The sequence below is a fragment of the Natator depressus genome, chromosome 9 (assembly GCF_965152275.1).
Source record: "Natator depressus isolate rNatDep1 chromosome 9, rNatDep2.hap1, whole genome shotgun sequence".
Taxonomy (NCBI): Eukaryota; Metazoa; Chordata; order Testudines; family Cheloniidae; genus Natator; species Natator depressus.
This window is the reverse complement of record NC_134242.1, coordinates 49,444,264-49,703,681: the sequence shown is the minus strand read 5'-3', so window position 1 is coordinate 49,703,681 and position 259,418 is coordinate 49,444,264. Positions and strand designations below refer to the sequence as shown.

Sequence of the window (259,418 nt, the reverse complement as noted above, 5' to 3'; positions counted from 1 at the left end):
ATTCTTTCCCTGGTGTCTGGCTGGTGGGTCTTGTACACATGCTCAGGGTCTAACTAATCACCATATTTAGGGTCAGGAAGGAATTTTCTCATGGGTCAGACTGACCAAGACCCTTTCGCCTTCCTTTGCAGCGTGGGGCACTGGTCACTTGCAGGTTGAAACGCGTAAATGGTGGATTCTCTGTAACTTGAAGTCTTTAAACCAAGATTTGAGGACTTCAGGAACTAGCCAGAGGTTAGGGGTCTATTACAGGAGTGGGTGGGTGAGGTCCTGTGGCCTGCGATGTGCAGCAGGTCAGACTAGATGATCACAATGGTCCCTCCTGGCCTTATAGTCTATGAGTGAGACGGACATAGGAAGGAGCCTCTCCGATCCTTCAGTGATCTTTCCTCACTGCCACTTGGTCCCTGATTGATCCCTGCAAAAGGAGGACCTGGGAAATCAGTGACTATCTGGGGAAGACTGTTCTTTGTGGCATTACTGGGCAAGGCTGTGTCTGCCAACTGACAGACGGAAGCAGGGGGGGAAGGCAATTACCAGACTCAATGGCTTTAAAAAAAGAAAGCTGTTTTTATGAAAGGCTCTCCGGGTCTCAGCGGTGAATCACTATCTGCTGCCAGCCAGTTTCAGCATAAAAATCCCTGCTGTCGGACTGCCTGGGCTAGCTCAGCAGCCACGGCTACTCATAAAACACAGCAAGGGACAAGAAACGTTTGCCATATGCTGAGGGATGACTTTATAACAAGGAAACATTTGGCTGCGCACCAAGGCACAGGGTTTCCAAATAGAGTCTGAATCCCAGACGGAGAGGATCCGGCTAAATATAGCCAGGACAGTTCAGAGTTGACTTTTTTCATCAGGTTTGCCTAAAATAGCCTGGCAGCCGATTTCTGCCCATTAGATAAGGAGGCGGGGCAAGGGACGCATATACAAACCTGGGTAAAAAATAAACAGCTCCTGTGTAGTGCTGGGAATGTGGGTATTTCCCACCCGAGAACCCTTTCGCAAGTCTCCTACTCATGCAGCTCAGCTGCGGGATGGGGGGAAGGGGGAGAAATAAATGGCATAGCTCGAGCCCTGCCTATGGGGCATGCGGTGCAGGTAAGGGGCTATCGGCTAGTTCCAGGTACCAGTTAGCTCAAGGATGCAGGAGGGAGACCAATGTTGGTGCCCTGTACACAGTTGATTTGTGAATTTTTCAGTGTTCTGCTTTATCATAAACCACCCAAGGCCCCACTGGCTGTGCCCTGTGGACATTTGATGTGGAGAGAATGAGAACCGCTCATCTTCTCTGAAGGCACTAGTGTCTGAACACGCACACGTATGTATAACGAGACAGAGTTACGGCTGTAGTCAAAACAGGCCATTACAAGTGATTAGGGTTTTCTCTAGTAGGGAACACAGATGTGTTTATGCTACCCCACTCCCCCGAAGCTCATCTGTATAATTACACAGGGCCAAGGGGATCTATATATCCCTGATCCCTCTAGATGTGCAAACACGTGCATACTGGTCCTTGCTTAAACTATCAGCAGTAGCTAAAATACTCCCACATCTCTCTGTCTAAAGCAAAACCTCCATCCTTTTTTCTGCACAGAGAGTGTCGATAGCCCAGAAAACACCCCTGGAGCAGGTTTGCTCTGCTAGTCTGAATCCTGGCAATCATTAAGCAGTGAAGATCTGTGCAATTCCCTGCTCAGAGGTTTACTAGCTCATTCAAAGGCTCTTTTCACACTCCCAGGACCAGGGCTGCCTGCTCCAACCAGAGTCTGGAGAGACAGCTGGAGTTTGTGTCCCACTTTGCTTCATCCCATTACTTTCTGCTTTTAGTTTTGCCCATCATCTTCATCCCAGCCCTGCCGGCGGTGTGCCCCATGCACCCTCCTATCACCAGCTCTCACACTTTATAAGTGACCTCAGTGTTCCCAAGTGGAACAAGAGGCAGAACACAGAAGGGGGATGGCAGAGGAGTGGGACAGAGACAAGGGGTTCCACAGACCAGGTGGACAGGCTGGGTTTCCAGGACACATGGGGGTGCAGGGAGCGAGGCGGAGCATACGGAAGGTAACATAAGGGGTGGCATTTTAGGAATCCACAGGGGCAGAGAGGGCGACTAGCTGGTGTGCAGGACCATAGAAGGGCTGGTGGGGGTGCTGGGTGGAAAGACACACTCTACTGTTTTGTTTAAAAACACGAAAATTCCTTCACATCAAACATCATGAACTTATGATCCAATTTTTCCAGTGCGCTGGCTGTCAAAGCAGCTGCTAGGTACAAAAGTAGTTGCCAGCTAAAGCAACATGAGCTGCCAGGCCACCTGGAATTCCCACGCCTGACCATCCAGGCATAGGACCCAAACGCTTTCACAGGCTTCTCGCCTTCAAACGAAATACCCCCCGGCTTCCAAAGGGTTAGAAGGGACTGCAAGGGCGTCAAGATGCAGGATTTGTTGTGTTTAAACACATTTGTTGTGTTTATGTGTTTAAACACATGTGTTCAAACACCATGACACTCGGATTCCGCCCCCCCACAACCAACCAACCAACCATGCTCAAATGCACAGCCTGAATGTGGACCACAGAATTTCTAAGCAGAAATAATACATTATGGCCTTTACCTGTAACAGTCTGCCTGTTGGTTGGATATTTTGGTCTTGCTGAGGCTGCAGCGAAGCTTGTGAGTTTGAGTGTGATTGTGAGGATTGTTGCATCCTTCCCGTGCCAATGTCAGCATGTTCTGCTTATAAGAAGCACATGGGATCTTTTTGAGGGGAAAAGGCAATATGCTGCGTTTATTGAAGATACAACAATTAGCATATGCATTCAATCACACCACACACACACACACACACACACTGTCCCGCCAGTCAATGTTATAGTTACCAGTCAACAGGACTGAAACTGTCTCTTCCATTCCTCTCTCTCATTTGCTGCTGCTTCCATTTGCTCTGTGATGTTGAGATAGACTGTTCTGCCCTCCCTGCCTAAGGGTTCCTCTTCAGGTTTCTCTTGGGCACCCTCATTTTCTCACACCAGTTGGTTTTCACTTGACAGGTTCAGGTCAGAGTCTGTGTGTTGGCATGCAGGATACATGCCCCAAGTATGTCCAATGCTTTCTTCCAGTTCTAGTGGAGACAAGCTGCTGAATGGTGGTTTCTTGGATCTCTTTGTTGGCGAGGAAGTCGTTCCATGCAATGCCCTGAATCTTTGCAGGCACTTATTTTCGAAGGAGTCTAGTTTTCTGTCTAATGTTCTGGTCATTCTCCAGTGCTTGCAGCCTGTGATAGCACTGAGATTATGTTTGCGTTGAAAATGCTCAGTTTTGTTCTGGTGCTGTAGATCTTTGATTTTCATACATTCTTAAGTTTAATGAATGTTGTGGATTCACTGATGTCACTTCCTTCTCGGGGTCTCCATTGGCTACTACGGTGCTGCCCATGTAGATGAATTGTTCTACTTGATATTTTTGCTGTGTAATGTGATAATGCTGCTTGACGTGTGGGTTTCGAGGATGTATGTTTTGGTGTTGCTGATCTTGAGCCCCTCTTGGCCTGCTATTTTTTCCAAGTTATCTCTCTGTTTGTAGCTTTTTGGGTGTGTTGCTCGATAGTGAAAATCATCAACAAAGTCTAGATCTTCTAGGCATTTGCCATCTGCCAATGCTATACCAACATTTGCGTTGCTAACACACTTCTTCATTATCCAGATTACTAGGACTATTTCTGAGAGGAGAACTCGGTTATTTTGTGAGACCTTACCTGCTGCTTTATTAACATCGAGGAACTCTACAGCACAATGGTGAAGGTCAGGAACAGCTTGGGAGTGTGGCAGGAGATGTATTTTACACATCTGGAGCTTAGCAGCTTGGAAGCCAGAAGCGCCTTCCTCAGTGATGAAGAGATTATAGTTTTTTCCTGAAGTTCAGTAACATAATGCAGCCACACATGACTTGTGGATTCCCAACTGAATACAGTGATGTGGTGCATCACAGGAACCCTTACGTTGACTCCAACACCACGGCTACCAATCCTGTCTAACATTGCTCCCCCGCCAATATGCCGAACTGCTGCGACATTCTGTGAAGCTCTGCGAATACAGAAAAACAGATGCCTTCCTATTCATGAAGACCTTGACGGCCTCCACCCCACAATGTCTTAAGTCCCGTAAGCCTTTCTGGGAACATTCATTTAGCCTCATGCAATCAGGTTATGATCAGGAGGCTTGGACAGCAGATTGGGCTAAACAAGACTTAAAAAATAAGCACCTTGTGCCAGATCCCACTCAGAAGGTTCCTGGGTTTGACTTTCCATGGTCATCTTGGTCAACTCTAAACTGAATTCAAACCAACCATGGTAGATGCAGATATTTAATGCACAAATGGAAAATCAAGGACTCCCCAGCGTGCGAGTGTGGTTCCCCATGACAGATCTTCGAACATGTCACTACCTACTGCCCACTTTATAAATATGCAGGAGGCATCACTGCACTAAATTCTGCTACTCCTGATGTAGCCATCTGGCTCGATCAACTTCAGGTGAAATTGTTGTTGCTGCTCTACACCAGCCATACGGAAGAAGAAGAAGTAACATGATAAATTCCTAACTCTCTCTCTCTATGTACGTTCAGATTCTACGTACTGATCTTCAAGATCACTCTGTATTCATTACACTCCCCAGTTCTTTCCTGCACTTCCAAGCAGATACTGCTTCCAAGCAGATACAAAACTCCAGGAAAGTATGCTGCCAAATTCTTTAAGCTTCAATAACTGTTGCTAATATTGTCATTTAGAAAAAGCAATGAGCCTTAGCATGCCATTACAGGTTAACATGAAACATCTGAAGGGAAGGGACTGTAAAGTTACGGTTATACTGACACGAATGTACGCTCATTACTGTGCCAGTCAAGTCGTCATCCCAACCAGTCTCAATGGGCCTTACCCAATATGCACTGAAGGCCACACAAAGATGCCCATTGTGGATCAGGTCCTAACTCTGCTCCTACTACATGCATGTGCATTTGGGCATGATCACGCTCCTACTGAAGTCAAAAGGGCATTTATCATGAACAGCAGGACTGAGCCGTGTCGCTGATGAACAAGAAATTCAGCTAAGGGCCTTGGTCCTGCCAACAGTAGCACTCACGTGCTTAATGTCAGATTTGCGAGTGTTCCAGTAGAGTCAGGGTAAACCTGCGGGTGTTGGCAGGTTAGGGGCCATCCTCAAGGACGCTGGCTTATGCAGTCCTATTGAGAATGAAAACTAAGGCTTAAAAGCGGCATATGTATTTCTCTTTAATCCACTACTTGTGGAAAATCTGGGGAAAGTGTGGGCAGAGCTAAGCACAGTGATAAAATAGTTATTTATACAGCCTTTCCAAATGTTTTTAAAATCCTGAAATTAGTGATGATATATAACCAGAAAAGCAGTTGGAAAAACTTTGGTCCAGCTTCCCCCTGTTAATTCAAGGATTTAATAAAATAAATACTTAAAAATATTCTTCCTAGTGCTCATACTTAGTACAAAAGTATGATGCCAGTCTTTACTACATGGCGAGATTAGATAACCACACTCTGGTACAGAAACAGCTGTTCGACTGCAAGAGATATTTACAGAACATTTATTTTCACACATGAGGAAAAACCCATGAAAGGCCACAGTGTCAAAGGGATTTAGGCACCTAAAGATGCCAATAGATGCCTAGTGGGCTTTCCAACAGCATTTATCTGCACCTTTAAGTGCCTAAATACCTATACAAAGTTGGCCTGTAGGCCCAGTCCTACGTGTACTTTTCTTTACACTCTTGCATGTGTAAAGTTAAGCACGTATGTAAATGTTTGCCTTAAATATGAATTAGATTTGGAGTGTCCTCCCCCAGGGATTGGGCAGCCGTACTGTATCAGTAATGAGCCACACTGGAGCTACATGGAGGCAGAGCAGTGTGTTAGCAAGTTAAATATTTCACTTAGAAATCAGAGAGAGAGGGGAGACTTTTGTTTTCCCACTTGGGTATCTGGACGGGTGCTACTGCCCCCGAGAAGGTTGCTTTATCCTGGTACGTGGACCGGGGCTACAGTTTTACTGTGGTGTCTGTCACTCGGCCATGGTGCTTTTGAAGGAACTCTCACTTTACTTTTCCTCAGAGACTCTCTCGCCTGGGCAGTCTCCAGTTCATTGTGCCAATTACTGCCCCGCTGTGTTTATTAATACTGATTATAAAACCCTCGCCAACGCGTTGGCCATCCGGCCAGAGGGAACCCTGCCAGCTCTGGACCAGATGGGCCTTATTAAGAGTTGTCAAGCTGCTAACAACACCTAACAGTTCCTAAACTCACTTCCCTTTTCCCAGTGGCGTGACCTGCCCAAGGCAGCCTCAGAGACAATGGCAGCTTTGGGAAAAGAGGTGCTGGAACCGTTTACTCAGAGCAGTTTGATACCGGGCTTGGCGTTTCTTCTTTGATTGAATTCCTCCAAGTTGAGGTAGGAAAGTTAGTTAATAGTATGGTTCCCAGGACCCAGTGCACACAGTAAGCCTGCCTGCTTCTGCTCTCTGGGGCTTATTTAGCTTAAGAGCAGCTCAGAACTAGGATATTATGGGCTTTGTGTCTTCATGCAAAAAGTACAGGGGGCTTTTCTGGGGCTTCTGCAACAACAGGCCGAACTATCCCCCGCCTAGTCTATGAGTATGTGTGGTACTAATAAGGGCCTGGATCCTGCAGACCTCCAATTGGCATCAATGAGAACAAGAGGAATCTAATCAATCTCTGCTTGTATATGGCGTGATCTGAGTACCTTGGTCTGCACTCAGGGGCCCCGCTGCAGGAAAACACATGCTTCGTTACACGCTAAAGTGCTATTGACTCCAGTGGTGTTCAAGCACGTGCTTAAGTGCTTTCGTAAGATACGGGGTCAGACCAAAGATCCATCAAGCCCAGTATCCTGTCTTCTGACAGTGGCCAATGCCAGGTGCCCCAGAGGGAATGAACAGAACAGGTAATCATCAAGTGATCCATCCCCTGTCTCCCATTCCCAGCTTCTGGCAGACAGAGGCTAGGGACACCATCCCTGCGCATCCTGGCTAACAGTCATTGATGGGCCTATCCTCCATGAATTTATCTAGTTCTTTTTTGAATTCTGATGTGCAGGGATGGTTTACTAAATCTGGGCCAGGCTGATGGAGGAGTTGAGGTAAGATCAATGTTCTTCCTGTGTCCCAGTGGGCTTACACTGTATTGACATAAGTGTGTGAATCTTTGAGTGTAACCAAACATGTGAATTCTGGGTTAAAGTTTGTCTGGCTCTTTTTGATTTGGAAATCTCAGGAGAACAAACTTTCTGATTCGATTTGTGGCACTGCTGAGTTTTATTCAGGTCCATACTCTTGCAGTGATGGTCCTTCCTGCTTCTCCGTCACTGGAGGTTTCTAAGAACAGGTTGGACAAACCCCTGTCAGGGATAATCTAGAGCAGTGATACTCAGACTGAGACTCGGGAGCCACAAGTGGTTCTTCAATGGGTTTCCTGCAGCTCTTTGCAGCACATAATATTAAAGGCAGTGTGATTTAATTAGTAACCAATCAGGAGGCTTTTACTATGTCATTAACCAACTGTAGTTGATAAAATAATCCTTGGTCAGTCATTTTGCTGTGAGAATAATGTGTGTGTGTGTGTGTGTGTGTGTGTGTATACACACACATATATATACACAGGGTTTAAATTCTGCCAGAGTTGTCAAGAGCAGAGGTTCGGTAAATATTTCAATCCCATGAAGCTAAAGCCCTGAGACCTCCTCTGGCCTGCAGCTGAACCCCGTATATATCTAGTAAGTGAAACAATGAACTCACACTACTGTGGCTTTTTTGGGTAAAGTTGATCGCTAATTTGGCTCCTGAACCACTGAGGTCTGTGGATCACTGGTCTAGATAATACTTAATTCTGCCTCAGTGCAGGGGACTAGACTAGATGACGTCTCGAGGTCCCTTCCAGTCCTATGATTCCGTGATTCTCAATCAGGACTAGCCAGTAAGTTTGGAGATGTGCCAAACATTGAATAACAAACTGCAGTTAAACCTTTCAGATCTCAAAGAAAAGGGCTGAGTTGCTCTGAGATTGGGGTTGGTTCTTACATCCTCCATCGTTAAATAGATGAATAGATTCAGAAGGGACCACTGTGATCATCCAGTCTGACCTTCTGTACAACACAGGCCAGAGACATTCCCTGTTTGAACTTGAGCATATCTTTAGCAAAACATCCAATCTTGATTTTAAAATGGCTAGTAATGGAGAATCCCCCATGACCCATGGTAAATTTTTCAACACCATTTTGCTCCACCATATTCTGTTCCCATGAACAAACTCCTGACTGGGGTGAAACCTTCATAAACAATGTGTAAAGCAGACAGTGAACCTCTCCTGTTTACCTGTCTGTGTAGAGATGGCCACACTGCTCATGGGGTCAAGTATTCTTGAGGAGCACCACGTCTCCAGCGTTAGGATCAGCATCTTTGTTCTTATGACTGGTCACCTAGTGGTTTCTACCGGAGGCAGCTTGGCAGCCAAACAGCAGCAGCAGCAGCAGCAGCAGTATCAGCCAAGGGCGCAGAAATTGGTGTATGTCTGATGTGATAGGTTCTAGGAACCCCACGCTGGCAGTGACAGGAGCCCCGTTAGCCCCTTGTGTGCCCCCTGGAGGAGAGACAGGGAATTAGGGATTGGACGCAGCTGGGGAGACCCAGGCTTAACCAGAGCTTATCCCCTGGGACTAGCCCGGAAAGGAGAGGGCACAAGGGTGAGGAGGTTCCAGGCAGCTGCTGGCGAGACTGGGAACTGCCAAGAAGAGGTGGAAGAGCTTGAAAATTGGCCACCCAATCAATGTTCCCTCTAATTTTTGAAAGTCTTTTTTTTTTTATTGCAAAATATTTCTTCTGTGCAAATTGTTGTGCGCACGGTGTTTCGCTGTGTGCGTGGGGTTTAGGACCTGTGTGCGCACGCACACGCGCACAGCTTAGAGGGAACAGTGCACCCAATGCTTGTAACAAACTGCTCAGAAAAGACCTGCCGACCACGCATTGCTTGCACCCCCAAAGTAATTAAAAATATGACCTTGAGAAAATCCCAGTCAGCTCATGGCCGAGCCGTGAACAGAAAGAGCCGTGGTCAGACTAACCGGCAGCACAGCAAAGCTTGCAAGACCCAGAGGAAGGAGGGATTCCTCCTTCGTAGTTTGCCCCAGGTCAGTGTCAGTAGCACCACACGGCAGAGATGTTATTGTTTCCGCACCAGTCCACACAGCACCTCCAGGCAAGAGGTTGCAAGACAATGGGAAAAGACCTTTCCATTTACAGGAGGCTCTTTGGAAAAATAAGAGCTAATTAAATTGGAGGAGCAGCCAAGCAATTGCTGTCTTGCATTACAACAGGCTGGGGGCTTTACTTCCCACACCACTTGTGGGCCCGACTCTGTGCTTTGGGATGCACTGATGAGGGCAGGTTCCCTGGGGTAGGGGTGGGGGTCCAGTGCTCACAGAGGGCCCTGACACAGCAGAGAATAAGAAGCCAAGTAGCATGCAGTGGCACAGCACATACCTGATTGCTGCCTGCCTGCTGGGGCTGGTGTGAGCTGCAGGTGTGAGACAAAGGAAAGTAAGTATCTGCTAGGAAGAGGAGGCTGTCTGGGAAGCCATTTCACGAACCCAATCTGGCAGGGATATGCTACAAAAAATGGCTGCAATCCAAGGAGCTCTCTTCCTAGTGCTACCCCCTGCAGAGACCAAGCTGAGCTTCGCCAAGGGTCATGGGGGATTCTCCATCACTGGCCATTTTTAAAATCCAGATGGGATGCTCTTCGAGAAGATCTGCTCCAGTTCAAACAGGGATTGTTTTGGAGCAGTTCTCTGGCCTGTGTTACACAGGAGGTCAGACTAGATGATCACAGTGGTGCCTTCTGGCCTTGGAATTGATCAGTCTGTGGACCCTGTGGGGCGGCTCCACTGGAAACAGCTCGATAAGGAGCGCTCAGAAGAGGCAAGACCATCTTGACGGTGCTCCCATGGAGCCCACATGAGACTGTGTACCTCCAGAACAGGCAGGGGAGGCTTTGGTTTTTCCTGGGGCTCAGACATTTTAGCCTTTTCCATAGTGCTGGTCACGGTGCTGGCCCCTCCACTGCCTTCCCTTTTCCACCACGAACTGCTTGTCCGTCTGTGGCTGAGGGCTCGTCTACATGGTGAGGGTGCTGTGTGGCAAGCCAGGGTGTGACTCTACCATGCACTAGCTGCCATGCGGTAACTCACTGCATGGACAGTGAAAGTCCTGGAGTGCGGCTTGGCCCTCTCTCTGCTCTGCCAGTGACACTGCCTTCGCTGCAGATGTGGACCATCCTCCGCCTAGCCCCAGGCAGAAACATCTGTTAGGCCAGAAGCATGGGGGCAGGATGGGGTGGTTGAACACAGTCTGCTGCTGACTCTCTTTTAAAAAGAAAGACATCCCGAGCCCTCACCCTTTTTTCTAACTGCAGGGCTAATTGACCCCCTTTTTAGGCTGCCTTGCTAGTCTCATGGAAAGTTGATACAACGCTGTTAGCCACCAGCAAGCAGAAACCTGAGCAAATTTCCCTGGCTGGAGATTTCTCAGGAGCAGCTTTTCCTGGGACATTTCTGGCACTTCCTATGGCTGTGTCAATCCGTCGGAAATCCCTCACGAACGGCCTCTCATATGGGGTTTTGGCCTAAACTAGGTAGTGGAAAGGCAGGAAAATATATGTTCTGACAATCCAAATCTCAGCTTTTTAAATGTCTCACTCAGAACACCGTGTTCTCTTTGGGGTTGGGGGCAACTGGAGCTTTGCATGCATTCTAATTTTATCTCAACCAGTTTGTCCATTGCTTAGGTGCTAACATGGTTTGCAATTCCCGTTTTCAATCATGCGTGCAGTAAAATAATCCGGTTACAACAGCAAGGGATTCCATGTTGGTCTACGTAACAGGAAGCAGCCCAGGAAGATGCCAACATAATGCAATTAGCATTGTAATGAGCTAATTAAAGCTTAGCAGAGACCTCTAATAAGGATACATTCAAGGGAAATCTCATTAACCCTTTCTTTGCTGAATATGCCATTCAGAGAGACACCTAACACCAGCTGCCCTCAGTATGGCTGGTGTGTCTGACCCCTTACAGTACGGGAAATGGAAATTCCACAGCCCAGTGCATCTGGGGCCAGTGTACGGACACGCAGTGGTGAACGAGTTAAAATTAAATCACTGCCCAGTTGTCCTGCTATTATATTACTAATATCCTTGGAGCCCATAGGAGTTGAAAAACTAAGTCACTAGCCACTGGTTGGTCAAATTGCAGGTGGAAGGGGAAGATTGCTGGTTAATCAGTAAGAAGAGACCTATTTCAAAATAAAATCTGTCTGCAGGGCTTCAAAAATAACCAGCAACTGATCATCTTTGTGGCACTTGACAAAAGAAAAAATAACTGGAAAGCTTAAAACCGGGAACCATAACAACCAGAATAAGAGCCTATGAAGACGCACACAGGACTTGAGCCCTGAATGAGAATTAGCCGGTGAATCTGCAGTTCTAATGATGGGAGACAGAGATCGAGGCCTTGTTTGAACACAAAAATTGCACTGATTTCACTAAAATTTGTGCAAAAAACAATTGAGTTAAATTGGTGCAACATGAGTTCATAGACTCCAAGGCCAGACGGGACCATTGTGATCATCTAGTCCAGAGGTGGGCAAACTACAGCCCGCGGGCCACATCCAGCCCGCAGGACCGTCCTGCCCGGCCCCTGAGCTCCCGGCCGCGGAGGCTAGCCCCCGGCCCCTCCCCCGCTTTTCCCCCTCCCCGTAGTTATGCTGCTGTGCGGGCAGTGTGGCTTTGCCCACCCACCTCCCAGGCTTTCCAATATGCCAGTCCTGCCGCTCTGAGCGGCATGGTAAGGGTGCAGGGGGAGGTGGGGTTGGATAAGGGGCAGGAGGTCCTGGAGGGCAGTCAGGGGACAGGGGGAGGTTGGATGGGGGGAGTCAGGAGACAGGGAGCAGGGGGGGTTGGATGGGGGTGGAGTCCTGGGGGGGCAGTTAGGGATGGGGGTCCCAGGAGGAGGTGGTCAGGGGACAAGGAGTGGGGTGGGGGGGTTGGATGGGGCGGAGGGGCGGATGGGTTGGTGGGACCTGTCAGGGGGAGGGGTTGGGGGTGTGGATAGGGGTTGGGGCAGTCAGGACAGGGAGCAGGGGGGGTTGGATGGGTTGGTCCCGGTGGGGCGGTTAGGGGCGGGGGATCCCAGGAGGGGGCGGTCAGGGGACAAGGAGCGGGGAGGGTTGGATGGGTCAGAGGTTCTGAGCAGGGCAGTCAGGGGGCGGGAAGTGGGAGGGAGCGGATAGGGGGCGGGGGCCAGGCTGTTTGCGGAGGCACAGTCTTCCCTACCCGGCCCTCCATACCGTTTTGCAACCCCGATGTGGCCCTCGGGCCAAAAAGTTTGCCCACCCCGATCTAGTCTGACCTCCTGTGTAACACAGACCAGAGAACTTCCCCAGAATAATGCCTAGAGCAGAGCTTTTAGAAAAACATCCAATCTCGGTTTAAAAATGTAATGATGGAGAATCCACCATGACCCTTTGTAAATTCTCCACTGGGTAATTACTCTCATCTTTAAAAACTTACGCCTTATTTCCAGTCTGAATTTATCTAGCGTCTACTTCCAGCCATGGGACTGTGTTGGAGCTGTCTCTGCCAGCGGGAAGGCCCATTATTAATATGTGTTCCCCATGTAGCTACTTATAGACTGTGATCTAGTCACCCCCCAGCCTTCTCTTTCAGTCTTTCTAATCCTCCAATTTATCACCATCCTTCCTAAATTGTGGGAAGCCAGAACTGGACACAGCATTTTAGGAGCAGTCGCACTAGTGCCAAATACAGAGGTAAAATAACCTCTCTACTCCTACTTGAGATTCCCTTGTTTACACATCCAAGGGTCACATTAGCTTTTTCGGTCACAGCTCATGTGAGCTCATGTTCAGCTGATTCTCCACCCTGACCCCCAAATCTTTTTCAGAGTCACTGCTTCCCAGGAGAGAGTCCCCCGTCCTGTAAGTGTTGCCTGCATTCTTTGTTCCTAGATGGAGACGTTTACATTTAGCCGTATTAAAATGCATATTGTTTGCTTGTGCCCAGTTTACAGGGGTGAAAGTAGGCCGGTACGGCATACCAGTAAGAAGTGGCCGCCGGTACCGGCCTGTACACAGCCACGGCAGTGCTTTAACATCGGTGGCCTTTTTGCCCCCCCCGCCGGCGGCCCTGCCAGTAGGAGCCACTGTTCTCGGGTTGCCCCGTGCTGTGTTAGTGTTCTCCAGGCTGTCAGGCGAACCTCGTTTTCCATGTGCCCACCTCCCTCCTTTCATTGCTGGGAGGAGGCTGTCTGATATTGCTGGAGGTCTGGGTATAACCAGTCTCCTTGCCGCTGTCCCCAGTGTCCCCATCCATGGGAGAGGCCTCTAGTATGTGCTTTTCAGGATCCTGTAGTTCCCTTTGTGCCGCTCTCATTGGTGTATGTAACTGCTGGTTCTAATGCAGCTACATAGGCAGCTTTCTTTTTTTTTATAGTGGGCTGTGGTCCAGAATGGGTAGGTACTTGTTGGCCTCTCAGTTCCCCTAGGGTGGCTGGGCGACCCTCTTGCCAAATTCCAAGCCTCCCGGAGTAGTGGGGGGTTAGGGAAGCAGCCCAACTCTTAAGGATTCTATGTTGAATGTCACTGTATCCCACGCTGTGGCATTGCCCAACGGTGTTAAGCCGGCCATTATTTGCATCAGACCCCATCGGGTTAAATAATTCTCAGGGTCTTCATTTGGCTCTTGGGTTGTGGCTACGGCTTGTGCTAAAAATTGCACCTGCCTATTTGCTCTCCAAAAAGTCCCATTAAAGTCAATATGCTATTGTTCTCGTCGACTCTAATCCTATGTAGGACCCCTGAATCTCTGAAGCTGTGCAGACACCCATCAAGCGGCCAACTTCAATGGCGTTCAGCTCTTCCCTTATTGCGAGCAAAAATGCATTAGAACACCATCTGCAGAAATTGTCCTTTTTTAGGGGTCCCAAACTATCAGCCATGGCTTTTAAGTCAGCAGCTGAGACAGGGACAGTGGTGACAGTTGTACTTCCCCCTCCCTCTGCCGGTGTTGTGACTGTAGTTCGTCATATTGCTGCAATAGGGTTTTGTTCAATAGGTTTCAATCCCTGCGGCTCATCCCATATATCTCCATTCCAAGCTTCACTAGGGTCCCATTCTCCCTCCCATTCAGGGATCTCGCTGTATTGGGCTTGATCTCATTCTCCTGCCGTCACAGCCACTACTTGGTGGGTGGCAAACCCCAATTTTCTTTTTAAGATGCTTAATAATAGATTCACAGCGGTTGTGATTAGCAGGGACTCTACCTTGTTCTAACGTTAGTTTGTTTATCATTCCCTGTAAAACCTGATTCTCTTTTTGTATTTTCCCCCCCTCTATTTGTTCAGATAAGCCCCTCTCTTTTATTTTAACTTCTCTTAGGGAATCTTTGAGAATGCATAACTGGCTTTGGACCCCAGTGGCCAGTATTTTCCATTGATCAGTTTCTCATTCAGATACACCAAGTTTCTCATGTAGTGTGGCGTTTTCCTCTCGGCATCTAGCCAAGTGAAGGAATGCCTCTTTGCATGCTTCCCGCAATAGCCAAATTGCGGCCGAGTCTCTTTTTATTGGGGTTGACAGCCTGTAGACCAACAGATATTTTGCCAATCTATTTTCCAAATCAGCAATAATATGGACATCAGCTAATGCTTGTTCAGTCCATGGGCTGTGCCCAAATTTTTGCAAAATTTTCTTAAAAGGAGTAGTTTCCTGTATGAATGGTAATTTTTTCTGCTCTTCTTGAGCTTTGTCCTTAGGGAACTCTTTTTGCCTGAACATATTTTCTTTATGAATCTCTTTTACCTCCATAACTTTTCCATGCCCATGCTCAGGCTGGGACTTACAAACACAAAAAGTCTATACCCACTAAAAACTCTGCCTAACAGAGCAGGAGGGGGAACGCTGAGCACCCTACCTTTTGGGCTCAATCTTGCTATGACCGAGGGTATATTCACCTAAGCAATTTTTCCCCGACAGACGGGTAGGAGTGAGTACTCTAATCCTCCCCCTTATGGCCCGGCACCTCTACGATCGAGGTGTATATACCTAGACAGTTTGTACAAACAGTTTATATATGTATCTATCTGTATAATTTTCTCCGACAGACGGGTCAGAGCGAGGACTCTAACCATCCCCTATTGCCCGGCACATTTATGACCGGGGATGTGCACACCTGAATGATCGATCATTTTATATGTATGGTTTCAGAGTAGCAGCTGTGTTAGTCCGTATTTGCAAAAAGAAAAGGAGTACTTGTGACACCTTAGAGACTAAATAAATTTAATAAATCAAATAAATTTGTTAGTCTCTAAGGTGCCACAAGTACTCCTTTTCTTTGTACATATGGTATACCTTTTAGCAGTATTTAGAGGTATTTTCAACACTCACAGTGCATGTCTTCCCCCTTTCGCAATTCTCCACCAAAAATGTTATGCTTATAAGAAGCACATGGGATCTTTTTCAGGGGAAAAGGCAATATGCTACATTTACTGAAGATACAACAATTAGCATATGCATTCAACCACACACACACTCACACAGTGTCTTGCCAGTCGATGTTATAGTTAACAGTTCAGAGTCCAGATCAATCTAGTGACCAGCTAGGTTGATCACGGGTAGGGAGGAGCCAGATTCTGTCAGTCGTGACACAATGCTTCGGGGAAGTCTTGGCAAGACGAACCCAAAGTTTCATGGCAAGGCACCCTGTTTATATAGTGATTTTCCTTCATTAGGACCAATGAGTTTTGTACCGTCATGCTGTAATCAATTGTTGTTTGACGAATGCTTGTTTTCTTAAATTCTCCTTCTCATCCTTTATCTTGTTCTTTCATCAAGTCTCTCAGGGAGTTACCCCATTCTGGTTTTGATCACAGTTATCTTGTCCCCACTGATAGGTGCCTGTCTCATCTTTAGAGTCATCAATCTGCCCTCCTCTGACATTTCAGTAGGGGCATGTTGCAACCTCCTGGTGCCCATACATCTGTCCTCGGTTTCTCCTTAGAACATCTGGTCTTGTGATGGCCTTCACACTTATCTTCTAACGCACACATTCCTCATTCACACACAAAACAGAATTGATTTACACAGAGCATTTAAACAGAAACATCAAATTGCAATGCAAGAAAAAAACAACCACTGCATTGTTTTAAAATGCTAAACCTACAAGTAAGTGGTGACTCTAAAAGGTCTGTCACTGCCTTGAAATCAGCACAGACACAGATTCTGGCTGATGCATCTGTACCAATGGCCCATTAGGCCATCCTTTCTGCTTTCAGAAAGGGTGGCTGGCAGGATATGGTCAAATCATACACCAATATAATTAATACATGCTACGTTATTATTCTTTATCCTTCATTCTAAATTATACAAAATACAAACATAAAATCCTACTACTAGACGTTAACGTCGCTGCCCCTTTTGCCGGACCGCTGACGGAGGGGAGGGGGAAAAAGGGGCAGCAATGTTAAAGCGCTGCTGCGGCAACGTCATCGCCCATTTTGCCCCCTCCTCTGGGCCACCGACAGGGTGGGGGCAAAAGGGGCAGCTGCCCTGGGGCCAGCGATTTAAAAGGGCCCGGGGCTCCCAGCCGCCGCCACTGCTACCGTGGCTGCGGCCAGAGCCCTGGGCCCTTTAAATTACTGCTGGAGCCCTGGGTGGTGCGGGCCAGGTAGCGTGGATGGACTGGCTGGGGGAGGCTGACCCCCAGCCCTGCCCCTTCCGCCTGAGGTCCCACCCCTTCCGGGGTCCCAGAGCCAGGCCCTCATACCAGTAAGTCCTTAATGTTACTTTCATCCCTGCCTATTTACCAAATGATCCAGATCCCTGCGTATCAGTGATCTGTCCTCTTCATTATTTACTACTCATCAATTTTTGTGTCTGCAAACTTTATCAGTCATGATTTAATGTTTTCTTACAGGCCATTGATAAAATGTTAAATAGCATTGGCCAAGAACTGATCCCTGCGGGACCCCACTAGAAATGCTCCTGCTCAGTGACAATTCCCTGTTTACAGCTTCATTTTGAGACCTATCCGTTAGCTAGTTTTAATCTATTTAATGTGGCCATGTTAATGTCTATTGTTCTAGTTCTTTAGTCAAAATGTCTGTCACGCTGTCTGGAGTGGTTCATGACCGAGTGCCATCCTCAGGGCAGAGACCCCAAACTCATTGTATGTTCTATAAATAGATTTCACCAACCCAGTACCAAATGTGAACTCCTGAAGCACTATACCAGTCTTACCATAGAGACACAGACAGTCCCCTTGGGCATTCCAGTCTATCTCAACACCCAGGCAAGCTGGCCTTAGTGATAGTTTACTCCTGGGGGGATTCTGCACCCATGCAGGAGTGCAGAATTCATATGGCCTGCATTTTTCTGGGCCCTGCAGGCAGAAAAACGCAAAACAAATCTGCTAGGAACACGTGCCTCTTCCCCAGGTAGCGCATCTGTTCCAGCATGCCTGAAGCAGCCTCAGAGACGGGGGAGGGGGCTGGGCATGCGTGCCTGCATGATGACCGTCCGGAAGGGGGGGGGGGCTGGGTGTAGGTGCATGCCAGCAAGCAAGAGAGAGACAGATTCTGTCCCTCTTTGTGACTCAGCTCCCAAGCGTGTAAGGGTTGGGCTTTTTATTATGCAGGAGGCAGGCTAGAGGCACAAATGAAGCAGCCTGCCTGAGTTAATTGATCTCATTCTCTGAGGCAGAAATGTAGCAGCCTGCCTATTGTTGTTAGTTAACTGTTTGTTCCCATTCTCAGTCAATTCCCTCAGGAGCATAAAACCTGCGAAAGTTTTAAGGCCCCTATATTGCCAGAGTGATGTAAAGGAGTCTTATTATAAACAACAGCAAGGGAATCCTCAGCTAGGAAGATCTGTGTGCTTTCTCACTTTTTTCCTGTGTCAAAGTGGCACGATGCGGTTAGAGTACAGCTCAGGATTTATTTTACTTACCCATTTAAAAAAAAAAGCCTTTGAGGGCAAATAAAACAAAGAGTTAATAAAATGTCAGAACAATCAGAATGAAGCACTTCCCAAAGTACCCAGCCAGGTCGAGGACAATGATTAGGAAAACTGTATGACTTTCATGTGTGGAAGTCTGAGCAATTTAAAATAACATTTTAATAACATTTAAATAACATTTAAAATGACATTCTACCCTTTTTTACCCCCTTGTTTGGTTTTCTGTAATGTACTTTAAATGAAAATCCAGGATTATAACTGGAATGCAGGATATTAGTTACCACGTGTTTGTAACATAACTTTCATGTGTTTAGGAAATGCTGAATAGTTATTGTGACTTTTTTCTATATTGTAGTTTAAATAAATTACCAAAACAATTGAAACTGGTGTGATTATACGGCATTATTTTGACAAATAAAATATGCAGAATTTTTAATTTTTTGGCACAGAATTTTGTATTTTTTGGTGCGGAATCCCCTCCAGAAGTAATAGTTCAATGCCATACACCAAAGATCGCAAAAATGTCAGGTTGCCCCAAGTCCCAAGAGACCAGTCACTTAACGCTGGTCAATTTGTACCTCAGATCTCACACCAAAGACAACACTGGTAGTCAATCCTATAGTAAACTAACTAAGGATTTATTACCTAGGAAAATGAAATGAGAGAGTTATTTACAAGTTAAAGGAGGCAAACATATGCACACTAAATGTCTTTTAGGGCTAACCCAGTTTGACCCTGGGGATCTCTGCTTCTTTTTCCTAGCTCCAGCTCTGTGAGAGTCCAAACAGCAAAGAGATGAAGAATTTTCATGTTAGCTATCTTTATTTCCTTCTTGAGTGTGATAGGGCCATTACCCAGTCCTTGTTTTGTGCTGTTCCCCAATGGCCTGCTCAGTTTTGATAGTCCTCCTTGATGGGTGGGGGAACCACCACTCCTGCCTAAGTTCACAGGTTCAGAGCTGGCATTTTTACGTTATAAAGCAAAACTGACCTATCACCTTATAGCATGGGATACAGACATTACACATGAAATTAATGCGTACAGCAACTTACAAACATTTTATAGAGTCTAACCACCAAACACATCTTTACAGGTCTAACACCTGCCTGGAACAATACTAACATAAGGTGAGCTGGTCTGGTTTCCAGCTATGTATTTGTCAGTGCTCAGGTGATGCCTACAGCCTTGGCAAGAGCTTGGCACCTCGTCTACCAGTGTCAAAATGTCATGCGGCACCAAGTCACATGGCTTCCAGAGGTCTAAGTATATTACATTAACCTTATTGTCTTTATCAGCCGAACTTGTAAGCTCATCAAAAAAGATATCAAATTAGTTTGACAGGATCAATTTTCCATAAACCCATGTTGGTTTGCATTAATTACATTACCCTTCTGTATCAACCACTCCATTATCTTGCCTGGGATTGAAGTCAAGCTGGCAAGCCTATAATTACCCGGGTCATCCCATTTACCCTTTTTAAAAATTGGCACAACATTAGCTTTCTTCCCGTCTTCTGGAACTTCCCCAGTGCTGCAAGACTTATTGAAAATCAACATTAGATAAAAGGGAGCCTCAGCATAAATATCCAACTATCTGAATTGTGTCGGTTTATTTCAGTGAATGCCTGTGATTAGCATAACAGATAAGAGGGAAAAATATATATTTTCCTCTAATTCTTCAGTTTATTTGTGGATTTGACAGCCCTGGACACAGTATGTTTTTCTCTGATCCAAATCCAACCCCAGTCTTTCCACTGGCTTCAGTGGGCTGTGAAGGCCCTTAGTCCGTTCCCCCAGTTGTATGCATGTGTCTTTCACACAATGAGATAGCCGAGTTCTAAAAAGAAATAAAAAGAGGAAAATGTGGTTTTAAAACCACAGAAGTTGCCAGAGGGACTCCAGTGCAGATCTGAAGTTACTTTGAATTTAGTTTTTGAAACTGACCAGACTTCAAGTGGATTGTCTCTGAGTCTTATACTGAATGCCGGCGTCACTTGAGCCCGCCACGGTTTCTGTTTTTCTTCAAGGGAAGCATTAATTGGCTGTTGCACATTTTCTGTTTTTGTTGCTCTGGATGTTTAGTTTTTCTAATTTTAGTAATGATTAAACCCAGACTTTGTTTTTTTATCTATTTGGGTCATTTTGGAGAGTTTAATATTTAATCTCTGAATGGCCTGAGCTGACTGGGTCTAGCAGGATGCTGAGAGCTGGGTAAAAAGGCAGATTGTGTGGGAGGTTGTGGTGGAGAATGGGTTGAGGCAGGTTCAGAGTGGGCTATTGGAGTTGAGGACAGAAGGAGCACTAATGCTGATTTTAGAGTAATCTGTTATTACAGTAACACTTGAACACTAGAGATGTTACACAAGCATGACAGTTTCTACTTGCAAGTGGCAGGAGCAGACTGAACACAATGAGGAACTGTGGACTCCACGGCTACCTTGTCTCTGTCATAATCATCACCAGTCAGGAACAGAGATCCCAGGCTAAGGGATTGTTGAGAATTGTGAGAAGCTCCTACTCCGAATGAATAATAAACAATTCTGTGAACCAAACCATGTAAAGCCACCAGACCCTAGCAGAAATCTTCAGAGAGTAAATAAGTGTAGATATTATCATAGAACCACAGGGTGAGAAGGGTCATCTAGTCTAACCCCCTGCCAAGACACAGGATTTGTTGGGTCTGACCCATCCAAGAGAGATGGCTATCCAGCCTCCTTTAGAAAACAGTCCGTGAAGGAGCTTTCACAACCTCCTGAGGTGTCTGTTCCCTTGTCCTACTGTTCTTACAGTTAGGAAGTTTTTCCTGAGATTTAATCTAAAGCTGCTATGCTGTAGTTTGACCCCATTGCCTCTTATCCTGCCCTCTGTGTCAAAAGAGAACAATTATCCATACGTACATACGAATGAAGGCGATTGTACTCCTTGAAGAGGGAGACAAAGAGAGTTGGTCCGGACTGTATTTGCAAATGCAGAGAAAACATTTGGATTCAATCTGGACCACTTAGGATCCACTTAACTCTCCTCTATGGAGAGATTGGGTTGGGCATTGTAGTCACAAGGTTCAAATCGGGGGCCTGAGATCAGGCTTGTAACTCGGTATTGAGGCCCCTTGTCAAGGCTGATTCCCCACTCTGGCACTTCGAGTGCAGAAGGTGGGGGCCCACAAGGATTCTAAAAATTAATACTGGCCACTCCAGGCTTGTATTAAACTCCCAAGGTTACAGCTTCTCTCTGTCCTTGGATGGGTAGATGCTGCCGCCATCCAAATGCAAAACCCCTTGGAACCCAGGAAGGCGCACTGTGGAATTCCTTCCTGGGGGGTACCCTCAAGCCCTTTTCCCCCTTTCCCCCTGCCTCCGGGGAAGAGCTGAGAAAGGAAAACAAAGAAATCAGCTGTTGCCACCAGCTAACTAAAAAACACATGTGCACAATCCTCTTAAGACAAAAGAATCCAAATCCTGTTCTTAAAAAAGGTAAATTTTATTAAAAACAAAGAGAAAGAAAATACATCTGAAAACTCAGGCTATTGCTAGATTTTTAAAAGTGCTATTCCAAAAATTAAGCACCCAAAATAGTTTTCTGGGGGATCAGCTTAAAGGTTACAAGCAACAAAAGCATCCGGGGTTAGCACAGAGGAATCCACAAGCCAAAACAAATAAACAAAATAAACCTAATTGCGTCTTTCTACACATTTTCTGATCTACTTACATATCTGGGTTTTCAAATAAGCAATTTCTAGGTATGATTCTGATGATATTCATACCTGGCCTTCAGCTTCTCCTGGCATAACTGCTGTCCTGTTCCCCTCTTCCCTGGAGAGCAACAACGACAGACCCACAAAGGAGAGTCTTGTTTCAATTTTAAAAAGTTCTAGTCGTCCCATTTGCTCTTTTGGTCAGGTGCCCACTCCCTTCCTTTTACCTATGCAGGGAGACTTTTTTAACCCTTTACAGGTAAAACAAGCAGAGAACAGTCACCAAGAGGGACTTTATAGCTAACTCGCTGGCTGCGTGTCCATAAAAGGGAGCTACCCCCACCTTCATTTATCACTCCCTGTAAGGGGGGGGCGGTCGGCTCATCCCTCTCTGAGGTGGCGGGGAGCTAGACCTCCTCACCACTTCTGTCAGGTGTGTCGGGAACTAGCCTGGCTGCGGGCCAACAGTCAGTGGCGCAGGCCCTCAGGCAGAGCTGAGCAAACAGTTCAACAGCAAACCCTGGCTCCAAGCAACGTGGGGGGGGGGGAACTGCCACCTGCGAGATGCATGGCAGGGGGACGCAGGCCCACCCACTCCACTGCGTCCCAGCCCGGGGCCCGAGCAGCGGTAGAAGACCCGCTGCTGTGTCTGTGGGGTTCCTGGCCGCAACACACTGACATAGGCTCTGGCTGTGTCGCATCCTGACTAGGGTCGGCTGCCCCCGGATTGCTTCCTACCTCCCCCTGTAGAGGTACCTGGGTCCGGACGGCATCCTCCAAGGGGTCACACACCATGGGCTCCTCCGGGTAACTGGCAAGCAGCAAGCTTGGCAGTGTCTCTGGGCTCGGGCTAGCCTCAGGCAGTGGCTGGTCTGGCCAGTCCTTGGGTCGGTCGCCGATTGCCGTGGTCTCCCAGCTAGAAGCTCCACCACAGGCGTCTGGCCTCTCCGGTGGCTGTGTTTCAAGTGAGCTCTGGGGTCGGGCTTTTATACTTCCTGTCCTGCGCCTTGACCTCTGAGGGGCGGGTGCAGGGTTCGCTGGCTCCGCCCACTTTGGCATCCAGAGAGGCTCGTCCTTCTCTGGGGCAGTGGGGAGCCAAACCGCCTCACTACACCCCCACCCCCTTAAGTCTGGCTCCTGCTCGTCGGGGCAGGAAATCAGCATTAGCATGGTCCTTGCCGGCCCTGTGGCGAACCGTAAAGGCATAGGGCTGTAGTGCCAGGTACCAACAGTGTATTCTCATATTATTGTCTTTCATTTTGTTCATCCACTGAACCGGGGCGTGGTCAGTGACTAAAGAGAACAGGGCCCCAAGAAGGTAGTAACGTAGGGCATCACAAGCCCATTTCACTGCAAGGGCCTCCTTCTCCACCACCGTGTAGTTCTTCTCCCGTGGAAACAATTTCTGGCTAATATATAAGACCGGATGGTCTTCCCCATCTATCTCTTGGGACAGGATGGCGCCCAGTCCTACCTCCAAGGCATCCATTTGGAGGATGAAGTCTCTGTTGAAATTTGGGCTGTAGAGGACCGATTCACGGCAGAGACTTGTTTTGAGTTCCTGAAAGGCGTCTTTGCATTCCTGGGTCCAAACCACATGTCGAGGGCTGTCTTTGGTTAAAAGGCCTGTCAAAGGAGTGGTGATAGATGCAAAATGGGGAATGAAATGCCAATAATAGCCGGTGAGCCCCAAGAACTGTTGCACCGGACGCTTTGTGGCGGGAAGCAGGCAGGCTGCCAGGGTCTGGACTTTTCCCACAAGGGGCTTCACTTGTCTGTTTCCTATGGAGTAGCCCAGATAAGTAGCCTCTTGCCATCCAGTGCGGCATTTTTTTGGGTGGGCTGTCAACCCGGCAGCCCGTAGGGATCTCAGGACAGCAGCTACCCGTACCAAATGATCCTCCCAGTGGCAGCTGTAGATGACCACATCATCTAGGTAGGCGGCCACATAGTCTTGATGGGGTTGGAGGATATGGTCCATCAGCTGCTGAAATGTGGCTGAGGCCCCATGGAGGCCGAAGGCATCCGGGTGAATTGGTACAGACCTGTTGGGGTGGCAAACGCGGTCTTCTCCCTCGAAGCGGGGTCAAGGGGGATCTGTCAGTAGCCCTTGCTGAAGTCAAGTGTGGTGAGGAAACGAGCCTCACCTAACTGGCCAAGCAGCTCATCTACGTGAGGCATCGGATATGCGTCAAATTTAAAAATGGTGTTGACACCTTGGAAGTCGATGCGGAAGCGCCACGTCCTGTCGGGCTTGGGTGCTAGCACTATTGGGCTATGCCATTCGCTCTGTGAGGATTCAGTTACGCCCAGCTCTAGCATGGCTTGTACCTCTTTCTCGATGATCTGCTGCATTCGGTGTGGCAAGGACATGGTCGCTTCTTGGATCACTACCCCAGATTCTGTCTGAATGGTATGGTAGACCAGGGTTGTGTAAACCAGCTGGCCGGTGAAGGTTCACGGGAACGCCTGCAGGAGGCACCAGGCTTGCTTGCGTTGTTCATCCGTGAGGGTCTCCGCGAGCTGGGGCCCCTCAGTGTCCTGGGTCAGGGCGGTGTGGGGGCCCAGCTCTGGCTCCAGCAGGTAGAGGTTAATTAATAAGCCTTCGTGCTCCTGCCAGGGCTTCAGGAGGTTGACATGGTACCACTGGGTTTTCTTACATTAGTCCGGTTGGTTGACCTCATAGGTGACGGGCCCCACCTTCCAGACCACCTCGTAGGGACCCTGCCAGTGGGGCCCTTGCTCGAGGGCAGGAGAAACAGGACCCAGTCCCCAGGTTTAAAGTCACGGCTCTGCGTGTCTCGGTTATAAGTTCGTACTTGAGCCTCCTGGGCGGCCCTTAGGTTTTCCCGGGCGAGTGCCCAGGCCTGAGTGAGGCATTCCTGGAGCTGGAGGACGTACTTCAAGAGGCCCTGGGTTGGCGATGGTGCTTGTTCTCAGGCTTCACGCATCAGGTCCAGGAGCCCCTGTGGGTGGCGGCAATACAACAACTGAAAGGGGGAAAACTTCGTAGAGGACTGGGGCACCTCCCGGATCGCCAGAAGCAAAGGCGGGAGTAGCTGGTCCCATTGGCATAGTTCTTCTGGGGGGAATTTGCGCAACATGTTTTTTAGAGTACGGCTAGACCGTTCAAACTATCGGTTTGTGGATGGTAAATAGAGGTGCACAACTGCTTGATCCCCAGGAGCACACACCCCTGCCGCAGAAGTCGGGAGGTAAAGTTGGTGCCCTGGTCAGTGAAAATCTCCTGGGGCAGGCCTACACGAGCAAAGACCTTCACGAGCTCGCCCGCAATGGTTCAGGCGGTGATGCTCCGTAGTGGCACTGCCTCCTGGAAATGGGTAGCGTAATCTACTAGGACCAGCACATACTGAAATCCAGCAGTGCTTTTGGGGAGGGGCCCCACCAGGTCCACGGCCACGCGCTCGAAGGGCGTTTCAACAATGGGCATGGGGACCAACGGGGCCTTGGGTGTCCGCGGGGGTGCAGCAAGCTGGCACTCGGGACAGGAGCTACAATAGTTCCTTACTTCCTGATGCATGCTGGGCCAGAAGAAGCATGTCAGTTTCCGGGCTAGACTCTTCTCATGGCCCAAGTGCCCGGCAGCAGGGGTGTTGTGGGCAAGTTTCATTACGGCCCGCTGGTGACATTGAGGGACGAGTAGTTGTCTCTGGGGTTCTCCCGTGCGCGGGTCCCGTTCTACTCGATATAGCCGATCCTGAAGCAGTTCGAAGTGTGGCCACTGCTTCGCCTGGTGCAGGTCAATTATGGCTCCATCGACTGTGGCTAGTTGTTCATAAGTGTGACTAAGGGTGGGATCTGCTCTTTGCGTCACGACAAAAGTCAGTGTGAAGCAGGGGTTCAGCGGCAGCATCTGGCGGGGCATCCACGGGTTCTTCTTCCGGTCCGTTGGGGTCTGGTGCCTCCTCCCCTTCCGATTGGGTCTCAGGAAGGCCCCCTTCCAGTGCTGGGGTAACTGTGGGCTTTTGTCGGCATTTAAGCGGAGGACTTCCGGGAAGTCTGGCCAGTCCTGCCCCAGGATTACCGGGTAGGCAAGCCGAGGAGCCAAGCCAACCACCATCAATCGCGTGACCCCATCCACGGTCAGCCGGACTTGGGCACTGGGGTAGGGTCATACGTTGCCGTGCCGTGAATGCACTGTAGATGGATCGTCCCCTGGCGTGGATCAGCCTGGAGGCCTACGCTTTGATGAACCAGCATCTGACCGCAGCCTGAATCAATTAGGGCCAAGGTTGGGCAATCCCCGACAACTACTGGCACCGTAATCTTGGTGGCCTGTGGGCATCAGACACAGGTTTCTCCTGTGCAGACCTGGCCGAAGCTGCAATCCATTTTGGTGCAGTCCCGCTGTAAATGGCCACATTTCCCACAGGAAAAACAGGATCTGAAGTTTGCACGCCCCGGCCAGGAGAGTGTTCCCACCTGGCTCCTGGGAGGGCTTCAGTTGGTCCCTCGGGTATCTGGTCGAGGTGCCGGGTCTTGTCAAACTGGGGCCTCGGCAGGCCGAGGTCGGGGCTCTGGGCCCCATTACGGGTTTTGTGGCTCGATCCAGGTGGCCCCCCTTTTCTGTGGGTTAGGGCGCTCCGGTCCTGGCAGGGCAGCTCGAATGCTTGGTCCCACCAGTGCTTCGGCAGCGAGGAAATCCTCCATTAATGTGATGGCAGCCGCTAACATCATAGGCCGGTGGCGGAGGACCCAGGCCCTCCCCCGTGATGGGAGTATATGGACGAATTGCTCCAGAATAATTTGTTCAACGAGCTCAGCCGGGGTCTGTCTTTTGGGCTGTAGCCACTGCTTGCACGCTTCCCTCAAGTCTTGGGCTACCATCCGGGGTCGGGCCCCCATAGGATAGACCAAGCTCTGGAACCACTGTCGGAAGGTCTCCAGGCTAACGTCCAAGGCATCTAAGATTGCCGCCTTTACCCAGGTGTAGTCCCATGCCACGTCCATGGACAGGCCCCGTTATATGGTTTGGGCAGTCACAGTCAGGTATGGGGCCAAGATGGTAGCCCACTGGTCTTGGGCCCAGCCTGCGACTAACGCCACCCTTTCAAAAGTCACAAGAAAGGCTTCTGGGTCATCGTTGGGTCCCATCTTTGTCAACCGGATGGGAGGGGCTAGGCTGGGTGGTTCAGCAGGCCCTGCAGGCTGGGGCTCTGCAGGACGGGGCAACAAGGTCACCAACTGCTGCAGGCATTGCTGCTGCTTGTCCAGTTTCTGGTGTCCCAGCTCCAAAATCAGCTGTTGCTGTTGGGTCCCGAGCTGTTGGACCAGCTGCTGCTGCTGCTGGAGCTGGGCGGCCTGCTGTTGTTGTTGGCTTTCGGCTAAGAACTTAATAAGCTTAACCATAGTCACTTGGGCACACTCCTCCGCAGATCCCTTCTCACAAGGATCGGGGGATCACTGCCCACATTCTCCAACACGTGTAGGGGGGTTCGGCTGGCTTGTCCCTCTCTGGGGCGGCGGGGAGCCAGACCACTTCGTTACTTCTGTCAGGTGTGTCAGGGAACTAGCCTGGCTGCGGACCAACAGTCAGTGGCTCAGGCCCTCAGGTGGGGCTGAGCACACAGTTCAGTATTAGCCAGCCCAGGCCCTGGATCAGGGCAGGCAACAAACAGTCAGTGGCGCAGGCCCTCAGGCAGGGGCTGAGCAAACAGTTCAATAGCAAACCCAGGCTCCTGGTTCCGAGTGGCCTGGGAGAGGGGGAGACTGCCACCCGCGAGATGGGTGGCAGGGGGGATGCAGGCCCACCCACTCCACTGCGTCCCAGCCCGGGGCCCTAGCAGCAGCAGAAGACCCGCTGCTGTGTCTGTGAGGTTCCTGGCCATAACACACTGACATAGGCTCTGGCTGCGTTGTATCCTGACTAGGGTCGGCTGCCCCCGGGCTGCTTCCTACCTCCCCCTGTAGAGGTACCTGGGTCCGGACGGCATCCTCCAAGGAGTCTCACACCATGGGCTCCTCAGGGTTATTGGCGCACAGTTGGCTTGGTGGCTTCTCGGGGTATCTGGCAAGCGGCAAGCTTGGCAGTGTCTCTGGGCTCGGGCTAGCCTCAGGCAGTGGCTGGTCTGGCCAGTCCTTGGGTCGGTTGCCGATTGCCGTGGTCTCCCAGCTAGAAGCTCCGCCACAGGCATCTGGCCTCTCCGGTGGCTGTGTTTCAAGTGAGCTCTGGGGTCGGGCTTTTATACTTCCTGTCCTGCGCCTTGACCTCTGAGGGGCGGGTGCAGGGTTCGCTGGCTCTGCCCACTTTGGCGTCCAGAGAAGCTCGTCCCTCTCCGGGGCAGCAGGGAGCCAGATCGCCTCGCTACACTCCCCTAAATGCATTGTCTGATTTTTGAGGAGTGGAGAAGCCACGGATCCTGTTCAGTAGGTTGACCTTCTACAGCTAGTGGTTGCCGTGAAAAGGTTCACAGTTACCTCCAGCAGCGATGCAGTTATTGCCAATTTCATGCGTAGGTAAAAACAGTGGGATATGAGGTACTAAGGTTTGCTAACATCTAGCAAATGCTGACCTTTTACTGATGACCCCTCTGGTGGAAAATGGGCTGGAGGAAGCCATGCAGGAGGTGAGGAGAAGGGAGCTCATGCCTGACTGAGCACAGGAAACGGAACCGTTCCTCTTACTTCACCCACTGCTGCCGCCACCACCTTCTCAGAGCCTTTCAGCCCATGCTCCAAGCAGAGGCACCACATCGGTCAGCCCTCTCCCCAGGTAACTGCAACCCCTGCTCAGCCCACTGGACATGGGCAGGGGGAAATTCCAAGGGGAGGGGAAAAGAGTGAGGGAAAAGAATTGCAAGGGATGGAGAAAATCTCAAGGGTGGGGGAGGACAGAGGTGTAATGCTCATGTGTGACAAAGTTTATCTACTGAAGTTGTGCTACTGGGTGAGTACCCTTTTCCAAACACATAGGTACACTGGGCACCATGCATATAAGTGCATGAGGATGAAGACGAATATTTAGAACTCCAGAGCTACTTAAATATTTGCATTCAAGCTTAGTTGACTTGTTTGGTCTAAGTGAGATCTACAAAAACAACCAAGTTTGAGGCACCTCAGTTGTTTTAAAGCTACCAGATCTGATTCACTCAGCTAGCAGGACCTGTGTTCAGAACCCCTGGCAGCAGAAAGTCTGGACGGATGGCGGCCAGTGGGACAAACCTCCCACAATTCCTGCTCTGCCTAGAGTCCTGGAGCTGCTCACCACAGCTCAACAAATGGGCAAGGCTAGCCAAGGCACTGACAGTACAGGGGTTGCTCCTGGGAGATGCACCAAATCACTATCTCCTCAAGCACTGGGGCTTCTATGGAGCCCTGGCAAGCCAGTCAACTCCTGCCCTTCCTTGGGGGCTGACGTCACCTTTGACGCAACTGCCCTCCTAGCACCAGAGCAGGAGTGCGGGCAAACTGTACTCCCTGTGCCCACCCGGGGGGATTAAGCCAATTAGTAATACATAAATTCCCTAACTGAGCATACAGGTACATGGCCTCTGCACAGTTTCCAAACAATCGTGTATGTTAAACCACCGCCAGCTTACGACTGCAAGCCAAACCAAGGAAGCAGGCCTCAGGGAAGAAGTTCAGGTCCATGCTAACCCTGCAGCCAGAACTCTCCTGGAAGGAGGAGGATGTGCTGCTTTTCTTTCCCAGCCTTGCTGAGCTCAGATACCTGAGTGGATTTTGCTCGGATTTGAAAAAACAAATGTTCTTTCCAGGAGAGACCCTCTAGGACCGATTCAGTGCTGTGGGGTTGTGCTGGGCACTGATTTGCAACCTCACCAATAGCAAATGTTACAGGTTGCCCCAGCCTCTGAACAGTCAGGAGGGATTTTTGCAGCTTTTTAGAGCAGTTAAGCAGCCAAGTCCTAGTGAATTCACAGGACGTTGTGCACCTAACTCCCTTGGGCTCCAGGATGCCAGCGGTTATTTCCTTGTTCAGAGAAGATTCAGACTTCAGTTTTTTCCTGATTTTATTTTATTCCTGGCATGTGCATGGTGTTGTTCCTGCTAATGCTTTGAACAAGGATGAAAGCGGCATAAAAGCTCCCACAGCTGTAGCGTGACTTTCAGAAGTCCGACCAAGCAGCTCTGAGTTAAAGTTCTCCACCAGAATGAAGTGTGTGGGTGTGTTAACTGTCTTCCCCCCCCAACAAAAAAAACCTTTGTGAGAACAAGAACCTTTGTGTGGGCTGTCGATCCAGATCACTACCCTTCCAGTCAGGTGGTGTGTGTCACTCCACTATTCTGCGCTTGGAGCTGATATCTGCAGAGGCTGTGTGGGGGGTGGAGGATGGTCCCCTGTCGCCCAGCTGCTCTTTGGCACAGAAAGACTCTCTCTTCCCTCTGAACCGCAGGGGAGGAGATTCTCATTTCACTCACACCAATGTGACCCCCGTCCCAAATCACTAGTTTTACCAAGATAAAATGAGAGTGTGAGAGCCCGCCTGGGGTAACACCTCTGCATTCAGCAGGGGTGACGTTGGGCAAAAGGGCTTGAGTGCTGGCTGCTAAGTGCCAATCAGTCAGTGGTTGGTGGTTGGCTATTCTGTTCACGTTCGGCACCTTTTAGTCATCGAGCTATTAACCTACCGGTGCCGTAGGAGTAGCTGCAGCCGTTGCCCCTGCAGTGGGTTCCCTGCTCAGATAATTATGTCTGTCGCATTAGTGGTTTGTGATCTTTACCAATCTTCCTAAAAATTAGAGCGAAAAAGACTTACTCACCACCTACTGGGCACCAGACCCATGACTAATCAGTAGCTCAGGCTTGCAAAGAATAACTTTTTCCAGACAAATTTGATTGCTTTTTTGGACAGGCTTGCAAAGCTAGTGGCTGCAGGGGCTGCAATAGCCATCATAAATTTAGATTTTAGGACATGAATTAATTTTGAGAGATTTTCATGAGACGCGGCATCAAAGTGGCTGGGCTGTGAGCAGTGTCTTGTGGATTGAGATTGGCTTAAAGTCCTAAAGGAAGAAATGCATAGACTTGGGATGAGTGAAGAGATGTCTAGTGGGGTGCAGCGGGGGTCTGTTCTGTTCAGTGCTTCGTTCCTGATCTGGGACTGAGAGAAAACAGTACATCTGGGAGAGAAATTAACTGGTAAACTGACAGTGAATGGGGAGCACTTTCAAATCCCAGTAGGTGGGCAGACTGATGCTAGCTTGGCTCACACTAGTGTGCTAAAAAGTGTGGCCGTTGCGGCTTGGGCTGGAGCTCAGGCTCTCAGGGCTAGGAGGTTGGGTGGGTTTGAGCACCTGACTACAGCATCCACACTGCTGTGTTTAGAATGTTAGCAAGTCTGTCTGCCCAGGTTGGGAGGCTCACTCCCAGATGCCGGGTAGACATACTCACAAAGGGAGCTAGGAGGGTGGAGCTGGGCCTAAGTGGCAAAGGTCAGTGCAGGGCTAGCCAAGTCTGGGGAGGTGTATAAGTGGGGTTTTGGGTTAAATCTGTCAGCAAGTCCCATTCTCCCCTTGGCTTCTGTGCCAGGAGGGGGAGGAGAAGGGAAGCCTGTGGATGTGGCTGGGGGAGCCGAGGAGAGGCTGCATACATCTTCTCACTGCTCTGGACGCTCCTGTGCAGGCATCCGAGCCCAAAGTTGGGAGAAGGCAGAGGCTGGGAGCCAGTCACGCTCCTCAGGAGTCTCCCTCCACCCAGCCCAGCAAAATTACTGCAAGGAGAACCTGCCTTAGCTTCACCTCTATCGGATGGGTAAGGCAGCTGTCGCCTTGGGATGGAGTGCCAAGCACAGTTAAGAACTAAGATCCCAGAACAAGTGGGGTTTCTCTGTCCTCCGGGCTGGCACCGTGGTATGGCCTTGGGGATTTAAACACTTGAGTGCTTCAACCTTCACAGAGCTCCCAGCAAGGAGTTCAAGGGAGACCGTCTACGCCCCTCTGCCCTGGGCAGGCTTCCCCCAGGGAGGGTTCTAGGGCAGTGGCAATCAGGGTGCATGCCCTGTGACTCCTGTGGGAGCTGGGCTGCCAGAGGGCTGGGGCTGAAGGGTGACACCATGGAGACACGGGCCCTGGCATGTTCCTCCCACTCCAAAAAAACCTTTGTTAATAAAGGGGGAGGCGGGGAGTCATGGACCAATGCAGGTAAAGTCCTTGCCCCCCACTTTCTGCCAGAAGAACAAAGAGATCTCTTGCTTACCTAGGTTGGGGTAACTCAAACAGCACCATGGGCAGTGTGTGCATCCCCTGTTCAGGAAGGCTAGCCCCCTGCCTCCTCTGCCCGAGGCCCCAGCTCCTCCTGCTCTTGCTGGCTGGCCTTCCGGCGCAACCCTGAACCCAGCCCAGCTCGCTGGTGCCCGGAGCAGTCCAAAGGAGCCTCAAGTCCCAGCCAGCCGGCTGGGGCCGAGCCCTAAGCCCTGGTCACCCAGAGGAGCTCTGAGCCCAATCTCAGCCCAGCCCTGGGGCTGCAGCGGAGAGCATTAGTGGAGGTTTGGGGAGGCTTATCCTCCCCCAGAATCCATTACCCGCTGCCCATGCACAGGGATCTGTATTACCAACAGGCAGAATAGTCACTGGGCTCAGTACAGGGGTTACTGGGTGAAATGCAGTGACCTGTGATGTGCAGGAGGTTAGACTCGATCTGAAACTCGAGGAACGTTTGATTCTCTGGCCATCCTAGGAGGAGATTCAGCTGGTAAAAATGAAAGCTAATGTGACTGGAGGGGAAACAATTGTAACGGTTCCACAAACAGGTGATGAATCCACACCACATCATTCAATTGAACACGACCTACTGAGTCCAAGAGAGTGAACATGTGCTTGATAATGAGCAAAATGAGGCCAGTTTTTGAGCAGAAGAGATTTACAACGGAAGCCACAGGCATTAACTTTTGTTTTTACTGGTGAGTGCTCCTCTTTGCCCCTCCCCACTGTGCAAGCAGTGGGTGGCGCCTTGGGGGGGAAGAGGCCAAGCAGGGGTGGGGCCTCGGGGCAGAGTGCAGGCAGGGTCTTGGGGGGAAGTGGCTGAGTGAGAGCGGGGCCTTGGGGTGCAAGGTGGGCAGAGTGGGGGTGCGGCCACAGTCTGGACACCAGGGTTCACAAAAGATTAATCCAGCATTTTAGCTTTTCCTTTCCTTAATTTCATCATGTTAATGAGTGCCCAGACACTTCCCGAAAGGGAGATCCGCTTGGATTGTGAAATAGTATTTCAAGGGAAATGGTGGAAGCTCCATCACCTGTGTCTTGTTCAAATATTTGGCTGTGGTGTTCCTGACTCCTGGGGTTTGCTTTTGGCAAATATGTTTATTTGCAGGTGTGTTTGTGGGAAGAGCAAGGGTTGTGAAGGCTTATGCACATGCTGAACAATGCCAGAAGTGATCAGTGGCATCTGGAGAACTCTGAGTGCATCTGGAAGACAATGCCATGTGACACATGGTGCGAATAAGCAATTACAAAGAACAAATACTCAGAGTAATAGTTGTAGCGAATAGATGACAAGCTCTTGCCATCCTCGCTGAGATGGGACCATCTTTGGCACCTAGGTGCTAAAAGAAATAGAGGTGCGTTCAGTCAGAGTGAGCCATCCTAGCAAACAGAAGAACAGTGAGAACAGAAGTAAAGTATCCATGAGAGAGAGCACATGGTGTGACCAGACTGCACCTGGATACAAACTGGCCCATGAGCTGCGCCGGAGAGTGTCTCTCCATTTAAATGTGCAGCTATAGCAAACCAGTCAGATCAGGTGCACGTTTTTCTCTCTCCATTGCCCCAGATTGCAGGGTATGAACATTTCTAGCTTATAAATTTTTCAATGGATTCTTTCCTGGGGGAGGTTTTTTTTTTAAATCAAAAACAAGCCCCCATCAGCTGAAATATTTGCATGAAGTCTTCATATAATAAATCTGAATTGAGTTCCCTGTAAAACATGGCCACATGAGGCCCATTCCCTGATCATTCCAACAGAGAAAGGGGCAAAGTTTGGTTGTTTGAAAATAGCTCAGCCGGCTCTAGATTGGAGTAGGATGGGCTTTGCTAACAGTTCCCCATTGTACAATGGAGATATGAGCTTGTCTGTCTCTCACAGGCGTGTTGTCAGGATAAATACATTGAATTGAAAAGTGCTTGGAGATCTACTAATGAAAAGCGCTATATAAGCGCTGGGTGTTATTTATTATTTATTTGCATCCAGGCATCCGTCAAGGGCAACAGTGCCTTACAGCCCGGAGTTCAGACACACTGGTAGGACATTCCGAAAAAGACCACGTTCCTAAAGCACCCTATGCTCTGAAGTAGTTCCCTCACCCCAGCAGACTGCCACTGGTTACCATGGTGGACAGAGCTGTGAAGACCGTTCCTTTTCTTCTTTAAACAGTGTTTGAACTGCCTGGCTCACAGTGGCTCCATGAGCAGACATTTCATTTAGAGGGTGTCGGCCCACATCATCAAAGGTAGTTAGGCTCCTCACTTGCATTGCTTTCAGCTGAAGGTAGGAGCCTAAATAATGAGGTTCTGGCTGTCATCTTGTGCTCGAGAATCTTCCATTCAAGTCTCTAGCTTGATGGTTGTTAAAATAACTTACAAGATATAAACCAAGAGCGACCTGATGCAGTGAAGTCTACGTGAGTCTGCAACTACCCTGAAGCAATAGCTCTGAGAGGTGGGACCCTGTTCATCTCAATTGTACGTAACTCTTAAGACTGGTGTTATTTCACTGCTGATCAAGGCCAACCAGATGAGAAGGGATAATGACTATGCAAATGTGTGCTATCTGCTGCCAGCGGCTTGTCTTTTGGGTGACTCCGGTTTGTGAGGATTGGTTTGTAAGAACTTGGGAGAGTACCAGTACTAAAGTGAACTTAACCAGATAAACGCACAACATGCGTGCGCGCACACACACACACACACACTTCAACCCATGCCTCTAACTCTCAGGTGAAGGAAATTTTCATGAGTGGTGGTGAGGAATTTTTTAGTGCTTCTGAATTGTGAGCGCTGAAGAGAATTAGAAAAAGCCAGAGGAGTCTGGCTCAAAAGCTGACTCAAGAGAACACAGAAGTATCGTGTTGTTCTTTACTCTCTTTCTGGGGAAAGGAAAACTCCACCCTTGGCTCTCAAAATAGACTTCAAAGTTTTCTGAGGGAAAGGAGACACTTGGATACATTCACAACTAGTCCGAAGGTCCAAACTTGGGACTTTGTCTACTGTACAACCATCTAGACTTCTTTAAGAGAGGTGCTCTCATTAAACCATTCCTCTAGACAAGAGATGGTTAATGAGCTCTCATCTAATAGGCTGCTACTACCACCATGAACTTGGTAAGCATGCTCTGAGATTATACCCTTCTAAACATGAGCTCCTGAGAGAGAGCCTCAGGTTCCTGAAGATGTAGTGCTAGTGGCACCTAGGCGTAAACATCTGGACAGACCTCAGATGCTTACTGGTCCCCTGGATAAATGTGAGTGTAATTGCCTGGGCAGACTCCGGGATGACATACTTGCTTCAGCATTTCAAGGACAGCAGCTGATGGTTCCTGCCTGTTCTCTCTGGAATACAGACTGCAATTGCTAATACTAGAATCTTTCCAAGGACTGGTTTCAGAGGTGCCACACGTTCTCCTTTTCTTTTTCCAAGGACTCTACACTTTGGGGAAACCTGGATTTGACATGAGGTAGAGAACTACTTGGGTGATCTAGGAACTCTATCAAATCCCCTCTGGAGGTTATGGATAGAGCCAGTGAATCCAAACCCACCGGCTTCCATTGCTCTCCAAAGCTGGAAAGTCTGCGTCTGTCCGATGCACTAAGAGCAACAGCTGGCCAGTGTGTTGGAAAGGAAGGAGCTGAGGTCCACGTTCCTTTCCCCAGGAAGAATTTCCTTTAAAGAGCCGATTTTGCTACCCCTGCATACAGCACGCATGCTCCGATGGTCCTCGTCATGTAGTCTCTCTGTGCAGTAATTGGCTATGATCTTTGCCACTCTGGTCCTTGTATCACGTCTGTGAGCTTGCTGCTGTCCTCTCGAGAGTCCTCCCTTAGGCAGGGTTAGGATTGGGGTTGGGGGCGGGGCAGACGCTTAGGATGGGAATGTTATAATGGAATAGGCATGCAGACTATATATATATATATATATATTCCCTTCCTCCCAGTCTATATTTCTCTCCAGAAAGTTCAGTTTAAGCTGTCACTGCCCTTTTCCTGCCTTTTGAAGTCAGAGAGCTCCGTCCATGCATGACTTCTTTAATGAATATAAATATAGTGAAATATAAATAATATGACATGCCTGAAATAGCGTCACCCCTGAGCATTCAGGCATGGACGTCATGGAAAGAGGGGGAAAAAGGCTTTTTATCTATTTTGGCCTTTTCTGAGGTTTGTTCCATTCCTGAGGAAAGTGCAACCTTTGCCATGGATGAAAATACGCTGACGCTTTAAAAAAAAAAAAAAAAAAAAAAAGGAAACTGACCCGTGGACTGAAACAAAGTGGAAAGTTTTCCATTGCAGGGGTTGTCATAACACTACAGGCCAGGGCCCATAACAGTGTGGTGAGAAGCGGCTTGTATCAGTGCCTCTCCACAGGGACCTGTGGGGTTAGAGACACCTCTCCCGTGCTGTGACAGCATTTGAGAAATCCCAACAAACAGTGAAACAAAGGGCAGGCCAAAACAAGCTGAAAAACACCCCCTAACCAAGAGAGCTTGAATCAACACCGATTTGAAATGCACCTATGTCCAAACCTCTTCAGGCCGGGCTAAGCCCCTGTCCGGGTATTTATGGCCTGAAGATTCATTTGAAGCTGGTTGGGGATTAGGAAATTCTAACCAAAAAAGATGAAAGCAACTTCACTGGAAATGGTGAGGCTTTTTTTCTTTCTTTTTTTTTTTTTTAACTGTGGCCTGTCAATTTAAGGGAGCACTAGAGTTTTGGGCAGAACAAGAACTGCGAGGACATTGCTAGGTGATGCATCACTCTCTGGCTGGCTGCGCTTATCCCTCAGTCTGAAGAACCCAAACAGTCAGGACAGAAAGAGCGAGAGAAGGGTTAAATAAACGCATGGCTGTTTTCCCCGGCTCCTCCTCTTTCTTCTTGTGTCTCTGCTCCATTCACACTGAGCAGGCAGAACAAGTGTGTTGTCCGAGGCAGGGAGGCTGAGCTGGACCGGCAGAAAAATAACAATTCTGCAGCTGATGGATTGAGATCCACCTTAACAGGGGTAGCTGGAGCTAGCAGGCTGAGCGGGCAAGTGCTCAGACCAGCAGAGACAGCAGCTGCCACTGAAGACAAGCTCCATCCCAAAACAACATAGACAGGAGGATTGGGGAAGAAAATAGACACCACTCCACCAATCTCCTGTCCCAAGCAACCCTTTTCCTGCCAGCCACATCTAACCCTTCTGGATTACAAGGGCCAAGCGCACAGAGTGCAGGATGGGTTTTCCAAAGGTTTGTTTTTCTATCCTCCCAACCAAGGGAATTAACTAGAAGAAGGAAAAGCCTGGGGCAGCCTGCATGGTGCTAAGAGGTAAGGCTGAACTGGGAATGACAGTGTCCATGCATTCTGTGTCTAGCTGCACTCACCCCGGGGGGTTCCTTGGAGCTGCTTGCTCAGTTAAAAGACAAACACTGCTGCCTGGTTTTACTTAATGATTGTTTGTGATTCAGTTTGTGATAAGGGAGCTGAGCTGCTGGCTCATTGTGCGGAGCTGGTCTGCAGTAGAACTCAGTGATAAATGAGAATACTGGATCCCCCACAACTGCAGCTGGCTGGGCTGGGGAGCACAGGATGGGGGATTCGATTGAATTCTAACTGTGCCCATCTCAATATGCCCTTCTGATCCTGCCTCAAAAGCTCACACAGAAAGAAATGGGTGCTGTTGGCCATCCTGAGCATGGGTCGTTGTGTGGGGGCAGCGAGGGAGAAGGAGAAAAGCCCCCAGTAAGTCCTGCTTCCCACGGATTATCAACCTCTTTTTATTTAAGCTCAGTTGTTCTCTTAAAAAAGGACTGTGTAAAAATAGAACCTTCTTTTTTAAACCAAACCAGCCTCCCTCTGATGGTCCTTAGTTGCCTTTGCTCATTTTAGGGACAAAAGTTTTCCTTCCTTTGTGCTCCTGTTTGCACAGCGGAGCCAGCACAGCTCCGAAGGAGAGAGCTGAGCGTTACTGTCCGTCTCATGCATCAGCATCAGAATTGTCTCCTAAGCCCCAGTCTGATCCACTGATTGCAGGCAACAGGGTTATGAGCTATCAAAGAAAGCAAAATCTGAAGACAGTAGGGGCAGCTCAGTGTCACCGAAGGCTTCGTTTAGCCTGCAGAACCTTTATTACTGGCAGTGATATGCAAGATGGAAAGAAACCAGCTTGACTCTCAGCACCCAGGCTGAAGGTGTAGGGCTAGCAGGTAGAATAAGCCTATTTTGACTTGTAAGATGTGCATACTTGATAGGACTAATCGAGAGGCAAACACACCATAGTTAGTCAATATTTGGGGCGCAAACTATCATCAGGGCCTTTGCTGAACATTCTCCTCCCAATGTGTACTTTTGTTTGCATACTTTGGTATCAAACTAAGGAGGTTACGAGGTCTGTTGGTTAGCGCCAAGTCCTGGGGACCCAGAGGGTTTGGGACTGAGGCCCTGTCTTCACAAGGGGAAAAGGTGTGTTCTTAACTTGAGTTAAAATGGTAGTGAAGACAAGGCAGCTTGCAGTTTTCACATGAGTTAGCGGGTCAAGTTAGAGACGAAGCTCATACATAATCTTTAACTGGACCTGCTAACCCATGTGGAAACTACAAGCTGCCTTGTCTACCCTTACACTTTACCATGCACTGTTAAGCCGAGTTACCTAAGTACTCGGGCTAAGTATGCACCTTTATCCCTAGTGAAGACACAGCCACTGGCTGGGCTGTGATTTCAGGCAATCCCCTTTGGCTTCTTTCTACTTAAGTGAAAAATACTGGGGCTGTTTATGTTAGAGGAGAAGCATGAGATGGGATATGACAGTATATAAAATAATGACAGGGTTGGAGGAGGCTGATTAGGAATTTGTCCTTACCTTGTCTCATAATGAAATCGAAAGATGGTAACTTCAAAACTAATAAAGAGGAACACCTTTTCACACAAGGCACAGTTACCCCGTGGAACTCATTGCCACAAGATACCATTGAGACCAAGAGCATGGCAGGATTTTAAAAAAGGATTGGACATTTACTGTGGATGACTCTGGAAGTTCTTGTTATCCATGTAGACTTTTTTTTAAGTTTTGGAGAGTTGTAAGCTTTCTTGATTCAGAGCCTGAGCCAATCTCAAATTAATGAGGATTAGGAGGAAAACTTTCACTAATTGACTACAGCAGGGTCCTGTGAAGCATCCAGTACCAGACAGCAGAGACTGGTCTACATAGAAACCTAATCTAATCCAGTCTGTTCCTATGGCAGGCTGACAAAACTATTATGTAAAAAGGGAAAAGCAGGAAGGTCACTAGGGTGCTGTGTACGCTGAGCTTTCTGACAGTGCCAGGGGGTTAGCCACACTGACCCTCCTCTGTCCCTGCTGTTGGAAGTCTCAGTCCTTGGGTTCATTAGCCCAAAGGGGGTAGGTGTGCACCTGGGAACCTTAGACCTATAGTCAGAACAGGATTGGCCCTAGCAGTGGAAAGCAGTGCCACTGCGGCGGCGTGGGGGGGAGCGTGGGGGGCGGGGGACGGACAGACGGACAAGTACTTTTACAGGTGACTTCAATGGCATTGGGCAGATCTGTGTTTATTGTATGTCACTGAGTCTGATCTCAATTGTGCTCTGTTTAAGTAACAATGCCTTTTTCTGAACTGCCAGTCCTGAAAATTCCCTGTAAACCAACAGGCCGAAGCACCAGTCGGGGCTGGTAAGTGCAGCCCCCACTCTGGGTCAGTTTGAGTCTTGTGTCTTAGAGCAACACAACTCCGAACACTTGGGAACAACCACCAGAGGCCTATCCAGCTTTCAGTGAGCTGGGAGGAGGACAGGCCATTCCATCTAGGGAGCCCCTATGGTGCCAACTTCCCTTTGCTTTGATAGTCCACCCCCAGATCACCCATGTGACGAGCAACGCACTTGGGCTCTGCTTGTAACCTCTTACGCCCTGAGATGGAAGGAGCACCTTTCCGCCTCGTCACGCACACCCTGGGAACTGAGAATTCCAGGTGGGATGAGGCCCACAATAAATTAATAAAGAAGTATTGAAATCTGATGCACGAGCGGGGAAAAGACCCCACTAGGTCTTGGTAGCTAAATGGGCTTTGCAGTGCCTGAACGCGTTGTCGGAATACTTGGCTCGTTTTTTCTTAAAAAACCCCATAGACAGGACGCCAGTGCTACAAGGTGGGGGTCTGATATACCCAGCACATGTACGCATACTTGTGCTAGCTCTCAGTGAGCTAGTGTGAGTACACAGAGCAGCGCAGCCGTGGTGGCAGGGGGAGCAGCAGCAGCATAGCTGAGCCCTGCTGAGCACACACCCAATGGTTTCAGGCAGTCTCATTTTATGGTGTCTTTGGAAACCGCACTGTTCAGCAGGCACGCTGTGCAGGTCTGCTTATTGTCTGCTATGTCCGGTGGGAGCCAGGCGGAGAAAGCTGCCCGTACGTTGGTCCATCACAGTATCTGGCACTAAGCTGGAGATGGGGATGCCCGCTCTTTGTGTTTGTAATTGGAGGGTGGAGCATACATTGGCATCTCAAGCTGGTGTGATGCACCTGTCAGACAGGAGTAACCTCACTGCTCAGCAATTGTGCTGCAGGCCTGGGAACTTGTGTCTCGTGTTCTCTCCACAACTTTGGGTCACACTGAGTTATGTGCCGAGTGTTAGGATATAGATATTCAGGCTTGTCTGCAAAGGCCTATACTTTAAGAATTTAGGTATATCTTTATCATTTAGCTAGTTATAGAGGTATAAAAGAAAGACTCAAAATCACTGTCCGACTGAATAAGGCCTTTTCTCACTGTGACAGTCTGAGGCCCTGTTCTTAGGCTAAGGTCTTTGGCTAAGCAGCAGAGGCAGCCATAAGCTGGGAAGCAAACGGTCACATCCTCACATCCCAAACCAGTCACATTGAAATAAGGTGCTATTGGGCTGTTAGGAATACAAATCCTGACCTGATAGTGCCTATCACCTCCAGAGAAAGGGAAGTGCCTAGAAGATGTAAAAGGAAATTAGTTTGATAGCATCCTGTCTGGCAAGAACTCACTTATCAATAGCTGGGATGTGAAATCCTCATTTCTTTGTTGTTCTATCACTGTAGTCCCCATTTCCCTATTGTTTGTCTGTATAATCTCTGTCTGGTTCTGTGATTGTTTCTGTCTGCTGTATAATTAATTTTTCTGGGTGTAAACTAATTAAGGTGGTGGGATATAATTGGTTAAATAATTATGTTATAATATGTTAGGATTGGTTAGTTAAATTTCAGTAAAATGATTGGTTAAGGTATAGCTAAGCTGAACTCAAGTTTTACTATATAGTCTGCAGTCAATCAGGAAGAAAGGGGGAGAATGGGAACAGGGAATGGGGGTGGGGGAATTGGAATCATGTTTTGCTAAAGGGGGGGAATGGGAACAGGGAATGGGAACAGGGACACAGGCAAGGCTCTGTGGTGACATCAAATTGTTTGCACCTTTGGACTTGGGGTATTGTTGCTCTCTGTTCATGCGAGAAGGACCAGGGAAGTGAGCAGGTGAAGGAATAAGCCCCTAACACCAAGACTGAGTCTTCTGATTCACATGTTCTTCAGAAGCACAGTCTGTCAACCCTCACAGTCCGTCAACCCCAGCTAGAGGGTCTCCCCCTTATTCCCATCAGGGAGTACTAACTTTTCAGGTCATTTGGCCCATTGACCATAGAGCTACTTTGATTGACACCAGCGGAGGAGCTGGCCCTCCGTTTGCAAACACCATTCGTTAGCGCAGCATCTAAGGACGTAAATGCAGAGGGCTGCAGCGCTACGAATGATTGTTATTTACTGAGGCTTAAACTGAGCTAGCGCCTGGTTATTCTGTGCCATCGGAGCCTCTCTGCAGTAGTCAGAGGCTGCCTGGCAGCTTTTCCACATGCTCACTCAGGGCCAGGCTCATCTCTGCACTGGTGCTGGTGCCAGGATGGGGAGGAACTTCCTCCCTGATTCAGGGGGGCCAGGCTCTGTTTGTGCAGATTCCATGGCCTGTTGCAGAGGCATCTCTTGGCCATCCTTGGGGCTCAGCACTGCCCCAGCCATGCCTCCTCCCAGTTATGATCAACTTCCACCTGCACAGAACTTGTGCCAGCAGCTGCTGCAAAGGTGTGTCTGGGACCGAGACCTGGGCTGGGATGGGAGGGTCTCTGCCAGCCCCATGACCCATCCATGTGAGGAAGGTCACCTCTGTTTCTCTTTCAGTGGATGAATTGAGTAAAAGGGACCCAGGCCTAGGTCTGGTGTGGAGGGAAGTGTGCACAGGAAGGGATCCCACATGCAAGGGGCCGGAGTGAGCTCAAGGGCATGCACAGGGTAGGTGGGTGTGAATGTCACACGACCGTGTGTAATCCTCCCCATGGAGTGGGACGCAGGAGGACAGGCAAGAGGTGTCTGTCTAGCGCACTGAGATGTCAGCACGTCTTGTATAGTGGGCTAGCAGGTCAGCCGTTTGTAACACTGGTTTTGGGGAGGGAGAAGTTGAGCCAAATGCAGATCACTACGTAGTGCAGGCACGTAAGCCTGCTCAGGTCCCCAGGTTGAGCTCCGGTTGCTAGCCCTTGCCGAATTCTGTGCCATCACATTCACTCTACCGGTGTTACCAATGCTAGCTAGATGAGAGCCAGCATGGGTCCGCCTAGTTCAGCTGTGCTGCAGTCATGCCTTCATTTGCAGTGCAGATATACTCTTAGAGACGCTGAACCTATTTATCCAGTCTGCTGCCTTCCGCTCCCTCTCCAGAACCTGCTGTATGTGCTGCCATTTGATTCTCCTCGGGGTGGGCAGCCCCCGAAGGATAAAGCCGTGTTCGGGAATCCTCCCTTCCATCTCTGCAGAGGTTGACAGCTTTTTAGGAGGCTGTGCGAACTTGTAGTAAAGAGAGGCAGAGGTGTGTAGTATAAAGCATCATGAATGGATCCTAGCAACAGAAAAGGAAAAACTGCAAAGGAAGTGCGTTTTCTCCCTCCGAGCCTTCATTAATTCGTGGCCAGGTTAATGACAGGCTTCAAAATTGGTTCTCATGTAATTGCACCGAATATTTTGAGAATGACTTGACTGGGTTTTGCTTTTTGCAGCGAAGAGGGGAGAGCCCAGGCAAGGTTTATACTCCACCCCTTGCCTGAGGGGCCTCCTCAGAGTAGGACATGAAAACAGATTGATTTCATGAAAGATGGGCCTTCCCGGCTGGAAAATGCCATTCCTGAAGGAGACCCAGTATGCTTCTGCTTAAGAATGAGAGGTTGCAAGTGAGACTAGAGTTCCCTATGGGACAAGTTAACAGCAGGGGGGTCGGCAGAGAGATTGACCCACACCAGACATACACCAGATCCTTTAGTAAGTGGAAGCAGCAGCTTCCTTGTCTGTGTGAAGTTTTCTGTCTTTTCCTGTGATGTAGAGCACAAAACCCAACAGCTAACAGAGCTCGTTTCCCCCTTCCCAGAAGGTGATCTGATCCAGAAATCCCCACAGCAAAGAACAGTGCTTGGGCCTGACCCACATATGCTGAAAATGATTAAAGACTTTTAAGCCATTCAAAGGGTCTAGGCTTTGATTAAACCATTCAAAGGGTTTAGGCTCTGATTAAACCCTTTGTGATCTAGGATTTCTACACTGAGTTTTTAAAACCCATCAGCACATTCTAAGCTTTGCCAGCCACCCACCATGTTGACATTAGGTTTTTCTTTTTTAATTAGGTGTTCAATTAATCCCCCCAATGTGGTTCTCTTAAGGATTAATTAGGCCTCCGGTTAGGGTTGCCAATTTTGGTTAGATGTATTCCTGGAGATTTCATCACATAACATAATCTTTAATTCCTGGAGACTCCAGGAGAATCCTGGAGAGTTGGCAACCATACCTCAGGTGCATGAGGAAGTTTCTTGCCTGCTTCTTGATGTAACAAGAGAATTATGACCATTTTGAAAGACAGACAAGGTGGGTGAGGGAATATCATTTATTGGACGAACTTCTGGTGGTGAAAGACAAGCTTTTGAGCTACACAGAGCTCTTCTTCAGGTCCGGGAAAGGTACTCAGTGTCATAGCTAAATGCAAGTTGGAAGAGATTGTTTAGTGTAAGGAGTTAACACATATTGTAAGAGACTATTAAGGTGAAGTGGCCCACTAACCACTCCAGTCACAGGACTAAAAAGTGGGGTTAGTAAGATGTGCACGCTTGATAGGACTAATCAAGAGGCAAACATGCCATAGGTAGCCAACATTTGGGGTGCAAACTCCCATCAGGGCCTTTGTTGCACATTCTCCTCCCAATGTGTATTTTCAATTGCGTACTTTGTTATCAAACTAAGGAGGTTACAAGGTCTGTTGGTCAGTGCCAAGTCCTGGGGACCCAGAGGGTATGGGACTGAGGCCTTGTCTTTGCAAGGGGAAAAGGTGTGTTCTTAACTGGAGTTAAAATGCTAGTGAAGATAAGGCAGCTTGTCCAAGAGCCACATTAGATTGAACTGGCTTGTTGTGAAACAAACTCTTCAGCAAATTATGCCATTGAGTGAGGATCCGCTTTAATGTTTCAGTTAAGAACTGGAAGATCAGTGTTCAGCATAACACCTTTCCCCACGTATAGTTCATTACATATAAAAGGAAGTCCTCTTTACCTCTCCCTTCTCCACCTGTAACTTGATTTCCATTGTCTACAAACTTGTTTCAGACACAGCCATGTGGATTTTAGCTTGTGATCGGGGTATCATGTTAAAGATTTTGGACTTTGAAGCCTTTCCTTTAATTCTTGGTTGTGATTGGCAGGGGTTGCTTTCAGCTTTTTCTGCTGTTGACTTCTTAAAGCAGAAGCACCAAGAAAAAATGGAAGAGCCAACTAGTCCCCACCTTCCGAGTGGAAGGGGCTCAGGTTCTGGAGGGGAAGCTGTATTGCTCTCCACGCTTGAGCTCCAGGTTGTGTGAGAACAGGCGCTAGAGGGTGGAGCTTAGGAGTGGCCTGTACCAGCGGCATCAGCCACTTTTGAACCTGAGAATTCCTATAGGGAAACAGGATCTGAAGTTGAGTGACCCTTCAGGCTCAAACAACTCCTGGAGACTGGATGAGGGCTAGCCGGCTGACACGTAGTCTGGGCAAGGGTGAGATAGTGGGCCTGATTCTCCACTGCTTGGCACCGTGCGTATTACAAAGGCATGGAGAGGTGTGTCCAGAGATTGGGGTGTACAGTTAAGAGATCGCAGTCACATGTAACCTCCACTCTTGGGTGACATCTCACTCTCTTTGCAGACGTGTCGTTGGGGCTGGAGAACGAGGCCCTGCTTCTCTGGGCTTGGGGAAGAGGGTTGAAGGTCTATTGGCATCCCTGACTGGTGGTGGAGTATGGCTGCAACTCAGTGTAGAGTCTGACTGGATCTGATGCTGCTCCCAGGTGTTCAGGCTGCAGCTGTGGCTGAAAGCACTTTTTCCCTCTGTTCCTGGGGAGGTCAAGAAACAATTTCTCTTGCCCACAACTCTTGCTGTTTTACCTGTGTCTTTGGCATTCCGAGAATGTGCTGTGCTAACACAGGGGCTAGTGTAGAATCAGTCCAAGTGGAGGGCAGCACGGCCCGTACGCTGTGACCAGCCCTCACGGCTTGCCAGCTGCTGGATGGCATTTCGGTTGTTGACTTTAGTTTTGAAAGCCCTAAATGGTTTGGGAGCTGGTTCCCTGAGGATTGCCTCTCTGCCTGCACCCGAGGTGCTCAAATGGAGCTCCTCCTTTTCCCCATCCCAACCCTGGGGTTAGCCTTTCAGATATGCTACAAACCCCCTCTCTCCTCATGGGCCATTGAGCGTGGGCTGAGGAACACACTGGGCAGGGATGAGACATCCATTGGCATGTGGAGGCCCTGGGCAGTACGTGTTCCATCCATGGGATGGGAACTTATTGGTGCTTGTAGAAATTGAAGGACTAAAAAGCTATTAACTCCCATTGCAGCTGCCAAGGTGCAGCCAGGGGCATTGTGACTCCTGCTGCTCCGTGGTGCTAGTAGACAGGGATCAAAGCAGATGCAGACAGCACTGTCTCCTCCACAGGACCCACTACCCCCTCCCTTAGATCTGAGGGAAACTCCACCTTTGGGGCCCTGCTGTATCTGGCTCTGATTGAATAATTCAGCATGCAGTGCTGAATTCCTCCTGGAAGCAGGCTAGTAAGGGACTGAGAGTACAACTTTCACTCTGAAGCGCTCTCACTCCTGGGGAACCCAGCAGACGGCCCTTCTCAGCCATGACACCAGGGTTGAGCTGGTGCTGCTGGTATGCAGAGCTGGCTTAGCAAGAGGAAATGCTTGCCATCCGTCTCCAGTCTCAAGCACCAAAGCTTCTGTTTCAGGGCTGTGTCGAGGTTAGTAAGATATGGGGGTTGGCAAAGCAGCAACACGGCACTAAAGCAGGAGACAACTCTTGAGACCAGAGGCTGGGTCGATGAAACTTCTTACCACTCTACGTGACCCTCATGGGAACAGGAGAGTAGGGCAGGAAAAAGTAGATGAGGACATATTAGATAAAGGGTAAAATGAAGAGTGATTCTTTTCCACATGTCCCATAAGGAGGCCAGGGGGTGACTATTTCACAAGATGGGAATGTCAGGAGCACTGCTGATGTTCCTGCAGCCCAAAGCCCTCGCTTTGTCTACAGAGCAGCTGCAGCTCCCCCACCAGTGTGCCCCAACCCTGATCTAGAAGAACAGTGAGGAGAGGTGGGCCTGGTTCACCAGGGAGTGCACAAGGGCCCCCCGTGTGCCCACATTGCACCCACATAGCTGGCACACAGTGGCCACAGCATAGGGGCGTATTGTCCCGCGGTGCCCAGTTCTCCTCTGCCTCGCATCTTGTGTAGAGCGCTGCCACCCTGTGGGTGGGTGGGGAATCTGGGCCTGGGAGCATGTTCAGCCCACGGGGTCCAGGTGTAGGTGATAACATGGCGCGAGGGCCTTCGAGAGTGGTCGGAATGGGAAGAGCAAATGAGGAGACAGCAGGAGATGGGGAGCAAGGGGACAGGAAGGAGTGAATTATACAAAACCCACAGATGTGTGTGGGGGCAGGACAACCCGGTTGGGAGGTTGGCTTGGGAGTCTGTTGTTCTTACATTATCCTTGGAGAAGTGATCATCTGCTCCATTTTATCCCCCCCCACAAGCCCACATCACAGCTGTGCTTTCGGTGTCTTGTCACACGCTTTCTGTGGCTGATGGGAAATGCAGGGGTGGACCAAGGGTCTCAGAGCATGCTGATGCTTTGAGGGGACACTGTTAACTTAAAAACTCATCAGTTTCACGAAGCAAGTTCAGTTCCAGGTACTAAACTCCCCCCGGCCCACTCACCACCACCCCAATCCCCAGCCAGTGGTTTGTAGCCTTACAAGCCCATGTTGCTAGTTTTCAGAGTTGATTTGCTGTCGCTGTGCGTGAAAGACCCATGCCCACGGGGAAGGGGACTGACTGCAGAAAACTGCTCCCTATGCTGTCAAATGCCCAAAGCAGATCTGGGGGAGGGGAAGGGGGGGGAAGAGGAATTGTTTTCCTCTCCTCTCTTCCAGCTAGAGTAATCAGATGTTATTTGTAACACTCGTAGGGGAGCTATTTTTAGGCAGAAGCGAGTTTGATTTAATAGAACATAATTTGCTGCTGCTGACGTGCAGAATGCCAGATGAGCGGCAGCTGGGGTTCCAGGGAGGCTGTTTCCTCCCCCACTGAAAGTCTAAATCTAAACCGCAGGAAATGGCATTTCTTATTCCAAAAATTGCTGTGGGAAGACCCCTGGGATGTCCCGATTTGCATTTTTCCTGCCTCTTCGCAGCACCCCAGAGCCTTCCTACCTTCAGGCCTGTCAGCACTAAAAGCAAGTGAGCAATTTCTTCCCCATCCTCACGGAGGGAGCTCGCTTCACATTAGCTAGAAGGCTGCTCCAGGCATCCAAAGCAGCATGAATGCGAGTACAAAGCTGGGAGTGGGTGCAGAAGACAAAGGGAGTGGTGGGGAGGGGAGCATGGCTAGAGTGGAGTGGGAGGGCGTATTTAACCTGCAGGTCTGGCATTTCAGAACAGAGGCTCTTGGTGCAGCCCCCAGCATGCCATAGGGCTAATGCAGTGGTTATGGCAGTAGAGACTAACAATAATACCCATCATTTACTGCTGCATGTCATGTGTTCTTCAGCGATGCTATACTGTAGAATAGTCTAATGGTAGTGCAGAGCAAAAATGGTTGCTGTGCATCTCATAGCCCTTAAGCAGCTGCATCCCTCCAGAGGACCGTATACTAACTCGGGAGGAAGGAATTAACAGATGTTTTCCAAACACTTCAGGGTATTTTTTAAAACCCCCCACAGCAGCCAGAAAATTCAAAGTCCAAGCTGAAATTCCATCTGTACCCTATGCTCACTGCAGTTCTTTGGTGCTGTTATGGTGCAGACTAGAAGTTACTGGTCTTAGATTCAAGAGAGAGAACCCCAGAAACTGGAATTCAGAAGTGTGGGTTGGGGTTTTACCTTGCACTCGAGAGCTGGGCAAAATATTTTGACCAAAGCTTTTGGCGGGGAGAGGGGGAGAGGGATGGGAGGAATCCAGATTCGGGTTGACTGGAACATTTTGAAAATTCATGTTTGATTCACCACACAGTGAATTCAACTGTGTCTGTTGAAAGAAAAAAATCAGAAAAAATTGAAACATTTCAGTGTTTTGATTCGAAATGACCTTTCTTTTAGGAATTGACTTCCATTTTATTTTTAAAAATAGGTAAAATGTTAAAAAAAAAAAAAAAGCTCAAAATCTAAACAAAATGTTTCATTTTTGACCGACAAAGGATTTCTTTTGATCCAAAACCATTTTGTTTTGATTTTTTGAGACCTGACAGTGAGCTTAAAAATCAGTTATTCCCACAGCTCTAGCTGGTCCCCTGTGTCCATACCGGTGCCAGCTCTAAGGGCGTCTCACCCTGGCTACATCTGGGGCTGAGGGTGTGATTCCCAGCTCAAGGACACATACACTAAAAATAGTAGCAGAGCCTGGGTAGAGTGGGCAGCAAGTGGCGGTACAGGCTAGGTGCCCTGAGTACGTATCTATGGGGTTCAGCTGGGTTTGTGCTCGGGGCAGCTCACCTTTGCTGCCACTGCCCACACTACCCAGCTACACTACTATTCTTAGTGAGCTAGCGCAAATATGGCTGCTCAGCTGGGAATCACCCCCTAGCTCCAAGTGTAGACACAGCCCACCTTCCGGCCTTCTCCACAAGGGCTCGAAAATATCCCCCAGCCATAGAGGAGTTTCCCGAGATGATGACTTTCTTGGGCAATTTTTGGAACTCAGCTAGTTAGGTGGGGTCTCTCACACACTGGGAATTATCGTCCCCCTCCCCCCCGCCCCGCCCCGCTCCACTTTTCCCTTCTCCTCCAACCCTTCTCATCTTAGCTTACACAAATTTAGTTTCTCTAGTCCCTGCTGGCTTTAACCGGTGGTTTGGATGCTGGATCCACTCTGATCCCAGATGGTTGCCCTGCTCTGGCGTGATGTCCCAAAAAGCACACTTCCATTCTGCAGCCTGTTTAATTCTGCCTCTCATTAGCTGGCATTTAGTTATCCTGTAACATGTTTATTCATGGCTTTGTTTATTTTGCTTTAACAGGACAGCTGCTACTCTTGGTTTAGGCAGGTAAGACAGGATTAGGGAATGAGGTTGCAGAACAGCAATAATATCTGCTGCGGTTTAACTCTGCTGAGACAAGTGAGTTCACCCCAGAGAAATAGTGCGCTATACATAATGTCCTGTCCCTGAAACAGCAGACATGAGCCTGGGCTGAGGAGCTCCCATCCATGGCCAAGCTTTTCGAAAGGCAGGGGTAGAGAGAGAAAGTGGAGGTGGGGTCCTGTTCTGGGCCCATCACCAGTATCCGACTGGGCATTGTCCTAGGGTGCCAGCTTCCACCTTCTTCACACACATCCCGAGTGGTACCTTACTTGGCAAGTAGCCTATGGGAGTAAGTGAGGCTACTTGTGTGCTAGCACGCCACTCACTCTGGGTAAGGCTGGCGGAGGGGCTGGGGCAGGGACATGGCTAGGTAAAAGGGGCGTGAATCTCCAGTCAATCCCTAACTGCTGGAAAGGCTCCTGGGGGACACAGGCAGCTGGGGGTTAGAGCAGCCCTGGGGCTGCTCTCATATGCCAAGCCTGAGTTCAATGGTCTTGGGTTTGCAGCAGTGTATAGGTGACCTACCCCTTAGAGCTGCACTGGCTACAACAGGGCAATTTTCCATGAAAAGGCCCAGATGTTCCCAGAAGTGAGTTCCTGGACATTAGGACCAGGCAGGGGCTGGAGAAAAGCATGGAAGGACCCAGTTCCCTGGGCAGGACACAGGAAGACGCTGTCTTCAGAAGGCCACCTTTCAAGTTAGGCTTTTGGATATATGACAGAGGGGACATTACACATGGGAGTGGGTGATGTTGTGTGCTTTAGTGTGAATACGGGGCATGAAAGAACAGCAGCTTTGTAACTGACCTCTTAAAAGAAAGGTGGTTCTGAAATGGTTCTAAATCCAGAAGCTGGGCTAAGTATATTTTTTTCTCCATTGGCAAAACAACAAAACAAAACAAAAAAAGAATCATATATAGGGCCCCATCCTGCTGCCCTTAAACTGGAGGATTGGGCCATTCCACCTCAGTGAGAGCACATTGTGTGTGAGTAGCAACAGTAGCTTTAAGTTGATCCAGTGGGAGAAGTGACTATATCTGAGTCTAACTGAAGTGGCAGAAGGGATCTGCCACCACTGCCAGCCCCCCTCCAATGTTTTCCCCCCAAAACAAAAGTGTCACCTTTGTGCTGAGGCCAAGGCTAAACATGAGCCCAACAAGAGGATTGGTCAGAAAGTTATTATTGTTAAAGAGGGGCATATAAGGGGGAGGGGGAAATGGAAGGTGCCCACAATCACAGGAACCCACTACGACCCTCTGAAATCCTAGCAGAAATGGGCAGTCACTTGCTAGGAGCGACGGAGGCTTTTATCTCTGCGTCCCACTCCGGCCAATGCACAGAGCGAGTGCACATGACCAGACTGCAACAGTGGCTTCCACTGCAACTGAGCTTGTAGCTTCGGGTATTTTCATGCTTGTGACAACTCCAAAAACTTCAGGCCAGGCCAAGGAGAATGATATACCCACACACAAGGGGCTGTACCGCATGTTATATCCATTGGGAAACAGCACTTTTTTTCCTTGACGTGTTTATTAAGGATGAACAAGGGATAAAAACGTGTATGTAACTGGTCCAGTTATATCTGACACTTTGTACCTATGTAGCAATTCCTCAGTCACCCAGAATAAATGTGTGCTGTAGTGGCAAACCAAGGCTGCAGAGCAAATTAGGAGATTTATTTTAAGCCCGTAGCCTTAAATGTGATCAAATTAGGCAAGTACCTGAGGCTGAGTTCTGATGATGGTTGAATGATCTGTGAAGAATTTATCCAATTAATGTTAGCATTTCTTGGCCATTTGCAGGTTTTTTTCCTCCCTTCATTTGACTAGTTCTAGCTGCATGCCCATCATTCAGTTGAAATGCGCAGTAGTCAGAGTTTGTGTCTAAGAATCGCAAGCAGAGGGGATCGCACACAGAAAATGCTAGACAGTCCGTTCCTTTTGATGCTTCTCCTTGTGGATGGAGAGACAAATTAATAATTGTGTGGCCTCTGTACAGTATTTCCAATCTCAAGTAACTACTTTTTTGGCTGTTGAAAAAACAGGTTGGTCTAATATGGATATTGACTACTGTGATCTTTAATATCAGAGCCAACACAGGGACATTTCTAAGCCTCGGCCTGGACACGTAGGGCCAGTTTTTTTCCAAGAAAGCAGTTTCCAGTTAGCCAGAAGTACTCAGCCCATATTGTGCACCCAATGTACTGATCTCTTTTTGAAAATCTGACCCTCAATCTATCACTGATTGCAGGCATAAGAAGTTGGATTGCAAAAATCTTCCAGTTTGACTAAATCAAGTTTCTTTTTCACATCATGTGTTGTCGGTGTGCTTCCTGCCTCTCTCTCCTCTAAGGCAAGAGAACTAGACCTGTCAGTTTCACCATCGGGTTCTCAGGCACTGTAGCTTCAAGCTGCAACATTTGGCTTCTAAATATTCCCCTGAATGTTAACCTTTTTCTGCTGGAAGTTTAAGGTGTCATCATTTCTGCGTACCTAAGGTTTTTTAGGAGCTTATTACAAAAATGGAGGAGTGGGAACTCAATGGGGCCACTCACATGCATAAGTATTTTCAGTATCAAGGCCTAAATTTGGTGCTAAATTTGATATGGTAGTGTACCTACAAGAGTCACAAGAAATAGCTAAAACGACTAGAACCAGAAGAGATTAAAAACTGAAGTTTTTTTTGTCTGATTAACCTGAGTATATAAAGTGCTGTGAAATACACTGTTTCTCCTGTGCAGTCAGTCGTTTCGCCCCCTTTAAGTTATGAAGGTTTTTCAAAAAAGGAACAGGGGACAGTAAGATTATAAATCCACCAAAATCAGGGGACTTGGAACCCAGGATAATATTTGAATCCGCTGTTCACTCATACAGCTGTGATGAGCACAGAGAAGATGGGAGCTCCCCAACTGGAAAAAAAAAATTGTTCAAGAAGTGAAGTCCTATGTTTGAGTGATAGAAAATCAAACCAACCATACGTTACTTTTCAGCTCAGACAGACGGGGAAGCAGAGTGAGATCATTCCATGGAGTCCCTGCAGCATGAGGCATTCTGGAGCAGACATTCTGTTTGGTTTCAGAAGTTTAGTTCGTGTGATTAGATGCATAGGAGGTGCATTGCACAAACTGAAAAATACTGCAAAACAATGCCTTTCTAACAGCCTTTAAAGGAAATGCACGCTGTAAGTCTTATAGACATTGGTTGTAGAATAGACCTATCCTATTTATGCAACATCTAGAGACACTGGTGCTTAATTTCATTACAGAGAAATTCAGTGATAGGTGTAAGGGTTGTATGTGTAAGAATAGACGGTTTGACTTTTTTTTTTTTCTTCAAAGTGACTAGTGACTTTGGCTGCCCAACTGACACCTTAAGGGAACCTGATTTGCAAAGGTGCTCAGAACCTTCTGCAAATTAGGCCCCTTTAAGGTGTCTGAAGTAGGCATAATTAAGAAAGGGATAGATAATACGACAGAAAATATCATATTGCCTCCATATAAATCCATGGTACACCCACATCTTGAACACTGCATGCAGATGTGGTTGCCCTATTTCAAAACAGATATATTGGAATTGGAAACAGTTCAGAAAAGGGCAACAAAAATGCTTAGGGGTATGGAATGGCTGTCGTCTGAGGAGAGATTAATAAGACTGGGACTTTTCAGCTTGGAAAAGAGATGACTAAGGGGGGATATGATAGAAGTCCTATAAAATCATGACTGGTGTGGAGAAAGTAAATAAGGAAGTGTTATTTTCTCCTCCTCATAACACAAGAAATAGGGGTCACCACATGAAATTAATAGGTAGCAGGTTTAAAACAAACAAAAGGAAGTATTTCTTCGCATAACGCACAATCAAGCTGTGGAACTCTTTGCCAGAGGATGTTGTGAAGGCCAAGACTATAACAGGGTTCAAAAAAGAACTAGATAAGTTCATGGAGAATAGGTCCATCAATGGCTATTAGCCAGGATGGGCAGGGATGGTGTCCCTAGTCTCTGTTTTCCAGAAGCTGGGAATGAGCAACAGGGAATGGATCACTTGATGATTACCTGTTCTGTTCATTCTCGCTGGGGCACCTGGCACTGGCCACTGTCAAAAGACAGGATACTGGGCTAGATGGACCTTTGGTCTGACCCAGTATGGCTGTTCTTATGTATCCAAAATCACCAGTCACTTTTGATTATTTTGGCCCTAAAAGCAAAGCCTCTTTCTGTCCCCAATTGCTCCCCGGCACCGTAGAGTCAGCGAGCTCTAGGGATGTGCCAGAGAACCGCTGGGATTTGGGCTATTAAATTTACACTAAACCTGACCGGTTTTGAAAGGCATAACCAAAGATTCCAAACCCAGATTAAGAAGAGTGGGGAAGAGGTCATGGATGGTGCGCTCCAGGTCTTGTCCAGCATCTGTAAGAAAGAATTTGGAGAGCTGAGCTTGGTGAGCCTGTGATAGATGTGCGTAAGTGCATTACACACGCTGTGGAAGTGACCAGTCTAGCACGTGCCCCCCAGCACTCCTTGACACATGCTGGATAGATTTGGGAGGCCGTGTGGCCTAGTGGAAAGGGCACAGGCCTGGGACTTCAGAGGCCTAGATTCTGTTCCTGGCTCTGCTGCGGGGTGATCTTGGGCACTTCACCGCTCAGTGCCTTAGTTTCACCATCAGTAAGATGGGGGTAATGCTCCTGACCTCCTTGGTAAAGTGCTGGGAGAGCTACTGACAAAAAGAGAGGGGTGTTATTAATACCAGTATGCTCAGTGTCGCTGGCACCTGCAGCTCCAGTACAGACAGGGGAATTCAGAGCTTGTAGTTTGCCCTCAGGTGTTCATTTTCCTCATTTTAAATAAGTAAGCTTGGTCTCCTGAATCAAATGCCTTTTTCATCTATTGAAAGAGCGATTGTCTGACATCTAGACCTGATGGATGAGAGCACCTGTCTGATGTTACCTGAAGCCAGCTGGCCTTTCACAAACCCCGCTGGGTCTCTATGTAGAACATCTAGTAAAATAAGAGTCATGTTGAAATTGACAATCAACCTTTAGCAGGCAGAGGAGCCTAAAATCAAGCCCACGTGGCTCTCATATGTTCTGCGTGTACCTCCTTGAAAAGCCGACCTTTCCCAAATGTCATTGTAAGCAATTCCCTTAGTAAAGGAGCTTACAGATTTGGAAAGCTGCAGATTGATTATTGGGAAGCTGTCACTTCCAGGAGGCTTCCCACAAGGGCTCTGACATTTCCTCAATGACTGAGCTTTTTGGGGAGCTACATTTAGGAGTTATTCATCCATGTTCCCTCCTCATCAATTTTTAATGTAGATCAGTGGTTTTCCACCTTTTTGCATTTGCAGACCCCATAAAATTTTCAAATGGAGGTGCGGACCCCTTTGGAAATCTTAGACATATCTGTAGACCCCTGATTGAAAACCACTGATTTAGATTTAAAAAAACCTAGCAATTAGTCACAGGATCTGTCAGAGGGTTAGGACCAATTCTCATAGATGAAGGAATGATGTGAGAGTTTCCACTTGTTTAAATCTTCTGGCTTTCAGGCTTCCTGTCCTCTCCCTTCGCTAATGAATAGTGCAGTTCTTTCTGCTTATATCAAATTGAATTTTCTCTGGGAAATGTAAGTGGTAAATACACAAAGTGAGAGCACTTTGAAGTACTGATGAGAGACTACAGATTCTACTGATATTTCTCATTTCTTTGGTAAAATGGAATCCCTCACACAGGCAGAATCTTTCCAAGTGGAAGAATTTTTAGGGCAGCCACTGTATATGGCTCAAGATCTAGAGAGATTCAGCGCAAAAGCCAGATGTTAACTCAGCTTCTCATGTCCAACTTCCAGCCACAACCATAGTCTATCTAATCTTCGTGTCTGAAATTTGGAAGCTCCATCTGAAGAGGCCATGGTACCAGGAATTTTCACGGCACATCTGCTCTGTCCAGAATATTTTTCTGATCTTTTTAACAGCAGTAACCAGCCACCTCTGTTATAAATGAAACAGTGCCATGCCTTGCTGTTCATTCACCTTGGATTACACCTCTGAAATAGTCCCACGGATAGAGAGGTTCAACTGCCTTGGAGGAGAAATCAGAATTAAAACAATGGTTCATGCTGCTTCTCATAGAGTCTCAATTGCTTCCCATCCCAGTGCCCATTTTGCAACTTCTCTGTGGCAGCTATAGTGCTGATGGAGCAAGTTGAACTATGAAGCTCAGCACCTCGGCTGGTGTCTAGTTAGACTGGGGCATGCATGAGACTGGCTGAGGGTCAACCCAGACAAGAAGGAGGGGATGGTGGGTGAGGGAAGCAGCTGGGGGTGATAACATAAGAACGGACATACTGGGTCAGACCAATGGTCCATCCAGCCCAGTATCCTGTCTTCTTAAGTGACCAATGCCAGGTGCTTCAAAGGGAATGAACAGAACAGTGCAATTAATGAGTGATCCAGCCCTGTTGTCCACTCCCAGGTTCTAGCAGTTGGTGGCAGATGGCAGAAGTAATATAAATCTGAGGGAGTGCGTCCGCCATTAGTCACTAGGGTTTGGAATTTAGGGGTGATTCTAAACCCCCCGCTGCTATGTGACGATCATATTACAGCCAGAGCCCAGTCAGCTTCGTACCAGCTGTGTCCGGCTAGGAGGTGGTGGCCTTTCCTTTTGGACATGAGTCTGGCCACTGCTGACCAGATCTTTGTCACCTCAGGATCAGACTGTTGCAATGTGCTGTACATGGGGCTACCCCTTAAAACCATTCAGAGACTGACGCTGGTGGAGAACGAGGTGGCTCACCTACAGAGCGGGGCATCTCCTGGGAACACATGACCCTGGCACTCAGGGGTTGACACTGGCTGTCCACTGGTCTCCGGGTAGAGTTTAAGATGTTCGTTGTGAACTGTAAAGTCCTAACTGGCCTGGGACTGGCCTACCTGAGGCATCACCTCTGCCCCATGCCATGCTGCCACAGCTATGGTCTTCAGGGGCGCTCAAGCTGACTCTCCCCCGTTATCCAAGCGGGGACGAGGTCTCAGAGAAGGGGCAGGGCATGGGTGGGGTGTCAGGGGAGGGGTGGGGCTGGAGGCAGCTCTTTGGGAGGGGCTACATGCTTTATTCATGTTTTCCCAGCATTTACATGGGGGTTTTCACAAAATGTTAGACTTACTTGCTTAGATCCAAGCAAGCGTTTGCCCCTTTCTACTAAGCATTATGGTGACTAGGGCTGAAGACCAGGTGTCTTACTTGAGGCCCCATTTAATGTGATTGTGGTTCCACCCACTTAGAAACCTGAGTCAGCACCTTTCTCTAGCCACTGAACATCCCGGCCAGTAGTTTTGCCTCACTAGTTTGTTAGTCAAATAGCTGGTCACTATCGGAGTCCGCTATTTCGAGTTCATTGTCCCTGGTCGCTTCTACATCTGCAGTGTCACCCTTTGAGAAAGGCTGAAAGTGAGCCTGTTTCACAGTAATAATTGTTTCTACTCATCCATGACTCCAAACAACCTGCATAAGCTTTGCTTAAGGCTTTGAATCTACCGAGAAGCAGGCAGATAGTCAGTGTAAGTGATTCTTTTGCCTGCATTTCTTCCTATTCTAGGAGTGAAGAGCCTGAAGTAGTGTTCTCCAGTTGGGGTGTCTGAAGCACCTACTCATGGAATCCCTCCACACAAGGGTCCTAGCGATGGGTCTGAAACACGAGGCCTCTGCACTCATCCTGCTGGTGATCTGAGATATGTACCTGGCACCCCTGGGACAGAGCTGATCGATCGCAATGAACCTGGGCAGCTCCTAGTTCCAAAGGAAGAAAGCTGGTGTGGATCTTCATTCCCTCTTCACTGTGAAAGTGTGGCCTGGGCTCCCCAAGGGCTCCCCTGAAAGATGAGTGATGGCGTGTGGATCTCCCTCAGCCCGACAGAATTTGCGCAGCTCCAGCAATATTCTGATTGTGAGTACTGGAATTCTCTCCCAGCTCTGCTGTCATGCGTGGCTGGCTGTGGGGCGTGTGAGGGGGGAATGAGTGGCCTTGACAACAGCCTGAGGCATTGCCAGAACTTTCTGTACAAGACAAATATGGCTGTATTCTCCATTTCCTAGTAACTGTACCTAGAGCCCATTCCATTGTGCAGCACCAGGCCATCTCCTCGCTGCCTGGGAAATAGGCAAACTAAAGCACTGAGCAGTAATGACCCACAGAGGTCTTATAGGGAACTTTATAGATCCTACAGGTGCTACCAGTCGTCTGTGTTCTCAGAGGCTCTGCGCACACATTGTGTGTAGAAACACGGTGTAGGTACTCTGTTTATCACTGAACCCATCACGGTGTCTTTTATGACAGGTTTCAGAGTAGCAGCTGTGTTAGTCTGTATTCGCAAAAAGAAAAGGAGTACTTGTGGCACCTTAGAGACTAACCAATTTATTTGAGCATAAGCTTTCGTGAGCTGCAGCTCACTTCATCGGTGTCTTTTATGTTAGTGCTGTGATGAACTCGGGTACAGTAATATGGTAGCTGAGGAGCAAACACACTGACTCAGCACTACAGCTGGCTGGGAATTTTTCATTTGTTCATTTCATTTGAATTTCTTTTGTTGGAAAATGATGGTTTGTTGAAATTGAAATGTCTGGGGCCGTGTATTGGTTTTGACAAAATGTTTGTTGGGGAGGTTTCCCCGGTGCAGGATGGCCTCCAGGGAGACTCAACCCACAACAGGCCAGTGGTGAGGGCACTTGCTTTGGATGTGAGTGTCCCCATGGAAGTAGGCAAAGCAGGGATTTGAATGTGGGTCTTTCACATCTCATCTGTGTGCGGCTTTTGGCTGGGCTGGGCTGGGTTGGGGAAAGGTGTATCTCTCTCTCTTGTTCCTCACAAAAAAATTCAAAAAGGCTCCTTTTCATCCCCCTGCAGAAGGCAAACAAATGTCAACACCTTGAAGTCTTTCAGAAAAGAGAATTCTTGTTCTCCAGCCAGCCCTACTCAGCATAACTCGGCAGTTGTCCATCATTTCTGTACCGGGTCGCCCCTGTCCCAGGAGCTGTCCTGTTTATCACAAGTCTGTCCTGTAATGTTGGCAGAACTGGCAGGGGGGTTGGTCATGTCTGTTTTTCTCCCAGTGACCTTATTACCATGATTTAATCTTTCAGAGATTAGCCTAACATCATTTTTCAGCAGCCGTGTCACTGATTAGGGGATGCTGTCTCCAGAAACAAAGATGATTTTGTGGGCTTATTTCTACAGTGGCTGGCTTAGACCCTTCAAGTCTCTTCCTGCTTTCAGGCAATGGCAGTGTTTTCCTGTGGTATTCCACTCTATTTTGATCCTGTGTGACTAATCCAGGTCATCTGAGCCCACCATGCCTCCTGGGGCCCTGAGACCAGAGCAAGGAGAATTAAAAGTAAACTGGCGCCCATTAAAGCGTTCTAGGAAGGAACTCTTCTTGAGTATTTATAGCCGCAGTGCTCATGAAAAGAGCCTGGTCTGAAAGCAGCTCTGCTCCCTTTGCAGGGGCTGCCCGCGGGCTCAGCGATTTTCCATCCCTTGGGGGATTAAGAGGAGGAACAGCTACAATGGCAATGTTCCGGCCCTTTAGCAGGACCTGCTTTGCATCACTAGTTGGAGGCTAGCCACTGCTTTAGGGCTGCCTGGCAGAAATCCCTCCTGCCTTCGGTTTAGGCAGCATCCGGAGATGATAGTTTACTTCAGCTGCTCCAGAGTCACTGGAGAAGCTCAGATCTTGATCCCTTTGCACTAAACTAAAATTGTCTTACCCATTGTTTGGACCAAATCACCGTCCCGTCCCCCCCACATTGAACCCATCCCCTGTTCTCCCCTCCACTGTTGCATCAGGTCTGGCTGCTTGTGACTGCTGTCAAGGCCTTGCCGAGCACTGGCATGCTGAGCGAGAATCTGCAGGAGGAAATCCTTGTCAGATGGCCTTCTACACACAGAAGGGGACAATCTGGCCTAGACTTAGCCAAGCTGAGAATCTGGCCAGAGAAGGGGAAAGCTGTTATAATGCATTAAAGGGGGCTGAGTGAGATAGGGCTATGGCAAGCCAAAGACTGACAATGGTTCTGGATCTGTGGCTGGTGTAACATGGGTACTGTACCCTCTCCCAGCATGCAGTGCTGTGCACCTTGGGTTCTCCCGCCAGTGCTCCTCCAGGGGCACCTCGGCTGCTGAGGGGCTCTGAGGTGACTTGGGCCTCCACCTCAGTCATCATCCTTCCCCTTCCAGCTCTAAGAGAGTGTCCATATACCCACGCCCTTCTCCCATCACCCTCTGTCATGGCCCTCAGCGGTTGTCATTTTGGGCCTCTCCAAGCTCAAACTGTCCTCTTTGATTCCTTGGCTGCACAGTGCAGGCACTGCCCTTGTCCCAGGGGTGGATAGCTCCTCTCTGCACTCATCCATCCTCTAGGCTGTCCCCTCAGTGCCTTGGCCCCATTCTCAGGCCAAGAGAAAGGTAGATCCTTCTAGAGCAACCTGCATTCATCTGGAGACGCCTCAGTCCCGCAATTCAGAGGAAAGCCAGAAACAGGGGAACTGGACCCAGAGTCCCTTTAAGGACTGGCTCACCGTGAGATTGCGCAGGGTGGTGGGTAATCTGGCTGAGTATTCAATAAATACTGAGCTAATTGTTCAATAAAACTGATCAATATGTAAAAGCTGCTGAGAAAAGCAAATTGGCTTTCCCTACATCTGGAGAGCTGCACTGTATCTGGTTTTAAAGTTTGTTTCTATTAGGTCTTTGCAATAGCTTTACATAAGCCCTTTTCCAGAGGACAAATTGCAGGGGTCTAGAAAAATCTTCTCTAAAGAGGTAAAATATATTTACAGGAAAGTCTACAAAAGGGAACACTCTAGAGACAGGTCAGAAAGAGCAAAACATTCTTTAGTGAACACTTATCAAAAATGAGATTCGTAACTTCAGGGCAGTTAAAGAAATAAAGACCAAGAAAGACATTAAGGAGAAACAAACAAACAAACAAATCATTGTAAAATACAGCTGATATTTGGGAAGCAATGACGTATGTGGAGTATCCTGTATCTGAATCAAGTTCTGCAGCTTCAGAAAGTGGGTTCTGGTTTATTTAAGCACAGACAATAAAATAACTATGATAATGCTAAGTCCAAAAAAAAAAGATATGCAACATCTTCATTTTATTAATTGACGTTCGGCAAGAAATGGAAACTCAGAGATGAGTTTGATGGAGAAAATTACTAACCTTATCTATGTTAGAGTTATGGTAGTAATACCAGGGGAAATTGATATCTTACAAAACTACGCATAGTCTCTCCATTCCTAGACCTCATTCTGTCTTTGTCCAACATTCCACAGCAGCAAAGGAAGTGTTTTGAGTACTAAAGGCCTTATGAATGTGCAATATCCTTCCAATATATTAAGAGAAAAGTGAGTTGCAATCTGAGGCTAAAAAGGATGAGACCTTGACAGACAAATTCTCTGTACCAGTGAATTCAGAGAACTACACAAATCACACAATGTTTACTCTAACTTCTCATTTAAAGTGCTTCCTATTTAAATCGTACATGGCCTTAATTTGACTATTTGTTTTAATCTAGAGTACATTGTGCTACATTTTACTTTTATCTGAAATAATCCAACTTTGACGCTGATCGGCCTGTTTATCGTGTTTTATTGCAGAAAAAACATCACTAGAAGCTGGTACTGGCAAAGAAGTACATTTTGATTTCTGGTCTGTTAATCTAACTGCTTTTTAAGCAGATATGGCCGGCTTGAAGTTGCCCAGGAAAATGCCTACTCCTCAGATTACTGGGTCCCCTTGCAAGTGCAGTTAACGCTGTGATAATCTAAAGCTCCAATTTCCTGTCTCCTCTCGGGGAGTGAAAAGGGCTCCCTTAAACTCCCAACTGGTACAAATAATTTTCCTTAGACAGACAGTTGAGCTCTGTGGTGGCCAGGAGTTCTCTCGCTAGGGTTTTCTCTGGCACTCAGCGGGTGTCTGAGCCATACACAAATGCATGTACCCTCCCCATCCCCAGAGGTAGGGAAGGTTGGAGCCCCATTTGCATGACAGAACGTTTATTTAGCACGATGTCCTTGAGAGCCCTTGGATTGCAAAACATGGCATCTTCTGCCTAGTGCTCCCCCCAGCTCACAGCTGGTCTCCCCTGCCTGGGTGGTTCCTAGCCAGCTGTAAACTATCCCATTGATTTGCCACTCCACCACGGTTCACTGACTGCACCGCTTCCACAGCCAGGCGACCTACTTCACCTCCTTTTGCTTTTAAGCTTCCCACGTTGCTATGAAGATCTTGATCCTCTGTAGTTTTACCCATGAGTCTACTTTTATCTGATGCCTGTGTGACTCCTTGTTACTTTCCTGGCTCTCTCCTCCCATTCAGCTGCAATGTCCGTCTCATCTTTTAACAGACAGCTCTTTTGCTAGATCTTGGTGTCACACCCAGACCTCACCTTGCTTGTGCCCCCAGACTCCTCTCCATACTTGTCCTGCGAGCCCTCCACCTCATCTGCTTCCACCACCACTTGGCCTGGCCTGCCTGCGTGCGCCCCTCCCCCATTTCTCTGAAACCTCATTGTCTGACCTGTGCATCTGCCCAGCCTTCCCACAGAAGCCCCTCTTGACTGGGCTGGGGAATCCCACTCACCCTTCATGCCCTCTTCACTTGGAGTCATTTCACTTTGTACTGTCCTCTGCTGCTCGTGTTAATCTCTAGCAGGGGGCAGCTGCCATGGGCATTTTTCTCCTGGCTGCTCTGGTGCTCGATCCCTCCCATGCAGGAGAAAAGTGACTTCCTCACACAGAAGCTGAGCGGAGGGAGGGGGCTGCCAAGTCTCCTCCTGTAGCAGGCTCTTGTGCGGAAAGCTGGGGACAGAAAGGCTGTCCCCCTTCCAGGTAAGAGTCCCCTCCCCTGACCCATGGAGCAGCAGGCAGGGAAGATTTGCTGCAGGATGTGGGATGGATGGAGGGGTGTGGTGCAAGGTGGGGAATGTGGAGGGGCTGCAGGAGTCACTGAGGGGAGCAGGGTGTGATGCCGTACTCAGCAGCAGGGAGATGGGGGAAAGGCTGGGTTCTGAAAGAAGGACTTAGTAGAATCTAGTGTAACCCTTCTGCCAGGTGGAGCCAGCAGCAACAAGGGCCGGGTTCAGTATCTTGGGGTTCCTTTTCAACAATACAACACAAAACTGGCTTGAGCCCCCACCCAATGACCTGGGACAATTACACACCACCCCCGGGTGCCTCTAAGAGGCAATACTTCCCCTCTCGCAAGCACAGAGTCTGAGTGTAGCAAAACTTTTAATAAAAGGAGAAAATCAACTCAGCATTAATTTGGGGAAACACTGCAACTAGGGTTCATAAACACAGACCATGAGCAAAAGACCAACCCCCAAGGAAGCTGGGCAGTGTCCTTTTCCCCTCAGGGTCTTAAGTCCAGCAACCCAGAAGTCTCTTTAACATGCCCGTTCCTTCTCTGTACCCCACTCACAGTTGCTGTCCTTGACTAGTGCAACCCCAGAGTTCAGAGGTTCATCCGCATAGTTCACCTCCCACCCCGTGTGGAGGGCGGGGGGGCAGGCAGGGGGGTAAGGAGGCACCTTACACGTTGCACTGCTTGGGCACTCGCTCGCCACCCCAACGGCTGCTTACCACACCTCTGCGGGGCTCTGCTCTGGCTCTTTCCACCAGCTTCTCTGCTGGCTGCTTGCCACACCTCTCCACCAGCTGCCCAGCTAGCCACTCACCAAGGTGTCTTCAGGGTCCCCCCCCAACACACTTAACACAGCTCTCAGTGATTTCAGCTGTTAGTGGGGGATCCTCACTGCTGATGCACACTGGGCAGTCTCTTGCAACAGAGACACTGTCCCAAAGTAGGTCTAACACTTAGACCTAGGTATCAGTGATTTCAGCTCTGCAGCATGTAACAAAACTCTCAGTTGAGTCTAAATTAGCTCTTTTATTATATCATTGAGAAAAGAAGGATCAAATAGTATCTAGGACCCACATATCCAGATACCAACCCTCTCTCCACCCATTGGGCTTTGGAACCCAAGTCCCCTGCCTAGTGAGTGCCATTCAGCTGAGGGTGAGTCCCTCCATTGGGGTATGCCAGGTACAGTTCTGCTGCCCTCAGTTCACACAATAAGGATAACAATGCTTTATTACTCCTGCCCCAATAACAAGGAGACTGGGGATCCAACACCAGCCACAAGTGATCATTTGGGCAAGCAATCCCATCATGCTGAGCACCTAGACCGGATGGGTGTGTCCATACAAACGAGATCAGCTTCTGAAGTATTTTTCCACAGCTCACCACTAGATGTTAGGGGAGAGTCCATTCAGATTCTGCTTACACCAGCATCGGTCTGGATGTTGGGAAAAAGTTACATGTAGCCTTGGTGTCAGGCTTGAAAGGCAACCAGGGAGCATGGGGCAGGACATCCTGGCCTGTTTCCCATTCCAGGGGGTCCTGAGTCACTCCTGGGTCAGATGTCTCATTGCGGGTGAGTCGCCTTCGATAGCATGTGCCACTGAGGAAGGCACTTAGACTCCACGGCCTCCAGGAGCAAATGCTGCCTTAGCAATGGCATGAGGACTCTCTCACCTCTGGGCCACTTGCTGAGACTCTGCCCAGACTATTAACTCACCAAGGGGCAGCACCAGCCAGTGGTGGCCTATCTATGCCGTGGCCGGGTGGTCTCAGGTTAGCGGTTAGTGGGAAGGTGCATGCATGAAGAAGACCACCATTCCAGCCAGCACCCTTACAGATGCTCAAAGACAGGCACCAGATAAGTGTTCCTATCCTACCAAGGTATTTCCTTAAAGTCAGGCTGGAGACGTGCAGGCCAGGCTCGTGTAGCAAGTTGCAATACCACTGTCTGAGCTGTGCCCGCTTCTATGCTTTCCAGAGCAGCCGCTCTGCACCGTTCCCACACAAGGCTCCACCCAGCCCGAACACCACAACGAGAACAATCATCCAGTCAGCGCTGCCTCGGGGTCTCGCTGTGAAGCAGGATCTCCATTCTGCTTGTAGGCACCGTTCTCCCTCCTGGGCACCTGCTGCTCTGGGGATCCATTGCAGCTAGGTTTTTCCTCCTTGTCTGCCACGCATGGAGGCTCCTCCTTGTTTTGCTTGCCCTGTAGTGATGGCAGGTGGAGCTGGCCAGAGACCTGACAGCCTCACTAACTCCTCAGTGTGTCCTCTCCACTTGAAGTGGCAGAAGGTTCTGCTGGGCCTCTCCGGGCTCTATTCCCAGGCAGGCACTTTTTCTAGTCTTGTGTTGATTTTCCTCCCTCTCCTCGGTGCCCCCTAGCAGGGTGAGGGTTTCTGAGAACAGGAGTCTGCAGGAAACTCGTATGTGAGGAAAAACATGGCAGTGAGGCAGGCCCAGCTAAGATGAAAGGGGATTCTGCACGTGGCCCAGCTGCACGGTGCTCCCACTCTCTGTCTGGCAGCTGTCAGTTCAGCATCCTTAAGCTTCCTGGATTGGCGTCCATATGCACTATTGTCAGATAGATACATTCAGTGGTTTGTGAGGCCTATGAACTGTTTGTTAAAGATCCTCTGTCCTGTGAGGGCTCCTTGTTTCGTGGGTAGAACAGCACAGTGCTTTGTTCAAGTAACATGCCGTGTGGTTACCTGGTCTTCAGTGTATTCTGTTAGCCATCACTTCAAAACAGATGTGTTGTCTTTGTTGGACATGGGTTCTGCAGTCTCTCTTGCTGTTTTTCCTTCATTAAAACCTTTTACGTGGTGGGGAAGGACAAAGAAAAGCAAAAACCCAACCGACCAAAACCACCCTCCAATCAGAGCAGGTTTGAATCTTGGCTCAGTTGTAAGGTTTTCTCCCTTTTGTGCAGAGTGCTTTCACTGCTGGCCACTTCCCAGCTGTAACGGGAGCCTCAGCGAATTGACTGACCCAGCTAAAATGTTTCCGTCTCTGAAGGGGGCAGCTGGCCCTCAACAAGACACCACCCAGGGCATTACCCAATTTTGCATTACATTCCAGTTAGAATATCTCAATCTCTTGTGGAGCATTCCTGCAGAGAGATGACGGGATTCCCTCCGACTGAGATCTGGCTTAATCTCCATGTTTTCTATATCCTTTACCTGCTTATGCATTTATTATAGTGCCCTGGCTGCAGACGGCTACCCTCTTGTAATATTCACCAGCTAGAATGGATAGTTTGTCTTCCCAGCTTGGGCCCAGTGCCTGGGAGTACAGCTCCCCCTGCTGGCTGCACATTATGAAGCTAGAGCAGGAAGTTCAAAATAAGTAACTAGGAGTATGGAAGAAGAGGAATAACCCCAGTTGTAATGGGGGCTGGAGCCAGTGATGAGCTGCCAAAATCTTAACAACTGATTCCCTCCTCATCCCATGAGGGGGTCGTTGCCCACCCCCGCCCCCGGGACTCCTGCTCCATCCAACCCCCCGCGTTCCTTGACGCGCCCCCCCCCCAGGACCGCTGCCCCATCCAGCCCCCTCCCCTGGCCCCTGACTGCCCCCAAAACTGGGCAGGAGGGTCTCGTGGGCCACCGTAGTGGGTGCCACCCAACCCCTAAGAGCCAGAGGCAGCTCCCAGGAAGCATCCGGCAGGTCCCTCTGGCTCCTAGGGGCGGGGGAGCATAGCTGGGGGGGGAGCGGGGGGAGCGGCCGCTCCCCCCACTGATCACATCAAAAGTGGCACCTTAGGCGCCGAGTCCCTGGGTGCTCCGGGGCTAGAGTACCCATGGGGAAAATTTGGTGGGTGCAGAGCCCCCACCGGCAACTCCCCACCCTGTGCCTGGCCCCAGCTCTCCTCACCTCTGCTCCGCCTCCGCCTCCTCCCCTGAACGCACTGCCCCGCTCTGCCTCTCTGCCCCCCCCGGCTTCCCTTGAATCAGCTGTTTGGCGGGAAGCCTGGGAGGGCTGAGAAGCAGGCAGCTGCGGCTTCACACTCAGGCCGAGGGTGGTGGAGGTGAGCTGGGGCGGGGAGCGGTTCCCCTGTGCCCCCCCCCCCCCGGGGTTACCTGCTGCGGCGCCCCTCTCCCCCCCCCACCCCCCCCGCCCCAGTTCACCTCCACCTCCCTGGGCCTGAGTGTGAAGCCACTGCCTGCTTCTCAGCCTGCCCCGGTTTCCCACGCGAACAGCTGATTCACGGGAAGCCTGCAGGGGGCGGAAAAGCAGAGCGGGGCAGCACGTTCAGGGGAGGAGGCGGAGGCGGAGCGGAGGTGAGGTGAGCTGGGGGTGGGGCGGGGCAGGGCGGGGAGCTGCCGGTGGGTGTTCTGCACCTAAGGCGCCACTTTTGGCCGGTTAAATTTAGAAGCCCTTTTAGAACCGGTTGTCCCTTGTGGAACAACTGGTTCTAAAAGGGCTTCTAAATTTAACAACCAGTTCTAGCGAACCGGTGCGAACTGGCTCCAGCTCACCACTGGCTGGAGCACCAGGTGCCTGCTCTAGAGAAGGGGAAATAGGTGGGTAAGTACATGGTACTGTTCCTAGCATGCTAGGCCTCTAGCTGTCCTATTTCTAAATGGGTGGCTTAATATCACTGGGAAAACTTGTGACATCAGAACTTGATGTGCTGTTAATTGTTTTTATGGCAAGCGGGGGAAGTCTGTTTCTTCATCAGCATCACAGTGCTTCATATATGGTTCTGTCCTCCTAGATTCCACTAAGAAGCTGAAGGATGTCTTGGAAGAGTTCCAAGGGGACGGAGTCCTCTCAAAATATAACCCAGAGCAGGTAAGGAGGTTTATAACATCAGCATGTTACATATTCATCCCCTTCCAACAGGCCAGAAAGGCTGATAAGTGTGTCATAGCTACTGAGCTCATTGCACCTCTGCCCTCCCCCCGCCCCCGGTTTTTTCAGGTGCATCGTGTCCCATGTCTCAGGCCTTGAGCCGTCACCTACCTGAGGATGGAGTTATGTGACTCTCCCATTCTCACACCAGGCTCTGGGCTGCAGTCATCCATGCATCAACTGCAATTACATCTGCAGGCCTGATGTATGTCGAGCAACTGGAGGTCTGTTCCCTCCGGGGCAATGACAGGGGTATCCAGTGACCACATGTTCCCCTGAAAGCAAGAGATCATTTATTTAGAAACAAAGCATTTAAGAGAAAACAGATCTTAAAAACAATAGCCAGTCTGTATGCATGCCTGCCTCTCCCTAAGGCTTACCATTCCCTGCAGCTGGCACTATCTACAGTTCTGGGCATTGATGACAGAACAGGGAATGCGGGAGTTATGTTGGAAGCAGCTCAGTCACATGGACAGAGAAAACCGTACACAGGGTTTAATAAAGTCCCGTTGATTCAACATATCTGCATTCAGCTTCACTCTTTGCAAATGAAACACTCCCACCCCCGTTTTCTCCCTATATGTCTGTGCTCCCCCTAATGAAACCTGTCTCTGTTCCTCCTCAGACTCTCCAACCCCCACTCTTTAGCCATGAACAAGGCTGCGAAAATGGACTCTCCTAACGGACTAGGTCTGGGAAGAGTCTGTCCTTTGTAACATGTCTCCTGGGATGGCTGGGTTTTGTAGACGATGCTTTTGGAAAGGCTCGGATGAGAGCCAATAGAACAGAGCCTTTCGCAGATGTTGTAACTGTAAAGAGCTCAGGGATGTTTGATTAGAATCATTCGAAGCAAGGTGATTAAGAACAGGCAGTGGGTTGTCCTCAGCTAGGAGAGGCAATGAAAGTGGCAGAACTATTCAAGAACGCAACAGGATCCAGAGCCAAAGAACACAAACTGACTTTAGACAAGGAGCCAGCACAGAGGGAACTTCTTGTCTCTGAAGGTAATTACCACATGGAACAGAGCAACAAAAGGCATCACTAGGAGCTACGCTTGTGAGCCTATTAAAGAGTGGCGGACAGGCACTTAGGAGAAAACAAGCCATTGTACAAATGATGTGTGGTGGGTGGACCTCAGTGAGTTCTAACTGCTTCCTGCCTAGGGCGCCTTTGGCTGTTCCTCTCCTATGATGTGTCTTTCACAGTGAGTCTATCCCTCTTACACAGAGGGGATTGCGTAGGTGTAATGCATTCTGGGGAAAGTAGTGTAATGACTAAATACATTTAAAATGTCTTCAAAGCACAGATCAGCTGTGGGAGAGGGGGAGTTGACCCAAGATAAACATTTCCTCCACCATCTCATTCATAATTTAGTAAACAAAGTGCTGCTTGTCACACACCTTTCCTGCCATTCATGAGGGAGCTGTCCTGGGACCCACATCAAACCCCTTCCTCCCACCCGTGCTGGCACCTTCAGGGTAAAGCTTAGTGGGTTTGCTCACTCCCATAGCATCTTCAGAGATATCCTGGCAGACTTGCTCCTCCCACTCCTCTCAGTGGCCCCCATGTGGTCCAACTACTCTGGCTGTTTCAAAATAGAATTGCCCTTTGACGCTTGTGGCCCAGAGACGACAGGGACATATGGGCTGGGCTTTAGAGATGGAGACCTAGTGAGTCGTCTAGTCTGCTCCTGAGCAAATACAGGATTGTGTTCTACAGAACGCTCAATTCAGCCCACTTTTAAAATGCTCAGGCGATGGGATTTCTACTACTTCCCCTAGGAAGTTAGACACTGGCAAGTGTACAGTGGGGAAGAACCCTTCACTGGATGAATCATTCCTGGTTAGACCCCCCTCAAGTTCATTTCTTCTCCACTACTGGTATTTTTACCCTTCCATGGCCTATTAACCCCTCTCCCGTCAGCTGTCACTTAGCCATGCGATCTACTTTGGATTCAGTTCTCGAATCTTTCCACATAAATCAGCCCCTCCAGCACCCTAAGGACTTTGTTGCGCTTCTCTGAACTCCATCGAATTTGTCAGTATCTGTCTGGCCCTGAGGTCTCCAGGACTGCAGCATGCCAGATGAAGGGGCAACAGAGCTGCCTGAGAAGGTCCTTCACCTCCCTGCTCTGTGAATGGAACCCATCACTGGCCTTTTATGCAGCTCCATACAGTTGGGAACTTCTGTCTAATTTGCTGCCCACTATCACTGCCAGGACTTACTACTGAACTTGCTCTTACTTTCTGTACATGGATGCTGGCCTCATTATTTCCCACGTGTTGCACTTTATTATTTTATGTTTTTCTTGCCAATATTTCTAGTTATTTCTCTGCCTCTCTGGTCTTCCCACTTCAGGGGATAGATGAACATTAATTAAAACTGGATGGAACATTGACCCTTTCAGCATGTTTCTAGATCCCTCCCTCTCCTGATTGATGCAGCTCATTGCTATGTGTGATTCATGACACTCAAAGCGGGTCCTCAGAGGGACCACAGGAATCCATAGTATCATGGTGGGGGATAATCTCGGGAGAGGCAGAGCTAGTCAGTCAGCTGCTCCAAGGCAGGCTAGTTGCCCAAGCTTGGTGTTTTCTGTTTGAGTTGAGGTTTATGTAAATCCTGCGTCCTTTCCCTATATCCCGGGGACATTAAGGTCCTTGAATAAAGCCTTGTAGAAACCTGGCTTAGCAAACCACTTTGTTATTGGACCAGCTACCCCATTCCACCAGCTTCCCCTGCTTACTTGTAATTACCAGCTAACCTAGTCAGTCCACTGATTTTTCCAATAGATTCTTTGCATCTGCCAAGGTATTGGCACCCAGCTTAAACTATCTGCCACTTTTCTGCCCAAAAACCTGGCTCAGACCTTACCTATAAAAGTATGAACAATAGCATCGGGGAGACAAGGAACCAAGTAATTTGCACCCTCCGCTCTGGTGACTCACACTTTGTGCTCCCAGGTAGTTACAACAATGCCTCCAGAATCCCATTGGCATTGTTTCTATGTGTGTTGCTGTAAAATGTTGTTTGAGCAATAGAAGGTAACCGCATGTGCACTTCTGGGTGATAATAGCGTGCTGCTGGTAATGGAATAATATAGCCAAGGGACTTCACTCACCTTAGCAGTACAATCGGTGACTGCACTGATTCATGTTTTATTGCAACTAGGGATGGGAAACTTATTTACAAAGAAGAAAACTCCCCCGCGGAGGGCCAGATCAGCAGCTGATGTGAACTGGTGTAGGTCTAGTGACTGCAGTGCAGATTTGTCAAGTGACATCAGCTGAGGAGCCAGCTCTGAAGGTCCATTTGCTGCCCCGGATAGATGATTGCTCAGCGCCATTCGGCCGCTGTGGCGATGGGAGGTATAAATATCAAGATGAACATAAAGCTCCATTTGTGTTCACAATTTTAAGATCATTTTGTGACATTCTCATTAGCTGACCTGCAATTCCATCAAGACAGACAAGAGTTCTGGGTGTGCCAACAGTGGCATAAGCCAATGAGAAATACATCCCCATATGCCAGGTCCGAGAGGCCAGGGTGAAAGGATGGCCACCCTTCGGTTGGGCAAACATGTCCTCTTCCTTAGTACACCCCTTAAGACAGCAGTTCTTGGCTTTCTGCTATAACTTGGGGTCACCATATGGAAAAGTTCCAGGACCATCACCCATCTGGCCATGAAGGAAAGAAAGGTGGTCTCAACCCCATCGGAGGCCACAAGTTCCAAGCTGAGAACCCCTGACTCAAGGCAAGCCTTGCTGTCCCCATGGTGGATCAAGAATGGTGGTGTCCAGCTCTGTGGTCATCTTTGCTTTCTGGACCCTTCTGTCTAGCTGGCAGATGTTTTCCCTTTCCCTCCCTCCCTCTTCCAAGCTGTTGTTACCCCAGCCCATCACTGCTTCAGCTCATCCACCCACCATGCCAGCCGGCTGTTTTCTCATCTGTCCACTTCGTCTTCTGACTTCTCCTCCTCATGGCTCCCTGCTCCTCTCATTACCAGCTGCTTTCCCCCTTGCTCCTTCCCCTCTGCCCTTCCTCCCTTCAATCTGTCTCTCCCCTTCTCCTTCTGACATTCTACCCCATCCTGCAATCACCACCTGCAATTACCCCTGGTGCTTGGCCTGTAGCCTCACTGCTGAGTGCTGGGCCTGGCACTCTCTTCCACATCTGGGTGTTGGGCAGGTCAATGCCTGCTATGCCCAAAACTACTCCAAAGTTCTGCAGGAGCGAGGCAGCTGCCAAAACATGACTGGGAGCTCCAGCCTGCTAGGCCATTCCACCCCACCACACTGGGGCAGTGTAGTGTAAAGCACAGGGTTGGGGTAGGGGTTCCTTGGGAATAGCAGCAGAACCACCAGCTGGTTACTTTTGTAGTTTAACTCTTTAAAGGCCTCTCTTTCCCACTTCCCAGCATCACCAACCTCAAACAGTCACAAAGCGTAAGCCAGATCCCCGAAAATCATGAGATTAGCTTAAGAGTCATGCGATTTTTAAAACAAACATTGGGTTCTTTTTATTTTCCTCCCAGCTTTCGCGCTTTTAGGGCACACTCGGGTCATATTTTCAAGCTTTTCTCTGCAGTGGTGAGGACTGGAAACTTCCCTTGCTTATAAATGAAAGCTGAGATTCTCCTGCAGTCTCTTGACTCAGGCAGGTGGGGCTTTCAGAAAAACCCCACATAGCCTGAGACTTGCAAAGTAAGGTGGCAATGCTGTTCCCTGCACAGCATGTCTCTGGGCGTGTGCTAGCACTGCCAGGGATCCTGCCCTCCTGCCGCTCACTAAACTCTCCTCTCTGTTTTCTCTGCTCTCATCTGCTGCAGAAGCAAGATACCCTGAACCAAGTAAGAGACCTGCCTTCTTCTCCCCACTTGAGTTGTGGTGGGTGGCTGTGGTTAGGCTATTAGCTTCGGCTTTGCATGCTGGCTTCCGCACGCTCAGCTAGGAGTCCCAACAGGGTAGCCATCACCCAGCTGCGCACCTGTGGCCAGCAGGTCCCCACTAGTTTTCCCCTTTAGCGATGGGAGGTGGTGAGGAGTGCACCTGACAGGTGTCTCTCCCACTGCCAGAAGACCTCTGCAACGACGACAGACAGCTGCGGCCTTTCCCAGGAGGGAAGTCTGATATTTCCCTGCCAGGCCAGAGATGGGTCTGGGTACCCCTCCACACTACCCAGCATGGGTATAGTCCCATCTTGATGGGCCAGGGAATCCCACCATATAGTTCTGTCCATGGCGTTCCGCAGAGCCAACATTAGCCCTTGCGCCACAGTGTCAAGCGATATTGTGGATGTGCCGAAATCACTGAATATTGGACAAGTCCCTTAACTTTCCAAAACTATCCATGGAAGCGGCTGTGATTGCACGTCACTCTGGCAGGAGCTATCGGCTCTGCCGCCCAAGTGCACACAGGTGTCCAGACCTCAGTGCCACAGGCACATTGCTGTGAAATGTTAGGCTGAAGGTCTGTGTGGGTAATGAATGCCTGTGTAGCTCAATTCAGAACGCTCAGTTCGAGCAGTGCCGGGGCTGAGATGTGCCATGCACAGAGGCAGCAGACTGGAGGGTTTGATTTAAAAAGCTAAGTGGCGTGGCCTGCAGTCGGGGGTGGTCGCCGCACGTGGATTGAGCTAGCTGAGAGCAGTAAAGTTGCAGCAGCATGGACCCCAGACTCTGACCAGCCTGTGCTGCAGTGCGGTCACTGCTCTCGGGACGCGAGCTAGCTCGATCAAAGCTCACTGCCCTCTCCCCGCATGCTGCACTAAGACCCCATGGAGACATGCTGGATGGGGACCCACCACACCTCTCCCCACGTAGCCTCTCCAAGAGCTCTCCCTGGGGGCTGAGAACAGGGGGGAGAACGTCAGCCCCTGCAGTAGATTTTGTGGGAAGTAGTAAGTGCCCTGCCCCCCCGTAGAGCCCTGTTCAGCTCAGTGCTGTGTGCAATGGCAGCGCAGGAGAGTGGCACCACGACAGGCAGAGACCGCATGGATGAGGGCAGGGCCTGGCTCCCCTTGGCGTCTCCATCCGTGCCAGCAGCTCTCCACTGGCACCGCCAGCGCGGGTACCAGTCAGATCCAGCCATGCTGCGGGCAGTGATGGGCTCATGTCCACCAGGAGCTGAGAGGAAGGGGGCAGTTAGCATTCGCTCCCTTTTGCTGGTGTCAGCATCCAGCCCCAAGAGGGCTTGTGAGAAGAGGGAGGCTGGCAGCTTCCCAACATATGCTCACACTTCTCCAGTGCAGCTAATGAAAGGGAAGTCTCCTGGGCTCGGTGACCTGCTTCCTGCTGTGGCCAAGGAGCTATGCAACACCTCCTCTCTGGGCCGGTAGAGAGCAGGGATCATCTCCCTGTGCCCCAGCACGGAAAGGGCAGCCGGGAATACGTCTGCATGGTCAGGAGGAGGGAGCTCAGGCAGAGTTGCGCTAGCTGGGAGGGAAGGGAAGGGTGGCATGAAGCCATTTCCCCTCTCCAGTCCCTGTAGTGTAGCCCAGCAGAGAGGCTCCTGGCTGGCTGGCATGTGAGCTGTCATGCCCATGGAGGGCCTGGCCTCAGCGCTTTCAGGGCAGGAGGCTGGGTGTGGAGGAGTTAAAGCAGTCACACCTGATGGCAGGGGTTGGGGGAAGTACCTCCCACAAACCAAGCTCCATCCACAAGACCCTGCTCACAATCCTGTAGATGTTCAAAATGGGATTGTGCATGTTCCAGCAGGCTTGTGGGGCATGGCTTCCCCAAGGGCTCCCCAAGCAGCTCCCAGTTTCCTACCCCTCTGGTGCAGACACTGGCAATGGCTGGAAAACCCTTCTGCCCTTTCCCGTCAGCATCTCAGAAAGAGCCCTGCCTGGCACGTACTGTGGGAAGCAAACCGTCCTGTGGAAACCATGGTTTGGAGCAGAGCGTAGGCAGCTCTATGGGTGGGCAGGGCATTTCTAACAGCATCTTGTGTTTCCCCTCCGTAGCCCATTGACTACGAGGGGTTTCAGCTCTTCATGAAGACGTACCTGGAGGTGGATATTCCTGAGGAGCTTTGCCAGCACCTCTTCATGTCCTTCAAACGCAAGATCTGCCAGTATTCCCCAGAGTCTCGGCGACAAGGTTCCAGCATCTCACAGCTCAACATCCTGGGTAAGCAACTTTTGGCCTGCTCCTGCTCTCCTGTCTCCTCTGCACGCCAGCAGCCGACATGGGGCACGGGCAACTCATGACATTGTGTTAGGTTAGAGATGGAAGTCAACATCCTTTACCAGGTGGCATCCACTGGCCTGTGATAGCGGGGCTCAGAGTAGATGATCTAATGGTCCCTCTAGCCTTACACTCTAGGAATCTTGTGTATTGGCGGCGTCAGGGTGTCTGTTCTTCACAGCAGTTCTTTTTCACCCCTCTTTAATACTTCAGTAACATACCCAAACGGCTGCCCTTACGTGGCCCCGTTCATCACAGGCTGCTGGGAAGAGGTTCACTCCCAGTGACTGGAAGGGACCCACAAGTTGCTTAGGTCTCCAGTTTGCCTGACTGTAAATAGTTAGAATCTGCTGAAGTAGAGCCAGTTCCAATGACCTCCCACCCCGCGAACAGAACTGTGCAGCTGGCACACCTGTGGTCTGGGCAGCCTCAGTGTGTCTCTGTACTGAGCGCACAGCCAGCGTGCCGCGGCCCTCCTGCCTACTTTGAGGTTCCGCATTGCTGTAGTATCTAAGCAGCTTCCGCGTACAGTGGAGGGGCAAAGCGAGAGCCTTGGTGAGCATCGTGGAGTCTCTGGTTTTCCTCCCTTTTCAGGGTATGGAAAGCTCTTTCCCTTGGGTATGGTTGGGTGTGCTGATGTTGTGAATGTCGGACTGTTGACAGTGGAAAGGCTTCCTCAGAGAAGAGAGTGTTGCAGTGTTTCCTAAAGATCGTCAGACTCTGGCCTGGCCTGGCCTCCCCTCCTCTGGGAGATTGTTCTGTAGCCAGGTCCCTGTGGCAAAGAATGCTTTATCCCTAGCTCTTGTGCACTTCTCCCTGAGCTTTGGGACTGTGTTGTCCCAGAAGAGTGCAGCTGTGGTGGTGGTCTGTACGTGAAAACATGGTCTCTGCTGTAGCTGGCACCTGATCTAGGATGAGGACCAAGCAGTGGGAGCAGAGTGGAGGGACTGGAACACAGGATTTAAGTGCTCACAGTGGCCTCCATCATGGGGAGGCCGGGCCAAGGTATATCAGCTGGAGCTGCAGCATTGTTTCCCCATTCAGCCTCAGAGACATGGACAGTGACTGCAGACACCATATGCCCCAGTAACCAGCATTCATTCCACAGATTAAGATAGTGTGGCCCTCTCAGGACTGGGGTGGGTGGGTGCAGCATTTACCATTGTGCAGCCCAGGGTAGTGGCTGTGGGTGCCAGTATGTGCCGTGTATCCACACCTGCCCAGTGGGATTGGCTAGTGCAATGTGATATTAACAAGGGGAAGTACCTCGCTCCCAGAAGTGGGTAGTGCACCCTAGGGCTCCGGAGGAGATAGGCAGGCAGAGGGAATGCAGCATGGTCCTATCACAGCTCCTCAGGTGGGAACATCTGACTCCCAGTGCCAAATTATTACGCTAATTTTATGTCTGTAAAGTTAGTATCTACCGTAATCAATAGAGTATCCTCCACCCAACACCAGTGTGCGCATGTGGCTCTGAAGGAATACACAGATCCGTGATGAGGTGGCCATGGTCGAAGTATTTGTCACTAAATGCTTTGCTTTCTTGACTTTTTTCCCAGGAAGGGGAGGTTGGATAAAAGATGGGGGTGTGGACTACTGCACTATTTCTCATAGAGCTCCAATGAATTCAGATACATTCAGTGTATTTATTCTTTTGCTTCTCTTACATGCTCAGAGCCAAAATCTATTGATGCGGGCATCTCCATCCAGACTGAAGTGGCCTGTGCCCCCGTCACAGGTACCCACTGTGTTTGTGACTCATGGCATGATATATGGAATCTCAGCCCAACTAAAATGGGAGGGAAAGCAATCAACTGACAGATACAAACCAACAAGCTTCCACCCAGCCTGAGTTCCAGCTTTGTCTCCCTTGTTCGCCAAGGACCGACACCTGGCCACCCCCACCCCCCGCGCCAGTGGCTGGCCTGGAAGGGTTGGCATCCAGGGTTTTGTATGTCTGTGTTGGTATGTAGTGCAGAGAAATGGATTACTCAAGTCAGTTGAGTGCAGAAGAAGAAGGTGAGTGTTATTCTTTAACCTGGCCAGGTCCTTTCCCAACTGCAGTCAGCACAACGAGGGGTGCTGATCTGTTTCAAGTGCCCACTAGGCAGCAACAGGTCTGGAATGGATTGTTAAATCTCATATGCAGGGAGCTCCATAGAGATGGGGGCCTGGAGCGCCAAGAAACATCTGCAGGTGAGGCCCAGAGGTCCAAGGAATCCTCTGACCTGTGCTGGGACTAATGTGAAAAGCTGGTTTAGAAAGGAGATGGAATTTCATCACCCCAGTGACTCCTTCTGGCCAATTAATAGCACATCAGAGAGAACCCAGCTCAAAGGCCGGGGAAAGCAGTGGCAGTGTGGACCCTCTTATGTGTGGAATCAGGGCCCAGTTGGCAAGGCCAGGCTGAATATCCCCCAGGCAGTGATTCCCAGGTGTCGAACCAGCTAGAACCAGCTGTCTAGGTTCCAGCTACCTAGGGACACGAGAATCTGTCTGTAGGTTTAAGTGTCCTCTAGAGTGTAAGGGAGCATTATTTCCCTGGTGGTGGTTATAGGGGTCTATGGGATAGCGTGGGGGATGGCATTCTCTGTTATTTAGCCCCCTGGATTTTCCTGTTACAGTCTGTAGGACTTTTCCATGGTGGCCTTTCATCGCCAGCCTAGCTGCTCCTCATGTTCTCTGTGCACAGCTCCCCCTCCCATAGTGCCTATTCTCTGCTCCCCCAGCAGCACAGAGCCCCATCGGTCTCGCCCCTTTCCCTCCCCGAAGAACCCTCAGGTAAGTGGAGAGAGGCGGAACGGGGACGCCTCAGGAGACCAGCCTGGAAAACCCAGGCTGGGAAGCTGGTGGATCAGCCAGCATCCCGGAAGCATGTGGTGGGCAGCTGCTCAGAGCTGCTCTGCGCCCAGCTCTGCTCCGGCTCCTGGAGTCAGGGGTATGAGTGAGAGGGGCAGCGCAGAGAGCCAGGAGCATGCCCTGGAGAGAGGAGCCTGCCCTTGGTGGCCAGAAAGGGATCAGCAAACTGAGGGATGTGAGGCAGCCCACATGAGTGGGAGCCCCAGGGCGAAGGCCAGAGCAGCGGGAGGTGAGGGGGAGGGGAGATTCCCAGGGGTTGTTTTTCAGATCACCCAGGGAGATTCCATGGAACCTCTAGAACTGTCTGTCCCTCGGTCAAGTGGGATGACCCCTGGGGAGGGGGCAGAGCTCCAGATCCCTCACAAATGGAGGGAGTGAAGAGTCCAGGTGCTGCTGCCCTCGGGAGATCCCAGGGGTTGAACCACAGCCCTGTTTGCGATTTCACACTGGCCTGGGGACTGGCTAATGATTCCAGAGGGCAGGGCAAGTGTGTGTGCTACACAGCCTAGGTGTGTTGCCCCAGGAGCGGCTTCCCCAGATGGGTTCTCCAGACCTGGCGCTGTCCAAGCCCCAGCAGGACTCTGGGCTCCTTTGGTTCAGCCCGGAGCCATCTTTAGGGACAGTCGGGTGGGTTTGGGGCATTGATGTCATACTTTCCACGTTCCTGTGTTTGCCTTTCAGGGATCAATGGGAAAACTCTCTTAAGTGCCCTGGGAAGACACACTCCTGACTCCAGGAGCTCCCCCTCTAGCCTTGCAGACCAGCAGTCCGCTTCTCTGACCCCTGCACTTCTAGCCAACACCAGAGCCCTTGGGAACGCCTCTCCCAACTGGTCCAGGTCCTCCTCTCAGAAATCCACTGCCGGCACCCCCTCTGCTCACAACTCATCAGGCTCCTCGAAGATTTCCGCTGGGGCTGTGCTCAGCCCTCAGTCCCCAGGTGAGCTTTGCTGCGGGCCTCTGGCTCAGCCTGCAGGCTCCTTGGCTTTGCCTGGCCTCTCATAGGGATAAGCTGACAAAAGCCAGAGCTCATCTTCCTGCCTAGAGAGGAAATGCAGATAAATGGGACCAATCTGGCCACAAAGCCAGCTCGGTGCTTCCAGCAGAGCACAGGGTCTGTACCAGTTCTCTCGGCTGCTGGGAGAAATGGGGACATTGACTCTGGGACTCTTAATTTGTGGGAGAGTGTCTCAGAACCAAACCATTGCACAGGAGAGCGATGGATGTTTGGAAGCTGGGTTCTGTGAGGCAATAGATCCCTCCTGGGGATGTTCTCTGGGTGGGGATTTGATCCTGAATGCTGAGCCAAGCGAGTTATGGATGATGCGCAGTCTGTCTGATCCCAGCAGGAGCAGCAGTTCTATAGCAGTGGGGGCCAGTGCATCTTAGCACCTTTGCTTGTGACTTGAGCCATAAGTCTCCAAGCCCACGGAGACGCCATCCGTCAATGTCTTAATTACATAGCAGCAGTGGTCCCAGAGGCCGACGGGGTGGTAAAGTGACTCATCTCTGTCCTGAGTTCCACAAGGAAGAGGAGGGCAGGAAATATCCCCAGCTCCAACCATCTGTGCAGGGCCAGGCCCCGCTGGGCTGCATGTTGAGAGTGTCCGATCTGAGCCCTGGCAAGCCAATGAGCTGCCTCTCCCTTTTATTTTAATTTCCTCCATTAACTCTGGAGTGTGGTGCAGAGAAGAGCATGTGGTTCAGGGACCAGCATGTCCTATACAGCCCAGCCCTTGGCCTCTGTGAAGCCTGCCAGAAGGTCGGTCTTTCATCCACGGGTCATCGATCCTCTAGTGGCTGAGAGTCATGCCAGCCAACAGCTGTCTGATGGTCTCTGTGAAATGAACTGGCATCGTGGAAGCACAAAAATACCACAAGATGGGATGTTTTTATACATTCTGTTCATATTCTCTCAGTCCTACCCATGGAACTGAGCACAAAACGCCTTGGCGAGGGGTCAGGTCACGTGGGAAAGACCGGGAAGGGTGGAGTTGGCATTTTTGGGGTGGCCTTGCATTTTCTCCTCTCCTCCCACAGGCTCACGAAGCCTGGAGAAGAGGTTACCGTTCAGTCTGCGCAAGACCCACAACTCCCTGAAAGCGGCCAATCCGCACCTGCCAGCCCTCGTGTCTCAGGTAGCCTACCTGAAGGACATCGTCTGCTACCTGTCGCTGCTGGAAAGGGGCCGGGCTGAGGACAAGCTGGAGTGTAAGTGCTGGTGGACACGGAGAACACGTGAGCCCAAAGTACCAGAGACGTGGCTCCGGGAGACTTGTTTAAAGGTGGGGCTGGGTGGGGAGAGCTGGGAGGACTGGTTCAGAAAGGCTGTTCTGTATGGGTCACTGGGAGAAGGGAGAAAAGACTGTGAGGGCGGGGAGAGTCTTGTGTTCCCAGCTGGTCCACCCACTCCGTGTGACCCTAGCAAAGTACCTGACTTTGCTGTAACCTGGACTAAGGCAAAATGCATCTGAGATGAGCTTTTCTGGAGCAATAGCAATATTTAAAAGAGAAAACAGTGGAAACTTCAGTGTTTGCCATAGTTCTCCTGTCACTCGTATATCTATTTCTGTCAATGGTGCAATCAGTGTAGTTGTAGCCATGTCAGTCCCAGGATGTTAGAGAGACAAGGTGGGGAAGGTCATATCTGTGATTGGGCCAACATCTGCTGGTGAGAGAAACGAGCTCGCTAGCTTACAGAGACTCCTCCTGTCCCCAGTGAAGCACTTTCTTGTGATGGACTTATTGGAGTGGTTGCACACCACTGCCCTCTACTGGATGGAATCAGGATTGCATTACTGTCACAGGCTAACGGCTGAATCAGGCCTTGTCTACATGGGAAAATTTTACCAGTTATACTGGCATAGTTATAACCCACCATGTGGACACTCCTATTCCAGTAGAAATGTGTCTTCATTTGGTTTAGCTTAAGCCTCCTTCCCAAGAGACACAAGCTAAACTAAGATAGACTAAAGCCTCTCTTATACCAGTATGAGCATATCCACATAGGCAGTTATAACTTAATGGGTTTAAATTCACACCCTAATTTGTGATGATAAACCTGTCCATGCAGACAAGGCCTTGGTTTCCCTCAAGTGGCGGGGGTCTGTGTTGTTTACAGCTGGAGAATCTGAGTTGCTGTGTTGTCCCAAGAGGCCATGGTGTGTGTGGGCCAGGGACAAGGATGACGGTCGATGTGGTCTCAGATGTGTGACTCCATGAAAGGAAAACTCCAGATTATGACAGTAAAGAGCAAATGGCTTTGCTGATCTCAGGGAAGTGCTTCAGTCCAGAATACTCTCTCATTTTTAGCTTTTTAAAAGCAGTTTGGGTTTGACTTGCATATGAAGAGCAAGGCCCTATGGCAGTCCCTGATTAATGGTGTGTCTTTGATTTCTGCCCCCCTTTGCTTCCCAGCTCTTTCAGACCAGTATTCTAATCCTCCAGAGCATCACTGCTCCCATGCCTCACCTCCCCACCAGAGTGGGTGAAATTTTTCCAATTTTGATGAAATTTTAAAAAGCAGCAAACTCCTCCACCCATGCCCCTGTTCTTCATCCCGCTGCACTCAGCCCTCAAAGCCACCTCTCTTCTGGGGAAACAGTCTGACCTGGGACCTCCATTCTGAAGAGGCAGCGAATGGAGACAGAGATAAGAGGCACACCATTCTCCAAGGGACAGTGCAGGTTCAAATCTGCAGATATCTGCTTCATATTCACAGATGCAGACGTCTGTGGACCATGTCTGCAGATTGCGGATCAGATTTGGATATAAATTTTTTATCTGCGCAGGGCTCTAGTTTTCTGTCTCCATTTAAATCTTGGGCTTTGCCTGGCAATGAAAGAAAGAAATGCTGGATTAGCTAGACATATCCATGTTTCCTCAGTTTGTTTTTTAGCAGCTGGGACTTCACCAATGGCAGTGCTAAATGGAACTGGTTGGGACTTTTCCTTCAGAATAATTTTGTGATTGAAAATACAGTTTCAATCCAATTGAAACTATTTCAGTTTGTTAAACTGACCTGAAATTAAATGTTTTGGGTTAGTTCAGCATTGACTATGGTGGCTCAATGCTTTGTAGGAGTTGTAGTTCATGGCTGGGCTCCTTCACTGGACTACATCTCCCATGAGGCACTGTAATCTTTCATCTGACTGAGCTGCATGGTCCATGATGAAAGTCCCATGCCTACAGGTGCATCATGGGAGACGTACTCCAACCAGGGAGTCCAGCCCATAAGGGAGAATGGGGGCAAGAGGCACCTGAACTACAATTCCCATAAGGCATTGTGGCAGTCTGGGCAGACACAGTTTGATACCAAACTGACTTGAAATGATGCCAGTTTCAAATTTTTGAATTCTTTTGGAACTTACACTCTGCACGGCAGCTCTCGGGTCCTCAAACCCATTGGGCCCAACAGCCAAAGTGCCTTAAATGTTCACCTTTGAGTCATGGTACACCAGGCACCAGTGGCATAGCTAGGAATGGAATTTTGAGTGGGCCCTGACTTTTGGGTGGGTGGGCAATGACAGACAGTGCTAGCTCAGCTTATCCTCTGACACCGTGCCCACTCCCTAGCCCAGGTGCCCCCCGCCAGACACGGGGCTGCCCCTGCCTAGCTGGGCACGTGCATGGGACGGCTCAGAAAATGGCAAGGCAGAGCTGCCAGAGCGTAGCTTTCTGAAGGGTGGACGCCTAGCTCCGTCCTGGATTTCAGGTGCCCGAGTGACGCCTCCAGACTGCTATGGCAACACTACAGCCCTGCTCAGATTTAGGTGGGCCTGGATGGTAAGTGGGTGGGCCATGCCCTACCCAGACCCACCCATGTCTACGCCCCTGCCTGGCACATTGCCAGGTGCTGAATGAGAGGAAGGATTGGGGCAGGGCAGTGATCGCAGTGGTCTCTCTCAGACACTCCTGCTGAAGCTATTCCCCTTTGTATAAAATACTTGAGTAGTCGTTGGGCCAGAGAGAGGATCAGCGTGGGTAGGGCACTGCCTGGGCTGGGGGGATTGGCACCTGGCCCTCCCACATCCTGGGTGAGTGGCCTAACCACAGAACTAAAGATTACAGGGGAGGCAAGGGGGCTTCCTCCTCCTCTGGCTGTTTTGTGAATGGTGCCCAAGTCCCCTTGCATTGGTGCTAGAACTAGGGGTGCGGCCGCACCCTTGGTTTGAAGTGGTTTCCATCGTTTGCAGGTTTTACAGTTTGGTTCAACAGCTTTCAGCACTCCCACGGTACACAACCCCCCTGTCCTCTTGTGAATCGAGCCTGGGGAAAAAATTGACTGAAACTATTCTGCAAATTTGTGTCAAAATCATGAATGCTTTTGGGCCACCTGAAGCTGCATTTTTCAGCTGATTGTCTGGAAAGCGTCAGCTGGGAGCTCTCTGGGCCAAGGAGGGTTCTGGGTTTCCTCGTCTGTCCAATGACTCACCCAATGCCGCTCTGGTCCCTGGGCACTGCCACAATATCAGTCACAGCCGTGGGAAAGCCAAACCTCTGGGAGCTCTTTGTTAAACAACATTCATCTTTAATTCCATATACGGTGGCCTCTCCCCTGGCCTGTGCCGTCAATCCAAGTGCTGCTAACCAGCGACGCCCAAAGCTGCTGCTGCCTATAGTAGAGGGAAAGGCTCAGGCTCCTGAAAGGGGTCGGGCTGTGCTTTCTCACACATGTTAACTGGGTTGTGCTGAATGCTAATGGGAACAAGCCCTTGGCTGCTCCGTCCCCCACTATTCCTGGGCACGTGATGCTGAGGGAGGCCGTGTGGGGAGCCCTGGCAGCGCCTGTGTGTGTTCTCTCCTGCCCAGAGGAGCTGGGGTAAGGTCATCCACTCTGCTGCATGAAACGCAGCAGTGCTGCCAGGCTGCATGCTCATAGTCGCTGTGTTTCCCATCGCATCCCCTCCACCCATGCAGGGAATCTCCACATGCTGCTTCTCTCTTCGCAGCAGCCCTTGTATCTTCACCCCTAATTCTGGCTTCTCTCCCTTTTGCACCCATCCTTCCCATTCTCTTCAGGGCTGCCCTTTGCCCAACCGTGCATAAGCCCCAGAATATCTCTGTGACTTCCACGTGGTTTACTCTTCCGCAGTGAACGACAACCGGCTTTGGTTTTAAATGGCCAGTTGCTCTGAACAGACTTGAGCACAAACACCGGCCAGTGACTAGCACGAGCCACGTCTTCTGGTTTCGCAAAGGAGCCATTTAATTTTTTTAATGAGTAAATGTTAAAAATAGCCTTAGGAAAATCCATCTCCAGTTTAAAGAAGGGCCATTTTCAAATTACAGGTTCTCCAGATTTTAAAGCCAGTTAGCTAGTTGTTAGTGTAACCTGGCTCTATTGCAATGAGGCTCTGGTTAGTAAGGCTGTGAGGTGCTAAAAATGTTCACAGCAGACAGAGGAAGGGCTAGGATTAAAACTCCCGGGCTCCCAGCTTGTAACACAGGATAGTTTCTCCTAGACTAGAGGGTGTATTTATCCAGCTCTCTCCCTCAGAGATGTACATGACGTTCTGTCTGCTATGTGGAAAAGCATGTCTAGAGCTGGCTGGAAAACAAGTTTTCCATCCCATCGAAAATCTTGAGCTTTTGAAAAATAATTGGACAAAAAGACAAAATTTCACAATTTGTCATGAAACAAAGTTCTGGTCAACAGCACCCTTTTGTTTTGAGAAATTTGAAACATTCCTTTCAAGTTTAACCATTTGTAATTTGTTTACTTTTTAAATATAAAATACATTTCAAAACAAAACGTCATTTTGAAGTGAAAAATCAAAACTTTTTATACCAAAAATGTCAGCGTGGGAAGTTTTGACATTTTTGAAATGGTTTTAATCCAGTTGTTTTCTGTATGAACTCATGGAAATTATTCCGGTTAGTCAAAATGGTGTTTTCTGATGGGAAACTGCTTTGACAAAAAAATGTCAACCTACCGTAAATATGATCCACATAACGAACGCCAGGCAATGCTAGAAAGTGTCATTTGTTCTTGGGCCTCTCTGTCACTTTTCCAAAGCTGGAGACGTTTTGAAAAGTCACAAAGGAAAGAGTGAATAAATAACCCGCTAGCAGCATTTATTCTGTCGTCTCCAGGGTAAAAAAAGAGAGAGAAAAAGGAAAGCACCAAATTCCAAAATGTGGACAATGTTTTGATTGTAAAACCAAATGGAAATGGAAATTTCTGATCAAAGTGAACTGAAACAACAATTGCATTTGTTTTTAAAAACATTCCCTCAGAAAAAAAGCCAAATGAAAAAATTACATTCAGGATTTTTCTTGGGGAAAAAACATGGAGAAAGCTCGACTGCTCAAATATGCACACATACACTCCTGCTACGTCTCACTCCTGGTATTTATTGATTTTATCCATTTTGATTTAAAATAATGGAAAAGGCTGTAGGTGCCCTCGCTCATTGTTAATAAAACAGGACATACTATATGAGTTGGCTTTTCACCTTGCACAGCAGAGACGGGCAGCACATCAACACCCGGTATGGAGAGGATGGGAAGAAATACATTGGATTGGTAAGATTTTCCTGTGTCAGAGTTGATATTTTACAGCAGCTGTTTGCTCATCTCTGGGACCTCGCCCACGGATCTTGGAGTGCTCAACCTACCCCTTCAGCCTCACAACTCCCCTGCACTGTGGGGACGGACATGCTTATGGGGAACCCAAGGACATGGGCCAGATTGTGGTACCCACCCTGACTCCCACTGAATGGGACCTCCCACCAGGTTCCAATGAAACCTAGCCTTTGGCGACTCGTCAAAGGTCGCCCAGGGAGCGTGTGGTAGAGCAGAGAGTAGGAATCGTGTCTTCTTGCTCCCTTGTGCTTCCCTCCTGTACGCCAACAGGCCTGGAGCTTGGTATGGAATTCCAAGCCCCAAACGTTTTATCTAAACATCCAGTGGAGGTGGTTACGTGACAGCCTCTCACATCTCTTCCCAAACCCCAGCCCTTGCAAGCAAGGAAATGACCAATGAAGGCCATCCTCAGCCTTCCACTGCCCATATAATAAACAGCCTCACCCTTATCAGGTGGAAAGAAGTGCCTATTTCACCCAAGAAAAGGAGTACCTGTGGCACCATAGAGACTAACAAATTTATTTGAGTATAAGCTTTCGTGAGCTACAGTTGCATCCGATGAAGTGAGCTGTAGCTCACGAAAGCTTATGCTCAAATAAATTTGTTAGTTTCTAAGGTGCCACAAGTACTCCTTTACTTTTGCGAATACAGACCAACACGGCTGCTACTCTGAAACCTTATTTCACCCAGTTCACAGTGTCCTCTGGCATGACTCAGGCGTGACTCAGAGCACTGCAGCTCTGCTGAACACTGGCCTCTCTCGACGCTAGGGAGTCGGGCACAGATTTTTAAAGGGATTTAGGCAGGGCTGTGCTTATTACTCAATGCCTAGTGGATTTCGGAGCCTAAGTCTCATTTTCAAAAGGAGTTTAGGCAATTAGGGTGTGTCTACACAGCAAAGAAAACCCCGCGGCTGGCCCATGCCAGCCAACTGGGGCTCGTGGGGTCGGGCTGCGGGGCTGTTTCATTGCTGTGTAGATTGAAAGGCTTGGGCTGGAGCCCAGGCTCTGGGACTCTCCCAACCTGCAGGGTCCTAGGGCCAGTGGCATAGCCAGGTGGAGAAAACAGGGGGAGCGGAGATAAAAAAAGGCGCCACCCCCTGGTATTCACCCGGCGGCGCTCCGGCTCTTCAGCAGCACTTCGGCGTCAGGTCCTTCACTCGCTCCGGTCTTCTGGAGCGCCGCCGGGTGATTACCAGCGGGTGGTGCTTTTTAAAACTCCGCTCCCCCCGACCCGCCGCCGAAGACCCGGAGCGCCGCCGGGTGAGTAAACATTTAAAAGGCGCCAAGTAATTAAAAAGGCGCCACTTCTGCTTGGAGGGGGAGCGGCCGCTGCCCCGCTCCCCCCCAGCTACGCCACTGCCTCGGGCCCAGGCCCCAGCCCGAGTCTGGAAGTCTACACAGCCAGAGATGACCCGCGCCTGCCCACAGTGGGGGATAGAGTGAAGGCAGCCAGCTTCAGCAGTGTTACTGAGCATGCTCAGTCCGTGTGAGCATGCTCAGTACAAGCCAAGGAGCAAATCGGGGGGGGGGGGGGAGGTGACGTGATCACCCATTGGGTGTCCAGTTGCTGGGTAGACATGCCCATAGGAGCCTCAGCCCCGTTGACTGTCAGTGGAATTTTGGCTCCTCTATGCCTAAATCCTTTTGGCAAATGAGACAGGCATTGCAATGCTGAGTGCAGCAACACCTAAATAGCTTTAAAACCTGGCCTTGGGCTCAAAACGTCCAGCACTGGCTAATACTGAGTCAGCCTCGTCGGGAGCCCTAGGTCAGCAGTACAATGACCAGATGTCCCGATTTTATAGGGACAGTCCTGATATTTGGGGCTTTTTCTCATATAGGCTCCTATTACCTCTCACCCTCTGTCCCGATTTTTCACTCTTGCTATCTGGTCACCCTGGTTAGCAGGGCCACATTTTTAACACCATCTCACAGAACCTCACTCAGAGCAGGTTGAAATGACCCAGTGCCAACTACACTGGGGCCGCTGGCAACTTGTCTACACCTGGGCTCCCAGCATGACTGCCGACAGTGGCACAAACACCAAGGGGAAATTCTGAGAATGTGTCCCTAGCAGACAGGCCCCATGGGGAGCCAGAGTGCACAGCAGGGGATACTGGGAGCTAGCGACTGTCTTTTTCAAATGGTTCCCAGAACAGCACAAGACTTATTTATAGATTCTGTTTGTGAGTGGCAATAAGACAAGAAAGGCCATGCATTGCTGGGCAATAATTACTCATCTCTTCTGCTGTTCTCATTAAAATTGCTTGGCCTTCTGCCTGAGGCTTGCTTTAGTCATTCACTTCTGCTGTGCGCCGTTGCTTGTTAGCTGACAGATCGGCGGCAGAAGGAAGATGAGCGAAGAGTAGGTCATTATGCCGAGGGATGGATGCTGCTGCCAGCCTGTGTCTATCTGAGGATCACGCACATCAAACCATTGCAAGGGGAAGAGGTCCTTGTCATATTAGCGGGCAATGCAATTGCACAAGGCCAGTGCTTAATTTGTATTGACAGAGGTGCCGGGGCTCAAGAAATTAAATGCTGGGGCTCAAGCAATTTTTTACATGCATAACTGATGCAGCAAGCCCAGAGGTACCCGGAGTATGAACTGCCATGTGAGCCCCAGGAAGCCCTGGCACAAATTAAGCATTGCACGAGGCTGCCCCCTAGCTTCTGTGGCCTGCGTTGTCTTTTGTTTTTATGATTTTTCTAAAGGGGCAATGTGTTTGTTTTGGAGGAGGAGATGATGCTCACTGTGGCGGGGGGGATTTTTTGGTGGGCGGTTTATGAATCTATCTTGAAAGCATCTTAAAATGTGTTTTATTGTGGCACAATTTCTAGTGGCCCTACATAAACAGCGGACTAGAGGTGTTGGCCCTAAAGCGTGTTTATTGGAGCAATTCCGTCTCTGCCACATTCATTGCTCTCAGACTGGGTTTGCACATTACTCTAAAGCTGGAAAAAAGACAAAATGTAGCCAAAGACAATGGGGACCCACAGGTAACTAGATACACAATGGCTGCAGCTCTTGAGAGCAGTTCTAACAGCGAGGCGATTTGAAAAAATGAGCAGGATCGTTTCCCAAACACTGTTCATGACACCCACTGAAATGCCCATTCACACTACATAATGCCTCTCTTCATAATATGACCATCCCTTTTCTGTCTTATGGACTCTGATCAGCAGTGAAACAGTTAACAGCGTTGCTATTTAAGGTGTCATCATTAGACTCCAGAGTCAACATCTCTTTAAATGCATGGGGCAATTCACACATCTCACAGCTATTGTCTCAGGCTGTCTGCAGATGCAGGCAGATATCGCCATACTGGTCTAAGTGGGGTTTGTATTTGGAAGGCTGTCTCTAATCAAAAGTGCTGGAGACTTTTTTTTTAAAATAAAATCTTAAATGCTGGAGCACACGCCACAGGCACTAGGGGAAAGTCCCAGCACGGTGAGAGACTGTGAGGTGGCCCAGTCCAACCCTGGAGCACAAGTGTCAAGCTGTTAAGCCTTAAGCAGTTCAGGAGAGTTTATATTCTAGGATTAGAACAAACACTTCTCCAGGTGCCAAGAATTTACTGGCTTCCAGCTGGCAAAGTCAGGCAGGAGAATTTCAATATCACCTTCAAAACCTCCTTTTTCTGAGGCTCAGAAACAATTACATGTTTGTCCTTCAGGGCTGCCCCATGCCTGCAGTGTGCTGAGAATGCCTGTCGCCTGTGTTCTTGCTTCTCCTGCCACACCCAGGAGGAAGTGAGCTACTCCCGCACTGTTACCTGGCACTGTCCATCCGTAGAGCTCTAGATGCTTTGCAAAGGAGCTCATTTCCCAGATGGGGAAACTGAGGCATAGAGAGGGGACGACACTTACCTAGGGTCACTCAGCAGGCCAGTGACTGAGTCAGGATCCAAGTTTCCTGCATCCTAGCCAAAGGCTCTGTCCACTAGGCTGCATTGTCTGTCTAGCAAATGCCTTGCTCCTTTGGAGTAATGTTGACCCTGTATTGGTTTGATGGCATTATTGCAGTAGCACCACTCCTGCCCTGTAGAGCACATGCTCTGAAAGCAGACACCGAGGGCAGGGAAAGAGCTGGGATCGGCACCCACCTAGCTGCTCATGCTAACAGGCTGTCTGCTGGGGTCTCTCTGCCAGTCCCTGGTTTGCTAGCTCTGCTCCCTGGTGGTTCTGGCAGCTGCCACTGAATTGAGCGTTTTCAGTCCTTGGCTTGAAGTCGCTTGCTACTACAACTGCACGGTCTCGCTTACCCTTGTGGTTTGGGGAGCACCTGGGTCGGGGGAGCCTTCCTCTGCAGGGGGATGTCTGAGTTTGAGGCAGACGATGTTCCTATACCCACTGCCACTCCGGGGTTGGGGGCAAAGTGCTGAGGGGAACGAGGGGCGATGGGGACAGTGGGCCTGGTTCTCCACTGCATCATTCCACCTTAATCCATGGAGATCCGGCATTGCACCAACATGGCCCTGGAGGCTCTCAGCCTGTATATGTGTCTGGGGATTGGTGGTGTCCAACTGGCTATGCTCGACTGAGGAGAGAGGAATAGCTGGCTACACCATAGTCCCACCTCTGAGAGGGTCTGGGCTGAAGGCTGCAGGTTCAGTGGCTGCATGCTTCCCAGGAGTGAGAGCCAACAGACAAAGAGGCAGCCCCAGGAGCTCGCCCCGCTCTCCACTCTCCATAATGTCTCATGTCTGTGTCTCTTGCAGTTATGTTTCGTCTCTATGACACCGATGGCAATGGCGTCCTGGACAGCTCGGTAAGCCCTAGCCTGCGGAGCTCTCTTCACGCAGGGAGACACCTGCATGTAGCCGCACAAGCTGGCTGATCCTGGGGATTGGCAGCTGGGTATGTGAGGGCAATACGGAGGCCCTTGGAGGGACACCGGAAAAAAACAGCCCTGTCCTCCCAACCATTTCTTTATGGAATATGTGTTGTCTCCCAGAGAGGCCGCTAGTTCTTCGGGCCAGCCAACAGTGCGCTGCAGCGGAGCGCCTCTGATGCACTGCCTTAGGTCTCCGCTGGCCATTTGGCCTGGGGCTGCAGGTGTGTCACTTCCTTCTGGCCAGGCGGCCCCTTCTCGGGAGTCACCGTGCAAAGAAGCTACCCAGATACAAGTGCAGTCAGTGCCTCTCCCTCAAACAATCACCTGCTTCTCGCTCGGCCATCTTGTTTCTAGGTGGAAGAGAAGAGCATGATTTCCTCAGGGTCAGTGCCCCACCACAAAGCAAAAGCCACCATCATAGCCACACCCCCATTCCGGGCAGACCCTCCCCTGCCTTCAGTTCTGGGCTTCGCACTCTCTGGTTGTTGCAGATTCCTGATGAGGCCCCCTACATTAATTTTGGGAGACTCCCTCCTATCTTTCTTCCTCCAGCCCCCCCCCCCCCCCCCCGGTTTCTCTGTCTTGTCCATTTGGGGCAGATTCTGACAAGTTTAGTCACCTTGACTGGCACCTGACTCCATGAATAGCCCTGCTGAGATAGAGGGTGCTAGAAACTGGGATTCCCATTGCCTGGGGAACTCCCTGAGAAAACAAAAAGTGGGTCTGAAACCAAATGGAAAATAAAATCTCTGCATGTCCCACAGAACGGGAACCCCAACATTTCATGTGGAAAAAGTCTACGTAGCATTTCCTTTGGGGCTTTTCACAATGTTTGTCTAGTTCCCCCAGCTGCCCAGAGCCCCAGCAGCCTGCCAGCAGGGAGCTGGGGAGCCTGAGAGCCAGGCATCTCGGGAGCTGGGTCTCCCAAGGCTTGTGGGCTGACAAGGAACTGGAGATCCTACCAGCCCCAAGGGATTTGTGTTTACACCATGTTTTAACACCGGCAGGTTTAACAGCACCATGTGGACGTACCCAGGCAGGCTGCTAAGGAGCAGGTGGGCGAGCTGGCAGGAATCCCAGCCATTGGAATCTCGATTCCAACTAAACGCTCTTTTCTGATGGAAAATTTCCCACCCACTCTCCATTGAAACCAATGGGACTGGCAGGGGTGTAAGGTGGGGCCCTGCATGGATGAGGGCTTGCCTCTCTGTGTGTCTGTGGGCAGCTTCTAGCCCAGCGGGGCTCTGATCCACATACCTTATCTCCCGCCTTCTCAAGTCAGTGCAAGCTGCAGGCCCAGGGGCAGCACTGATTTTTTCTCTTTGGTTTCTCCTTTTGTCTGAGCTCAGGAGCTGGATCGGATCATCAATCAAATGGTGCACGTGGCAGAATACTTGGAGTGGGACTCGACGGAGCTCAAGCCGGTAAGTGACAGAGGAGCCTCTGACTCTGCTGGGCAGGGGGCGGTGGTCAGGATAGACTGAGTGGGGAAGGCCGTGGTGAATTCCATCTGAATGAGCTGCTGGTGCTACCTGGAGAGCTCGGAAAAACACCCCTTCCGAAAGTGTGACTCCCCAGAGATATCCCTGTGTGGAGGGGCTGGGCTCCCCCTCCTGGGCTTCTAAACAGGGTCTTTGCTGTCCAGGAGCCTTCTGCTTGCTCCTGACAATTAGCTGTGGTGGAGATGGTAGAGATGTCAAGGATGGAGACCAGAGGTGAGAAATAGGCAGGACTAGATTAGTACCTAAGGGACAAAGATCGTGTCTTTATGCGTCTGTTCTTAATCGTCCGGGGCTGTTCAGATAAGTGGTGCTTGGAGACACCTGATGGACTAGTTAGGAGGGCATGCCAGTGTAAGAGGTGGGAGAGAGCACAGAGAGGGCTGCACTATGAGGGGTAGACAGGGCTGGTGGAAATGTTCTGAGCTTTGGGGTTTGTGGCCTCTTGGAACGGCGTAGGCCTCTGCCTCAGGTCACTGATCTGGTACTTAAAATATGGGAATGCACTGGCCATTTTGCAAGGGGCGTGCGATAAGCGGGATCACTGGCCATTGGGAAAGGTGCGTGCAATGAGCAGGATCACTGGCCATTGGGAAAGGTACGTGCAATGAGCAGGATCACTGGCCATTGTGTAAGGTGCGTGCGATAAGCAGGATCACGGGCCATTGGGAAACATGCATGCGATGAGCGGGATTACTAGCCATTGTGCAAGGTATGTGCGATGAGCGGGATCACTGGCCATTGTGTAAGGTGTGTGCAATGAGCGGGATCGCTGACCATTGGGAAAGGTGCATGCGATGAGCGGGATCACTAGCTATTGTGCAAGGTGCATGTGATGAGTGGGATCACTACCTTCAGGAACATGGTGACTCCCATGGACTCTTGTTTCCTCTAGATTTTGAAGGAGATGATGGAGGAAATAGACTATGATCATGATGGCACCGTGACGCTGGAAGAGTGGATCCGGGGCGGCATGACCACCATCCCCTTGCTAGTCTTGCTGGGGATGGAGACGGTGAGTACCCAGGGCTGGGCCTAGATGGGACAGGCCCTACAGGGCTGGTCTCCAGAGATGTACAACCCAGGGTTCAGGTGTAACTCAATTGCCAGGCACTTGGCTGGAGGAACTGGGGCATGGCAGAGGGGCAGGGGAACACTTCCTTCCCGCAACAACTCTGCCCAGAGAATAGGGTTCTGACCACGCCAGGGTGGAAATGAACACAGGGACTCATTTGGCATGTACTTTGTGGCAGCATCCCAGGTGTGAGTTCACCTCTAAGATGACTGCACTGGGCCAGTGTCCCAGCAAGGGCCCGGGAAGATCTCCACTTGCATATCACCCCGGGGCTATTATTCTGCACCTACCCCCTCTGCTCTGCATGTGCAGTGTTCGACCGATCCCTCTTGATACAGACACCGTCATGCTCAGGTGTCGCCCGGAGCGGCAGGAAAACCACCCTGCTTTCTGACTGGGGCAGGCTGGTCTGATTACTGCCTGCGATTTGTAATGGCAATGTTGACGGGGGTTAGATAATGAATGGTCACGGAAATGCTAGGCAGAAAGATTAGATGCTGGGGACAGCTGGTGGAACATTCAGAGGGCAATTTAGGACCACAGGAGGGCACCAGAGCCTCACAAACTGAACGCTCCCAACCATGTCTTCTCACCCTCCTTCCAGCCATGCTGTGGGGAGTGCATGCGCTGCACAGAGCGACCCCCTTGACAGGAATCAGGCTGCTCGGTGACTAGATAGAAAGTGAACGGGGCCTTCCTTAAAGACCAAACTGTCCTTTCGAATGTCTTCGGAGTGCAGGAGGGACAGGCTGGAATGGCAGGGGGGAGGGGGCACTGCAGGCCAGCTCTTCAGCTGGCGTCACTCAGCCCAGCTCCATGCTGCCTTGCCTCAGCTGCAGAGCTAGCCCGGAAGAGGGGTCTTGAAAATCAGCAAATACAAAATCTTTTTAAAGTCCCAATTCACAGGCAGCACGTGGGCATGGGGCAAAATGGCAGCTTGGATACATTTTAAAGGGCCAGAGTTACACCAGGGACGAATATGGCCCGAAACTTTTCCAGACAGTCTCTCTTCACCTCCTTGCCAAGGCCTGAGTTCAGGCTCTGAGGCTTCTCTGTGTTCTGTGGTCTAGTCTGATAGCACCCAGTTCAGGGTGGGCCATGCTGCTCCAGCTGCCAGTGGCATCAGCAGCTCTAAGGAGAGACACCTGAGGACAGAGATTTAGATCTTGAAAGAGAAAAGTGCTTTCGGCTGACTGTTAAAAGGCGTTCCCACCACGGGCAGGAGAAGCTTCCTAACAGTGGGGGGCCCATCGGCACCCGAAACCATGGCCCTACCGCCTCACACTGCCCCTTCCCTGAGGCCCCGCCCCACACCACCCCTTCCTCCTGAAGCCCCGCCCTAGCACTGCCCCTTCCCCCGAGACCCTGCCCCATGCCACCTCTCCCCCCCAAGATCCCTCCCCCTCCTCCCGTTGTTCACCCTTACTGCCATGACCCCCTGCCCCCCACCCCCATTCCAGCACCTCTGGTTTCCACCTAAGATTTTAGTCTCTCTCGTCTCAGCGATTTGGGATCGCAAACACACCAGGCTGGTTGTTAGGTATGTGAAATAGTTTTTTTTTATTATTAATCATTTCAAAAATGTGAAGAGCAGGTAAAATACTTGATGATAGCCCCATGCCTGCGATGGAACTGATTCACTGTGTGATGAAGTACAAGGGACAGATTTAAGGTATTTCCTGACTTCCAGAGGTTACTTATTCATTCTGATGAAGTTCTTTATATTTAAGGGGTATATTAGGCCTGAATTCATCCCAGTAAAATTTGCTGTCCGTAGACATTTGAAATGTGAAACGCATTCACTGCAGCTGTGTTTATGCCCCTTCTTGTGTTGGACCTCCCCAGGTAAGCTAGCGAGCAAACTGACTGGCAGGAATGTTGAAGGAAACAGTGAATTTTAAGACTATGGGAAAGTGCTTGTGCCTTAAACCTGAGTCTAAGAGCTGTGCTCATCCAATCAGGGAACACAAACGTATCGTGTGTAATCTCTCTAGAGTCAGCACAGCTTGAAGGTTGAAAAAACTGGGCACAGACTGAGCAGGAATGATTTGCTTTAATTGTTCAGCAAACGACTTTGCATAGCAAATACATTGGAATCAATCATAAGCTACTTGTGGGCAGCTGGTAAACAGAAAGAGGCAAAATGAGTGAAATGAATTATTTGTTAAACTCAAGTGTGTGTGAGGTGGAGAGAGAGACTGTCTCTCTGGGAAATTCTTCTCTAGATCGCTGGATGACTGGAGCCCCCACTGTTTATACGGAAGCGAGCTAGTATTCTTCAGTACAGAAATGATGGCCTTTACAGTCCCAGAAAATAAGAGATGACAGCCAGCATCATGGGGCTGTTGATTTAGAGTGTTCTTATCTGCCTAATATTGGAAGAAGGTTGAATAGTGCCAGATGGTTTTGTATTTGTTTATAGTGTGGTCTTCCCCCAAGCTATCTTTAATAAGGAATGTGGATATGTATGTAGGTACCAAGCTGCCGTATTTCCACCTGTTCAGGAGGATCTAGCAGACCAGAAAGCTAGATGTGAAGCATATTCTATATAATAGCTTAACCTGTACATTTCTTTGCCTAGCACACTATGGGTATGTCTACACGGGAGGTATGATTTCCAGCTCATTGAACTAGCATGCTAAAAATAGAAGTGTAGCCGCAGCAACATGAGCAGCTGGATGGGTTAGTCACCCCAAGCATGATCCTGTCTGAAACCCGAGGCGCATACTTGGGTGGTTGTGCCATCCCACCCTTGACGTCACTGCAGTGATATTTCTATTTTTAGCATGCTATCTTGGTCAGAGCCAGAGCGGGTATGTCTACTTGAGCTGGAAATGATACCTCCAGCTCCAGTGTAGACATATCCGAAGGGACAACCTTATCTGCAGGGATTTCTGAGTTCCCCAGCAAACAGGCAATTCCACTACCTCCGCTGAAAGACTGTTCCAGAGTTAACTACATTTATAATTAGAAAGTTTTTCCTAATCTCTAAACTAAATCTCCCTTGCTGCAGATTAACCTCATTGCTTCTTGTCCTCCTTTCAGAGAAAATGGAGAATAGTTGATCACATTTTCTTTATTATGGCCCTTAACATATTTGAAGACTGTTATCAGGTCCCCCCTCTGTCTTCTCTTCTCAAGACTAAACGTGCCCAGTTTTTTTTGCCTTTCCTCATTGGTCACGTTTTCTAAACCTTTTATCATTTTTTTTGCTCTCCTCGTGACTCTCTCCAGTTTGTCCTCATCTTTCCTAGTGAGAAACACCCAGAATTGGACACGGTATCCAGCTGAGGCCTCCCCAGTGCCGAGTAGAGTGGGACAATTACCTCCCGTGGCTTCCATACGACACTCCTGTTAATACAGCCCAGAATGATATTCACTTTTCCTGCAACTGCATCCCACTGTTGACTCATATTCAATTTGTGATCCACTATCACCCCCAGATCCTCTTCAGCAGTACTGCCACCTACCCAGTTATTCCCCAGTTTGCAGTTGTGCGTTTGATTTTTCCTTCCTAAGTGAAGTACTTTGCACTCGTCTTTATTGAATTTCATCTTGGTGAATTCAGACCGATTCTCAAATTTGGCAAGGTCATTTTGAATTCTAGTCTTGTCCCCCAAAGTGCTGGCAGCTCCTCCCAGCTCCGCAAATTGTATAAACATACTCTCCGCTCCATTATCTAAATCATTAATGAAAATATGGACTAGTACCGGATACAGGACTGACCCCTGCAGGACCCCACTAGAGACACCCTCCCAGTTTGCTAATGGGAAGAAGCTGGGGGAGAGGGACTTTGTTTGTCAGTGTTTGACTCTTGGGAGTTTTTATGAGCAATGGAGAGAAATGGGTAAAGCTACCCAAATGATTCGCTATTGTCCTTAAACACACAGTGGAAAAGCACAAGCGGATCAGCTGCCTTCTCCAGAATGGACCTTGAACAGTCCCTGGTGTGAGCGAATTGCTGCCCCATGTGCCCCCCCAGACCCCCATTGTGCCTGTCAGGGTTTCCTCCCCACTCTGAACTCTGGGGTACAGATGTGGGGACCCGCATGAAAGACCCCTAAGCTTATTTCTTCTAGCTTAGGTTAAAACCTTCCCCAAGGCACAAATCCTTTCCTTGTCCTTGGATGGTATTGCTGCCACCACCAAGTGAATTAGACAAAGATTCAGGAAAAGGGTCACTTGGAGTTCCTATTTCCCCAAAATATTCCCCCAAGCCCCTTCACCCCGTTTCCTGGGGAGGCTTGAGAATAATATACCAACCAATTGCCTTTAATAAAAGTACAGACCAGACCCTTTAGTTTTTAGGACACTAAAAACCAATCAGATTCTTAAAAGAAGAACTTTATTATAAAGAAAAAAGTAAAAGAAGCACCTCTGTAAAATCAGGATGGAAGGTGATTTTACGGGTAATAAAAAGATTTAAAACACAGAGGATTCCCCTCTAGGCTCAACTTCAAAGTTACAAATAAATAAAGTTACAGGAATAAACCTCCCTCTTAGCACAGGGAAAATTCACAAGCTAAAACAAAAGATAATCTAACGCATTTCCTGCTACTACTTACAATTTCTGTAATTTTAGATGCATCATTTCAGTAGGAGCTGGGTTACCTGCTTGGTCTCTCTCTCTCTCTCTAACCAGAGGGAACAACCAAAGAGAGCACAAACAACCCCCCCCCCCCATTTGAAAGTATCTTCTTTCCTTATTGGTCCTTTTGGTCAGGTGCCAACCAGGTTATTTGAGCTTCTTAACCCCTTACAGGTAAAGGAGGGATTTTATGCTACCCTTAGCTGTATGTTTATGACAGTGCCTCTCCCTAACTCCCGCTGTGCTTTGCCTGCAGAACGTGAAGGACGACGGGCAGCATGCCTGGAGACTGAAGCACTTCAAGAAACCTGCCTACTGCAACTTCTGCCGCACCATGCTGTTGGGGGTCCGGAAACAGGGCTTGTGCTGCTCCTGTGAGTCCTGCTCTCCTAGCCCGCTGTGCCCCATGCATGGCCTGTCGCACTGCAGCACACTGACCAGCATTCAACCCCTGCCCTGGCTTTGCAGCACAGCCCTTGTCCACTTCTTTCAGGATGGTTTGGGTGCCACAAGCATCTGAGGAAAGCAAGCCTATTGCAGGAGTGGGAGGGTGAGGTTTTGTGGCCTGCGATGTGCACGAGGCCAGACAAAATCTCTATTGGCCTTTAAGGTCTATGAGTCTATAAGCCCAGCCCTGGATAATGGGGCTGCAGACGGAACCCCGGCTCCAGATAACAGGGCCGCAGCCAGAACCCCAGCTGTGGATAACGGGGCTCTGGCCCTTTCTTGATTTCCTATCCTTAAAAACAGAAGCTGCATTTGGGTAACTTGACATGTTTGACGGGAGTCTCCAAAGGCTGGGAAATTCAGAGATAAGTCTGAACCTCAATCCCTAACTCACCCGGCTTTGCCCGAGGAATGTAAAACCTTCCCCTGGTCCAGGTCCTTCTCCCCTGCCGGGAGTGCCCTGGCTAACCAGGGAGAGCTGAGAATGGAGTGTCAACATTAACATTCAGCCAGGCAAACAACCCTTCCTTCCCAGTAAGGCACCCCTCTTCCCAAGGTCCAGGGACTAGACAACCACCGAGCACCTCAGCGGCTGGTACACTGGGGTCCTGTTCTCCTTGCAGCTGAAGAGTTCCGCTGGGTCCTCCAAAGTGCTCCTGGTCAGGCTCGATACCCCAGCTCCCTAGACAGTTATACGGTGCCCATCACTCATCTCTGCCAGCAGGGGACGCTGCTCTCCTCTCCCTGTAGCATCTTCGTCCAGGCTGCCGGTTCTCCTGTTAATTCCTGCGGAGCAATGCCTGGGAGGTAGTGAGTGCCTAGCTCTCCTTGGAGGTCAGTGGAGTTTGAAGGTGCTCAGCCTTTCCCCGCATGTGCTGCTGGAAACCTGCAGGCTCTGGCCCATTCTGTTTCGTAAGCTAGCAGGCAGCCCACCCCTTCACATGGCAGGCTAGGTGGTGGATAGCTCCCACTACGTCCCTCCTTGCTCTGACTCTGGCCAATGCAGCGTGTCACCCAGATGCGTGGGAGCTCTGGCTCTTGTCTGTATCCTCGGGCGGCTCTGAAGTGCCTGCAGCGTGCATGTACCGAGGGGTCACAGCTGACTTCTTTTCCCCTCTCTGCTGCAGTTTGTAAATATACCGTCCATGAACGGTGTGTGTCCAAAGAGATTGCCTCGTGCATCAGCACATACGTGAAATCCAAGAGGAACACCAATGTGAGTAGCACATGTGTAGACGACTGCTTACTGGTTTCCCTTCTAGCTCTGCTAACGCCTATGCAGGATGTGCTGAATTCCCTGTGAGAGTGGCTGGTAGCTCAACTGTGTACCTGCAGCTCAACAGGGGAGATGAGTGAAGCTTTAGAAGCCCCGCTCTACCTTAGCTGGGGGGTTAGCAGACTATTGGCCAATGAACTCACCTGAGATCCAGCTGGGAGTGGTCCAAAGCTCCACCAGAATGGATACTGGGGTTGGTGAGGATGGGGCCAGTTCTCCCCTCTCCACACACCATCATTATTGGAGCGTAACACCACATAACCACCCCTGCCCATTAACCTGCAGATCACTTAGGTTCCCATGGTTTGCTCTTTGTGCCAGGCTTCCCAAAGCTATAGCAGCACTGGCTCTCCCAAGGCAGGGGGAGCAGCAGAGGATGGGGCTGGTGGCCTTCCCTGTGGCTGGCTGGCCATTGAGGGGCAGCCTCCAACCAGTTAACCCCCTCAGAACAGGGCAAAGAGAGATGTCAGAGAACTTTGCAGAGCAGCTCTTTTCTACAGGACAGCACCAGCTGGTGCTTGGGCCTCTTTGCCATTGTCTGGTGAGCAAAGCAGGCCACTGTCCAAGGGAATGGAGCAGTGGCAGCTCCCGCCATGGTCCAGACCGCTGTTTATCCAGGGTCTCCTGAGAGACCTTTGACTCAACAGATTCCCTGTGTGCCCAATTCCCATTGCCTGTTAGCCTCTGGGTTTCAATGCTGGCCCAGATGGTGCCATCTCTCTTTCATTTCTCGCCTGTTCCTTCAGGTCATGCAGCACACCTGGATCGAGGGGAACTCCCCAGTCAAGTGTGACCGGTGCCACAAAAGCATCAAGTGCTACCAGGGTATTACCGGACTACACTGTGCATGGTGCCAAATCACAGTGAGTACGTGGAGGGGACGCTGTGCAGGGATGTCATCGAGACTGAATGGCCCCAGGGGGTGGGATACACAAAACCGTTTGCTCCTAGGTTATCAGCCTGTGTCAGGAGTGTTCAAAAGCCCATTACCGCCTGGCAAGCAGAAGGTGAGCTGCTGGCCTGTGTGAAATGAGCTTGTGCCTGCCCCATTCCTTGTAAGCCCTCCTATGAATTGCTGTCACCATGAGTTCTGGGGGTCTCCACTGAGAAGCCAGCGGCTGGCTAGGTGTGAAAAATGAATGACCTACCTGTGACCCCAGTGTATCTGGGTCCAATCTGTTAGCAGGGGCTGCAGGGGAAGCTTGGTGTCTCTTCAGGCTGTGACTGAGCAACTGCCATCAGCACTGGGCTCACTCTGCAGCCGAAACAGGTGGCCCAATGCACAGGCTCTGCAAGGGGGAGGAGAATGGTGCCAGCTCTCCAGGAGAACCGGGTTCCCCAAGCTCTTCTGCTGCCCTGGCGGCACTCACACTGGGTCTGACAAGTCCCACAACCCAATGTGCCAGCATGACAAATACAGGCAATGGCCTCTGCCAGTGGGAGGGAAAGGCTGTGGCAGGTCTGGAGAAGCCTCAGTTGGTTTCCCAGCCCACTTTAACCGTCTCTTCCTTCGGGTTAGAGATGAGATCTGAGAGGCGGCCCGGGGAGGGACAGTCACCCTGGCACTTCCTAGCGCAGGGTTGAGGATTTAACAGCTCAGGCATCGTTCTGCAGGAACCCACAACACGTCACTTTCCCCGGCACAATGGCACTTAGGGGTGGAGCAGGTCGCGACCCTTCCGTCAGCACAATGCCCGTTGCGGCAAAATCCAAGTGTTCCATGGCAGAAATCCGAATGAGGGCAGGAAGGCTCTTGTTAGTTTCATGCTCTGCCTGTGGGGAAACTGACATGAGCCAAGGCGGGCAGCCGGCAAGCTGAAAGACTCTGCCTTGGTTCTCCTGCAATGGCACGTTCTGGGGATCCCTTCCCCGAAAAATGGCACAGTTGGGACTTTCCATCTCCATGTGGGACAAAATATTGGTTCAAAACCATGACGTGTAGTAGAGCAGCCCTAAGCCCTCTTCCCTCGAGATCCCAGCCAAGGGGGGGACGCAACAAGGGCAAAGGGAAGGGGGAAGAAACAAGCAGGGACAGAATGTGGTGAGGGGATTCCAGGAAGCAGGGAAGTGGGGAGAGCTAATGCAGAGAGCGATTGTCATGGGGGATAGAAAACCCCTCGGCTGAACTCTGCTCCCCCTGCTTCAGCCCATATTACAGTGCCTGGGGCTCTCTGGTCTGTGGTGCTTGGGGCTTCCATGCGTAATGCTGTCCTCAGCTCAAAGGGTTGGAGAGCCAGAGCGGAGAGGCCAGCTGCCTGGAGAGGAGGGCAGGGGAGGGGAGGCAGTCACACGTTCACGCTCGTTCCTCTCTCTTCCTCCAGCTTCACAACAAATGTGCCTCCCACGTGAAGCCAGAGTGTGACGGGGGGCAGCTCAAGGACCACATCTTGCTGCCTTCTGACATCTGTCCAGTGGTTCTGGTATGTCTGCCTCTTCCAGCCCGTGCGGCAGTGAGGGGCACGGGCATGCACACAGCCTCTTCAATATCCCCGCCAAGAAACCTGTGGGAACTCAAAGCCACGTCTGCTTGAGTGCATGGCTCCACCCTGCAAGCCCCGCGGAGCAAGGCAATCCCAAGTCAAGGCAGCAGTCACCCCAGCCTGATACCAATAGACCTGCATCAGCCCAGTAGCATTGCAGCCCTGCAGCATGCTCACTCCTCTAGCAACAGACGCGATGCCACGTCCGTGTTACCACTGCCTGCAGGGCACCCTTCAAGGAGCCACAAGGCACAACCTTAACTCTAACCACCCCTGGCTGCTTTAATTTGCAAGGCTGTGACTGCAAATATCACGAAAATGCATCCTGCCATGCACCGGATGGGTAAAGAGCGTACAGCTCCTCACATCCACAACATCCCTGGCCTCACTGAACACAAAGAAACCTTCTGTCCACTTACACCGTGGCTTTCAAAGGATCGGCTCAGCTTCGCAGTGCACACCGCCCAGCAAAACCACACACACATGGGTGGCAGGTGAAGCTTCCCCTCGGAGAGGCTAGCTCCCCGTCTCCCACCTCTTCCTTCCACGGCCCTGCCCACGCTGCATCCTAGGCCCCACCCCTGCTCCACCCCAGGCCTCGCCCCCTCCCCTGCTCAGCCCCACTTGCTGCATGCGTCTCTCCTCTCCTTCCCCCCTCCTCCCTGTTCAGCCCCTGCCACCGCTGCTCAAAGTGTGCATCCCTCCTCTCTTCCCCCCACCCCCGCTCAGGAGGGACGTGGCGGCGGGGGGGCCAAGTGGGGAGGGGGCTAAACAGGAAGGAGAGAAGGAACCAGTGAGCAGCGGCGGGGACCTCTGGAGGTGGGGGTGAAGTGCTGGAGAGAAGCAGCCAGGCAGCAGCAGGCGGAGAACGCTGAGCTTTTATATGCGCTATGCAGGTTCCGGGGTGGCTGAGGAGGCGGTATCTGTCACTCAGCTTCCCGGTTCATCAATAATCTCCCTGGGGAGTCCAAGGGACCCGGGAAGCTGAGTTGCAGATACCACCTCCTTAGCCGCCTGGGAACCTGCACGGTGCATAATAAATCAGCATAAACTTCCTGCAGAAGCCCACTCCCAGGAGGGAGGGGAAGGGGCAGGGCCACCCTGCCCTATTATACCCACCACCCAGGCACACACAAATGTCTTCCCCCACCATAGAGCAGGCTGTAACTGGGCCTATGGAAGAAACGAGCAGACCACAGCTGGGGCTGTGCCATGCAGGGGCATCTGCCGTCCTTCGGTGCGTGCTCTGCTGGGGATGGCACTATTGGAGTGAGGCTCAGTGCATGATCGGGGGGCAATGCTTGCAGGCTGCAGCTGTGCTGGGTGTGGCTGTGCCTTTGAGTGGCTATGACTCTGCTCTCAGTCAGAGTGTTGGGGCCTGTGCCTACGCTATGGCCACTGTCATGGAAACTGCAGGGCCGTCAGCCCCTCATGCCCCCATGGGGACTTGTTTCTGCCAGACCGATCCTGGAAGCTGGAGTCTGACAAACAAACGCCCCTTCTTAGTGCCACTCTTCATTCATGTGTTAGACTCGGTGCATCTTTTTTCCTTCTAAAAGGACAGGCAGTCCCACCCCAGGAAATCAGACAGTGATTCCCCTGCCAGCACCTGTCCAGACGACACCGCTCAGACCTTCAAATTCAATACCACCACGCTGGACGGGCATGGCCTACAGGTAGGTGGCTCTGAGCCTCCTCAGTCTCCAGGAGGCTCAGATGCTGGGCTGGGAGCGAGAAACCCAGGGGCAGGGTGCTGAAGTCTCAGGCCCAGGCCAGCGGGGAATGATGGTCTGACAGGGAGCTAGACTATGTATGCACTCTGATGGCTGGCTGGGGTCACGTTCCCCCTGCTGGCCAATGATGCTTGTGTCCATTGACTTCCAGGTATTGGAATGAACTCTGGGACAGTCTGTCCTGGCGTGTCAATGACCCTGTGATCCTTTCCCCACAATGGCCTTTATTTCTCCCTTGTATAGCTTGTTGTTTCTGAGGCGCAGCTTCAGAAACGCCAGTGAACGGTCAGTTTATGGTGCTAGTATCATCTCACTGTTTCCCTGTGCTCCCCGTCTGTCTCTTGCATCCATCTGTTATATAGACTCATCTTATATAGACTGTAGGCAGGAACTGTCTCTTTGTTCTGTGTTTGGACAGTACCTGGTGCAATGGGCCTGGGGCCTGTATCATGGTGGACATTGTTAATGATGAAAATATCGTCAGGCAGATCTGAGCAGCCACATGTCTCTGCCCTGTCATGTCCCCCATCATCCGCTGGGCAGTGCCCCACTGGGCATGGAGCCATGGTGCGGAGCCTGCACTCAGTGTCCCTCACTGGTGCCTTCTTCCGTGTGGGGTTCTCTCCTCCCTTACTGAGAGCATGGACTTGTGTCACTTCCTTTGCAGCTGGGCCTCATGACTCGAGCTCATCCGAGGCTCCACCCATCCCCTCACCCTCCCCATGGATGGGTGGTTTTCATACACGTCTCACGGGAGGGCCGTGTTCTGCTCTTTGCATTTCAGATCACCCCCAGGCCCGGGACCCACCCTCTGCTGGTGTTCGTGAATCCCAAGAGTGGAGGGAGACAAGGAGAAAGGTACATTCTCTGCTCTCTGGAGGCACTGGCTGACCATTTGCTCCCTCCCCACTCAGGCCTAGGGGAGGTAGGGGAGCTTGGGGGCAGGTAGCGATGAGAGGAGCTACTTGGGGCAGAGGCGATCTGCACAGGTGTCCCTGGGGCAGACTGGGGGCCCTGTTACTAACCATGCCAGTCCTTCCGTGATATGGGTGAGCTGGAGCTAGTCCGGGCCATCCTTCACCTGCCAGCCAAGGGATGTTTGGGTGAAAGTCACTGTACAGTGGGGCGTGCTTGGGGTGTCCGGCTCCCTGAGGCACTGAGCTATTGCTGCTGACTTTTCTTCCTCTCTCTGTGTGTATCTAGGAGCCCCACATAACGAGCAAAGATTGAGAGTAGCAACAGCAGCCCCTCCTGGTCCCAGGCTCTGGCAGGGGTTTCCGCAATGGGATCTGCCCCGTGCCAGCCTTGCCCTGTGGGTGGGTCCCTGTCCACATCCTCCAGGCCAGACAGCCCATTTCCACGGCTCTCCTTTGTTTTCATGGACAGTTTCCTTCTGTTTCCGTCTCTCACTCACCCTCTATTTCCACAGAGTCCTTCGGAAATTCCACTATCTGCTCAACCCCAGACAAGTGTACAACCTGGACCGAGGGGGACCGACTCCTGGGTATGGAGATGATAGACAGCCCAGGCCCCGTCCTTACCTCTCCCTGCCTCTGTCGCCCTCTCCCACTCCCCTGCCAGCAATAAGCCATCCCCTGTGATCACCTGATTCTCCCTCCTTGTGTCGGTTTCCAGGTTGAATTTTTTCCACGACACCCCAGACTTTCGTGTCCTGGCATGTGGAGGGGATGGGACTGTTGGCTGGATCCTGGACTGCATAGGTAACTCGGGATCACAAATGCACTGTATGTGTGCCCAAGAGACCTGAGCTAAGGAGCTCTGTATGCTGCCGCACCGTAGAGCAGCCGTGCTTGTAACCTGGGTGAGACTCTGTGATGGAGCTCTCTGGTCTGACTCCCTGTGGTGGGAGCTGACCTGCACGTTCCTAGAAAATATGCTAAGGGGCAGAAGGTCCCCATTCTGCCCTAGCTCTCCTCTCTCCTGCCGGCCTTGGCGCTGGCTTCCTGCTGCTTCCAAGCCTTCCCACGGTCTGCTTTATCTTCCGCTGCAGCCCTGCTCACTGCCACCCCTCTGGCTTTGTCCTGTCCCTGTCGTGTTCTGCAGCCTCCCCTCTGTTCCTCTCTGCTCCTGTGGCTCTTCGGGTGAACCCCTCTCCCGACTCTGCCCTGTGGCCTGCCCGCCACACCGGGTCTCCCTGATGTGCAGAGCTCTCTTCTGAAGACACCCCTCTGAGCTTCTATTTCTGCCCCGTGTTAGGAGGCACCTACCAATGGCATCTTCTGGCAGCTCCTGGCAAGCAGGCTGAGCTATCAGACACTGGCTTCTGCCTGCGAGCTGCCCCCTTGTGGATGGAATCGCCAGGGGTAGAGGACACCTGCTTGCTACCCGGGTATGCCCATGCTTCCACATGCATTTGCCCCATTTCCAGGCTGGCACAGGCTCTCCCTGGAATCTGCAGTGCCACAAAGAAGCAGAATCACTCTGTTTTTTCCCAGAAAGGATGAGTCTGGTTTTCAGCTCTTTGCACTTTGCTGGGAGCCCTTGCATTGTGGATAATAGGATGGGGACTCAGCCGAAAGGCTGCTGGCTTGTGTCTGTGCTAACAGCTTTCTCTCTTTGCATTGTAGACAAGGTGAACTTGCTGAAGCACCCCCCTGTGGCTGTCCTGCCACTGGGAACGGGCAACGACCTGGCCAGGTGTCTGCGCTGGGGAGGAGGTGAGGCTTCCTGACTTGGCCAGCTGGCCCACTCCGACCTGGGCACCACAGAACACACTTCCAAGCTGCCTTTGTAGGCATGTGCTGTACATCCAAGGGGCAAAACTGTCCTTCTCAGGGTGCGTGGACTCTTGGTGCAAACCCACCGCCGTGCTTGCCATCCAGAGGCACAAGGATTTGCTGGTAATGCTAGTGAACACAGCAAATTCAGCTGCATCAGGCTGAAAATGTACCCTGGTGAGTCACCCCACTGCTTTCGAAGACACACAGCTGATCTGCTAGAGCAGCCCAGGCAAAGGATTCAGATTCTTATGGGGTGTGAGGGGCTCCTCCTCCATCTCCCCTTGGGGGGTTGTGACCTAGTGGATAGAGCACTGGCCTGGGACACAGGACCCCTGGGTTCTATTCCTGGCTTTGCCGCAGGCTGACCTTATGCAAGCCACTTAATGCTCTGTGCCTCAGTTTCCCCATCTGCGCTGACCTCCTTTGTAAAACGCTTTGAGATCTGCCTTGTAGAAGAGCCAGGAATTGTCATTTCGCAGTAGGTCACCTCTCTAATTGGGATGGGGGAGCTCCTTGGGACCTTGTCTTATTCTCCTCTCATGCGCGCCACGTACACCAGAGCTGCTGTTTCTATAAATAAGGAATAATAACAAGGAGTTCTCTCCGTCACCGCTGTAAGAGTCACGTTTCATGGCACAGTTTTGGTTCCAATCCTCCCCCTGAAATAGCCTGAGAATTGGCTTTCTGTAGGTGTGTGGGGATGGTTTATCAGCCCACAGTTCTGCTTCATCAGAATGCCAGCAAAGGAGAAATGAAACCCCACCTGAGGCCCCGATCCTGTAACGTGCTCCCGGCCAGCAGACCCCAGCACCCTCACAGAGCATTGCCTGGGCACGGGAGTCCACGTCCATGGAGCAGGCTACAGGGTCACAGTTAGAATGGCAGCAATGGTGCCTTCGGCCAGCGCCTCACTCGATGTAGCTAGCCTGCTGTTGCGCCCAAGTGCAGTCAGTGTTTTCTGAACAGACACAGACTCTGCTCTGAAGAGGCTGTGCTCTGGGGCCTTGTTTACACAGGAGAGTTGTGCCAGATTAACTTGCATCGGTTTAAAAGCTACTGTAGTTAAACCAGTGCAAAGCCCTGGATGGGTGCGCTAATTTCAGCGTAGCTTAGCTGGGAAGGAGCTGACTTCAGCTGCATGGATATAAACAGAAATCAGAGCGTCTACATGGCGGGCTGCAATGGCTCCATAACACACCTTTAGTTAAACCAGCACAAGTCTGTGCACAGAGCAGGCCTGAGAAGACAAGCCAGCCCGGGGGAGGGGAGCGAGGCACACATACATGTACAGCAACCGGCTGCGTGTGTGAGAGAGTGTGACAGGCCCTTGTCACATGGGCTCCATTTTTGTGGGTTATTAAGTGATACATCTGCATTGGCCTCTCTACCTGATTGTTGTTTGCAAAACTAACGTGTCTGCATCTGTGGCTCCACCGAGCTGTTAGGGCCGGCTGTGTTCTTGTCACTGTAGCTTCCCAGTCCTTCTGAGCGGAGAGAGCAGAGCATAGAGGAGAGACGGCTCAGACTCTGACAAGCCAGATCTTCTTTCTCCAACTTCCAGTTCTTCTAGGCTTGTGTTAGACCCTGGTCGGGGAGTTAGGCAGTCCAGGTTCAATTCCCAGCTCTATCCCTGGGTGACTTCAGCCAAGTCACTCTGGACCTCAGTCCCCCTCATCTGTACAGCAGGAAGAACAATTCCCCCCCCCCACCCTTGGTCTTGCCAGCTTGGGCTGTGATCTCTTTGAGGCTGGGACAGCCTCTTGCTGAGTGTACATACAGCATCTAGTGCACTGAGCCCCCCCACCCCACCCCCTGACAGCACGTTAGGTGCTGCTCTAATTTAGACCGTTACTGGTGCCATCGCTCTGTGGGATTGTAAAGGCTCTGACTGGAAAGACAGAGAGATTTTTCTTAGGCTTCTTGTCTTCGAAATCCTGGAGTGGCCTGGCTTGCTACTGAGCGGCATGGACTCTGGGCCGGGCCCAGCCTCTGAATGGAGCTGGAAGGGAAGGGCTTCCTCTGGCTTCCAGAGGAAATCATATCCCCTCTCCCTTCATAGAATCATAGAATATCAGGGTTGGAAGGGACCTCAGGAGGTCATCTAGTCCAACCCCCTGCTCAAAGCAGGACCGATCCCCAATTAAATCATCCCAGCCAGGGCTTTGTCAAGCCTGACCTTAAAAACTTCTAAGGAAGGAGATTCTACCACCTCCCTAGGTAACGCATTCCAGTGTTTCACCACCCTCCTAGTGAAACAGTTTTTCCTAATATCCAACTTAAGCTGCCCCCACTGCAACTTGAGACCATTACTCCTTGTCCTGTCATCCGCTACCACTGAGAACAGTCTAGATCCATCCTCTTTGGAACCCCCTTTCAGGTAGTTGGAAGCAGCTATCAAATCCCCCCTCATTCTTCTCTTCTGTAGACTAAACAATCCCAGTTCCCTCAGCCTCTCCTCATAAGTCATGTGTCCAGTCCCCTAATCATTTTTGTTGCCCTCCGCTGGACTCTCTCCAATTTTTCCACATCCTTCTTGTAGTGTGGGGCCCAAAACTGGACACAGTACTCCAGATGAGGCCTCACCAATGTCGACTAGAGGGGAATGATCACATCCCTTGATCTGCTGGCAATGCCCCTACTTATACATCCCAAAATGCCATTGGCCTTCTTGGCAACAAGGGCACACTGTTGACTCACATCCAGCTTCTTGTCCACTGTAACCCCTCGGTCCTTTTCTGCAGAACTGCTGCCGAGCCATTCGGTCCCTAGTCTGTAGCTGTGCATTGGATTCTTCCGTCCTAAGTGCAGGACTCTGCACTTGTCCTTATTGAACCTCATCAGATTTCTTTTGGCCCAATCCTCCAAATTGTCTAGGTCCCTCTGTATCCTATCCCTACCCTCCAATGTATCTACCACTCCTCCCAGTTTAGTGTCATCTGCAAACTTGCTGAGGGTGCAATCCACACCATCCTCCAGATCATTTATGAAGATATTGAACAAAACTGGCCCCAGGACCGACCCTTGGGGCACTCCGCTTGATACAGGCTGCCAACTAGACATGGAGCCATTGATCACTACCCGTTGAGCCCGACAATCTAGCCAACTTTCTACCCACCTTATAGTGCATTCATCCAGCCCATACTTCTTTAACTTGCTGACAAGAATACTGTGGGAGACAGTGTCAAAAGCTTTGCTAAAGTCAAGGAACAACATGTCCACAGCTTTCCCTTCATCCACAGAACCATTTATCTCATCATAGAAGGCAATTAGATTAGTCAGGCATGACTTGCCCTTGGTGAATCCATGCTGACTGTTCCTGATCACTTTCCTCTCATCTAAGTGCTTCAGAATTGATTCCTTGAGGACCTGCTCCATGATTTTTCCAGGGACTGAGGTGAGGCTGACTGGCCTGTAGTTCCCAGGATCCTCCTTCTTCCCTTTTTTAAAGATGGGCACTACATTAGCCTTTTTCCAGTCGTCCGGGACTTCCCCGGATCACCATGAGTTTTCAAAGATAATGGCCAATGGCTCCGCAATCACATCTGCCAACTCCATTAGCACTCTCGAATGCAGCACATCTGGCCCCATGGAGTTGTGCACGTCCAGCTTTTCTAAATAGTCCCGAACCACTTCTTTCTCCACAGAGGGCTGGTCACCTCCTCCCCATGCTGTGCTGCCCAGTGCAGTAGTCTGGGAGCTGACCATGTTCGTGAAGACAGAGACAAAAAAAGTGTCCCAGGCTCTTTGCTGGCTCCTCTCTGCCTCCCATCCAGTCCGCTTTGGACTCCCCGGATCCAGTGCCTTGCTGGGTGACTCGCTGCTCTTTGCCTGGGATCACATGGTGCCCTGGAATGAGCCTCCGGGGGGCAAGGCCTGGGGTGTTGCACCGAACTCCCCCATGAAGCTGAATGATTTTCCTGCCTGGCAGCACTGCAGCAGACACTGAGCCCTTCCCACACCGGAGCGCCAGGGAAACAGCAAATGCCCTGCCAGGAAATGGAGCCCTGTGGAGCGTGCGATGCGCTGGATGGCCCCGTTTGGATTCGGCCCTAACTGAAGCCAGCTGTCCCTCGCCTCGCCAGGAGCACCCTGATCTAGTACAGCGGGGCGTTTGCACTCCGTTTTGTCTCTGAACTTCCCCACGCCCGCCATCGGGCCGGACCGGGCTGCCTCTCCCTGACCAGGCCAGCTTGCCACTGCACAAGTTGGGGTTTCCACCACCGCTTCATCTGCCCTTTGCTCCCTCCCACTCAGTTTCCCATGTGTGTACATCTGAGCCGGGGAATCCTGTGACCACCAGCCTCTCCTGATACCCATGCACAACGGAGTAGGAAAGTCACTTAACAAGGGCCATTCAAACCCCCATAGAAAACAACCCCAGCTCCCCATTCCTGCAGCATTCGAAACTACTGACCCCAGCCCGTGTATCCCCACGTGGTTGGCTGGAAAGGTCCTTGTGGGTCGGGCTCAGAGCTCAAGGAGCAGCCGCCCATCACCACTTTAGCCACCACGTGCCTCCCCGGGCTCCATGCCATGGATCACCCTTCGTGCTTAGTGTCTGCGTGCAGCCCCTGCAGGAATAGAGAGGCAGTATGGATTCAAACACTGACCTGGCTCTAACTCAGCCCCTCCTGCAGCCCATCACCTGGCTAGCTTGGTCCCTGGCATGTGGCAGAGAAGCAGGTGATGGGAGCTAAACCTGAGCAAGACAGAGGTGACCCTGGCAGGAAGGGGAGAGGTGTGAAGAGCAGGTCGCCCCACAGCAGTTCTCAAGGGAGCCTGCGATCTGGTAGTCTCCTCAGTCCAGAGCCGGGAGTTGGTCAGTATCCCTCGCGGCTTCTGGACATGCAGATAGTTCCAACTGCCAAAATAGCCTATCACTTGCTATTGGCATGAAGTCTGTGCCCCCGAATGCTGGGCCATGGACAGAGACAAGGCCCTCATGATTCGGTGCTGGATTGCTGGTGTTGGGCTGGGCTGGGAATGTGGGCGTTGACATCAGCTGGGCCAAAACCCAGCAGCCATCCGGCCCCACCTCATGCTCTGCCCATGATGCCGGCTCCCTGCAGAACAGCAGATCCACCTCAAGATCAGGGTTCCCCCTGGGGTGCCACTGTCTGGCACGGGGCCGAGTTACCTCCACGAGCAGGTCTTGCTAAGGGGCTGAGAGCTCCGCCGGCAGCTCCATCCACAGCAGCGCTGAGCTGAGCAGCCCCCGGACACAGCCTCATGCCAGCAGAGGAGAGCTGTCTTGGCAGCTGGCCTGAGGCCATGGCACGTCCTGCCGGAGGAGGTGAGAATGAGCCCCAGGCCTCCCCGCCTTCTGAGTGAAATACCAGCCTGGCAGCCTACCACTCCCGCAACAACAGCAACAGGCGCTAAGACCAGATGAGAGGCAGGATGCTCAGACACACAGTCTCCATCCTGTGGCCAAGGGACAGTGGGAGGCTCTCGGATACCCCGGTGATGGGCCCTGGAGAAGAGCCTTGGTAGAGAGTGGGCGCTGTGGCCACCTGTGTGGGCTGCTGGCCTGGTTGTTACTCGCCATGGGCTAGGAACAGCTGCATCTTGGCTCCCAGCTGGACTTGCAGCTCTCGCTCCTGCAGTTCCAGAGAGCTGGCTCTGAAACCTGGGCAGTGGATCTGGACAAGGCCCAATGGCCCATGTGAGCCACCTGCGTCCTTTGCTGTGTAGAGGCAGCCCTGGGCCCAGGGAATAGGATGCTGTTCTAACAAGATGCAGAGGGGCCAACCCCAGATCCCAGGGGGGCTCTGCTGCTTGCCCAGGGACTCCTGCGGGTGGATTTATGCCCACCTGGAGCTAAACTTTGCAGAGCCTCCTCCCACTCTGCTGCGCTCGCCTCCAGCAACTGTGATGGCACTCCATGGTGGGAGGGAGGGATGGTCCTGTTCACTCTCTTCTCAGTTCTGCACCCTGCTGGGACCCATCCAGTGCACCACGAACCCGACCCGGCTCTGCCCTAGCCCCCACCCCACAGACCCAACCCGTCTCTGCCCTGACCCCACAGCCTTGACCCTGCAGACCCGACCTGTCTGCCAGTGACCCCCCGGACCCGACCTGCCTCTGCCCTGACCCCACAGGCCCGACCCTGACCCTCGTCACTGCTGAGCAGCGTGTGGTGTCTCCCTGATGGTCTGGTGGTCAGAATTTGGTGCCTTCCCCAGTGGGGCCTGGGTCTGATCCTTGGTCAGGGAAGTATCTATGGAACTGCCAGTGACCCCACAACCTGCTGAGTCCTGCCCACTGCCGGTTACTCCACAAACTTCCCCCTTCTTGCCCTGATCCCAGGTCCTGCTGAGTCCCTCCCAGCAACCTTTTCGGTCATTGTCAGGCCCTCGCAGCCTGATCTGCCATTGCAGTCAGTGCTGGGCCCTGTTCATTGCTGACAACAGCAACCCTGATCGCTGCCGCACCCTACCAGCCACGAGCAAGTCTCTGTACTACAGATGGCCACGCTGTAGCATGCCCCCAGTGCCGCCAGTGACCCCTGCCAACTCAGCATGGCACTGGGCTGTGTGTCCCACCTATTGCCAGCAGAGGTGTACGCTAGCGAGCTGCCCTGGTTAACCCTCTCGTCGCCTGACTCCAAGTGGCACTGCCATGTGCCCCCATTGGCAGTCACTGTGCCGCTCTGAGCATCTCTCTTGCGCTAACAGCAAACCAATGCTTTCTCCCTCCCGAGGTTACGAAGGGGGCAGCCTGCTGAAGGTGCTGAAGGACATTGAGCACAGCATTGAGGTCATGTTGGACAGATGGCGGATTGACGTGATCCCCACGGACAAGGAGGAGAACGGAGACCCTGTCCCGTACAGCATAATCAACAACTATTTCTCCATAGGTGTGGTAAGTAGTTCTGGGATTTCCCTTCCGGCAGGAGAACAATGAGTCTGCCCAGACCTGGCTCAGCCAGGGCGAGGCGGGATTAGTGAGCAGTGGTGTGTTGGGCTGGTGTACAGACACTGGCATAGCAGAGCCCTTTGGCCGTACCATGCCTTCCATGTTGGCACACAGCCAGTATCTTAAAGTCACTGTGTGGCCCTGTGCTGGTTTACATCTGAGTCACAGCCCTGCACCCCACATCACGAGGGGCCCAGGCTGTGTGGAACGGCAGTGTGCAGTGACCTGTGGAGCATTTTCATGCTGCTTTTCCAAAAGTCTAGGATGCAGCCCAACGAGTCGGCTCCCAGGTGTCATCCCTCCTTACCCAGCTAGTTCCACTGAGGTCAGTCAGGAGCGGGTTGCTATTTTGCAGTGGCATTCCTCACTCAGACAGTACCCCAGGCACTTTGTAGAGCTAGCCCTGGAGCGGTGGGGCTGCTGCTGGCTCTGCAGGCCCAGGCCACCACAGCAGGGGGGGGATGGGATATTCCTGATGGGAAATCCCACTCAGGAAGGGCCTCCTGCAGACTGACGTTGCTTGACAGCGAATGAATGTCTTTGCTCTGTGTAACAGCAGATTGGCAAAGCGATGCTGGTTGAACTGAGAGCAGACGTTAGTGCCTGGAGTAATAGCCCTGACCAAGCTGCCATAATAGTCTCTTCCCAAGGTGTCTCTGCCGGGGCACCTCAGTTCTGACCTAGTCCATTGCTGAGATCCACTAGGATCTCTCACTCTGGGCCTGGGGAAGCCAATTTCAACCTTACACCCTGATCTGCAGCGTAACACACTCATTAGGGGCCACATAATTCTGATATCTGAAGTCGACACCCCAGCAGCAGTCCCCTGCTGTGACTCTCTCTGTATCCGATCGCTGTACCACTTGCGAGGCGCCCCCCTGTTTTATGAGACCTACGCACCCTGCGGGGAGGGGGCCTTTTCAAAAGGCAACTCCAGTGGGGACAGAGTTTCACCAACACTGAGTGTTTCTGAAAAACCTCCCAGCGCCCCAAGCAGTTTATACTGAGGAGATGCGTCCTCCAAAAAAAAAGTGAATCCACTCTGATAAAAACTATAGAGAGGCAGGTGAAAGGGAACTGCCCTGTTGGTCCTATGTGTATTGTAGCAGTGTGCAAACACCCAAGGGAGTGGCCAGGCCCTGTTGCGTCAGGCACACAGAGAGGCAGATCCTTGGTCGGTGTTAATTGTCAGTGCTTTTTTCATGCCCATTTACCCCAGATGAGGCTCTGCATCGTATGTGTCTTGCCTTTGGGAGCTTGTCCTCTGCACAGACAAGGCAGACAAATACTAAAAGGCAAACAGAAACTCAGTCACAAGGCAGAAGTTGTGTAACTTGGCTCAACTTTTGGGTGTAATTCTAGTGCTGTCAGTGGAATCACACCTGCTCAAACCAGATCAGATTTTGGCCCATAGCTTCTATTCCTGTCTCCTCCCAAGAACCTCTCTAATCTCAGGCAAATGTCTAATCTCAAAATCTAACCTGTCAGTGCCTCAGTTTACCTCTAGGGAATGGCTCTAATGATACTTCCCAGGGGTACTGACTGAGCCTTTAGGTTTGAAAAGCTCTGTGACCTCTGAGAAAAGCCACACAAAATACACTGCGAAGCTCTGGGTTCGGGTAGCATCCCTGGCTGGATTAGCTGGCATTTTTCCAGGTGGACTTTCCTGGTGATATTCCCTGTTCATCTGTCTAAGCCAGTGATATTCAGACCTCGGGAAATTAGCCATCAGAATTACCCAAAGAGCCACAGGAGTGTGAATTCAAGGTTTCATTTTCTGTAGCACTATATATTCATGTTCAAACAGTATGACGGGGGAACATAGCTTATATATGTTATTCTCACAGCAAAATGACTGACCAACTATTATTATTTTATCAACTACAATTGGTTAATAACATAGTAAAAGCCTCCTGATTGGTTAATAACTTAGATCGGTTACTAATTAAATCCCACAGTGTTTTAATATCATGGGCTGCAAAGAGCCTCAGGAGACGCATTAAAGAGCTACTCGCAGGTCCCGAGCCACAGTCTGAGTATCACCGCTCTGGGTCCCTTTGCATCATTTTCCTGTCCTCATTGCTGTTTGCTGCACATCTTGACTCATCCAGCATGACTCTTGCTTCCAAACCAATGATCAGCCTTGCAGACGGGGAATGATATAAGGGGTACAAGTCTCAAAAGTGCCTAAAGCCCAGATGCCCCACCTTCCTAAAGTGGGGCGGGGCTTAGCACACACCGCTCACATCTCCACCTCCCATTGGCTTGCTTAGGTGGCTCTCCGCCTGTCACTCCGGCTTTGTTGGAGACCATGCTTAGGAGCCCGTCTTCCCCGATTTGTTGTTCAAGGAGCCTGGGTGCCAAGCTCGGGCTGTGTGGATGCCAGTGTTGTACCTGTGATTTTCTGGGCGCTTAGTGGTTAGGTGTGGTGATGCTGAGTGTCGCCATGCCAATGTCCCTTTGCGAAGCCCGGCATCAGTGACATAGGAGCCTAAGGCTCAATGAGACGTAGGTTCCCGAGTGCATGAGTCCCTTCTAAGTCACCCCCACCCCTCCCCTCGCAGCATCTGACGGGCACCTTCCCCTCGTTTGGTACCTTGCCATTTCCCGCTGGAGAGTAAATGTCCTTTATTTTCTTTTTCACGTTTTGGAAGGCGGGGAGCCAGCCTGCGGGTGTGAGCTTCTGAACGCTGGGCAGCCCCAGCTAGTCACCAGCCGCCCACGGGCTGCCTGTCATTAGCAACGCGTTCTCTGGGAGAGAGGAAGGAGTCGGTCCTGGCCGAGGCTGGCATGGCTTGGGAAAGTGGGAAAACAGCACGTCAGAGTCATCAGGATGAGAAACCTGACCCTGGGACATTGGAAAGGAGCCTGGCTGGCGGAGAGGCTGACTCTGCTACGCCTCTGCGCAGGTCATCGGTGCGGTGCTGGCACCACTGAAGCCAATGGGAGCTGTGCCATTGACTGCAGTGGGGCCAGGATTTTGCTCCACCTCTGCTTCCTTCACAGGTGAGGGTGGATTTTTCCATCAGTCTGCAGGATCAGCATCCCTATGGAGTGGGGCAGGATCGAGAGGCAGTGCAGAGCCCGTCCTCCTTCACAGCGGGGCATTAAAAAGCTGCAGTCTCCCACTGCCCCATGGCCTGGCCATGCCCATGGTGCTTCTGGGGCTGATGCACAGCCAGCAGGAAGCGGGCACAATGTGCTGGGGAGCCCTCTGCAGGGAAGGGCTGGGACATTGCCAGCAGCGTAACCCTTCCAGATTGAGAATGAACAACCAGGAAAGGACTAGAGTTTATGACAGCATGAAATGCAAATAGGGGAGGATTTAAAAACAAGCGAACAGGCTGGGGTCTGGGCTAGGAAAAGGGCAAAAATGTTAAATGAGATTTTTATAATTGTTACTTTTAATGCAGGGGGGGTGCCAGTCCTGCTACTGAAGGGGGGGGGTGCCCACCCTTCCACAGATTTGCCTTGTACACCCTAATCCTGCAAAGCTTTACATGCACTGTCAGTCCCCCAGCAACACCTTGCTGCGAGAGTGTGTCAGGCAAACACATGAGTTAACTCTTGCGCAGGTGGACTATGGGTTCTCAGTTTCCTTTCTCTTAGCTGGGGATACCCTGCCTGGGGTAGAACCTGGCCCTACATGAGACAGAACTTAGAGCAGGGGTTCTCACACTGTGCTCTGGTGGTCCATGGAGCACTTACATGATGCTCATTCTCCTGTTTATTTCCAGTTGCTAAAGTGCATCAAGCCAGATAAAAACACATTGGCTATTTTTCTTTGTCAACAATTACTGTGGTTGCCACAGGATGGTAGGAGCCACCAGCTGGGAAGGGAGGTGGGCAATTCGAACACCAGTGGGAGGAGAGATGGATGCACTTTGAAAAGTTTGGAAATTAGTGCTTACTTCTAGTATGGGCGTGAAAATGGCACAGGAAATTTCCATCGGCAAATCAAACCTTTGGCAAACTCCTTCTTCCCCAGGGACTGAGTGAAGGCATTTAGTCCGCGATTCAGCAAAGCATTTAAATTCAGATCGAAGGTTAAGCCCACGCTTAAGTGCTTTGCTTAGTCAGCGCCTTCGATTTGATGTGTCTCTGATTAAATTAAACCCATATGGGCTGGCTGGTATTACAATGTTCTGCTGAGTGCTTGTGGCACACATTATTACTGGGCTAGAGTAAGATTACCAGCTCAAAATAGTCTCCGGAATGTCTGTCTTAGTCACTAACACTGCTGCCTATAGAACCAGCATGAAAATCTTTCTCCAGACATTGGCAGGTACCACTGAAGCTTTGAGAGAGCCCTGTAGTTCATATAATCCCATTTGCCAGCCCCGGTCCCATGCAGCCATTCCCTCCCCTGTAAAATCAGGCTGGGACATGAATCCAGAGTGACTCCGGTTTGGGGAGCAGAACTACTATGTGTCCTTTGCTCCAAAGGCACAACCATAGGCAATAAACATTTCACGTGGCTCAGAACGAATAGGCATTTCTTCTTGAACGGGAATATGATTGGAGCATTTTTTTCCAACAGGCCATGGCTTTCCCTGGAAGGGAAGGGGTTGATATCAACTATTCATGGTGTGATACAGCAGCACTGTGGTAAACATGTATTAGGCCCCATGTGTGGGCACAGGTTGAGTTGTGAGCATGAATCATCCGGGCCCCACTCCGAGGAGATCTCCATGAGCACACAGCACTGTCCTCCGAGGAGGTTTATTTGGGAGCAGACAAACAGGCAGTTTCCTCACCCCGTCTCACTGGGTTTTCCTGGGTTTTTAAAAATCATTTTTCCTAGCAAACCCTTGACCACGTGGACTCGAAATGTGCTTCTTTATGACAGCTGCTTCCCTGCTGCATTGTGCCTGCAGACAGCTTGGCTCTTGCGAGGTTGATCCAGAGTCCTGGGCTGCTGGGTTTCTTGTTTTGGTGGGGAGCCCATTGACCAAAAAAAAGGGCACTGAGGCTATAAAACAAACTCTTCCAAGCAGTCTGCTATGGAAGGCTGCAGGGTACTGGGGAGCCAATAAAAGGGGGACACCCTGAAAGCTTAAGTCATGCTTGGGAGGTTTGGTACTGACAGTCTTGGGCAGCTGGACTGCCACTTCCTGTCTCCTCCTCCTTTATTTTTGGGCACGAGGAATGCTGGGCAGCAGCCATAGCACAGACCGGAAGGTTTGGATTGCATGTAGCTCATGTGCTATATTTAGCTCGGGGCTCTCCAAAAGCCCTTGGTGGTGATCCTGTCACTGGCTTGTTGGCAACGAATGGGCTGCTGATTCCTTGATGTAGTGCATGCATTGCCAGTGCCACCCGAGCCCTGAGAGTTGAAAGAGATCCACCAGCACAGTTTGTATACTGTATTTTATAGGGACGCTTGAAAACTACTTAAGCGGCTCACTTTATACCCCACACTCACATGGCTGCTCTTACATCCGGTCCCATGGCACATACGGGCTGTCACATCTTTCCAGACAAGCAGAGTGTCTGGTTAAAATCTCCCCTCTAACATATCCTCTGTAGCGAGTCATGGCAGTTACTCTCTCATGTGGGACAATTAGAATGGCAGACAGGGAACCAGAGAGGGAAATTGTGCTCACTGGAGCATCGAGTGATATTCTGCCCCTCCGCCCCCCCCTTCACCACTGAGGTAGGTCTGGTTGGGTGATAAAGGTTAATTCCTTTCACCCCAGAGAAGCTGCCTGTAATGGCCAGGGCAGGGCGTAGGCAGCTGGGCCAGGGTCGAAAGCAGGAGTTGGGACTAGTTACCAAGCCAAGTCAGGAGATGGACACCAAGGTCAAGCTGGGCAGGGGGCTGAAGGCAGGGATCAGGAGTAAGGTGGGGCAAAAGACAAAGTCTGTAGCAGTAGCAAGCCAGAGTGTCTACACTGTTGTTCAGGCAGCTCCCTGGGGCAACTTCCTGGTTTAAATAGTTGGTGTAGACCGATCAGGTGGCCGCAGAGTTCTTTTGCTCGGGCTTCTGGGGGTGGTACTTCCTCCTGTGCCTGACCCTCTAGCAATTGTCAGATGCTGCTTCACTCAACTCCCCAGTGGGGACATGGAGACATTGGTCACCCTGGACCCTCCAGCTGCAGGTTCTAGACCCACAGATCCTTATGCTGCCCCATCATGGCTTCTGCCTTGTTGTGACATAGCCAAACTGCCCTTTCTCAGTATTAACTCCTTACTCATAATTCCCTCCCTTCCCCAAAGTCCTACAGAGTTTAATAGAAAATAATCTTGCTATTGAATTTTTGAATTGCATGATAGAATTACATAGAGAATTCTTGCCCTGTTGTGGAATCATAACACACAGCTCCAATAACTTACAGAAAGGGTATTGTTCCCTGTTGCATTGGATAGGTTGGAGAGTAATCCCAATAGATCCCCATTATGTTCTATAGGATTTAACTACTGGAAATTTTCATAACTGTTTGACTAAAATACCCCATATAAGAGAGGGTATTATTAGCTTAAGGAATAGTTTAAAATTGCAGGAAACAGGGAGTCAACGGCATAAAATAGAGTTGTTTTATACGCATTCAGCTCTTGAGATAAACTGGTCTTCAAGGGCTGAAGGAAGGAAACACACACCATCACTTTTCCCCCTAGCTAGCTGTTTGGTCACTTGCCATCCTTCTCCAGCTCAGAGCTCCCATATGGGTTTAGGTAGTCTAGGAGGGAGGCCAAGTTAGCAAACTGCATCTTGTTTTACATGCCCATTTACCATGGCTGGCCCAAGCTCTCTTTTCAGGTACGCAGGCATAGCTCTACAGAAGTTGATGGAAGAGGGGAATTTAGGTGGTTAGGTGTCTAACATGCTCTTTTTCTAACCTGGCATAGTGGGTGATACAGAATGCTGTCTCATCACAGAGTGGTCCCATGCTATGTGCAATGAGAGTAACATTATCGGACCCCTATTAATACCCAATGATGGCTTTAAGGGCATAGAAATAGAGAGGTAAAATACCCATTGAGTCATCTAGTCCCTGTCCTCCCTGCTAGTGCAGGATTGACGCTTACCGTTTTTTGTTTGTTTTGTATTTTTTGTGTCTCTGTGCACTCAGGGCACCTTTCCAGCTTGCCTGCACGGCCCGGGAATTCTGTAGTTCCAAGGCATTAGCAGGACTTCAGGGGAAATCACAGCTTAGTCATGAAAATTCTGATAAAATCAGATACCATCAGCATTTGAGATGTCTGTGACTTTTCCTTTGTCACCTCCTTGCCCTCAGCCTCCCACAGTTCCCTCTTTTCCCAGCAGGGCCCAGCTCTGTCAGCAGCAGAGCACACTGACCCTGAGCTAGCGTCCTAACTTACCTGTTTCCTGGGGGGCTTTGCTGGTAACTCAGACATGGATGACGTCTGGCTGTTAAATAAAGAAACCCTAACGAGGTCTTAGCGCAGAAATCACAGCCCCGAGTAAATCTCGGTTCCAGGCGTTAGCCCACAGGAGATGATGTCCTGGCTAAGGAGATATTTCCTTATCTGAATCTCAGCTCTTGGCAAGTTCATGTTGATTTTCTGGAAATGTCTCTCTTCTGTCATCAGGCATTTCCCATAAATCAACTTGTGTCCTTTCATTCCCTCTCCCTGCAGGATGCCTCCATCGCGCATCGATTCCATGTGATGAGAGAAAAGCACCCTGAGAAATTCAACAGCAGGTAAAGCCTTTGGCCATTCCATCGTGGTGCTGGTAGAAGCATTCCCCACCATCTACGGGAGGAGGAAGTGCTGCATTGGACCAATCTTGCTTTAAGGGCTTGTCTTGCAGGGAGCTCAAAATCCAACTGTCTAGGCTTTTGGTGCCAGCATGGTCCTGGGAACTGGACAGGGGCGGCGGGTAAAATAGGCCAGGGGAGGCTAAGCCTCCCCAAACAGCCGCTGCCCCACTGCCTTCGAAAGCATAGACACCAGGGCCGTGGCCCTGCTTGCGCTCCGCCCCAGGGCCCCGCTCTCATTCTTCCTCTTTTGCCCCACCTGCGCTGCTCCTCTTCCCACCCCACCTTCACCTCTTCCCTCCAAGGCCTGCCCTCACTCGGCTCCTTCATGTCCCCGCTCTGCCTCTGTCCTGAGGCCCCCACTGCTCACTGAGTCATATAAGACAAAAGAAGAAAAGGAGGACTTGTGGCACCTTAGAGACTAACCAATTTATTTGAGCATGAGCTTTCGTGAGCTACAACTCACTTCATCGGATGCATACTGTGGAAATTGCAGAAGACATTATATACACAGACACCATGAAACAATACCTCCTCCCACCCCACCAGCAGGAGAGTGGGGTGGGAGGAGGTATTGTTTCATGGTGTCTGTGTATATAATGTCTTCTGCAATTTCCACAGTATGCATCCGATGAAGTGAGTTGTAGCTCACGAAAGCTCATGCTCAAATAAATTGGTTAGTCTCTAAGGTGCCACAAGTCCTTTTCTTTTTGCGAATACAGACTAACACAGCTGTTACTCTGAAATAAGATGAAAGGAGTATGTGAGCACCCAGGAGCTTTTGGCTGAGTATTGTTTTGAGTAGAGGTGCATGTGGGGGGAAGGCAGAAGAGAGAAAAGAGTAAAAAAGACAAGAGAGAGAGGCAGAGGCAAGCAGCAGCCTGTGAACACAGTGTGACCCTGGTTATAGCTAGAGAGAGAACTTTTGAGCCTGTTGGCTAAAGAAAGTTGGGGCTGCAAGCAAAGAAACTGCTCCCTTTGTTCGTGGGTCCTCTTGCATTCAGAGAAGCAGGATTTTGTATGTTCCCAGCATGGGTGGCGAGTTCTATGGGCCGGTGGTGCCTGGGCACCAGGAATATTCCTGTCCCAGGGGCCTGGCTCCAGCAAAGTTTCCCACCTCCCCCCGCCACACTCCCCCCGCGCTTCCCCCAGCCCCACCTGCCGCCCCCGGGTGATTTAAAACAGCCCGGGGGCTCCCGCTGCCACCCAGCAGCGCAGCGGGGCTGAGCGGCTTCCTGCGTGCTTGTTCCACGTGGCTGCCGGCAGGTCCTTGCAGCCCGTGTGAGGGGGTTGTACCGCTGCGCGCTGCCCCTGCCCCAAACGCCCCTGCGGCCAATGGGAAGCTGCAGGGGCAGTACCTGGAGACAGCAGCGTGAGGAGAACCCCCCCCCCACCCCCGGCCTGCCCCACCTAGGAGCTGCTGTCGGAGGGGGTGCCCCAGGTAAGCATCGAACCCCCCCCCCATCCACTTCCAGAGCCTGCACCCACACCCTCTCTGCAAACACACCCTTCGGCCCCCAAATTTCCTCCTGCACCCCCACCCCCCCTTGCCCCCAAACTCCCTCCCAGAGCCTGCACCCCTCACCCCCATCCTGCACACCCATCCTGCACCCCTTCCCCAACTCCCTCTTGCACTCCCACCCCTCCCCTGCACCTACATTTGTCCCCAAACTCCCTCCCAGAGCCTGCACACCCACCCCCTCCTGCACCCCCACCCCCTGCCCAGAGCCTGCACCCAGCACCCAAACTCGTTCCCAGAGCCTGCACTCCAGACCCCCTCCCCCACCCAAACTCCCTCCCAGAGCCCGAACTCTCACCCCTTCTGCACCCAAATTCCCTTCCAGAGCCTGCACCCCATTCCACTGCCCCAGCCCAGAACCTGCACCCCTCCTGCACCCCAATCCCCTGCCCCAGCCCAGAACCTGCACCCAAACTCCATCCCAGAGCCTGCACCTCAGACCCCGCCCCCCACCAAACTCCCTCACACCCCCTGAACCGAAACTCCCTCCCAGAGCGTGACCTCTCACCCCTTCTGCACCCAAACTCCCTCTCAGAGCCTGCATCCCCACCCCCTCGTGCACCCCAATCACCTGAACCTCAAACCTCCTCCTCCACCCAAACTCCCTCCCAGAGCCTTAGGCAGGTGTGTGTGGGGAGTTGGCGGGGGGGGGGGGGGGGGGAGGGAGTTTCTGGGTGCTCTGGGCACCACCAAAATTTCTACAATCCTGCTGCCCCGGTTCCTAGTAACTAAACAAGGTGACAGCAAAGACGACAGCAGCCTCCATCGATGTCTCCTTCTAGCGGGAACATCTCCAGGGCCCCGCACTTTGACTAACCAGTCAGGTCGAAAAGGAGCAACCAGCCCTTTTGGAGAAGGCAGTAAGAAGAGGGGCTTTGCCATATGCTTCAAAGGTTAAGATCTGGGCTCTGGTGGTGAGCCATGATAGACTTAATCCAACCCGCTGTAAAATAGAAACAGCAGGAGCACTTGAGGCCCAGAAGCTGCACCTGAGCTGAGGAAATAAACATGCAGTGTACTGTGATCTAGGCCATGTTGGGTGTCTCGGTTCACCCGTCCTATAGGGCTGGATATTTCAGCGTTCTTGGAAAGGTGGTAGGATTTGGCTGCAAACCCAGTTACATTCATTCCTACTTTACAATTAGCTCCAAACTCCAGGGCTAGCAAGAGCAAGCTATCCAGCCCAGGCAGAGCCACAGGTTTGGACTAGCTCATGTTTCACTTGGAGTTTATAAAAATGGCATGTTTGCAGCAGGAGCCGGTGGCTTGTGATCCATGCAAGAGAGACACAGGCAGATCCCCCCTGAGGGCCATGATTTTCCGAAATACCTGTTAGAGAAGCTCCAGAGAACCTCAGCTCCAGCTTTGGGCTACAGTGCCGAACTCTCCGGTCCTGGGGCAGCTCCTTGAAGCACAGCCCAGGGAGTCAAACAAGCCCAGCACAGAACAAATAGCCAAGGGAAGACCTCAGGCAGATGCACCCTGTCTCTCCATCCCTCCCCTGCCACCAAGAGCCAGCTGAATAACAGTCAAGGAGAACGGGAGCCGCTCCCTGCTTGCTCAGATTCCAGGTGGCTCAAAAGGAGCACCAGTCAGGCCGTGGTTGTGTCATTTTTGGGCTGCAGTGTGTGAGTGTTGAGGGCTTATTCAGCCACTCCTGCTAAACCCTCACATCTCATCCTGTTGGATTCAATGACCAAATTCTAGTGACTTCCTAGGGTTCCAGATTTGGTCTTTGTAACACAGGGGATGAGCCCTGGGCACTTATTTGGTGAAGACCAGCGACTCATTGCCCACAACAAGTGGCCTGGCCCCTCCAAACTGCATGTCCCCTGCTCTCTTCCCCAAAAAGATCCAGCACCCACACAGCACCGTGGCCTCGCCTAACATCCTCCCCCTGGCACACCCCCAGCCTGAATCTCCTCTTGGTTTCTCTTGCTGTCTTCCTGCCTCCTCCTAGCAGCCCACCGTGCCTCCATGTTGGCTTCCTCACCTGGACCCCAGTGCTGCATTCTCCCCTTCTGACCTGGTTATTCTGAGAAGTGACGATGGTGGAGTCAGGAGCCTGGAAGCCCTGGGATTTCCTCCCTGGTCTTGGGGCAGTCCACATGGCAGGGCTGTGGACCCTGGAAGCTCAGGCTGTGCCAGGCAAACCAGCAGGGAGCCAAGCAAAGGAGGCATCGGGTTTAAGGTGGAGCAGGGCCCTCCTGGTTCAATGGGATTTTGCAGGGAGCCCACTGCCCCGTCCAGGAGCTGCCGGTGCAAGGTCCAAAACTGCTACTGACAGATTTTGCTATTGGCTCAGTCTGTGTGAGCCCGCTTGGCCCCAGGCATGCAGCCAGTTCTGTCAGGTGGTGGGTTTGGACACATCACTGGAAAGCGAAGTCATTGCTTTCCCTGGCTGGCAGAGCTGCATACAGCCTCTGGAGTGGGGAGAGCTGAGGAGACGGCCCCTGTCCTCTCTAATCGCTGAAGCTAGGAGCAGTGAGGGCGCATGTGGCTGGTGGGTCCCGGTGGTTCTCCCCCCCCATTTCTCCTCCCCCCCCGAGATCTAGGCGCCACAGTAGGAAATCTGGCCTGAAGGATGAGGTGGGCTTTTCGGCAGCGCTGTGTGCCAGGCAGGGCCTGAGCCCTCCCAGCCATGACATGGAGGTGCCTAAGACCTAGGCTCTTTGTACATGGTTAAAAATGGCCTGTCAGTGGCCAGACATGGCTGGAACAGGCTGCTTCCCGAGTGTGTGGGGAGAGGAATCTGTGCCAGGTGGTAGTGCCTCGGGCCGTGTGTGCACTAGGAACCTCCCCAGCTGCTAAGAGGTGCTGTAATGGCTCTGCTGTATGGAGGTAGAACTGGCAGCAGAGGCAGGACTGGACCATGGTCTGCTCAGAAACTGCGGCTGTGCCTTGCTTAGATCAAACTGTCTTCAGCCCCAGCTGCCTGCAATGCATAGTAGCCCAGCATAGGCAGGTTAAGCATGGCCTTTAACATGGCTAGAACATAGTTTGATTTCTAGCCATACAAGCAAGGAAATCCCACCTACTCACATGGTTGGACCACAACCACTTGTGTAAACATGGTGCTGTTTTGGTAGGCAGGGCCGGATTTAGGGCAGGCAACCCAGGCGACCACCTGGGGTGCCAGGTTTGGGGAGCGCTGGACTTGAGGGGCTGTTTTTGTTGTTTACAGATTCTAGCATGCAAATTATGTCTTATGTCAAATTAGCGTCTTATGATCGGGATAAATCATGCATGCAAATCGTGCATCCAAGTCGTGAAATGGGCTACACATGCAATACAAAACAAGGAATTCAAAAATTTAACAAAGGGGACAGGGGTGGCAAAGACTCTCCTCTCCTGGGGCACCATTTGATCTAGGGGTAGCCCTGTTGCTAAGGTAGCCAAAGCCATAAATGATTTCCTTGGATACATCACAGCCGTCTCATCCAGGTGCCTGGAAACTCTGTCAAGTGCCCTCCCTTTTGACAGCGCCAGAAAGCCACATGTCTGCTTTATTGTTATTCCATGGGCATCACTGTCACAGTGTATCTGGACCCCTGTCCTGTATGTAGCATGAGGCGTGTATTACAGCTAAGTCAGGTACAGGAGCAGTGGTAGCACACACTTCACTGCAGGTTAGCTACCCTCGTAATTACCCTGGCTTCTGGGCAGGCTTGTACAGCCCAAGCTGAGGCCCATGTGGCTGCAGCTTTACTTAGCCCGTACCTGAACTAGCTAGATCAAATCTAGCTCAAGTATGTCTACACATGATTGCAGTGTTAACATACCCTAAGGGTCACATTTCCAAGCTTTTCTCTGCCACGAGGAGCACTAGAAACTTGCTTTTTTTTTAATAAAAGCTGAGATTCACAAAATCCCCTGACTCCAGGAGCTGGGGCTTTAAGAAAATCACCAAATTTTATGAGAGTCATGATAAAACCATGAGCTGGGACTAGAGCAGAAGAAATGCTCGTTAGTTGGAAAGGCAGTAGATTTAAGGGTAATACTTACTTTTCTGTATTCTAATCAAGTTCCTTGTTCAGTGTTACAATGCAGTTGTTTCAGTGATTCTTTATCACCGTCTCATAAGAGTCCTGTCACGCTGCCCTTTGCATCCATATGACTGCTAGCTGCGTAATAACAATGAAGCATGTAAATCTTCCTAGATCCTTTTGCATGACGACCAGATGGAGTTTGTCACCCTATAGCTGTTCAGCCCGTCATATCCAGCCTTGGCTGTCTTCAGCCATGGCCATTCCATATCCTCCTCCAATTGCAAATTGCTCCATTGAGTTCTCTAGTCGATCTTACTAGCGTAGGGACAGAGTCCCTGCGGCTGGGGAGGGAAAGTGTAAATCACCCTGGTGCACTGGCAGGTGAGCAAGATGAATCCTGCTGTCTTCTTCTCTCTTGGGTTTCCATGGGGCTGGTTGATGGTGCAGGCAGGTTAGTGGATACACTAACTCATTCCATCCTCCAGCTGCTCTGACCATGCCCCATCCCTAGCCAGAGTTCCTCACTTTTCTGGGGGTATGGGCCATCTTTGAGCCCCCAGAACGGAGAGGGGTTTCGGGTGCTTTCCACTGTTGCAACTCCCCTCTCTCCCCCTCTATGGCCAGGGCCTCCACTAGAGTCTGTTCTTAGATCCTGGGCTGAACCTGGCCCAGATTTTGGCTACATTTCTCTGCTGAAGCTTTGACTTGTTAGTACGTGGTCTGTTTTCATTGGGTACTAGAATAACGAGTCCCTGTGCCCTGTGTAACATCCCTTCAGGTTAGTATTTGCTGACAGCTATGCTGTCTCCCCTCCCTAGACTGAGCATGCCCAGTTTTCTGACCCTTCCAGTCTGCCTTTCTGCTGCTTTCTGAACGCTCTGCCAACTGAGAGGTTTTGAAACATGGGCACTGCAGGGAGGCTCCCACTTGCTCAGTTGGGTGCTCAAATCAGCAGGCACATTTGGCTCTCTTAAACCTACCAAATCCACCAATTGGATATTGGTGGGACTCCTGGAACACAGGATCGGGGATTAGTGCCAATATCCCAGTAACCATTGCAACAGGTAAATGTACGTTTCTAAGGCTGGCTGTGGCGGTATCCAGAGAACCAGTTCAGTTGCAAAGTACTCGTTTGGGTGCTTTCATTTAGGCAACAGCCTTTGAAAAGCAGGTTCTGTTTGGGGATTCTGGGCCACAGAGCTGTCCCCAGTGCCCCCGATGGCCCTAACTAGTGATAGCGAGACAGCAAGAATTACGTGGCTTGTTCTACACGCAGTACTATTGATGCAGCCCAATATAGCATGCTCCTTTTTCGCTCTAGCTTTGCATTGCTGACTAATGTATAATCAATCCTCCCCTACAACCCTAGATCCTGGCGTGTGCTGCTGTTTCCTAGCCAGACACCCCCATTTGTGTTTGGGCATGTGCCAATGAAAGCATTTTGCATTTGTCTCTAGTGAATCCCATTGATTTTTAGCCACTCTCCCCAAGACCACAGTGTACTTTTAATCCAACCCACAATGCATTTCCCTACTCTCCCTGCTCCTGGCTTTGTAGCAGCTAATTCAATCAGCTTATTACTACCCTATTATTTACTTGGCTAGCACCCCAAAGCATGTAGGGGACTCTGAAAGCATTAAATCACCTTAATCCCTGGTTCAAATGGGCAATGTGTAGTTAATTGATATTTCTGTATTTTTGGTCCTTTGCTGCTAGACCCTGACCACTCACCCCACTGACAGCTTTGTGGTCTTGCTTTTGGGATCCTCCCTGACCTGCCTGGCCCAGCTCTTTCCTCTATTCAGTCTCCTTTTAACCAAGCTAGCTGCTTCCTTGTGCCTCCATAATCTAGTCCTCGCTCCACCCTGCTGGGCAAAGCGATCCTCGGCCATGCTCCCAGCCTCTTCTCCATGCTGCCCTCCACCACTCAAACCCATGTGCCCAGAGCTGACATGTGACTGGGGAGATGCACCCTCCTATTGCCGTTCTGGGGGCCAGTTCCTCTCCTCCCAACAGGGGTGATGGCCCATGAGGGGCTGGTAGGATTCCTGACCCCTAGGGAAGGGGGTGGAGCAGAGAGCCAGCTAGAGGTCTCCTTTGCCTGGCTCTGCTGTACCCCATCCCCTGGTGCAGTGCCTTCCGCCCAAGAGGAGAGCTGGAGACTGAGAAGAGCTGTTGCCCCACCCCACCTCTGTCCAGGAGGAGCTGGGGGGACCACTGCCTCCGAGAACCCCCATTGTGACTGCTGCTGTGTTCTCTAAGTTGTTATTGCAGACCCTGAGTGGTGCCGGAGAAGGCTCGGTGCACTTGACACCTGACTGTCTCTGCCCTGCCTGGTTTAGCTGTCAGGGTGCGGAGCTGCTCCTGTGATATGCCAGGCCTGGCCGAAAGCAGGAATTCCTGCTCTCCGGATTTCCACCCCACTGCCCAGCTCAGTGTGAACATGCTTGTCGCAGGGTATGCACACCCTGTCCCCATTTGGGGCAGGGTAGGGCAGTGATATCACCACAGTTAGTCTCCCTGGTGGCCAGGTACAGCAGCCCTTACACTCAGGGCAATGCGGCCGAGTGGCCGGAGTCAGTCTAACAACCCCCCAGCCCAAGGACAGTGCGGCCCAGTGGCTAAAGTCCATGTAATCAACCTCGGGGGCAGGGCAGGGTGGCTTAGCAGACAGCATTCAGCTAACAACCCTCAGGTTCGGGGTGGAGCAGCCCAATGGCCAGAATTACAGCCTAATGGCTACAGTCAATATGGTGGCCCTTGGACACAGGGCAGCACAGCCCAATGGCCAGAGTCAATGTGGTGGGGAAAGGTGGGGCCGCCACCAGGGGGGTGACAGCCTGAGTAGGGGAGCCTGGGCCCTGACTCAGGGCCCTAACACTGACAGAGGGCTCAGTCACTGGGTTAGCGGGGAATCCCACCAAAACACACTGACCTCACTCGGGTGGGAGATACCACTCGCTCACCCCCGCAGGTCACTTCCTCCCATAGTTCCAGAAGCTGCTGTCCATGGGGCGTCAGGGTCTCTGAGCTCCTCAGCATGGATGATCCTCCAGGGCTCCTTGCCTCCAATCCGGCTCGCAGGGTCTCTGGCTCTTGCCGGCAAAGGCTCTTCAGCGGGAGCTTCAGCTGAAGGTCCTTCCCCTCCAGCCATCTACCTAGAATGAGCTGGGTTGCTCCCTTTTATACTGAGGCAGCAGTTGGAGTATGCCTAGCACGGCCTGAGGGGTGGGACTTCTGCCACCCATAGTGTGGGGTTAACCCTTTCTTCTCCAGTGCGGGGTATGCACAACCCGTCACAAAGCTCAATGATTCATCTTGTGTATCCAAAGCTGCGGCTGGTGTCCCCTCGCCGGCATGAATTCAGGGCTTCAGAAGCATCTCCGCTTCTCTACACTTGAGCCTCGCCAGCCACCCCGATAGCCCATATTCAGCTGGTCTTGGGGCATGTGACTGTGTCACATTGGCTGGCCAGCATCACTCCATGTGACGGTATCCCACTTTTCCTGGGAGACAAGCTTGCAGGCAGGATCTCAGCAGCAGGCCGGTACAATGCCCCTGTCAGTGGGGCTGGAGAACCTTGGCCTGGAGGGGAAGGGATTAGGGATGGAGCCATGTCTCCAGACAAATGTGCTAATGAGTCATCCCAACTCTCTGTGTTCTGTGTGTCAGGATGAAGAACAAGCTGTGGTATTTTGAATTTGGCACGACTGAAACCTTCGCTGCTACCTGCAAGAAGCTCCACGACTACCTAGAGATCGAGGTGAGCTCCAGCGTACGGTGACCATTTGTCCAAGCATGGCATTGACAGCGTTCCCACCAGCATCTCCTCCCGGAGGCTGTGCTCCTGGGAATGAAATGGTGGCTCTCAGACATCTGCCCAGCATGGGACTTCCAGGAGTGGCAGTGAATTGTGGCCAGTAGTGAGCTGGAATCAGAATATTGATTGGCAGAGGGTAACATTTTCCAAAGCACCTTGGTTATTTAGAAAACCAAGTCCCATTTTCAAAAGTGACTTGGGCACTTACAGCCAGATTTTCAAAGGGTATTTAGATGCCTAAAGATGCAGATAGGTGCCTAGTGAGATTTTCAAAAGCACCTCAGTGCCTAACTTTCATTGGATTATACACCAAACCTACTTAGATGCTTTAGAAAACCCCACTAGATATCTATCTGCATCTTTAGGTGTCTAAATACCTTTGAAAATCTGGCCGTAATTGCCTGCCACTTTTGAAAATGGGACTTAGGATCCTAAATCACTTAGATGTTTTTGATAATTTTACCCGTAGGCTCCTAAATTCTGTAAGTGGTTTTGAAAATGTTACCCATCGGTGCAGGTATCTGACCATACAAACCTGCCTCCATTTTTGTTTCCCTAAAGTATTATTTCCGAGCAAAGGCAGGTATCCAATCTCTAGCAATGCACCACTGTTACATTCAACAAGTAGACTGTAAACTCTTTGGGGCAAGCAGCATTTCTTCCTCTGCGCTTGTATAGCACCCAGAAGAATGGGGCCCAGATTCTGACTATGGCCTCTGAGTGTAATGCCAGTGAAAATAATAAATAGTGATTATTAGAGTGTTAGGCCAAGAAAGCCCAACTCCTACCTGAACTATACTGATGTAACTGCACCTTGCAAATGTTTTAGCATATTCCCCTGAAACAGTCCTGTCCTCGCTGCATAGTTGGTGTGTGAATAGAAGTGTTCTCCACTGAAAGCAGCTCTGTACTCCTGCTTGATTCGCTCAGTGACAGCTCGGTCCAGGAGCAATGACGTGACCGCACTGGGGCGTGATGTCACCAGATATGCTGCATACAAGGAAGAAGCTGTTTGAAAGGAGCAGGCTTCTGCTGACAACCAGATCTCCTGATTAGCAACCCAGGGAAAGGAAATGGACAAGACAGCTCAGGAAAATATTTTGGTCAAGTTTGTATATTTGTGAGGTGAATTCTCCTTAAACGCATACCAGAGACCTTGGAGCAGGGCACTTGCCCTAACTGCAGCCAGCTGCGGGAGAACAGAATACTCCTGTTTGTGCCTTGCAGCTGTACTGGAGAGTGGGCCTGGAACAGTCTCTCTCTGTAAACGCTGTGTCCGCACACAGCCGCCTTTGGGTGACATGGAAACAGCCTTTAATTAGAGAAAGAAGGAGGGGGGAGCCACTTGCCAGTGGTTGCTAAGAGCTCTGTCATTTTACAGTTTGCACTGGGGTTTTTGTGCTGTGTTTTTTTGTAAACTTCCTGCTTTCCTTATCTCTGAATAAATGAACCTTTTATTACTTATTCATGAGGGCTAGAAAAAACAGGTCAGTTGCCACAAAGGCTGATGTGGATCTGACCATGCAAGCCATGCTGCTTGCAATTTAATTCATGTCCAGCAAAGAAAATCCCAGGAGACCCTAATCTCCCGGAGTGTATGTCATCCCTTAATTACAATCTGTACAGGAAAGGTGGAGAGGGAACTAAAAGAGGGTGAATAGTATTGCATATGAAATCCTGCACTGCAGACAAGCGTGGGAGGTGGAACCAGGGAGAAAGATGCTATAGATAGCAGAGGGCATATGATGCAGGGGCTGGTGTTAGTCAAAGACAGCACCATGCATTCAGCCCATCCACAGATGGAGAAATACATGTGGATTTTACTTCCAGCAGTGGAATTTTCCTCCCTCGTCCATGAGGAAATTCCTCCCTAAGCTCTGCCCAGGCAGAGAGAGCAGAACGCCAGTCCTAGGAGTGCTCACTGGGTCAGGCAGAACTACCTGTACTGAGCTAGTGGAGGTGGGGTCATGGGGACTACTGGGTACGGGGAGCGCAGGGCAGAAAAGGAACCAAGCGGCCCTGAGGATAGGTCTTGGGGAGGGATGTTGGGTGAGAGAGAGGTCGTGGAAACCCCCTCTCTGCTACCTGACAAACCACCCAGACCCCATCAAGCACCTGCCCTCATGTCACTGCTGTGGGCGTGGACCAGGTGGAATTCCGAGGCCAGCTGGTGCGTGTGTGACAGCATAGCAGAAGTGGAGAAGCACTCCGAAAGCAGGTGCGTCACCTTCTGTGCAGCACTTGTGCTATCATAGCCAATTAGAGCCTCGCTTTTGTTGAGCAGTGGGCCCCGGGGGCCTGCCACACAGCTTAGATCCATTGTAATGCAGGATATGTGGCCGGGGGTTGGGAGGATGCTTTCTTGGGGTTCACTCCCCAGCATGGACAAGGGGATGGGTCCTGTCCTCTGATGTCAGTCAAGCAAAGAAGGACCAGTTAGGTGCCAAAGATGGGGCAGCAGGCCCTTTTCCTTTCAGCCCCTCAGCTATGGCTTTGTGGGGGGTTGGGCGGGGAAGAGGACCGTGACTGCAGCTGATGGGGGAGGGCTGGAGTGAAGTGTCTGAAGGGTAGGGATGGTTCACTTTGTGGACAAAGTGAGGGGAGACAGCTGTGGGCCTGGGCCTCACAGCTGGGTTCCCACTCTCCTGTGAAAGAGAATTCTGGGTTAGCAAGGGAAGTAATGGTGCCTCCCTGTGTTGCCCAGGGCAGCCAGACCAGGCTGAGTTCATGCCAGCCAGGTGTCTTTGGAATAGGAAAGATACAGCAAAATCGGAGAGAGACCAAAAGGGAGAATGGAATGATTTCCAAACCTGGAGAGTAAGACACTACTGCCAAAGAACTGCCAAAACACAGCAGCTAGGGTCACCCACCCTGCCTCCATGTCCCTCCACTGGCCCCTCTCCTCCATCACAGCAAACTCAAGCTCAGCGTCTTGGCCTTTAATGCCCTTCTCCGTTTAGCCCTCCTCTCCATCCGATCTGCTCACCTGTCAAGCTGTCGGCCCCAACGGTACCAGCCTGCCTGTCCACTTCTCCCCCAACAATCTCCATGCACTCTCCCCCATCACTACCCATTCCCGGAGAAAAGTCCCCCCAGAAATTCATAAAGCTGCCACCTTGTACTCTTTTAAATCCCATTTTAAAATCATACCTGCCACAATGTGTCTCTACAAATCCCTCTCAACTGGCATCGGCAAGGGGTGTGACCAGCTTTTCTGGGATGTTGTGTTCGCTTTATGGCAATTTATCCTCCCATTCTAGCCTCGCCCATTCATCTGGGGTGTCCTCCTGTTGCCTGCTGGCTGGCATGCAGAGTGTGAGTTCCCTGGGGCCCAGCCGTGTCTGTACATTGCCCCACACAGTGGGGTCCTGATCCTGGGGTGCGGTTCTTAGCTGTTACTTCAATGCAAACAATAAATACTAATGACAACATAGGAACGCAGACTATAACCCCTCAGTATAAAAACCTCAGTGAAGGAAGGCAATTTATGCAGCCACACAGGGTGGTAGGACAGAAAGGTGAGCAATAGTTTGTCATTAAAGAAGGATGTTTAGATGAGATATTAGGAACATTGGGCAGGGGAATATAGAGTCATAGTGTTTAAGGCCAGAAGGGTCACCAGGTTGTCTAGTGACCTCCTATGTATCACAGGCCATCACCCAGCATCCACAGACTAAACCCAGCAACCAGAATTAGACCAAAGTAGTCTGGAGTAATTAGCAAAGGAAAGGTGTGCAAGGCAGCATCACCAGTGAAGGTCAGATTACTGTAGGCACTGGAGGGGAGTTGATCTGCCAAGATGTTACATTTCTGACTTGATGACCGAGGCCACCCCGTGGTCCCTGGTACTGATCTCTGACTCTGTGGCTGGCCGGCCTCCCTGAACTCTTCTGTCAGCTAGCCTGGCAAAATTACAGGCTTGCTTTAAACAGAGTGAAGCTGTTGATCTCTGAGCCACACCTAGGATTTGCGTTTGAAGGTGACGGATTGTGTGATGTGGATGATGCAGTAAGGTACACCCTGCCCCAAACAGGTGGTGGTGCTGCTATGGGATGTGGGGAAAAGTTGGGAGGCGAAGGGGTTGTTAAAATCCCAGACTTCTCTTCTGTGTCTCTGAATGTTGTGTGGAAGCCATGCTGCACAGTGATGCATCCCGTGGTTTGAGATCGGCACAAGTGCAGGTGTTTCAAGCACTCCATCTCCATTGCAAGCATGGGTGTGGTACGTAAATCACCATCCCAGGCAGCAAAGTGTTAACCTAGCAGCATTTTAAGTTGAAATTCCCAGTCCAGCCTCTCTCCAGCTCTGAGGCAACTGCCATGAGGGCAGAGAAATGGCAGTTTTGTTTTGGAAATTGGCATCCGTTACGGGACAGCTCCTGGAAATGAATTTGGTTTTCCCCCAGCTGCACATTTCTATGGCCAGCCTCCCTGCCAGCTGCCCCTTCTCAAAGAGCCCATTGTACCAGGTTGGCACACAAACAGAGGAGGGTAAAAGGAGGGGGGACACATTCCCTCCTCGTTCGATGTTCTTCAGTGTGTTGTGTGTGTATGTGGCGTCTGCACCGGGTTCTTAGAGCCATCACAAACCCACCCAAGTTCTGCTGAGCCCATCAGAGGATGGGGGTCCTCTCTAATACGCCCATCTTCCCAACCCCATAAAGGCACTGGAATGTATAGGATTTGGCAGATCACATTCCTATTGGACTGGGTCACCACCTCCATCCCTTCCCTGTTCGGAGGAGTAATGTTTAGCCTAAAGACTAAAAATGGCTTACCTGGTGCCCTTTTCCAGCCATCCGGCCTTGCTGCACTCCTAGATCCGTTCCTTCATTTGTTTCATCTGTTCAGTGGCTGCTGTATCGAGCCTGTAATCTCCAGAGTACCCCTGTTCCTCTCTATAGATCTACTGTGAGATAACTGTCAGCCGAGGGTGCCTACAGCCGTGTCTACACTAGAGAGTTGTACAGCTTTAACTATACCAGAATCGTCCAAGCAATACGCTCCACCGTCGGCGAGGACGCAGGAATACCTGTAAAAATGTGCTTATTCTGGGATAGCTTATCCCCCCAAGGTGTCTACCTGCGTCTTTAGATGCCAGCCGCCTTTGTAAATCTGGCCCTAAATACTCAGCCACCTAAATGAGCGATGTATGTGAATTAGCAGTTAGGTCCCTGCAACCGAGTTTTGGTAACTAATTACAGGCTCACGTGCCTAACATTAAACAACCACACTTGAAAAGCTAGCTAGACACTCTGGGTATGTGTGTGTGCTTTAGTGTTTAATAGTCTTCCTCTTAGCCATCTCTGCTCCCAGGATATGTTCACACCACCCAATGTGGACGTGCTCGTTCCAGTCTCAGTACATAGGAGCATCCCAGTGTTCTCTCTCCACGTGTCTGTATGCCAGAGGTCACTCCAAGTCCTCTCAGGCTCCTATTCCCTTGTCCATCTCCTGCACTCCAACTCCCACTTCTCCCAAAGACTGGAACAGGAAGGGCCAGCTGCCCAGCTCCATTCGCTCCAATGGAAATGATCTGTGTGACTTCAGTGGAGCTACATTGAGTTACACCAACTGGGACTGGGCCCTTAGTGTTCTCCCTGCCCCTAAACAAGCCATGTCCTGTTGCATCAGCATGTCTTTAGCACTTCCTTTTTCTACCTGCGTAGCATTGCCTGGTGACCTGCAGCTTGGAAGCTTCACAGACCCTAGAAGTCTGGAATTAACAGATGCAGCATTCAGAAGTTATCATGTTAAAGACCAACAGAGAAATGACATAGAGTTAAGCTTCATCGAGTCATGGATCAGTACCCCATTGCGCTAGGCACTGTACATGCACTTTGAGATGTTAGAGGATATTTTATGTATTATTATTTTCAAAAATATATTGAAGAATGAGTAACTGAAACAAAGCTCCAAAATTCTGAGTTTAGCCTAAAATGTATAAAAAAAACATTTCTGGTTTTTCACAATCAAGGGTGAGCTAAAAAAAAGAGAAGACTTCCAAGCATTGTGGGGTATAAAAAAGCATTGCATATGCAAACATAAGTGTGTATGTGTGTGTGCATACTGGTAAAAACATTTGCAGGCAGATTGACACAAATATTCATGCGGTAATATTTAAAATTTCCTAATTTTTTAGCATGAATATTTAAAATGTCCGAACTTTAGCATGAGTTGTTTTAAAAATTCCGTTTTGGCCCTGCATTTCTATGATTCTATAAGGGCGGTCGTGGAATCCCCATCACTGGAGGTATTTAAGAACAGATTAGACAAACACTTGCCAGGGATGGCCTAGGTTTACTTGGTCCTCCCACAGCATGGGCAGCTGGACTAAATAACCTGTTGAGGTCGCTTCCAGCTCTACATTTCTATGATTCCATGAAAAATAAGGTTGAGGTCCTCACTCAGCAAGAAGAAGAGTCAAAATTCTAGCAACAGAGAATTCTTCATTATCCAACACACATTCTTCTTTGGAAAACACAGAGGACAGAGATTCCCTAGCACCATCAAAATTCAAGAAAAAAATAGCATTTCTGATCCTTGCTCAGCTGTAACTTAGCAGGCAAAAGAACAGATGCTTTAAAGCCTAGGAAATACATTTGGAATGCAAAAAAGGATTCTTTTCCCCTACATGCGTGGTGGTTTTAGCAATATCAAGGAAGATATTTACCCTTCTACCTTGAAGAAACCACACCTAATTTTTCCACTTATAAATCATCAGCTTTCCCCACCAGAAGATGATGCCAGGGTAATAGTATATAGGGGCTGCTTCATGGACACCACAGTCCAAGTATTGTTTTCTTTATAAAGTACTCTACCTGCTTGAATGCTGGCAGAGGAATTAAAGTCATTTATACAATTGAAAAGTTCACAATTCTATTTACTTGTTCCTCTCTCTAGTACTTTGGAAAGCCACAAATACCTTTTAGTGTAATTTTCAAATGTTGCAAATTTTTCTATGTAACACTGAGACGCCTTAGTAAGGACTCCAAGTAATGAATGCTTTATTGCTTTCCTAAAGAGGCTCCAAAATTGACAATTTTTTCTTTCACATCTTTAATATTATTTTCTGCCAAAGTCAACCCAATTTTCCAAATCGCGTTGAGAAGAAACATTATCCAGTCATCAAAGGAATAAGGCTTTGACAAGCCAAAATATTTGATTCTCTAAAGTAAGTTCAAATAATAAGAGAAGAGGCAATAGGGAAAGGTAGCTGAGCAGTGGAAGTTTTCTAAGCTGCTGTAGATAGAACATGGTGAATTGTGAGCGGTGATTTGAGAAACTGTCTGGTTAGTGACATCAGTTCCACTTGAAAAAATATCTAATCAGACTTCTCTGGGTTTTTTAAATTTTCATTTAAAATATATAATAAAAACATCTTGTAGCCAAAAGAAAGAACCAAATAATGAGAGAGTGTTTCTAGGACGGGGGTTCTTGAATTCTATTACAGAGTTATGTTTGACACCCCCCCCTCCACTCCCCGCACCCTACATACAACATTAGAAATAGAAATGCCCGCACAACAGCATGAGAGACAAGGTGGGTGAGGTCATACATTTTATGGGACCAACTTCTGTTGGTGAGAAAGACAAGCTTTCAAGCTTACACGGAGCTCTTTTTCAGGTCCTGAAGAACAACAGACCGACAGAAGTTGGTCCCATAAAAGATATGACCTCACCCACCTTGTCTCTCTGATACCCTGAGACCCACACGACTACAACAACATGGCATGTAAGATTCTGCCAGGTCAGGTGCTTGTATAACATCTGCTTCTCCTGACATCCGGGAGTGACGAGGTGCTGCTCAGTGCTGACAGCTGCCCTCTGCCCCCCCAAGCTGGTTTTAAGAAGAGCTGTTTGAAAAATGCTAATGTTTTTTCATGAGAAATTTTTGTTTTCATCAAAATGTCCTGCAAATGTTTTTGGGGATTTCAAAAGACAACAACAGAAAACTTGGATGAGGGGCAGAGTTTCAAAAGTTGTTTTCAGTTACATTTTTCAGTTTGGGGCAAAATGTTTCCTGGCCTCGTTGACATGAAATGGAAATTACTTTGTGAAAAATGTTGTTTGACTGAAATTTTCACTGAAATTACATATTGCGGAGAAATGTTTTGACCGGCTCTAGGGTTAGGCTGTTTAGGGTTTGTGGTTTGTGTGTAGTAGAGATCACTTCTCATTTGGGGTCAGACTGTGATGCCGAGATCAAAGGCGCTCCCCCGCTGGCACTCTGGATGGTAGGTATGCATGTCGAGGAGTCAGTGGCAGGACATTCTCAGGGAAGGGCCCTCTACTCTGAAATCCCTTCCCTTGACTTAATCCACGACAGCCTAACTCTGTAGGTCTTCAGGGCACAATGCAAAGTCTGGGTGTTTCCCCAGGTTTTCCATAAGGGGGTGACTGAGCAGGGACTCATTGTTTGCAAGGCAGGTCCCATAGCGGCCTTTGTGCCAGTTTCAGTTTAATGGATGAGCTGTATTTCCTGTCGATTCCATATGCCGTGAGCATTCTGAACAGCTCATGGAATACATTCAAAGACTGAAAAAATGCCCTATCTGTCTATCAGCTCTGGGGCTGGGAAGAAAACCAGACATTGTTTGTGAAGGGACTGCATGCGGCCTGGGCTGAACTGCTGCCTGCACGCGGAGTACACCCAGTGGAAAGACCAACGCAGGGCACAAGTTGCCACTGGCCTCTCCGAGGGCAAGATTCCCAGGCTGGTACCCAGTGCAGACCCCCTGTATGCTGCCTGCTCCCCAAATGGCAGCCTGACCATTTTGTATTCCAGCCTGGGCAGTCTGTGTGTGCAGGCCAGAGATCAGCAGCTCTGTCCTCTGGCTTCAGTTCAGCAAAGCACTGAGGCATGTGCCGAACTCGAACCACATGAGTAGCCCTGTTGTCGTCCATGGGTTTTCTCACGTGCTTAAAGCTAAGCACATGCTCAGATACCTGTACCTTGCTGAATCAGGGCCAAACATCCCGTGCCATGAATACACTGTTCTGCTCGCTGTCTTCTGCTCTCCACACTGCTGGGCCTCACCGCCCAGCCAGAGCCTGAAAATGGCTCCTCTTCTCTCCCCCACCCCCAAAGAGACATGCCTCCCCATCTCACAGTCATGGAGTGTAAGACCAGAAGGGATCATCTGGTCTGATCTCCTGTACATCACAGGCCATTGTGTTTCAATCCGAACACCCCTGCACTGAGCCCAGCCACTTGTGTCTGACTAGCACATCCTCCAGAAAGGCAGCGGTACTATTTCCGGGGACTGATGTGATTTTTCCATTTGCCACATAACTACTCCATGCTTTGAGGAATGCTGTGTGGTCGCCTGATTTTGGGCTCTCTGTCAGTGCCTGTAGCAGCCATATGGTAGATCAGGATGTCCTGACCATTTCCCGCTGGTGTTCCTGGCATGCGGGACCTCACCAGTTCTCCTAGCCTTGGCCTTCTCTGGAGTTCTGGGGAAGTGGAAATGCCTCTGCAAGCCCAGCTCCTGGGAGCTCTGCATTTGTCCCTTCTTTGTGTCCCCACAGGCCCCACCCAGTCAGGGCACTGGGCTGGGTCCATAACGCGGGGTGTCAGTCAGTGTCTAATGCCTGACCATGCCTGTCTGTCTGCCTGCAGTGTGACGGAACGCTGCTGGACCTGAGCAGTACCTCGCTGGAGGGCATCGCCGTACTCAACATCCCCAGCATGTATGGTGGCTCCAATCTCTGGGGCGAGACCAAGAGACAGCGCAGCTATAACCGGATGAGCAAGAAAGTGCCCGAAAAGTTGCACTCCACGGTGGTCACTGATGCCAAGGAACTCAAGTTCTGCGTCCAAGGTGAGCTGCGTACGCCGTCACTCCCAGTGCATGGAGAGGCTGGGGGATGGGAGGTGGTAGGGCTCGATAAAGCACAGAGGGGGATGACTGAACCGTGCACATATCTCTGTGGGCGCTTTAGTCATGGCTTAAAACAGGAAAATGAGAAAAAGTTCCCAACAATATGTTTTATGACCGAGATTGTTTTTTTCATGAGCATTTAACTGGCCCAAACAGAGGTAAATCCACGCTGCCCTCATCCCACCTCCTTTCCTTCTCTCCTGGTGTAGGACCTGTGGCACCCAAAAATCTTTGTCCATTTGTCGACCCTTTGGGCGTTGGAAAGCCCTGGAGAATGGTCAAAAGATGGTTCCCTTGACTATCCTGAGATGGCCCCATGTGTACAATGGGGTTAATACTCCTTTCTTTCTCCAACTCAAGGACCATCTCTCCCTATGTGTATGAAGGGAGCAAGTGGGTTACCCCCCATCCCCTGGGTGCGGGTGGGTGGTGAATAGAGTGCCCTGGGTGTGGATGGGGGCAGGACCAACTAGCCTGGGGCCTTCAGTGCCAGCCAGCAGGGGTGCTGTGGAGCGGAGCAGGCGGGGGATTGGTTAGCGATAACCTGGGGGATGGTGTGGGGATTGTTGGACACAGATCTCAGTTAGGTCAGCGTGAGGCTCAGGGCCTGGTGTCTGTGTCTGGGTTCTGTCTGAAGAAGCTGTTTGCTGATTGCACTGCACGGGGGGGTAGAGGGGGCTGTCAGTGACCTTCCAAGGCACTGTAGGGTGACCAGGTGTCCAGTTTTTTACCATAAAAGCCGGTCGAAAAGGGACCCTGGCAGCTCCAGACAGCACCGCCGACCAGGCTGTTAAAAGTCCAGTTGTCGGTGCTGCGGAGCTAAGGCAGGCTCCCTACCTGTCCTGGCTCTGCACTGCACCCCGGAAGCGGCCAGCGGGTCCGGCTCCTATGTGGGGCGACTGCGGGGTTCCGTGTGCTGCCCCTGCCCTGAGCACCAGCTCCACACTCCCATTGGCCAGGAACCTTGGCCAATGGGAGCTGCGGGCGCGGTGCCTGCGGGCGAGAGCAGCACGTAGAGCCGCCTGCCACACCTCCGCCTAGGAGCTGGACCTGCTGACTGCTTCCGGGGCGCAGCACGGAGCCAAGACAGACAGGGAGCCTGCCTTAGCCTCATTGCGCTGCTGACCAGGAGCCGCCAGAGGTAACCCTGCACCCCAACCCTGAGCCCTCTCCCACACCCTGAACCCCTCTGCCCCAATCTGGAGCCCCCTCCTGCACCCCAAACCCCTCATCCCCACCCCCACCCCAGAGCCCACACCCCCAGACAGAGCCCTCACCCCCCCTGCACCCCACCCCCCTGTCCCAGCCTGGAGCTCTTCCCACACCCAGAACCCCTCTGCCCTAGCCTGGAGCCCCCTCCTACACCCCAAAGTCCTCATCCCCAGCCCTACCCCAGAGACCACACCCCCAGCTGGAGCCCTCACCCTCACCCTCTCCCGCACCCCCAACCCCCTGCCCTAGCCCAGAGCCTTCTCCTGCACCCTGAACCCCTCATTTCTGGCCCCACCCCAGAGCCCGCACTCCAAGTTAGAGCCCTCACCCCCTCCTGCACACCAACCCGCTACCCCAGCCCAGTGAAAGTGAGTGAGGGTGGGGGACAGCAAACCACCGAGGGAGGGGAAATGTAGTGAGTGGGAGGCAGGGCCTCGGGGAAGGGGCACGGCAGGAATGAGGCCTCAGGGAAGGGGGGGGGGCCTAGGGTGTTCGCTTTTTTGCGATTAGAACGTTGGCAACCCTAAGGCATTGGCTGGGGCTTCCTGGCTTGTTTCCCCCTGTTGTCTGTGTGGCGGGGCCGGGGCAGGGCGGGGGGAGCAGGACTGGCCGTGATGGGGCCCCAGGTTCAGAGAGAGCTGTCATGGGGCTGGATTACCACAAATTGGTGGTGAAGAGCTCGGGCCGTGCCAGCGAGCCAGGGGCCTGCGAGCGTTCTGGAACCCCTGAGCTCCGGGCTGTGGGCAGCTGCTCTCTGGAGCAGAGGCAGGTGATTATTAACATGATCAGTTGAAGCACAGGTGCAGGGTTCTTGTGGGGAGGGGAGCGCTTGAGAGGGAGGTGCAGCCTGCTGTGGGGCTGAGTCCTGGCAGCATGGGAGGGAGCAGGAGGACAATGTGAGGTGCTGCCTGGCACTTCAAAAGCTTGACCCCAAAGGGCAAAGGCTGGGGCGTTCTTGGCAGTGCCCTGGGAGGCCAGAATTCCTCTCCCTGCTGGTGGAGTCTCGCTGGGGGATGGAGGTGGTAGCTAGTGACTGCTGTTGCTGGAGCAGTCATTGCTGCTTCGAGGGGAAAAGCAGGGAATGAAACTGCGGAGCTTGTCCTGTTACACTCCCTCCAGGCCCTTACTGCAGTGACGCCAGCTCTGGCATCTGCACGTTTCATGATAGCTGGTGGTTTTCTGCAAGCCCCAACTCCTAGAGTCAGGTGATTGTGTGAGAATCTCAGCTTGCCTTTCTAGCCCTCCTGGTTGAAAAGAAAACCTTTCGAGGGCATGAGCTGAGGGCGACCTAGCAGCTCAGAGACCAGAAGACAGAGAGACAACATTTATCGTGATTTAAACTCTCATGATTTCTAAGCCAATCTCATGATTTCTGGGCCCTGACTCAGGACTTTTGCACGCTTGGGGTTGGACTTGGGAGGGACTTTGAAGGTGCCTGAAGAAAGCTCTGCATCTGCTATTCCCTTGACAGTGGCCTGTGAAAGCAGGCTGCACTTTGCTGTACGCTGGCTCCCCCCTCTCTAGGGGCCCTGATAGGCTGCCGCACAGTATGACTGAGACAGCCATGGGAGCAGCACAAACTGGAGGGGCACTGCCTGTTGCTTAAACCTCCTTAGTCAGAGAGCGGGCCTGACTCCCTGTGGCCCTGCGTCTGGTGTGGCGATTTCCGCCTGCGCCAGCTGTGCCCAGGGGAGATGGCTGCAGAGGTGCAGGCAGTGGGGAATCAGGCCCAGTGTAGTCACACCAGCGTGTACAGCTCCTCCCATCTGTTTGTGGCTATGTTCAGAGGGCCCAAACTAGACACTTGCTTTGCAAATCTTGTCCTCCATAGGAGGACGCAGACCAAGGGCTTCAAGAGAATTATACCCTGGTCCCTTCCCATTTTAATTCCATCCTTCATCCGGACTTGGGCATGGAGATACACCCTTTGCGGCGTGAGAGTCAGCGCTAGTGACAATGTCAAAGTTAAGGGAACCCAACAAAGAGGAGGCCATCCTGCCCCGGAGGCAAAGGACGGGGAATAAACAAACACAAATTTATTAGAAAGCCCTCTGGCTGCTTGAGAGAGTCAATACAATAAAGAAACAGAACCCCATGTGTTTTTCAGCCTCCTCAAGTTTTAGTCTAGCCTCCAGTCTCCTACAAATTGGGGATTATTATAGAACACAGATTGTGTGCGTTCACTAGATATGAATTGAGTCAAATGCTTAACTACTAGTCCTGCTAGCCCATAAATCCGGCGGGGATAGCTCTGCAGATTGCCATTCAATATCTCGGAGCAAAATCTTTAAACATTGGGAGATGCCGGGGATTGTTCCTGAAGGGAACATTTAGGTTCTTCTGGTAAGATCCAGGCCCAGGAGGGTTTCTGTGGTAGGGCTCTGTGAAATGCTTCCACAGGGCTAGGAAGACAGAGGAACTTCAGAGCCCCAATGTGAAAAGGAGAAGATTGTATAAAGGGGCAGAGGGTGGGGGGTGGGGGGTGTAAATTAACTAGCCACTGGGTGTTTGCAGGAAGAGAGAGCTGCTACAGGAGGGATGGGTTCCACCCTAACGCAAGTAACTCCAAAGAGCATGCACAGAAAACTAGCAAGGCTTTGTGGAATTATTTTAAGTAGGAGCTGGGAGAGAGCTGCTGGGTGCCAAGGTGCAGCAGAGGCAGACAAAACCTTCTGTCCAGGTGTCAGTGAGACACAGCTATCTCCGAACTCAGTAAAGTGTAAGGCAGAAATTACAGCTGGAGAAGGGACAGGTTGAAATCAGAGAGAAAAAGCCCAGAAAGTAGTGAGTTCAGCATTAAATAACCTGCGTCTAGAACTAGCTGTTCCGAGAAGCAATGATGCTGAGAAACTGCTTCTGTAACTCTAGTCCCAATGTGATCTGACCGTCCATTGTTATCCAGTGAGTCATCCATTGTTCTGGGTGATCAGACTGAGCTGCTTCTTGGAGCTCCCTCAGCACGGCACTCAATGCTGTGTTCTTCTTCGGGACGCTGGTAGCATAGCCCTAGTGGCATGTTTGTAGTTATGACTTGGAGCCATACGGAGTAATGTGTGTGATCAGAATATCTTCCATACTGATCAGGCCCCCACCTCCAAGAAGGTGAGCACCTCATGGTCTCTAATGTATTATCTTCAACCGCCCAATAGGAAGGAGCATGATAAAGGTCTCACAATAATGAATGGGAGAGAGAAGTGCTCCTATTCCTCCTGTCTTGTAACTAAGGCTGCGTTTCTGTCACGGAAGTCCATTGACGTCTTCAGTGGCTGACTCCGGGGCTAACCGAGCAGATCAGGCAGCCCCTGGGCCAGCCTCTGCTGGGACAGTTTGGGTGTGGGAGGGGGCTCAGGGCTGGGGCAGGTGGTTGGGGTGTGCCGCAGCACTTACCTCGGGTGGGGGCTTCCCAGAAGCGGCCAGCATGTCCCTGCAGCTCCTAGGCAGAGGGGTCAGGGGAGCTCCACGCACTGACCGTGCTCCCAGGCACTGCCCCCCACAGCTCCCATTGGCTGCAGTTCCTGCCCAATGGGAGCTGCGGAGCTGGAGCTCATGGCGGGGGCAGCATGGGAAGCCTCCCGACCTTCCCTCCCCCTAGATGCTGCAAGGACACATGGAACCAGGTAGGGAGCCTGCCAGCCCCGCCAACCCTCCCCCCAGCACCAGCAGGGGGTCTCCGCCCGCCCTCTCCAGCACCAGCGGGGGTACCAGGCCACCACCCCCCAGTACCCGCAGCACCCTCAGACCCCCCCCCCCGAGGACCTGCAGACCCCTGCCCCAAGTTTTAGTTAGGGGTATATAGTACAAGTCATGGACAGGTCACGGGCCGTGAATTTTTGTTTACTGCCCGTGACCTGTCCATGACTTTTACTAAAAATACCCATGACTAAAACGTAGCTTTACTCATAACACAAGAACAAGGGGACGTTCAATGAGATTGAAAGGTGGCAAATACAAAACTGATCAAAAATACTTTCTTACCCAACACATTATTACCCCCTGGAACTCACTGCCACTTAATAACTTTGAAATCTAGGACTTTGTAGGATTGATAAAAAGTCTCTTACTATGTGTATGCACAGCACCTAGCACAATGGGATCCTGATCTTAGTGCTACTGTAAAACAAATAATAGATAATACCAAATAATAAATAATAGGCAAAGAGTAACTGTTAACGGAATGATGGCAGATTGGAAGGAGGTCTCAAGTGGGGTTCCACAGGGATCTGTTCTGGGTCTGGTGTTATTTAACATCTTCATTAATGACCTGGATGTAGGAATAGAGAGCACACTGACCAACTTTGCAGATGAGACAAAGTTGCAAACACTAGGGAGGACAGAGCTAAAATTCAAAGGGATCTTGATAAATTGAAGAACTGGGCTATCGACAACAAAATGAAATTCTACAGGGACAAATGTAAGGTGCTGCACTTAGGCAAGAAAAACCAAAGGCACAAATACAGAATGGGGGATAACTGGCTTGGCAGCAGTACAGCTGAGACGGATCCGGGAGTTGTAGCGGATCACAACCTCAACATGAGTCAGCAATGCGATGCTGTTGCAAAAAAAGCAAATGCAGTGTTGGGTTGCATTTAAAGAGGTATAGCATGCAAGTCACAGGACGTGATAGTACCGCTCTACTCAGCCCTGGTTTGGCCTCAGCTGGAGTACTGTGTCCAGTTTTGGTCACTGCTATATAAAAAGAATATAGAGAAACCAGAAAGGATCCAGAGGCGGGTGACAAAGATGATGAAAGGGATGGAAAGCAAGCCATAGGAGCAAAGGCTGAAGGAACTGGGTATGTTTAGTTTGGAAAAGAGGAGATTGAGGGGGGCCATGATAGTGGTCTTCAAATCATTGAAAGGCTGCCATAAGAAAGATGGAGAAAAGTTGTTCTCTCTTGCCACAGAGGGCAGGACAAGAGGCAATGGGGTCAAACTACAGCATAGCAGCTTTAGATTAAATCTCAGGAAAGGTTCCTAACTGTAAGAACAGTAGGACAATGGAACAAACTGCCTAGGGGAAGTCTTGGAAGCTCCTTCTCTGGAGGTTTTCAAAAGGAGGCTGAATAGCTCTCTCTCTTGGATGGTTTAGACCAGTGATGGGCCACCTGCGGCCCATGGGCCGCATGCGGCCCATGAGGGTAATCTGATTGCGGGCCACGAGACATTTTGTTGATGTTGACCATCCACAGGCACGGCCCCCCGCAACTCCCAGTGGCTGCAGTTTGCCGTTTCCACCAATGGGAGCTGCGGGAAGTGGTGGCCAGCACGTCTCACAGCCCACCACTGGCTTAGACACAACAAATCCTGCGTCTTGGAAGGGGGTTAGACTAGCTGACCCTTGCAGTCCCTTCTCACCCTGTGGTTCTATGAGTCTGTGGAGTTTCAGGGATCTTCCTTGAAAGCATCTGTTACTGGCCTCTGTCCCCCAGGCTACCTGTCCAACCACCTGCTCTGTAGGAGGGTTGTGTGCTGGTGTTTCTGATTGACCAGATTTGGTAAAGAAAATTATGTGAATGTGTGCGGGGGGAGCAGCTGCCAGGGCAGGCAGCATGATGGGACTCCATTTCAGCCACTGTCTCTCTCTTCTCACAGCCCCCCTGTGGATCTGGGGCTTGGATCTGACTGCTGAGATTCAAGGGACTAACTGGCCGGTTTTTGGCCAAGCTGAGGGGAAGCAGAACCCTGCAGAGAGATCATTGCTGTTGACGGGTGCATACACAGCATGGACAAAATGACAGCTGTGAGTCAGGAGAGCTCAGGTTGCTCTGCCTTTCCTGTTTTTCTGCTCCTCGAGGCCCAGTTGGGACCATTGCAGCTCACTGACTGGGAGTGGGAATGTTTCGGCCCCAGCTTCTGTCTGGGGGTTGGCCTTGAACTTTGACTGTGAAACACTGGGAAATCCTTCTCCAGCACTTGCGGAGGAGCTGAGTCCCAGATCGCACCATCGGTGGCTAGGATGAGCATTGCCTTCCTAACGCCATTCGATGGCATGCATTGCAGAGTCTGGATCATTTGCGTATGTGCCTGGATGGCCTCCAGAGGTCTTTGACAAACATCAGTAACAAATTCGGAAGCCGCTCAGGGGAACATTGATTATTTGGTCCAGTTTCCGGGAATACAAGAAGTTTTTAAAAGCTCCAGGATTGGCTGGTTGGGCTCATGAGCCCCTGCTTTCCCATGGCTCTCCCCAGCAGCACTAAATCTTGCCATTTTCATAGTCACATAGTTAGTGTAACTCTGTACTGGAGTAAACATGGAGCCTGCCTTTGTTCATCACTCATCCCACACCACCAGTGGGGCCCGGATGGGTTCCCTTGCACCTGTAGAGTTGGTGGCTTTTCTTAATTTGACGAGGTCAGAGGGAGACAGTGAACCCCTTCTACTGACAGTCTTCTCTAACGTATTGCATTTTACAATATGAGAGCACATTTCCTAGTCACAGTTTGAAGACCCTGCAGCAGAGTTTCCGCAGATGTAGCACGGACTCTCCAAACCACGGCAGGGCTCCTCTGTTCAAACTTTCAGCCAGTCTATTTCCCATGCAGCTGCCCCTAGCTGCGGGGCAAAAGGTTCCCCCAAGTACAATTTCTTTATGGAGATTAGTGCTAGCTACGTGTGAGAGAGCCCATCCCGGGATAAACTCTTAGGAACTATAGTCTGTATGTATCAGACTAACAACTCTGCATGATTTGTAAGAACACGGGCTGGGGCCGTCGCTCCAAGTCACTGGCCCCAGATCTGTCCCGGGGCTGAGCCCTTTGCGGCTCGGGGGTTGCTTGACATAAAACAAACAGGGAGCCATTTCATTCTGCTTGGATGTGCCACATTTGAAAGGAACATCTGCCTTTGGGACAGTAGATGAGACAATGTTACGATTGCCTGTAATCTCGAAGTGCTGTAAATAATAAAGCAAGTGCAGAGTTATTAAGCCCAGCCCAGCCATGATGTGGCGGTCACCTTCAATAGCCTTTATGTTTCTTCCTGTTGCAGGAAGTCTCACCTCTGCTAGCTTTCATAAAGGCATTGATTGGAGAAGCGGATAAGAGGCTCTGCAGAGGTAAAGCTGAGGACCATCAATGGCTATTAGCCAGGATGGGCAGGGATGGTGTTTGCCAGAGGCTGGGAGTGGATGACTGGGGTGGATCACTTGATGATCGCCTGTTCTGTTCATTCCCTCTGAAGCACCTGGCATTGGCCACTGTCAGAAGACAGGACACTGGACTAGATGGACCTTTGGTCTGACCCAGTATGGCCATTCTTATGTTCTAGGTTTGTTTTCCATTATGAGCCCAATAGTGCCCTTTCCTTTATAGTCCTTAAAAGGTCCTTGCCATAAATGGGCTGTGGTGAGCGGAGGGAATTGTTTTAACTAATTGAGGAGATTCAAGGAGGCCAGTTTTGAGCCAGGGGATCCAGACAACATAGATGTTAATCATGTTTTGCCATCCTTGTAATCATGGGGGGAGGGGTGGGAGAGAGGGTGTTGGTTTTGTCAGTGCTAGTTGCGGAAGAGATTGTCTAATAAACTTCAGATTGGGGATCTCTGGAAGAGCTCGGTAATACCTGCCAGCCTGGGATGAACTGGGGAGGGAAAGGCCTATTTGGGAAGGCATCTGCTGGGGAATTAGCATCATCATGTGGGCAGTTGGCTCTGGCAGAGGGTGCCCAAATGACTGGTGGAACTCAAAGCTTTTGCCGACAAAACCAGCCAGACGCTCAGGTGGCCAAAGCCTTCAAGATGGAACACGATCATCAGGGAGGTTTGCCACTTGGGGTGAGCTGAAAAAAGATTGGGAAAATCCAAGCCTGACACCCCCCAGCCAGCTTCATGCCCTGCCTTTCTGCCTGACGCAATGCAGCCACCAGTAGCCAGAGAACCAGAGCACGAGTCTGTGGTGCTTCATAGCTCCAGGGGGAATAGGTGTTTGTGGGAGGAAGGGCAGGGACGCAGTGGCCCAACATGTACCGAGATCCCCATCACTGAGCAATTCTTAATGATTTCTTGCTCCATTTGGCCCTGGACCTGCCTGTTTAGAATCATTACAAGGAGTACAGAAGAATGGCCCTACTGGGTCAGACCATTGGTCCAGCTAGCCCAGTATCCTGTCTTCCAACAGTGCATGGTGCCAGATGCTTCAGAAGGAGTGAACAGAACAGGGCAATTATTGAGTGATCCACTCCATGTCATCCAGTCCCAGCATCTGGCAGTCAGAGGTTTAGGGACACCCAAAGCATGGGATTGTGTCCTTGCCCATCCTGGCTAATAGCCATTGATGAACCAATCCTCCATGAATTTATCTAGCTCTTTTTTGAACCTAATTATAGTTTTGGCCGGCTGCCTATTAATTTCACTGGGTGACCCCTGGTTCTTGTGTTTTGTGAATGGGGTAAATAACACTTCCTTATTCAACTTTCTCCACACCAGTCATGATTTTATAGACCTCTATCATACCCCTCCTTATTTGCCTCTTTTCTAAACTGAACAGCCCCAGTCTTTTTAGTCTCTCCTCCATAGAAGTTGTTCCGTACACCTAATCATTTTTGTTGCCCTCCTCGGTACTTTTTCAAATTCTAATCTATCTTTTTTGAGATGGGGCGACCAAAACTGCACACAGTGTTTCAAGATGTGGATGTACCGTGAATTTATATAGTGGCATTTTGATATTTTCTGTCTTATTATCTGTTCCTTTCCTAATGATTCCTAACAGTCTGTTAGCTTTTTTGACTGCCATTGCACATTGAGCAGATGTTTTCAGAGAACTATCCACAATGACTCCAAGATCTCTCGAGTGGTAACAGCTAATTTAGATCCCATCATTTCGTATGTATAGTTGGGGTTATGTTTTCCAAAGTACATTGCTTTGCATTTATTAACTTTGAATTTAATCTGCCATTTTGTTGGCCAGTCACCCCATTTTTTGAGATCCCTTTTTTACTTTTCACAGTCTGCATTGGACTTAACGATCTTGAGTAGTTTTGTAGCATATACAAACTTTGCCATCTCACTGTTTACCTCTTTTTCTAGATCTTTTATGACTATGTTGTTGAACAGCACTGGTCCCAGTACAGAGCCTTGGGGAACCCTGCTATATACCTCTCTCCACTGTGAAAACTGACCATTTATTCCTACCCTTTGTTTCCTATCTTTAACCAATACTGATCCATCTGTTTGTCAGAGATCTGAAGTATTTTTCTGCAATAAGCTTGTAAAATGTTGAGAATTTCTGTACCAGTAGGGGGAGGGATTATTGAACATGGGAACTTTGTTAGAGCAGTAAGTGAGAGGACCTAATGCATCTGCTTGTCTAGGCCAGTCTCTGTTTGGGAATTCTATCACCTAGAATATCACACTGGATTGGATGCTCTGAGTTGTGATAGGTCTGTATTTTCTTTTAAATGTTAAGTTGTGACATTGGCCTCTCAGTATCTAGGTGGATGATGCTGCAAGCAGAGTGTGGTAATATCTGACTCGACTGAACTGTAACCATTTGACTGTAATCATTTGTGAGTTTCAATGGCAAGCCTTTGAAGAAGAGATGGTCAAAACTCCAAATTTCTGTTTTGTGGGATATTTGGACATTTTGAAATTTGTTTTCATTCCCAAATTGGAATGCAGACAAATACGTTCAAGTTTCCCCGGAAATGAAAAAATGCCAAAAGTTATTGCTTTGAAATTTTTCATTTTGAAATTTTGTTTCAATATTTATTTTATGGGTTTTTTTGTTTTTATATAATTTTTATTATTTAATGACATGTCAGTAGTAAAAACAACGAGGAGTCCTTGTGGCACCTTAGAGACTAACAAATTTATTTGGGCATAAGCTTTTGTGGGCTAAAACCCACTTCATCAGATGCATCCATTTGAAGATGAAAGAGTATGCCCAAATAAATTTGTTAGTCTCTAAGGTGCCACAAGGACTCCTTGTTGTTTTTGCTGATACAGACTGACACTGCTACTACTCTGAAACATGTCAGTAGTAGTAGTGCATAACATGACATTAGACAAGCAAGTATTTTCAATCTCCTAGCAAAATGATTCCAGGCTAACACAAGGATACTGAAAATAGCTGCTCTACGAATTAGTACTCTAAGTGCTTATCTTATTTTGTTTCAAAGTGTCAAAATATTTCATTATAACACAAACAGGAAATGAAAATATGATCTAGAGAATAAGACAAACAGTAGTAAGTAGCAGCTGCTCTTACTGATTTTAAAAAGATAAATATAATAGTTGAAATATTCTATCTTTATGACACATCAGTACTAGCTGTACAGAATATGATGTAGTAGGACATTCTTTACATCGGTGGTTCTCAGCCAGGGGTACATGTACCCTAGGGGGTACTTAGAGGTCTTCCAGGGGGTACATCAACTCATCTAAAAAAGAAAAGGAGTACTAGTGGCACCTTAGAGACTAACCAATTTATTTGAGCATAAGCTTTCGTGAGCTACAGCTCACTTCATCGGATGAAGTGAGCTGTAGCTCACGAAAGCTTATGCTCAAATAAATTGGTTAGTCTCTAAGGTGCCACAAGTACTCCTTTTCTTTTTGCGAATACAGACTAACACGGCTGCTACTCTGAAACCTATCAACTCATCTAGATATTTACCTAGTTTTACAACAGGCTACAGAAAAAGCACTAGCAAATTCAGTACAAACTAAAATTTCATACAGACAATGACTTGTTTATATTGCTCTATATACCATACACTGAAATTGCAAGTACAATATTTATATTCCAATTGATTTATTTTATAATTATGTGGCAAAAATGAGAAAGTAAGCAATTTTTCAGTAATAGTGTGTTGTGGGACACTTTGTATTTTTATGTCTGATTTTGTAAGGAAGTAGTTTTTAAGTGAGGTGAAACTTGGGGTATGCAAGTCAAATCAGACTCCTGAAAGGGGTACAGTAGTCTGGAAAGGTTGAGAGCCACTGCTTTACATGATGCAACATGCCATTATGTAAAAATAATAAAAAATATACAAGTGAAAAATTCATAAAATAAAATCATAAATGAAATATCAATATTTTTCCTTTTAAAAATTCCCCCCAAATTGTTTAAAAATATGTTCACAGGAAAATTCATTGAAATCTGTACAGTTTCATGACAAATTTCTGTTTAGTAAAAATGCCATATTCCGACAGAAAAGTGTTTTGACAAAAAAAATCTGAGCAGTTGTACTTCTAATTGTCCTTCCTAGGGCCCTTGCAAGGTTTGGATGTGTCAATAGGACGCCTTTCACAGTTCAATGGTACAGTGCCCTGCACTGCCTTGGTAACTGGTGTATTTTATCTGGTTTGGAGTTTTTTTATTGAAATATTTACTTTTCTTAATGATAGCAGAAAGACAAGGTGATCTCACCCAGTGCACGAAATGCTGCAACAACAACTATGTGGGTGAAACAAATCACTTTGCTCTTGAAGGAACTCATACAGGGAAATGATAAAAGACACAAACGTCACTTCACCTGTGGGGGAACACTTCTCACAAACCCATATCTGACCTGTCAGTCATTGTCCTCGAAGGAAACCTGCACAACACCTTAAAAAGACGAGCCTGAGAGCTTAATTTCATAACTCTGCCAGACCCTAAAAATCATTGTCTTAATAAAGAGACTGGATTTATGGCTTGTTACAACAGTCTGTAACCCACTAACCCCCTTTTTTTTGTTCTGTGATTGGAGGGGTGTTAACTGGCCGCTTCACCTTGAATGGTCTCTTATAATATGTGTTAATGGCTTATGCTAAACAATCTGTTCCACCTTGTATGTAGCTGTGACACTCTGCGTACCTTTCGCAGAGCTCTGTGTAGCTTAAAAGCTTGTCTCTCTCCCCAACAGAAGTTGGTCCTATAAAAGATATTACCTCATCCACCTGTCTTTCTAATACTCTAATGATAGTGTCATTTTGTTAATCGGTAACATTTTGCCATTTTCAAAATGGTTTAATTTGACGTCTGAGAACAGTGTATTCTGCATTGCTTGCTCCACAAGGAGAAGGCAAACGGTCTAACAGAGTCCCAGCAGTGGGAAGTTGTTGCATTCAGCAGAATCTCACTAATCTGTACTTTGGCAACCTGCAAGGCCACACCAGAAATGGATTTTCAAGCTCTGTGGTGGATCGAAGCTGGAATCGACAATATTTTCTTGTTGTGCTGGGCTGGTGCTCCCACTCGCCCCACCCCATCCTTTCTGCAAGGCCAGAGGTGGTGGGTATGGCCTGCCAGGAGTGATGTGGGGAGACGCCTGGTGATTTTGGTTATGTTGGTGTTGGGTTATGTGATTTTGGTGTTATTGGTGGTTGGATGGTTATTGGTGGTTATATGACAGGTTGGATCACAGAAACCCCCTTCGGGACTACCACCTGATGTGCCGAGACTACCTCTGAGCCCAGCTTAACTGAAAACAGCTTAAGAAGTGTTCCTGTCTCCAACACTCAGATACCCAACTCCCAATGGGGTCTAAACCCCAAATAAATCCATTTTACCCTGTATAAAGCTTATACAGGGTAAACTCATAAATTGTTTGCCCTCTATAACAGTGATAGAGAGATATGCACAGCTGTTCCCCCCCCCCCAGGTATTAATACATACTCTGGGTTAATTAATAAGTAAAAAGTGATTTTATTAAATACAAAAAGTAGGATTTAAGTGGTTCCAAGTAATAACGGACCGAACAAAGTGAATTACGAAGCAAAATAAAATAAAACAGGCAAGTCTAAGTCTAATACAGTAAGAAAACTGAATACAGATAAAATCTCACCCTCAGAGATGTTTCAATAAGCTTCTGTCACAGACTGGACGCCTTCCTAGTCTGGGGCACAATCCTTTCCCCTAGTACAGGCCTTGTTCCAGCTCAGGTGGTAGCTAAGGGATTTCTCATGACTGCAGCCCCCTTTGTTCTGTTCCACCCCCTTATATATCTTTTGCACAAGGCGGGAATCCTTTGTCCCTCTCTGGATTCTCACCCCTCCTTCTAAATGGAAAAGCACCAGGTTAAAGATGGATTCCAGTTCAGGTGACATGATCACATGGCACTGTAAGACTTCATTACCCCCTTGCCAGCACACAGGTATACAGGAAGACTTACAAGTAAACAGAGCCATCTACAGTCAATTGTCCTGGTTAATGGGAGCCCACTTTGCATAATTCCACACTTTGCATAATTACAGTAGGCCCTCAGAGTTATATTTCATATTTCTACTTTCAGATACAAGAATGATACACACATACAGATAGGATAACCGTACCCAGTAGATTATAAACTTTGTAATGATACCTTACAAGAGACCTTTTGCATGAAGCATATTCTAGTTACATTATATTCACACTCATTAGCATATTTTCATACAATCATATAGCGTGCAACATCACACATTTGTTAAAGGATTTCCATGGGTGCCCAGAGCAGTGGACAGGTGCTTTTCTATTGTATATTGGTAAATCTCAAAATAACTGATGTCACTCTTCCAACAGGCGAACCTCTTATCACTCCAGGAACCTAATAACACCCTAGAAAGGTGCTAGGCTGCTTACATTTGCTTGGTGATGCTGGTGCACGTCCAGTGGCAGATTAACCACTGGGTGAATAGGGCCCGTGCCTAGGGGGCCCCCGGAAAAATGGTCGCCCTGGCACCCCGCCCATGCTCCGCCTTGGGCTCCTGTCGGGGAGCAGGGGTCGGGCACAGGGGCTTCCCCTGCTCCACCTGCCTGGTTCTCCTGCCGGGGGCGGGACAAGCCCCTGCATCCCAACCCCACTCCCTGGCAGGAGCTTCAGGCAGGCGGGCGGAGTGGGGCAAGCCCCCATACCTGACCCCATTTCCCCAGCAGGAGTGCCAGGCTGGGGGGGAGGGGAGGGAGCGGGGCAAGCCCCTGTGCCCGACCCTATTTCCCCAGTAGAAGCACATGGGAGGATGTGGTGGTGGGGTGGGGACTGCAGGCGAAAGGGGTGAGGAGGGGGCCCCCACTTGCTCTGGCCCAGGGCCCCACAAAATGGCAATCTGCCTCTGTGCACATCCTTCCTTCTAATGTCAGTAGCAGCTTCTTCCATCAGCATGATGGAAGCCATGACTGCCCATCCTCGCTGGCCCAGCTAGTGAACTTCAGGCAGATGGATCTCCTGTTGGCCGAACGCCCAAGTGGATTCTGGCTCATAATGCTCCCATGGGACAGTGCTTCTCTGCTGTGGGAAAGCTTATGTGCCAGAGGGCCCCCAGCCTGGTCCCCAGATGCAAGTTCAGAGCAGTGCCCTTAGACTCAGCCACAGCATCTAAAGCCCCATGGGACCACTTACGTCCACATGTCCGTCAGGCCAGCTCGCAGGCAGCACCTTCATTTCTGCCCAAGGGAGAATCATTACAAGTACCACTTTACTGGTCGGCTTTTCTTTTGCTCCCCGAGTCCATACCCAGTGACCATCATGGTCGCTCATCCCGGCAATTCACATCTCGCCATACCTCGGTGGTTGGCTAGGGAAGGTGCAGGTGCTACAGGAGGTGAGAGCTGGCCTGAGAAGACCTGCTCTCACCTCCAGGCTAAGGATATACCACGTGAAATCCACCTTCGCACTCGTGTCTGTTGGGGAGACCATGGAGTTGGTAATGGCAAAGGTTTGCCTGCCTCGAGGAGATTTGCAGACCTACTCACAACTACCCTGTTGGTAGGTTCTCAGCTTCAAAACCAGGGGGGTACCTGAGGTCACTGGCTCAATGGTGTTGTGCATCTCGATAACCCCAGTTGTCCGGCTAAGAGGAAGCTGCCTCAGGAGAACAATTGACGCAACAGAGTGTCTGTTCCTCCTGGTGTGATGGACCAGCCCTCGGGATGTTTGCAGAGTGGTTCTCTTTGACTCACCAGTCTCCCAGGAACCAGGCCTGCAAGGCAGGAGAGGATGCACATCTGGGCCAGTGGACAACCCACAATTTGAATGGCTATTGCCTTGGGCAACATTAATGGTAAGCAGTAGTAGCAGCCAGGAGGCTGGTAGAGGTCCTCAGCGGAGACAGCTGGAGCTCGGTGTGCTCCGGTCACACTCCCTACACTGGAGCTGCAGGCAGCATGTGGTATGGGAGTCAGCTGTGCTGGGAGTGAGATGTGCCCTGCAAAGGGAGCAGAGTGGGGCTGTGAGCCCCCTTGGAGAGTCTCCAGCACAAGGCAGTGCAGACGTGCAGAGCATTCTCTAGCGCTCAGGAGTTATTGTAAAGATGCTACTGGATTTCTTTGGCCAGCCTGTTTCTGTGAGTTCCTGTCGCTGTTTGTTCCTCTGTACGGCTACAAAAATGCTTCTAAAACGCAATCCACTTTCCCAGCGAACAGCAACTAAAGGCACAAGGTCATCAGGAGAACCTTGCGGAGGAGATTTCACCAGCTTTGATATCATGTGGCCCGTCCCTGGGCAAGAGGGGCTTAATAGCACCATTGGTGCAGGTGGGATTCCTACGGGGGGAAGGCAGGACATCTTGGATGCGACTGAGCTTTCAGGCTGTGCATGAATGAAACGCAGACAGGGTCTGGCTGGAGAGTTCGAAGTCCACTGGCTTCCTCCATTGAGGGGCCTCCTGACCCTGCCGAAGAAACAAAGCGAAAGCTTTGCAGCTTTGAACTCTTCCGTTTCTGCTCCATAGCTGGACCCTGCTGCCCTAGGTAGACTGACGTCTGCATCCTTCTCCGGCCATCCTGTCCCAGCCCCATTTATAGTCAGTTACCTAGTGCGACTTTTCGGCACTACGTTGGCTATTAAATGAACCCACTCTTCTTGGGCACTTTGCCAACAGCTGCCCAGTATCAGAACTGCCTCTTGTGAGCAAGCGGCCTGAGAGACTAACGCAGACCCTGCACTTCTCTGTCAGGCTACAGCCCAGGGCATGGTGCAGGCAGGACACTTGTTGATATGGTGGACGGTCTCCTCTTGCCCTCAGCCAGGAGGATGCCATGTAGCTGCATCCTACGGGGCTTCTCTGTGCCTTGCCATACCACTGATATCAATACCCGTCTATACCCAGCATCAAAATGTCACTGTTAATGGAGAATCATTATCCAATGGGGCCGTTTCCCCCGGGGATCTGTTCTTGCCCCACTGCTGTTCAGCTTCTTGATCAATGAACTGGGAGGAAATACAAAATCACTCACGGCTGGTAAAATCTGCAGCTGATCCAAAGCTGAATGGAATGATAAATAATGCTAAGGGCAGTTACACAGAGCGGGCTGGACAACTTGGTAAGCTGGGCCCAAGCCAACATGCATTTTAATGCAGCCAAAGGCAAGGGCATATATCCAGGAACAAATAGCGTAGGCCACATTTTCAGGGTGGGAGATTGTATTTTGGACAGCAGTGACTCTCACCTATCGAGGGCTCCTGGCTGCTGATTGCAGAACAGAGTCCCAGCCCTGACATCCTTTTGGTCTCCTTAATGCATTCAGAGACCCACATAGACACAACAGGGAAATATGCCCCCTTCTGCCTGTGGCTGGCCTGAAGACTGAGTCACACCCTATCAAACATAGACCTGGGATGGTGATCTGACACCTGGGACCTGTGCTGGTTACTGGAGCTTGCAGGACTGGATTGAAGAGTGAACCACGCCCCCTAAAAAAGCTCTCACTGGTACAAAATGAATCAGCCCATTAGCTTAGCAAGGCAGGTTGCTGAGAGCACATTGCTCCGCTGTACGGAAATAGGCTTGGGGGCCTTCAGAGAGCAAGTTACATTCCCTGATTCTCATAGTTTGTCTGCCCCAACCCCAGCCCTTCAGCCTAAGTTAGAACCGCTTAGGGACTGCTCTAACCACTGCCAGCTACCTGTGGTCCCTACAGGACCACACAACATGTGAGAAATGATGGAGTGCAGCTGTGCTGCACCTGCTCCCCTGCTCCCAATTAACCCCTCCCATCCTCCACACTGCAGGAAGAAGGGCAGTTGGTGCAAGAACTGGCAACACTACTGTCCACCTGCTCAGTGCTCCTCCATGCCGGGGGAATTTCCTGCTTGCCAAATCCTGAGTGGCCAGAACCGGGGCAGAGAGACTGGACCATTGCATTCTGTTTGGGGAAATCTGTGGTCTCTTCCTCTCTGAGGAAAGGGGCTGTCTGAGATCACTGAGCACACCCCACAGGCTGCGGACAGGGGGCCTCCACTCCAAAGGGGGTGTTGTTATGTGGGAGACGCTGACCAGAGAAGAAAGGCTCTTACAGAGCCACAGCACTGTCTGGTCTAATCAGAAAACAAGCATTTATCTCTCATCTCAACATTTCTCTTCTCTGCCTCCCTCTTTCCTCTCTTGGCACCCTCCTCTTTCTCGGAGCCCCTCCCTTCACTTCCAGAGCCTCTTCCCAGCAAAGCTGAACAAGTCTTCTCCAAGCCATTGCAAGCGGCTGCTTTTTCAACCCCGGCCTTTGAAGTCCTTCCGGAATATCATCAGCATTTCATTGCCTGCAAGGGGGAGCTTTGGTTTGAAAATCCAGACAGGACAATGCATTTCTGTCTTTGTCAAGAGTGCACAGCCCAGGGGCAAAGTGGGGTTGGCATGGATGAACATGCAGGTGCTGCGGAGGAGCAGAAACCACATCCCGGCTAGGCTAGGCACAGGCCTAGTGGAGTGGTGAACAGCAGCTGTAACTCAGCGAGGGTATCAGGCTGTCTCACTCACAGTACGGGCACACGCACGTGGCGTCTTGCACTCCAGTCCTTCTCTCACCTAATGAATGGACCAGCATTCACACCCACCTCTGAGGGAAGTGGTAAAAGCATCATCCCCCCGAGTCTTTGTCAACAGACCAGACAAAACAGAGGACAGTCTAATGTAGCGGGGAATGGCACAGAGAACTGAACAGATTGTTCCCATCGCTAATTCCAGCTTATGCTGCCAGGGGTCAATTCAACAGCAAGGTCTTAAGAAATAAATACAAGTTTATGAACAGGTCCTCATCCTGCCTGGCTCAGTGGGTGTGAAACATGACAGTTGTGAGTTGGGTGGCGCACGCCCCCTTTGCACAGGTGCAGATGACTGCACAAGGCAGCAGGGGCCAGGTATGCGAGGGGTAAGTGGAAGCACTGGGAGCCTTCCCCGTCCCACCTTGTGCACCCAGAGATAGCCGCATTCCTGTGCTCAGGACATTTCCGGGGCTGCTCCCTGCCACTGCTCTTGGGTGGAGGGCCCTGAGCCCTAGTGCCCTATGCACCAGCCCACAGAGCAAGGTATCTCCTCTGGAAATTTGGGGCGCCACATTTCCTGGTGCTCTGCACAGCTGTGTGCTGCTCCAGCCCCTGCTCTGGCTTTTCCCCAGGGCCCCCACCCCTACTCTGCCCCAGCCCCGCCCCTTCCCCGCCCCCACTCCCCTGAGTGCTGCAGCCGGGCTGGGCCCCTGCACTCACCGGTGGCAGGAGTGCAGCGACCCGGCTTCAGCCGCGCTGCCGGTGAGTGCTGGGGGGTGGTTCCCCCTTGCCCCCCAAGCCAGCCCCTCCCCCGCAGAGGCCTGGGGCCATCCCACCTGCTCCCCCCCCACACAGAGGCCTGGGGGCACCCCCCAGCCCTCCCCGCCACAGGGGGGCTGCGTAGGGCCCCAGAATTGCTAGGGACGGCCCTGAAGCCGGGGCAGCAAGTCACACCATCATCAAGGCTAGTGATGCCTGTTCTCTCTGGTAAATTGTGTGGGAACATCACACATCCCAGGGGAAGCCAGGCTCCCACATGCTACCAGATAGCTGCTCAGGAGACTGCATGTGAGGAGATACCTGGCCAGGAATCTCTCATGGGAGCAGAACCTCTCTAAACAACACGTGTACCTTTCTGCAGCTGCTCCACTTGCCTGTTGTCTGGGGTCTATGGGGGATGACAGCCAGATTGCCAGAACCCTGCAGCTTCCTGGAATCCCCTGGAAACCCATTCCCAAGGGTTCCCCCAGTTCTAGCAACTTGTGTTCAATGCCATGTAAAATGGGTCTCAGCTTGGTTTGTTCCAACAGGGCATATCCCAGGGTCAGGTATTCTCGAAGATTTTGTGGATGCTGTTGAGGTGCTTGCTCCACTGGGACTGAGAACAGTGCTGGTATTCAGTGAGCACCGAAGACTGGCTACAGGCTAGAGAAAATAGGGGCCAGACTAGATGGTTTGATCTTAATAAAGCCAGAAGGGACCATTGTGATCATCTAGTTTGACCTCCTGCATAACAAAGGCCAGAGAATTTCATCCGCTGATTCCTGCACCCCGCCCGGAACATCTCACTGAGCTAGAATGAAGCTCTTAGTCACAGATCCAGACTTGGTGACCAAGTGATGCCAAGTGTTGGAGAATTGGACACATCCCTTGGGAATCTGGTCCAGTGGTTAATTATTCTCTGTGTTATCTTATTTCCCGTTTGAACTCTGCTGAGTTCACCTTCCAGCCATCGAGTCTGGGAGAAATCTGTGAGAAATCTCCCCATGTAGGTACTTAAAGGCCATGATCAGGTCACCTCTTAACTGTCTCTTTGATAAGTGAAGTAAGTAACCATTGGCACAGATTCCCAAGGGATGGGCCCAGACGCGCTCACCCCGGCTTTGTTTGAGCTGGCTCGCGAAGCCTGACAGACTGGCCTGCGGCAGCACGGGCACCATCCTGTGCTAAACCCCTGAGCACACACTCAGCGGGTTGGGCAGGATTGTGAGCGAGTGGCTATCCCGAGCCACTGCCTGTGTGGCTGTGGGCACACTGCTATTTTTAGCAGGCTAGCTCAGTCAAAGCTAGCGGGGGTATATTTACCCAAGCTGAAAACTCTACTTCCCCAGCGCAGTGTAGATGTATTCTCATTGGCTCACTGTCTGGCAGGATTTTTTGCCCTCAGATCAGGCTTGTAGCTTCTACTCTGCCCCCTTTCCAGTATTTCAACATCCCTCTTGGAGAGCGGCCAATAGGATTGGATTCCGCACTTGTGCACTGGTCTCACCAACGCCGTATGCAAAGGTAGCGCCAACTCGCTGCTCCCCTGTGATGGTCCCGTTTGCCCCTTTTGCCCCAGCATTGCACTGGAGGAGCACATTCAGCTGGTTTCTGCCATCAGCACTTAGGCTTTCTGAGAGTCACTGTTTTTCCGGATCTAGTCCTGCCCCCTGTAAGTGTGGCCAAGGCAGGAAACCAGGAGGGACTGGGGAAGAGATGATAAAGAACAAGAGACGACATTTGGATGTCAACTGCCTGAGACACCTGACCAGGAATCTTTTCTTGTATTTTCTTTTCTCGTAGAGCTTCTTACTGTAAACCCACCTTTCCCTGGGTTTGTCTTCCCCCTGGGCACAAATGCTCTGGATATGTATCTGACCTGTACGGGGCGGGGGCTAGTCACAGCGCAGCCCTCTACCACAGGGCAGCTCTGCTGTTCCTAACTGAGGCCCTAGCTCAGTTCCCTGGGATTCGCAAAAAGAAAAGGAGTACTTGTGGCACCTTAGAGACTAACCAATTTATTCTCTAAGGTGCCACAAGTACTCCTTTTCTTTTTGCGAATACAGACTAACACGGCTGTTACTCTGTTCCCTGGGATTGACAGGCATCTGGAGCACGCCCGGAAAGGCGAGCGTTCTGCTCTGCAGTGTGTCCCCAGGAGGGGTGCAAAGATGGCTTTATGGGCTTTCCAGGGGCCAAAACATACTCTGGAATAAGTTACAGCAGCCAGGTGCTGCTCTAAGTTACTGCAGACCAGACCAGCAGCTCTCCAGCACTGGGAGCTATGAGCTTGACCCCAGGCCACCCCCTCCCAGCCCATCCCTGGTCCCAGCACACCCTGTGTTTGTGGTAGCCCTGCTCTGTGCGTGACCAGGCAGATTTCCCTCTGTCAGCTGCATTGCATTAACAGCCCCTATACACCATGGCCATGGTGATGGAGGGGACTGGCGTGGGGAAAGTCTCTGTCCTTCTTGAAGCTGGTCCAGGGGTGGTGGTGATGGGAGCACGTCCAGACCTAGACACAACGGAGTCATTTCCCCACTCTCTGCTGAGCTCCCAAACACCGTCCCAGCATTGGACTGAGTGTTCAGAGATACTCTCTTGCAGAATGCGCCCAGGTCTGTTAGGGATTCAGAGCGCTTTCTCCAAGCGAATGTCTGTTAGCCCCAGTGCCCAGGCTAAATTCCAAGGCAGTGAGCTATAGTCTGTTCAGATAAATTCCCCTCTCCCTGCATTTGGCTTCATGACCTGCCCCTACACTGTTAGGCAGTATTGCTGACATGTTTACAGTGGCTGCTGAGTTCCACTCCAGAGGTGGTTGTATTGTGATGAGTAACATGATCACTGTGTAAATGTCTGCTCTGTCAATAAATGGATAGGAGTAGTAATGAGCAGTGATATTTAGTACTAGACCAGAGGCTGAGTGAGGGGCTATGTCTGGGGACATGAGTTCAGTCTGGACAAGGCAGGTCAGACCCTATATGCAGTGTTTGTCTTTCTCTCCTCCTAGACCTCAGCGACCAGCTCCTGGAAGTGGTGGGTCTCGAGGGAGCGATGGAGATGGGGCAGATCTACACCGGACTGAAAAGTGCTGGAAAGAGACTGGCCCAGTGTTCATCCGTCACCATCAGGTACTGTCTCAGCCCTCAGCCCCTGATCCGGCTCTTAATCATGCCTGCTAGAACATGGCAAATGGCTGTGACTATGTGAAAGCATCCTAACAAATACATTGCTACATCCACCACCTGTCTGAGTCTCTGCTGAGATCCAGTTACCACCCCACCTGCCTCCCCTTCACCCGCTAATCCTGTAACTCCAATTCCTGCAGGTTTGCTTGTCTGGCATGATTTATTTACAGTGTTGCGGTGTCCGCGTTGGTCCCCAGATATGAGTGAGACAAGGTAGATGAGGTAATACCTTGTATTGGACCAACTTCTGTTGGTGGAAGGATCAAGCTCGAAAGCATGTACCTTCCACCAACAGAAACTGATCCAATAAAAGATGTTACTCCCCTGCCTTGTTTCTCTCCTGAGCTATGTATGGGGTTTGTACAGCACCGAGCACAAAGGGCTCATTGGCCATGAATAGGGCTCCTAGGACCTATGGTGATACAGCTACCCCGACAATATTTAGTGTAAGGCTTTGACACTTATTGCTCAGGAGTCTATTGGCCACAGTGTCTCTCTTTATATTTGCTCAGCTCTTTTACTAGGGTGGGATGGTTTGGTTAGGTGGGTTGGGTTGGTTGATCAGTCAGTCAGTCATTGACAAGATCATTTTTCTCTCCTTTATAGTAAATTGGTGCCGTGTTGTATTTCCCAGCCCTTAGATACCTCCCTAGTTCTCAGGGACTCTTCAGCGATAGTTGTTAGTGGGTTTGTGCATTTGTTGGCTGACTTCCTTTTAGGAAGCCGCCCTTGTCACCCACTCATTGTGTGAGCCAAAGCCTGAAGGTCTACTGCTTACTTGGGCAAAGTTTGCCCTGGTGTCAGTGGCAGTTTGACTGACTCAGATGGAGGAAACAGGGTGGAAGGACTGCAGGATGTGGCCAAGTGTGTTCAGATCGCCCCTTCCTTATTTCTGATCAATAGCTGGTTTGTGGATTAGTCATTATTGAATGGGCAAAAATGTTCGGATGGGTGCCCCAAAACTATTAGCGGATTTCATACAAATAGTTTCAGCCATTCACAAAATGGCTGGAGGAGGCGGTGAGGGTGTGTCCACTGGTGCCCTCCCTTCCCCTTATAACTTTTCACCCAGTGGATAGGGTAGTCACCCAAGAGATAGGTGACCCGGGTTCTTTATCTCCCTCCTTCCAGTCATTGGTGACATAACCTTCCAGCACCTATCTTGAGAGAGGCGCTACCAGGATAGGGGTTCCCGCCCCTCAGATCTGTGACCAGTTTCCCATGCAGCCACATTAGCCTCCCCTTGTTCCTGACACCCTGCTTTGTCAGAGGGATGGCAGACTACTGGGCCTTAATTAGGGTGTCCTGTAGGGTGCTTCCACCTTCATTCTCACTCCTGGATTTTAGTACTTCATCCCTTTCCCCAAGCCTTACAGACTGCAAAATACACCTCCACCTCGGCCGAAATGCCGCTTGGCTGTGCTTTCCCATAGACTCAGATCTTAGTATCAGTCTTGATCACTCAAAACCCACACACCTTCCACCTCACTGACACAGATCCCAGATCTGCCCTTCCCCCGCCCAGACTGTAACCCCTAATGCCATGCCCACATGTACAGCCTGGGGTGCCTCTCATCCACGGACCCCTCCCCCTAGAGTTTATCTTCTCCACAACGCCTCACCCTTTTTTACCTCCTTCCACTGAAGCATCAGGAATGGTCTGGCTGGAGCTGAGATACTGGATGGGGTCAGGCCTCTGAGATGGCACCATGCTCAGGGTCTAACTGATCGCCGTGTGGGATCGGGAAGGAATTTTCCCCCAGGTCAGACTGGCAGGGACCTTGGGGGGAGGGGGCGATTCTCCTTCCTCTGCAGCACATGGGTGCAGGTCACTTGTCAGGATTATCTAGGTCTCTCTCACGTAATCATTTACCTGACCCTGAGTGGGCCTCGGGCACTGGTGCCCTTCGGGCCCTCCTGTTCTCTGCCTGTGACACATCCTACTCTAGTGTCACGGCAGCTGTAATAGTTTGGTCTCATGTCAGCGGCTGGGTTTGGTGCATGGATGCTGAGTGTTGTTGGGGGCCTGCGCTATGCAGGAGGTCAGACTGGAGGATCTGGTGGTCCCTTCTGGCCTTGAACTCTAGGACTGTATCAAACCCGTGGGCAGAGGCAGTGACAGACGCAGCGGCAGAACTAAGAGCGTTCAGCAAAGGTGCAAGGAAGGAATGGAGAGGATCCATGGACAGGCTACTGACCGGGGAAAGTAAGTGATCAGATCCAGTGCCAGACGCAGTAGCTCATAAAACAAGGTGCAATTTTTGGCATGATGCCTTGAGTCTGGGGCATTACATCAGTCTCCCGCATGGATTTCATGTGCCCAGGGCTTGCAGTTCAGGGCATGTTTTCACTAAGAGCTGCTCCAGTGCATGTCCTCCGTGTCTCCTGCCACTCCTCTGGGGAAGGTCCATAAACTGCAGGACCCTCGGTGCAGACTGCCTGGAGAAAGGCAGCCCCTCCTGTGTTCTCACTCTGTGTTTTGTTTGTTTGTGGGTTTCAGGACAACAAAGCTGTTGCCCATGCAGGTGGATGGAGAGCCCTGGATGCAGCCTCCCTGCACAGTGAGTACACAATTGGCAGCAGTGCGGACCGGACAGGGGCACCAGGACAGGGACCCACATCAAAAGCAGCGGCTGATGGTTGGGTGATTTTCTCAGTGAAGGGATTTGTAATCCAGAGAAAATTCCCAACATGATTCAGATACTTGACTGCATCTGTCTCCTTTTCCCCCTCCCTCATGACTGGAAGGGACATCACCCCATTGCCACCTCCCTAAGCCATTGTCTCCTGGCAATTCTCCCCTCACCCCCTGCAGAAGAGGGCTGGATACAAGCCTCTGAAGCCCAAGCAGTGTGACGCTCCCCCGGCCCCTGTAGCCTCAGCAAGAGCACAGCAGGTGGCCCTTTTAATTAAAAAAAACATTAAAAATTTGACTTAAATTCACAAGCTCTTGAGTCCCGACCTTCAGCATGTGTACCGCTGAAGTGCAGAGCAGGAAAGAGTGCTGATGTCTGGGTTGATCCATTAGGGGGTGTGACAGGATGCATTGGGCCCTTTGAGGCCCCCTGATGGAAGCCTCATGGTCCTGCCACACACCACCCCAGGAAAAGGAGCAGTGTAGGTGGGTCCTCCAGGCCTGCCTAGATTGGCTGCAGGGAAGCAGCCAATCAGAGTGCAGCAGGCTTAGATAAAAGGAGCAGGAGGACCTGAGCAGCTCAGTCACTGGTCGAGAGCAGAAGGTAAGGCAGGCTATGAGACTGGGGAGAGACCCCTGGACTAGGGGTGAAGACGCAGGACCTACGTGGGAAGTGGCCCAGGGAATAGCAGCAGCAACTATTAAAGGAAGCAGCAGATGGCTGCTATTTGTAGGTCCCTGGCTGGGACCTGGAGTAGAGGACAGATCCGGGTCCCTCCTCCAGACACTGGGGAAGTGGCCTAAGCTCCAAGAAGGGGATAAGACTCAGTACTAAAAGCCCACGAAAGGCGCTAGAATTTAAACAGGCCTAGAGATGGGGCTGAAGATCCCGGAGAGGTCAACTATTGTTGGACTGTGTTACCCCAGAAGGGGTTCCTTCATGCGTTCGACTGTGTGTGACTTAGCCAGAGGGCTCATCCACTGAAGACCCGCCTGATGAGGATAACAGCCAATAGGGCACCAGGAAAAGAGTGCAGGTTCACATCCAGCCAACAAGAGGTGCTCACGAGAGGTGAGCGGCTCCCTTCATGGGGTTTCTGAAAGGCCTAGGCTAAAAAATAAACCAGGGGTAAAAGGGGGGGGGGGGCTAATTTCAGGTCCCTCTATTAGGACAGCACAGATTAAGCTGAAGTGCCCCAAGTGACTCCTTCGGTTGGGAGCTGTACAGGGCCCAGGTCAGGTGTCAGCTCCCCGTGCCTCACTGTCCAGATCCTCCTTCCTGCTATTTCTAATGAAAACAAGTAGCTATAACGGGCTCAAGCCTTGGGGGTGCTTGTCTGCACAGCTCCGCTGACTCAGTGGAGCAAAGCTAGGGATCTGGCCCTGGAGCGGATGGGGCCTTGGGGGCTCTCTCTGTACAGATTAAAGGAGCAGTAAAATGCACAGCTGAAACTTTGGGCTTTATACTTCACCTTCCCATCCTCCTGCCGATGCAGGCCAGCACCGCTGGTTGGCACAGCCTTAAATGAGAAGAAAGGATTTGGGAAACAATGGCTTTTAGCTGCCAGCAGAAAACTCAGGTCACTTTGCATTTTGGCTTCTTTTCCATGTGTCTTTTTCTGCCCCACGGCTGCCACATGCCTCAATATCTTCAAGGCTCTGACATCATAACCAAGATTTTTCCAGGCAAGAAATGCTTGTCACGGAGTCACCGCCCGCCTGAGCCAGCTGCAGGGTCCCCCAACGTGTTGTCCCCGGAGCGGAGTGTGCTGCCCATGGTGGCCCTGCAAGAAGTGCTGGCTCTGAAGCAGGGCACCAGCCTCGCCCCACATTGCATAGTGCTGTTCCTGGTTAGATTCACTGCACATAGGCACAGGCTGTCTCAGCATTGCTCTGATTTCAGCAGATCTCCCAATATACTCCCCCTTTGTTTTAATTCAAACAAGTCAGATTTTTCTTCCCTTCGGCGCAGTCTGTTCGCAGCCGAGACAGAGTCCTACGCTGCCTGGGACCAGCCCCAGAAGTGTGGGGCACTAAGCAAGGAGAGGAGTGCTGACCCAGAGTCCCCCCCACACACACACAGCTGCCTCCGCTGGCCTGGTTCATGGCTGCACCATCCCAGGGCAGGGTGCGGTGCACATGCCATCCAGCCACCTTGCGGTGGATCATCCCGGGACACCGACCCCACTGCAAGGGCTGAATGTGACCGCACAGTGAACACACATGACCTGGCCCACTGTGCCTGAACGGGGTCATGGCACCAGCTCTCCTCTCCCCTGCCCCCACCCCCCCGTGTGAGAACGCAATGCCTCTGCGCCTAAAGTGGTGCTTTTGAGTTTCCTGGTGGGCGGCCTCAGAGCCCTGGCAACCTGCTATTTTTGTCACTGCCGCACGTTAGACTCACTGCAGTGATTGCGCTCGAGAGGATGGAGATTATTAAAGCGCCTTGCTGGGGACCGGGTCTCCGGGGAGAGTGGGTGTCCCTGCCCGGAGGCTCCAGAGTGCCCCGGCCCAGGATCCCAGTATGATCCAGAACAACCCCACACCTTTGCTCCGTGGCATTGGTTCCTGCTGGCAGCTCACAAAGAGACACGTCCCACACATGCACTCACAAAGCTAGGAAGCCCTTAATCTACCGAGTCCCATATCCCTGACCCATGAAGAGCAGGCTCTTTAAAGGGATGCTGCCAACCACTGGCTGGAAGGAGAATTGCATTTAACTCTCGCGTCTGCTGTTCAATTATTACATCTAGACCAGCATGGCATATTTTAAAGAAAAAAAAACATATTTAAACTGCAGGGATATTGGATGGAATTTCTAAAAGCACCCAAATGACTGAGTAGTCTAATTCCCACTGACTGTGGATGAGACCTGAGCTCCTCAGACCCAGATCCTCCAAGGTACCTAGGTGCATAAACCCCATTGGTTTCAGTGATCAAAATACTTTGGCGGATCTGGGCTTAGATGCCTAAGTCACTGCTGAAAATGGGACCTGGGCTCCTAAATCTCTTTGGTGCATTTCACAATGCTCCCCATTATCAAGCTACTCAATACTCAGGTTTTGGACTCAGCTGACTTGATCCTGCCATGGAAATGCTGCTAGACAGAATCCTGTGAGCCATTCACCCCCATCCAGATAACCCCTCCCTGGTCTAGTCAAGACTGTTCCATCGTGCTGTGGCCCCTGTGCCAGCAGCTTCACCCATAGCAATTCCACTTTTTCCTCAAAAGCCTGTGTCAGGAACCACAGGTTCCCCTTCAAGAGCCATGTGATAGTGGGGTTAAAGGCCACGGGCACGGTTTTACTCTCGCATATGTCCAGTTTCAGTCTTTTATGCTGCTGTGCGGTAGAGAACGCTGGCAAAGTCTTGCTGTGGCTGGCGTTGGAAGAGCTGCCAACTGCATCTCCGCCTGTGGCATTGAAAACCAGCCACTTTGTTTAAGAGTAAAGTGATGCCTGTATTCTAGAGGAGCCAGATCAGGAAGAGTTTTGGTGCAAAGGGAGGCGCTGCTGGGTGGAGCACTAGCCTTCTAGAGCTTAGGCTTCTAATGTAACTTGGCCCATCCGTGGAAGTGTGTTTGGTGGATCCATCCTAGACATCATTGTTGACATCACAAAAGCCCACTGTCATTTGTCATGACTGGCAGTCTTTGCTGAGGAGACTAGAATAGCAAGGAAGCGTTATTTACTCCTTCTCATAACACACAAACTAGGGATCACCAAATGAAAATTAATAGGCAGCAGGTTTAAAACAAACAAAAGGAAGTATTTTTTCACACAACACACAGTCAACCTGTGGAACTACTTGCCAGAGGATGTTGTGTGAAGGCCAAGACTATAACAGGATTCAAAAAAGAACTAAATAAGTTCATGGAAGATAGGTCCATCAATGGGTATTAGCCAGGATGGGCAGGGATGGTGTCCTAGTGTCTGTTTGCCAGAAGCTGGGAATGGGCGACAGGGGGTGGATCACTTAATGATTACCTGTTCTGTTCATTCCCTCTGAGGCACCTGGCATTGGCCACTCTCGGAAGACAGGATACTGGGCTATATGGACCTTTGGTCTGACCCAGTATGGCCATTCTTATGTTCTTAAGAATGATGTGGACCAGGGCAGAGATGAATGGACAGAGCTGTGTGTTGGAGAGAGGAATGCAAACCCATGCACCTTGTCCAGGCTTTCTGTCCCTCATAAAATGTCAAGTGAATTACGAGAGTTTGAGTCTTAGGAAGCCAGGAGCTGATTGGCTCCTGGTGCTACTGTTGCCCTCTGGTCAGCGTGGGTTAGGTGTCCAATCCAGAAATGAACTGAGCCTGGCTCTTTAGCTCCAGCTGTAAAGGCCCCTCCTTGCAGCAGTGGAGGTCCCTGGTTCCATCCCTAGCATGCTGGCCAAGATGGATGCTATCATGTTCTCAGGGACCAGAGTCTCTTTCTGAGGGGAGTAGCCCCACTAACCCTTCTTTAAGGTGAGCCTTATTGATTTTTTTTTTATGTATTGATTTTTAGATAAAAATTACCCACAAAAGCCAAGTGCCAATGTTGCTGGGCGCTCCCCAGAAGAGCAGCTTCTTCTTCCTGAAGAGAAGGAACCGAACTCAAGATTAAACAAACAAAGAAATCAAGTCCAGAGGTGACAACGCTGCATCCTGCTAGCAACTGCTGCAAGGAAGGCCTGTGGAAAAGGACCCTTCATCTCTTGAGATTTCCTGACTTCTCGCTCTGCTTTGGAAACAGCAGACCCCGGGCAGTGGTTTGAACAGCAAGTGGAAAAGAGCAGCCAATGGTTCCATGTGAAATGAGGTGTGGTTTGAGTTTGTACACACACGTGCGTGCACACACACACACACACTACTGGCAGGCACCACCTGGATGGTTTGGAAAAAAAAAAAAGATTTTTCCTAGAACGTCTCAATTGCAGGAGTGAAAACAAACTCTCAGTGCCAGGGAAGGGTTTTGTCCCTGGTGAAGCCTTAGACTCTGTTGAGAAAATTTGTTATCCTCTGAAAATAGACCAGCACAGATGGCCTGGAATGGATGGAGTATAATATCTGGCCCAACACTGCAAATGAGAGTTGGTTTTTTTCTTTTTTATTTAAACACTTAACTCCCCACCTGTCCCCCAAAGTTGCCAGTGAAACAGGGACCTGGCAAGAAGCTGAGTGTCACTTATTTATTGTTTAATTCTGTCCGAGGATACTGGAGGTTTCATTGCCCTGTCCCTGTGGTCACTAAATCCTCCACATTCTAACAGTTATTTGTCATCTTAGCTTCAGCAACACTGAGGAGAGGGGAGATGGTGCCTTTTCTCAAACTGTTCTAATTCATTGTTTCAAAGCGCTCCACCACTAGCTTTTTTTTCTTTTTTTGGGGGGGGGGGGGTCAGGTTTAAACAGAAGCAAGTTTGTCATTCAGTTCCAAACCCATTTGGGTGCGAGCTATGTTCGGAGACAGGGAGCCAGAAGGGACGGGGGAGGCCACACAAGGAGAGCCCATTCCTTGGATGCCAGAAACAAACTCAGGGTAAACAAGAGGAGACAACACTTGGAATGTATAACTGGTCAAACATGGGCCTTGCCAGGCTGCCAGCCTCCATGGAATCCTGAATCCAATTTTAGACCCCACCTGTGTGTTTTTTTATTTATCTATTTATTGAAAAGATTCTTTTCCTTTAAAAAGAAAGTTTGATAGGAATGAAACGTCCCAATTTTCCCTGGCAGTTCCAGTTAAGAGAGAGGCCCAAACTCTCCTTACAGGAGAGTATTACTCTTAATAGGGTTGCTTTAGCCCACTGACAAATGGCCTGAGTTGAATTTTGGATGTGATGTGGCACTCAGCCTTCACTAATGCAGCAAAGGGCTTATGCTGAGTCATCACAATTTGTGGCAGTCTTGTGAATGGCTTTGGAAGAGGCGCTGGTCTGGGGATGAAATCAAAGTCAACCCAGTAGGAGCACTGCAGAGAGTTATTTGCTTTCTAAAGCACAACAGTGCAAGCAGGGTGGGGGGAAGAAAGGTAAAGAGTATACAGTGAAGGGAGACAAAAGCAACACGGCTTCAAATGTGATTGTGATACACAAGCTATTTGCTACTATGCTTTCCTGCCTAGGGGACCTGCATTCAGATTTGGCTTAGGTCATATAAGTGTGATGGTCTCATCCTAGTTCCCATTGAATCTACGTCCTGAATATCAAACCCACCAACTTGATGGGTTGGCAGTTAGGCAGAGTGCTGTGTCAAGCTCTTCTGTGCCAGCTTGGGACTGGTGACAGCGCTTGCTTATACACACCAGCTGTGTTCATCATAGGATCCTTTAATGCGTTCCCAGGTACGGCTGAGGTTCATTTCAATAAGATGTTTTACATCCCATGCCACCAGTGGCTGAACAGTATAATACATCCATTACATCTCCCCCTTTAAGTTCTATATTCCTCCCGTTTACAGTATTTACGCTATCCTGCTGTCTTGGAAGTTCCGTATGGACCACTCTGTTAAGTGTCTCTGAATCCTACTGATTTTCTAATTGCATCACCCAAATGCATAACACCTGGGTCATCTGGCTGTCCAGTAGTTGCTGGCTGTGGTTGGTTTGGAATCCTTAAGACGTCTTCTTGTTCTGCACCTGCCATCTGTAGAGATTGCTCTGTTGATTGTTCTTTTGGAGGAACACACTGTAGGTGTTGACAATTTCTGTTGAACTCTCTACTCTCGGTCTTGATCACATATGATCTGGGCACTGAATTTTTTCTTCATGTGAGCTGCAGTTGTCCATCCCATTCCTTCATCCAATTTGACATGAACACAGTCACCAGGTTCTAGACCCGACAGTTCTCTGAGTGATTTCTGTTGTAAAAGCTCTTGTAGACTTTGTATCTGATTTGGCTACTCTCTGCACGTCTGGCCATTTTGCAGATAGATTCTTTTTCAACATTGCAGCAGTAGTTCTGAGTTGTCCTCCCATCAGGAGTTGTGCTGGACTCCATCCAGTAGCCGTTGTTGGTGTTGATCTGTAACCTCAGAAGAGCAAGGAATGGATCTTCCTGCTATAGGATTTTCTTGGCTGTCTGTACAGCTCTCTCAGCCTCTCCATTCACTTGTGGAAAACTTGGGCTGCTAGTAATATGATCAAAATCATATTTCATTCAGAATTACTTAAATGTATCTCCTTTCAAAAGTCCAACATCATCAAATCCTCTGAGTTCTTCAACCTTTCCCACTAGGCCCATCATGGTTGCCATGCTGTGGCTGAGAAGGCTGTTACACTCTGAATGCAAAGCTTTTGTCTTTATAAGTTGTTTCTGTGGTGAACTGGCCCATGCAATTCAGAATACCTCCAGGGCTAGTCAGAGCTGTGTCAGGTGACTTCAGCTCTGGGAGGGGTTGAAGGTGATTGTAAGTCTCTTCTGAGATGACTATAACATCAGCTCCTGAGTCAATTTTAAAGTTAATAGTCTTGCCATGAATATTCAGTTTCACTCTCCAAGCAGGCTCTGTGTCATCACAAGGGATAGATTCCCAGAAACAATGCCCCTTGATGGTCTGTCATACAAGTCAACTCCTTGACTGCTTTGGTGCAGCAAACAGCTGCAAAATGTCCATATTTCTTGCATGTAGGACACTGTGTGCCTGTGGCTGGACATGCATCATCTCTTGGGATGTGACTTTTTCCACACCAAGCAGAAGCCCTGCACAGCTGCCCCTGAAAGTGCTTTTAGGAAGGAGAACAATTTGCCGTGGTCATCTCCCTACAAGAGCAACACCTGCAGGCGTGCCAACAACACCTCAAGTCCGACTGTGAGAAATGCAGCTGGTGGAACTAACGGTACCAGCCCCGATGGTTTGATCTTCATCTATTGCTGGGTGGAGAGTGTCAACCAATGCAGCTAGCTCAGTCTCTGTACCAGACCAAAGCTGGTACCCAGCTTCTCATGGGCCACGGAGACCTGACGGGTCTAGGTGCTGTGAGGGTGTCACTCTACAGGCTTGTCCAGGGGACTTTGACCATAAAAGGAAGATCAGACCCTGGACAAAAATGAACTAGATTGTCAGTGCCAAGCAGTGACTTCCTGAGCACAGGCCCGAGGCTGGCATCCTGCCCCCTGCAGGGAGGCATTGACAACCTCTCTTAGCACAGGACTGGGCACTTCCCACTGGCCTTCTCCACCCACAAAGGGCATGGATCCAATGCACAGGATGTAGCCCGAAGCCCTCTCAGCACCTGCAGGCCCTTGACAGCCCTCCAGGACACTGATCCACACAGAAAGACAGGTCAGTCTGAATGGAAGCACTTGACCAGGCTGAGACAGGGAGTGTTCACTGAGCTATCCCCAAACTATCCAAGAAGGTGGAGATTGAGGATGTGACATTAGAGGGGACGGAGCTGCGAGGAGGACTCTAGAGCAGAGCATGGCTATGGGCACCAAGTGCTGTGTTTGGAAGCTCTACAGCAAGCTGATGGAGCATTGAGAGTCATGCTAACATGTGAAGAACTAATGCATATGTGGCTGGGCAGACTTCACTGGGCTGTGACCAGGAGCACGTAGATGGGAGTTCCCGAGAGAGTCCAGAGGAGAGAGGAATAACCAAATGTTTAGAACAGCAGGAAGCTAGGCTGGAATTGTTTTCTGGTCCTCTTCCAGGCATCAGGGGGCCCCAAGGAATCCTCTTCCTTCTTCCCCTGCCCTGATCTCTTCTCCTCATCCCCAAGCCTAGGAGTGTGGCTGCAGCAGCTGATCTTCTGCTCCCTACCATGATCAGCACCATGCCTGGTCCTCGCTTACTCTGCTTCCCCATGTGGCTACCCATTTTGCTGCATTGAGCAAGGACCCAGGGGCAGGACGGGCATCTAGCCACTGCTCAGCAGAGATCAAAGTAGCCCCTAGCAGCTGAAGGGCAACACTTCAGGGAGAAGCAGGTGGGAAAGCCTAATGGTAGTTCATTTCTCTCCCCATGTCATTTTTTCCTGGCCACAGGGCAGGGAACTCAGTCTGGAGACAGCAGCTCCACCACTTTTAGCAGTGTGACAGCAGGAAGGGGAGAATTAGCAGTGCAGGTAGCTGTTGGTCATCATTAGGTTTCAGAGTCAATGCTCAATGAGGGCAGTTCACCCTTCTCCTAGGTACTCTGATACTACAGTGATGGCATAACGTAGATGGATAAATTAGTGTTTCGGTTTGCAGACAGTGTAAGTGGAAAATATTGAAGCATAACATTAGCTGTCTAGAAAGAGACCTGGCAACTTGCTGACCTACACAGAGATCTAGGGCTGATACCTGGAGACCAGCTGATCATTGATTTTGTAGAAAGGGTCTGGGACTCACCATGCAAATTGTTGCCAGAAACCAGTCCAATGCATTAGCCAGGCTCCAGTCATGCAGATGGAGTCCAAGCAAACAGAGTGACGTGGAAGGTTTCCTATGATGTGGCATATTCTTCTCCCCCGAGCACTAAGGTGGAAGATAAAGCTGCTCTCCCCCTCAAGCTGATTAACAGTAAGCAAAGTCCCGTTAATGTATTCGTGGGCTTATATGCTCCACGCACTGGAAAAGTCACCTCGTGGGAGAACAATCTAGGGGGTTAAACAGCTGGCATGGTTCTCACAGCAGCGCCGCTGTGAGTGAGTAATGCAGGGGGCAGTGCATGGCATTTACAACACCAGTGAGACACTATGTGGTAATGGGGAGAGAAGGAGCAAGGGAGACCAAATGGGAAAAACCAAAAACCACTCTTGGGTCCACAATTGTCGCTGGAAGAGGCAGGGATGATTAAAGTAAGAAGGAGCCTATCGCTGAGCAGGCTACGAACAGGTAAGAGAATACATGGGAAATGGATGGACGGATAAGCATGACTGGTGATGCTTTTCCAAGGATGCTAAAAGAATTAGCTAATGAATTAGTGAGTGAAGACCATTTAAAGTTCTGGGACAAAAACCATGCATATGGCACTCCTATGGCATAATGGAGCTCTCAACAGCAAGAATAAGGGCTTGTCACCACTGGAAATGCTGTAGGGCAGATGCTACATACACCAACGGAGAGGTTCTCCCAGTGCTGCCGCTGGTCCATCTCTCTGAGAGGTGGTAGCTAGGTCAAGGGAAGGATTCTTCCATCGGCCTACCGCTGTCTACGCCAGGGGTTAGGTTGGCATTTTTCACACCCCTGACAGACGTAGTTGAGTCAACCTTACCTTTTAGTGTAGATCAAGCTCATCTGGGTGGAAGATAGACCTTTCTCAGGGCCGGTCTGAGACTCTGGAATGAACAAAGGACCATCCAAATCTCACCACTTTCTGCTCCAAGTGCAAGCCACATTTTTTTGGCCTTGTTTTTCTAATAGGCCAAAGAACAGAGCAGCAGGTATAATTTAACACACACACACACACACCCCTGCCACACGCTTCTCCTTTGGGGGAGAGGATGTGAGAGCAAACACCATGTGACAGCTGCATAGTCAAGTCTCACTCCTGGAAGGCGCTCAGATACTCCAGCGATGAATACAATATAAAAGCCTATATAGAGCAGAAAAGTGTCATAAAGAACCAAGGAGGTACCACAGAATATGGAAGAAAAACAACTGAGGTATCAGGCCTTCAAAAACAGGGCAATTCCCATCTAGAAATACAGCTAACTTCAAGCCTTACTAAAATAATAGAGCAAATATTAAGCTCTCAGTCCACGCCCCACACTAGTGACTCCAAGAATGGAATGATCCGCGCTCCCCCACTGAACTCTGGCATTCAGCCCCATCTGCCAGAACCTCCTTGCCCTCACCCCAAACATCTGCCCTGCTTGAGAGAACTCTTCTACTCGCCTTTCTTTCCATGACGTCCTGCTTTCCTTCAGCTGTCTCCTGCCATCCAGCCTGCCACTCTCCTCCACTACATGTGGGCTGCTAGCCCACAGCCTGCTCATCCTCTCACCATTCACAGGCCTTTCAATCCCCTGGCACCACACGCTAGCCCTTCTGCCCCTAGACACTCCATCACTCCCACCACGATCCTCATCTCTGCTGCCACAGGCAGACCGTAGACCTTTCCCTATGGCTATTCAACAGCAGGCAGGGATGAGAGGATTAAAGAGGAGAAATCTGTGAGAATCCAAACAACAAGATCCCTAAACACCAGCTCCAGGGCATAAGCCAGGCAAAAGAAACTCAACTGCTTTTCTTTGGAACATGGCACTGCAACAGTAGCGACTCTGAGAATACACTGGGTACTTGGGCATTAGTAAAGCATCTGAGCCAGCTTTTCCTTGGAATCTGAATTGAAATAGTTCATTCGGATTGGTTCGGATCTGAGCAGTGTTCCAGGCCTGAAACTGCCTGAGGGCTCCGAACAGCAGCTCGTATTAATGGCTATGTATCGAGTTTGGGGGAGACTTTCTGTGGGTCAGCTGTTTAGGTTTACTGAAAGGAGTTGTGTTGTAAACCCCAGAGAGGCTAGAGAAATGATCCAAAGGTCCCTAGATGGTTGGACATGTGGGCACGGAATGAAACAAGAAGGAAAAGTCAATTCAGTGAGTGTGGGATTCTTAGCCAGAGCTCTGTCCAAAGCAGCCTACTGCAAGGGTAATGTTGTGTGGGGAGAGGTCTTCAAATTATAGATGGGGGCGGAGGGGGGAAGATTATAAAAGGACTAGTTTCATCCCTGGTGTAATTTTGATCACCTGGGTGGAGTGACACCAGGGATGAACCTAGTCCATTTTGCAATCGGCATGCCACGAGAGCAGGGGTCGCACCAGAGCGTGGAAAGGGAGCAGGCCACTTCTATGTGGTGCACCATAGTGAGGCATTTCTTAAAATGCTACTGGGCACCTGTCTACACAGCGAAATGGAGAGAATGCCAAGAAGGACCCCACAATACTGAAAGGAGCTGGAAGGGTTAATTCAGGATAAGAGAATTAAATCTGTATCCCTGTGCCTTGGTCATGCTGGAGAATGAAGGGGGCATGCAACACTCACCTAACATGACAGGTGAACCGCAAGGAGAGAGGGGAGTTGTTTAGGGTGATCTTTCTGTCTGTAATTTCTGCTGAGCCACAGGGACTGTATCATAATTCAGGGAAAACTTCTTCCTCATCCTGCCCCCATGGTGAGCTGAGAGAGAGAGGGCTGGGTCCAGCCCATTCTCCCCAGAACAAAGTTTGAGACTATTCTGCCTGCTTGGTCCTGTGAACAGCCTGGCGGGTGAACCAGAGACAAGAGCCACAGAGCAGTGCATACTAGGAATAAACTAGTCACTCAGAAGACCAGATTGATCCTTGGTGCAGAGAGCTTTTGTAATATAACCAGAGCGGGGCAGGAACCAACTTTCCTGTCCCCAAATATTTTTGAGAGTTTGAAATCCCGCCCCCGGTATCTTGTATGAGGATGAAAAGTCAAAATCTTGAATCTATTTCTGAATTGGAAAACTGGCAGTTCAGGTCACTCAAAACATTCTGTTTGAAAATTTAGAAATATTTCATTTCAATTTTGACCTTTTTTTCTTCTTCTTTTAAACCTTTTGGGCAAATTAGCTTAAATTTAGAAAAAGTCATTTCCAATCGGAAAAAAAATGGAATTGTTCATTTGTTGAAATATTTCAATTTGACAATTTCAAAACTCCCCCCCGAGTTGGGAGAACCATCAAATCCGAGCCAGTTTTGTGAACTGTTCTGGATTCAGTGAATCAGTATTTTTCAATGGAAAAATTTTGTCCAAAAATTCTCAACCACCTCTAGCTAGAATCAAGGCAACATCCATATATGGTTGTTTTACCTAACATGGAAATGGTCTCTCAGGGTCTTGTCTGTGCTGCAATAAAAGACCCCCCGGCACAGCCGCAGCTGACTCAGTCTCTCAGGGCTCTGAGACTGAACATCTACACTGGCCACCAAGCTCAAGTTAGCTGACTGGGATGTGGGTTTTTTACTGCACCATAGACGTGGTCTCACTGAACATCAGTGGGAATTAGCACATACTTAAAGTTAAGCATGTTGCTAAACAACTGTGGCTTGGGATCTCAGGGCACTTACTTGGTCCCAACCCACTGCAGTTTACGATACACAGTTCTCAGAACTAAAACTTACGCCAGCCGCAGCCAGGAAAGGGGTGGTAGCTACAGGTTCAAGCAAAGCGGGGTGTCATTTCTTTTAAAGAGAGGAAAGGAAGGAGGCTTGGCTATAGCTCTGGGTGGTTGATCATACACTTCATGTGAAAGGCTGAGTCAGCTCTTCTGGGGAAAACTTGGACCATTGGGAGGAGGAGGCTGAATTAAATAGTCAGGAATAAGAAGCTGGAGACCTAGGCTGAGATATCCAGAGGGGCCCAAGGAACCCAGTTCCCACTGAACGTCATTCCCATTAGGCCAGCCCCTTTTAATTCTAACCAATTCTCCAGAGCCCTAGGACAATCCAGCCACCTAAGGATTCTCCAGGGCTAACAGCTGTATTTGCCCCCTTCTTGACTCCAAGTGCAGTTGGGCTGGTTGGGAGAATCTGGTCCATAACACACATTCCAGAGCGTGCAGCTCTGAATATGGCGAGACCCTTTTAAATAATGGGGTTTAAGCATTTGCTAAGATGCAATTGCATGCACAGATTAATAGGAAAGTGTTCATGGAAAAACACTGTAAATATCTAATGCAACTTGATACAAGGGATTTTTGCTAAGCAACTCTCTGAGCAAGTGGAAAATCGCATCAGATTTTCCAAACATGCAGGCAAAAGGCTTTGTGAGCAGAGGAGAACGCTGATCAGCCCATCTTTTCTCCGTTGCATCTGTGTGCTCTGCTAGGCAGTGTGTAAATACATTTCCCTTTGATTGAAACAACGATATTTGTAAATTAGCGGCAGGTGAAAACATATTGTACTGATGCTGAAATAAAAATGTTAATTACCACAAAACATGAACAATATTTGTTCTCCAAATCCCGTTCCAGATGGAATCATTTGTCAGACCCCTACTTGCTCCTCTGGAAATGTTAAAAAAAAGAACACACTAACTGTAAATGCTATTGGCAGGGGGAAAGGCCTTCTCTGTTTAATACATATGGTGAAAAACCATGAGATCACTGGGATTTATACAAGCAGATCTGGCACCCTTTCCTGCGAATTATCGTTGTACAGTGTGACTATGGTCAGAAAAGTGCCTATATAAAAATAGCACCTTTTTATTCAACAGACCTGCTTCCTGTACAAATTCAGATTCTGATCTGCTCCTATGCCTGGAAAAAATGAGTTTTTACTCCAGTTCTCCCAGCACAGCTCCGGGAGAGCGAGCTGGAAACTTTTGGCTCATGCAGTAACCCAGTGCCAGCTGCAGAATTTTGATGGCTAGTGATGATTCAGGAGCCCAGCTCGATCGCTCAGATCCCAGGCTGCGTCCGAGGGCCGGCAGGAAGACAAAGCATCTTTGTGAACTGATCCCATGTGCTCCGAGTGCCACCGTGACCCAGTAAACACGGAGCCCCCCATGCTATGCGGAGAGGAGGGCCCAGTAGGGAAAAGTGCCCCCATTTCTTAGTGCCTGGGTGTCTCTGCCTGTTTTGTAGACGCTGCAAGGCAGATTGCAGGTGCATCGTGGGCACAGTGCTGCAGGGGGGTGAGTTCACAGCCGATATAAATAGCTGCAGTTCCATTGGCATAAGTGGTGGCTCATCCGCTTATACCAGCTGAGAAGCTGGGGAGCGAGAAGGGAAATTCTGGGGAGGAGAAAAGCAGCAAGAGAGCAGAGCTAGTGCCTGCTTTTGGGGCGTCTGGAAAGCAGGCCTGAGAGAGCGTCCAGCCCAGGAAAGGTGTCCAGACTGAGCCCAGCTTCTGAGTTGCCTTTGCCTCTGTGCACTTCCGGAGAGAACCAATAGTGCGGGGCTCACCAAGGCCGCTCTGCTGCCACTGGAAAGCTCCTGTAGTTACGCACTCCCTGGGGGCTCTGGGGAGCTGGCGAGGAAGCGGGGTAGCACATACGCCACCGCACACTCACACACCAGTCTCTTTGCTGGCATGCAGGGCAGGCTCCCGGACACGGCCTCAGTGCATTGGGCTGGAGGCTCATGGGAAATTCCCTTCTCTTTCTCTTCTCCCCCACTATGCATCCACTTCCCACCTGGCTATGCTTCCCTGCCCACTGCTCGCCTCTCTGTGTCCTGGCTCCTCTCCCATCCATTTGGACTTCAGGGATTTCCCATGGAAAACAGGCTGGCTAGTAAAGCCAGCCCTTTCTGCTGCCTCCCGAGTCACTGCATGAGGAGGTATAAGCCCCTTTTGACTGTGTCCTGGTTAGGTCAGGGCAGTGCCCAGGGAGTGACCGTTGGCCAGGTTGCCAAGGTGTTACAAAACCTGCTGCATGCCCTGGCCAGCTGCCTATGACACCCACAGTGCTGCAGCATGGCATGCCAACCTCCAAAGCCAGCTTCTGCATGGCACGCCCAGTAAGCCTCCGTCGGGGCCAGAGATCATTCTGCCAGCCCAATGGTATTTGAAGACACTTTGCTTTCCCACTTCAGTGCTCTGAGTGCATTGCAGAAGGTTATGGCACAAGAAAGGCTGCACTCTGCTTAGCAAGGCTGCTGCCCAGTGCCCTGTGGTGTGGCCCAGCAGTTTCTGGTGAGGTGGTGAACAGGCATTGTACCCTGCCCAGCACTGACCAGTCACCCATGCTGGGTGGGATGGCCTCACAGGGCATCCCTTGGTCTTGTGGGAGGGGCTCCTCTGTCCCCACGGGAGTCACCTGCTGGGGGAGTAACCGCACCATGCAAGTTGCCCCTTGCAACAGCCAAAACGCCAGCCCTTGAGATGACTGAACCCTCCGATTTCATAAACCCGCCCGTTGTCCTGACTCCACAGGCTCCAGGACTGAAGTGAATTCCACTAGCAGCAAACGAGCGCTGCTTTGGGGGGCTCTTGACGCTGTCAACCAAGTGTGTAAACAGAACACATAGCCCCCCAACTGCACGGCCCCTGTTCCCCACTTCCCTGCAATCTGTTGAGCCCCCTTTTCCCTCCCCGCCCAGCCCCCGTCCTCCCACATGTGTGTCAGTGTGGCGCCCTGCATGGAATTGTAATGTAGCACATGTTTATCTGTGAATCCTGATTTATGTGGTTTTACAGCAAATAAAACGACTATGAAGCCGTGGCTGGGCCTGGAATGTGTCAGGTTGCGTTTACATTATTGCCTGTGGACTTTCCCGAGCATCACTCTGGAGGCTGACATGTCGGCGGGTGAGTCACCGGGAACAGCCAGATGTCTGCTTTCTCCCTTTCCAAACCCATCAGCGCCCTCTCTGCTAGCAAAAGTGGGGCCGGTGTTTCTGCGCTGAAGCTGCCTTGACCACCTGACATGGTGGCCAGGTCTGAGCCCCATCTCCAGTAGCTCTTATGCCGTGGCACCCTGGAGACAGCTACAGAGAAGCTGAAAAATAGACACCTTCCATGTTCTCTTTGACACAGTCAAAAAGCAAGCAAAAGGGTGAAAAGGAAGAGAACGAAGCTGGGAATGGTGAGTTGGCTCTTTAGCCCCTTGGAGCTTTTTCCCATTCAGCCCTTGCAAGACTGAGCATTTCTGATACCAATAATTCTCCCCAGCTGCCCACTGCAGGCGCAGAGCTTGGTCCCTTTGTCCTTTCAGCCCCAGCCAGTGGGCAATGTCTCAGCCTAGAAGCCCAGAGCACTTTGCCGGGGAAAGGACACAAAACTCACTTGTCTGCAAACAGAAGCCGCGACTGCCGTTGCTAGTGGCAGCTCACCCACTTCAGAGCCGTGAGTCACCATGGGGCCAAAACCAGCTCTGCCCCTCATGGAGCTGAAGCTGTTCCTACTCCGATCCTCCACGGTTAGTGCCAGGGCTCGCAGGGTCACGGCTTCCGTGTTGGGATGCCATCCCTGGGCGCAGAACTGGGGCTACATCCATTGAAATAATGGGAGTCAGGCTGACTCCCAAGCTTCCCAGCAGAAAAGTACTTCATCACCTTGCTTCATCATAACAAGTGATTTTCTTCCATGCAGCTGATGCGTGAGGAGGTTTAACTTGCTGGGAAGCGAGAAGGGGCTGTAACCAGCTGCTTGTGGCCAGGAGGAGACAAAACAATTACACAACAATTTCAAATCAGAGACATTTCAAATCAGAGTCATTTTACATTACCCGCAGTTCAAAACCAGTTTGCAGGGTTTCCTTCAGGCTTTGCCAAAATGCTCCCCTCTGCCTCCCCTGTGCTTTGGTCTAGAAAATCACGTTGGCCTAAACCGCAGCCCCCTGGCTCCCGGATCCTACAGTAGGGCTTTGCAATGGAAGCTGCCTCTGAAGAGGCTACAGTGTCTCCATAACTCAGTGAGCTTTGGCGAGTCCCACACATCCCTGCACCAGAGGGATTTTGCAGAACGAAACCAGTGGCCGGTCCAGTGTGGGGCTGGGAGATGCTGGGGCAGGTTGGTTTCCCAAAGCCCTCAGAGCAGTGGTCTCCAAACTTTTTGGCTCACGCACCCCCAGGGTGAAGACCGGAAGGCCTGCCGCAGACGCGCCGCCGGGGGGGAAAACCACCAGCCGTGGACATGCAGAGCTGCCACCAAAGAAAAAAAATGGCGGCGTGCCGTCTGGCGGTGCTCCTGCTGCTGCGCACCCCCTGGGATCGTCTCGCGCACCCCAGTTTGGAGACCACTGCCTTAGAGCACAGCCTGATTCACCGGGGCACACGACGGTTTTACACTGGGACAGCTCCACTGGTGTCCAGGCTGCAGCCGAGCCTGATTCTTCGCAGCCTTTTACAATGTAGAGTTTGAGGGGACTCTAAAGACAAGGCACTTCCCCTGTGTTTAAACCATCAGACTTTTCAGGGACAGCGCCGTGTAAAGATCTGCTTCTAAGGGACTGAATCCTGCACCAATCAAAGCTTCCTCTTTGAAAGTGATCAATGTCTTGTTTCTAGGGAACAAAGAAAGCAGCAGCAGGCGGGAAGTTGTGTGTTGCCAAAGCCAAGCTGATCTCTCAATGTGAAGCGTATATTGGGCTAAATTTAGACCCATTGATATTTTTTTTGAGGGGGTTCTAAATTTAGCCAAACTAGTTCTCCCCTCCCCCTAAGACTGAACTTGCAGAGATTTCCGTTCTCACAAAGGCACCGGGAAGCATCTTGCAGTCTCCTCCAGCAATCGTCCTCCTTAGAGCCACACATGGTACAGCCCTGTATGTAGATCTCCCCCCTGCCATGTGGAAGAGAGACTCAGACCAATGGCAATGGCTACTAGCCCTGCCTCCATCGACCCCTTGCAGCTTTCGCTGTGGGGGCAGGGTACCGATTTCCTTCCCAGAGGTGTGACCGTCAGAGGGGCATCCAGAGACCTACCCCTCTTTTCACTGCTTCTCAGATAGCAGCAGCACTGCTTTGGCCAGCCAGCCACCCAACACACCCCCCCACAAACAGCATCCGGGGAGGGAACATTTCTCAGCCTGGGACAGGGAGCAAAGGGTCCAACGTCTTTCAGAAGGACTGGAAAGCAGGAAAGGGTTGTACATTGCTTGGCTTTGCCTCTTGTGCAGAGATGTAGCCACAGCTGAGCCTGGATGGGCCCTGGCTCTCCAAGGTGTAGCCAGTTAGCAAAGGGTGGGTTTGGACTCAGACAGCTAGCCCAGTGCTGCATTGTCCACACTGCTCGTTGTAGCCCTTAGCGCACTCCGAGCTAGCGCCAGCCTGGCATTGCCCGGCCATCGTAAGTTGCGGCCCACATGCGTTTCCACTCCTAGTGACGCCACTGCTCCTAGTGATACCTGTGCAGAACTCAGCTTCAGAGCCAGCCAACACCACCAGCCAGAGGGAGACCACAGAAGGGCCCCATGGCTGGGCCTGCTGCGAAGGGTAACCCAGATCAGGGCACTGGGAAGAGGAGCGATCAGAGCAGGGCCAGGTGGGGAGCTAGGCCAGAGTGCGTCCAACAGTCAGGGAGGGCCAGTATCCCGCTGCAGCCATGCACTCTGCCCTATGGTGTATTCCCACTGTCAGCTGGGCAGCCTGGGTGCCTCCTACACCCACTGTTTGGAGGGTGCTTTCAAAAAACAGTCCATGCTAAGAGGGGCAGAAAAACAGCTCTCATTTACAGCATGGGGTATTCCCCAGATGCTGTGTTTGTGTGTGTGTGTGTGCATGAGGACATCTCTGTATGCGTGTGCTACGTGTGTGTGCGGGCCTGCGTGTGCAGGCACATGAATTTGCATGTGCGCCCGCAGGGGATACACAAGAGGAGTGCAGTTCCCATTCTGAACCAGTTGCAATGTTTTGTAGCGAGTGCTGCAGGGACCTGCCCCATTCCTGACACTAGCGAAAAAGCCCCAGGCCTTGTCCCTGAGATGCTCGGGGAGGCTCACTGAAGGAGGCTGAGGGCAGAGAAGGAGGCTGAGGGCAGGTGGGCCGGGGCAGAGGCTCGGGAGCCAGGAAGAACAGAGGGGAGGGCAAGGTGGCCAAGGCCTGCTGCCTGGCCAGTGTGATTAGGTCACTGGGCTGTATGGGACAAGAGTGCCCAGCTGCATGCCTGCCCTCGGGAGTGGGAGGGGCACAGCAATGGAGGGGGGGCCTGCAAAGCTGGGGGACCTGCTCGTCCAAGAGTTGGGATCCGGCGATGGGAGGTTTCCTAGAGTTTAGGGCCAGAAGGTGCAGTGATACTCAGACTGAGACTCAGGAGCCGAGAGTGTCTCTTTAACGTCTCTCCTGCTGCTCTTTGCAGCACATGGTATCAAAACAGTGTGTGATTTAATTAGTAACCAATCTAAAAGCCTCCTGATTGGTTAATCATGTACTGTGTTATTAACCAACTGTAGTTGATAAAATAATAATATTTGGTCAGTCATTTTGCTGGAAGAATTAACTAAATATTTCCTGTGTCATACTCTGACCATGAATTCACACTCCTATGACTGGTTTGGGTGATGCTGATTGCTAATTTGACTCCTGAGGTCTGAGTATCCCTGGCCTAGTCTGACCTCCCGCATATCACAGCGGGCCACTGAAACTCACCCGGTTCCCCCTGTACTGAGCCCAGTCACTTGTGTTTGGCTAAAGCCTCTTCCAGAAAGGCCTCCAGATGGGAAGACATCAAGCAATGGAGAATGTACCACTTCCCTTGCTTCCAATGATGAATCACCGTCACTGGTAAATATTGGTGCCATATTTCTAATATAAATTTGTCTAGCTTCAGCTTCTAGCCACTGGTTTTTGTTCTGCCTTTCTGTGTGAGACTAAAGAGCACTTCAGTCCGCGGTAGCTTCTCCCTCCGAAGGTGCCACTGCACTCTTATCAAGTCACCTCTCTCTTTCCTTTTTGACAAACTAAACAGCTGGAGCGCATGGAGTATCTCATTGGAATTCCTCAGATCCCTTGTGTAGCTCTCGGCTACACTCTTTCCAGTTCTCCAGCATTTCAGTATCCATCTCTCCGCTGCTCTGCACAGAGGAAAAATCATCTCCTACTCCTACTCCCCACTCCCTTGTTCAAACAGCCAAGGAGAGCCTTAAGCCTTTTTGCCCCAGCATCGCACTGGGAGCCCATGTTAAGCTGTGTGTCCACTCTCATTCCTAGATCCTTTTCAGAGTCCCCGCTCGTCAGGATACAGCCCCCATTCTGTACCTTTGCCCTGCTTTCCTTGGTCCTAGCTCTGTAACTTTGCGCTGGCTGCATTTAAACACATTTTGTTTGAATGGGCCCAGCTTGCCAAGTGATCCAGATCTCCCTGTGTGACTGCCCTGAGCTCCACCAACCTTTGGGTCACCCACAAATTGCATCAGCAGTGATCTGATGTTTATGTAACCCTCCGCCAGGGGGTGTCAGCAGGAGCCAGGACGGGATCCAATATCTAGGGGTTCCTCTTAAAATTACAAACCAAAACCAGCTCAAGTCCAAAAACCAGCCACCACCCCAGGGCACCTCAAAGAACAACCCTTCCCCGTGCGCAATGAAAGAAAACTTTTCTTAAGGGGAGAGGGAATTCAGGATTGACACAGGAAACAGAGCAACAATGACCACCGTATCCTAGACAAAAGTCCTTTGCCTCAGTTTCCCACCTTGCAGCATGAAAGTCCAATTGATGAATGTCCCTTTAACACCCCACTCACCATTTGTTATCCCAGGTCAGCAAAGTCCCAGGCTCCAGGGGCACAGCCAGGAGATCTTGGGGAAGGCCAGGTGGGTGGGTGGGTGTTACGGCTCTACCACTGTTGCTTTGTTATCTCGGCTGCTGCTCCCACTGCACCCTCTACTGCACTGCTTCATCCTGGGTCCAGTCCGGCCCCACAGCACCACAACCACTTAGCTATTAGTGATCACAGCTCTGGGATCCGCTGGGCACGGGGCACGTTTGGCAGTGCCATGGTTTGGGGTTCTGCCACCTCATCCAGCCTCTGGTCAGCTCAGCTCTAGCGAGTTCACAGGGTAGCCGGGAACCTTGCTGCTGCATCCCCTTTCATTGCAACGCTGCCTCCACAACCAGGCCAAGGGCCAGCCCCGAGACCAGCTTGTCAGTGATTACGGCGTTAATGAGCCCGGAGGGAAGACAAGGATTCTCAGCTGTCTCATCAGCTCTGTCTTTAAACACTGGAGAGGAAGGGTCACACGGCATCAAGGACTCTTAAACAGCAGCCTCAGCACCAGGTAGGAACAGCTGTCCCCACACCCTCTGTCACCCAGATGTGGCTCACTACCTCCACACTTAGGCCTACAAAGTGCAGTTCTGCTGCCTTCCAGTCATACAATAGGGATAACAATATTTCATGACCCCTGCATCCAAGACTTAAAGTGAATGTTAATCCAAAAAAGGCAAATTGATCACCTTGACAAAGCAGGTGTGTCTGTTGTTAACCTTGGCAAAGTAAGTGTGTCTATGCAGATAAGGTCTGCTCCTGACCTCTCTTCCTCCAGTTCATTAATAGCTGGCAAGAGAGAACTCATTCAGACCACAGACTTACATCTACTTCCAGATCAGTGAAGAAAATGTTGAATAGCGCTGAGCCTCATACCAATCCCATCAGCACTCCACGGGAAATATCCCCATTGAGAACTTCTTTTTGAGATCTGTCAGCAAGCCAGAGCTTAATCCATTTCACAGGTGTCTTATTGACATTGTATAGTGCTAGTTTTTAATCAGAATAGCGCACAGTACTAAGTCAAACACCCTGCAGAAGTCCAAGTATATTTCATCTGCACAGTTACCTTTATCAACCAAATTTATAATCTCATTGAAAAGTGCAATTGCGTTTGTTTGACTAGACTTATTTTCCATAAAACCACGTTGGCTGGCATTACTTATAGTCTTATGCTTTAATTCTTTATTAATTGACTCTCGTATCAGCTTTTCCGTTATTTTGCCCAGGCCTGATGTCAGGCTAACTTGTCTATTGGCACCCAAGTCATCCCACTTGCCCTTTTGGAATATTGGCACAACATTAGCACACTTGCAATCTTTTGGAATTTCTCCAATATTCCAAGATTGATTAAAAATTAACCTGAATGGGCCAGAGATCTCCTAAACCAACTCTTTTAAGACTCTTGGTGCCAATTTTCTGGGCCTGATGATTTAAAAATATTTATCCCTACTAGATGTTGTTTAATAGCCTCCTTAGTTACTAAGGGACTGTGATATGAATACATTATCCTGCTTCTTTCCAAATACAGAACAGAAATATTTATTGAACATTTGGCCTTTATCGCAGCATCATTATTTTACCACTCCATCTAGTAATGGACCTATACCATTGCTAGGCTTTCTTCTGTTCCTAATATACTTTAAAAACTCCTTCATTTGTCCTTAGCCTAGCCAGCCATGGAGTTTTCCTTATGTCTTTAGCTTCCCTTATCATTTTTCTACACTTCATAGATTCTAATTTATACCAGTTGCTATCTGCTTCTTTGGGGTTTTTTTATTTATGGATAAGGGCTGATGGAGCATGCCTATTGTGAACCCATGACTCCTTGTGCAACCTTCTCACAAGTCACGACCACAGAAACTCTCCTTTGTGCTTCCAGTGCCATGCCCCAGTGCAGGTGGTCACATGGTGGACTGCAGTCCATGTCTCCATCTCTGTGTTACTGGGGGTGCTCATTTACACACAGATCTTGGAGGGGCTGAAAAAGTGCCCTTTGGCTGCCAGAAAAAATTTGGTTCAGATCAATTGAAACATTCCCTGGGCTGGACCATGCACTCGTAGCAGCTGCCGGAGCACAGGCCGAATTGTAGGCCATCATGGCTTGGGCAGGGCACTGGGCAGCAGTCTCAAAATGTAGCCCTTTCCAGCTATGAGTCTGAGGGTGCAACTTGCCAGCTAGTGGATTTAAACACCCTATTTCTCTATTGAAATGAGGAGGGTGGGGGTTGTGCCATGGCTAATTATCATAATTTGTTCTCACAGTGCGGTGGTGCTCAGCATCCTGTTGTCTTCCCTTGTGCCCTACACAGAGCTGTACTGCCCACTCTGCCATGGGCACAAACATGGGTGGAGAAAAGTATTGTGGAGCAGCACGGGCAAAGCCTGAAGGCCTGAAGTTGCCAGAGTGACACCCACTGCCAGGATTGTGCCAGTGATGCCATATTAATCAGTGCCAGCTTCTGCATGGCTGGGCTGTTTCGGCTGAACACGGACAGCAGCCTCCGTAACCCTGGGGCCTGCTCCTGGGGGCTGAATGAGCAGTAAGTGTGTGCACAAGACAGATACAGACATGACGGTGAACATGTACCAAGGTTTGGGCTCTGCTGGCCCCCTTGTGTGCCTTCTGTGTTGGTCTGTCTCCTCCAGCAGTGTGACCTACTAGCCTCCTTTGCTGTATTGCCCTGTCTTACAATGAGGCTTCTGTGATGGGCATCAGCCCTTGTGGCCGTCTTTGTGCATGGGCACACATGCTGGCCTGCAGCCTGGGAGCTCATCTAAAGAGGGGAACAATACCCTGGCAAAGTAGGCAATGTGTGTGTGGTGGGGGTTTTTTTGGGGGGGAGGGAAGAGGGAGGCTTCCTTTGAAAATATGTCTGGTATTCAGAGAGATAAGGTGGGTGAGCTAATGTCTTTTACAGGACCAACTTCTGCTGGTGATGGAGACCCCTGGTATTCAGGGCAGTGAGAAGAGGACGCGCTTTCCTCCCCCAGACCCACAATCCCACCAGCTTTGGGAATTCTGTACTGGTCTCCACAGGCCTAGCCTATGCAATGCACACACTGCACGCACCCCACATCCTTCCCCACCAATGCAGGATGCTGGCTCCTCCCTCATGACTAAGGCTACAATTCTGTCACAGATTCTGTGCCTTTCCAGGACCTCTGTGACTTCTGAGGCAGGGTTGGAGCAGCTGTCAGCCCCGGGGCCGCCAGAACAGCTGACCAACAGCCAACTCAGGGCCCACCAGAGCAGTGGTCCCCGGAGCAGCGGCTGGGGTGGGGTCAGCCCCTGAGGCTGGAGACGCAGCACTCAGGCCCTACAGCAGGAGTAGCGGCGGGGCTGAAGCAGCTGCAAGCCCGGGCAGAGCTCTGCTTCCCTCCACCCCCCAGGGTATTTTTAGTAAAAGTCAGGAACAGGTCGCAGGCTTCCGTGAATTTTTGTTTATTGCCTGGGACCTGTCCTGAACTTTTACTAAAAATACCCGTGACAGAATCTTAACCTTACTCATGACCAATCAATGTGATGGCACCAACCAACAAGCTTGTGAGTTGTTCTAAGGGGGGACCCATCGAAGCAGCAGGCTGGCACTCTGTACCAGCCCCCTCAGTTGCTGCAGCATTTGGGCACTTGGTAGCTGCTGGTGCTGCTGGGTTGAGGGGCACCCCCTGGGGAGCCATGCAGTGCCTGTAGCCTGCAGGGAGGGAAAAGCCCCCGGGCCACGCGCACTGGGGCGTTCACTCTGAGGCTTAACGATATTCTAACTGGCATTGGCTCTGAAGCCCACTGGCTGCTGGGTTGCGCCTGTGCCCTGCCCAGCCTCCATACCACCCCAGGGTGCCTTGAAGGCTGGGCAAGGGCGAGTGCCCCCTGCCCTGGGCACAGGGCCAGATTAACCTTTTGTGGGCCTGGCTCAAAAAAAAAAAAAAAAATTGTGGGCCCCCATGGAGGCAATGGTGCATGGCATGGGGAGGGGTCCCCAGAGAGAGGGGCCAGCCATGGGCAGTAGGGAACTGCATGGCAGGGGTGGCCCTGCTCCGCCCAGCCCAGTGCAAGGGCACTATTTAAAAACCGGCAGTTGCCAGGTGCACACTCAATCAATCCCCTGTGCTGCCAGCATGCCCCTTCCCCTCGGGGGTGGGCCCATGCCATGCCATGCCACACAGCCCCCCCGCCACCCAACACAAATATCCCCTACTCCCTATAGCAAGAGGCCCCCGGGACCCACTACGCCCAGCGGCCCCCCCCAACCCTGCCACAAATGCCCAGCACCCTGCCCAGCACCCCACTCCCCATAACCCCACCACAACTGCCCAGCACCCCACACAGAACCCCCACTCCCTATTGCCCCAACACACACATCTACCCTGCCCCCTCACAGCCCAGCACCACCCCAGAACCCCCAGAGACTCCCTCCCCCAAGCCCTGCCTCCCGGCCGCACTCACCGGCCCTCCTGGGAGGTGACTGTGTCTGCTGGGCTGAGCCAGCAGCGCAGCCAGGGGCCAGGAATCGCTCCGTCCCCTCAGGAGTGGCCAGGGCCTGCCCCAGCCAGGCTCCCTCAGGACCCACTTCCCTGGAGAGGCCCAGCCAAGCCCACCCCAACATCCCTCCCCACCTGGCTGAGACTGGCCAGGTTTCTGCACCAGTCCCAGGCGGCTCAGCTCCGGGGAGACAGGCAGGGCCCACCGGTGGTGGGAAGCAGAGACTGCCCGGAGCCAGAGGTGCACTGGGGTCTGGCCAGGGGGCAGAGAGGAGCCGGAGGGTGGGGCCATGGGGCGGAGAGGAGCCCTTGGCCGGCTGGCGGGCAAGCCGAGAGAAGCAAGGGGTAGGGGGAGCCAGCGGGGTCTCGGGGTGCAGAGCAAGTGGATCAGGTTGAGGCCCCTTCTGAGCATAGGCCTGGCTCTATGGCGCCATTGTAAACCCGAGACTGCCTGGGCACGGGGCGCCGCGCTCCAGGTGGGAGCCTGGTCGCTCGGCGAGGCGCTGTCTCTTTAAATCCTTCCCTCACTCGGCCTCCCACTTAGGACGCTTTTTTTATGAATGAAAAACGTCCTTGCAATCATTATGCAAATTAGGCTGCGCCGATTGGCTGGCACTCCCCAGAGAATAAATTATGTACATTAGTGCTGGGTGAAGGCGGGCGCAGAACGTGCTGCTGGGCCACTGAGACCAATCAGAATGGCAGGCGCCGTAGCGACACGCACCATTGGGCGGTGGAAAGGGTAAACAAGCAGTGATTGACGACTCCTGGAGAGGCTGTGGGCCAATGGGGACGGAGGGGCGGGCTCGGGGGCCCGCTTGGGCTCTGGCAGCCCAAAGACTCTGGCTCCAGGGGACTCCGCGGCGGCTGCGAGGGGCTACGGGACACGGTGAGCGCGGGTCGGGGGGAGGCCGCAGCGTTCCTGGGGGAGGGGGCTGCGCGGCCGTGGGGCGCACGGGGCTCGGGCTGGCGCAAGAGGTGGAGGGCGCGCGGGTATGGGGGTGCAGGCGGGGAGGGGCGCACGGAAATAGGGGTGCAGGAGGGGGCGCACAGGGCTTGGGAGGAGCGAGAGGGGATTGGGGGTGCAGGCGAGGGGCACGCGGGGCTTAGGGGAGTGCAGGTGGGGATTGGGGGTGCCGGAGGGGGGCGCGGGAATGGGGTGCCCATGCAGGCGAGGGGCGCCAGGGGTTTGGGGGACCAGGGGGTGGGAAGTGCAGGCGGGGGCGCGCGGGGTGTGGGGGTGCAGGCGGTTGGAGCTGGGGGTACCTAGCGTCCGAGACATGCGTTTGGGGGTGCCAGGGGTATGCATGTTTGGGGTACAGGAGGGTGCGCAGGCGGGGTTAGTGTCGCCGTGCAGGTGGTGGATGTGAGGTTCAGGGGGTGTAGGGTGTGGGCAGGCTTTGAGGTGCACAGGATGTGGGGGGCGGGAGCAGGTGGCTGGGGCTGGAGTGTAGGGGCGCCCGGCAGCCTGCTCTAGCTGGGGGCTGCCGGACGGAATGGCTAAGCTTGGCCGCGGCTGTTCGGAGGGCAGCCTCGTATGCCCCGTCCCCATGCGAATATGGGCGATTTGTGAATGGAGCATTGAGTTCCCCTCAAACCGCGGGGGTGGGGGCTGAGTGTCTCTCCCAGGGCTGTGGGGGCGGGGGGCGCATCTGAAGGAGTTTCATGAATGGGGAAAGCTGGGAAGTGTGTGCCTTGTTTTGTGAATGGGGCCCTGCGCTGGGGATCCAGTTACACTCTACCTGCTGCTGTTCCCTCTTCCATTCATAAAGCTAAAGCCAGATTTGTGTTGTGGGGGAGGGGATGCTAATTTTATTGTTTGACTGTGTTAAAGCTTTCCTGGGGGCACAGGGAAAGGAACAGGCGAGGAAGTGGCTTAACTACAGGCCCAGTTAAATACACGAGGTCTAGAGCCCTCTAAAAATGCTGCAGTTATTGAAAAACTGGACCCAACCACTACTTGGGAAGGATTTCTGGACTCGAGGCGTCTCCTTTGCATTCTTTCATGCACTGCTGAGTGTTGGAGCAGGACTCTGATATTTTAAGAGCAGGCTTTAGTCTGTAACACACAATACTGCTTGGATAGGGAAGCTGGAAAGGTCCCTCCCCTCCTAGGTGTTATGAAACTTGTGGTGTGCATTTTTCCTCTTCATGCTAAATATTTAAATACTAAATTCCTCATCTCTGTTTATGGAGAGGGGAAGTGGAAGGCTTATATGCCCTTAGATGCTTTTTAAAAAATCTACCACAAATGTAGCTGCACAAGAATCCTGCACTCCATTGCACACCAAAACTACTCAATGTTTTAAAAAAGCAATGCAGTGAAAGTTGCACTTTGATTAATTTACAACAGTCTGGCTTCTGGAATGGGAAGAGTTGCATCAACAGCATGAGGGAGTAGTGATTTTCCACTTCATGTAGACTTCAGTGTCAACTAAACATATTGGAAACGTTTTCTTTTTGTTACCGGGTGTTTAACTTCTCAAACATATGAGGGGCTTGGGAAGCCAAATGCTTTTCTTAAAACAATGATTTTCATTATTTTAAAATGGCCCCTAGAGAAGTATTCTCCCACTTTCTCTGACAGTACCTAGAAGAGTTAAACTTTGTTTTCTGTTGTCTTTTGATAGATTAGCTCTTTCGTATTTGTTAAGTAAACTGGGACTTACTTTCCATGGACTTGTTGCTATTTATAGCTATCTTTTAGCCATGTAAAGAGAAAATATTTGTACTCTGGGCAATTTGATCTCTCCCTTGTAATCCACGCCTTTGCCCATATGCTTGCTTTTAAGCGGTCGTAATCAATCATTAGTGATGTCACAGCAGTTTCCATAGTAACTCTGTGACATCACAAACTAAAGGTTATGACCTCTCTGTTCAAGCAAGAAGTTAGGTTATAGAGGAGAAACTTGTGACTGAAGATGATCAATCATAGCAAGTTAATTGGCAAGGGGAGAAAATATCAGAGAGTAAATGGATTAGTCTTTAAACATAGTGTGTTTGGTGTGTGTTAATTGAGCCCAGCAGTTAATCCTTAAAGCTCACAGGCAGTGTTCTTTCCATACCATTAGAGAAGGGGAAGTCTGTTCAGGCTTAAAGGCAGATCTTGATGCTTTGCGTCTTTTTTTTGTTCCTTAGCGTTCAATCTGCCATTGTAGGAACTTTGAAGAAAACCCTTTTTCTCTGGAATTGGCTTCAATGCTGAAAACATTTAGGGGGATACTAAAGATATTGGAAGCACAATGGATGGCTTTTATGATCAGCAAGTCCCTTTCATGGTCCCAGGGGTAAGTCTTGTTTGTCTCTGTCTCCCAAGCACTTTTTGTTCTTCATCTCTCTTACCTTAAGATTTCTCTTCCTTTATCTAGCGTGTGCTGTCTCTGGTAAGCTTGTTGTGTCCTTCATGGCAATATGTGGTCTCTCTTTCACCAGTCTTGCACAGAGGAATGTCGAGGCCGGCCAGTGACTGACAGAAAAAGGAAGTTTTTGGACACAGATCTGGCACATGATTCTGAAGGTAGTTAAGTCTCCCCCTCTTCATTAAGATTCAGTTTAAGTTGTCACTACTACCTCTTTTCTCCATAAAAGTCGAACCTTTCTGTAACTGTCTTACACAATTCTTTTCTTCTGTTCCAGAACTATTCCAAGATCTCAGCCAGCTTCAGGAGGCTTGGTTAGCTGAAGGCAAGTCTTCATCTCTGCCCTTTTTCTATATCACATTTTCTAATGCATGTGTATTTGGAGCAACTAAACTATTTTACAACCCTTCCCCCCCCCTTTTTTTTTCCAGCCCAAGTTCCTGATGATGAACAGTTTGTCCCGGATTTTCCATCTGATAACTGTAAGTAACTCCCGTAGCTGCTTGTATGTTTTGCTGTGAAATGCTTTGATTCTCTGATGTGATCAATGTTATGCAATATTCAGTGCTGCTTTGAGTTGTTCCCTTATTACCAACAATGTAAATATAGCTGTTTTCTGCACTAATTCATGTAACTCACTAGGGTTAAGAAGAAGGTAGCATGCAGACTTGCATGGTTTTGGTTCCTCAAGATGAGGTTAGGCTATATTTCCAAGTATTTTGTCTTGACTAGATAGTTTATCATCTGTGGGGCTCCCCAGGAACTCGGATCTCGGGATTCTTTCGAACACCCGCGGATTGATTGTCCATAATAAAATAGCTTTTAAAATCAATTTGATCGGAACACATGTGCGGTGCTACTTGGGTAGCTAACATCTCTCTGTGATGGCCTTGGAGCTTTTCTAGTTGTAGCCTAGTGAGGCTGTCAAGGGCGAAGCTGACTTGTGAAACTCGAGCTGTGCTGAGCAGCATCAGGGAGCATTAGTCACTGGCAAGCAGGCATGTTTAAGAGAAGATTGATGAAAATGCAGTCCCTTGTGAATTGCATCAGAGAGAGAATTGTTCCTTAGTCACAGTGATGATAGAAAACACCTGAGCCAGTTAGAGCTCCTATTTCCCCCCTTTATATGCAGCAAGCTGCTTGTGTCTGTATGTTCTCCCTGTGTGTATTTTGGACTGACCATACTGGCATTAGAGGCTAAATAAAAGCAGGACGTTCTTGGATTGTTAACTACAAACATAAATACCAGCTTGGCCTTTATTAATAGGCCTTTGTACTAAGTCATACTGCTACAGAACGTAGAGGAAATCAAATTTAGCCTGCAGTGGAACAGATTCTTTGCTGAAACTTTGTCACAGCATGCAGCAGAGTATCTCATGCTACAGTAAATGCATGTTAATTATTGCTCTTTGATTGCTTCTAAGCGAGTGGGATGTTTGCCATGAAACTGCTCCAGACAACCAACATTTTTTACTTTCTCTTTCTGCCTGGAGATAAAAGGCAGGCCTGGAGTCAGAAACACAGGTCTGTGTTGACATTCTGGCCCAGCCCTTCCAGTTCTTGCCCGGAGCAGTATAAACTGCAGTGTGTGTGGGAGGGTGACTCTTTTGGCAGAGGTTCTTTCAAGTGCCTCTCTGCGGCCTTATTTCTGTGTAACCTGAGGAGTTTAGAGAGCCAAGATGACCACCCCTGGTCGCTGGAGTTTTTGGAGTGTGCCGAGAGACCTAAGCTTTCGGGTTGAAGAGGCTTGTCTGTGTCTTGGGTGATTAAAATGTGTCCTGCCTCTGCAGACGATAACTTAACTGAAACAAGTGGCGTAAAGAGGAGTTTGTGTTGAAATGTGGCTGTCCAGGTAACTCTAAATCGACATCTTGGCTTTATGGCATAGCAGCACTAAAAGGATTTGTATAATTTTTCTTAGGCTAAGGCAGTTCATCCTCCTGCCCTTGAAACCTAGAGCACCTGATGCAAAGGGTAGAGGAGGAAGAAGTGGTGGAAGGCAGGGGGCTACACTATGTGCTCTCCACAGTCTGTCTCCCTGTGCCTGCCTGCTCAGAGCAGCTTGCTGCGTTGGTGCCTAAACTTGAATTGAAGTGAGAGGTTTGGAGAAACTATGTAATTGCCTCCCACCTCCTTAAGAAGAGTCCTGCAAGCAGCACTCTGGGCAACCAGCAGGACCTGAGCCCATGTTGGGGTTCTGCCAGGCTTTCAGTGGCCTGATGGGGAGGAGAAAATGGCGGCGGGGGGGGGGGGGGGCACAAAACCTGCAGAGGAAGCAGTGAGTTAGGGGTGTGCTATCGCACTGTTGGCAAGGCTGGTAGCAGCCAGTGCTGGCTTGTTGGCTTTCTTCTCTCCTCTCCCTCCCCCCACCTCCCCCCCACCTGCTAGATGGGAGGGAGGAAACTGAACTCTCCCCTAAGGGGGCTGGCTGGGAATCCGAACAGACTTGCACTTGCAACAAAAGGCTGTTTTGGGGCTAAAACATCAGTAGCTTGCTTATAACGCGCACGCGCATGCACACGCACACACACCCCTGTAAAGAGGGCTACAAATATTACTTATTGTAAAAACTCATGGTGGGGCCTGGACTGCACCCGTGTGCAGTGTCCTCTGGGCAGGACGGTAGTCTTGCACTCCAGTAGCTTTCCTTTTATAAGCTGAATGGTCCAGAAGTACTAAGGAGAGCATAAAGAGCACTTGGATTTCAGTGCCTAGTAATGCCTGTGGATGCAGACTGCTGCAAGAATACCGAAGTCCATGTTTCCTATTGCACATGCGGTCTTGGCATTGAACCCAGCTGCTGCACTATTTAAAGGGACACTGTCAACACAAATGACAGATTTGTCCTTATTTGCTATTGTTGAGATTGGGTGGAGGGGCCTTAGGGGATTTGACTGTGCTTTGTGTGTAGTCAGTTTTGCTTCATCCTGCTGTTATGCAATAACATGACATAATACTCTCTCAAACCACTGTCAGTGGAACTGACAAACCGCATCACAAGAATGCTGGATGTCTCTTCCGGCCCCACAAATGCCTCTCTGGAGGACAAAGTGTGCCCATGGTGACCCTCCCTGTACGTAGTTCTGTGGCAAACGTTCTGTCTGGCATTCTCAGGGCTGGGTAAAGTCAGTCCCATCAGTCGCACCTTGCCAAAAGTTTGACAATGCAGAGAAGGCTTTGGGGAGAGAAGTGACTACCAGTTTTTGCTGTTAATTTCACAGTAAGCAAGATCATCTCATCAAACCTGTTCCTCTGAAGATTTTCTATAAGGTCATGCTTAAGAGAAAATTGGAGTTTTACAATCTTCTGGGTGAAAGGGTCACTGTATCATGTATTGTATCTAGGCTTGGAAGGATTTTGTTTTTTAATTGGCAAATGTTGGTACACCTTGATTTTTCCACCAAACACACAAGTGGACAAATATGTCCGATGATGATCAAAATTTACCAAGTGGCAAAGTAAGAAAAATGCTACTTGAGAACAGTAGTGTTCTTTCAGGGTATTGACTTTGTATATTTTGACATGTGACGTGAACAGTTTGCATTTTAACAGTTATGAAACTTTGACTTTTTGAATCTGTCTACTGTCATTAAATAATTAGTCCGACCCCCACCATAACTTCCTGCAGCTGCAAACATTTAAAAAAAAAAAGCTTAAAACCTGATTTTGCACAACTTTGAAAATTTAAAGCAAAATATTGGAAAAAATGCTTAAAAATGAACATTGATATTCTCTGAAATAAATAAATAATCAAAAATGGAATTCTGCCAAGCCTAGTTGTATCCTCTTATAATGTAGAGGAGAAATGATCCCCAGCTCTCCATGGGATAAGGGAGCCATGGACCTAAAACTCCCTTCAGTCTCCAGCATCAAAGGCTGAATTCCTGAAGTCTTTTCACTGAGACCCTTTCCCAGTTGTAGCTGTAACATTCATCTCCCAGAAGTGGCTGGGGGTGGATGTGCACAGAGCCAGGGGTTCCAGTGCGTGGTTGGAACACAGGCTAGAGAGATGGGACTCCTCTGTGACCTCTGGCTACTCATACCCATTCGACAGGTGGTTAGTCTGAGGCAGGCAAGTATTTTAAGGTCCTATTCCTGCTGTGAGCTCTCTAATTGCTACCTTCATTGATGCTCCACAGGGATCCGCTGCCGCAGGATCAGCGCCATGCTGTCTAACAGGCTGTTACGTTTATGGTGTTCTTTTAAGAATCGGAGTTTGTTGTAAGCAAGCTTCTCCCTCGGGCCCCAGTAACACCTTAAGTCATTAAAGCAAATAAAGTCAGATTGCTTTCGTTTCAGAGGAGAGATGGTTTTGTGGTTAAAACCAAGAAAGCCAGGAGGCTGGTGTTCTGTTGCATGCTGTGCTGTATGACCCCCATGGGCATGTCCCTGAATGGCAGCACCCTGAGGATTAAATAAAGGCTGAACAGGCACAGAGCAGGAGAAATGCGTGAATAAAACAAGCGAGCACCATGGTGCTGGACACTCCACAAATGCCCAAGTCTTGTGCTGTTCACTTGCGTTTCTCTCAGCCTGGACAGCTGAAATCGGTGGAGTCAGCCAGTCCTATTATACGGTGGTCACTGCTTTAATATATTGGTTGCAAAAATGGCAAGGAAGGTCCACTTGTTTCTACAGAACCTAGATCTGGGCAGATACTGGAGTCAACAGCATCCCTTCGAAGTCAGTACCTGGTTGAAAGGGGTTAGGCAAGTGGAGGAGAGTAGAAGGATTTGAATCCGAAGGTATCCTTGAACTTACTTATGAATGGCTCCTGATCTGTTTTGTTTGCACAGGAGAATGCCTGTTCCTTCTTTCTCCCCGCTCTGGAGAGTCAGTAAAGTGGAGAAAATAAAAGCCCTAGGTTGACCTGAAACTGAGCTATGCTGAAGGCTTCAATTAGAGCTTGAAAAGTGGTGGTCTCTCTCCTCCCTCTCCCCCTCCCCCGCGCCCCTCTGGACTCCTCAAAGAGACAAGATGGGATCAGCTCTAGGGATTGGGTTGGGATTCTTGCCCTGAATCTTTTATAGCCTTTATTTTAAGGCCAGAAGAGGTCCCTAAGATCTAGCCCCAGGGGTTCATAACTTGGGGATTGTGAGTAGCCCTGGGGTGTTGCTGCCACTCACCCTTTCTTTATGGGGCCCAAACCTTTTCTCCACGTGTGGAAAAGGTTGAGAGCCTCTGATCTAGTTGGACCTCCTGCAGAGACCAACGCAGGACGTAGTTGGCAGACATCTGCTTTTTTTCCTTTCCAACCGCAAATCAAATTCTTATCCGCTCGAGAATACTAGCACACTGTGGTGAGCTAAGTAAGGGGCGATGGGGTTGGAGGCCAGAATCTATTTTTCTTTTTTTCTAAAATAACCTAAACTTAGCCTTGTGGAAAGATGCTGAAACTAAGTCTCTCTAACATCGAGTATACAGGCAGGGAACGTGAGTTTGATGGGTCATGTGGGGTAAAGTGGTGTTTTCTGGTCTGACTCAGAAAAAGCACCATCAGGCTGACGGTGTGAAATGTAATAAAATGCTGTAGTGAAAGCCAGGCTGGGCAGACAGGTAGGTTCCCTTCACTGGTGGGGGGGCAGAGGGTCTGTCCTAGGCTAATGTGTTGGTGCTGCCCCTAGGAAAGAGCAGAACTTGGAAGTGGAAGATCGCTTACCTGGCCAGTTCAAACATGGAACAGCTCTTGTGTGGTCCATCCTGCCAGTACGACATTCATGGGTGCATCCCCATAATGGTATGGGGAGATGCGTTCTCTAACCTTCTCTATAGTTAGACTAGTCACTGGCTTTTCCAGCTTCTAATTACAGTGGAGAGCAGTAGAATTGAGAGGTTGAAAGCCTGTTCGCGTGCGTGCGCCCGCTCCGCATCAGGGAAGCGGTGCTGGTGCCGATAATGGACTATGATCACTTTTGTTGTTAGCTCACTGATCGTTCTCTTACTGGGGCCCAGCCTGCTGCTGGTTAGGGGGAGTGAAGCACAAGTTGGTGTGACACGACCTGGCCGGCGCTGTGGCAGAAATACGCCTCATTCCAAGGCTAGCCATGGGGGTGTCATGGGTCCAGCTCTAATGCAGCCCAGGAGAGGCGGTCAGAACAAGCGCTCCCCTGCCATGTGCCTCAGTCCCCCTAAAGCAGCTGCTGAAGGTTATTTTTTCCACCTCTGATACATGGAGGGACCTCTGCAGTTCATGCTCCTCTCCCCATTCCCTGGAATCCCGGAAATGCATCTAAGCTCTGCTGGCCATGAGCATGCTGAGTCCCTTGTGAGGATCAGCAGTTCTCTAAGTTGATTGCAGCTCCCCGAAGCAAAGCAGGGCTGCTGAGGTGTGGCGGGGCAGATCTTCTCCCCTCCCAGTGAATAGGAGAAATGGGGGGGTCCCAGAGTGGTCCACTGCCCAAGTCAGCCGGGGAAATCTCGCCCAGACGTTGGCACCCAGCAGTTCTGTTTTGAACAAAGGAGCCCAAGTTTAACTTCTTGCCGCCTCCTTTGGCCGAAAGGCGTTTCCAGCCCTCGCCGCAAGCTGAGTTGCACAATCATGCTGGTTTGGAGCGAACGCTGCGAGAAGCCAAGTTCCCCAGTGCAGTGCAGGCCATTCCTGCAGTGTTTGAATTCCTTATGTAAACGTTGCGCACAGCGCAGGCTTCTCTGTGTGGACAGCTGGTCTCTGTTATGATCTTAAGTGTCGTTTCCCTTTTCTTGAATGGTAGCGCTGAGCGGGAGGGATTGTTTTTTGGTCTCTGAATGAATGGAGCGTTCCAAATTGGTTGTGAATGGAGGGCGGTGCCCGCTTGCAGACTTTTTCAATGAATAACCAGGCCCCATTGTGCTGCTGGCGGAAAAACAACCCGCTCAAACAACACAGAGGCTGTTGGAGAGAAACATGCCTGTGATTGACAGCTGGAGCACCTCCAAAATACGTTTCCTTTTGCTTTCCCTGCTGCTCAGCAAGGCCAGGCTTAATGGGTGTGATAGTCTTTCTCCCCAAGGGAGGGAATTAACACTAGACATGCTGAAGGGCTGCCACTTAATGAGAGAGAGGGGCCCCAGTAAATCTACCATGCATTGCTGAATGCCTCTGCCTTCACTAAAGCAAGGATTGATCAGGAGAGTAGTTACTCTTCCCTGTCCCAGCGAATGGCACAGTTGTGAGTGCCCATCCCTGCATGTCTGCTGAAGGAGAAGGAATGGCCAATGGAAGGCAAGGTCTACACGCCATAAAGGATTCTGCGGCACCCTCTGATCTTGGGCAATTTTTAAATTTTTTTAAATCTAGTGATGACCAACTTAATTAGCTGAGCCTGGAGCCAAGCTGCCTCCTCTCCATTCCTTATTGGAGAGAGAACTGCAGAGTGACTTAGCTATGAAGCCTCTCTCAGGATTTCTCTGAGGCCCTTAGTACCAGCTGAGCAATTGGGGGGCGGGGGGAGGCGTTCCATGCTGGGAGCATTAGCCCTGGGTGCACTTGGGGAGCAGCTAACTAGCCAGGAAGGCTGGGAGCACTTAGTTCAGGGCTGGTCTCTCGGAGTATATGGGGGAATGTATTGAGACTGTGTAGAGCTAATACTCCACTTCTGATTGAACAATACAGCCAGGCTTAGTCACTACCGGGTAAAGAACTCTGACATCCTCCCTTGCCTAGAGTGGCTGCTTTTAGAAATTAATTAGGTTAAGCATTTATTAGTTGGTTTAAAAAATTATATATAGTGAACAGACTTCGTGAGTATGTCAGAGGCAGCCTGAACTGGGAGTGATCTGGTTTAGGTTTTAAAGGGACACTGTCCTTTGAACTACTCAAGGGCGTGGAATTTTTGTATTCCACCTTAATCTGACTAACGTCACTTTTAGTATTTCGGTAAACTCATCTGCAAGTTCAAACGGCCAGCAGGGTGGGCATTTGAATTTGTCTCACGACTGCTTGTGCAAGCAGAGGCAGTGTTACTGCTGAGTTATGTGTGCCTCCAGGCTCTTTGACCCACAGGGCCCTCTCCCAAAGGAGGAGTAATTAACATGAGGCTGTAATTATTGGCTTCATACAGTAATGAGCGCTGCCTAATTTCTCATGCATTTAATCTTCCTTGTGCTGCCTCTCTTCCCCAACCATCCAAACTGCTCCATTCCACACCCCAGAATTCAATACCCAGCCCAGCATCTTCCAGCTGCCCCAGTGCTAAGCCAGCCAGGGACAGCTTTGGCTGGAGTGTGGGGACAGCTCTGCTTCTGCAGGGGAGTGGACAGGGCTGGCCTGTGTCCCCCACCAGCAGGATCCTTGGGGTCCTGTTATGCAGGAGCTATTAAGCCTTGGCTGTGATGATCTCTTCTGCCTTCTTCCTTTCCACGGGATTGGGGAGAGAGGTGGGACTTTTGCAGGTTGCTTTCTTTTGGCCAGTGGCGATAGCTCCGTGAAGAAGGTGGAGACTGTTTAGGTGCACGCTGGCATCGCACTGCAATTCTAGCTGTCTAACTTGGAGCTGGTTTCAGTAAGGAGAAAGGGGATACTGCATTCTGGCTACTAGCTTTTGAAGTAAGAAGATCAAAGCCGAGTTACTGAATTAAATGAAACCCTCCCCCCACCCAGCAGACCATACCCCAACCAAAAAGAGAGTATATACAGCAGCTGACAAACTTCAGCTTCAAAGTACAGTGGGGAGGAAAAATCCTGTAAAAGTAACTGGATTAGCCCCAACTTTTTGTGCCACTTCTCTGGCTACCAGAGCTGGAACAGAACGAGGAGCGTCTTGACCCGCAGAGAAGATGCTAGCCTGCCGATAGCGTTTCTTCTGGCTCCTACTATAGAGGCAACATCTCTAAAATATCTAACAGAAGAGAGAACTCCTGAGAATAAACCAGATTTCACATCATAGAATCACAGAAAATTAGGGTTGGAAGGGACCTCAGGAGGTCATCTAGTCCAACCCCCTGCTCAAAGTAGGACCAACCCCAACTAAATCACCCCAGCCAGGGCTTTGTCAAGCTGGGCCTTAAAAACCTCTAAGGAAGGAGATTCCACCACCTCCCTAGGTAACCCATTCCAGTGCTTCACCACCCTCCTAGTGAAATAGTTTTTCCTAATATCCAGCCTAGACCTCCCCCACTGCAACTTGAGACCACTGCTCCTTGTTCTGTCTTCTGCCACCACTGAGAACAGCGAAGCTCCATCCTCTTTGGAACCCCCCTTCAGGTAGTTGAAGGCTGCTATCAAATGGGCACTAACTTCTCCGCTGAGCTATCTGAAACCAAGCTGTGAGTGGTTCCTGACCCTGCTTGACAGCTGGCTCCCCAACCGCCAGGGTGGACCTGCACATGGCTGGGTCTGCCTCACTGGATCTTCAGAGCCACAGCCCTGTTAAGCCTGATCAATGCTAAAATAGCTGCAACTTCAGCAAACAAGAAAGGTTAAATATATGGGGCCGCCCGTCTGCAAAACCCCAAGGTGCCGTTCTGTTGAGCCTTGTGGAAGCAGGTTCCAAAACCAGATGACTCCAAAGGCTTTGATGATCCATAATCTGAAGCTTTATATTCCTGGGATTTCTACAGCCATGGACTCTGCCTTCTGATTTGTGCTCTGTAGCAAACCACTGCCTCCAGGCCGGTGGTGTCGGAAGGGAGAGCAGATTGACTAGCACGCTGCCAGAGGGCAGGGACTGCTCCAGAGACCAGAGCTCCACTGGCAATGTCTGATCAGGGGAATTCCCTCTCCCAGGAGCTCAGTGGTCATTGTAATGATGTAGCAAAACCCAGAGGACCTCATTGAATCAGATGGGAGCCACCCATGTCTGTGCTGCGTCAAAACTTGTAGTTGCCCCAAGTTTTGAGCAGGTCAGTCCTTGTAAAACGCGTGGGTCCTTCTTGCTTTTTTATCTTCACAGCTTTCAAAGTATTTGTCCATGATTGCAGAAGGGGCCAATCTGCTGGTGGGTTTGCTTGTGTGCTTTCCCTGTGGAAGGCTTCTGGGAATGTGTGCGCGCACCGTTCACTCGTGGAGGAAAAGCTTCCTTACTGTAAAATCTCCTCAAGAAGCTGGGCTCTCCAGCCGGCTCTTGGAAGGAGGTGTTTGTTTGGGGGTTGTACTCCAGGCAAAGCTGCCTATTAAAAAGTGTTGCCATATTCTTGACCTCAGGAGTCAAGGGGTGAGTTCAGGGGTGAGTCTTCCTGTTCTCTCTCAGCAGTAGGATGGCATCTTTCTGTGTTGCTCTGAGGATAGGTGCCGACTCCGTGGGTGCTCCGGGGCTGGAGCACCCACAGGGAAAAATTAGTGGGTGCTCTGTACCCACCGGCAGCCAAGCTCCCTGCCCCACTTCGCCTCTGCCTTCTCCCCTGTGTGCGCCATGTCCCCACTCCTCCGCCTACCTCCCAGTGCTTGCTGCCACCAAACAGCGAGGGAGGAGGGGGAACGCGGTGTGCTCAGGGGAGGAGGTGGGGCCGGGGTGTGGATTTGGGGAAGGAGTCGGAATAGGGACAAGGAGGGGGTGGAGTTGCAGCGGGGACTTTGGGGAAGGGGTTGGAATGGGGGCAGGAGCGGGGGCAGGGATGGAGTCAGGGCAGGGCTGGGGACAGGGGGTTCGAGCACCCACTAGCACCAGTAGAAGTCAGTGCCTATTGCTTTGAGAGCTTTGAATCCAAATTAAGGACTGGCAACAAACACTCGATTCCCATCTGGACAGTAAGGCCAAGTGGTTGAGAGCCAGCTAGAGGGGGATTATCCGTGAAGTTGCTCTTCATAGAGCAGATCTGTCTAAATGGCTTCATGGTCACTTTACTGCAAGCAACTCTTCATAGTCGTTTCTTGACTGCCCTGACACCGTCCCCAAACATAGAGGTGAGACCCTGTAAAGTGAACCTTCACTGCTTTGTGCACTGGGAATCCCACCCACAGTGGTGGCATCTCCCCACTTCTCGGTCCAGAGTGCTCTAGGAATGGGGCTTGGATTATGATGTCTGACCAACTGTAACAGTATATTTACCTGGCTGTTGTACAGCTGAACAGCTGGGTGGACAAACAACCCAGGTGCGCGCTGAGGCATTAGTTCTGTAGTTTTTGTTCTGCTAATCTGCAAACATCGTGTCTTTCAGTGGGTCTTGTTCACTTGCAGGTTAGCAGGTGTCTGCTGTGTCCATGCAGTTATGGACCTGCACTGCACTTAGTCTGTGCGCTGGCTCCCTGCTGTGTCTCGGGAGCATTGTCTTTTATAACTAAACAGACGTTTCATGTAGCCTCTGAGGTGTATTGTAAACTGACAAGCTTACTGTCAATCATGTCAACAGGCCCTCTTTAAAGGCACTCCTACAGTGAGCTCTCAGGCCCGTCCCCCTCAGCACAGTCACCAGGCCCATGTTTTGCCCTTTCAGGGTCTGTCTGCGCTGCATACTTAGCCCGGGTCTGTGGGACCCGGGCATATGTACTAGGTGTTTCCAAGCCAGTTGTTGAGCATTCACGCTACATTGCAAGCCTGGGTTTACAGCTGGTGGACCTGGGAGTCTCAGCATACCGCACTACTCAGACCTTCTCACTCGGATCTGCGGCTTGACATGCGTCCACCCTGCAAACTGACAGGGCTTGGACCTGAGTCCCAGCAGCATTTGAGCTCTGACCTCCTCCCTCCGGCAGGGTCCTAGGACCTGGGCCATGAGTGCTTGCTGATCCGCATCAGACTGATTTGTGTGTGGACAGAAGGGGGGCTTGGGCTTAGTGTGTAGTGTAGACATACGCTCAGAGGGCAGGCTCTGCACCGCCTTTCCTTTTTCTTTGTTCTCCTCCCCTGCCCCAGTGATCACTAACTGCCCTTGCTTTGCAAGATGGGAACATGCATTATGCTAAGCACCACCAGACTAATTCTGATGTGGTTATCGCACATCTGAGCCTCTGGCGGGCTGCCATCATGTCTGCTGCTGATCCCCCTCTGCTGCCTTCTCGCTCATAGAAAGAGCCAGCAAACACATCATTTGTGTTAAATGGAGCCTGGGGGAGGGGTTGCTCTGTTTTTTAACTCCCTTCCCTACTGGAAAAGGACAGTGCGGCAGGCAAGCACAATCCAGTCACCAACTCCGAAGAGCAGCATGTGATGTTCTACCCCTACCCCAGCTGGGAGCTATGTGGCAGTTCTCTTCATGCAGTCAGTAGACTCCCCCGAAGGCTGAGCGACCACCCCCTTCTGCACACTTGCTGGGCAGGAATCCTTGTGTTGATCTTTTCCCTTCTTCCCAGAGCTATGCCAAATACCAGCCGATAGTGGAAGGTGGCTGTCTACACTTAAATTGCAACAGTGACAGTTTTAGTGCTTCAGTGCAGCCACTCCCTACAACCACAGTGGCTATAGTTAAACCACTGCCCCAGAGAGAATTTTTCTGTCAACCTAGCACTGTCTGCACCGACGGGGGTGGAGGGTTAATGGGCTTAACTACGTAGCTGGGGGTGTGTGGATTTTTCACGCATAGCAGGTTTAGTGTAGACCTGGCCTTAGTCTCTGCATTTTCTGTGCAGGGGCTAAGTTTGACTGCCTGACGTTTCACCCACTGAATGGCCCACTTCCTTTTAAAAGACACAGGGAAAATCTCACCCAGCTTTTCATAGCTGCAAAGGCCAGAAGGACTCTTATAACCTAGTCTGAGCTCCTGCATGATACAGGCCAGAGAGCCTCATCCAGTTCCCCCACTACCTGCAGGGAAACCTGTTGAATTTTTCCAGCCTGATTCCCCAGCCTGGTTTGTCTCTAGGGCTGGTGGCAGTCCAGTGAAGACAGTCAGGGCCCGTTACTGGAGCAGATAGTCCTGCTGGTGGGGTCAGGCCAGAGCTCTTGTTCCACCATTTCAGTGGCACTCTAGCTCCCTGCAGAGCGGGAAAAGTGAAGTCGTTTCCTGTGGCTTGGTGGTCGTGGGGAGCCGCTAAAGAGACCAGCTTGCAGGATTGTCACTGTTGTTTCTCAGTGCTTCGGCAATTCTGCTGGTCTCGTATTAAAGAACTGTGACCCCCTCCCCCCACTCCTAGAGGTCAGTGATACCAGGATGGGGGAGAGACTGGCTCCCGACTAGATGCCGCATGCCACCCTGTACGGGGAATAAATACTGCCCTCCCGCTGTTCCAGGTCAGTCTCCTCTGGCCGTGGCTGGTGGGGGGGCTCCTGTCTCGCTTCTGCATTGCTCTCTTGCTCCTTGGGGTGTGGGGCCACGGCACACTTGCTTGCGCTGGGTGAACTGTATGGATTGGGGCTCCGGCTTCTGCACTGAGGTACTCCAGTCCCTTGCTCAGTGGGTAACCCCCTCCTCCCCACTCATGATGCACAACCAGATCTTGCTTTGCAGCCGGCTTCTTCAGACTGAGCAAGAAGCTTACTTACCTCACAGGGTCCTGCCTTTCCCAGAATCCTTTGCTATCCAACCCACTTTCTGGTGGAAATCAGGAACAGGCTGTGCTGGGCCTGAAGCTTCTCTTAAAGGGCCAGCATCCTATTAAAGTCCCCTCCGCTCTCCTTCCCAAGCCCCTATCTGTAGCTGAAGCAGCACAAGTCCCAGATCACTCTGACAAATGATTTTCCCTTTGCGGGAGACGGATGCAGCCTGTATTCCTACATCCTCCTCCACAGGTGACTGAGAGTCTGTTGGCTGGCCCCTAAGAGTCCAGCTCTGAATGGCACGGCTGTGCTGCCTCCTTGCCGAGAACAGGCTCATCCCCCTCTGCTAGCTTGTATGTCCCCTCTTGGGGGTCCTGGCCCCCCTGTGTTCCAAGGCAGTGGAAGGCAGATCTGCTTGCAGTTACTAAGTAGAGTTTGGACTGCAATGATGGTGGTGAGGGTCGCTTTCTGTGCAAAAAACAGAGCGCTGATTCTTGGCCCTCCTGTGCTAGACTGTGCTCCATCAGGAAGCTCCTGGCTTTCGAGGATGTGCTTAGGCAATAGGAAGCGGGTGTGGATTTTTATGTCCTTGATAGAACAGATTACAGCCAAGAGACCTGTCTGCTATCTGAAAGCACTAAGATACCAAGGCCTGCTCCTTTAAAGTATGGGGCCTGCCTCGGTGCCTGGCCAAAACTGCCTACCTCTGCTGCTGGGCAATATGCTGTGAACAGTTTCTGCTTGGCTGGCTGCCCAATCGTCCAGGGGAGGCTGAGTTCCAGTGGTGCAGTAAGCAGGTCATTTGCGAAGGATCCTCTGTGATAAAAGGCAGTGTGTGACTGTAAGCCCCGTCTCCCAAACGGTACGTGGTAATCATACATTACTGTCATAAAACATTGGCTGAAATTTCAGATTTTAAGCATAAAGGGGAGTAAAATTAGAGTCTGCTCTTGAAAAGGATTGTGTTGCGCACTAATTAGTGCGTGCAGTTAAGCGTTGGACGTATCCGTCCGTTTCCTTCTCCTGCATGGCTCCACACTCACTGAAATCCATGCCAGCGGATTGCAGCAACAGTCCCAAGTATGGAGACTGAGAAGCTGTGATGCAAGTTAATCACTTCTTTCCCTCTTCTGATTTTAGTGGTACTTCACGCCCCACCTCCGACAAAGATCAAGCGGGAGCTCCACAGTCCTTCTTCCGAGTTGTCGTCTTGTAGCCGTGACCAGGCTCTCTGTACTAACTATGGAGACAAGTGCCTCTACAACTATTGGTAGGTAGAACTGGGATTCGCCCCCAGGGCCACAGAAGGTGGGGGTGGCATGGGGACTGGGAGGCATGGAAACCAGATGCTGGAGAATCCATCTGAGACAGATGTTATCACCTCTGTGATGCTAATGAAAACCCCTCCAGGCTTAGTGGGAGGGGTGATTTTTAAGCACACTCACTATGAGAGCTAGCTTCTTACTGATTAAATTCCTGAGCTCATGGAAGTGAGGGCAATGCCAAGCTGCACAGAGCATCAGACTTCCTTGTGTTTCCATGAGCACTGTTTACAATTGTTGATTTAAGCTGGAAAAACAACCCTAAAGGGGCAGGATCGGCTTCCAAGAGATGTTTCTTTAGGGCTCTCGTATGTTAACGTGCACCAAGGCAGTTGTTTAGACATCCAAAGGTCTGCAGGAATCCTGGACAGCGCTGTGCATGCAGGCTTCTTCAGAATGCTCATTTCTCTGGAAACGAAATCTACACGGCTCTCGAACGCATAGTGCTATCTAACTGCTAGTGAGCACTAGGTGATGCTCAGCTGATTGTTAACTACTAGTATCGATTAGCAGAGGTTGGTCCATCAGCTAGCTCCTGCAAAATACACTGAAAACAGGCCTGAAGGAGGCGGGGGGGGGGGGGGGGGAATATGACAAGTTATTCTCTTACTTTTAATGAGTGGAAGCTAAAATTATCTTTGAGGAAAACGTGCGGCAAGTGTTAAAGCAGGTCCCTGTGACGCACCTTGTCTGTCACTCTTGTGAAGTACAAAGATTCTCTTGGGGCTGCTAGCAGATTGGGCTGTGTTAGCACTGTCACTGCCTGACAACCAGGAAATGCAAACAAGTCTGGGCTGTTCTGAGTAGTGGGGTGAAAGCTGCGTGAATGCTGTACTCACTACATCGTGGTCCTCTCCATCTTCTGTTCACAGTGCCTATGATAGGAAGCCCCCTGCTGGGTTCAAGCCATTAACCCCACCTGCCACCCCCGTGTCCCCTGTCCAGCAGAGTTCCTCGCTTCCTCACCCTCCACCCACTGCATCAGTGCAGACCGCTGTCCATGTTGCCCCGGCAGGCCCACTGCGGGGGGCTCCCCCGGCGTCTGCCCCGCACGCTCTCCAGGAGCCAAGGCAGCAAACGTTCGCTGTGCCCCAGCCACCTCATCAGCCCATACACATGCCAAAGATGATGCCTGAAAACCAGTATCCAGCGGAGCACAGGTAATGAGCCAGGTTTGCTTTGTCACATGACGCATGCACGGCAAGAGACCTGGTGTCTTGTGTTCTGAACGTTCTTTCCTCGTTGGTTTTGCTCGTTTGACCAGAGGTGACACACAGGGTCACATGCCTCTCCCCACCCTCACTCTCTCTTGTTGCTTGGCTTGTGCTGAGCATGCTCAGTAACACTGCTGAAGCCTTCTGCCCTCACAGTCTCTCTCTCTCTCTCTCTCTCTCTCCTCCCCCCTGCCCCCCTACTATTGGCAGGGATGGGTCATCTCTTGGTCTCGCACCATGTGTTGGGGTGAGGAAATAGTTTTCTAGGGGACATTGCGGTACCTGCGGCATAGTTGCTAACTTTCCTTCTCCAGCCCTGGAACCACAGGGTTATTGTAAGCTGGGGCAGCTGGCTTGTAACAGTACACTTGTCAAGTATATCCCCTTCTTCAGTGTTGAACATTAGGCAACTTTCTCCCCTTTTCCCCCTCCTAACAGAGAGTGAGCCCGGGGGCTGCCTTGTCCTTCCAAAGAGAAAACAGGGTTACCTCTGACTCCAATTCAACGGCTCACTTCTGGAACGCCTTCCTTTGCCTTCACAGAACACTGGAGAATCCTGTCTCGGGTTTGTCTTCGATCCGTGGCTAGAGGGCTCTTCTGGCAGTTTGCTCCATTGCCTAAATGATCAATGTTAATATTGGAAACTTCCTTTGCTGTAGTTTACACTGATTACTTGGATCTCTGCAGATTTTTCTCTGAGCTCTTTTCTTTTGAAAAGATGCAGGTCAGCAGCCTTGGAGACTGTCTGGGCTCTTCCCAGAAGAGAGACAGCATTAGCCGTGATGGCACTGACTGCCCTTCTCCCCCATCCCCTGTAATTTTTCTCAAACTCCTATCTGGCTTTGTGGGGGCGGGGGAGACTTCCTCTAGGGATGAGCGGTTTGGTCGGTGTGTCTGCCCGTATTGCTCTTCAGACTGATACCGCAGTAAATGTGCCGCTCAGTACCAGTTGTGGGTTTTGTTGTAGAAGCTAGTCAAACAGCACTTGGACTAGGACCACTAAACTAATTTGACTTAGGAAATGGAGCAGCCAGTTCTTTGGATCACAAAGACCCTGGGTGGAATTTGAACTGATTTTATAGAGGTGATAGGTTCTGTCTGCTATCCATTCCCACATTGCTTCTGTCTTCACTTACTGATGGTATTAATTGATTCTCCTCTTGAGAACATGCCTTTCACGTATCTGTAGATACTTTGGGTATTTTGACCCCCTGCCCATCTCTTCTCTAGACTGAACACATCCCAGTCTCTTAAGACCAAGGAAAAATTGTTCTCCAAACCTTGCATTGTATTGCTTTCCTCAGAATTCACCAGTTCCTTTAGAACGTTTTTAGTGTGCTGCCCGTACACTAATATAGTACTGACTCAAGCTGAGGGTTAATCTGCCTGAGTCAATTCCGATAATTACCTTCAGCTTTTGCCATGTGACTTCTCCCTTCACAGAGCCAAGTAGGTGACTTCTGGTTTTTTTTGGTGAATTGTACTGTTTCTGTTCCTGTTCGAAGTTTAATGCACGTATGAAAACTCCAGAGCCTGGATTTTTTTTTTTTTTTTTAAACGGGCTTGTTGCAACATTTGTCACTTCCTGCAAGAATCTCAGCTGCTTTCTTCCTCCTTGAGAACATCCTCTAGTGGAGCCAGCACCCTGCCGCCCTGTTCACACGGCCTTGCCAAAATTCCTGGCTGAACATCCTCCATCCTGGTTCAAGTACCGGATCCGAGTTTTGGGGGTGACGTGCTAAGAATATTTGTGGGTTCTGCAAAACAAGGCAACATTCCCAACATATTTTTTTCCACTTCACCCCAACTTTCCAGCAACGCAGACCACAATGCAAAGCCCCCCTCTGCAGTACCACTCACTCGCTCATCTGTCGATGTAGTCATTCCCTCCTGTCTGGAAATCACTTGACAGTCGCCCTTCCTTGACCTCAGATTATTGTGTTGCTTCTATTGCATTCTGCAGTTTGTTGGGATTGTTCTGTGTATTTTAACCATAGCCTCCCAAGTGCTTGTAAACCTTCCCATTGCTGTGTGTCTGACACTGCTCCACATTGTCTCTACTCAGTCCATTGCTGGAGAGCACCGTGACAACCCACTTAGTTCTACCTTTCAGCCTGATGCCGAATTTTATCAGTTACTCTGCTTGACTCTTGCCAAGCTGTGTATCCGTCTTATTCTATCAAAGTCACCCATCTCCAGTTTCCCAGAGAGAGCTAAGTGGAATATATCTGCACACACAAGACCAGCTGCAGTGACAAAGATGTGCAAAAAAAGCATCTGGGTTCAACCTAGTTTCAGCAGTTTGTTCACTGTTTGTTCATGCCCTTTTCCTTAACCTGGTGCTGCCAGAACCTCGGTAGGTAGATTGCTTTAAAAGGCCTAGATGCACTTTTGCCTAGTTCAGGGGGCAGGAAGTCTGTATCGTCATCTGTATTCCTTAGTCTGAGTTAGTTGCGCCATTGATTTATTCCCTCTGAAGTGTCACGGACGTGCATGGCGGAGAATTCTTTAAAGATGGGATCTGCTGAAATAATGGGGGAGTAGAAAGAGAGGGGGCTGGTTCACTACAAATGGAGCTAGCCTGTCTGTCAGGTTTCCCTATTTCTGCCTCTGTAAACAGGTGCTTTGTTTTCTGTCTCAGCTGCGGGATCGCACAGAGGAGCAGGCAGGGCGGGCGGGGGCTATAGTCAAATGAAGGTCAGTGCACAAAGTTGGCCATGCTTTATTTTAAGCAGGATGAGATCTGAAATGCTTCCCTAATCTGCACAAGTGGAAACCATAGGAACACAAGTCAACACTGGGCTTCAAAAGCTGAGCCCACCTCCCTGGATATCTCTGCTCTCATCTTTCTCCCCTTGCTTCCCCGCACCCTCTCCAAAAAAGCCCTAGTGAATGGCACTAGCATCTGAGGTCGCCTTGCAGCCCCCAGGGCTGTGAGCTCCAGACGACCTGACAGCTATGCTTGGGCTACTGGCTCATGCCCGTCCGGAAGTGCCTCTTCCTGCAGAGGCCATACCACCACAGTGCTAGAGTTTCAGGCTGAAAGGTTAGAGGGGCACTCATCGGAAGTGGAGTAATCCAGGCCCGTCAGCTGCAAAGGATCCAGTTACAAAGGTCCCAGGGGCCTTGGTGCTTGGGAAAGGAACTGATAGCCTTTCAAGGTGCTGAGATGTTGAGCAGTGACTTGTGGGATGGGGGCTGGGCTCCTGTCCACATCTCTCCCAAGTCACAACGCTCAGCCTTTGGAGCATTACAAATAGGGAAGGATGCCTTTCACATCCCAATCTCCTCCCCTGCTGGCGCCAGCTGAGGGTTCCCCGGCATACCCCGCTGCCTGGGTACAGCAAATTGTAACTTGTGCCTGCTGCTGGCACACACCTGGGCACCTTTCAGTGGCTTCCTTAACCTGAGCGTTAAGGATCCCGGAAGGATGTGCAACAAGGTTCAGCAGCAGGTCACTTGGCTAGAGGTGCCTCAGATGGGCTGTGTTCTGCGAGGGCCCAGGCTGATCTCTGCTACCTTGAGCATCCATGAGAGCTCGGATGCCCATGCCGCGCCAGAGAGTTAAATGCTTAATCCCAGCCCCAGAGGCAGATTAGAGGCCACTTGGCTTTCACAGGTTGGAATGGATTCAGCATTATATAATTGCCAGCTCCTCAGTCCAAGCTGTGTGACAGCACAGGAGCAAAACATCCTGGGGCTCTTCTCTCTCTGTCCCCTGTCCATGGGTTCTCCAAGGGGTAGGAACGGGACTCCCTGGTCCCCTTGGAGGCAGGTATTTGTCTCGCACGCCTGCTGTAAGGTCACAGCCAAGTGGGCCCTCGTCTGTGTGAATTTCCTTGATGCGGGTGGGGCCTTGTTTACCAATAGCTGGTAAGTGGGCTCTGGACCAAGGAGCAAGTTGCGATGGCCTGGCCAAGGGGGACTGAACTGACTTGCTCCGAATGCCACACCCACAAAGATGGTAAACGTCCCTGAGAGTCAGGAGAGGGCAGTGACGTGTCATTCCCCCACCGCTGTCTGGATGTAGCCTGGATGGAGTGGGACCAATCCAGTCCCGGTCTCTGAGCATTGCTCAGAAACCTCAGGCTGCAGGTCATTAGCCCAGCATTGCAGCTCGGCCTCCGTTTCAGAGGGAGAGTGCATTTGATACCTGTGATCTCTAGTTAATGAACGTCTTCAGTGGGGGTCCCTGGGCCTTACCAATGGCGGCTGGCAGTGGGGAAAACAGGGCTAAGTATTCTACTCTTGTCAGGGTAATGGGCATGGTTTCCCACAGGGCTGCCTGCTCGGCAGAGCTGGGAATAGATGGTTTCACTGTACAGTAACACCTCTCTCTCTCTCTCTCTCTCCGCCCCCTCCCCCCAAAGGTTTCAGAGACAGCTGTCTGAGCCCTGCCATCCTTTCCCTCCTCCGCCAGGCCTTCCTGGAGACAGTCGCCCCGTCTACCACAGGCAGATGTCAGAGCCTATAGTCCCGGCCGCTCCCCACCCTCCTCAGGGATTCAAACAGGAGTACCATGATCCCCTCTACGAGCACGGTGTCCCGGGCATTCCAGGGCCCCCAAGGCACGGATACCAGTCTCCAATGGGCATTAAGCAGGAGCCCAGGGATTACTGCATTGACTCAGGTTTGTATGGGAGTTGGGTCTCCAGCTCTGGAGACGCTACTGAAAAGTTTAGCCAGGACCCCGCCTTGGTGCCTTTGCTGTAGCGTTCCTCGTGCGCAGGACCCTGGGCTTCACGAAGGCTGTGGAGCACCCTACTGTGAGGAATAGACCCACTTGGAACTTGCGGAACTCAGCCAGTGCCTGTAGGGAGTGCGGTGTGTCAGAAAGGAAAACCGCCCCCTAGGGGGGAGTGCAGGCACTGCAGCAGCTGCAGAATGCTGGCGGGGGAGCATGGAGAAGTCACTCCCCACGGCTCTGTTGAAGCCGAACAGCATATTGGTTCATGCCCTAAACTGGAGTAGGCGCTGCTATGCCCTCTCAGTCCGCTGGGTGACTTCCAAGCACAGCGAGGGACCGATGGGAAAGGGAACAGCAGTGTTTACATACAGCAACCTGTTGGATTTCTCATGCCAATAAAACGCCTCCAAAGAACCCCTGCTAGCCATAGGTCAGTGCCCAGGTTTTGCCGAGGCCCTGTGGAAGGAAGCACCTTCTGCGCGTAACCTAGCACCCCGTGTGCAGGCCGTCTGTGTGGCTGGAGTCCTTCCCCGAATGGTTGGGGCGGGGAGCAGGTTGATGCAGCGAGTTCCAGCTGATTCACACGCTCCAGGTTAGAGCCAAGCTGCTATCTCTCCCGATCTCCCAGCCAGCGCTGGGGTGCAGCGAAGTGCCACTATATCTGCCGCGCTAGGAGAAGAATGGAGCTGCAGTTGGCCCACCTGCCTCTGCTGGGGTTTAGCTGGCAACTTCCTCTAAGGCGTCTTGATAATGTTGCATTAAAGCGGTGACCTGTGTGACCTCGGCACTTCCCACTGCGGGTGCAGGAAACCTCGCCCCGCACGCTGCCCCCAAGCTGATGTCTAACCAAGTTAGAATGTCAGATGACTTTTTTTTTTTTTTGTATAAAGAACAAGCATCAGGCACTCAACAGATGTTGCTGTATCTAAGCTCCAGTAATCTGCACAGCGGTCCTGCTCGACTGTGCTGCAGACCTGTGTGCAGAATGCCTCCTCCTGCCCACCTTCCCTTAGCTCACGGGGCAAAGGTTATCTGAGCACATGGAGTTATGTGGGCTCGGGCTAAGCTTTCCCCTTGGCCCCAGGTAGCCGACTCTGTTGACCCATTGTGTGATTTCTGCTGGCTGCTGACAGTGCAGGGCCTAGCTACACAACGGAAAATCCTCTAATCGCCTTAGGCCTAAAAATATGGTGACCTCTCAAAGGCAGGATTGAATGTAGTCGTCAGCAACAAAATGGAGCAGGTGTGTGTGTGGCGGGGGGGGGCATATCTAAAGGTTCTGAAGGACTCTTGTTTGTCTCCAACTTTCCTCCCTTCTTGTGTTGCTTGAGCTATGTGGGAGAAGATAAACTATTGGGCTTGGTCTCTTAAGACCATCTGCTAAAGTGGGTTGTTGAAACAGACCTTTCCCTATTGAATGTCTCCAAATCGCCTTTGCAAGTCAGTTTGGATTGCCTTTTCCAAACCAGGAAGGAGCCTGTACTTTGTGCTGATAACCTCTCCCTGCTCATTTTGAGTCCGCATGCCATTGCAAAGAGATGAGAGTGAATGAGGAGGGGGCTGTCCCCTGTAGGAAGAGGAGAAGAGCTGGTTTGTAAGACCTCCAGCATCAATATGCTGTGTTCAGGACACCTCAGTTTAATCTTTCATGTTGAATCCGAGGTGGTAAATAGTCATGTGGGCTAGGAATAGTTGAGAGCTACGAGCTGACCTGTTTTCCGAGGCTTCTAATTTCCTAGATGAGGGGGGAATTCTCTGTTCAGAGAAGTCTGCAAGTCAAAATGAACATCAGGCAGTCCCTGAAATCTTATATGGGGAGCTCTCACCTCGCGAGCGCCTCTTGCTGCTGTGTGCAGTACTGCAGCCCTTTTCCTGATCCCCAAGGCCCCTTGTAGATTGTCGCCCTCGCCTGGTGGGTCTTCAGCGGCTCAGCCTCCGGCGGGGTCACACACTCAAAACAAACCCCTTCCGGAGTAGCAAAAGTCCAGCAAAACTGTCTGCCCTCACCTGGGTCTTTAGCCCCGGCTCTGGGCTCTGTAAACTCAGCTCTTAGGTGGGGCTGCCAAACAAGCCTTGTCTCTATCTCGGGTTCGACTCCACTTCCCTGGGGCGGGGGGACCTGGCCCCGCACTGCTCTTGGTGCCAGCCAAGGGACACTACAGCCAGCAGCCCCACACAGCTCCCTGCAATTCGTTGCTGCTGCTTCCCTGGGCCTCTTCCCACCTGGTCCCTTTAGCCTCCCCCTTAGCTCAGGGTTGACGTTCCCAGGGTGCCCCTCTCTCCCAGCTTAAGCAAGTGCAGCCAGGATCAAACCCTGGCTGCCCCACGAGCTCCTGTGGCCAGAGAGGAGCCCTCCCCCTCCCCAGTCCCTCTGGTCCCAGCTGAGCTCTGGCTACTTCTGGGAGGCCTCTCTAGGCAGGCCTGGAGGATCCACCCTCTGCTGCTTCTGCCCTGAGTGGGGATGTTAGGGACAGGCCCTGCCATACGGTGCTGGGAAGACCGGGTGCGCCCCATCATATGTCACCACAATAGAATTGCTTGTAGGGCTAACTGTGATCTCGCGGGGTTTCCTGCTCTCATGGCACTGCCAAACCCACGCGGGAGGCATGCAGCGTGCCAAGGAGCAGCGCCAAGGCCCTGGGAGGACGATGTGGCCTGTGATGGGGTGATGCTGACCCCGCCCAGCAGGTGGAGGTGCTCAGCCATTGCGCCTGCTGACCACGCACGCAGTGGCTTTGTAACATTCCCAGGGGGCCGCGTGGGGCTATCTCAGCATGCTGCTTCTGCTTTGCCACGTGGTCAGGGTGTAGTGCTGCCTGGTTCAGCGCAGGCTTAACTCGGCTATTGTCTTGATTGCAGAAGTGCCGACCTGCCAGTCGTCATACATGAGAGGAGGGGGCTACTTCCCCACGGGCCAGGAGGGTAAGTGTGCGCGTGTGTACACAAGACGGAGCACTGTGGGGACAGGCATGGGCGCAGAGCTGCGTGGCATTGACTGGGGCAGAGGGTTGTGGTGGCTACTGACACAAAGGACCCTGAGAAGAGTGTCCGTTGACGGTGTTACTACTGTGACAGAACCACCACTGCTTTAGAAAGGGAGAGGCCTAGGAACGTCCCTGGTTCTGGCACCCACCCCCACCCATCTGTAGCTTCCTTTCTGTACTGGGGTGAGTCAAGCACTAGTAGTGAAAAGCAGGTGGAATAGCAAACCAGCATCACTGCTGATTTTAGAGATCCAATCTGCCCCTTACCAGGCACTCTGTATCCTTCCGTGCGACTGTTGAGACTCCCATTTACCGCAGCGTGAGTTCTTCCTTCCTGCCCTGCTCTTGGGTGTATTAGACGGTGGTACGGGCGGCTGTGCCTGATGCAGCTGCTAATAATAGTGCGTCTCCATTTCAACTGACGCTTCACCTGAGCTAACAGACCATCCCAGCTGTGTGAGAGAGCAAGGGGAAACCACGCTGCCATTCTCAGCCACACATCTCGACGGCTACATGCTTGGCTGTACCCTCTAGTCTGGGATAATATGCCTGATAGAGACAGTAAGAGGGTTTTCAGTTACTGGAGCTACACGGGTTGGGGAAGAGGAGAAATCTGAATGGTATTCAGCCAGCAGAGTGGCTTTCAGCTCACTCACTGAACTAGTCTAGACAGGTTTTCTGCCAGCAAATAGAATCCAACTTTCTGAGGGCCAGGCCAAGTGAGCCGATGCACCGTTTAGCCCAGAAATGGGACTGTCCTTGGATGTTCCTCTTGCAAGTGAAATGTGCTGACTTTCTAAAGCTGTTAGCTGTATGCCTGGCCTCAAGGTGAAGGGGAGGAAACAATCCATGGTCCAAATCTGCTCGTAGAGCAGTAGGTTTGGGCCTGAGCATTAGAGAAGTCGATCCAAAAGGCGGGTATGAATGAGTTCGTGCCGTCAGGAATACGGTGGTTTTTACAGGTTCTAACTCTCCAGTAGTGCCGCTGCTGACCCCGGCACAAAGGCCCTGCTTGGTTTGTAGCCTGGACTCCAGCCCAGGCCATGTTTGTGGCTATGGCACTGTAGCAGCTGGGATTTCACTAGTCTCAGCGGGGTCTTTCGTGCATTCTCAATGGTCTCTTGAAAGCCTTTTTAGTGTGTTTGTTTTGCTGAGCTGGCTGGTGACAGTCAGCATTTATTAATGCCACCGGCTGCCTGTCCCAGTAGGATGGTATGGAAACCTTCTGCTAGAACAAGGAGATCTGGATTCATACCAGACCAATTTCAGTTTTCTGAGAAACTGCATCAGATGGGCCTCAAATAAAGCCATGGTCTCCCTAAGTAAAGGGGGTAGCTGGCAGGTGTCCAGGAGATTTCTGATCCGGGGTTGGGTTGGTTCAATAGCACAATCAGCTAATCACACCTCTGCACCCATGTCATGTATGCTTCAGCATAGGTATTTTACTATAACGGGGTTCAAAAGGGAGCTAGATAGGTCCATTAATGGACCTATCTTCCATGAATCTATTAGCCAGGATGGGCAGGGATGGTGTCCCTAGCCTCTGTTTGCCAGAAGCTGGGATTGGGTGACAGGGCATGGATCACTTGATGATAACCTGTCTGTTCATTCCCTTTGGGGCATCTGCCATTGGCCACTGTCAGAGGACAGGATACTGGGCTTGATGGATCTTTGGTCTGACCCAGTATGGCCGTTCTTATGTCGCCTCTCTGGTCTGGACTGCAGAGCTAATGGGCATGCTTTCCTCCTAGGGTTTTCCTATGAAAAAGATGCCCGGTTGTACTTTGATGACACTTGCGTGGTGCCGGAGAGGCTGGAAGGTAAGACCCTGGCAGTAATGTGGCAGGGGGGCAGGTGTGGAGCTGCCTAATAGAATTCCTGCGGCCGGCTCTTCTGACAAAAGCAGGATGAGAAACCCAAGCCAGTGGCAAAAGGACACCGGAACTGGCTCTGTCACCAGGCCCCACTCTCTATCCATGGCATGGTGGCATCCTCGGGCAGCCTCGTTCTAGGGCTAGAGACCAGCCAGGCTGCCGCCGAGCGCAGGAGACAGCAGGTCGGCAGCGAGCCGGGGCCCTGCTGTGCTGGGAGCGGGTGATCTAACGTGTCTCTCCTCCCACGCAGGGAAAGTGAAGCAGGAGCCCACCATGTATCGGGAGGGGCCTCCATACCAGAGACGAGGGTCGCTGCAGCTCTGGCAGTTCCTGGTCACGCTCCTTGATGACCCGGCCAATGCCCACTTCATTGCCTGGACAGGCCGGGGCATGGAGTTCAAGCTGATCGAACCCGAAGAGGTACAGAGCTGGCCGCGGGACTCGCCAGTGGCTGCTGGCTTGGTGCCAACCCAGAAACAAAGGCCTCTGTTCCCAACCCACTGCCCCCACCCCCAGCACTCTGGGCATTGCCTGGTCCAGTGTGGCGGGAACAGTGGGGGAAGGGTTGAGTCTAGTGGGGTTTAATCCTTACTGGAAATGAATGACTGGCTTGAAGCCTCAGGCTGATCAGGGCTCTCTCCTTTCCACCCCTCTCTCTCCCTAAATGGCAGGCAGGCCTGGGGCGGGGGGTGTAGAGAACATCTTTGCTGGGGCCATGGAGTGTGCTCTGGATCTCCAGAGGGGAGACCTATGGTCCCGTGGGCGCTGTGAGCAGGGGCTGGGTACAGCGGCTTTTCAGCCTCTTGAGGAAGGCTGGACAAGGCATACGGAGCCTTGGGATGGAACAAATGTAGCTGCCTTGGTATATGCTTGGCAGTGGTTAGAGCTCTGGGGCCCTGGCTGGCTCAGCTAGGCCCTCCAGCCATATGGGGAATAGTCTGGCTCTTGCTCAGCACTGGAGGAGGTCTGAGACTCTGGCTCACCTAGGACGGGGGTACTGAGCTCTCCATTTGTAGAGTCAGTGCTGGGCTAGCCTTGCGGTCTGCCTCACAGACAGAGAGTACAGATGGGGTGAGTGCTGGAGCTTGGGCAGAAATGGAGGTAGATTTATGGTTGGTGCTGGGGCCTCAAACACTGTAGTGGACACATCCAGCAGTGAGATAGTTAATGTTGATATTTAGACTTTCATCACTAGGTTTCAGAGTCAACATACACCACAGTGAGGGAAGAGGAGCAGTTCCCACCTCTCAGAGCTGTCTGCCAGCTCAGGCAGGCACTGCTGCCTCTGCCTCGCTTTGTTCCTGTGAGTGAAGGGAGTGTGTTTTCTGTTTTCTTTACTTGGGGCTGTTTTGCTGCTCCAAGGGCAAGAATTGTTTTCAAATGGACACATAGATTCTCGAGCAAGGGCGGGATTCCGCAGCCAGGCACTACAGGCAATCACAGGTACGGCGGCTGTGACGTGTGCAGGTCCTGCCAGCAGCGTAGTCTATAGCTTTTATTTTACACCCAGTCTGCTTTTGAGTAGTCTTCAAGATGTAAAAGCCAGCAATGCTGTCTCCACTGGCAACTGGAGCAATTAACTTGCAACTTCCATCCCCAGTTCCTGTCTCAGCAGACACTGAACAGCAGAAATGTCATATGGAAATATGTCCCTCCCGCCCCAGAACAGCTGGGAACCCAAAATAGGGCTGTTTTGACTGCAAAGTGAAAAGGTGTAACGGGGGTAGGGGGGTTACTGCTGTGATGCCAGTGTAAGCCATGCCCTGCTTGGGTCCCTCTGATTAGGGGCCCATATTCCCACCAGCAGTAACTGCGCTTTGCCCAGGGCTGAGACACACACGTTACCTTTAGAAGAGCATTCCCTCTCGTGGGAACCAGACTGTCTCCTCCGCAGCCCTTGTTCATTTGTCCTTCACCCACAGGAGCCTGCAGGTGACCCTGGGTTGGGCCCTGTGTCACAGCTTGTTGTCAGATCTTCTCCCGCCTGTAACACAGCCCAAGGGGGCTGAACAGATGGCACAAGCCCAGGTCTCCATGCCTGCTATGCCGGAGCCCCAGATTGCTTGCTACCAATCTGCCAACCAGGAGCCCTGGGTGCTTGTGTCATTATCTCCTATACTGTAGCTGCCAGTTCACGTGCTCTCCCTGGGCGCTCTGTGAGAATCCTTCCTTCCCTTTCACTCTAGCATGTTGCCTTCCCTGCCCACGTGGCCCTGGGCTGGGCTGGCCCAGCACTTGTCAGGTGCATTGGACACCTAGCAGGGTCTGTGAGGTTTCCACTGTAGCTGTCGGCTCTGCCCTGGCGATTCCAAGAAGGCACTGGGCTTCTTAAATCGCCCTCTGCGAGGAGCATCAGGGCACGTTTGCACAGTGATGCAGAGGAAGAAGCAGTTTAAGTAATTGAAACCAGCTGCATTGCTGAGCGGTGCACTCTGGGTAATGATCCATAATCTCTATTGCGCTGTGCATGGAAATTGTGGTTTTCAAACGGCTTTTTTGGCAGGCTCCCTAATCAAGTGGCTTTGATTGTCTTCCAGTTGAGCACCCTCTGAACGCTGACAGGCGGCTCTTCAGTCTGCAAATGCTTTCACCATGAGTCTGCTTTTATTGCCTTTTGGGGGAAGGATGGAATTAAGGGCGGGATGCAAGTGTCACATGTTCCACCCCCCTCCAAAAAACCACCAGGGCGCAAGGAGCCATGGTCCCTGGGATGCCGCCGCCTCTCTTTGTGGAGGAGATATGACAGGAGTCATGTAATCTCCCCCGGCCAAGAGCAAGCTAGGCAGGGAAGCCAAGCTCTCTTCTGTTGCAGTGCTAACTGGCCCGCGCACTCCTGGAGCAGTCCCCCAGCCAGGGCCCGGCTAGCTGTGAGTGGGGCTCACCAGCGCACAGCGTCGTGCAGTGTTGCGACAGACGGAGCTCTTCTGCGGCCCCCTGCACTAGCGGAGCCCTGGTGCTGGAAGGCGATTATGTAACCATAGCTACGGGGCTGCTTGGAAGCCCTGCGTACACAAACACTCTTGTTGCATATGGAAGTGATGGCAGGAAGAGGCTGTGACTGAACGGACAGCGTGCTCTGGAGGCGCACCCAGAGCTAGGCTGGGGGGAACCGGGGGGGGGTTGCTGTCCTGCCTGCAGTGGTGTAGCACCTTACAGCTTTCACTGAGGAACGGCCAATGCGGGTGTGGCAGGACAGCTGGGCTTCCTTTTCCCTCCGGAGGTCGCATCTTTGCTTTCAAGTGCTTAGATTTCTAGCAAATAAACCATTGCTGTTCTGCTGCCCCTTGTTAACGAGTGTCTGTGTTAGCAGGAGCCAGCTCCACAATCTCTGTCCATTCCCTTCCCCGGGCCATGAATAGAGGCCAAAACACTAAACCTTATGGAAGAGGGGTTACCGTTTCCTCTTAGGCCTGGAGCATGGGAGGGGATGGAGACGGATGTTACCTTCCACAGGCGTGGCTTGGGATGCTAAACTCATGCACTGCTCTGATTTTAAACAGCTGAAGAGGAGAGCAGCTCCCCCGCCCGCTAGCCACTTTGCTGCTGTAACTAGAGGTCCTTGGGCGAGTTTCTTTCACCTCCGCAACTCACCTGGTGAACAGAAAAGGGCCCCCCAACCTTAACATTGGCCAGGGAGATTTACCTGCCTTGCCAGTCGGTGTTGCCATTTGAACTGCTCTGTGTTCAGCTCGGGTTGCTGCCTCAGGCCTCTGCGTGCATTTCCCCTCTGTTACAATGCCTCAGGTGGACAGGGTTTGGCTTAGTGCACTTAGTGTCAGGAAATCCCATTAATCTATCTCCAAGTGGATAATGGTGCCGTGTGGCTTATTGTCCATTCCAGAAATCCCCAGGGAGAGGGTGGATTGGTTGGCAGCAGCCTCATGTCATCAGATTCCTGCTCCCGAAGGGAACAGAAATGAGTAAACCTCTTCAGGCTACTCCGGAATCTGCTTAGAAATGACTGGGTTCTCTTGCAGCCCATTAGCAGCTCCTGCCTGTGGCTGCCTCTCTCAGGTCTCTGAGGTGACCGTTCTAGTAATTCCTTATTGACTGCAACCAAAACCACAGAGCTTAGCTGCCGCGTGCTAATGGCTAGTGGTCGATAACCCGGGGGTTGGGTAGAAGTGATTGCTCAGCCAGCCTGCTATATTCTGAGGCCCTGGGCGGCTCAGGGGGTTGGTAATGGGACACAGAGCCTGGTGGTTACAAGATTGAGTCCAGCAGCCATTGTTTGGCTGCTCTGTGATGTATGAGCAGTTACTTGCTGGTGAAGGCCCAATTTCTCATAGACATATGAGCACATAACAAGCCACCACTTTGGCTAGTGCAAGGACTGAATGGTACATGCAGGTGCTGGCTGTGTCTGGGTCTATACCTGTTGGAGGACTCTGGTCACCAAGGCTCTTTGAGACCCCTCTCAGTATCACTAACCTTTGGCAAACCCATCAGAGCTGCCCCTGGGTCTTCATGCCTGTCTCCTCTCTCCTCAGGTAGCTCGACGCTGGGGAATCCAGAAGAACCGACCAGCCATGAACTACGACAAGCTCAGCCGTTCTCTGCGCTACTACTATGAAAAGGGCATCATGCAGAAGGCAAGTAGGTCACCGCTGCCTGGCAACAGCAAGCTGGATGCCTGAGGGTCGAGGGCTGGTGCATGGGGACAGCCCCTCTGGGTGAGGGGGTGGGGACTGGCGGCAGCAGCAGGACAGCATGTGTGGTGCCCATGGCTAGTCGGATTCCTGAGTAGCTGCAGAACCTTTCAGGAGCGGGACCCAGGTCCCATGGCTTCTGGGGACAGACACTTGGAAGAGGGAAGTGACTCCACCAAACCAAGGCAGTGGGAAACCGTGATGTAACCTGGTTTGGGGCAGGGGCTGTTAAGGGAGAGACTGGGGCACCAATTTAATTTTTTAGCATCTCATGGGCGAACTGTAAAGATGCAGCCTTATGGGAACGGAATGCAAAGTAGCAAAGCGTTAACTGTTCTGTTAGGGGTACGGCTGTCGTACTGAAATAGTGACAACCCTAGTGTGGCTGCCGGTGTGCCTAAACCTAGACTGAGCTGTTACAGGCAGATTTATACAGTAACTCCTCACTTAATGTTGTAGTTATGTTCCTGAAAACTGCTACTTTAAGCAAAACGATGTTAAGCGAATCCAATTTCCCCACAAGAATTAATGTAGATGGGGAGGGGGAAGGGTTAGGTTCCAGGGAAATTTTTTTCACCAGACAAAACTCTGTGTGTGTGTGTGTGTGTGTGTGTGTGTATATATACACACAAATATACATACACTGTGTGTGTATACACACACACACACACACACACACACACACACACACACACAGTATAAGTTTTAAACAAACAGTTTAATACTGTACACAGCAATGATTGTGAAGCTTGGTTGAGGTGGTGAAAGGGATATTTCCCAGGGAATGCCTTACTGCTAAATGATGAGCATTGGGCTGAGTCCTCAAGAGTTAACACATGGTTGTTAATGTAGCCTCACGCTCTACAAGGCAGGAGGAATGGAGGGAGGGGAGACAGCATGGCAGAGACACACAGTGTGTGTGTGTGGGGGGGGAGACGGGCATTGCCCCTTTAAGTAGCTGACCCCACTCTAAGTACGCTGCCTTTTTAAGTAGATCAGCAAGTGGAGACAGCTGCTGCTGCCAGCAGGCTCCCTCCCTCCTGAGCCCTGTCGTGTGTCCCCCTGCTCTGTGGAGATGGGGGGGCAGGAGCGGGGGGAGGGGGATACCCTGACATTAGCCCCCCTCTTCCCCACCCTGCACAGCAAGCAGGAGGCTCCCGGGAGCAGCTCCAAGGCAGAGGGCAGGAGCAACACATGGCAATGAAGGGAGAGACAGCTGAACTGCTGGCAATTGGTAGTCTGCTGGGCGACTGTCGCACAGGGAACTTAAGGGAGCTGGTGGGGGGTGGGGGGGCTGCTGGTCCACCCTGGTTCCAAGCCCCCACCACTAGCTGTGATGGGCTGCTCTTTCTGCAAGCAGTGGACAAAGCAGGTGGCTGCCAAACATTATAAGGGAGCATTGTGTAACTTTAAACCAGCAAGTTCTCTAATTGATCAGCAACGAAACATCGTTAACTGGGACGACTTTAAGGAGGAGTTACTGTACCAGTATAGCTGTGTCCATGCTAGGGGATTGTGGCTCGTTGACTATTCCACTTTCACCCTGATCTATTTCAAGCCAGATGGAGATTGTGCTCTAGTAAACTGAGGAGAGGGCTGGTCTACAGACCATCAGATGAAGCACTTCTGAACTGGAGAGCTGGTTTAGCCCTAAAGAGGCCATATTTAACAGAAGCTTCAGTAATAAGCCCTCGGAAGCGTTGTGCTACTTTTCGCTGGGAGAGGAGCAAAGTTTGCCTTAACAAATGACAATAAATATCCTAATCCAAACAGTAGGGCTGGGAACGTGAGCACACCCTGTAGTCAGGGTCCTCGAGAATGAATCCTCCAGCCCTTATGCAAATTGTACCATTTAACTTCTAATACTGTGTGGATGAGTGCTCAGTTAAGGGCTTTGTTCAATATTCTGCCCCCTAGTGGAAGAACTGAGACATCCCATTCTAATCCACATCCATGTGTCCTGAGTCACGTGTGGCAGCTGAGATTCTAAGAACATAATGGCCATACTGGGTCAGACCAATGGTCCATCTACCCCAGTATCTGTCTTCTGATAGTCGCCAATGCCAGGTGCTTCAGAGGGAATGAACAGAACAGGGAATTATTGAGTGATCTGTCCCAGAGCATAGGGTTGCATCCCTGACCATCTTAGCTAATAGCGATTGAGGGACTTGTCCTCCATCAAGTTATCCAATTCTTTTTTGAACCCAGTTATATTTTTGGCCTTCACAGCATCCCCAGGCAATGAGTTCCACAGGCTGACTGTGCGTTGTGTGAAGAAATACTTTCTTTTGTTTTGTTTTAAACCGGCTACCTATTAATTTAATTGGGGACCACTGGTTATCATGTTATGTGAAGGGGTAAATAGCACTTTTTCTCCACACCATGATTTTATAAACCTCTGTCATATTCCTCCCCTTAACTTTTCATCTTGGAAAAGAGATGACTATCTTTTTAATCTCTTCTCATTTTGTATGGATAATTGGGATTGTTTTCCAATGTGCATTACTTTGCATTTATCAACACTGAATTTCATCTGCTATTTTCTTGACCAGTCACCCAGTTTTGTGAGTTCTCTTGGTAACTCTTTACAGTCTGCTTTGGATTAAACTATTTTGAGTAATTTTGTATAGTCGGCAAATTTTGTCACCTCCCTTTTTACCCCTTTTTCCAGATCACTTATGAATATGTTGAACAGCACTCGTCCCAGGTCAGATCCCTTAAGGACACCGCTGTTTACCTCTCCAAAAGCCACCTATGGATTTAGGCACATCTTCTATTCAAAAGTAATGGAAGATACTTGTCCAAATTCCCTATGTCTCTTGAAAAATATTAGCCAACACATACACAACTCCCCCTCCACAACCCCTTTCTATCCATTGCACCCCTTTCCATACAGGCGTTTGACAGCCCACAGAGATGACCCATCGGTTTGAAGTTTTGTGCCTTTGGCTCCTAGCTCTGTCTTGTTCCTCCTGTTATGGATGGGGTTTGTGAAATGTTGCACAAACAGTCTTTATAAGTAGGAGCCGAATGTTTTGGAGCATGCTGGAGCCTCCCAATTCTCCCATCCTAACACAGGCGTTTGTCTCTGCTTTTAGGTGGCTGGCGAGCGGTATGTCTATAAATTTGTCTGTGACCCTGATGCCCTCTTCTCCATGGCCTACCCAGACAATCAGCGCCCGTTCTTGAAAGCCGAGCCCGACTGCCATGTGACCGAAGACGATACCTTGCCTCTGACACATTTTGAAGACAACCCCGCTTACCTCCTGGAGATGGATCACTGCAGCAACCTTCCCTACGCGGAGGGCTTTGCTTACTGACTTGCTGCAGGCTAGCGCTAGAAAGTCAAGTTTGGGCAAATAAAGGCAGTGGTTTGTAAAGAATGTTTGCTCTTCATAAAACTGGACACTGTAAGCATGATTGGTGGAGCCTAAAATGTACATTCAGTGGCCCCGCAGAAGACAGAATCTGATAGCTTAAGGACTAGGAGTAGATCTGCCAAATGCTGCAACCACGAAGAGTTTTTCGGGGAGGGGGTTAACATGAAGTCTTTGTTCCAGGCTACACTGCTGTGGACATATGTATGAGGTGTGGCCATTGTGCCCAATGGTCCCCCTGGAACTTGGCTAGACTGTGTGACTGTACAGCACACCATCCTGACAATCTGCTTTGCATCAATCACAATACTTGTAGCTGCCTTGTGTGTTGGAAAGGGCTTTGTTTTGCACAGACAATGGATTTGCGGGGTGGGGGGCGATCCAAGCTAGTCTGGTTTAGGTTTAAAGTGTGGTGCTTGGCATCCCAGGAGTGGGACAACACTCTGGGTGGTTTCAAATGCCTGGCACCCCTATCAGACCTGAGGAAACCTCTGTTTTCTCTCTAAATAAAAACAAACCCCACCGGACAGCTCCCCTAACTCCTGATCTGGTTCTCTGGAACCACGGGTTCCTGCTCTCCTGTGGAGTCCATCACTTCCTCCCTGTTCGATGCTCAGGGATGGGGGGTGGCTTTAATTGCAGGGGAAGGGGGGGTTGTGGCAGGGTTTTTTCCCACGTGTTGGGGAGAAGTTTATAAACCAATTTTGTAGTCTTTTGTATTTTAAGGCAAAGCTGCTCTTTGCAAGCCTCCCCACGGCAGTGCCAATGCTCTGAGGACACTGCACCCTGCGTGGCAGCCACGCCTGTTAGCGTCTGCTTTGTGCTCTCCGCATCGGATACCGAATGGAACACCTGCACACTATACGTTCGGAGTGTTCTGCAAGACAGCAGGGCCCTGCTGTTTGGGTCCCGTGAGCGCAGCTCCCACACTTTGGGAATTATATGTATATAATCCATGCATATCCCACTGGGTTAACTCTCTCCTGTGGCCTGGCTGGTATGGTCCTCCCGAACTACCTATTCCACTCCATATCGCTGCTCAAATGTTAACCCTCCATTGTGCTCCTGGGATTTGAGACTGGGTGAAATATACAAATAACAGAACTCTCAGCTTAATTGCCATGTCACAGTTCCCTCTTCAGTGTGTTCAGGCTGATCTTATAAGAGGAGGCCTTTTTTAAGAATTAGGCTGTAATACCTGGATGGGGGAGGAGTTCAGGGATGTCTCACCATAAACAAAACGTTCACCTAAATCCCATGCCCTCATGCAGTTACCGTTTCCTAACTTACCCGTACCACTCCCATATGCTCTACCTATTTGCATATTTCCCCCCAGCTATCTATACATTTTTGTTGTAAATGCTGTATAGGGTTTTTTTCCTTCTTAGTTAACCTGGTTTGGGTTTGTTGACTGAGTCGTTACTTTTTTTGAAAGTATGACGATTAACTCTTTGTAGACTAAATTTCTTTCCCCATGATGTATAAAGTGGCCTGTACAGTTATGAAATGTGGGATGCAGGCATCACTCTTGCACTCCTGCACTGAGGGGATGGATGCTAGCTTTTGTTCAGGGTGGAAAGTCTACAGTGCAGAAAGGGTTAATCTGAGGAGTGATCTGAAATAACCTTTCCTTGAGCAGGGTCGTGCATCTCCTGCAAAGCTACATTACATTCTGTACTGTGTACAATAAAAGATTTTGCTTTCTGTTCTGAAATTGCCTTTTTTCCTCTTCTGTGTTGGATGTGTGTCCTGAAAAGACAACTTGGGGAAGGCTTTTCTGACTAGCCTCCAGATCTCTGTGCGGGGGTCACAGCTACACCATGCTGGGTGGTCCTGCTGTGCCAATGATCCCACCGGGGAAAAGCCATTTGTCTCTTTGCTGATACGGCCTATGAAAATCCTTCGGTTGAGGGGGAGGAGGGTGTCTGTCCTCCCACATCTGACCACCATGTACCCAAACCAAGTACTGTGGGATCATGAAATGGCAATATCCCAAATGCTTTTCCAGCTCACACGTTGCAGGAGATGGACTCAGTGGGGGGAGGGAGGATTTGACCTGGAAACGAGTGGCCCAGCTTTGACTCTGTTGGCACCTACTGAGCTGTTCTACTTTGACTTATGAATATGTGCACAACAATGAGACCCTGAAGCGGCTTGTGCAGCTCTCTGGCCATCCTTCCTCCTTGGCTTTTGCAATGCCTCTTCACATGCCGATGCACTGAGACATGCGGGCAGGGAATTGACTCTGAATTTCAATAGCAATTGGTATTCCTTTCATGCTGCCCTACTGTTAGGATATAGATATTCAGGCTGTCTGTAAAGACCTATACTCTAAGAATTTAAGCATATTCTTATCACTTGGCTAGTAGAGGTATAAAAGAAAGAATCAAAATCACTGTCTGCCAGTGTAAGGTCCTTCTCTTATTGTGACAGTCTGAGGCCCTGTTCTTAGGCTAAGGCCTTTGGCTAAGCAGCAGAGGCAGCCATAAGCTGGGAAGCGACCGCTCATATCCTCACACTCCAAACTAGTCACATTGAAATAAGGTGCTGTTGGGCATTATCAGGACAGGATTGTATTCCTATCGCCTCCAGAGAAAGGGAAGTGCCTAGAAGATGTAAAAGGAAACTTAGTTTGATAGCATCCTGTCTGGCAAGAACTCACTTATCAATAGCTAAGCAGAACTCAAGTTTTACTATATAGTTTGCAGTCAATCAGGAAGTGGGTGTGTGGGTGGGGGAAATGGGAACAGGGAATGGGGGTGGGGAAATTGGAATCATGTTTAGCTAAAGGGGGAAATGGGAACAGGGACACAGGTAAGCCTCTGTGGTGTCAGCTGGGAAGGGGGATGCTAAGGAAGGAAACTGGAATCATGCTTGCTGGAAGTTCACCCCAATAAACATAGAATTGTTTGCACCTTTGGACTTAGGGTATTGTTTTTCTCTGTTCATGCGAGAAGGACCAGAGAAGTAAGTGGGTGAAGGAATAAGCCCCCTAACCCCTACTACTGAGAGCTTTAACCATCTGGGGCAGTATTCAGGGTTCCCCATAGCCCCAGGCCTCTTTCCTAGGGTTAGCTCTGGCTTCCTTTTCCAGTTCGGTAAGGTGATGTTACTCAAGGTGCAGAAGAAAACTGTGACCATGATGAAACTGTGACCCTGATTTTGCCTGTTGGGTTGAGAGGGAGAGGAGCTGAACAGAGACATGCAGAAGTGAGTGTTAAACCCCAGAGCTTTGTAACTATCCTTGTCCTGGAATCTGGTCAGAGCCTGCTCTAAATTTTGATGCTGGCTAGAACCCTGTAGGTGCCTAAACTCCCCTGGTGCCTGAATCTTCACTGTAAAAGTTTCCTCCAGGCCTAAATTTCTGCCTCTGACCACACACACATGCTGCTGCTTTCCTCTAGGCACCTAGCTCCAGCCTGATCCACACACCAGGCAGAGGAGCCCTAACTCCCCTGTGGGGCCTGCTCTGCTGGTTGCGTTCAGAGGCTGCCAGAGGAGGGGGTGGTGCTGACCTTGCACTGATCCCCGTGGTTAGAGCCCTGACCTCGGATGTGGTAGACCCAGGTTCAATTCCCTTCTCCCTCATGCTCTCCTAGTGAACCTGTTCCACAGGCTATTCCCAAAGTGGGTAGAGCGCTCTCATGAGAGGTGAGAGACCCCCCCCGTTCAAACCTTTTCTCCCTTGGGCAGAGTGGGAATTGAACCTGGCTCTCCCATGCCCTGGGGCAGTGATCTGCCCACTGGATGGAGGTGGTACCACAGCCGCCACCTCCAGCTGTTTTGTGTGGCATGAGGCAAGTGTCTCACTCATGCTCACCAAAAGTGGCTTAGATGCCAAAGGCGTCCGATTTCAGGAGAGGGTCCCTGCCTGTGCATCACTAGCAGACACAGACACGGCCCTGCAGCCTGGACTTAAACACCTTGCTCCATGAGGGGTGGGGCTTAGAACACACCCTTCTCATTGGCATCTCCTGTTGGCTAGCTAAGATGCTCCCCGCAGTGTGCTGGCTTTTGTGGATCCCATGCATAGGTGTCCCTCTCCTCCTGGTCACTGTGTAGGGAGTCTTGGTGCCTAGCTTGGGCTTGGTGGATCCCAGTCTCATGCCTAGGATTTTCTAGGTGGCTCTAAGTTATACATTGCCATGTCTAAGACCCTTTGTTGACCTAGGCTTGTTCCAGATGAAGACAGTCACATGGCTTCCTCTGAAATACCTCCTTACTGGACTGGAGCAAATACTCTCTCTCCATGTTTCCTCCTGCTACCGGTGGTCCCCTAACATGACTGAGAAAATAAGACTCCAATCTGCCTGATCGACTGCCAGGTCCACCTTCAGGCTGTGCTCCTGGGCATGTTCTCATGGCCACCTTGGCCTCACCCATCTCTGCCAAGCCGCCTCCTCTCAAAACAAGGGCACTTCCTCAACCCAAACCCAGAGCCAATGCAGCCAGTAGCAGGGATCACACTGCTTTGAGCTTTGGAAATCAGGCAATCCGAGGGGGACTGCTGGAAACCTACCAGAAACTCCTATGCAGCCAAGTGGAAGAGGTTTCCTCTGGATTTCTCTACAGAGAAGCATGACTGGCTTTAACACCTGCAGCCAATGATTTAATTTCCTCCTTTACTTAAAAGTAAATTTCCTAAAAGCTCATGCAGGCGATAGATACATAGAAGCCCCCTTCCTGGGGCATGATGTCTTCATAACCTTATCACATTCTTAAGGGAACTGTCCAATACCTTCACCCTGTCCATGAGCTGGTCCTTGGACTGGCTTTAAGGTGGTGGTTTTGCCAGCTGAACTTCTGGAAAAGTTGATCTCTTTTTCTGTCATTCAGTGAGAAGCGTCACTGATCCCCAGGCATTAATAGCCACCTGAGCCTCCCCAGAGGCTATTGGGCAGGGATGGTGTCCCTAGCCTCTGTTTGCCAGAAGCTGGGAATGGGTGATGGGATGGATCACTTGATGATTATCTGTTCTGTTCATTCCCTCTGGGGCACCTGGCATTGGCCACTATTGGAAGACCGGCTAGTGGGCTAGATGGACCTTTAGTCTGACCCAGTATGGCCATTCTTATGTTCTTAGATGGTGTGTGAAATCCTCAGCTCAGGTGAGCTCTAAAGAAGCCCTACCTGCATTTGAACCAGATCACTAAAATGACATTCCCTAGCAGGGCTATCAGGGTCCATGACTTGGATGCCTTGAGGGCCCTTGGCTTCTCCCTTTAATGGCCACTTGGCCTCGAGCTGGCCCTAGGCTAGAGTGCTGGGGAGAGGCTCACGTGCCCTGGCCTGAGTCTCTGATGCCCAGTTTGAGAGAGCGGCCCTCCAGGTATTGGCCTATTTGTCCTCCTGAACCCCACCTTCTCGGAACAGTGCTTCTGCCTCTTGTTCTCCTGAGAGCAGGGCTCTGGCCTGACAATACTGGGCAAGAAATTACTCGCCTGGGCCTGGGCTGCTCTGAGCACTCCCTTGGGGCAGACGGTCACTTGGCTGCTGATAGTCAAAGCTTTGCAGAATGTTGAAATTCAATAGTTCAAAGCTCAAGGCACTTAGGGGCTAATAAGAATTTCTTCTACTGGCTGGGGGGTCATCAGCTGGAAGTGACAGAGGAGGCAAGATAGCTGGGCATGTGAGTCGATCACAAGGTAACTTTGAGCCACCAGTGTGATGAGACTGGGAAATGGCAAATACTGGGATGTGTCAGGTAAGGCATTTCCAATAGCAATAGAGAAGTAAAGTCCCATCATACAAGGCAGTGCTCAGACTTCATTTGGAGTACCGTGTACTGTTCTGGTCACCCATGCTTAAGAACACTGACGATGCGGACGGGACAGGGGAGGCTCACCTGGCCCAGTAGATTGCTTGGTCACATGGTGTCGCTGGGCCCTTTCCCAGTGGAGCAGCTGAGTCCATGAGCTGCACAAGGCAGGGAGAGGCAGTGGTAGAGGCAGGAGACAGAGCAGAGGACTCTCTGGGATCTGCAGGAGGGGCCACTGCTTTAACTCTGCCAGGAAAGACAACGGAACAGCTGGGAGTTGCACATAGGGGGCTAATGCTTTCTACGAGGGGAGGGGCTGCTGAGACGGGGGGAGACTCGAGCTGTTCTCGGGTTTTGCCCCCCGCCCCCCCCAGTAGGCACAGGTCTATGTTCAAGAAAGATTAATTTACAGGGGAACAGGTGCAGAGAAGAGCTGTTAGGATGATCGGGGAATGGATGGCTCATCTTATGAGAGGAACCTGGAAGGGCTTGGCTTGTATAGCCACCAAAATGAAGGTTGAAAAGGGAGCCGATTGGTCTTTCCCGCAGTGCATTTGCAGCAAGCTCAAAGAGGGGGCCGAGCTACTGAAGCTAAAGGACAATGTTGGCACAAGAACAAATGGGGACAAACTGAGACTGGAAATGAGACAATGGTTTCCAGCCATCAGAGTACAGAGGTTCCACAACAGGCTCCCTATAGGAGCTGTGGGGGCACGAAACCAAACTGTTTTGACACAAAAAGAAAAGGAGTACTTGTGGCACCTTAGAGACTAACAAATTGACACAGTGACCTAGGAGGGCCCTTCCAGTGCTATGTTCCAGGCTTCAGTGCAGCATGCAGGCCTGACCCAGGAGCAGGGCTCTGTCCTTTGCAGGCATTGAGTAGCGTAAGCCTTTAGCATGGCAATGTGGGCAGAGCCGCGGCCTCCGCTATGCAGAGGGGGTAATGCTCATTTTGTCAAGTGCTGACCGTGGCCTGGACACATGAACTGTAGGCCAAGCAGTGCAAAGGGAGGAGGAGCTGCACCTCATTCATGTCAGACCACTCCTCAGCTGACCCCAGTGGCTGATGATGGCATGGGTGATGGTAGCCTTGGGGGGCAGCCGCTGTAACAAGGCCGAGCTGAAGGGTTCCAGGAAGCCAGCGAGCGCTGCTAATTCTAAGCATCTCAGCCAGTCCCGGAGCACTTCACTCGCGTTACCGAGCAAGGCGTGAAAGGGGAATGCGCCCCTTCAAAGCCAGCTGACGGGCTGGGGTCCTGGGAGTCAGGCACAGCTAATAGGGGGCCTCTCCGCTGAGGTCACTCTGTTTTCCTCTGCACGCCACGGTTCACACGCCTGCAGCAGGATGCCCCAGGAGCGAAGGCTGGCATGGGAGCCGTGCTTCTGTTCTGCTGTCACGTCTGCTGCGATTGCCAGGCCTGGTTTCCATAGCGATGAACACTGCTGCTTGTTCAGATGCAGACGCTGCCTTAAACTGGGCAGTTGGCAGTAGAACATCATGGAGAACAGCGAGGGCAATTATAAAGCCCTCCCCTCCCCCCAAAGCGTCTAGCCAGTCTTGCTCAGGCGCCTGCATGGAGACATTTCCCCCTGGGGGAGGGCAGGATGCTGGATCAGTCGTTCCAATGGGTTCTATTCATTTGTCATTGTAATTGGAAGGTGCATTATAATGACTGCAGTACCTGCCCTCCCACTTTGGGCCAATTGCTGGCATAGCAGCTGCCTAGTCATCCAGGAGGGAGTAGTCAATGTGCAGCGCTGAACCTACCTGCTCTTTGGGGCCCCCTAGGAGCCAGGAATGGCAAAACATCCCTAAAAGTGGGGGGGCCAATGGTGCCCAAATCATGGGCCTGCCCCTTCTCCCGGAGGCCCCACCCCCACAATGCCCTTCCCCCGAGGCCCTGCTCCCATGCCACCTCTTCCCCATAAGCCTTTGCCCTCTTCCCCCACCCGCCCCGTCGCTCACTATTACGGCCAGTAAAAAGTGGAGGGCCATGGCCCCCTGGCCTCCCCCCACCCCATTCTGGAGCCCCTGCTAGGAGCTTTATCCTACTATACTAGGCACTGTTAGCTCCGAGCACCTATTCCCTGCAAACTGGGCCCCTGTGTGGCGTCTCAAGGTGGCACCTGGAATCACTCGGCACTTTCCAAAACATTAGGGCCAATGACGACAACTCAAGGCAGGCAGGCTTGAGAATTCTGGTCCTAGGAGAGTCAGCAGAAATGTCTGGGGCTGGCTCCTCTGTCAGGCTGAGGAGCTCTCAGTGCAGGACAGAAAATAGCAACAGGTGAAGAAGGGGCAACTCCTTCACACACCCCAGTCCTGGGACTGGCCAGGAGCCTGTGAGCTTCCCCTGCAACTTAGAGGAGTCTTGGGGATGCTCTATGCTGAGAATCACTAGAACTGGGTAATATGGCCTATTGATGCTCCCTGGCAGTGTTGCCTTTGTCCTGTGCCAGAACCTGGGGTGTGGAAGGGGAGCAATGAGCCAGGTCAGGACAGCCTCCGGAGGCTGTTTAAACCAGCTTCACAGCCACTTTGTAGCTGCTGAACAATTACATTGTGGGAGCCTAAAGGTCCCCCTGGGCCAGGCTCCATCACACTGGGCAAAGTACAGACATCTGCTCAGTGAGGGTCTCTGCCCCAAAAAGCTTGCAGTCTAATTGGCCAGCTGGAGCAAGTGAATGAGACGAGCACATGGGGATGGGGAGCAGCCCAAAGGGGCTGTAATAGGGCTGGGAATTAGCCCTTAGTGCTCTGGTTTATGGCTGATCTAGGCTATGCTTCCCTGGCACCAGAGCCCAATCAGCTCCTATACTCTGCGCAGGTGAACCATTAGTGCGTCCTTTCATGGAGGGCGGGGAGAGCTCACCCTGGCTCTCGCTATCTTCAATGGGAGGGTGTGTTCCTCATCTCCTTGCCACTCTCTGAACTAGGGTCAGCGCTTTCTCCGACAGCAGGAAGATCTGCATGTGCTTCTATTATCGCAGCTGCTCAAATTCGAGGCCTCTCTCTGCTCCGCCAGCTCTGTGCTTGTCACTGGATCTTTCAGGCCTTAAAACTGCCCTGCCTCTTCCAAAACCAACACACATTCCACTTGGCTTCAACATAAAGACAACATTTGTCAGCAAGGCCACCAAGGATGGGGGAGGAGTAATAAGGCCAATGTAGCTCAGTGTATGACCCTGCCGTTTAGGAAGCAAGTGCTAAAGGTTAGATTTAATTGCTGTCCTATTTTCTTACCCCTTTTCTCTCCAGTTCCTTGAAGTCCAATCTTTACACACTTCCTAATTAGCCACCACAGGACTCCTTCTGTCAGCAGGCAGGGATCATGGGATAGTCAGCTGATCTACTTTTGAAGCATGGCTGCTGCTGATTCTTTGTAGGTCCAAATAAGGCGATCAGACCTGCACATGGTCTAACTAGGGAAGGTCAAACGTCCAGGGGGGAGAACAAACCTGTCTGAATGCATTCTCCGACAGCACACACAGCCATCTCCTGAGAGCAGGGTTAGAGCCAGAGAGCTCAGCTGCCTTCTGACTTCTCTTCATACTAATAGGTACCTTTTGTCCAAGCGCCTCTCAGCTTCTTCACAAAGGCAGGGAAGTATTATCAGCCCCTTTATGAAGCACAGAGAGCAGCGTATCCAGCCTCACTTGTTGCTCAATAGCAAAGTCAGGGCTAGAATGTAGTTATACTACCTCCTGACATCTGATGCACAGCCCAAGGGCATGGCTCATTTACCACATCTCTGTCTCGAGCAGGCCAGCTTTTCATTGCCAGGCTAGAATGTTACTGCTGATGAAACGAACAAGCCATTCCAACACCACGCTATGAAACAAGCTAAATTTGTGAACCACAGAGCGGTTTATCTCTGGATTTGTCAAGCAATCCTAAAATGCAGCTATTCTTTATAAAACCTAACACCATTTTGAATCCATCGTCAGCCAGCAAAAGGCTTTGTTTAGGATCTGCACACCTTTGCCAGGCGTGTCGGGGAGAAAGCGACTCCATTTCCACAAGCATGGATTCTAAATTACAGTCCATGGCCATCAGCCAAAGGAAGAATGAGACTCCCCTTCCATGCTTGCTCCTAATGGAACAGTCCATTGTTACTGAGTGTTCCACTAGTCAAGAAGCCTTCTATTAAACCCAAGAAAGATATGAGCTAATGAATGTGTTGTATATTTTATCTTCTGTGCTGGAGCTTTAGGCTAGTTAGCTAAAAGGGCCTTCTGTCCACCGGGGGTGGGGATGAGGAGGACGCAGAATCATTAAAGCACTGGAGGCGGGGGAGTTAGATCAGTCAGGACTAGGGCTTTGCAAACTCCCTGCAACCTCCAGTTTGTGGCAGTTGCATGGGCAGGGGTTGCTGCTGAGCTCACCCCTGCAGCTTCTTTTGAAGAGCTGGGTTCTCCAGGAACCAACCACCCACTATCAACTTTCATTTGTCTTCAGAGGGTCTCCAGTGGCCTAGCTCCTTGCCACTGCATCCATGGGCTGGATTCCCCCTCTGCCTGGGGTGTCAGAGAGCTGCATGGTTGACGCCTCTCCATCCAAAAGGCTCAGATGACATCTTGTTATGGGCCACTGTGATGGGGTGTTTTCCCCACACAGGTTAAAAAAGGCTTAACCTCAGCAGGGAACAGTAAAGGTGGGTCCTCCAAGTGGCCCAGAGAGGCTGCATGAGGCACAGTCAATCAGGGAGAGGCTGCAAGGAGCAGCCAATCAGGGCCCAGCAGGCTCACATAAGAGTAGCTGCAGGGCAAGGGAGGGTCAGTCACTGCTGGGAGCCCAAGGGGGTGAGGACTGTGTCCCTAGCAGGCTGAAAGAAAGCTAGTACCACGGACAGATCAGTTGCTGGCAGGAATTCGAGGCGCAAGAGAGAGCTCCTGCCTGGACGCAGGGACTGAGTAGCTGAGTGCCCTAAGGTGAGGGTGAAGAAGATACTGGGACTGTGAGGAAGCGGCCTAAAGGGTCGTAGCAGTGATCAGAGGAATTTGAGATGCAGCATGAGGCTGCTATACACAGGGTCCCTGCACTGGGACCCAGAGTAGTGGATGGGCCCAGGTCCCCCCACACTCGCCATTGGGAAAGTGGTCTGATTATTAGACTGAGACTCTAACCCCCGGAAGAAGAGACCAAGGATGGTGAAACAGCCGGAAGGCTGAGTTGTGAAGTGGGCACTGAGGTTCCTGAGGCTGCAAGAGGAGATGCAGGGATGGAGTGACAAGGTGTGAACTGCGGATGGGGGTGTTGCCCTTGAGCTACTCCACAGAGTGACCAGGAGGAGGCACCAGTCTGGCAGTGAGTGATGCGCCCTGTGACACACACTATCCTTCCAAATCCTGAAGGGCCCCTCTCTTGAGAACCTTAGGAACTCTGTAACTCGAGAAGGCCCTGGAGACTGTCCTTGCCTCAGACCCTGCAAATCTTGTCAGGTAAAAAGGAGCTGCAGAAGGCTCCTGAAGACTTTGTAAGCCCTGGGGAACATCAGGAGCTCCACCACAGGAGGAAAAGGGCATCTTTCATGAGGGATTTCAGTGACTTTAGCTTAGGTCCCTCCCCATTGGCAGAGCTCTCCGGGAGCCGGCATTTGGTGGTGTCCAGTCAAATAGCTCCAGGTTACAGCATTTGCATGAGCTACTTGGGATATTTGCAAATCAGCAGAGCTTCTGAGTCGTGGAGAGGGAAGAGGCTCCTCCCTGGAGCTTTTGGTTTTGTAACCATCATTTGCTTTTCAGACAAACATCTAGAAAATTCTATAAGAGAAAATCTGTGATGGGAATGTGAAGGATGCACATTGATGAGTCAGGCCCTGGAGTGCATCTCTGGGAACCCCCCAAGCTCAGATGTTTGTATGTTGGGGGACCAGACCTGATACAGTCCCCCAGCCCCTTCTTTGCCTTAGAGCTGTGTAATTAAGGCAGCACTACCAAAATAAATGAGAGGGAAAGTCCCCTGCAGCCTGGTGTGGGTCTGTGGTGACTAACGGATAGCTCTATAAAGGGACCTGATGCCTAAGTCCAACATTTAGGTGCTAATGAGATCCTCAACACCCTGCTTTGTTGCTGCCTCACCTTATAGGCACCTGAATACCCTAGGCCCCTGAGTTTCCACTGGTAAAACCCCATGGCACCTAAGTTTCGGCCAGTGGGCATGCACAACCCCCCCCTCCCCCCCCGCCCCAGCAACCTCACACTGCCAAGCAGGGCCGTGGCCTCATTAACACCTAAGCCCTGGCAGGATTCTCAAACTATGTAAATCATGAGGCCAGGCTGGTCACAGAGGGATCTGGATGTTTTGGTACGCTGAGCCTTTCAAACAAAATGTGTGTTAATACAGCCAGATGTAAAGGTATACAGCTAGGACCAAGAAGCACAGGCCACACCAACAGACTGGGGGACTGTACCCTGGCAAGCAGGGACTCTGAAAAGGATCTAGGACAATCCTGTGGGGCTAATGTGACCCTTGGCCGCATAAACATGGGAGTAGTGAGGGCTCAGTGCAGGGCTAACTGGGTGAAATTCAATGGTCTGTGATGTAGAGGAGGTCAGGCTAATGGTCCCTGCTGGTTTTTAACTCAATGACTATGATTGTAGCTATGTAACCTTGACAGATTTGGGTTCTCTGTTCTACCCCTTCACATTGCTAGAAGTCTACTTTGCCGGAGGCAGTTACCATTTTGTGTTCAGTTCCCATGCAGCCTCTTACAGAAGAGATGTACACATGGTGCTCTCCCATGGAGATTTCACTTACATTCTTTCTCATGTTATTACTGTCCCTTAATCTAAAGTAGCAGGTCACTTAGACCAAACTCTGGGTTTGCTCTGTGTGTAGGAAAAACACGACAGCCAGGACTTTGGGTTAACAACCCAAATCTTACACAACACAATGGAGCATCCAGAAGGCAGGACCTGTGTTCTACAGATGGCAGCTCCAAAACATAGCAGAAACTTAGATGGGAGGCAGGCTGGGAATGTCTAGGTACTGCAGCCTTCCCTCCAGCTGGTGCCCAAGTCTTTCTGGCTGCAGGCTCCACGATGAAATCCCAAATGAGCTGTGTACAAGGAGCACTGGGCGTTCTGCTTTATCACCCCTGAGCTAAGCATCACGTCCCCATCCTTGAGGTTTCAGACCTACATCTCTCTTCTTGGCTTCAGAGTGGCTAGCTGAGATACTACCAGAGTGAACTACAGATGTGACAGAGCAGTGTGATCTTCTGCTAAAGCGGAGCAGTTAGCTAGATGGGTAGGCATGGCCCTGATGGAAAAATGCTCATTTGGTGGGAGAAATGAGACACATACACAACAAGACTTGTTTCTCTGGCAGCTGTTGAATGTATTACGTAGATGTGGTCCCTTTAAATGAGTGGTGATGCTTCCCCACATTTTCACACATGTACATCAATTCAATAGTCAGGCATGTTTCTTTGTCTTTAATTCCTCTTTAAATTGCGTTGGTCTTTTTGTTCCTTTTTTATTGTAACTAAATTTTTTTTTCAAAGATCAGTGCTAATAAATGCAACAGCTAAGGAAACCCTCTCCATTTCTAATTATACTAATGTGCCAACCCTTATAAAAGAAACAGTTGGGGGGGGGAATGGAAAAACCCTGAAAAATACAACAAACCAAGGCTTTTCCCCCTAATTGGCCATGACAACTCCCTGCCCCAGGAAAATCACTTAAAGCGCCATTGACCCGTATGAGTTTTCACTCCAAAGGCATTCTTGTGGGGTTTAACTACAGGCACAAATTGGCTTTAGCTGCAGAGCAGAATCCTCAAACCACACACTGAATTTTCTGGTAGTAGATTAGCGCCCGGCCCAATATTTTGCACCATTGACCTAACCTTGCTTTAGCCTATTTGAAGGTGCCTAATTGGAGCTCTTATTTTCTCAAGGATGCCTGACCCATTTTAAACATGCATGAGTAGAAAGATGAACCTTTAAGAATAACATTGACTGACACCAATGCAGCCAGTTTCTCTTCCAATCGTCACCCTACCGCCTGGTCTTGGTCCTGCAACCTGTTCACATCCTGCTTGGAAGCAAGGAGTAGCCTCGCCTCCCAGTAATGGGGGGTGAGGAAGGTGCTGGAGCATCTCGCAGAGATGAGTCCAGGGCATTCTGTACAGATCTCAAAGGGACAAAATGTACCATTAACCTTAGGAGGGCTTTGAGAGGGAGGCAGTCTCAAAATCTTTTACACTCAAGAGTAAAGTCTCACAAACACCCCTGGGATGCAGGTATTATTAATTATTGCCATTGTACCAAGGAGAGAATGAGGCACTAACCATTAGGTCAGGCTCCCTATCAATTTCTCTTAAGACAATTTCCCAAATTTTCAAAAGCTGAGCCCCGCTTCAGGAAAATGAAGCCAATTGTAATCCTCACATGTGCTACTAAAATTCACTCGTCCTAAATTATACAGCATCTGCATGCCCTCTCTTCTACAGCGAGTCTGTTTTGCCAACACACAGAGAGACACCCTATTGGAAACACTGGGGCAGATCTTCATAATATGACACTTCTCGCCTCTTGTACATGTTTGATTCAGCAGTGAGATGGTTAACAATGTTGATCTTTTAAGTGTCATCATTGGCCTCTGAGTTAGCGCCTGTCGAGATGCACAGGACAGTGCAAACCTCTCACAGCTATTGCTTCAGGCTCTCTGCAAACTCAGCCAGGCAGCTCTGCATCAGTTACACCAGCTTCATGTTTTGAAGGAGGGATTGTTTTGGTTTTTATACACCCACAGCAGCTGGAGACTTACTCGAAAGAAAGGAAAGGACTGGAAATTTCTGACTGTGGAGAACAATTGAGAGGTCTGTCCACACCCCCTGGGCTAGCCCTTCCTGTGTCCCCATAAATGCAATGTGTTTGCCCTACGTTTTAGGACACACTGTCTTACAACAGCATATACGTTCACTCAAAATGTTTGGCACCTAGGGCTGGAGCCGCAAAGGGGATGTAGACTCAGCATTGCAACATTTAGGTGCCTGTCTGCCCAGTGCAATCTGCAGTCCCAAGTCAGGCATCCAGGCTCCCTGGGCAATGTATGGGGAAAGTTTGGCACCTCAGAAAGGATCCACAAACACCAGCAAGCTGCATGGAGGAGAGGGGTGTGGGCTAAGCCTTGCCCTTCAAAGGGAGTTAGATGCTAACTCATTAGAGCAGGAACTTGAATTTCTGTCTCTCATCTCCCGGGGAGGTCCCTAACCACTAGGCTACTGAGTCGTTCTCACACACTGTCTGGTCCACATAGTCCAGGGGTCATGTGCAAGGTGGGAGACCTGTGTTCCACTCCCTGCACCTCTCAGGCAGAGAGGAGATGTCTACCTGGGTCTCCCACATCGTGGATGAGTGCTCCAGGCCCCGGCTGAAAGGTTACAAGGTGGCACCTCCTGCAGCTGTGCATTGTGAGGCATTTTCCAATCAGGCCCCACTGGTGAGACAGGTGGGACAATGCCAGCTCGAGGATCCCGTAGTCATGAGCCAGGTGGCTGCGTACACACCCCCGGGCAGACATTTACGGGACTTCATCGGTAGAAACCTAGGCACCTACAAGATTAAGTTGCAGCTGAGTGGGAATTTTTAGGATCTAAATTTTGGACTTAGGCACCTAAAGTGGCAGGTAGGTGCCAAAATCTTATGGTGGATCTCACGCCTAAGGAGGGAGAGCAGAACAGAAATGATAATGCAAGCAACAGCAGCTGGAAAAGTCACATGTCCCGGAAACTGAAATGCACTAAGATGGAAATAAACAGAATAATCGTGTAGCAGTGATGGATCGTTCAAATGCAAGAGCCTTATGGCAGGCCAATGAGATCTGGACAGGCAACAGGAGGGCCCTGCAACCCTGTTAGAATATTCAGACTTTAGTAGTGAACTGTAATAACTGTTGGGTTCTAACCGCAGGGCAGCACCAATATTACGCTGTTTGGTTGCACAGCTCCCCACTAAATGCCATGAGTGAATTATTGCACAAGTCTGGCCTTTTGCCAGTATTTACAAGCAGGCCTCTTGCCTGTCAAACAAAACCAAGCTGTGCTAAAATAAACACTGACTGCTCCACAGCGAACAACCCAAACACCAGTGGGTTAAAGGTTCGCCTCCCGGGTGGATTGAAGGTTCTGAAACTTATCCTCAGAACTTATCTTATTTATAAGGACTAAAGAGCCAGTTGGGAGTGGATGTCCCCCATCTTTGCTGATATTTGCAGCTGAGCAGAGAGACCCAGAAAATGTTCAGATCTCTAGTAACAATCACTAAGCTTCCCGTCTTTGATGTGTCCAACCCATTGCAGGCCTCAGTATCAGCTCTGACTAGAATTGAGCTAGTGTTGCAAAAAATAGTCCACAAACACTCAGACTTCTAAGCAAATTCACTTGCATTCTGTTCACACCACTTTTGTGTTAGTTTTCTATGAAACATAGTTGCTGGTGGGAATATACCTTGAAACAGTGATTTTTAAAGTGAGTATAGGAGAATATTCCTCTGGTCATCCCTCTGTTGAGTGAGTGAAGCTCTTGGGGCTTTGCACACCTGTTTCTTGTTGAAGGAGAAATCAGTGCTGTGGACTCGAGGCATTTTCTTAATGGAGCCTGTTTACATTACGATATACACACCAGGCCTTGAACAGAGGTGGTCACAAACAGCATGCAGGTAACCCCCTCTTTCTGAAATCTCAGCCCTGACCCCAATGCCCTGCTCCCAGGAAGCAATTATATAGCAAGCATAGATACCAGCTGACTACATTAACTATGAGATGATGTGACAGGGGGCTGTTAGTTGCTATAAATATCTTCCCCTTTGGGAGCCAGCACCCTGGTCACTTAGAACACACAAAGCAGTGGGCAGTTAGAGTAGGAGGGAGTTAGTTAGTCTGATTGGGTCTGCAGGGAGTCTGATGAGCTAATTAGCTTGTCCTCTGGCTAGCTTGGAGAAAAAATCAAGTTATCTATGACAAGATAACTGGCTCTGTGGATGAGGGGAAAGCAGTGGACATGTTATTCCTTGACTTTAGCAAAGCTTTTGACACTGTCTCCCACAGTATTCTTGCCAGCAAGAATGGGCTGGATGAATGGGCTATAAGGTGGATAGAAAGCTGGCTAGATTGTCGGGCTCAACGGGTAGTGATCAACGGCTCCATGTCTAGTTGGCAGCCTGTATCAAGCAGAGTGCCCCAAGGGTCAGTCCTGGGGCCGGTTTTGTTCAATATCTTCATTAATGATCTGGAGGATGGCGTGGACTGCACCCTCAGCGAGTTTGCAGATGACACTAAACTGGGAGGAGTGGTAGATACGCTGGAGGGTAGGGATAGGATACAGAGGGACCTGGACAAATTAGAGGATTGGGCCAAAAGAAATCTGATGAGGTTCAACAAGGACAAGCGCAGAGTCCTGCACTTAGGACGGAAGAATCCCATGCACCGCTACAGACTAGGGACCAAATGGCTAGCAGTTCTGCAGAAAAGGACCTAGGGGTTACAGTGGACGAGAAGCTGGATGTGAGTCAACAGTGTGCCCTTGTTGCCAAGGTGGCTAACAGAATTTTGGGCTATATAAGTAGGGGCATTGCCAGCAGATCGAGGGACATGATCATGCCCCTCTGTTTGACATTGGTGAGGCCTCTTCTGGAGTACTATGTCCAGTTTGGGGCCCCACACTTCAAGAAGGATGTGGAAAAATTCGAAAGCGTCCAGCGGAGGGCAACAAAAATGATTAGGGGACTGGAACACATGATTTTTGAGGAGAGGCTGAGGGAACTGGGATTGTTTAGTCTGCAGAAGAGAAGAATGAGGTGGGATTTGACAGCTGCTTTCAGCTACCTGAAATGGGATTCCAAAGAGGATGGATCTAGACTGTTCTCAGTGGTAGCAGATGACAGAACACGAAGTAATGGTTTCAAGTTGCAGTGGGGGCAGTTTAAGTTGGATATTAGGAAAAAGTGTTTCACTAGGAGGGTGGTGAAGCACTGGAATGCGTTACCTAGGGAGGTGGTGGAATCTCCTTCCTTAGAGGTTTTTAAGGTCAGGCTTGACAAAGCCCTGGCTGGGATGATTTAGTTGGGGATTGGTCCTGCTATGAGCAGGGGGTTGGACTAGATGACCTCCTGAGGTCCCTTCCAACCCTGAGATTCTATGATTCTATGAGTAGAAAACAGCTGAGCCAGGGAGGAGGCCCCTCTGACCTGCTGCTACATTGTGTTGTACCTGGAACGCAAAACAAGAAATAAGACTAGACACCTGGTGAAGGTACCTGGTGGTACCTGGTCTAAGCACCAGAAGGGCTTACCAAGCAGGGGTTCCGGGGCTGGAGGGGAAACCTGTTTACAGATGACTCAAGTAGATTTCAGAGCAGCCTCTGGGCAACAAGCAAACTCTCCTGCTGGTTGCGACAGCTCCCCAAATAAATCACAGCACAAAACTAACAACAACGCAGCACCTCTTCAAAGGCAGAACCCTGCTCTGACATGAAGCAAAACAACTTGTAGGGCAGCGTTTCCCAAACAGCAGCTTCTGACCCACCAGTGGGCTGTGGAAGGTTCTATATGGGTCGCCCTGTCTAGGGCCAGATTAGCCCACCACAGGGCCCTGGCCTAGGCAAACATACATTTCTTCTGGCCTGGGGTGGGGGAGAGACCTGGGACAGATGTTGGAGAGCAAGCCCATGCCACATCCTGCAATGGCACAGCTCCTGTCCCCTGGCTCCCTGCTCAGGGCATTATGACCTGTACACAGGATGGCAGCACCACTCGGGTTTGGGGCTGGGCGAGGGGGCTCTGCCCACTCTCCCAAGGTTTGCAGTGGAGTCCCAGCTTGCCAGCTTACACTACCCAGGAGCTTCTGGGGGTGCCCTGCTGCCATGCTCTCCCCTGCCCCCCACATTAGCTGTCTTCTGAGGGGCTGACAAGTGCCCCCCCACATCTGTCCACTAACAAAGGTTTGCAGGGCTGGGGACTCATTCAAGATATTGATATCCCCACCTACTGCTACTAGCACAGAGCCCTTCCATAGCATTTCCCACATTCTCAGGGCTGGACAAGCACTGCTCCATGGAGCGCAGGTCCCTGGGCTTGTGGGAAACTGGTGATCGCATGCTGCTGGCTCCCACGGTTAAGGATACAGTTTGGGACTTTCCTAGTGATATCCATGGCAGCAGTTGCCTCTGGGATGTGGGAAGCTGGCCTGCGTGAAGGCCGGTGGGAAGGCGATCTCCTCTTGGTTACCCTGGGATCTGCCCTGTACAGCCGTTGGAGAGACCCTGAACCAATCCCTCCGGGGCATCTCAGGCTGCTTTCAGGAGCAGCAGGTTCATGTCCTGCTCCACAACAACAGCATGTGGCGGATGGACGCTGGAAGCAGCTTGCCCACAAAGGATACTTCCTTTCCAGATGGGGACTGGCAGAGAAGGACTGTTATCAATAGGCTCTGGTAGCACACAAGGCTGGGGGCAAATCAACACTGACTCACAGCCTCCTGCATTTTGTTCTGCACCGACATGGAAGGAGCCTGCCGAACTCGGCAGCCCTGCACTCCCCCATGGGAAAGCGCTGCTGGGTCTGAGCACAGAGTTACGCCCCTCAGACAGCCATCTTCTCCTGGGACCTGAGCCAAACCCCATTTGAGGCAAGGGAAAGGCTGCTACTGATTTCAGGAGCCGTGGAGCAGGCCCTTGCTACTATAGGTGCTCAGGGAAAGGACAGAGACTGGGACAGGAGGAGACAGGTAAGGGAAGAGATAATGAAGGCCTGAGAAACAGAAGGCAGAGGATGAGCCCTGGCTCACACTGAAGGCCATGGGAGCAGACAAAGGGACAGAAATAGCAAGGAAGGGAATGTTGCCAGCCATTGACTTTATTCCCAGTGTTTCCATCTGTCAGGAGCACAACACTGAGTCTAGGACAGAGCAAAGACAGCAGCTGGTTCTGCTCAGGTCGGGATTGCACCTGGCCTAGCAAACCACCAGTGTTTGGTCTGACAGAGCCAGAGTTTGTTGACCTTCAGGTCACTGTGCAAAGCCTATCTATTTACTAACACAGCTCTTCCTGGGGTTGGTGGGGGAGGAGAAGGGGTTGTTTTTCTCTTTAGGGGTGTGGAGAGTCCTTGACTTTTTTGTTTGCTGGGCTATTTTTTGATAAGTGTTTTTATACTTTCTGTAAATGCTTCCAGAGAGCATTGGAGGGAGATCAACAGTTATCGGACAGAATGTTTTCTCGGTGGAAAATACCATCTCGTCCAAATCAAAACTTTCTGATCTGTGAAATCCAATGTGCTGTTTTCAACAAACAAACAAAAACAAAAACACTGGAACGAAGCATTTCAATAAGGTTGAAACTTTCCTTTTTGACCTTATCAGAACAGAATGGAACATGTTGATTCTTCATTTCAAAATGACCTTTCATTGCAAAATGTATATTATTTTTATAGTCTTATCAATCAGAATATGAAATAAAACTTTTAAATGGTTGAAATCGAAACAAAATGACTTGATTTGATTGAAAACAAATGTTCCAATTGCCTTAAACAAAAAGTTTTCAAAAATTCTGTTGGCAATGAAAATAAATTTTGAAATGGTGGAATGTCCCACGTAACAAATTGTGGTTCCTGCACAGCTCTAACCAGAGGCTCAAAACATGGAAAGTGAAATTCACATACAATCCTGGGGCAATGTGAAGTCTAGCGATTTATTCGTGACCCTACAAATGACTCACTATGTGATGTGACACCACTTCATCTTTCTGCCCAGTTTATTCAGCCATAAGGTGGACCTAGTCAGTTGGATCTCAGAGGGGTGTTATGAAGCATCATTCATGTTTGCAAAGTGATTTCAGACCCTCAGACGAAAGGGGAAATTATTTGTTTATTTTCAAAATGGACCCCGGGGCCACCAACCGCTGGTGGGCCATGCTGCAAAGGGAATCAGAGCCAGGCCCCGGACTCCAGAACCTGCAGGGAAAAAATACCAAGCTGAACAGACGTTTGTAAGGGGCCTTCTGTTCTGGGATTCCCTTCCCTGGAGTGAATCCTCTCTGCTCTCCGATGGCATAGAAGCCCTGACTTTGCAGCCTGGGTTGGTTATTCGAAGACCAATGCACATTTCCTTCCTTCATCTCAACTCTCTGTGCCCGGCTTGTCTCCCAGGGGTGGGCAAAGGTAGGTGAGGGTGACACACGTGATTTCTTGCTTGCGTAGTCTATGTTCTAAGCTCTTGCTAAAGATAAGCTTCCAAACATCTTTAGCACTAAGCCCTCTTGGGCAGAGTTCTTTGTTAAGTAATAAGCGTTTTAGTGTGGTAAGCGGATTAGGTAGGAAAGCAGTACCTGACTAATGTAGTATTAGCCATGAGCTAAAAGGCTCCCACCAGCTCGTCCACCTCAACTGCCCAGAGAGGAATCTGCTGGCTGGAGCATGAGGCCACCAGGGTGCCAGCAGTAAAAAGCAAAGTGACAGTGGAAACGAATGACAGAAGCATGCTGCTTTCCTCTAACACAGAACAAAGGACTTTATTGGAATTTAAAAAACAGCGTCATCCCTAATGCTGCTCCCTCTCTTTCTCTTCTTCACTGCCGAGATCTTGCCCAGTTTCTGACTTCAGATTTAAAGAGACAGTGCACAGACACCACATCCTCCCCACCTGCCCTGTGTTAAAAAGAACATAAGAATGGCCAGACTGGGTCAGACCAATGTTCCATCTAGCCCAGTATCCTGTCTTCCAGATGCTTCAGAGGGAATGAACAGAACAGGGCAATTATCAAGTGATCCATCCCCTGTCGCCCATTCCCAGCTTCTGGCAAACAGAGGCTAGGGACACTTCAGAGCATCCAGTTCGGCTCATCCTCTCTCCTTGGGATGGGTTTTGCCAAGATGATTTATTTGAGAGCCAGGGATGATAGTGAAGTTGTCAGTGGTGATAGACAAAGGGGAAGGCAGATGTGGACCCATGCCCATATTATGATCAGTGGAACTGGAGTCAGAGTGCCCATGTTCCCTGGAGGGACTGTTATTGACGGGACACCAGCAGAACAGGCAGTGTGGGAAGCAGTGGTGGAAGCAACGTGGCCGCGTGGACAGAGCCGTGCATGAGGTTTAATAAAGTTCCACTTGTTCAGCTTACCCGCCATTCGTCAGCTCACAAGGCGGGATGTTGAGTGGGGCTGGGCAGGTCCCCAACAGCAGACATTTAACACGCTGAAACAAATGATAACGTATGCCCCATCCTGAAATATTACTAAGCAGGAGAGTGACACTCCAGTGTGATGCATCAGAGAAAGGATTGGGTGCAGAAGCAGCTGGTCACTTACGCCAGCAGAGCCCTGTCAGAGACTGAACAGGGATCCACCCAAATAGGAAAAAAAATTACTTCTGGCTGTGGTGTTTGGAGTGGAATGATTTCATCAGGACACCTGGGGCCACCCAACAATGGGGCAATCTGACCCCAGACCCCAGAGACAGTCATGGCACGTCTTAGTGCTCCAAAGAGATTGCAACCCATGTTGATGTGCCTCCAGTGCTACCCCAGCTAGAGACCAGTCACTGTCAAGGACTATTACTGGTGTGAGCTGGCACCCTGAGCAGGACATCTATACCCAGCATCAGCAAGCTGGGGGAAGGGACTCAGGGCACAGTGCAGCATGTTAATGGATTCAGTGTCCTACTTTCAACAGCAAAGCAGATGAAAATCAAAGAGGTGATGGAAAAGGACATCTAGTCAAGAGAGCAATACCAGCAGGGTGGCCAGGAGAGAAAAGCCAAATACTGTTGTTGGTAGAAGCAGAAACATAAACATGCAGCTCTGCTGCTTGGTGGAAGGGTGGGACACCTGCCTGTCGTGTGATAACCACCAGCAGAAAGAGACTGTTACCACGTGAATGGCTCACCCAACCATGGGAAAAGGTTGGAGCAAGCGTATTTACCTTCAAGGAAAAGCAGCACAGTGGACTATTATTCACCACTCAGTGCCTTGCCTGATACCAGAAGCAAGTCAGTCACTGGCGAACTGAAGGCCTGTTTGCAAGATGTGGCATTCCAGACACTGTGTTCACTGACAACAAGCCTCCGTTTGTCTTGGAACAATTCCAGGAGTTTTCATGCTATAGGGAGTTTGACCACCACCCCTCCTCCCCAGCACACCGACAGAGTAACGGTAAGATGGAATCAGCTGTTATGCAAGGCTGTTTCTTCTGGTTCAACCCCTTTGTTAGCATTTTTGGCACACAGGAGTACCCATCCCAGGGGTGCCAAAACAATCCAGTGCAGGCAGCAATGGGACAAAGGACCAAAACCCTGCTACCAGCAAGGGGAGACCTGTTGCGGCCAGAAAGATGGAGAAACCACTGAGAGGAGATGGCCGACAATCAGAGAAAGCAGGCACTAGAGTACGGCAGATCAGCCACAGACCTACCAGCTGTAGAGGCAGGCAATCCAGCAAGAGTCGAGCCATTAGAGACACAGGGAGGAGGACACTAAAGGAGTCACGAGAGGTGCAGTGGTGCACAGATCACACAAGGTGACTGCACAGGAGGGACGAGTGACCCAAAGGAAGAGGAGACACTTGGGAGCCAGCAGACACAGCACCCAGAGAGAGCCCACAGCGATACAGAGATCACCCCCGAACGGAGGGACAGAACTATGCGGAGGCCGACCCCTCAGGGACGGAGGAGACTCCAGAGATAGTTTGCTGGGCTTGGAGAGAGGTGACAGGAAGACGGAGCTAGGTCGCTTCTAGTGCAGTCGCCTGCTGAGGAGACTAAAGTGCGTCTCAGAGCCTGTGACCAGTTGAGTCTGGGTAAAGACAAGCCCAGCTCGGCTCTGTGCTAGGAGTCTCTGGCCGAGGGTCCTGGGGTGGGAGCTGGGTGTCAGGCTGTATCACACTGTCTCTAAAATCAGGAAGATGGACCTTGACCAGTGGAACTGGGCCCGTGCTCCCGGAGGGACTGTCACTGAGGGGACAGCAGTGAGCCAGGCAGTGTGGGGAGCTGGGCTGGATGCAACACGGCCACGTGGACAGAGCAGTGCAGGGTTTAATAAAGTTCCACTTGTTCAACTTACCCGCATCCAGTGTCGCTCCTGGCTGATGAGACCCATGCCCAGCGTGCGCACGGCCTCCCTTTCACACTCCCTCCCATGGCTACAAGTGCCTGATTTCGCAGCTGGAAATGCTGGCCACCCTGGAACATGTTTTCTCACCAGCTCTCTGATACATAGGTCACCGGCATGAAGGGCCCCACCCTCCATAGCCCTGCCCTAGGCGTGGTCACTCCCACCTGTGCAGAGAGGGCGTGGAATGCCACCCAACCAACATGCTCCACTCACGCACACCTTGCACTGGTGTCGGTGATAGTGGGAGGGGCAAGGGCCGCAGGGCAATCAACACAGGGACCATTTTTATTTTTTTGGATGGGAAAATCCCTGCCTGACCATTTCAGGGATATCAGTGGTGTTGCCTATGAACTTTCCTGAGTCCACATCAGGAGGCCCTTGTGTCAGAACAAAGGGAGGGAGAGATGAAGTAACTTGTGCCAGGACAGCAGGTCATTTCCATGAGGGCAAATACCCCAGTGTGGTGGGTGTGGTTATTTCAAATGACACACACGCACCCCACGCCAAGCTGGAGAAGCAGAGCTGTAAGGGACCATGGGGAATCCCATTCACTCAGGAAGGAGGGGAGAGCAATTTAAGTGTTGCTCGAGGTTTGTGATCACAAGTGCCTGGGACTAGGAGAAGAAGGACGTGCTGACGCCCCCTCCCATGATGTCTCAGTTGAAAAACAAGGATTGTTAATGATGGCTTTTGTAAATACGTTCTCAGCAACCGGCTTAGAATGGGCCCTCCCCGGAGTCTCTGTGGTGCCGTTTACACCCAGAAATGGGTTCATTGAAAGACAGCTTTCAGAAGCAACTAACAATTCTGTGCTGCCCTGAGGGGACGGTCAGGCAGGGAGAGTTTCTTCTGTTGTTTCATCCCAGGGTTGTGATGGCAGAGAAACTGTGTTTGTTTGTCACTGCCTTTGAGGAATGTGTCCGACCTGGGTACCCAAACCCCATTGTACTTTGAGACAGGGCCATAGCCTGGGGCCAGCTCTACGCATCCTGTGCAAACGCTCTGCCAACACTGCTCCCGTCTGACCCACAGCACCACACTACAGACAGTTCTGCCAATGGGTACTGGTAGTGTCAGCTGTTGGAGGCATCCCACCAATAACGGAAAGGGGATGGGGGGAGGCAGCACAACTAATACATCTCTCCTCTTTGTTCTTTGAAAAAAGCCCACGCAAGCAGCAGCTGGGTTGTCAATGGGCTCTCCTGCAGACTCTCCTGTCTTTCTCTGGCTTGCCACATGTCCATACTCCAGGGTGGTGAACAAAGGTTTGCAGAGGACTCACCTAGAGCTATTAGCAGACAGCTCTCCTCATTTGACTCCTGGCTCTGCAGCATGTTTGGACAGAGCGGCTGTGCTTCCTTCGCTCATTAGCACCCACCTGCCTTTAATGGAAGCTGAAATGGCCTGATTCTCAGCAGGAGTCCCAGGCTAGGAGAGCTTCCCAGATGCCCTGAACAAGAACCTTTAAAAAGTCCTATGCCGTAAGAAACAGGTTAAGTCTCATTCAAACGAGCCACTTTGTGCACTTTCCTGCAGTTAGAGGCTGAGATCGGCATGCTGTGTACTATGTTGAAGGGGTTAAATTTGTTTCTGAAAGGCTGTTCTTAGAGCAGGCCCTGCTCCCCCATTGCCCTGCCCTCCCCTGTGTAAGGCTGTACAGGGAATTTGCATAGAACAGAGCACTACACAGCATCTTCTACATGACCCTCCAATCTCCAGTTCCCTCCTGTGCTGCACAAACACTCTGGGGCAAACTCTCTACTGGCATCTCTCCACTGCGGTCCCAGGGCTGTGGAGGAGGGGCAGGGTAGCCCTCTTAGTAGATGCACACTCCTGAGATGCACACAGCCGCACCGTGCACCTTCCGTTCGGGGTGAGCTCTCCGGGCAACAGCAGGTTCAGTCATTCATATTCTTTTTCCAAACTTAGCAGTGCCATGCTCCCTGCTAAGCACTAGTTACATGGAGAACTTCAAGGCTGAAGGTTCAGTGATCAGTGTGGCAATAATTGCTTAAGTTAAGGAACATTTATTTTGTTCCTCTGCACAGAACTCGAAAGGAGCTGAAGGGCTTTCCCTGTTTACAAAGAATGCATTCCCGGTCAACTAGGAGCGTGGAAATGGGTTTGGAAGCTCAGGTCTCCTATTTGTGTCACAGATGAATAGTACCATCAGTAAAGGTCTCTTCCAAATAGAGATGCAACTAAAAGCTTCTATCTCTGTCTGTGCTCAAGTTATTTATGGGACAAGCAGCAGAAAAATTCTGGGGAACATTAGATGGGGGGTCTTCATTATAGTTCTTATGAACTGTCCACATTGAAATGGGTCTTTTTGACTATAACATGGTTACAAATTAAAATAATAGGCAGGGGAGGCAAAGTCCTTAGATACCATAATATAATGACTCAGCAAGCAAATGAGTGGGTTTTAGAAGATGCAAATTCCTGTGGTATTCCATTATTACCCAAGTCCACCGTCCCTCTGAGTAGGCCGCAGTAAGTTTCTCTTTGACATTGTCCAAGTGTTGCTTTGTGGCTACATAATCTCCAAACAGGGGACTTTTTCCAACAACAAAGCACTGTGAGCTAGGGCCCTTATGTCCATAAACGTCTTTTGAAATATGGCCATTTCTTTCTGTCTTGCCTGAGTGAGCTGTCTGCCTGGAGAAAACAAGGCCTCCCTTGCCAGGGTGATGGCTGTAATAGCATGTGCTCCTTAAGGAGGCCACCCCAAACTCTGAAGGCCAGACTGACAAAGGGATTTAGATACCTAAAGATGCAGGTGGGCATCTGGGCTTGGATTTACCAAGCTATTTATGCACTGACACCCCAGATTAAGGCTATATCTGGGTTAGGTGCCCACATCCCAGTTTTAGGCTCCACTGCATTTCACAAAACTCCCATCGAACCTTGTAGGAGCCTAAATTAACCGGGCGCCTAAATTTTCAGGGCAGAAGTTCCCTGCACCTCAGTTTCTGCCTCTGGTCATGTGCCTGCTGGGTGTCCAGACTCCTAGTTCCTGCCTCAGCCCCAGAGCGATTCACATACCTAGGGAGACAAGCTCCAAACTCATGCTTTGTGAATCACAGTGTGTTCCTGTGCTTTTCTAGGTGACAGGATGCTTAGAGACCCAACACCTAAGTCCCTTCATGAATCCAGGCCTGTGATGGGGCATTCACTGCACCCCTCACCTGAAAGGGTTAAGGTAGCTGGGAAGGGGCTAATTAACCTGATAGGCTGCTCCTGGGGGAGAATTAAGTGGCCTAAGTAGCCCCTGATAGATGATGGAGCCTAACTGAGAAGGAACAGGAGGGACTTGGATAAAGTCAGGCAGCTGGCAGCAGAAGGGGTTGCAGTGAGGAGCTGGTAGCCACCCTCTGGACATTAGCAAGGGAAGGAAGGAGACAAGGGGAGAGGGTGTAGGAAAAGGCTCAGGGAAAAGGCAGAAAGATTTAAGACAGTGAAGACCTTGCCTGCTGATTCAAGGGTCCCTGGGCTGGAACCTAGAGATGAGGGCAGGCCCAGGTTCCCCTACCAGCCACTGGGGAAGTGGCACAGATTGGGCAGTGGATGGAAAGACTGCTGGAGACAGTATGTACGGAGGGACTGGTGATACCCTGGAAGGGGAAAACACACAGTGACCTGGCCGGAGAGCCAAGCCAAGAAGGGAGAGCATCCTGAGTCACGGAGAGAGAGGCAGCAGGGCATGCAAATGAGTGGCCAATGGGGGCATCAGACCTGGAAGGAGCAGCCAGGAGGAGGTGCCTGTGATGGGGTATGCCAGACCCTCTGAGGCCCCTGCTGGAGGCCTCGTGGTCCTGCCACACCCTGCCCCAGAAAAGGGCAGTGGAGAGGGGCCCCAAGCTGCCTAGAGTGACTGCCTAGAGTGAGTCCCACACAGCCAATCAGAAAGGTGCGGCAGGGAGCAGCCAATCAGGGCCCAGCAGGCTAGTATAAGAAGAGCTGCAGAGCCAGCGTGAGTTCAGCTCCTTCCTGGAGCTGAGGGAGTGTTGATGGTGTCTGGTTGGCTGAGAGAGCTGCAGGACCTTGGACAGGGTAATGCTGGCAGAAGCCAAGGGGAGCAAGAAGGAGCTCTGGTCTGGTTGCTGGGACTCCATCAGGACAAGGCCCTGAGGTAAGAGTGAAGATGGTGTAGGGCCACGGGGAAGTGGACTAGGGAATTAGAGCAGTGGTGCAGCTTAGATAAAGGGACACAGCGAATGGCTACTGTCTATGGGGTCTCTAGGCTGAGACCTGGAGTAGTGGGAGGGAATGGGTGCTTCCTATGCCCTCATTAGCCACTGTGGGGAAGTGGCCTAGACTTTGAGGTTCCCCAGAATGGGTACTGAACCCTTTCGTGGCCCAGCAAGAGAGATGGAGCCCAGGGGGAAGCCCTGGAATACAGCCCGATACCAGGGCTAAGACCAATGGTAGACTACAGGACTAATTAAGGACCTAAGCCAAAGGAGGGCTACAGGGAGAGAAAGTATAGGCCTGCAGGTACTAGGCTAAGGGAGCGCTTGTGAGAGGTGAGTGTACCCTATTACAGTGCCCTAGTGGTGAGTGAGCAAGCTAGGTGCCCACCCCCACTGAAATTCCTGGGAGTTGGTGCCCAGCCTGTTTGGATGCAGTCCTGACCGGAGGGTGCCCGTTCTGCTTCAAGCTCTGAAATTTACTCTTGTTCAGCACAGGAATAAATTCAGGGATGGGATGGGGATCTACCTGCTTGAGAGTGTCCTGGGATGAAAGTCTTTGCTCTGAATTGGGCAGAACAGGGCCTAGATCCTGGCTCTCCCAGGGCAGTGCCTAACCCAGCAGGCTATGGAGCAGGAGAGTTGCTCGTCCCACTTCCTGGGGAAAAGGTCACTGAAGCTGACACATCTCAGCTTTGACCAAACAGCATATTTCAGAAAACTTAATTGCACCAAAAATGTTCCCACATCCTCTGCTTAGGTGCTGTTGTAACCCCACTGGGCACCTCTCTCGTGTATTTATGTTTGGGCCATCCCCCACCCCCAAACACTGCCAAAGCACTCTCGGAGAGCCATCCCAGCAGAAGGCTTTCCTTTGCAGCAGGCATTTCACACCGAACCCTAAGACCTGTGAACACATCAGCTCTGGGATGTGGTGTCAGCGGGCTGGGGTATGTATGGCTAGAATCAGTGGAGACCTAGCCCATGGCTCCTTGACCAGGCAGCTGGAAGGACAGGGCAGAGTTATCTTCCTGTGACTGCAGGTTTGCTGTAATTCACTGACACAGCCAAATCGTCGCATCAGCCCCCCGAGTGAGCTAGGTGTTCGGCTGCCCTGAGGAAGGCAAAGGTGCCTTCCAGCGACTGAAACTGACACTAGCAACAGCGCCAGTGTCAGCGTTCCCCCTCCCCCCCCCCCCAATGCAAGCCCCCTCTCTTCCTGGCCACTGATCCCCCAGATGCATGCAGCAGTGCCATGGCACTAGGCCAGGAGCATTCAGGACATGACACAAGAGTTTTGCACTGTCGATGGTGACAGAACTGGACTCTAACGCAGCAGGATGTGCTAGAGATGACATCAGCCGTTGCCATGGGAACCCCCCCCCCCAGTGTGCTGGGTTAGTTTGGGTAGTAGGAATAATTGGAGGGGAAGCGCTTTGGAGAGCCTGTTGGTATCTGGGCTGGAGCCAGGGCGGCTTTGCTCTTTCCAGAGCTCAGTGTGAAAGTGGGTAAAGGGTATTGGTGCTTGGAGCAAAGCAGGTCTCCCGGAGCGTCCCACTGCTATGTCATGGATGGAGACTTCAAAAACAGGTCTCTTGGCTCGGGGTCTGCTTGGGACCAAGTTACCAGACAAACACGATGCAACTGTGGCTGGGGATTTCTCTGCTTTGCAGTCCAGTTCATTCCCACCCAACTCACAGTTCTAGTTCCTGGTCACTGTCCCTTTGGTGTTCCCAGAGAAGAGTTTGTTAGGTTTTGTAGAAATCCAAAGTTGGGTAATGCAGCTTGCTAGACTTAATTCTTCCCAGGTATCTGATTATATAAGGAAAGGGGCAGGCAGGTCCCTCTTATCTTCCTTGCTTGCCCCAAGGACATGGGAGGAGAGATACAGGAAGGCCCTGAGTAAACAAACTCTGCCATGAAAGTCAACATTTGACTCTGAGCCAACATTCTGGGGCCCATCCATGGCAATCACATGCTTTGCTGAGCTTCTGAGAAACACAGTAAACTGCTCTCCAGCCCCTGTCATTGGCTCCAGGGTACGTGGGGGTGGGTGGAGAGTTCAGTGTTTGAACCAATCACACCTCTCTGCCATCATTTCAAACCCCTGGTGGGATGACTGGCTCAGTAATTTCAACTGCGCAATTCCCTCATTCTCCATTACTAGGGCCATTGTAACAGCAAAGACACTGCCCTAGCAGGAGGATCCTGTGTTAAGACCGAGGCCAGGCCAATGCTAGAAAGGTTTGCTGGGTTAGCTATACCAGCACAACCTCCTAGTGGACATGCAGCTTATACCAGCAACTAAATGCTTTTGCCAGCATAGATCATAGTGGTTTGGTGAGTGTACGAAGCTATACTGGCTAAAGGACTCACGGGCTGCTATAACTGCACCTACACAAGAGCTTTTACCGGGATGGAAATGCCTTGGAAGAGTCACTCCCCAGCCAACATTGCTACAGGGGCAGAAGTTTCTAATGCAGACAGAGACGCCGACTTCCCCAGTTCTGCAGGGTGCTCTACCCCTGCTCCACCCCAGTCCCCGCCCCCACTCCACCCCTTCCCCCAAGCTCCCACCCCTGCCTGGTTCTGTTCCACTCCACCCCCACCTCTTCCTGCCCCTGCTCCTTCCCCTCTCGCCTGCCTGAACAGTGGGTGAGAGGCACTGGGAGGGAGGGGAAGGAGCTGATCAGTGGGGCTGCTGGTGGGTGCTGAGCACCCCTTTTTTTTTTCCCCATGGGTGCTCCAGCCCTGGAGCATCCACAGAGTTGGCACCTAGATCTGGCCAGACAGGCAGTGCTGTCTAAGGAAGGGGGCAGGGAGCTGTAGTAAGTGTGAGAAGACTCAGGGCCAGTCCGCCTGGGGACCATATTCACTGGGAGAATGGAAAGTGATGTCACCGCTTCTCCCTGAAGGGATGCTGCAAAACTGGGCTTCAGGGGAACATCAAGACCATCTGTTGTTGTTTGATTACATGAGCACCTGGAGGCACCTGTGAGGATCAGGATTTATATAAACCACTCTTGTAATTTTTGTAGGGCCTGGCTCATGATTTTGGACCCCTTGAGGTTGGCGATGTGGGAGGGAATGGACAAGGTAACCCTGAACTGCTCCTGTTTGGTATAATGAGCCATGGTCCTAGTATGCCAGTCATTGTGCTCTGTAGGCATCATGGCAGAGGGAGGAGTTGAAGCAGGGGAATATTTTCAGCTTTGCAGCTAGTGTGAAATGGAAACCCAAGGGGGGATACCGCCTTGAGCACAGTTGCTCCTTTCTGTAGGCCTGGCCACGATGGGACTCTCTAGAGGTTTGGAAAGGAGGGTTACCCAAGCATGGGCTGAAGTACCACTCACTAATGCCTGGAAAGCTAAGAAATTGGAGGTGGGAGAGCTCACATGTCCCCGGGGAGGCTCCGTGAACACCCTACTGGAGGCGCTGGTGACACAGCTTGGAGGGACTGGTGAGGAGTGTATGTCTGGAATTCTTTTGCCAGGCACGACAGATTCCCCAGTTGGCATCTTGAATCCAGGGCCAGTGTCCAGTGAGACTAGTGGGTGGACCTTTGGCCTTTCCCACATCTAACAAGGGGAGCAAGGATCAGGCTCCCTGTCTAAAGAAGGGCTCTTGTGCCAGGCAAAGTGTGGTTTCATTGCTGTGCATAGGGCTGTGCTACTGCACAGCAGGAACAGCTGCCCCGTTTCCTGCATGCAGCGCGTCTCCAGCTGCCCCGTGCCATACATTGGCACAGCAGGTGAACGGCTGCAGCCTCCTTTCCTGCAATGAGGTCAGGGAGAGCCCAGCGGAGTCGTTCAATGTGTCACAAACACTCTGGACACGTGAGTGACCTCCGCTGTGTCTAGGCAGCCACTTCCCGGCCGGTGCGGGCGCATGCACCACCAGGGCGCACCCACCATGAGGAAAGGCCAGGGCAGACCAGGCCAGGATACTACTCCACTTCCC

The 259,418-nt window shown here is 50.6% G+C and overlaps 2 protein-coding genes across 6 annotated transcripts; both read left to right on the top strand.

Moving 5' to 3' along the window:
• Window positions 1-36,895: 36,895 nt before the first annotated feature.
• DGKG (diacylglycerol kinase gamma) lies at window positions 36,896-170,381 on the top strand. Of its 3 annotated transcripts, XM_074964125.1 has the most exons (27): window positions 36,896-37,307; window positions 57,244-57,591; window positions 67,291-67,367; window positions 72,256-72,276; window positions 74,391-74,556; window positions 76,289-76,351; window positions 78,154-78,411; window positions 79,512-79,682; window positions 89,782-89,831; window positions 91,247-91,321; window positions 92,292-92,411; window positions 97,316-97,433; window positions 98,634-98,722; window positions 99,529-99,645; window positions 101,104-101,202; window positions 102,822-102,938; window positions 103,780-103,853; window positions 104,425-104,499; window positions 104,631-104,716; window positions 105,584-105,673; window positions 112,440-112,600; window positions 120,257-120,321; window positions 129,559-129,649; window positions 139,330-139,531; window positions 162,227-162,347; window positions 164,905-164,965; window positions 169,549-170,381. In XM_074964125.1, exons 2-27 carry the CDS (start codon window positions 57,525-57,527, stop codon window positions 169,645-169,647), a joined length of 2,733 nt encoding a protein of 910 aa, XP_074820226.1. In that variant the 5' UTR covers window positions 36,896-37,307; window positions 57,244-57,524; the 3' UTR covers window positions 169,648-170,381. The 3 variants fall into 3 exon arrangements, with proteins under 3 accessions (XP_074820226.1, XP_074820227.1, XP_074820228.1); XM_074964126.1 differs by lacking the exon at window positions 72,256-72,276; XM_074964127.1 differs by lacking the exons at window positions 36,896-37,307; window positions 57,244-57,591; window positions 67,291-67,367; ... (1 more) ...; window positions 74,391-74,556; window positions 76,289-76,351 and adding an exon at window positions 76,401-76,632.
• Window positions 170,382-191,415: 21,034 nt separating this feature from the next.
• Window positions 191,416-227,436, top strand: ETV5 (ETS variant transcription factor 5). 3 transcript variants are annotated; one of them, XM_074964122.1, is made up of 13 exons: window positions 191,416-191,498; window positions 193,748-193,896; window positions 194,042-194,126; window positions 194,246-194,293; window positions 194,400-194,450; window positions 208,437-208,566; window positions 209,491-209,778; window positions 214,203-214,462; window positions 217,379-217,441; window positions 219,255-219,323; window positions 219,628-219,797; window positions 223,868-223,969; window positions 227,125-227,436. In XM_074964122.1, exons 2-13 carry the CDS (start codon window positions 193,852-193,854, stop codon window positions 227,344-227,346), a joined length of 1,533 nt encoding a protein of 510 aa, XP_074820223.1. In that variant the 5' UTR covers window positions 191,416-191,498; window positions 193,748-193,851; the 3' UTR covers window positions 227,347-227,436. The 3 variants fall into 3 exon arrangements, with proteins under 3 accessions (XP_074820223.1, XP_074820225.1, XP_074820224.1); XM_074964124.1 differs by lacking the exon at window positions 209,491-209,778; XM_074964123.1 differs by lacking the exon at window positions 191,416-191,498 and having other exon boundaries at window positions 193,771-193,896; window positions 193,978-194,126.
• The last annotated feature ends 31,982 nt before the right edge of the window (window positions 227,437-259,418 follow it).

What these genes read in the sequence shown, in the direction of transcription:
- DGKG (XM_074964125.1), top strand. Translation starts at nt 57,525, where the DNA reads ATGAGTGATGGCGTGTGGATCTCCCTCAGCCCGACAGAATTTGCGCAG. An exon ending in ATGGCGTCCTGGACAGCTCG is followed by an intron (nt 89,832 to 91,246) that starts GTAAGCCCTAGC and finishes GTCTGAGCTCAG; the next exon opens with GAGCTGGATCGGATCATCAA. An exon ending in TGGACGGGCATGGCCTACAG is followed by an intron (nt 102,939 to 103,779) that starts GTAGGTGGCTCT and finishes TTTGCATTTCAG; the next exon opens with ATCACCCCCAGGCCCGGGAC.
- ETV5 (XM_074964122.1), top strand. Translation starts at nt 193,852, where the DNA reads ATGGATGGCTTTTATGATCAGCAAGTCCCTTTCATGGTCCCAGGG. An exon ending in GGATTACTGCATTGACTCAG is followed by an intron (nt 214,463 to 217,378) that starts GTTTGTATGGGA and finishes TCTTGATTGCAG; the next exon opens with AAGTGCCGACCTGCCAGTCG. An exon ending in AAAAGGGCATCATGCAGAAG is followed by an intron (nt 223,970 to 227,124) that starts GCAAGTAGGTCA and finishes CTCTGCTTTTAG; the next exon opens with GTGGCTGGCGAGCGGTATGT.